The sequence below is a fragment of the Haemaphysalis longicornis genome, unplaced genomic scaffold (genome assembly GCF_048455015.1).
Source record: "Haemaphysalis longicornis isolate Haplotype H1 unplaced genomic scaffold, Haemaphysalis longicornis Haplotype H1 scaffold_3, whole genome shotgun sequence".
In the NCBI taxonomy this organism is placed as follows: Eukaryota; Metazoa; Arthropoda; class Arachnida; order Ixodida; family Ixodidae; genus Haemaphysalis; species Haemaphysalis longicornis.
The window spans coordinates 34,803,591-35,032,762 of record NW_027526335.1 but is presented as its reverse complement, the minus strand read 5'-3'; the positions used below and the strand labels follow the sequence as shown (position 1 = coordinate 35,032,762).

General features: G+C 49.2%; 5 protein-coding genes and 1 pseudogene across 14 annotated transcripts; 3 read left to right on the top strand and 3 right to left on the bottom strand.

Annotated features, from left to right (window-relative positions):
• Positions 1 to 401: 401 nt before the first annotated feature.
• On the bottom strand, positions 402 to 19,563 carry Ufsp2 (UFM1 specific peptidase 2). The gene is made up of 13 exons (XM_077702867.1): positions 19,254 to 19,563; positions 18,389 to 18,607; positions 16,255 to 16,456; positions 14,321 to 14,508; positions 12,443 to 12,539; positions 10,599 to 10,750; positions 10,385 to 10,487; positions 8,624 to 8,770; positions 6,359 to 6,534; positions 3,816 to 3,914; positions 2,346 to 2,448; positions 1,303 to 1,427; positions 402 to 531 (listed from the first exon to the last, which is right to left on the bottom strand). The coding sequence occupies exons 1-13, from the start codon at positions 19,296 to 19,298 to the stop codon at positions 445 to 447; spliced, it is 1,743 nt and encodes a 580-aa protein (XP_077558993.1). The 5' UTR covers positions 19,299 to 19,563; the 3' UTR covers positions 402 to 444.
• A 1,581-nt stretch (positions 19,564 to 21,144) lies between these two features.
• On the top strand, positions 21,145 to 67,214 carry LOC144174264 (serine/threonine-protein kinase DCLK1-like). 4 transcript variants are annotated; one of them, XR_013323452.1, is made up of 17 exons: positions 21,145 to 21,340; positions 26,465 to 26,768; positions 26,844 to 27,095; positions 28,200 to 28,355; positions 28,559 to 28,679; positions 31,145 to 31,228; positions 31,573 to 31,640; positions 34,083 to 34,174; positions 36,655 to 36,712; positions 37,202 to 37,321; positions 37,588 to 37,865; positions 40,666 to 40,743; positions 43,148 to 43,244; positions 46,533 to 46,619; positions 52,353 to 52,451; positions 53,715 to 53,771; positions 58,737 to 67,214. XR_013323452.1 is itself a non-coding variant. In XM_077702866.1 (17 exons), exons 2-17 carry the CDS (start codon positions 26,493 to 26,495, stop codon positions 58,775 to 58,777), a joined length of 1,986 nt encoding a protein of 661 aa, XP_077558992.1. In that variant the 5' UTR covers positions 21,145 to 21,340; positions 26,465 to 26,492; the 3' UTR covers positions 58,778 to 67,214. The 4 variants fall into 4 exon arrangements, 2 of the variants coding, with proteins under 2 accessions (XP_077558992.1, XP_077558991.1); XM_077702866.1 differs by having other exon boundaries at positions 28,583 to 28,679; positions 52,353 to 52,497; XM_077702865.1 differs by having other exon boundaries at positions 52,353 to 52,497.
• Positions 67,215 to 82,545: 15,331 nt separating this feature from the next.
• LOC144174263 (uncharacterized) lies at positions 82,546 to 141,106 on the top strand. Of its 5 annotated transcripts, none has more exons than XM_077702862.1 (15): positions 82,546 to 82,699; positions 92,230 to 92,423; positions 102,109 to 102,271; positions 103,892 to 104,050; positions 112,903 to 113,464; positions 115,087 to 115,331; positions 118,904 to 119,026; positions 120,824 to 121,342; positions 122,602 to 122,942; positions 124,098 to 124,284; positions 125,042 to 125,192; positions 125,882 to 126,060; positions 129,273 to 129,543; positions 131,804 to 131,869; positions 139,761 to 141,106. In XM_077702862.1, the coding sequence occupies exons 2-15, from the start codon at positions 92,278 to 92,280 to the stop codon at positions 140,426 to 140,428; spliced, it is 3,780 nt and encodes a 1,259-aa protein (XP_077558988.1). In that variant the 5' UTR covers positions 82,546 to 82,699; positions 92,230 to 92,277; the 3' UTR covers positions 140,429 to 141,106. The 5 variants fall into 5 exon arrangements, with proteins under 5 accessions (XP_077558988.1, XP_077558987.1, XP_077558989.1 ...); XM_077702861.1 differs by lacking the exon at positions 82,546 to 82,699 and adding an exon at positions 85,083 to 85,421; XM_077702863.1 differs by lacking the exon at positions 82,546 to 82,699 and adding an exon at positions 85,742 to 86,025.
• Positions 141,107 to 177,430: 36,324 nt separating this feature from the next.
• On the top strand, positions 177,431 to 195,293 carry Cib (thymosin beta cib). 3 transcript variants are annotated; one of them, XR_013323451.1, is made up of 7 exons: positions 177,431 to 177,590; positions 183,366 to 183,395; positions 184,509 to 184,606; positions 186,807 to 186,920; positions 190,428 to 190,541; positions 193,144 to 193,262; positions 194,778 to 194,864. XR_013323451.1 is itself a non-coding variant. In XM_077702859.1 (7 exons), the coding sequence occupies exons 2-6, from the start codon at positions 183,379 to 183,381 to the stop codon at positions 193,221 to 193,223; spliced, it is 360 nt and encodes a 119-aa protein (XP_077558985.1). In that variant the 5' UTR covers positions 177,431 to 177,590; positions 183,366 to 183,378; the 3' UTR covers positions 193,224 to 193,262; positions 194,778 to 195,293. The 3 variants fall into 3 exon arrangements, 2 of the variants coding, with proteins under 2 accessions (XP_077558985.1, XP_077558983.1); XM_077702859.1 differs by having other exon boundaries at positions 193,207 to 193,262; positions 194,778 to 195,293; XM_077702857.1 differs by lacking the exon at positions 193,144 to 193,262 and having other exon boundaries at positions 177,434 to 177,590; positions 194,778 to 195,293.
• On the bottom strand, positions 195,001 to 200,388 carry LOC144175189 (uncharacterized; annotated as a pseudogene).
• A 78-nt stretch (positions 200,389 to 200,466) lies between these two features.
• LOC144175188 (uncharacterized) lies at positions 200,467 to 201,075 on the bottom strand. Its single transcript, XM_077704292.1, has 2 exons — positions 200,754 to 201,075; positions 200,467 to 200,666 (listed from the first exon to the last, which is right to left on the bottom strand). The coding sequence occupies exons 1-2, from the start codon at positions 201,073 to 201,075 to the stop codon at positions 200,467 to 200,469; spliced, it is 522 nt and encodes a 173-aa protein (XP_077560418.1).
• Between the last annotated feature and the right edge of the window lie 28,097 nt (positions 201,076 to 229,172).

Sequence of the window (229,172 nt, the reverse complement as noted above, 5' to 3'; positions counted from 1 at the left end):
AAAAGCAGTTACGGTTAAAGAATGTCAAGGTTTGATTAAAGTAAGTTGTGGGTCAAATGCAGAGAGGTGGAATGCGTAAACTGGCATTTGTTCACAAGCTTTGTAAGGACTGAAGAACGGCAGTGAAAGTCTGCTGCTGAAGTCAAGCGTTTGATGAAAGCCATCACGGCTGGGAGTAAAGGCACTCACTGAAAAGTTAAAACAAAACACCTTAAACACCTTTCCCTCTTATTTTTAACCTCTTGCTCTGTATATTCAAGTCTTTCAGCATTATGGGAATGTCCTGTCCATCACACTTGTGGTACGCAACAAACCAATGGCAGATTTCTCTGCAACTACAAACACCAAAACCTGCTGAAGGCCAGTGCAGGTGGTGTGTGAATAAAATGACCAGTCAGGTGGCAGATTTCACAAAGAGCTTCATGATTTCCCCTCGAGAGTAGCTCAGATGGCGGAGGGCCTCTGTGGCAAGCACAGGTTGTAGAAAGAGTTCTGGTCCCAGAAGTTTGCTCCTTTCCAGCCACACCAGCCCTGCAAGGAAGGCAGAGAGAGGGGCGCTGCTCAGTCAGTAGGAGGGTCGCAAAAAAGAGGCCACAGCACTCTCTCCTGGCCACTCTTTCTGCACACCTTTACGAGCTGCTCTGACCAGAATGGGCCACACACGCTGTCAGTGCACCTGAGAACACCAAACTTTACTGCCAACTCTGTTACTACCTCTAAAACAACAAAACTGAGATCAGCGTGACCTCGGCAAAGACTGGAATACATACGTGAAGTCGGCTAGATTCACTGGCATATCTATTAGCATAATGCCAAGTTTTTCTGCATAGCCTTGTCTGCTTTTCACCTATTGGATGTGCCAGCAGAGTCTACCACTAAAGTGCAATCGCAATCGGTGTCCATCCACTTTTGGCACACAAGGATGCTACAACCAGCATTGGCGCAACTCTAGGAGCCCTAGCAAAGTGGCAGCCTACGGAAGATTGGAGCAGGCTGGAAAGTGTGGGATGTACAGTTTCTGGGGCTAAGGGGCTCCCAAAGTTGAGGGGGGACGAGACTCAAGGCACCCCCCCCCCCCCGGTTTGGCACAATTAGACAAGTCATGGCTCCAAAAATTTGGAGCCATGACACCAGATGAGCCTGGATGGCCGCACATCAAGCGGAACTCATGACCATGCGCCTCAAATCAGTGCACCACGATTCTGCCCGGTCAACAAGGAAGGGCACTTTTTTCCCCACCCAGGTGTGCAGCAGAAGAGGCAAAAAAACATAACAAATGCAGCAGCAGCACGTGGCCAGCACCTTGTTCTGCACAGTAGCGAGGTCCTCGGCACCGGTGTAGTGGGGATCGAGCACCAGGTGGTGTGCTTCTCCCGTCTTGCTGTCGAAGGCCACGCCAATGATGGTGTGCGCCAGCATCCCGCCACCTGCACAGCAGCATCCCTCATCACCACTGCTGGCTGCGGGCCTCCCCTGGGCAGCCACTGCTGCCACGTTTTGGACATTTGTTCTCTCGCAGCAGCCAAGCATTGCCGGGCATCAAGCCAACATGTTTAGAACAATAGCAGCAATATCGTGCTTCTCAAGGAACAAAGTTTCGTGACTTTCCTCTAAGTGGTGCTTGCGTTATTTTTTCAGCCATTGTGATTACTAAGGCTTCGTTCTGGTAAGCTATGCAGATGTGACTAGCCTCAAGCACTGTTTTCGTAAGGCAACCAATGCATGTTCACTGTTGAAGCATCACCGTGGAACAAATATTTTATATTTCAGAATTGGTGCACAGATTTTAGTTATCCTGGAGATCGGTATCGATATGTTTCTCAAATTCTGAGGCAAATTTTATTCAGAATGACCCTGCATATTTACAAGATGTGAGAAAGGACAAGTTTCTTTCAAACTGCAGTGTTAGCTGACGGTTTGTTACCCACCCCCACCCCCCCTCGATAACCCGGAACAAAAGGGGGGGGGGGGGGTTAACAGCTCGGCTTTTAAACCATTTTTGTGGCAGGGTGTTCCTTGGATATTACTCCAGCGATTGCGTACATAAAATCGCAACCTTTAGAGCCCTGTTTAGGGCCCTTTTAAGGGAGAACGCCTCTTACCCCACGAGTGCAATCATCTCTCTGCTTTGATTACATGGAGTGACACCAACCTGTTTCAGTGTTTTAGGCATCGCACTACAGAGCATGACATGTCGTGGAGTTGATTTCTGGCCTCTGATTGAGGTGAAAACAAGAACGCCTAAGTTGAAAGATCGACAGGTGGCCCAAGTTCATTTGTAGCCTTCTCCTTGCGGCTTAGGTACATATCCGGCCCTTGAAAGCCCAGTTCTGAGCTGCACTCACCAATCATGACTGGGGTGCCATGGGTCTCAAAGTGGGCAAGAAGCTCGCGGCTCTTAGTAGGTAGCTCTGCACCTGAGCTCACAAACATGGTCCGGCACTCCACCTGCGTGAATTCATCCAGATTAGTGGAACACGCTACGTCCAGCACCTTCAAACACAAAGCTTGCAACGCACTCCGTAGGGCCAATGCGTCGGCTAAAAGGGAGTGGCAGCATGTTGACACAGAATAACTCGCAGCAGAGGTGTCCAGGTTGGTGTGATCAAAATATTCAAGAGCAGCACTGTACGATGGAGGGCCCCATCAGCTTTCAACATTGCATCTTTCTTGGGTGGTGACCTCAGAAGTCGAGATTTTTCTCCCTCCACCAACGGATCATGGCACCAGCCTCACTAACCATTCCCGGGATGCAGAGTGAATGCTTGTTGCCCATTCTGGTTATCAGTAAAACAAAGGGCACTGATGGGCTGTAGTTTGTGGGAAACCCAGAGTCCTGGCGCGTTCCCCATTCCTCGCCGCTCGCCGCCGATGTGAGGGGGGAAGGCTCCTTCTCTCTCCTCGGCGAAGCGCCGCTCCCGTCGCGGCGCAGGCGTGTCGTGGCGGCGGCGGCATGGCGATCGCTTGTCACGTGACCGGCTCTTCGGGGGCCCCGGTGGGCCGGTCTCGGTGCGCGGGACGAAGGAAGGGTCTCTTGGGTTCGAGCGGGCAACGAGGAGAGACGTGAGTACCGGAGATCCGGCTTCCTTTGTCTACCCCCTTTGCGCCTGCCTCCTGATCCTCGCCGGACGGCTGGGTCGGGACGAGCGAGAGTCGGCTACGTTATTGGTGGAGCGCCAATAAACGAGAGTTTGGCCGTTTCGTTGTGTTTGTGTGTTCCTTGCTGCTCTCTGCCGCTACGCCGGTCGGCGGTCCGTGGCGGAGTTCAGCCGAGCTAGCCTTGCGGCCGGAACCCTGGTCCCCACAAGTTAAACTGGGCTTTTAGTCCAAGCACGCTAACAGAAGCATTCAAAGCTCTTACTGCAGTGGCCTTGTGAAGAGTTCTACTTGATGCAGGTGATTAGAGGAGGGGAAATGACTGCATGCTCCTCCTCATAGCACACCAGCAGCATTGCCAGCGACAACTGTGGAGCACGACAGCTGTCATGAAAAGTGTCCCGAGGCCCACTGTTTCAACTATGCTTGCACAGAAAAGCACCGACAAAAGTGAACTTCTGAAAGGGCGAAACAGCCAAGAATGCTCCACCATGCCCCGGCAGATGCAAAAAACAAGTGGGGTGCACCACGTGCCTTCCTTTTGACCTGCCCTCACAGGCACGAATGGGGCCTCCTCACACAGACTGGCTTCAAGAACACAATGCCCGAATGAAAAATGAAGCAGCACAACTTGCATTGTGCATGAAGGGCTAATAGCGCAAGTCGCACACTGTTGCCCACAGCCCCAGCCCAGTTCGCACTAGAATGGGAAGGCTTACCCCCAGCAGCTTGTTCAGGCAATAGCCCACCTCCTGCGAGCCAATCCACTGCCTGGAGCCAACAAACGAAGAAGGCTTGTCTCCCATGTCCACCAGCATCTGGAAAGCAAGGCCTGCTTCAGCTGCAGAATCTCCTGGCTGCTGAACACTGGAGGGAGCGACAGCGAAAAATCACAAGTCCCTCCGTCCAGCGACAATGATGGCTGAAACACCAAGCCCTCTTGCGTGCAACAATCAAATGGCAAAGTGCCAAAGTCAAAGCAAGTGTCAATGATAAAAGTGCAAACTGCCACTGAGTCAAAGTCCAAACTGAGATGACAGCAGACAACGATGAATCCTTCCCGAAAAGGCTTCTGAGTGCCTTACCCATCGTCGTCTTCCAAAGTGTAAACTGCCAAAGTCCACTTCAACTCAGCCAATGTTCTACACCAACGCCTGTGCTATGAACCCAAATGAAATGCTGAGTGTCACAAATAGATTAATGGTGCAATCGATTAGACATCAGCTTCATAACGTGAGAGACTCAGGTTTGATTCCGACCACGGGAAGCGTTTTTCCCCATAATTATAATCATCACCATCATCATCATGTGCCTTCCTATTGTGTAAAGTTGGCTTTTCTGCAGTGTGTTCGGTTAAGACACTTGAAAGCTTCGCTTGAATATGTGTGAAAACGGAAGTTGGCTGAGTAGTAGCGCAGTGGATTCCAGCACCATCGTATTTGCACGATTCAAATGCGCCCCCCATTGTAACGCACAGTTGAGTTAAACCCCCAGAAACCATAAAGATAACTTAGCACTGACTCTACCGCGCACCCGAAGTATTTCCAATTGCGAACACACAATGCATGGGAGGCTGCCTAGTTCCCTTTCACTAATGCCAAGGTGCTTGCTTGCATGTATATGAAGACTCGTCATTTACCGTCGTTTCTTTTCCATCTTGGCACTGGCCAAATTCACACAGCTTTCTTCCAATCACACCACCAGAGAAATTTTCAAAGAAAAAATGACGACCAAAAACTGCTCAACAGATGCTCGATGGCAAGAGACGACTTGCTGATATCAATGGCAATGTGGCTGAATCTTTCATTCAGCTACTTCGTTATGATTTGAAATTGACGGCTTCGGTTTTGAGGTTTTGGAGTTTTGAGTCTGATTGTGACGCGCAGGTATTTGTGAATGCCTACGTTTTCAAAAATGGTGCACGTTAGAATCGTGCAAATACGGTGTGTGCCATTGAGTGCATCTTCTTCCTTGCAGAACATGGCGATCACAATTTTCTTTCACATGACAGCATGCCTCCTTTTAAAAAATTTTACTGGTCCACCCATTTGTACCCATTTACCCTTAGTTTATAAACAACGATCACAAAATTTTCAATGCATTATATTTTTGTGATTCTAAGCACCACCCCCTGATTCTAAGCACCCTCCCCTACTTTCGGAAAAAAAATTTGAAAAAAAGTTTGCATATGAACCCCCTTTTCTAAGCAACTATCACAAGGTGGATTTCAGACTTGTGGAAATGGGCCCGAGGTGGCGCTGTGGCCAAGTCATTTATGAAGTTATCAATTACAAACAGAACAGAAGATGACCTGCTGGGGAATACTGAGGACGGCGGCCCAAGAGGCACAATGGACTTCAATGGTGGTAGTGGGGGTAACTGAGTATTAGAGGTAATCGGTACGTTCAGCCTGTACCTATTTTTTTTTTTTTTGCCAAATAAAGCATTATTCCTTGTGCCTGTCTTGTTAAGTACGGCAACGGAAAAAAAAAAAAAAAAAAAAAAAAAACATAGCGGGAGGGGGGGGGGGGTTAATTTTGGCATAATTACACGCCACATGGCAAAAACAAAAACTTAACTTGGGAAGAAGGTAGTGTTGACTGCATGAAAAAGAAAACAACAAAGCCCCAAATGTTGGGTTTTGCGTCAATTAAGAAAATATGGCCCATGATGGGTTCTGTGTGAAATTTTTGTTTTTCATATGAATGTATGATTCCATTCATTTGTTTATATTGGATACTTAGATCACCCCTGTAGGCATTACTGTAGGGGGGGAGAATGAGCATGAGTGAAGGAATTCAGTATAGTTTACATTTTGGTAACGACTCCAAAACAGCAAAATATGATGTGTTCCAATCCAGTTGTGACCTTTGAAATTATACCGTCAAAGGGTGAAGCAACTCAGAGGTTTGAGGTACCCTTTTAGTGTAATTTGGATGAATGACGGTGGCCACTATCATTTGACATTTTTATGCGAGAAATGATATCTGCTTTTTCTGGGATGTCATTGCAGAAAGCCTTTAGTGATTAGGTGACCACATCACTGAGATGGCAACAACCCTTCTGACGGCTCCTGTTACGGCACCTGCCCGCCAGAGCCTTTTTATTTATTGCCAGCCCGTGCGGCCACGCAACCACTCAAGCTGACTGCCCCTGCAACACAAACACTCCAGCCCGGATTGTGCTAACTCAAACCTGGGGAACATGGTAGGGAGCACAGAGAGGCCCGTGCAGCGACATGCCCCGAGGGCAGTGGTCCCACCTGCTGAATCTCACGGTGGGTGGGTGTGGCACAGTCGGTGTACCCTTGCAGCTGGAACCACGACACGATGGTCTGCAGCGAGCGGTACGCGCAGCCCCAGCCGCTGTCATCTGCTCGGTCCTGCTGGTAGTGCCGGTACCGGTACTGGCCAGACACCAGGCGTACCTGGTCACGCCCTGCACCAGCACAGGAGACATCCCCGAGACTGCCGAGTTTCACCCACAAACGCGGAGCAAGCGCGGGAAACAAACCTGGACTCGTGTGCGCTACTACCCTGAACTGTTCACTGCATCCAGTGGGTACACACGAGGCGAGCTAAAACCTTGCTGCTATTTAGAATTCAGACTTGGTGTTTGGACAGGCTTCTTTGAGCACTCCAGTTTCACACAGTACGCTCTTGGTAAGCCGTTGTACTAGTGGGGCCAAACAAAGCATGCCTGAACTAAAGTTGTAGTGCAGTCATCAAAGCCCAAAGTGCTTAGTTCACAGTATCTAATACCCTTGTCAAACATGCTTATCAAAAGTGCCTGCCAAACATGCACTCCCACAGTATGCACTTCGCTGAAATGTTGTTCTGGTGCAGGTGAACAGCAAACGCAAATGACGCTTACAACCGAACGCACTTTAAGCTGAGTGTGTCCCCAAAACACACTTTACTCGGGCTGGCTTGCCGAGCGAGTTGTCTCGGTTGCAGGGGTCCAAGAATTAGGAAAAATAACATATAAAAACGAGCATTTAGATCTCTAAGTTATTTTGAAAGTTAATGGATATTTCGATGATTTATTTTTATGAAAAGAGAAGTGGCAACGGAAAAGAAGAAAACAATCCTTTGCCTAACTACGTGCCAGCACTGCCTGGTGGAGTGTTGCTCCATAGCCGCTGTTCTCTGCAGCGTCCGCGTAGGTGGTTTGTTGTGGTTTTCGTGGTTGTGTCCCCGTTTCAGCCATCTCTGTTATAATCCAGGCTCTCTGATAATTTTCCGTCAACAATAATGCTGCTGCAATTTGTTGCGGAGCTAATTACAGTGAAGGTATGACCGCCAGCGTTCAGTTCCCATCCCGACAATGTTTTTATGGAATTGTGTGAGGCGCCGATTGCAGCGTTGAACAATGTAAACATAACAGTTTTTACATTTGCCTTGTTTCTCAAGTGACAAAAAGGGGGAATTTCAAGTAATTTTTCAGAATATTTACACCAGCTATCGTCACTGACATCACGGCCAACGGCACTTTATTTCATCGCTTTGCAGTGCATAGCCGAAGCGTCATTCGGGGAGCCGAAGTGCACTCTGCCTAAGGCATGTTTGACAGCAGTATAAAGTGGCTTTAAAAAGCTTCTTCACTTGGCCAAAGCAAACGTTCTATGCACATGTAACAACTCGTAGCAAATAAAGGTTTAATACAAAATGAGCAAATATCAAATTTTTTACTGCAAATTGAATACAAACAATGAAAACATAGTGTGCCTAAACTTTTGTGCATACCAGTACCTTTGCTTCAATGTGCACAGACCTTCTGAATATAGCGATTAACAATATTAAAAAAAGAAAATTTGGGGGTAGTCAGGGCTTTGCATAGCATTGTTTCCACATACTAGTGAATGACAAAAGTAATTTTACAAAAAGATTACAAACAAAACATTAAGAGAAAAAATTAAAGCCGTTCAACTCAACATGAAAGCTGTAGCTGTAGCGCCGCTACTATTCGCTCACTGCTACCACCCAATGCAATTCAATTTTTCCGCCTCCACAGTGCTTGTACAACCCCTGCCTGAAACAGCGCCAGCAGGAGTTCTGTTCTTTTTGTGTTTGCTTTTCCCCCCGCACGTGCCCGCGTTGCAGTACCACTTTTTTTCGCATACTACAGTAAAAACCAACCCAACGTGCGTTCTGAACTAAATGAAGCAGGTGCTGCCGGTTATATACACAGATTTTGCCTCAAATGTACCTGCAGTTTTCTTTGCGCTAAACAACGGAGAGATGTATGACAAGCGTCAGCGGTTCATGAGTTTTGAATGGTTACGACTATCTAAAACACTTGGTTTTTGAAGCCTCTGTGGGACGACCTTTGACAGTACGGCGGGCTCTACTTGGGTCTGTTATCTCGCTGCGCCACCTGATTCTGGCAGCCACTTGACATCGGATGTTACAGTGAGCTACGTCGACAAGGAGAGCTCCTAAAGTGCTCTGCACTTACAACAAAACGAAGCTGGCGCCAGAGATTGCAAAGCAGCAGCGTCCAAACAGGCGGGCAGAGCCCTGCTCACCCGCGGGGGGACTCAGGCCCAGGTGCACGTTGCGCAGGTACGGCTCGGAGGCCACGTCTTCGGGGAATGCGTGCACATTGGCCTTGCGGAAGTGTGGCCGGTCCTCGGGCAGCAGGAGCACCCGGTGGAGCTCGCGGCGACAGGGCACTGCCCCCCATGCGGGAGAGAGAAGAGCCCCCCCCTGGAGAGACTCTGCACGGGTGCTCCCATTCACTCGTTCCCCCCTCACAGCAAAGCTGTCTATGGATAGGTCCTAGCAGATCGCCTCCAGCGACATATCGAGCGTAGACCAACAATTTTCAGCACAAGGAAAAAAATCAAAAAGTAAAATACAGGTCCTGGGGCCTCCATATTTTGATGCAAGACGGCTTATACTGCCCCTGAAAAAATGTCTTCCCAGCAGTAAATTTTTGTTGACATGTGAAGCCAACTTTAAAGCTGCTTTCCCACGTTGTGTGCTGCCCAGTGACGCATGGCACATCTACGGAGGGAGAATACTTTCGGCCCCACTTTATACTCCTCTCCACCACCTCTTTCCTGGGACATGTGCAGTCTCTCTTCCCCCGGTTACTGTGCAGCCACCTGTGCGGCACACTAGAGCCTGTGCCATGACTGGCATAGCCACGCTATAAGAATCCATCATTGTCTCTACCCACCAATCGTGCATTTCTAGTCTGTGACGTAGAGATTACACTACTGTCCTTACAATTCAACATACTAGATAGCTGAACTCCAACGTAGCAAATCCCACCAAAGTGCCAGATTCGCTGGACTTCTCTTTTCACAGTTTCACAGGTTGGAAGGGTTTTTTATTCTATAAGCTGTGGTCCCCGTGAAGTTGGTCTAGTGGCAGTGCTGGCCAATAGCTCGCAGTGGCAAAGACCTGTTGGCATGAGCCACACATGGCTGTGCGTTGCACCTCTTCTCAGCTCCACATTATTGCACATGCACAGAAACTGCAATGGCTGCCAAGCGAACCACAAAACACTGGGATGCACAGTGGGCTGTGATGCGGTCTCTGGCTCACACTAGCCCCCTGCAAGCACAACGCTCATGTGAGCGCAAGGCAGGAAGGGGCACATATGCTCTGCTAGTAGGCATGCAATAAATCCCTGTTTTACATCACTTTGGCAACCCACTGACTGCACGCACTAAGCGAACAAATAAATTAATGAATGAGAGAGAGATTGAATGATGTGCTGAGTGGTACGAAGAGGCCATATAGTGGCAAGGCTGTGGGTTTACACTACGTTACACCTGACAATACGAGGCAGTGCCCATTAGGATTTAGGCCCTGGATGCGAACTGCCACATGAACTGGACGGGCATGCGGAAACTACACACTTGAAAAGGAAAAGCTGACATTCACACAAAATGCAGTTGCAAGGCTACAAAGTACAGCTATGCATCTACCATGGAAGGCTTTCCAGTTGAAGAAAAATTTGTCCCGGGCCGGGGTTTGAAAGTGCGCCCACTGCATATCTAGGCGCCTGCTGCTGCTGCCTGCTAGCCGTTGGTAGCAGGAGAGCAAATTATTAGACAAATCAAAGTGAGGGACGTTGTTCCTCACTGTGGTGAAGGTGAGTGGTGGAAGTAATGCTACCAGAAACGTTACTGCGCCACACTGAGGGGACCAGCTAGCTCGAGGCACCATCAATGCACTTATGACAGCAGCCTGCTACATGCTTGATTTTGGTTCAGCCAAGCTCTCTGAAGCCATTCAGTACAGACAGACGCATGCCAAGAAGAGGGTGCAATTACACAGCTGGTCCTGGGAGGCATTGGCAGGGTAGACGACAGTGACCCAGTGGCCACACTCGGCCGGCCAGAAGTGGAAGGGTTCTGCACTGCACACGCTGGCACCCTGCAGGAGCAAGGGGACCCACACTGTGCACGCAGTGGTGGACAGCTCGGCCTGGCCTTTCCAGGCAGGCATGCCAGCTCGAGGAGCAAAACGCAGCCAGGGCATGCCCACCTTGGAGAAGCGGGCCATGCAGCTGACCAGCTGGTCCACCTGGTTGGCAAGCTCTTGCGCCAGCAGGTCCACCACCTCGGCCACGGGCGTGTCCACCCGCACCGTGGCCACCACGTCCAGGGGAAGGTTCACGGACGCACCCTGGAACACCTCTGCCAGCACAAGGAAGAATGCATCACACTGGGCTCAGAGATGAACCACGAGAGCCACCAAATGACACGTGCGGGAGAAGCAGCACCAAGCTCAATGACAGGTTCCAAACAGTCACACTGTGGTCGACAGTAGATGCGAGCACTCGTGACGGATTTTTCACGGCCAACAGTAAAGATAGAATGGTCCCACGTTCTTCGCTGCCAGTAGAACATTTCTCAGGCACCGCTGTTATTACACCCAACAATCATCTAAATAAAGCCTGCACGTGCACCTAACTGCATTGTACACAGCTCACTTTTGGCCAGCTTCGCAGGCAGAGATTACGGGCCAACGGTACTGTGAAGGTCAAAGCTGAGGCAGTTTGTCACAAATGGGGGTTAACCTGCAGGAAAAGAAGTGCCCTGCTAAACACCAGCATGGCTGTACTTTGACAAAAGCTCACGCCAGTGGCAGTGTAGAGCACAAGGTGTGGCCCTAAATGTACCAGCACTCCCCGTAAACACTGCTAGGCAAGCTAATGGGCAGCATACAAATAAACTCACGAACCGATGCAGGTAGTCAGGACTATGCAGGAAAGGAGCTAATACTACGGGCAAGAACCACAATTGAAGTCGCCATCCACACCTCTGGTGAAAGCAGTCATCCAATATCTGCCACAGTGGTAGGCCTAAACCCTTTCAGGCAGCTCAGCTTGATGGTGAGGGTGGTCAAAACCGTGCCTCCATTCCCCTCTGCAGTGCTTTGGCATCCACAAAAAGCACTGATGGACTTTCGTGCTTCTCCCGCACGTGCCCTCTAGGCTTGAAGCAATGGAAGCAGAAACTGACCCTCTTCACTGCATTGTATCAGATTATTTAATGGGTGCTGTTTAACAATGTTGTTTAAATGATTGCTGTTTAATGATTGCTAGGCCAGTAAGCATAGTAGATCAGAGCAACAAAAAGGGAACATAACAATTTGGTTGGTGCCAATACACCTTTAACCAAACACACACAAAAGAGGCAGAAAAACCCAAGTATGCACAAAGCTTCCTGCAACTATGAACCAGAAATTGAGACAAAACACCCCCAAGCATAAGCAAAATTTCACACAACTAGGGACCACAGGCCGATAGATACCTTGGTGTCGCTGCACACAACATGACAACAAAACAGTCTCTGCAACAGCTCTAAAACCAAGCCCACCAGAATCCTTGTGTAGTCACCCAGTAGTGAAAACGGTTTGTGGTTGAGAAGCTCGCAACTCCTCTTCTGAAGTGGAGGCCCAAACAAGGCAAACCTGCACTAACAGCTGATGCATTCGTATCCGTGCAACGCCCCCGAGAGGCAACTCCTCCCAAGTGCCGCTTCCAATATACTTCCACGCAAAGCAAAGAGGGCAGGAGGTTGTGTCTTACAGGTCTAGTACGGTGGGTACTAGCTTTACTATGCCCTGCTGTTTCTCCTTTTTGGCCCTTTTACTGCCAATTACTCTGGCGCACTCGAGAACGTACTGCTCAGAATGTGCCACTCGGTTGTGCAGCTACAGATTTATGCCCATAGCGTAAATGTGGCATGCCAAGCATGGCCTTCGGCACCTCCCGGTTCAGTGAATCTCGTGTGAAGCGCAGTAAGAGCTCCCTGGTGCACACACCTGCCAGGCCAAGAAGGAAAGAAAGGTGCCCCCCCCCCCCCCCCCCCCCCCCCACTTACTCCTCTGGTAGTGGATGACTGGTGTGCAGGCCTTTCCGCACGCTTCGGCTGCCGCCTCCCCCGTGGACTGCATCAGCACGGCAAAGCTCAGGACCCCCTGCAAAACGAGAGCCCGTCTCGCACATCGGGGGGACCACGACGACCCACATCCCTCCCTGCCCAGTAGGCACACTCCTCTCTAGTCTTCCCGTTTTGTGGCACCAGTGTCCTCTCAACCAGCATAAGCCATTTCAGCTTTTTAGCACACTGGACCTGATCAAGCCTCATTCTTCCTTTACTGTACACATGCACGCAACACACATCATTCACATCAATCAGAATTTCAGTATTTTCAAATTTCAAACTATTCAGCATAAATGAGTAGTGAAGGCATTTTTTTTTCCCCACAAAAAAATCCGGCAAGAGTGGGGGCATTCTCTGCACAAGGCAAGTTTAAGCTCGCTACTTTTTCTCTTTGCAACACAGCACGCCTTGCACCTTCTTCACACACCAGTGCCCATCACTACAGGTTTTCCCATTCAATTTAATCCAATCACCATCCAACTTAATCCAATCACCATCAAACTTAATCCAGGCACCAACTAATTTAATCCAGGTGGCAGGGAATTCAATTCGATTGCCAATCAAGTTAATCCAGCTTTCAGAAGGTTGTTCAGGAGTGTTCTGTGCGAAATTAGGCGCAGCTTTGTGGACTGTTGCGCGTGGTGTGGTAAAAGTGTGGTAGTTCTTGATCCATTACATGTAAAAAGTCTTATGCACACAGCTTAATGGACATTTACTAACACACGCAGACCAGGAGAGCGGTCTTGTTTGATCCGTTGGTGCTGTGTGCTGATCGTCTGCGAGATCATCATAAGTATCGTCTGCTCGCATATCATTACGCCAGCAGACTTGCCAGTGTACTGTTACGCAAGCAGACAATAATGCTGACACAAGCAGATGATATTTTTGTAGCAAGTAGATGATATTATAATTTGGAAATCAGCTTAGCAGACTGTAGGTTTGGTTTGGGCGAGTCAGTAATCCATGCTGTATTTCACTTGTGCAAAAAAAAAGGAGACAAAGACTGAAGCGAGCCAACAAGACATAGAGCGCACTTTCAACAAACGTTATTAAGAAGAAATCACACATTTATACCGCCTACTCTCTGCCTTACACACACATACAAAAAAAAAAAAAAGAAAGAAACAACAAACGAGAAAGGATCACCTCCTCCCCTCTTTGCATTACCACACTCTTAATTAAGGCACGTGCCACTGCTATTGCACTTTCACGATAAACCACAGGCTTGCCCAAGAAAGTGTATCTCCTTATCCGTAAGTGCGAGGAACAGGAACCAGACGACCCGCCAGGTTATTGAGGCTGATGAAATAGCCCATGCTAGTGACAGCTGTGTAAGCACTCCCTCTCTCGCCCTTATGGATAAGGACATACACTTCCTTGGGCAAGCCAGTGGTAACAGGTGCGGTAGGCCGGGCAGGCACAGTGAATGGCAGACGCTAGGAGGAGAGCAAGAGCCGCCCACCAGAGTATTTTATGCCATTGCAAGAACAACGATGAAGGGAGGCCACCAATCATTGCAGCATTGCAGTGCACGGGCAGCAAAATGCGACTCGGGGCAGGCAGCATAGCCTTGTCGGTTGATGTATCTATTCATCAAGCAAAATTTTTTACTTTGACCAAGACAGAAAAAAGCGAACGTTAATTCCCTGACATTTCCACCAACTCAGTTCCCAGAAACCTCATGGCTTTCCTATGCTGCTGTAGTATTTTGAGTACGAGCCTTACGTTTCAGCATTTATTCTCCAAAGAACACTGCTCATTCCACTGTAAGGAGCAACCCTGAAACAAGCCCTTCGTTGCAGCACTGTTGCCTACCTGGGTGGCCTTGAGGCGTCGCTGCCGGTTCCCGTCACCCGACTGGTCCACCAGGTCACCGAGAGCCTTTTCAGGGCCATTGCGCCGCATCAGGGCACTCGTGCCGTCCAGCTGGAAGGCCAGCACGTCGGCCACCAGGCTCCGTTTGACCCGAGATGCGGCCACCTCCAGGTTCTTCTGTAGGAACTCTGCGGGGAGAGCCAGCTCGCCTTCAAACAACTACGTCTAACATCGTATACAATAAAGCAAGGCTCCATTACTCAATAGACAGCACATCACTCGCAATCTGATTCCAGTAGCAACCTCCGTTAACCAATGTCAACCACAAGTGGTCTATTTAAACCAGAGCCTTGCACTATGGTGAATTTGACAAAGCATCTCTGTTATTCCACCGTTATCACTCCTTCAGAAAACAGAAAAATTTGGGGTGGTTGGTAATAACCAAGAATTGAGGGAGAAAAAGCATGTGAAACGCAGCTTGTGTTTCACATGTCAGAAGGTGTTTGCCTCACTCGATTTCCATCCCATATTTCCTACTCCAATGCGTTTGTCATCCAAGCCCCACAGCCAATCGAAAGCAAGAGTGAAACACAAGGCTACCAAAAATGTAAGGTAACCACTCGGAGTTTCTCAACACGTACCAAAACCTTGAGCACACTGACGGCAAATTTCGCCTCCCCAAAAAGTATATGTATGGCAGCAGCGCCATCCAGGCACTAGAGCTGCAATGCATGGCAGGTTGTCTGGACATTGTCTTTATCATCTAAATTAATTATGCCACCAGGATTTTCTTAGTTACACATATCAAATAAAAACCGATTGAATTGCTGTAATGATAATAAACGATGGTTTCCACCATGCACCTTTGGCACAAACAAGTCCTAGCGGTATTTCTGATGGAGGCGAAAAGCGAAAACGCCCATGTGCTCAAGACTTCAGCGCACGTCAAAGATCCCCAGATGGTCAAAATTAATCTGGAGCCCTCCACTACGGTGCGCTTCAGCGCCTGTGTCTCGTAGGCACTTTAAACAGCCTACTCAATCAATCAATCAATCAAGTGCTAGCGGTAGTGATTGCACACTGGCAAAACGCTCAATTTTTACACCTTCCATTTCCAAATTTCCAAAAACGCTGCATTCATGAATAACATCAAGCTGCTCTTCTAATAAATGCACGTGCTGCAGCACCCACAACTGTAGAATGTAAGGTATAAATGCTGAGCATGAGCATTTTTCACACCACATTCTCCAAACATTTCCGTCACAAAGACAACGGCATGTATCTGCACCTCTGAAATTGCTTTGCTTTGCATGTGTGATGTCGCTGATGATGTATGCAACAGGCACAGATGCCTTTTGGGCTTTCTGATTGATTGATTGATTTTAGGGTTTAACGCGCCGACGCAACACAGGCGATGAGGCGCGCCGTAGTGGAGGGCTCCGGATTAATTTTGACCACCTAGGGTTTTGGGCTTTCTGTATGCTAATTGCAGTTTACACTTGAGAATGGTCTGTGGCCTTCCCTTTCCAGCCTACTGTTCCAGACTGCGTAGCCTGACAGAAACACTGCAGAGGTCCGAACCGTGACTACGAGGCGCATGCGTAAATAGCTATGAAGAGTGTACTGCATGACCCTGCACAATGGTGCAGAAAGCTGCTACCTTTGGTTGACCTTTCCGTACCCAAGGAGGCTCCATCCCTAGGTGCTGCATCCGCTTCCCTTTGAACCCCAACATGTAAGGCCCTCTTAAAAGCCGCCGCTACCCACAGCTCTTCCTTTGACTCAGTCAACTCCCTCCGAGTAAATGGTCGGTGGCTCTACTGGAGAAGCCAGTGCAGTCAAATCTGCAGGTACGACCAGCAGGTGCTGCAAGGCGATCTGATGTCGCGCACATCTTGTTGCCCCCTATGCTGAAGCGGCCCAGCGGCACTCACGCTGGTCCATCTCGAAGGGCAGCGCGAGAGAGGCTCGGGCGCGCAGCGTGCAGGTGCCCTCGGCAAGCACCTGCGGCACCACAGTGACCGACTGGGGCTCCAGCGGGCAGTCCGCTTCGAGGGACACCAGCTGGGTGGACACGGCCGTCTGGTCCCCATTGGTGTGCAGCACCACCGCCACGTCCAGGCTGCTAGCACCCTCCTGCAACGATTGGCCCAACAGTGCGCTAGGAAAGCCGATCGGGACGGCAGCACACGGCGGGCCTCAAGGACCAACTGGCCATCACCGGCAACCCCGAGGCCCCATGCGTCTTTAGCTTAGTTCACTGAACGACTGGCACACCAGGCTAATGACAAGTGCCTTTAAAGAGGCACACCCAGAACATACTGGAGGCAATAAGTAGGCATTGTGTTTCCTCTCGCATGCAATTTCAAGGGCATGCTGCACAAGGATACAGTCGAGACTTGAAAGGCTTAGAGTTAAAGCGACAATGAATCTAAACACCTACACCAAAATTATAGTTTCAGGTCTAATGCACTCACAGCTTGCTGTACTGCTGTGCTACGGATCAACATAAGCTATTTAAGGTTCTTTAACCTGCACCAAGTGATATTGCACATGTATGCATTTTCATTTTTATTTTATTTTGCGCGCATCAGAACAGCCACTGCAGCTGAGAAACTAGACAGGGACCTCGTGCTGAGCTTGACTTGTAAATGTGCAAGACATGCATTCGTCAATTCAGAATCGAAGCTGTCACAAATGCTTTAAAGGAGCCATGCAGACAAACACAAGTCTGGTTCATTTGAAAGATTGCCTCGTTAAAATCATACTGACACCATGCTTAACATAAACTTCACTCAAATAATCTATATAATTAGGAAAAAAGGGAATGGCCATGCGACCCACTAGCTCATTTCCCGCAACAGAACCTATGATGTCATACGCGCCAGCTCTGCGATTGGCTGAGACCGGCAAAAGCCAACGCAAATTAGGCAGAGCTTATAAGCTTGCCGAACGAGCGATTTGTGCTTAAATTTAGGGCACATTCTTTTTATAGCAGTAAGAATGCTGGGATAAACAGTGCAAGTTGCGGAAGCACATGTAAACATAAGTACCGATGTGTACTGCTGTTGGTACTGCACGCACTATGCTTGGTTTAGCTGCACGGCTTTGCTGCTCTGTGGGGTTGTCTCAGACGGCACTGGCCGATTAGCGTAAGCAAGCGACAGTGTCTTACGTGACCATATTTGTCAAGTGAGCACCATGTTTCATGAAACAATTTTTCTCCCCGAACAAAACAAGCCAGGTACAAATACGGTCAAAAACAAAGCAAAGCCAGCAAATGATACGCTGCGGTATGGTGCGTCATCTAGGTTGATTGACGGTAAACAAGTTTCCGCTTCACTCCAAGTTTAGCTTGAAGACCCATTCTTATGTCATTGCAGATGACGTTAAAACACGATTTGGAGTGATGATTCAAATTTTAGCTTAAACTGATTAATTTCGCAGTGAATAAAGCATCGTTTGCTTCCAGAAAAGCACTGGGGGCACTATAAAAGATGAAATTTTTCGAATAAAACAAACTTGTATTTTGTCTGAACGGCCCCTTTAAGTTAAAACAAACATATATTTTGTCTGCATGGCCCCTTCAAGTTGCCTCCGCTGCCTAGCTCATTTAACGCGACACCTTACTTTAAACCCAAGCGGGAGAAATTCCTGTTTTATATCCAACTTAGAAGATTCAGCAGCACCTTTTGTGGTTAATTACATGCAAAAAAAAGGGAGGGGATAGTATTCGCATTACAACAAGAGCTTGGTTTTATTTTAATGTTCCTTTGGTGTTTCTGTGAGCAGTCTGGTACCTGCAGCCACACGTTTCAATAACCATCGAGGATTTCGGTGCACGTTAAAGATCCCCAGGCAGTCAAAATTAACCCGGAGCCCTCCACTACGGCACGCCTCATCGCCTGCGTTGTGTCGGCGCATTAAACCCTACAATCAATCAATCAATCAATAACCATCAAGCCGACCATAACTGCAATTTTAACTGGCACAGATGTGGCAGTAAGTTCAACGACGACTACAGCAGTGGTCACTACTAAATGAGGGTAGAGGAGGTGGTGGTGATACCTGCTGATACTTGAGCACAAGCGGGTGGCACAGTTCATAAATCTCGTTGTCTGAGAGGCCACTGGAGATGCAGAAAACTCCGACGATACTGTAGCCAAATGACCGCACAACGCCATCATTGTCCACAGCACAGCCAACGCATCGGATGGTTTTCTTAGAAGCTTGGCCAAAGACGTAGCCAAGCGTTGGGCTTGACACACGAGGATGCTTGAGTAGCCTCTGCAGGGAAAAGATTAAATCTGTGAAACAGCGCAATGCTGGGACAAGTTACGATTGCCTCGAATTTGAGATTTTATGTGCACGGAACGTAACACAAACTACAGTAGAGGGCATCAAACTTCTGTGCGAGTGGAGAACTTTTTTTGGGGGGGGGAAAGAGGGGAGGAAACAGGTGGTTTACAACAACAAAGCTCACACTGATCTCCTTTAGCACACACCTTCATGCTCACGTCTTTATGGAAGGCCATTAAATATCCCGCACTGGAGAAAGACCAAAAGCAAAAACGAAACCAAAGCTGCACCTGCGTTTTCACAGGTACTGCACCATGCAGGTCAGTCAGTTTTTCAGTGTCGCACATGGTGACACATTTTGCTTCATTAAGAGCACCAAAATTGGGCATTTCAAGAACATCACCGTGGCTAGCAAAGGACATTACGGAAGAGCGGAGGCGGCGTAAAGAGGAAAAACAGCCCTCAGTGCTTTGCAGTTCGATCCCCTGGAGCGGGGGCACGGCCCTGAGCCGGTCGGCACAGGTTGCGCACGGTAAGCTCGCCAACGCTAGTTAAACCGTCGCCTGCAGGCTCGCCTGAGACAGTCAAGGCGAAGGTGGTAAAGCATATGGGAGAAGGAGGGAAGTGCATTTACTTTACACAGAAGTTCCGAAAGGACCACGTCGTAGGCGGAAGACATTGCCACTGGTTTTGGATCCGTCTCTTGACGCAACGGCTAGGGACTACGAGAAGGCCAGGGCTACTGACAGCCCGAGGGGGGAAGACTGCTCATCGACCATGGGGTGCCACTGCCCAGCGACGCGTTCACAGCTAGACGGTTCTGGAGGTGTTGCTCTGGCCGACCCACAAAATCTGCAAGACACACGTTGCACGACGTGCAGTCAGAGCCGAGTAGCTTGCTTGTCCGTGCAAGCGCCGGTATCGGTGGTGCTGGCACAGGGAACTGCCACAGAACAGGGAGGATTTTAGAGAAGCAAAGGTCTAGCTTTGCCTGTAGTGCCAGAAAAAGCGTAGTGGCGGCGTCGTGAACTACCCAGTACGCCCGCTTGATGGCGCTGTAAACACGGCTTTGTAAACATGGCGGATGCTTTTTGCACAGGCCGCTTGAGCTCCTTAATAACATGGCTGCCCTCGCACGGCGGCCGCCGGCTCGCTGCTCCACGGCCGGACTCGACTCTCCTCCTCCCGCGCGCGAAAGGGGCGTCGAGTCCGGCCGTGGCTGCTCCTGCTGGCTCCTGGCTGGCACGCTGGTCGCGTGTTTACTTGCGCCGCGCTAGTGAAGTGATGTTACGCCAGGTGACCAGATGGCCTCGACTGGCACAGACCACAGTGAGCAGCAAGTGAGAACAAATCGTTTATTGACATCCGCAAGTTTACAGAGGCCAGGACATCATTTCATTTCGATCGCTGCAATTGTACGTCGCTTTCGTGACAACATTTTTTTTTTTTTTGCCATAACAACTCGTTCACTTGCGCTAAGATTTCGAACGAAGGGCACAAATGAAGTATTGACGGCGACAACGGTTTCCTTTGCACCGTCTTTCTAGCGGAGTGCATAACACTCACCTTCTGTTGGAAGAATCGAATATTCTGGCCTCGACAGCTGCCTTCCGATGCGGAATTTCCCACATTTGTCATTCCACAAGCACTCAATTCCCGTGTTTTGCCAGTCCTCTCAACAACTGATGGACGCAAAAGCACATAACAGCAATAACAGTCACGAAACCGGTGCTCCGCGCACATTGAAACGGTCGGCCGTTGCAGCGGTTTCAATTTGAATTGGCGGCTTTGTGGTTGCGAATTCAGAAACGAGGTGGTGCACCAGTCGGCTGTTCGTAAAAAGTTGCGTACATTTTTGCTCAACGGATGTTTGATGCGAAACTTGTTAATAGTATTTTTAAATAACACATTGTAAGCGAACTGTGTGGGCTCTTTGAGTCACGGAATGAATGTTTTGTATTCTATACCAAAAGTAACATTTTGCCTGCGCCGTCTGGTGGGCTTGATGGTCGAAAACAGCGCTTTAGGTTGGTCATGTGGGGCGTCGATTTTTACGCCGCCTATAGGGAAACCAGGGAACGTCCAAGCTTGCGAGCCCTGGAACTGCTGACGTTGGGCAGTCGACGACCAGCCGTCAAACACGCGTGCTGCGTCAAAGCCTGCTACACCATGCTAGGCTAGGCTGCCCATTGCTTTCTGTTGGGCTTGCCTTTGAATGTCCGTAAGCGCCACGAGTGCTCCAAGTGTAAGGAAAGCAGCTGATTCGTTTTGAAACAAAATTAGTGGTTCGATTTAAATTAACTCTCTGCATGTAATGTGTTATTTTTACATTAATAGGTTGCGAGCATGCGAGTGTCCCTAATCGCACGCCCAGTGCGAACAGTTTCAACGCGAAGTACGAACAAAAAAGTGCTCACCCGCGGCCCTGCCCGCGGCAAGTGGCGTTGTTCGCACAAGGCGTGCGGATAGGGACAAAAAAAAATAGGAACGTTTGTTTTCTTTTTTTTGTTTTAAATGCATGCAGCGGCACACAGCGGCGCGTGGGTGAACGTCTAGCGCGTCTCCTGAAGACGCGGCTTCCTGTTGGGTCCTGTGGGGACCTTTGATTTGGTGATTTGTGCCAACAAATATTTCATTGATATTTGGCATCACCAGAAGGGGACGACGCCTTAGGAAATGCACCAATTTCGCAGCTGAAATGCCGCCAACCGGCAGGGACGGGTAAGTGTATTGTGTTCGAAACGATGCCGTGATCTTGATCCGCTTGTGACGGAAGCACAGACAGCCTGGAATCGCACAGGCGGCATTTGAGCGCACAATTATTTTCTGTGACATGCATGTCGTCGACTACTTTCGCCGACGGAAGAGCGTGTACGCTGCTACTCCCTTTGTCAAAAGGGCCGGACGCCGTTCACAATGGCTGTTTAGATGGGGTGTGTGAAGTCATCTCTGAATGCCTGTGCTCATCCAACACTATTCTAGGGCGGCTGCGAGGGCGATCGGATATTCTGCATGGGAGGTTTCGGTAGTTCAGTCAACTTAGAGACAAAGTGTGAAATACGCGAATGTTTTCTGCAGTGTGTAGAGGCGAAACCTTTCACTTCGCTTTGACGAGATGTCACGAAACCAAGCAGCTCGGCACTTTCTATGACCTTCAACAGCTGTGCCGTCCGCAAGCCGCGTGAGCACGCTGCGCGGGCGGTTTGAGCAAAGATGCCGACTTCCTCTTTAATCGCTCCACCTACCGTTGCGCGGGAGGGCAGGTGCGGCAGTTGCGTTTCCATTCGCCGAAAGATGATGCGACAGAAAGCCGCCGCGGTCTCTGACCGTTTCTCATAAATTTTGCACACGCTGCCAAGTGAACGCGTTTCTTGGAGATCATCCAACGTTCCTGTTTCACCGATGAACACCGGTTAATCATTGACGTCGGCTGACTCGCGCCGTGGTCATCTGCGCGCACATGGCCCGAATGCAAACCGGGCTCTGACCCACTTCGCGTTGTACTACGTGCTGACGACGCACGTTTTTGGTCTCCCATGCATTCGAGCAAACGAGCTGAGTGAAGGGCTGTCAAAGGCGACCTCGGTGGTCCTCGCCTCGATCGTGGAGAAAGCGAGCTCCTCACGAGAGAAGGGCGGCCTTGTTTCTTTGTGGGAGCGGCGTGACCCGAAGGCGGCCGTCGATTGCGACCTTGCCCACCCAGAAAGCCCGCGTGCTTGCGTCTGAGTCACCCGGCACCCCCCTCCCTCCCTGCGCACCCACGACTCCGCCGTGCGCCCTCCCTCTCCCGTGCTCGTCGTCGCATCCTCGGGCGGCCGGTGTGCGCGCGAACCAATTTGGCACGTCATTTTTCTTTTTTTCCCTGATAAGATGAGTCTGCTGCATTTGCACGGCAATGATTTATGCACGTGGGCATCACTTGTACCGTGTCACGCCTACAAGCCTGTGTACATTACTTGCCCCCCATTGAGGTTATGTAGTCAGTAAAATCATTGGAGACTGAGTACTCTTACCCGAAGTCATTGTGATATCCACATTGGATTTCTCAGTAGTAATTTTAAGTAATCTGTAGGAGACGAAGCGAGTTTAAGAAATAAACTTCTACGGCTAGGCAGGAATGCAAAGAGCTTGGCAAGAACTGACTGAAAATGTATTGATTAACGTTATGAACTTAGGCTGGAATACTTGCGTTGCTAAAGCTGTACGAAACATGGGCAGAGACGAGAAGCATGACACAAACGGGGAGGCGTTGCCCAGTTTGTGTTGTGTTTCCTAGTCTCCGTCCGGGTTTTGTACAGCTTAGCTGCGCAAGTACTCCAGCCTAAGTTCTACATGTACCAAATGGACCAAAGGAGTGCTTTACCGATAGACATTAATGAACAAGATGTGTAATCTAACCGTGCTTTAGGGCCACAGCGTGATGTAATAAATTCATTGCCCTGCGACAGGAACCACCAAGCTATATTTGTGGTTACTGTTTGGTTTTGCGCAAGATTTTGAACCATGGCCGTTTGTTAATTGTCTTGGTACTAAAGCGCTGTTGTAGGCCCCCAAGCATCGGTTAGGCCACTTGAAAAAAATATCCCTTGCTTGTTATAGTTGCCTCGCATTCATTTTCTTGTTAACGCACAATGTATGGAAAGGAACGCACTGAAAGATGCATAAAAAGCTCATAGTTAATAAAGTCAATGAAACTGAATTTGAAATCAATTCGTGTAAGGGGCCACGGTAGCACAAGATGTGCAAAACCTACAAAAGAGAGAAAGTGCTGCACTGTGAATAACACCTTCTGTCGATAGTCACGTGCTGGTGGGCGTTACCACAATTAGTTTTTATACAAAGACGTTTCTCTTAAAGGGGCCATGAAGACAAAATACAATTTGTTTTATTTATTTGGTGTTTTATGCTGCCCCTTGCACTTGTCCAGCTGCAAACGATGCTTTACTCACTGAGAAATTTTTATTTATTTATTTATTTATTTATTTATTTATTTATTTATACTGTAACCCTCACTTGAGGATCATTACAGAGAGGAATTCAAACAAGAAAGCAATAAAAAATTTGCAATACAAATACAATACAAAACAAGCCAAAATCTTTGTTCTCCTGCTAAACCATGTTTTTCGTGACGTCAGCGGTGACGTATCAAGGGCAGGTAGCTCTAAACGATCATTAGTATGTTGGCTAAAGCTGCAGTGAACGGTGAAACTTTTGTTGCCTGGTTTACCGTCTGCCCCCCTAGGTGGCGCAATGATACCGCTCAAGGACTGCTGTCCACACTAGCCTTGCTTTTGACTGGGTTTGTACCTCAGGGCCGTACCCAGAGGGGGGGTTTGGGGGTTCAAACCCCTCCCGAAATATTTTCCAGGCAGCACGTAAACAATACTTACTGTTGCTTTCAACAAAACTACCCCCTTCCCAAAATTCATAACCCCCCCCCGAAAAAAATTTCTGGGTACGGCCCTGGTACCTGGCTTATTTTTGTTACGGTTGATAGTACTCGTTTTGTGAAAGATTGGGTATGCTCCACAAAGAGAGTCAGGCAATGTCGTTTTTGCAGTTGGCCAGTGTCTTGTCAAACAAGACCAACGCGCTGGACGGCTATGCAGCTATGGCCGGCATAGTGTGCACAGTATGCACTGGTGCTTCTATGCTTTTGTGTTAGTAGCATGCAGTGCTTACCCCACCATTGTTGCTGCTACAGAAAGAATGTCCACTAAATTTAAGTACAAGTGGCTTGTTCTGCAACATTATTGTAATCCCTGTTTAATTTGCGTTGGATTTTGCCAGCCTCAGCCAATCGCCACGAGCTGACCATAATAGTTCATGAGTTCAATGCAGAAAAGTAGCTGGTGGTTCGCTTGCCTATTCTCTGTTTTTCTCGTTATATCGCTTATTTGAGTGAAGTTCGCATTGGAAGTGGTGTGAGTGTTATTCTAACAAGGCAATCCTTCGAACGAACCGAGCTTGTATTCTGTCTTCATGGCCCCTTTAATGGGAAATCTCATAAACACTGTTGGTAAATGGGATGCAGTGTGAGTGCATTGTATATTGTAAAAAATAGGAGCACAAAGAACACAACATCAAGGAAGAGGCATGTTGGGCTCTAAACTCGTGTTTTAACTTTTAAGAGCAGTATGTACCACCAACTTGCACAAAATTGCATTTGCGGTGCATGCCTCCTCTTTTGTTGATCTCATTTTTAGTGCGTTATTCCTTTTTTTCCCAAGTAGCCATGTGAATCAATTAGTCCACTGTTCAGTTCGGGGTTTGAGATTGACAATTCAGTGCGGGCTTGTGCTTCGTACCAGTGCTGTTTGGCGTGGTTGTAGCAGTAGTTGTGTCCATCAGCAGAGCATATGCTTGTGTCTGAAATGTCGCGTGCAAATGCACATGGGGAGTGAAGACTGAAGCGGTTTGTGTTTCCATAAACACGTTTTTGTAATTCAGTGTTTTGACCCTTGGGGAAGCACAGCAAGAATCGGCTTCACAAAAGGCACTGCTGCCCAATGAGTTGTTCAGACGCACACAGCTGTTGCGACATGCGAAGGATGTGTGGACCCAAGCAGATTCATGCACATATTTTTCCAGAAAGTTTGTACATGGTCTTCTAACAACTTCTAACAAGGTGCATGATAATACACCTTGAAGAAGAATGCCAGTGACACTGTTAAGAGACAGTGAAGTGTAAAAGCAAGTTGGCCTATATTGTGGGATTAGAGTGTTGTGAATACAAGCATAGCACTCATATCAGCAGTGTCAGTCGCTTATTAGGGCATAGATGCCAAAAGTGTGCAAACAGGTGTCGCTGCCCAACAGGTGTTGCTGCCCATAGATCCTGCACTACATTTTGTGACATCACGAATGCTGAATGGTGAACCGTGGGATCGGTGGAACCTGCAGAAACATTTTTTTTTAAACAGGGAGGCACAGACACGTACATGTTATATAATTGTAGCCAGGAACTTTTGCTCATCATGTGCTTTTTCAAAGCCACAAACCTCAGCTAGCAAACACTACCCAATCGGATGCCTTGGCAGAGGCAGTAGGCTTTGTTTCAATTTCCATTTCGGTGCAATGTTGTGCTTGGTGTACCAGCACAGTGAAAAGACGCTTGCAGGTGATTGCGAGACGCTACCACAACAGCCGAAATCAGAGATTGTTATCACAGTGAGCTTGATACAAGATTGGTGATAAACTTGATCACAACTTCTCCCACGTGGTAGCACTTCTCGGGGGAAAGCTCGGCCAGTGGCTCTAAGCTTGGCCATGAGTGGCATGCAGGGGCTGGGCGTGGTGATTGCACAGTTTGGAGTCCCACCAGGCCAAGCTGGCATTAAAAAGACCCTTTCTGATTGGCTTCCAATCCTTGTGCGGAAGTGAAAGCCAACCAGAACGGGCTTTCAGGAAAGTGGTGGGGATCATGCAGAGTGGAGAATATGTGGTGCCAGCCTTCTCTGGGCACCCTAGCAGTAAAGCAGTAATACGGAGTAGCAGTAAGGGAGTTCTCAATAGGTACTGCGAGGCTTGCGCCTTCAAAGCTTGTAAGCAGACTTGAGTGTCCCAAAGAAATTTTTCACTGGTACGCTTGAAGGAGTGACTAACACCGGAAATATTTCCCAGTGTAATTAAACAACAAAATCTAATCTTTACTACACTATTCCTTCATCTTTGCATTTTTTTTTTTTTTCGTGTGGATTTTCTTACCAAAATTTTTGTGTGCTCCTAGTTCTTACGAAATCAAAGGTGAAAGCAGGTAAAAGTGCAGGTGTAGTCGTGCCTGCCTGGTGTCGCTGCTGGCCATGCCGAACGATCCGATGAGGGAGCCCCCTCTCCCCTTTTCAGGCCCCGCTGGTGAGCAGGCCGGGCGAGGATGGCCACGGCAGCGGCGCGGCCCCCGTCCTTTGGCGAAGAGGTGGCCCCCCGTCAGCCCCCCCGGCTGTGGCTGCCCCCTGACATCGCATCCCCTTCGGCCATGCGGACCAGCCTGCAAAAGCTGGCGGAAGGCCGGCGCGCCCGCCGGCTGACCTTCTTCCGCAACGGGGACCGCTTTGACCGGGGCCTCGTGTACGCGCTCTCCTCCGAGAAGGTGCGCACCTTCGAGGCACTCCTCGAGGACCTCACCCGCATCATGGTCGACCTGCCCATGGTGAGTGCTCTTCTTCTCCTCGGGGGAGGGGTAGGAGGTTGAGAAGGGACGCTGGGAGGGCTCTCCTCCCTGCAGGGTGTCCGCTTCATCTTCTCGGGGGACGGGCGCGAGAAGGTGTCCCAGCTGGAGCAGCTGTGCGAAGGCTGCGTGTACGTGTGCTCCTCCACGGACCACTTTGTGCGGCTCCCCTACGGCCGCCAGGACCCCCCACGCCCCCACTGGACCCTGGGGCGCAGCACCCGCGGCATCCCAGGCACCCCCACGGCCAACAGCCCCCTGCCCTCCTCTGCGCTGCACCACGGCTTCGTGCGGCCGAAGCTCATCACCGTAAGCCCTGAAATTACAAGGGGCCCTGAAAGGCACAGGGGCCGTGCAGACAAAACACAAGTTTGTTTTATCTGAAAGATTTGGTGTTTCATAGTGCCCCGAGCATTTGCCGGGCACCAAACAATGATTTATTCACTGAGAAATTAAACAATTCAAGCCATATTTTGATTCTCCCACTGAATCGTGTGTTTCGTGACATCTGCAATGATGTATTCAGAAAAAGTACTGAAGTGAACCTAAGTTTGTGGGCAAAAAGGCTGCAGCGAACGATGGAACACCTTGTTGATTGTCAGTCCTCCCAGATGGCGCCACCATACCGCTCGGGACCGCTGTCCACCCCCGCTTTGGTGCTGACCAGATTTGTGCCTGGATAATGTTTGATAGTACTTGTTTTGTGAAACATTGGGTATGCTCGACAAAGAGTCACAGAAGGCTCATGGCAGTTTGCCAGTGTAAGCTCAACGTGCCGGTCAGTTGTGCAGCTATAGCCAACATACTGCGCGTAGTACGCCCTGATGCGTCTATGGTTATGTGTGCGTTTACAACTTCCATTGCTTACCCCACCATTCTTACTGCTATAAAAAGAATATGCATTAAATTTAAGTGCAAATAGCTCGTTCTGCAAGCTTATAAGCCCTGCCTAACTTGAGTTTGCTTCTGCCGGTTTCAGCCGATTGCACCGCTGCGTATAATATGTCATAGGTTTTAGTGCAGGAAATAGCTACTGGGTTGCATGGCCATTCTCTTTATTCCTGGTTATATAGCTTAGTTGAGCGAAGTTTGCATTAAAAGTGGTGTCAAGTGTTATTCTTACGATGTGGCAACCTTTCAAATGAACCAAACTTGCATTTTGTCTGCATGGCCCCTTTAATGCCTAAATTTGAATACAGGCACTTCTGGTCAATGTGGGTAACATGCATGGACAAAACGTTGAGACCACCGCATAATGAAGTGATGAGTTCAGCGTTCTTGTAAATGCCCTAAATATGACGAGAATTTAAGTATGACGAATGCTGCTTATCGTTTGGCAGGAAAAAGTGGCTCTGCGAAGTGGCACGTGGGCTTCTCAATTCACGGGGTGCTTGTTGTTCCACTGTGTCCTAGGTGATCCGCAATGGAGTGCGTCCTCGGAAGGCGGTGCGAGTGCTCCTCAATCACAAGACAGCCCGATCCTTTGAGCAAGTCTTGGACGACGTCACGCGGGTGGTCAACCTGGACTCCGGTGCTGTGCGCAAAGTCTTCACCCTCACAGGAAAGCCAGTAAGCTGAGAGGTGTGCTTGGTGTAGAAATTAGAGTGCGATACAGAAGGACGACGACTGAACAAGCGCTTGTCCCGTCGTCCTTCTTCTTTCTTATTGCGTTTTCCTAGCTTTGGTTTTTACATCAAGTAGCCACCAACTTGCCCAACACTGTGTTTTTTACTGAAGAGAGTTGCTTGTTGTGGGGGTACTTCACAGACCAGCTCTGGGCTGGAATGCACTTGCAGGTGACCAGCCTGGCAGACTTCTTTGGGCCGGATGACATCTTTATTGCGTATGGCGTCGAGAAATACTCCCATGACGACTTCGATCTAGACACTGAAGGTGAGCGGTTCTCCGCATTGACCCCTGTGGGCCTGGTGGACCACAAAGGGGCTCGGGGCAAGCATTTGCGGCGATGGCCATCGATAGCTTGGGCAAGGGCGCTTGCCGTTGGTGTCTAAAAAGCATGTGGAAGGGTGCGCTTGGCATGGCCGCTCTAAGCAACCCGAGAAAAACAAGAGGTGGCTGACTCATTTCTGCACCCTGCAGGGGCAGGGAGAGGGACGTTGCCTTACTGGCAACCTCTTCCTTTTCGCTATAATGGTAAGCCTACATGTAGGGCCTAACAAGGGAAGTTGGCCACAGCTCTGTGACTTAGTAACGGAGAGAACAAGAAAAAGTGGAAAAAATTGCTGCAATCTTGTAACGAGAGAAAACACAATTTCAGCACGCACCACACTGAGCGTCGGCCTCACGCCGTTGCCTCACATAATGCCGCAGCAGTCACCAGAGATTCAGGGCACTGTGGACACACCCACAATGCAAGCATTTCTGTCCAGCAGTTGGGCAATAATGCTATTACATTCACTTCTTCATTAGAAAGGCTTAGGTGTCCTCATAGTAATTTGTAGGGATAAAAGGGACTCTTATTATGCACATAAACACAAAAGTAAGGACTCTGCCACATGTTTTTAAAGGGACTCTGTAACGCTTCCAGTAAAGGCTTTCACTCTTTCTTTCACGTCTGGAAGCATTTTCAAAGCTATAGTTCTCAACCGCATAGAGGGCCACTGTGTGATTTGCTTGTCGCAGCAGAACTATCCACCTTCCGTTTCTACTTTGCTTTGTGGCTTTTTTTCTAAAGTGGCTATCGAATGCATTTGTTGCTGCAACAGAAAGGAAGTGAGCAATAGCTGCTACATTGCTGTAATGACGTGGTTTGAGTGCTCGTAGAACGCCAAGGCTTATTAAAGAGAGAAAAAGCTTTTGAGCAGGTTTCCAAGTTATCTGGTGGGCATAGAGCAGTAATTTTTGGCAGAGGTACTTTGTGACCCCCTATACTAAGTACTGGATGTATTTGTTCTCTATTCTAAGTGCTGGATGTGTTTATTGACTGCGTTCTAAAAGCATTTAAGATTTAGAAAAATGTTCAAAAAGGTGTTGCAGGGTCCCTTTGAGGCTTTCATAAAGCATGCTTGGCGGTGCCAGCTAGTTGTGCTATTTCCTTTGCTTCTTGGGGCTGGTTTTGTTTGGTTTGATGGTACGAGTTTTGGATGATACGAATCTCATGGGATAACAGTGCTAGTGGTAAATGTTCATATCATCTATCTCTTACTTGGGATTCCCTTTGCATGATAAAACAGCAGATAATGCAAGCGTCCCAAACCAGGCTTTCCAGGAGGCAGAACTGTCGGTGAAATCAAGTCGTTTGCTAGTAAAGTGGGGCTCCTCATTATGAACAGCATTCAAGAGGGTTGTCTGGCGTACCGTGTGTTCAAGCTTTTTGAGTGGTGCCCAGTGAGAGCTTTCATATGCGCCTTTGTGAACCTGCAAAGGTATTTCCATGGAATAAACACTCACTTAGTTGATCTATCCTTTACTTGTACAATGGCTGCTTTTTCTTTTAAGTTAGCGCCTCTGTTTGGAAAGAAATCACTCTTACCCATTGAAGACTTCCTCTCTGCTGCTCTTATAGTCTGTATGAACTAGCCTTACTTCTTGACAGCCCTTTTCTGAACTTTAAGGAACTGCATGGCTTGGCTTTCAGACCCATCTGAGTGATACCGCATACTAGCTCCCAAAGCTCTCTATTTCAAATCCGCATTTTACTTGCTCAAAAAACTGCTACAAGCAGCTCATGGCCTGTTCCACCACTGCGCTTGCAAAGTGTTGGACGTTACAACAAGTTAATGACCGTAAATTAATCTAGATGTAGATAATAGTACATTTCAGCAAGGCAGTTTGGTCTTTAACCCTACGATGCAGCCTTATTTGTACAGGTTTTGAACTGTTTTGTGCTGGTGTTCTCCAAACCCGCTGACCAAAACAATGTTGTCCTCAAACCTCAAGTAGCTCAGCTTGAAGTTTTGCAAACTACCAAAGTTTAAGAACCCGAATTCACGGCACGAGCAACACTAATAATAAGGGCAGAGCAGTCGTGGGTCAGCTTGCGAGTTTCTTGCAGATGTACCAACCACCTTGCACATGGAAAAAAGGTGTACCAGAGTGTCATCAAGCAAAAGAATCTCCTTCTCAGCGTTTGCATCTTCTTAGCCATCTTTCTGACAGAAAGGCTCAGTCTAAGCAAGATTTAAATTTTCACCAGTTTTTAGGCATAGATACAGCCTGTGCGAAAAGTGCTTTCGGCTTTGAAAGCAAAAGCAGAGGGAATAGTGTTGATTTTGTTGTAATTTGAGCAAGTTTACTTTGCGGTCACCAATATGATCCCATCCTCACGTGGGGAGTGGAATAACCCTGCAGTTTGGGCAGATGTAAATCAACGCCTCTCCTCACTTTTTCCCCTCCAGAATGCAAGCAGTTGAATGGCTCCATTCGGGTGCGCAGGGAACAGCGCTTCTCCAGTGGCCGACCAGTGTCTCCCATTTCGGACGGTGAGAACCTGTGGGTTTTCTTGGGGAAGCATTGGCTTTGCACTGATGCAGCCAGCTGTGTTCATTGTGGCTTTGGGATCTGTCCGAGGCAGTCACTTGTTTTTGTTGCAGCAGGAATTCTCGTCAGTTTTCTTTTTCTTATCCCATATCTCTTCGTTAGAAGTGTATGATAGCAGGGGTCACCAACGTCTTATCCTTTTTTCCCTTTTTTTTTTTTTATTTTGTAGGTACTTTTTGGTTGTTGCTTTAGTCTTGTGTGTTGAAAAGTGTGTGCTGACATTGTATGGGAAAATGTATACCTAATGCTCTTTCTTTCTTTTTTTTTTTTTTCCCCACCTCAACAGTCTCATCAAACCTAAGTTTCCAGAGCTCCCATTCCATATCACCAAAAACGCCAAGAAAGCTCCATCACGTAAGTAGGCAGGGAAAGAGAATCTCGCAAGGTGCTTGAGGCCTCTGTGTCTTTAGACTAGGGGAACTAAACTTGTAGAAAAAAGCGCTGTGATTGCACAACTGCTTGATTCTTTTAGTTTTCTCCTAAAAACAAGTCAACAAGTTTTCAAGTAGAATTTCTTGTAGTTAAAACAAATTCTTACGTGCAGGTTATTGTTGTTACATGCCGGCACCCGGAAAGAGTTGTGCAGCTTATGTGTTCTGCAGGTGGTGGGGGTGGTGAAAACATTTTTTTGCTGCTCAAACATTTCTGTTCGCTTCAGATGCTTGTTCTGAGGGACCTTTGTTTGCTTTTTATGGCCCCTCGCCCAAAGTTTCGACATGGAGGCCAACACTTGCAGTGTGGAGGCTGTGGTGATCACGACAAACAGATCTTTCGCGTTCGAGCCTCCTGTGCTGTGCTGTGTCACACCACAGTTTTGATTAGTGCTACTTCATATGGAAAGTACTTTCTTTCTGGCGTCATAGGCACGTGGGCCCATGGGAACGAGCACAGTGCTGTTGGGTAAACTGGATGCCACGTCACGTCATTAGCGATGGAGTCGCACAGGCGAGCAAGCGTTCTGCCCGGCAATTTAGACCAGACCAGGGCCACTGTGTGTGTGTGTGGTATTGGAGGGGGGGGGGGACTTCCTTTGGCAACAATTCCCAGCTGGTACCCACCGCCACCGGGAGCCTCAGGTCCACAGGACCCTTGACGGAAGAGGTGCCTGCCAGGTGGCGACGACAGTGAGGAAGAGCAAGCATCCGTGGTCGGCTGTTCCACATGCTGCGCGACTGCCCTGGCCACTGGGAGGATTTACTGCCCAGCACCTGCAGCCTTGCCTTCCCACAGTGGGCCACCCCCACGCCACACACTGCTCTCTCCCGGCAGGCTGTGTGCGTGCGTGTGTATATATATGCACATGCATTGCGGGGATCCCGGAGTTCGGTCAGATTCCCCATTCCTCGCGGCCCGACGTGGAGGCTAGAGGGGGAGGTCCCTATCTCTTTTCCAGTGGCCGTGCACTGCCCACTGCAGTGGCGGAGCATTGCGGTGGCGGCATGGCCGACCCCCCTCGCTTGTCTGGTTTGTCCGGAGATCCGGTGGGCTGGTCTGATGGTGCGGGAGTGGTCTTTTTGGGTTCAATCCACTCACCGGAGCAGACGTAGGTGTGTTTGCTCCGCAATGCCTCCCTTCATCCACCCCTCAGTCCTTTCTTCTGGCCTGGCCAGTTGGCCTTGCCAGTGCCTGAGCCCGATGTGTTTTATTGGAGAGCTAATAAATGTTGGTGTTGGCCATTTCTGTGTCACATGTGTTTCTGGCTGCTCTCTACCCCTATGCCAGTTGGTGGTCCGTGGTACAGCTCAGTGGAGCTAGCATTGCTATGTATCACAGTCTCGAGAGTGAGCTAGGTCGCTGAAGAGCACTGATATATATGTGTGTGCACAGATAATCTTTTTTCGAAGCTTCTGCCAGGCCATAGAGCCATCCTGTATTATTGTTGTCATTGTCATTAGCCTATCTAGGTCCACGGTTGAAACATTTGCGCACACTGCACAGGGACAAAAATAAGGAAACATGAAGACCAGCAATGTATTTTATTCCTAACGCACCCCACGACGTGTATACCCTCAAGAACAGTCCTATGATTAAGGCACATTCCAACAGAACGCGATAACCAAGCAATCACAATACACTGTTTCATATTGGTGAGCAACTGAACTTCCCTTTGAGTTGAAGTCAAACCAACTAGCCTGCCCTTCTGTGTTACTGCTATCTAGTTTGACAGCAGGACGACAGCCACTCCCCATTGGTAGCTGACTGGTCCTATGCATGCTGCTGTTCAATAAAATTGGCTACCTCAATGTTTGGGCCACAAGAATCAGTATTTCCAAGGACTTCATGCACATGCAACAATAAAGTACCATAGGTATTTTATTTCATAAACAAACTCGGACCGTTACTTCCAGGACTGTGCAATAGTTCCAAATTTTCATAGAATAATGACTGCTCGAATATAACTGAATTTAAGTTTGAATTTCAAAGATTTGAGTTCTTGAATAGTTTATACCTTTAATATTCAAAGTATTGGGTTATTTTGAATTAGTTGAAACATTTGCAGAAGTTGTGTACTGCTCCCAACCCTCGCCACAGGATGTTGAACGTAATCTGCTAAATCCAAGTGAAACTTTCTAACCATAACTGTCTTGGTAAAATGTACCACGTTGAACATTTTTTTCTTTTAACCCGTCACGGCAGACAACCTGACTTGGAAGTAGGCATTAATTCGCAAGCAAAGGTACTGCCGTGTGCTTGCGTGTGTCGGGCAGGCAGGAACAGCAGGGGCCGTGGGGGGCTTCTAAAGGGGGCCCTAGGCGGGGCCCAGTGCGTGACTGGTGGTGCCCTGCACTGGTGCAGGTGGCACTCCCAGAGACGGTGGCCCACCGCTACCTGGTGCGGGAAATGCTGGGTGACGGCAACTTTGCCTGCGTGTACCACTGCGTCTCCAGGTGGGTGCGCTGATGGCAGGCCCCTGGGCTACTCTCGCTGCTGGAAGCAGGGGGGTCCTGGCCATTACCCTTGCTACACTGGGGGCAATTTGGTGGGGTGTGTGCCATGTTCCTGGTGGTTACATGTTTCCTTCCTCTGATATGCTGTGCGATGAACCTGGTACATGAAAAGAGTTCAATCAGTGAAATTGGAGCACGGCTGTTCTAAAAATGAAGAAACAAAAAAACAAAATATCATGGGCTTGTTGGAAATTGGGACAGGCAAAAGGGCAGGAGGTTGAGCTACCATGCAACTAGAAGTTTAAAAAATATTTTCTGCGGTGAAAAATTGTCTTGCATCGTTTCATGCGCTTTAATACGCATTGTTTGAGGAGTTTGGCACTTTACAAGCTCCATTATAACTTCATTAAGCGCAGCAAAGAAAACAGGACCAGCGCTGGTCCTTGTCTCCCACGTCTTGTTTTATTTGCTGTGCTTAAGGGGGGACACCCCTCTTAAAACTATTTCTTTTAATTTTTAAGTAAACTCTGTGAAACTTGTCAGTCTTGCTGCTTTTCCCCCACTGATTTCAAATATGGCATTATTTTTTAGTTGGTCAATTAGGTCCTGAGATAATTAGTGGTAATTAACCATTTTTGGAGGAACAATAGACAAAACTGTGTTGGTCAGAAAACTGTAATCTTTACATTTTCCAACACTATGAACCCTGGTGAGTGCAATAAGACAATCAGTTTTTTCATTCATCGCTTGGAACTGATTTTACCGCTCATTAAACTTCAGTGTTTGAAGTTGGCACTCAAAATGGCTCCTTGCCAGTGTTGCCACCAAGGTTTAACGAGCTGTAAAATTAGTTTCAAGCGACGCATCAAAAAACTAATTGTCTTATTGCACTCACCAGTGTTCATAGTATTAGAAAATGTAAAGACTACAGTTTTCTTACCAACACAGTTTTGTCTATTGTTCCTCCAAAAATGGTTAATTACCTCTAATTATCTCGGGACCTAATTGACCAACAAAAAAAATAATGCCATATTTGAAATCAGTGGAGGAAAAGCAGCAAGACTGACAAGTTTCACAGTTTCCTTAAAAATTACAAAAGTTTTTTTAAGAGCAGTGTCCCCCCTTAACGGAGTTATAATGGAGCACCAACTAGCTCATATTAAATTTACAAGCTCATTGGTGGGTTGTGTTTTAGGAAGTTTGCAGCACAGGAATTCGGGGCTTCTCGGCCACGACATTTGCTTTAAATCACAGGCAGCATTAAGAGCCTATTGGACCAAGAATGTCTGCACGTGCTGTGGTTAAGGTGATGTGCTGCCGAGCTCAAGGACACAGGTTCAGTCCCGGCCTCGGTGGCTCCTTTTCTGATGGAGGCGGAAAGCAAAAGTACCCGTGTGTCGAAATTTCGGCTCACACTAGAGATCCCCAGGGGCCAAAATTAATCCAGAGCCCTCCTTCATGGCATGCCTCATAGCCCATGTGTAGCTTCAGCACATTAAACCCTCAAAGTTTGAAATTCGAGAAAAGCTGCCTAAGACGCATATAGCAGTGCGGAGAACAAACTGTTGGTTGCAAAAACCGAGCTCGGCATCATTTCCTGGGCTAGTACTCTACTAATGTAACTAGCGACATTCCTGCCAGTGCTGTGATGCTTGCTGGAAAGGCAGACGCTGTTTTACTGTGCCAATGCTCAGGCATCCATGCACGGAGCTGTGTGCACTTGGATGGCGGATGCGTTTGGAGGGTGCAGGGGTCCTGTAGCTACCTGCAGGCACTGCAGCCACGCCTTTTTAGGCCTGCATTTTAGCTGCATTCATCTGCCGGATGATAAGGTTGATGTATCGTTGTGCAGAGGGAAAAGGTGTCAAATTTTGACGAGAAATATGAGGGGTGCATTTAGTGTGGGATGAAATGCTTTAAATGCTAACACTGAGATTTTTTTTTTTTTACATTTTTTATAGCCACAGCATGAAATGTACAGACACAGCTGGTAGAGGAAATACAAATGCTTTAGTTTCGTCTTCGATATGTGAAACACAAATGCTCCTTCCCTTTGTGCTTGTGCTTAGTGTGCCGGTATGTGGTTACGTCTTTTCTTGGTGGCTACTTTTGGTGACAGCAGTAAATGGGGTGCTTTGGAGCCCAATTTAGAGCTAATTTCAAAAAAGTGTAATTACTGCTTGGTACGTCAAATGCAAAACTATTCTGAAGACCCCACTGGATGTTTAGAATGGCTCTGCATTTGTTGGTGAAGTTCATCAAAGTTTATGTGTGTTGCAATGAAAATAAATGGCCATTTAAATTGTCACTGCAGTTTTTATGGCTGTGGTTGGTTGTTTTCTTTTGGAACTACTTTAATTATTTGCTTTGGAGACAAACGCTATTTGTACATTTGTAAGTTGCAGTCCTCGTTGGTTGGCACAGAGTCCTAAAACGTTATAAAACGTTAAGTACTGCTCACTATGTATAAACTTTTTCAGAATATCCGGTGAGGAGTACGCGCTAAAGATCATCGACAAGGACAAGTGCAAGGGCAAGGCAAGTGTTTTTGGCAGCTTTCTCTCAACCTTAAGACCACAAGCAACCACGATGTCATGTAGTCACTGCCATGGACTGAAGTCTCCCCAGTGTTTAATAAGATACAGCCATCCATTTAAAGGGACCATGAGAACAAAATACAAGTATGGCTCATTTGGGAGATAGCCATAAAAACCTCGCCAATTTTAACCCAAACTTGAAAAAAATTGGGCTGGATAATAAGAAAGAAATGAAACAGCGACTCACCAACCATTTTGCTCTCGGCTCCCTCGGCGTCTCGGGGCATAGTATTGGGCACGTTTGAGTGTTGTGCCGCTTCTGTATTGCAGGTAGTGAGAAGACGGTTCACAGGAGCTCTCCGGTGTGTACTCGCTGAGGGTGGACATTTCTTCCACTGCTTCCCTTTTCCCACAGGGGTTTTGCATAGATCGGGAGCCGCGCCTTGCTCGTCCCTGACAGGGGCTGCATGGAGAGCCTCTTCTGTTGCAGGAGCAGATGATTGCCAACGAGGTGGCCATCCTGCGGAGGGTGCAGCATCCCAACGTGGTGCGCCTGGTCGAGGAGTTCGACGTAGGCTCCGAGCTCTACCTGGTCATGGAGCTGGTCAAGGTGAGCGGCACTCTGGCTGCGGGTGGGCCAAGAGGAGAGTGGCTAGGAGCTACCATGGCTCAGCTGCGAGGAACAAATTCGGACTAGACAGGAAAGAAGCTGTTGGCAGTCTGTGGGTGAGCCTTTCATCCCGCGCCGGAGATGACGGTACAACACTGCAGCACTGCAGCTCTAGGCAGGCTGTCAGCTAGGCTGAAGAGGAGGGGGGCCTCCAGTGCATGGTTTTTGCAAGAGTGAGCAGTGCGTGCGTGTGTGTCACCTTGCAGGGCGGCGACCTGTTTGACGCCATTGCGGCGGTGAGCAAGTTCTCTGAGCGGGAGGCGGGCCGGCTGGTGGGGGACCTGGCGCGGGGGCTGTCGCACCTGCACGCCCTGCGCGTGGTCCACCGAGACATCAAGCCCGAGAACCTGCTAGTGGGCGGCGGGGGCGTACTGAAGCTGGCCGACTTCGGCCTCGCTACCGAGCTGCCCCCCGACGGTGCACTGCTCTCCACCGTGTGTGGCACGCCCACCTATGTCGCCCCCGAGATCCTGGCCGAGACCGGGTGAGTGCAACGACTACCCAAGGGGGTGGGGGGAGACTGAGAGCCACTTTGGTCATGGTGGGGTCCTTCCTGAAGAGCAGGGGGGGAAAAGGTGAAAAGCAACAATAGCAGCAAGGAAAGTTTCTAAGTACTATAATCGAAATCATTTCTAAATTGAAAACACAAAAATAAGTTAGCGATTCTATGAGTGCACTCTACATAACCTTCTAGTGTACTTTTTGTTTTCCTCGGCGAAATTGCAAAACAGCTGATTGTGGTGCTGAGAGCAGACATCAAAGCCACATACCGTTCCCTTCAGATTATTTTCTCTTTTTTCTTTTTGCCATAGTATGCCTTATGGCATAAAGCCTACATTGCGCGTATAACTGAACTCTCGTTTCGCCAAGAAATGCAAGGACAGAGCGGTGGAGGGTCCCCATATCCTCCACCTCCCCTCAGAACTTTTGGAGAAGGCTGTGGCTCTGTGCGCACTTGTGTGTGCCTGTGACTGCGCCGTCTTTATACTGTCTTACTTGACAAAAGATTCGATTGCTCTGTCAGCTGCTGAATAGCAGGGGCTGTTTTTTCTATCTATATTGCAGATAGCCTGGACAGAATGCAGTGAATCATCCCACATGCATCTTTGTAGGATGAATTACAATCAACCTCCCACTTTTCTTGGGCTTTTGGGGTGCTTTGGGATTAACCTTTTACTGTTTGCAACGGCTGGAACTGTAAGTGGTCCAAAGTTTATGATTGGCACTTTACACCACCCTCCACAAGTGCTGAATGTGCAATTGTGCTCAGAGCAGGCCCCCTGGACAGTGTGTGTCCGTGTGAAATGTCCGTTTGCTTTGATAGTACACCAGAACTCGCCTCTCTCTCTTGTCATAACCTAGGCCACCAGCACCTGCGCCATGCCAGTGTTGCTGGCTTCTTGCTGGTGGCGAGTATGATGGCCACTGGGCTGGCCAAGCCCTCCGCTTAGCAGCAGCCAAGAAATGGTGGCGGAATGGCACCATGCCGAAGCTGTATTTCTGCCAGTGGTGTCGCCAGCGTATAGCCAGTTGCTTCTTCATCTGTACAGCCGGCCTCCCTGGCAGTGTCGCCGCTGTGAAGTGATGCTCGCATATACCTGAAGAAGGATTTGTCTTCTCTTATAGTCGCAGACATTGTGTGCTATGTGTTACATAAAGCACTACATACAGCCGGGCTATCCATAGTGAACATGACAATAGGGATTCAGTATTGGGCCAGCAGTAACAGGGAATAAAGAGCCTAACTTTGTTGCACACGGGGCAACCAGGGTGTCTCAAAGAACAGCAGGCACTCATGCTGGCCAAAAAGTTGTCGGCGTTGGGAAAGCTGGGCGCATGCACTTTAGCTCCCGTACTTGCATAATTTGTGTTGCATTGTGAGACGCAACTGCACCATTTCAGCATCTCGAAATAGTGCTGCACACTGATGATTAGAGGTGCCATTGTAACTGGAAGCTCAGCGGAAGAAGTACAACAACTGCCCACATTTTTAGCCACACAAGGGAAGTACCACACACTGACATGCCGGTGACATCCACCACTCAAGGCAGGGCAGGTGGACAGCAAAGAAATTTATTCACACGGTGCTAAGACCCCAGGGTTGATGTCACTCTCAGCGGCCAATAGATGGTACCATAAAACCCTCCATAAAGTACTCCCATATTGGCCTAACTGCAATTATGGGCAATAACACAGTGTGGCCAACACGTTGTCTTGAACTGCGTCAAGCTAGAGCACTCGTCTTCTTTGAGCCAAGTTGTCTTCTTTTGTGCATAAAACTTTGTGTTAATATTAGAGCTGTTTGACATCGTTCAGTAAGTTTTTTGTCTGCATGAGTCATCAACCTGTTATGGCATACTGCACTTTCATGACAAGCCCTTGTCACAGAGGGTCCAGCATAGTTCCCACGCCAACCAGTGTAGTCCGAGCACCATTTTCTTTTTTATCCGAGTTGGGTGAAAAGTGCTAGCTGACTTCACTGCACCTATCATTCAATATTTCTCACGTTGTGTAGGGAAGAGTGCTGAATGCGATGAGAGTGCTGAATGTGAACAAGTTTGAATCTTGATAAATACTGACAAACTTTCATAGCTGTACCTGGGAGGTAGTCATTAGATTGCCCAGGACTTTGCTTCATGACTGAGCTACCTTCTAGTTGCACCATCACTGGTATCAAATAAATGCATTTAATTAGCTCATGCTGGATGGCACCTACATTATATTTGCCAGCAACTGGATTGTATTCACTGGTGCAGGGATTGTATTGACTGGCATTTGTGCTGTTATAAATGGGAAAACCTGTCGAATACCTGGGGAACCAAGGTGCATTGAGTGAATAACGTTGCTCTGAGCCACAATATTGTGCTTTCCCCGCCACCAGGTGAACTCTGCGTTCTCTGGAAGTAGGCTATTATTTGTTATCTGGCACTTTTAGTCCACATTTTTCAACCCATACTGCACCAATTTGGAGGCTACCGTAGTACCATCAGGAGCTGATCAAAATTGAATTTCCATTGACAGAGCATCGTACGGAAGGTTATCACGCTGGTATCATGGTTCAGAAAAGCTTGCCTCTGAGCAGGGAACCTTCAAGTTAAAGCTGAATTGTTAACGGTGCGCTGTGTTAATGGCCGCATGGTCCACTTTTGTCTCGTGCTCAAAAATTGGAGCAGCATATATTCGGCACAACATATGGCAGGCGGACTGCTTACTGACATGACACAGTGTGATTTCCCGGTTGGTGTGGGGGCCATCTTCTGATTGCATGCCTGTGTACTGTGCAGGTATGGCCTGCAGGTGGATGTCTGGGCCATGGGAGTGATCACCTACATCCTTCTGTGTGGCTTCCCCCCATTTGTCAGGTGCGTCTGGCCACCTAAGGTTGTGCATTTCGAGGAGGGCACAGCGGCAGAGCGGGGACGGGCAGCAGACGTGATGAGCGGGCAGTGGTACGGGCGATCCAAAAGTTAAACGGAGCACCCGAACGCTGTCTATGAGTAGATGCAGCGCAGATAGCGAGGGCGCACTGACACATCCAGCTGACCCATCTCGATGTTGTGATGCCTGTCTTATCACCGGCTCGAGTAAATTTCCACTGCTACCATCCCCGCCTGTCAGGGGTGCTCCTATTACATTATGGAAACATTCGCTTGCCCGTTTCCAGAATAAAACCGTCTTTGGTGGCGTGCGCCTTCTGCTTCGTCAGAAATGCAACCATTTTCAACCTGAGTGCCTTCTCTGTGATTCGCACTTCTTTCAGTGGAAAGTTTGTTGAACCATGCAGTTTGATGCTCGTGGGTCAGTTTGGTAAGCATGGCCAAAATCATGCTTGGCTGAGTGCAACGTATGAAAAAAAGACTTCCAAGCGGATGAGCAAGTGAGTCAATTGGAGACCAACTACTGCAACAGCAATTGGTAGTATTACTCAAAAAAAGAAACACAATTGATTGATTGATTGTAGGGTTTAACGCGCCGACGCAATGCAGGCGATGAGGCGCGCCGTAGTGGAGGGCTCCGGATTAATTTTGACCACCAGGGGATCTTTAACGTGCGCCGAAATCTCGTACACACGGGCGTTTTTGCTTTTCGCCTCCATCAGAAAAGCGGCCGCCGCGGCCGGTAATCGAACCCGCGACCTCGTGCTCAGCAGCGCAACGCCTTAGCCACTGAGCCACCGCGGCGGGTAAGAAACACAATTGAACCTATTATCTCATAAGATGATGTTTTCCTGCTGCCGCAATATACCCCCTTCAACAATGCATGGCAAGAGAAAGCCTCTGCGGAAGAACGGGCAGTGCAGTTATGCACTGGGATATAACGACACAGATACGTCGACCCTTTATATGGGTCTTTGCCTTGGTGCATTGCCGAAGTAATTAACATGAGTGGAAATTTCACACGTCATGAACTATTGTCTTTGCAGTAAAATATGAATTAAGGACTAGGTTTAATGAACTTCAACTCTCGGTTTCAATTGCCACTAAATGTGATTTATTTCTCTCTGCATGTTCGCAAATTACAATTTATCATTTACGTCTTAAGCAGCAACATACACCTACACCCCTCTTTTCTAGTTGTATACTTCAGTTGAGTTTGTATGCCCTGCTTAATACATAAAGCCGTTTGGGTTGAAATAACTGGTCTTCTGTCGGCTAACCTACTCAGTTTTGTTGAGCCTACCTAATTCCTCATGCAGTTCTCTTTTTCTTTACAGCAAAGCTGTATATGGCTAGGATACAGCACATCGTCTTCAGTGTCAGATTGAGCGTCAACCAAACTAACCTGAACTGCTGCGATTGAGAGTTTAAAAGTTTGTTCAATGAGTCGTAAAAAGGAACACCATGACTCCTGAATATGTGAAGTAGCTTCTGTTTTTGCACAAAAACTTGTGGGAAAAGGAGGCCTGTAAAAAAGAAGATATTCTATATTTGATTCGATATTCAGCTTTTTTTCCTAATTCAATTCGATATTCGATTCGAAAGCTACTGCATGGTATTCGCGCACCCCTAGTTGGAACATGTGCTCGCACTTCCAAATTGTAGGGGAGAAACAAAGGGATCTTTATTCTGTTCTTTAATAAATTTCTGTATATATTTTATGGTTCAAAGTAAGTTGCAAGTGCATATTTTTTGTAATCCTGGAGCAGAAAGTACACATATGAAAAGGCCAAGACAGCCGAAGGTTTGCATTTCTGTATTGAGAAGATGTCTTGAATTTGAAGTGTAGAATGCGTTACTTGGCATTTGAGCTTTGCGCCACTATTTGACAGTAGTATTACTTAATTTGAATTGTATTTGATTTGAAATTTTACCGTTTGCACATTTTCAGGCCTGTTTGCATTGTTGTTAGTGTACGTATAAAGGCACCTTTGAGTTGCGCACATGCACGTATTGTGCATCCCTGAGCCTTAATTTGTGTCAGCTCAAATGCCAGGCTTATAGTACTTCCCTCAGAAGGTGACTTGTGAAAAAGGGGTGAGCTGCTGCAACTGAATGCAATGGGCCACTTTTTTGGGGCCATACTGGCCACGTCATGGGGCGGCACAGCAAAGGTTGTGTGCCAACTGCACACGCGACAGCAAAGGTCGTGTGCGCTCGTGGCCCTGTGGGGTACGGTGAGATGGGCCACTCCACTGGGCCGTCCAGTGGTGGTGTGTTTTGTTGAGGGTGTCACTGGGAGGAGCTCTGGCCCGTCCCCACGTTCATGGACGAGGGTGGGCCAGCGGCCTCTTATTCCTCCCCTCGTTGTCCCTTCCTTTCTCCACAGCCAGAGCAACAACCAGGACGAGCTGTTTGATCAGATCCTGGGCGGCCGGTTCGAGTTCATGTCCCCCTACTGGGACGGCATCTCGGCCTCGGCCCAGGTACGTAGTCCCCCCCCACCGCATTGATGGGCAACACCCCGTACTGCTGCTGCTTGCTGCTTTCACGGGCTCCTGCTGCCAGGCCTTCAAGGCGAGTACAAAGCAAGCAGGGATTTTCTTCAAAGAGTTTCAAATCGAAGCAAAGGTTTTATGACTGTCGAGGCAAAAATTAAATGCGACAGTTCTCGTGTACTTTACTAACGTGCACAGAAAATAAAGATAAGAAACAAGAGCCTTCGGACTTGAGACAATTTACTCCGGCCGTGCAGCGAAAGTGCCCGTCGACCAATGTCTTTGCGTCTCCTTCGCTTTGTTCGCACTGTCACTGTTAGTCTTACTTTGTCACCTTCCCACTGAGTTGAGGTCCGCTTTAAAACGAGCACAACAAAGTTGAACATGCGAGAAAGTGTCGCTTTTAGCCTCGTTGACAGTTTTTGTGGAACGGGTTCAGTCTAACTTGGTGGCCTCAGCAGCACTGTGTCTGCATCTCCCTTCTGTGTCCTGTGCCAAGTGCACTGTTTCTAGAGAAAGCTGACGTAGTTATTGTTTCACATTGACAGCTGCTGCTGGTTACTTGCTTTTTGCAACTATTTAAATCATTCAAATAAAATAATTTTTGCTTCGAATTCGCTTTGAAATCAAAATTGCTATTTCACATCGCTACCTGGTTTCGAATTTGAGGCAAGAACACAGAGCAAATCTCGTCTAAAAAATTGTACCTCTTCAATGCACTCCTGATTTTAGTGCGGAGATTGTTGAGGAGGAGGAGGCCTACCTACTAGCATCGTTAGCCCTTGCCAACAGTTTTTAAGAAGCTCAGGAAGGGTTGGGCATGCTGCATTCTGCTAGCTGCAGTATATTTGCTGAATTTTTTTCCACTCTCTCCCTTCCGAGAAACATCGGTGTTCTCATGCATCATGTATCATTATTGCAGCATTTTGTTTTGTAACTTTCTGTTATGGCTCATGTGCAATTCAGAATGGCTAATACCTTTTCCTTGTATACTTGTATATGCATTCTGCTTTTCTCAGTGTTGGACTGTAACATGAGGCCATGGTGCCTTGAGGGGGCAGGTAATAAGTGAAAAGCTGAGGTCACTGAGAGGTGCGCATGATTTTTGGTGACCGCAAGGGTGCCAACCGCCTCTGGGAACGCACAGAAAGAGCAGTGTTAGGGTGGCCCAGGGGGGCAGAGTGGGCCCCCGTCCTCGCATTTCCTGGCACCATGAGTGAGACATAGAAATGACGCAACTCTTGCTGAGGGGACGTAATGGGGAAGCACATCTCCACAATTGAAAAAAAATGCTTTGGTAGTGATTGCAAGGGCTCAGAGTTTGATATACACAATAAGTAATTTGGTGCAAAAGGACCATTTCTTGTGTGACCCATAAGGCGGGATCCCCCTTATTAAACAAGGTACTACGACTGAAGGTGTGGAATACATGTTTGATTTTTTGTGTCTTAAAATACTTCCAAAATGTTCCGTTTTTCGAAATGGCTCTGTTCGGTTGGATATCTGGATCTGGCTGAGCGGGCAGTTTTTTTCCTAGCCTTTGCGGGACACCCTGTGAAAAGGTGCTGTAGCGGCACTTACAAAACAAGTGGAACATGTAGGCAGGGGTGAGACAGCTGCGCATATTGCGCAGTTCTGATACAAATGTGTTTTCCTGCGCCGGGCTGCTCCAAAAGCTTGAAATACGCAAAAATTGCGCCAAACTGCTCCAAAACAGTCTGAGAGCCAAGGATTTTAACGCTCCCGTCAGTTTCGGTTGGGAAAAATGCTTACTGGCGGCATAATTTTCCAGCACCCCAAAGGTGATGCTGTTTGTAAAGGTTTAATCGATTGATAATGTAATAAAAAACCCGCATAAAGTTTCCCCGAGATAGCCTTTTTGAAAGTCACAATGTCGCGTTGCACATGTTATATTCTGTGATATTTTAAAGTCCTCCCACCCAAAACCATTGCAAAGTCCTGTAGAAAAAATACTTTTGTCTACTGATCGCGACAAACTACTTGTCCAAGTTGATGAAAAAACGGCAATTTTCGGAGCGCCGTACAACTTTTCTTTCCTCCATGTTCGGAACGACATCACGGGGCACCGCCATCTTGGTGTGGAGAAGGTTAGGAAACATGGCCGCCGAGCGAAGCAGTTGCTCGTGTTTCAAGCAGAGTGCTCTTCGCCGATTTCTACCGTGGTTTTGGTTATGAGGGTGGCTGGGTTTACACTTAGTCGTTTGGTCTGTTGCGGGAAGTTGCGTGACTCGAAAGACGGGAGTTCATCAGAAACGTGGTGCCCGCGAATTCGCCGAGTTTCAGCCTTTAGTGTGAGGTGCGGTGCGTGCTTGAAGTGAAATTTCGGACTTATTGCGGTGTTATAAAACGCCGAGTTATTGCTGCCTTTGACAGCGAGCTTGCGAGCGGCGGGAATGGGACGATCGACACTGCAGAAGTGGCGGCGCAGGCTACATCGCCGCAAAATGTTCAAGCAGTGTCCGATAGCGGGACAGGCTATTATTACGCGCTAGTAATAATAGTTCATCTATCTGAAGTGAAATTTAATGACAAGAGGGAGGGGGCTAATTGTACCAACATTACTCAAATTACGATCGTAGTGAACGTGCAAATTGAGGATTGAAATGGGAGGGCTGGTGGGGTGCGACTGTCGCCGCGCTTTGCGCAACTTTTGCCGTGGTTCTGTGCGTAAAGCCCAGTCTGGGATTAGAAAAATAATAATTTCTGCATTCACAGGATAACAGAAATGCTTTGCAATTGCTTAGTTTTTCAATTCAATATTTCCAACGGCGCTCCACGCTATCTTATGCATAGAGCCTCAGAATTTAAAAATGGTTTCTGAAAGGGTAGGGTAGTGGAATAGAAAAAACTTTATTGAAATGCTGTTTCAGTGTTATGTACGTTCAAAACCAATTAAAAATTGCACTTTTCTCCCCGGAATTGCCAGAAATGTGATTTTTATGCCCCTAGAAGGTGACATAATTAATGTCGTTCTTCTGCTCCAAATCAAGGTTCTTCTGCTCCAAAATCGAGATTTCGCTGCTCCAAAAACTGCTCCCAAATCTGATTAAGCTGTCTCACCCCTGTGTAGGAAGCATGTACAGGTTGTACTCGTCAGAAAAATGTGTGAAAATTGCACGTGGGGTCCAGGCTCCTAGATGACTTGGAAAGGACCAGTATTGCGAACTGTTCCTTTGAGGTGGTGGCACCAATCCTTTTGCCCAACACGGCCAGTGCCGCTGGGCAGAGCCTGAAAGGGTGCCTGGGGCCTTGCAGGAGCTGATTCGAGGCATGCTTCAGGTGGATGTGATGCAGCGACTGACCGCCGGGCAGGTTCTTCAGCATCCGTGGCTTCAGCAGCGGGTGAGTGCCAGCTTGGTCACGAGGGGGGCATGCTCACCCTGGGCACGGAGGCAGGGGCAACCTTAGCCTAACCTTGCCACCCCTGGCTCACCATCCATACCTACCACGCCGCTGCTGCCTGGGTTTGGCGACTCCTGTGAGACGTAGCATGCCTCCCCCACTAGCTAAGGCATACTGTGCTTCCCTTCCACAACTTCCACAATATCTCGCGCAGCAGCCTCAAGCGCCTCCTGCAAAGTGCTACAACCTTAGCCAGAAATAAATGCGGGACAGCTTCAAAACCTGATGGCACATTTGTTGAGGTATTGGGTATCTCAAAGTTTATTTTCGGTACTGATCATACTGATCATACTGATCGCGTGTGGGTGGTGCCTGTTGCAGTTACAGGCACAGTTTCAAAAGAGTATCCAAGGTACAAGCACCATCGATATCGCCTAGCTGTGGCCTGCCCTTTACGCCCCGAGTGTTGAAGAGGGAATCTTGGAGTGTTTTCTGCTCGCGAGAACGCGGCGCACACGCCACAGGCGCGCTGACGCTGCCGCGGAACACCCGTATGCTGCGCGCGGCGCGGCCGGCAGCGGCAACATGGCGGCGGCTTTGGCCGCGAAGTGGTGTGGGGATCTCGAGCGACTACATCTAACAGCTCTCTAAAATTGTGCTCAAGGCACACACGAAGTTGCTTGTGCGGTAAAGGAGCTTATAATGGGGACGAAAACAGAACTTTAAACCATCATCCGCACCGCTAGTGAAAGTGCCCATGCAATATCTGGGTAGTAAGCCTAAACATCTCGGTCGGAGCCAGCTGGCTGTCTCGAGCGCTTCGAAACTTCTGCCATGAGGCAAGCTCCTCCCACTGTTCGCGCGTCGCGCGTTAGTTTCTGACCGATGTAGAAGGTGCCGCGGGCGCGATATCGTCGATGCGGGCGTGAAAATATCGCGCTCGCAATGCCCACATGCACGAAACGCGTGTAAAACGCGCCATGCGGTTCACGCTTTACTATCTGCTTTGCAATAAAGCTTGGCGAGTTAGCACAGGATCGGGATAATTGGAGATTAATGGGAGAGGCCTTTGCCCTGCAGTGGGCATAGATAGGCTGGTGATTATTATTATTATTATTATTATTATTATCATTGTTGTTGTTGTGATGATGATGATGGTTATGGTGAAAGCTTGGCAGGAGTTCATGTGACTAACTCCGAGGGGTTGAGATGGAGAGGGCATTGCAAGGGTAGCTAGCGGAAACGGGGAAAGGGACGAAAGTTCAAGATGGCTTAATTTGGGACCGGCTGTAAGCCGGTTCATTGAACAGTTTTGAGCTTCGAAGAAAGTGATCTTGCCTGACTCAACATGTCCTTTAGGAGGAACACTGCAGGACCGCTTCAGGAAAGCATTGTATGACAAAACTTTCTTTGCAAAGCTGCTCTTCGTGAAGAACGTGGTCGACGTTTTCACTGATTTTTTTGTCTTCGTTTCAAATAAGTTAGCCGTTGGTCCACCTACTCAATGATTATCATAGGTGACCCTCTTTCACAAGCTGGGTGGGCACTTCATAAAGACAGTCTTATCGCTCAAAAAATCAGATTTGCCGTTGTTGAAAACCTATTCCCCTGCAAATTGGAAAACTAGTGCAGAAGTCGGAGAGAACATGTAGCATGCTATTTCGTCTTGCGAACCCGGAGAGAAACAAACATTTAGGCTGGGCACTAGAAGCTTTTACATAAAATGCACTCGGTACATTCTGTCGCGTGTCACTGTGTTCCTTCCGTTCATTATGGTTTTACGAAACGTTCTGTAGCCTACCGATTGGAATGCTACCCCAATAGTCATTTTTTAAATAAAACTTCAAGTTCTTTTATGATCTGTTGGCTCATGCAGTGAATGCATGTACACACTCGCACGAGCTCTTTCGGTGCTTGTCTTGAGGCATTTCATAGTCACTGCTAAAAGACATCTATGCGGCAGAAACTTGTCTGCACTGTAGGCATTTTACTTGTTTAAACATTTCTGTGTGTCCAGGATGCTGCTTTTGGGGCTCCCCTCGGTTGTTTTGCTCCCCTTCTAGCAATATTTCTCAAATCTTAAAGGGGCACTGACACAAAAATTTTGCATCTTGTTTTTTTTTGTTGCGATAAGTAGCTAGTGACCTACTTATAACCTGTAGAAACCTCATTTGCTTCAGCGTGCGACGGTTGTTTAATTAGAGGCATTTTCAATGCGGCCAGTCGAGGTTTCGGTTTCAGCGAGTGCCGCGAAACGATGGATTTTGTGGATTTTGTGTGAACAAAGCTGACCACGTGACCGTCGGAGGGATATCACAGTTACAGAGCAGAGCCGCCGTAGCACTGTCGAATCCGCATCGACGGCAGTTTCTGCGAATGCCCCCCCGTGCTGATCTCGTGAGGCGCCTAATTAAAAAGCGGCCGTGGATGTGACGCAGGCGCTGCGAGTGCAAATGCTACCGCGGCTAACGAACTACGCGCGACGCCCGAGACGGTGGGTGGCAAGACGCGCGCTGGGAGCAGCCGGCCGGTCTGCCTACAGGTCCGCCTACAGATGTGTTCGGCTTAGCACTGCGGCGGATATTCGAGTGCCGCTCTCGTAAGCGGTGCAGATGACAATTTTTAATGCAACCCGCCATGGCATCATTAACTCCTTTCTCATGTAAGCCACCATGGTCGGGACTTGGGGACAATTTCGTGCAGCGGTAACAAGCTATCACTCGAGCTACCTGCGCCGGCGTGGGCCACTTCGCGGCCGTGGCCGCCGCCTGCACAGCGACCGTGCGGCTTGCTCAGTGGGCTTTTCGTGCCTCCGGCGCGTTTCCGCATCCAATGGTAATAAACAGTAATAGAAACAGAGTGCCTGGAATCGCTGTAGAACTTTGGTCGCGGCCAGCTGCCCGATGAGCTGACGAAATCACGGCGCCTCCGCCGCCAACGATCGGGTCGTTCGTTCTCGAGAGCAGAAGCTCCGCCCTCCGGCCCTCCGATTGGAGCGGCGAGCCGGCAGTGCGGAAGCGGCAAACACAAACTCGTGATGTGTTTGGATGTTGTTTATTTACACTTGCGCGTGGTCCTCTGCTGGCCGCTCGGTTGCGTTTCGCACACTTCAAAATTGATTTTAAATATGTTCTAGGCTGTATTCACCGCTGATATTTTGCAGATGATGTATATGTGTTCCCACCAATCTATCTCCGAAGTTATCTCGCCTTCAAAATTTTGTGTCAGTGCCCCTTTAATGCTCGTTCTGGCTGCTCCGGAAGCCGATTTTGCTGCTCCAAAAGCTGCTCCAAAATGACTCGGCCAAACATTCGTTCCAGCAATCCTCAGCCGTCAAGCTTGGTCGCAATGGCTGCTGAAGTCAGGTCGGGGGTAGAATGGAAAATGGGGTTAACCCATTAGGGACCGGTTTAATTTTTTATGAAGTTTGTCAAACCTGAGGTCATTTTTTATCGTATTTGTGTCTAAATAAGTAAGTCTGAAACTATCATTGCGAACGCTCTCTTTGCTTTCAAAATATTGCCCGTGACCATTTGGTCACACTGAGCTCTTAGGCTACAGCAAAAATCATAAAAAGGCAAATTTTATTTCAGGTCTTGACACATCACAAAAAAATGGTTAGGAATTGGCCGGGCACCTATTTAGTGTGATATGGCATGAAAAAGGGAATGCACATGGCAACGTCACATTTAGTGCACTGCGTGTGCACCGAACTGATCCAGTTGTCTCCAACGCACCTGCGCCTTTTGCTGTTAGGCACAGTTCCAACGAAGTGGGCTGTGTGGTCATACCGTGGACCACAAAGTGCACTCTCACCAAGCATCGACGTTCTTCGACGACCTGTTCCTTTTGTCTTGTTATCCCATCTAGTGAGGTAGCCTTGAGTGTTTTGCCTCCGGAACTCAGGTTGAGTGATTTTCAATTTGGTGCTGCGGATAAGCGCCCGACCGTTGCTTATAGCTATGTTGCAAAACCAACTGAATAACGACCACCACCTATTCATGCTGCAAATTGCGATTCGGTAGGCGCCTACATTTGCATCCATGTCGTCAGTGCCTCCCATAAAGCAGTTATATTGGGTGACGGCATTAGGGTAAGACACTTTGATCCTTTGAGCTCAAACAATTCCACAGCGAAAGGTCCTTATAAGCACTGAAGTTTGCGTCTGGAAATGTTGCAGAACTTTTCACAAGGTCACTATTCTTCCACTTGGTACTTAAAGATGAATTCGCGTGAGTGCTTTTCATTTCTACACATGAGGAGCCATTTCGCGAATCATCGCTTTGTTTTTCACACTCTGCTTCATCTTCATCAGAATCGCATGCACCATTACGACGGCCATCAGCAAAACTGTTCATCACCTGCTCTAAGCTACCTACTACTGAGGTTGTCTATGGGACCACCAGAAACCTCATCTGCTTAATCTTCATCCGAGTAGATGTTAGCCTCCGGTGGCTCAATGTAAATAGCTGGTACATCTTCATCATCCTCTTTGAGTATTCTGGCTAATTCTTCTAAAGCCAACGTAGGAAGGCAGAAGACTGACGCATGAGTGCCGCGGAAGTACCCTGCAAGGAGCGTAAATAGAAGTAACGAAATCAGGCAAACTACGGAGCCTAAGGGCCCAGCATGACCATATGGCAACACGTAAAGTAACACGATTTTTCACTAACAACACATTGATTAGTCTCTCTCAAATTGTCACCGGAGATTGCACAGTGCAAGTGGTCTGCAAGGATATGCGTATCACGCTATTGCAAAAAAGAATATATTTGAAGACATCCGCTTACCCACGAGAGTGATGCATGTCGACGCGCCAAAGTACAGCACCACTTTAGCAGCTCCCAAAATTAACATAGACAACTTCTGCCACCTGGTGTGTGTAATCGATACTATAATCTATCAAGAAGTGTTGTGCTGTAGTGTTGGCACGGGTTCTAAAATCTGCAGAATTTGAAACGGCTCGTGAAAGTATGCGTGTCCATATGTTCACACTGGTCTAAAAAAAAAACTTCTTTTAATTTTCAAATAAACCCTGTGAAACTTGCCAGTCTTGCTGTTTTTTTCCCACTGATTTCAAATATGGCATTATTTTTTCAGTTGGTGAATTAGTTCCCAAGATAATTGGAGATAATTAGTCATTTTTTGCCAAACAATAGACAAAACAGTGTTGTTCATAAAACTGTTATCTTTGTATTTTCCAATACTATGAACCCTGGTGAATGCAATAATCAAAGCAGTTTTTTGATGCATTGCTTGGAAATAATTTTACAGCTCATTAAAAGTGTTTGAAATGGGCACTCAAAATGGTTCCTTGCCACTGGTGCCACCAAAGTTTACTGCTTTTATTGTATTACATATTCACCCGCACCTACTGCCAGGGACTTGCATGTGCTCCTCTCATCTCGTTGGCTCGTCATCTGCCTCCCTCTGCCTTCCACCCATCCATGGCATCACACGCCCAGCCAGATCAGATACCTCATTGGTAATTGTAGTGTCCACCACCCTGGTTTGCTGCGGTGCTTTCTGGCTGGGCGTGGTAAGGCCCATCTGGGTGGCCCAAGGGCTTGAGCAGTGGTTCCCTTATGCTGAGCTTGGGCATTTCACAATGAATGCCCGACTCAAACTCGTGTTGCAGAGGAGTGGAATGAGGGACCTAGGAGGGCCCCGTGGGAGGCAGTGTGCGTTGTTGTGGACAGGTCTTGCCGTCAGCTAAACCCAGGGCCTGTGCAGGGGCATGCGGCAGGCTGGCAGCCCGAATCGTGGCAAGTGGGCTTGCACTTTGAGGAGCGTCCCCGGACCAGCCTGGAGACTGCGGGCACCCTGTCCACGGTCAGTGGCACCCTCCCTCCTAGCCCGCTGGGCCCCTGTGAGGAAGGTAGGGGAGGCAGTGGCGCCCAGCAGATCAGTGCGGGAAGGGCACCGCTCACCGCTCAAACGACAGGAGGGACAAGCAAAAAGGGGCGCTGAGATCGTACGAGAGGGATGAGGGGCGGGGACAGTTGCATCAGCACAGGGACTGGGCAGTAAGCAGGCCAGTGCAGGATTTTGGCTGAAACTATTATGTGTGGGAGTAAAATCTAGCTAGGCCGCGTTCTCAGGCTTACTGACCTGGATTCGGGAATACTTGCAAAGCGAAGCCTCAAGAAGGGGGGGGGGGGGGGGAGGGGGGGGGGTGGCAGGATAAGGTAGATGGTGGGGGAGGGAAAGAGAGGGGAGGAAAGATTCTGAAAGAACACAGTGGACCCCGGGAAAGTGATTAATGGAAAAGCACGCAATTCGGACTGCTTAGCCCGGGTTTCTGATGCTTCTGGAAGGATGCCAGGGCTTGTAAATTGGTCACCAGTAGTATCGCTTGTTATAGGGATTGTTTTGGTAAGTGTACTCATGGTTAGGGGTGGGTTACCCAGTGGTGGGCAATGTAGGAAGGAATGCCTGGTTTACCAGACGATATGGGTCGAGAGGGGACATTAAAGAATAGAAGCCAGCATTTCTGGTCCTTCTTTTTTTTGAACTTGCTCACTCCACAATTGTGGTAAAGTCTCCCAGTTGGAAGATTACACCCAGCCATTAGTAAGGTGGGGTTATAGCAGCACATGTGAAATGATAGAAGCTAAAAACAGTAGAAACTAAGGACAAGCGCAGAATAGGAAAGGTTTAGTGAAAAGGATTGGGAGTAATGCACAGATGCAAAGCTCTTGCCAGGGTGCACAGTGCACTGTGGCACAGATTGGGTGGCCCCAAAGATGGTCCGCCTGTGCGAGGTCGCACTCTTCCACCCAACTGACAGTCTGGTGCCCTTGTGGGGGAATCAGGCGGAGTGTGTGGGGCTTCTTTATAGAAATAGACAATGGGCACCACCTCGTTTGTCTTCCTGCCCTTGTCTTACTCGTTTGTTATTTTACTTCATTGTGCATAGTTACTTGCTTGGTGTGGCGTCAGTGCACTCATAGCCTTTGTTTGCTTGGGGCTGTCGGTCCACTATTAGAGCAAGCCGCTTTTGGAGCCCTTAGGAATGTACGCATTAGGGAAGACGTGAGTGCTCTCGCAGTGCCAGGATTGTGTGTTCGCTGAAGAATTGTCGTGGTTTTTCAGTCCTGACGGCGTCGCCAGTCAGCAGCCGGGAAACTACTGCACGCCATGGATGCCCCGGTATGGCTCTGCATTGTTGCAAACTGGCCCTTGGGCTTTTGTGCATCCACACTCATTGTTACGTATGGCCGTAAAAAAAAATGTTTCTGTGTTAGTGCTGCTCACTTGACTAGCGCCACTTTTCTGTGCCCTGGGGGACTTCAACAAGTCTCTCTTTCCATTGGTACTCCACTGTAGATCCAATGAAGTTGGCTGGGCAGTGTGTAAAACTCTCTGGCCTCTTGCCAGGTGTGGCAGGTGCCTTTATTGAGAGAGAGCATTCAGGCCTCACTGATGCACTGCTTATGCGCAAATGGAGGTGCCAAGGTGCCATGTTGGCCCGCCGGACTTGCTTGCCTGTTAAAGGGGCACTGAATTCTGTGAATTTGCAAGCCTTCTGCTTATGTTTGTATTCCATTACTTTTTATTCTGTATCCAGATACTGGAGCAGCATTTAATTTATAAAGGGGGAAAGAAGGAAAAATACCATGTGCTGTCTCCAGCAGTTGCAACAACTACAGCCCCCACATATAGCTGATGCCACCATTGATAATTATGGAGCCACGGAAGTAATTACTGAGGTGTGCAGATTTTCTACAAAGAGAATGAGTCTTCGTGATATGGGCCCCAGACTTTCAGGTCCTGGTGTATTTCCAACTGTGTAGTCCTGTATGCTTCTCTAATGCTATTGAAGCACCTGTGGTGAGAAAACTTGTGCTTCCGATTTTAGATAGTTCAGTGGCTATCAGTAGAATGTTTCTAACGTTATGAAGCCTTCCTAAAATCTGTACTCGTCTTGGCTTGGCCTCAATTTGACACGATGATTTGGTATTTGGTACAATTTGTAACCTCACTTGTAGCCGGATCTGCGTTCTTTCCCCCGGGTACCACAAGGGCAAATTGCACACCACCAGTGCTCTTCTTGAGCTGCTGCACTGCGGCTGGCCCACTCCTTGCACCCGTTGTGCGCACGAGCTGCTTACGTTTGGCACCGTAGACATGAACGGTGTATGGAACACTTCGTTAATCCTCCGCCATGACGGCTCAGCTGAGTCCCAGCTCGGCTCACCTTTGTCACGTGCCCGGTGCTCGCAGGTGGCTTTCGTTTGCGCAGCCCGGAAATTCCCACAAAATGAAATGAACCTCGTCTTAGGCTGCTTTTACGCCTGTGCAGAGAGCGATATCTTGGCTTTTAAAATGGGTGTGGATTTTGTTTGAATGATTTTGAAGCGAGTGGTAGCATAAATGTTTGTTGGCCCTAACAAAAAAAGTGAGGGAATATTTTTCCACCGGAGAGAGTACGGTACTTTGTTATTGCTAGTACAAAAACCTAAATTTGCATTCTTGGGTATGCCTTAGTAACTGGCACAAAAGGGAGACTAGGCCTGTAGCAAGAGCCCTGTAAAAACCTTTTTATGGCATGAAACAAATGCAGCGGTAAACATAAATAAGTGGGCTTTTAGATTAGTTGATGGTTTGGAGGCAACTTCCGTTTTTGAACTATGAGGAGTGAATATTAGTTGGGGCAAATTATTGTTGCCTATCTCATTGGAATCCGTGTTCAACTACTGAATTTTATTACCATTCTATTTTGATCCCTTTGATACTATTACCATTCTGACTTCCTGTAGTTGTCCCACTTCCCTTGAGTAGCAGCATCAGCAGCAGCAGACAAATAAAGGTAACAAGTGCCAGTATCATGAACTTTCATTGATTTCTCGGAAGGAACTGGCGTGTGGAGGTTTAGAAAATCGGGATAGGCTTTTAAATCCTCATCAACACGACCTCAAATCATACCTACTCATGTGGTGGTATGAACTGACCTTGCAATGTTTTGCACATGGGCTCCATTCTTTGCCCTATTAAGTAATGCAGCATCATCTTTGTACTTTGTACATCTGTGCCACTAATGTCCACAAGCGCATGTACCGTGCACGAAAACTTGAAAATGGCATCCTCTAAAGGCCTCATGTTATTCCTAGTACAGTACACTCCGGTTAACATGACTTGGTTAAGACGCACTCTTTAGTTACAAAGAACCACACTTCTGCTCTCTTGCAACGTCCGAAATGTAAAATACATCCGCTTAGTAAGACAAATTCCTTATAATACAAACAAATTTTCACGGTCCCTTCGAGTTCGTTTAAACGGGAGTCACTGTATTTAGTTCCAAACGTTTCATGTTTAACATTTCAGGGTTGAAAATTTCAAGATGGTTTCATGGAGGACATTTTATGCCTTAATTTGAATATAGGTTCTGTTAAGGATGGGAAATGCCAGCAGGCTGTGTTGTTAACACTGCATAATTACATTAACCTTGCCCTGGTATCAGCATGTCTGTATCAGGAAGATTTTTCGCGGGGTCACAAAAGTACAAACTTCGACAAGTTATCATTCTTCAAAATGCGTTAAAATACAAGAAGGTACTATTGCTAAAGCATTATGAAAGTTGTCCATCATTTTATGAAAAAAAAAAAAAAAAGATCTGCAAAGCAATGCATAGGCTTGCTTATCTGGAAGTTGTTGATTGGGTGTGCTTCGGTGGGCACGTTATCATCGAGTCTCATCGACCCAAATCCAGGAAATGAGGCCACTCCAAAGACCCCTTTCATTTATCATCCAGTGGTTTACGTGGCAGTCTAAACTGCTGATTGCACTTTTCCCTGCCAGTGTACGTGCTTTGCTGGGGTAGCTGATCGCTGCTACTAAGGGCAGCCAGCGTGTTTTGGAGGTGTTTATTGAGAACTCAAAGTGCGATAAAGATTACACCCCGTTCATTATAAAGGACACATGTTGCATGTTTTTAATGCATCCTTTCTCATGATTAATGTGGGGTTGTCACTTCTGCATCACTTAGTTAAGACGGGGTTTAATCGAGTATCGTCTGGTGCGTATTTCTATTTTTTAACATATTAGAACCGGGTGTTAGAACGTATTATAATCGGGTTGTTATTAGAATCGTATGGAAACATATTAAAGCAGAAATTAGTGGACAGACGTATTAGAGTAGTAAAATCATAGAAACGTATTAGAATCTGGTTGGTATTTGAAAGTTTAAAATATTCCTACACCCCTCGCCACCGTGCTTTTTAACTCTTTCGCTACCGCAGAAAATTGACCAATTTTGGGCGGTATTTTTTTTTTCTGCTAAAAAATTATTTAGGCACTAATTGCAGGAGCACAAAATTCAGATTATTTAACGGCCTTTCCAATAACACCAGTTTTTTAAAGGTTTTCATATATCATAGTTGTGAAAAAAAATATCAAAATCAAAAGTTTTGTCAAGTTGTCGAAAAAAATGATAAAAAAGGAGTTGTGTATATCAAACCACCGGTAGTAGAAAAAAAATAGAATATACATTTTGCAGGGAAGCATTTCAAAAACACACCCTAAAAAAATGTCGACTTGCGCGGAACAGTTTTTCAGATATATAAAAAAAAAATGTTAGCACGCACGGTGCTCGTGTCATGCGGTGAAGCCCAACCTCTAATTCAAACTGTGCAATTTTAGGTGGTTCCTTGGAATAAATCTGGCGGTTTGACGTTATCAGAGGCACCAATTTGCCCCCACATAACGTAAAAACATCTTGTCAATGGCTGACTTTGCATTTACAGCGAGCACAATATTTGGGACAAGCACGCGATGCAGAAAAAAACATGCATGAAGTTGAAAACGGAACGCCGTGGCTGATGTTTGTTGTCGTTCACGGTCAGTTATCTCTCAAAACATAAAGCTGAGCTTTATTATCATCTTCTTACTCGCAATTGTAGCCTTGCTCGCAAAAATGAGGTACGATGAGCTAGAATCGTCCCCTGCGATCTTTGGCCGAGTAGCAGTCGCGCGCTAAAAAAGATCAGCACAACGAGCCTCCTCTATTGCAGCGCCATCTAACATTTTTCAAATGAAACAGTACAAAAACTTATCAGAGACTCCGTCCGCATAGACAGTTCAACTAAGCAGCAACATTAGACACCCGGATATACCCTCGCATGAAAACGAAACTGGAAGGCGAACAGCTGGCAGTGTAAGGCCGGTTTGAAGCGCTGTCCTCGGCGGAACAGATATCTGGCGACTGGGTGTGACCTTTTGACTGGCATCTGAAGTTCTTATCGCAGAAATCGGGTTAGGGTGGGGGGAAATGAGGAGCGGCGTGCTTTGTTCGAGGATCAGTCGCGGACGCTTCAGGCGCCATGGCAGTTAGCCTTGAAGTTGGGTAACTGCGTAGTTGCGCTAAATATGAATTTCGCGATGCAGTAACGAAACCGAAACTGTTGTAAACTGTTTGGGAATGGTCCTGGGGTAAGTAGAACTACCAGAGTACTTAGGACAACTTGCGCAAAGGCAATAAAACTGCCTAAAATCATAAAGTAGCTTTGCAACCAGGCACTGCTTGACATTTTCAGCCGATTTCTGGGATTATTACTGTCAGAGCGTGAACCTGACGATTGAAAATCGTTTGCTAGTTCCCCATTCACGCCCTGATAGTAAAAAACAAGCGCTGGTGCAGAGTAATTACGAGTTGCACGCATTCTTCGTTGGTAGCCTTGAGGCGCGATGACCACTCCCCTTTTCCACAACCAGGTGATTCAAAAGCGTGTCAAAAATCACGTTTCCGTTGCAAAAATGAAAACAAAACTGATTTTGAAAGGCCATTTTCTGATCTAACTCCGAACAGCTTTACTTGTTCGAGAAACGCCTGGAACGCTATGAAAAGGTGCTCCCAAAAGTATCGATCAAATTGATCGATTTTGATAGGCGCGGTAGCGAAAGAGTTAAACACTGTTTCGTTTGGTGAGTGGGGAACAGGGCGCAGAGACTGCAGATGGTGGAGCTAGCAGGGGCTGCCATCCATAGCGTACAGAGCGGTGTGCGTTGTTGGGCAGAGCATTCAGTGTTAGCAGCAAGCAAGCCTCGCCAGGATGCATGGCCAGGAAGTTGAGAAGGACAGCAGGGGCTTGGGTGAACCTTGGCCCATTCTTCTTCCAGCACTTGGCATCCCCACCTTGGACACCGGAGTCTCCACCTGAGGAGGGGTGCAAGAAGTCGTTGGTCCAGCGCCTTGAAGACGTGCTCCAGGGCATCTTCTGAGAAAGAGCACAGTGCTTCCGGTGGGATGGACACATCGGGGACCCCTTCCCCTTTAATGTGACTGCATTTGACTCTGGTGCATGACAGACTACCCATTTCAGGTTATTGGCCAGCAAGCATACTGCCATGTGGTGTGCGTGGCACGTGCGTGATGACCATTCATTTACGGTTTGGGCTGTGACACTGCTTGCAGCCAGCTGTGTGCCCTAGTTGGTGAGGGGCTCTTTTGGAGCCCTAAGTAATAACGTCAAGTGTTTTGTACTGGTCTGGTTGTATGCCTCTCGAATGTTACTTTCAAATGGGAAGGTGAGAATCCGCTGGGCCACGTGAAGGAGGCGGCAGGTTTCCGGCTTGAGAGCGCCTAAGCAATCGCCCAAAGAATGGCCGTGACATGGAGACTTGCGAGCAACGTTAACTAGTCAATGCCTGTCTGGTGCGTGGGCGCTGGCTGTGCTGTGCAGTCAGTCTTCTGGCGATAACTCGGAGGCAGTGCTAAGCTTTGCCTCTGCAAGTACTAGCACCTAAAGTTAGCTTAAAAAACGTTGCTGCTTGCAAGTCAAGGTCCTGTGTAGGGGCAATACTTTCTCGCGCTCCTACCCTCTGGTGTGATGGGCACGAATGTGTTTTGTCTAATTTTGCTACGTTCTCATCACAACCCATATCCGTGTGTCTGCTGCGAGAGCCATTTTCTCAAAAAGTTTCTCTACTTTTTACTTTTTTTTATATATGAAAAATATTTTACTTTTTTTTTTTTTTAATTGCTTAAAGGGGCCATGGAGACATGAGTTTGGTTTGTTTGAGAGATAGCTTTGTTCAAATCGCACTTGTACCACTACCACATCTAGTGCAAACTTTACTCAAATAAACTATACTATAATGAGGAAAGCCGAGAACAGGTATGTGACTTGCCAGCCCCCTTCCCGCACCAGAGCTGTGATGCACTATGGCCCACTGGTTCAACTTTGCTGAGGCCGACAAAATCAAATGCGAGATGAGCAGGTATTATAAGCTTGGAAACAGCTATGTGGGCTTGAAATTTAGTGCATATTTATTTTGTAGCACTAAAGATGGTGGGGTAGGTCGTGCAAGTGCTTAACGAACACGTACGCATATACAGTTAAATCTCGTTATAACGAAATTGAAGGGATGTCACGGTTTTCTAGCTCATTAAAGCTGCGGCGGGCGTTTACTGCAAATATTGTGCGCTGTACTTGCCCTAAACAAATAGCGGGCGAAATAGGATCTCGCCACGTGGCGGTACACAGCAAAATAACCACATAAATAGATAATAAATATATAAATACCTCGTCATTTAGCACATATAGCGCAAATATATAAATAAATAATAGCGCATCATTGCTGACATCGCAAAGCATGCGATGCTGCTGGAGAATTGAGATTGTGGCCTTGGTTGCTGCATTTGGAGAAGGGCTGAGTGTGCTACTACAAAACAGCCAGGACTTTTGGACAGAGCAAAGCTGTGTGTTGTCTTCATGGCCCCTTTAAAGTACAAGGTGGGAGCACACTACGCATTTTGGTACGCATGTTCAGGCTGTGCGCTGCTCTGTGTGTATGCCATGGTCTGTGAGCAATTCAAGAATGCGGCTTTGACAGTGGAGCGTGGCACCTGCGAGGTTGAAAGAAAAGAGGCTCTTCTTGGGCAGCAGCCAAGGCTTTCATCTATCCCACTTTTGTCGCTACTTTATGCATGGGTCCGTGTAAAAATTTTAGCCATGGACATACCCCCGTGATACTTTGGGTGCTGGCTGCTTGAGAGCCCGTGTGCTGGGCGATTTGTCAGAACCCGGGCAACACTCCGTTTTGAGGTAGGTACAAGCCAGCACTTCCTGCGCACCCGTGGGGCCTTTGAGAAACTGCTCAAAAGAGCCCGCTGTGCAGCCTCTGTGGCTTGAAGATGCAGTCACTGGCTCCGACCCGAATGGCTTTGCTTAGGGCCAGCAGCAATTCTAGCAGTATGCCAGGTCCCACAATTTTTTGGGGTGGGGTAAAAGATGTTTTTATACCTAATTCTATGCATTGTTTTTGTAAATAAGGGTGCTTTGATACGTTTTAGTTGTGCTCAGGCGCAGCCTGTCATCCTGTTCAGTCAGCATTCTTCATCGTGCTGGAAGTGCTGGACTTGCACCCACACGAGAACGGAATGTCTCAGAGCCCACGCTTGAACTACCAGTATGTGTAGACGAACGTCAGAAGGCGACACCCGGCATGCGCAATGGCTGGTGCATATAAGGGGTGTCTAGGCAAAAGAGAGGCGCATAGCCTGTGGACTTTGGGCAGCTGGCAAGGTTTTAGCAAATTACGTGAGGCTATGATGACCCGGCATGTATGAAGCAAAAGTTTGAAGCGCAACAAGAGAGGAGAAAGAAAAATGATACCCATTTGTGCTCTAATGTAAGATGAACTGCCAGCGATAACCATTGGGTATTTCCCCATGAGAAACAGTAAACAAACCGCTTTGCAAGGATGCTTGCACCAAGAATAGAAAGTGCTAGCGGTCCACTGGCAAGGCGTTATTCAACGGAAATGCAACACAGGGGTGCTGCCAACATCAAATTGCATAGGAAGAGGGCCTTGATTGTTGAGAGTGCCAGGTCAGTGTACCAGCAGCGCTGCTTTTGCTCATTATCATGCATGCATATGTACCCATGCATGAAATGTTCCTGCTGGCTTTTAACTTTTGAAACATTGGCGCTCAACGTATTCGCACATTGCAAGGCGTGCATACTTCGGGAGGTCTGGGCATTGTAAAGGAAAAGGAGTGGGCCATTCTTTTTTTCCTAGTGTTTGGGGTGATTATGAAGCGCATTGCCGTCACCAATTGCACATGTGAGTGGACAGCCAGCATCAAGAGACCCGGTGCGGTGCCAGCAGTGGCCAAAAGGCGGCACCTGCTCTACAAAGTAAGGGGTAAGCAGAGGCGGCTTTGGCGCCGGCAGTCTTGTTGCGGGGTCTTGTGTTCACCAAGTTCATAACAGGTGTTGCTTTAAAATTACGGTAGCTGTGTCTCTCCATGGGATGAGTTAGATGCTTGTACAAAGGCCGGGCAATCAGTGGGCCACCATTGGCCCGACGTAATCGGTGCAAGATCTGCCAACAATTGTACTTGCATTTGTAAGGACATTGAAGCCACCAAATTAGGTGCCTTTGAATCATTTAATGCCTGTGTGGCACGGCACCTGCATCTTTTGCCTACACCTCTTTTGTCACCTGCAGCGCCTTTTTACAGAAGTGACATCCATTGCCGCTCAGTGTGCCTGTGGTGCTCTGGCTGTTGTTGTAACCCGGCTGATTTTTTAGCGCTTGTCGCACGTGTTTCTGTTCTAGCTTGAGTTTATGTGCATAGCAAATGTTTATTTACCTTTTAACCCTCGCTGCTCACCCTGTGTTAGAAGAAACCATGTTAGGCGTTTGAACTGAGTCGAATGAACTGCGTTTGTGCAAGCCTTGGGTTGTCTGAAACACAATCACTGTGGTGGCATAACGGGCATGAGTGCCCAGCTGTGAGCCCCCTCTGCAGTTTCCCACCAGTGTTTTATTTGCTCGGGCTGTGCCACAATAGCCCTGGCTGGCCTCGGAACAGGTGAGCCAGTGGCTTCACCAGCTGGCATGCTCCGTGTTTTCCGGTGCCCTCAGCTGCTTTTGGGCGCTGCCATGCGGGGCCTAATCCTGTTACATTCAATTGTACGCTGTCTGGTTCACTCTTTGTGAATGTTGGATGCGGAAGGCAGCTGCATTGGCTGGGTATTCTCTATTATTAGTCCTGCGTTTGCCACAAGTAGCCCATGCCATCCTCGCCTTAGGGATACGTATGGGGAAAAGGAATATTGGATAGCATCTCGTACGCTACCCGGTGAGTCTGCTGGGACCAATGACCTATGAGCCCCACTTGCACATGTTTCCAGGTTTCTGCGTTCGGCAGTTTGAGATGAATGAACTTGTCCCGAATGCATACAGGTTTGACGTTTTTTGACGCCGGAAGCATTTGAAGCCAACCGCTTATCCAACATCTGTGGTCTTTTAGGCAGCTTCACAGACTCGTTACTTCCTGCACAATGGCAGCTTTGCACATGGCTTGCCTCCATCGCTCAGCGGGGTGCAGGGGCTCCCCCCCCCACCTCTTATCTTGGTTTTATTGATAAGGTGCCAGCTTGGGATTTGGGCACTTTGCTGGCTTTTGGAGCCTCTGGCACAGTCAAGCCAGCCGGTGTGATGACTCCTGGTGCCTTCACTTAAATCCTGGTGGCACCTTGCTGGAACGGTGGCAGGTCAGGGCACGGCTGGAGGAACTTTTATGAGGCAGGCCTTTGTGGAAGTACTGATGTGGCCACCCGGTTTCCCCAGTGCACAGCTGGCTGAAGTCTCGCACGCACAAAGCCTGTTAGTTTTTTTTTCACTCCTAAAACAAACAAGCAAACAAATGTTGAGGTTACATTTTGTTTATTTCAGCAATTTTGTGTGTAAAAATCATAGGTTGTGCTTCCTGACTGCAACTTTAAGGGTAGCAGAGTATTAATGGAGAATAAAAAAACTGGTGCAGAAAACCTAAAAAAAAATATTAATTGGTATTTAACATCCCACAGTTGATTAAAATATACTGACATTTCTGGTGCTGTATAGTAGTTATTATTATTGACATACAAACAGCCAAGTTTCAGCTCAAGTTAAATACCACAAAGTCCTGTTCGGGCATATTTGGTGATGGGAAAGAGAGGTTTGCAAAGAATGGGTACCACTTTAAGGTGGCAACATGCTTGGGAGCACAAGCTTGTGCATTGGGTATGAGTTTACAATTAAAGGACACTCAAAAGCAAGGGCAAGGTGGCCTATGAAAGTGCCGTAAATACAAACGTAGCACTCGCAAAAGCAGCAGCTGCAGGAATAGTTGCTTATTAGTGCAAAAAGTGCCAAAAGCATGAAAAAGGGTATTGCCGTATTGCCAGCTCCATGAAATTTCCCCACTGCAATTTTTGACAATGCAAATCTTGAAGGTTCAAGTGCTTGGTTAGTGGAGCTTGACTAAGCGTCTTTCTGAAGCAAGCACTGAGGCAACAGGGACGCGTAAATTTGAAATAAATGCATGCGGGAACTTTTGCTGGTCATGACAACACTACCTCAGAATAGGTTGCCTCGGCACAGACAGTAGGGTTTGTTCCAGCTTCGATGCCGTTGAAATGTGTTGCCTTGTGTTCAAACTCAACTCAAAAGATGTATGCATGCGGGTGAATGCAAGAGCCTACCATACCTACTTGCCACCAGTGCATATATATGCAATAGCCACTGGCAAAACGATAGATTATTAGCACAATCTGCTTGAAACGGGATGGCAAACGATATCTCCAGTCTATTGGGCCTGTGTTTTTAGCACCTGCTCCCAGGTGGCAGCACCTCCCAGGAAAGCCTTGCCAGGGGCGACACGCAGGGGCAGGGATTGGTGGCCCACTCTGCCTGGGTGCGGTCACATCAAGGTGGCGTCACAGAAACCCTTTCTGACTGGCTTCCAATCTTTGCCACGAAAGTGGAAGCCAATGAGGACAGGCACTCGGGAAGATATGAGGATGATTGAGTAAAGCCAAGTGTTCGGCCCCTGCTAGCTTTTGGGCACATTGTGGCATATCGTGTAATGTCACTAAAAATAGAAGGCCAGCTTCAATTACTTACTTCTCGGCAAACAAGGCATTTCTGGCTGTCGAACAGAAGCCAAGAGATGTAAGAAATGCGTCGGCTTTCAGTCAAAACAAATTTTTCTAGCCTTTAGTGCCGCCTTACGTGCAACTATGGCAAGTGGATGTGCGAGTGGAGCTTTAGTTTGGTGCTGAATAACAGGAAAATACATTCAGCTTCCAGATAACATATAAAATTGTACAACTCGCGATAAAGCAGACTTCAGTTTTAAATCCAAGGAGAACTTTCAGTGCATGTTAGGATGACTTTGCTGGAACCTAGAGAGCCCAAATGCATTTCAGGGTTCATCTTTGAAGACAATCAGTGCACAGAAATAAAGACGGGAGGGAATACAAATGCGGTGCTTTAAAAACCCACCCACCCACCGACTCAACTTGTCATCTTGGGACATGTCAGTGTCACAGTCACATGGGTTTGTTGTCTAGGCAACCGAAGGATGCAGGTTCAATCCTGGCTGCACCGGCAATTTTTCTGATGGAGGTGAAAAACGAAAACACCCACATGTAGATTGGAGCACATGCCCAGGTGGCCAAATTTAATCTGTAGCCCTCCACTGTGGTGCGCCTCATAGCCCAAGTGTAGCACATTGGCACATAAAACCCCTTAGATTTGAATTTTTCACCTCTTAGGTGACACATGGTGAAAGCACCTGGAAGCAGCACAGTGTGGGCCATGCCCAAGATTTCACAGCCTGGGTTGACCACTGGGGCCCTCATTAATTATCCTACAGCAGCTGTGGTTAAGAGCAAGGTGTCCAATAATTCGCTTGTTCTCAACTGGGCCTCCATGAATGGGTTCTATCACAGCGTAGCATGCAAGTCCAGCCAAAAAAATCTCTTGACAGGTCCAACACTCTTACCCCGACCCTGGTGCCCCTCGTGGTGGCATGCGGGCCGCACAAACATTCGAGGGTGGCTGGAGTACCGCATTATGCCACTGCAAGCTGTGTTTCTCTTCCGAATCTTGCTCGTGCCACTGGCATGCCAGTTTTGAGGGGCAGCATTGTTCAGGACACATGCATGTCGCAATGCGTCGTCGTCATCGTGGCCCCCAGCTGTTCACGGGAGTGGGATCGCGGGAGGGAAAAACGGAGCAGAGGTGCGCTTCTGGTGAGGTGCGGTGACCAGCAAGGGCAATACAAGTTGTGCCTTCGTCCACCCGGGGGTTCCTGTATTGTCAAAAACAGTACCTCATCACGACATGAGGAGCACACTGGGGCAGGGCAGATCCAGCAGAACGCTTGCAGATCCAGCTAGTCACCGCTGCATGCTGCCTCACCCCCACTACAGCCCAGCTCCTCTCATTCATTCCTTCATTTCCCCAATTGGTGAACGCAGGACCCGTTTGCATGAATGGAACTGTGCATTTGGTGCACCGAATTAGGAAGAGGCAGGTGAGCAAAGACTGTTTGAGCAAAGCCATCTGAGGAAATCCCTCGTTTTTGGTGCACAGCTTGACTTTGTCTCTGCTCAGAGATTCATGCAATAATGACACTTGCTCACACACGATCAGGCATCTCGGAACCTATCCACAAGGGCATCTGGCTGGTGGTGCATTTCGATTGGACGTTCCTTGACAAGCACAGAAGTGGGGCTGCTGGGGGGCAGGGCCAGGAAGGCTACACTGCACATTTGCATGCCTCTGTGGGAGACTTTTACTACTTTCAGCCTAGCGGGGGAGCATACCCGTGAGTAAGCTAGGATGTGGTTTTGTGCTGGCACGACTGATCAGACACATTTCACTCCACAGGGGGTGTGCATTGGTACGTGAAATGATGAATCCTGTCTCTTATGTTTGTCGCAAGTCTTTGCTGTGTGTGTGTGTGCACATGGCATGCTTGAGGGGTTGTCAGAATTGTAGCAGCATTGCACGGTGCTCGGTTATAAAAAAGCGTACAGTGCTTCTGTTAGAACTGATATTGGAAAGCAAGGAAACTGTTAAATTTCAATAATTTCAACAAATTTTAATAAATTGAGGTTCTGCTAATGAAGGTTTGGCTGTAGTTGCTTGAAGTTGGATATGTGCTGAAGTCTTGTCTGAGGTTGGCAATTCTGTGGATGGCTGGAGAAACTAATTGACATCAACTTTTTCAATTTTTAATGGCAGTGAAAAAGTTTGTCTGCAAAAGTGAAATTCATGATTTTGATCATTCAAATGCCTGCAGTTGCTCAGTGGCATTCTAAAACAAATATTTTAAGAGAATACCCTGCTGAAATGCCTAGAGAACAGTGCTGGGGCTAATCCCCAAGACCGCCTTCCAGGTGAAATCCTCAGTTATACTGTTAGGTATTCAAAAGCTCAAAAGAAAATTCACCACTCAATAATTATTAGTACCTTAAAAAATTTCTGCCATGTGTGTGAGCACTTTCACTTACAGACAAAATAAAAGGAATTTTAATATCTTTGTTCAGGTGACAATTTTGCTTAATGTTTAAGCTTTTTGCTTTAGCAAAAAAATATTATCGGAATTTGTAACAAGGAGGAAGACATGGCTCCTATCAGAGTACTGTTCTTGCCCCACTAAAATGGCAGCTCCCGTTCATGATCCCGTCTCAGTGCTTTCCGCGACAACCATTATTGATTTTTCCGTGAATAACATTCATTTTTCCGTGAATAACAGCCGCCTTGTAGTTTTTCTTTCAAATGATAAAAATTAAAGCTTCTGCCATTCTACATCCACGAGGTATGTATATTGTCTTGCTTTGTCATTTCAAACAAAGCAGTCATCATGGAGGAGTCATAATTAGGAAGATTGATCAGTTACAACAAGCCAAGATAAGCTTCAAACATTAAACGGGGGCACATTAAAAATGTGCAAAAAAAAATGCGCACATAACAACACCACATCGAGGCAAATACGAAGTGCAATTTTTTCCGGCACATGTCTTGATCAGCAAAGCTGGGTATTGTGCTGCCTTGTCTACTAGCCCACCATTTCAGACAAGTTCATGAACTACGGAAATAGCAGACATGCAGTAAATGTGCATTCGCTCTCTTTCTTCTCTCTGATGGGTGCTTTTCCCGAGGCATTCTTGCAGTAGAGTGCTTGGTGAGGCTGAAGAGTGGGTCCCGGTGCTGATAGTTCTTGCAATTTGAGAACACTGTTGAAGGTGACTTGCATGCACAAAGCAGCCGCTCACCCGGGGCTCCTTCTAGCAGATTTGTCAACCTGGTATCTTTGGCTGTGCCGTTTTCATTCATTTCAACACAGAGATGTGGTTGATGTCTTTTACTCCTGGTGTGTTTGTTTTGCAGTGCATTTGTTTCATTTGCACCGTTTAGGTAGCATGCGTGTGGCCTTTGTTTTTTTAAGGTAGCGGGCCACTCAGCTTGTAGTTGTGAACTCCCTGGAGAAACTGCTCTTGTCTAAAACAAGGAGCTTGTGCACCGCTAGTGACATCTGCTCGTACGTGTGCACATTTCCACTCCCTTTTACTGCGAAGCGGTATACCTTTAACCAGCCAAGGAAAGTTTCATGTCCGCATCAGCAAAAAACTACCAGGCTACTAATAGCTACATCTAAGCTACACAAACAAACTATTGGCGCTCCCAGGGATCGAACCTGGGTCCAAATAGACAAGCGGAGCAAGAGCCCATCGTCTTGCCAACTAAGCTACGCCCACACATGGAGATTGGGAGACAGACGGTGGTTTGGATTCAGCGTCTGGGGAGGGGGAGGGCGCTTTTGGAGGTGATACGTGAAACGAAAGTGAGAGATGACGCCATAGCCGCATGTACCGCCCTCCTTCGCACCCTTCAAAAGACTTGTTTGCTTTTTGCCGAGGCTGCTGCATTCGGGACTCTGCCCCCCGAATCCCACGTAACAGCTGGCAGGGCCTCTGGTTTCACTTTTTGTAGAGCCACATGTGTGAATTCTGCCGCATGGGTAATCGACGTGGGTGTCGTATACAGCCTTGCAGTCCAACCACCTTCACTGTGTTGATTGGAGCCTTTTTTTTTTTTTTTTTTTTTTTTTTTTTTTTTTTTTTTTTCTTCTCCATTGTTTCCCATTTCTCTGCTGTATACGTGTTTGTGTAGCCTGTCATTGTTGTTATTTCGTATTTTTCTTGGTCCGTTGTGCTGTCTTTTAATTCACACTGGGGGAAGCGCACACCCCCTGTGGGCTCAACGGTGTGCTAAATTAAGAGTTCTTTTTACCGCGAAATTGTTACTCTGCTACGCCAGCGTCCACCGAACCCGCTCCCACCTGGGTATCGCTCGCAAAAAAGTGTCCAAAGGCTGCTATCCCTTTGCTGACGCGTTCTGTGGCGTTCCACACATTTAATAGTGCGCATAAATCCGAACGAATTTAACCCCCAAAAATGTTTAGCACGTTTTGTTCTATAACATGGATCAGAAAAAATGAACACGAAGAGAAACTTTCCGCTCACTGTTTCAAAAAGTGCTGCAAAAGAAAAAGAAAAAAAAAACTTGTGACACAGTCAATTCTCGTTGGCTTACGACGCATAGCACAAGTATAATAACAAAGAAACGAGCGTACATCAGAAATTGCCATGTAGTCTAGGTTGGTCTTCAGTTTCTGTGGAGGCAGTGTAGTAGCAGAATGAATAGTGATTCTTGATAAAGTAGCTGCAATGATTCTGATCCCGAGGTTGTAGGTTATAGATGACTTAGGCAAGAGCCTCGGCGACAAACCTAGCCAAAACAAACGCTTTCGTGAAAAAATATGCTGAAGGATCCTGGAATTTTTTGCATTGTACTTTCAGTGACCATATCGTGGCCGACGGTATTTGTTTCGTACAGCTGAGCAAGGCCGTCAGCCACACTGTAAAGGCAATTCGTTTTCAGCAGGTTCCGAATCACTTCGGTACAGGGGCAGTGGTTCAAAAATATATCCTGTAGATAACTTTAGATAACTTCGGTTCTCACGACAAGCCTTTATCGGGAATGGCTGTCATGGACAACTTTGCCATTTCTTGGTTTTGTAAGACACCCTGACGGAGCTCCTGCAAGCGCAGCTTCAGTTATGGTGAGGACGCCGCAGCCTCTGAAAAGGTTGCCATCTGTTAGTGCTCCCTACTCTGGAAGAGCATTGTCACTTTTTTGTGTGTTCACGCAAGAATGTCAGTGCTTCCATGCATAGAATGGCCCTGTTGGAGCTACTGTATACAAATTCGGGCCTTCCCTGTGAATTTCTGGACGCGCATAACGAGTTTCACTTCAAAACGAAGCTCCTCGGCGTAAAGCAAAAGTCGACAAAGTTTCCGCATGTTTAAATTACCGAAAATGATTGAAAATAATGAATGCTAGTCAAGCGAGCGGATATGTATGTTGGCATTTGCATAGCTAAGGATTGGGTCTAGACTTAACCGTGAATTCTCGTTGCTAGCCGATATTATAGGTAGTGATCGGTACGATCGAAATTGATTGGTACGATTGCTGTTTTTTATGTGAGCATTCGCAAGCTGCACTGCGAGCGAAGTGAAGCTGGCAAGTTTGAGGATTAAACTTGAGGATTATAGATGGCAGGTTGCCATCTATAAAGCTGGTCGTGTGTAAAACAAGCAGTGATGAGCACTGTGGTGTCCTGTTGTCCTATTCCAGTAATGGGGAGATTCTGCACGTCTACAGTGTGCTGCCCATCACTTGTCCTCGCATTTAACATTCTGAGCAATTACATTGAAAGCAGTCAAGCTTGAATTTTCTTTGATTTATCACAAAGTGTAGTATACACTTGGATACGACATGTCCATGTGTCGAGATGATAGAGGATTGCCTTGGCCAGAATTCAGTTTCTGGTTTGTGGCCAGGTGTTTCTGGGCTGGGTTTGAATTTTAATTTATTTGTGCACCACGGAGGAGTGGTTTGTCAATACATCAGTGTCGTGAACTGTTGTAAATAATGAAAAGAAGAAAGGAAAAAGTGCGAGCAAGTGATATTTAATTGTGCCGTTTTTATTTCCAAAGTATTATATCCAGCAGTCCTAAAGCGGCATTCACACGACGGAGAAATTCCGTCTTTCTGGCCCGCGGAGCCAGCTCACGTGACCAGTTTTAGGCTCCGCCCCTCGGCCGGGATTGCCTCTGGATGGTCCGGGAAAGAGAATGCATGGAATCTGTTCTTGGAACTGCGGTCATGCCGTTTGAGGTCGAACCAGGGGCGACGGCGGGTTTTTTGAGGCAGCGTGGTCGACACGTGTGGAAGTGACACGTGCGGGCGCCGGAGAAGTGCGCCTTGGCGTTTGGGCGCGATATGCACGATCGAGGGTGCCTCGAAGTGTACCGTTCGACAGCCGCTTCGTTTCCTCCGCGCTGTCGCTGTCGTCTGCTAGTAGATCCCGCACGTGTGGGTGCGCCGCCAAGCCGAACCATCCGGTGACGTCGTGTTGACGTGAACCATGTCCGTCCGCCTTCGTGGGCCTCCTCGTCCGTCTTGGCTTGTGGTGTTAGGTCCAGTTAGGCCAATTCACATGACGGAGGAGGAAATCCGTCTTTCTGTCACGTAAAGCCTGCCCACGTGATCAGTTTTAGCCCCCCACCCCCGGCGCGGGTAGTCCGCGGACGGTCCGCGCCGAAAGGTCCCGCTTAACTGCGTTTGAGGATACTAAGGGCACACTTTTCCAGGAATACAAACAAAGGATGTGGGCAGCACGGGCGCAAACAACTGATTTATTAGAAGTGAAAAAATGCTTGCTTGGGCATCAAAACATGTAGAAAGGATTTTGTGTACAACTGGAGGCGAGGAAATGAAAGCGCATTTCTTAAGAAGATAAAAACAAGCGTTAAACGTCGTAGTCTGTTGAATGGCTCTTCATCTTCCTTTATAGAAATGAGCTGCAGCATCTTTCCCCCGAAAAGAACATACAAGCAAAGCACATGTCAAGTGAAAACCGCCAGTCGGCTCACTTGGCATATGAAGCTATTCACTAATAATTTGGGCTCCTCGGCCCTTTCCCATCGAGCCAAGGCCAATACGGTGAAGCGGGCCGAATCGGTTTTGGCGCGAAGACGGGTGCACGCGGGAGAGCGCGTCCCCGCGGCGGTTCCCACCGTCGCTTCCCGGTTGCCTGCAGCGGTACGGCAGTGGAATCAAGAGTCGCCTCGCTCCCTGCGGGCCATGGGTCGACAGGGTCGCTCACGAGTGCACTCGCATCCCCACTCGCCACTCATGAGTGATGAGTGAGCCTCGCCATCGTTTTGGACTGGCGAGTGTGAGTGCGAACCCCACGAACAGTGAGCCCCGCTCACCACTCGCCTCATTTGGAGTGCTCACCGCGGTATGGCACAGCGCAGATGACAAGACACGAAAGAAAGGAACACAGGACAAGCGCAGCAGCCCTTGGAGCTTGCTTCGGATGGGGTCTCCTTTTCCAGTGGCACGCATAATTGTCCAGCCCTGTCGTGGGGGCTCCACGACAGGGCTGGAGATTCTGCCAGCCGTTACCTGGAATTCGCGGGGGTGGTTCCCGAACGCAGCAGCAGCGTCGGCCACGGCTGGTCCGGGCTGTAGCCCGGCCGTGCGTAGGCAGAAAGAAAACGGAGAGGATCCGAGCGTCTTTCGAAGGGTGAGACAGCGGAACCTAGCCATCCTGATGTGCTAGCTCGGGGCTACACTACCGCGCGACAAAGCGCATACACCGAAACAATTCGGCATGTGAGCTTAGCGATTCCCATTTATGCCGATTAGAACTAGATAGTTTAGTAAGTTTGAGAATCGCGAGAAAGTTGAGGGAACTTTTATAATCGCTATTTATCAGAGCTAGTTGCTTCTTTAGACTTTTGTAATACCTCTTAAAACACAACTGAATTGGTATTCACCAATTTAGAAACGGAGTCCCATTCGTGGCAAGCAGTGCGCAAAAGGTAGCGTTCCTCTATCGGCCAGATGTCTGCATGTGGTCTGTACATTTTGTTTTCCCACCCTGCAAACCAATCCTTAACGTATGTTTACCGTACGACCACTTAATTCAGTAGGGTCCGGGTTACCCTGGAGGTGCTGTCGAACAAGTTCAGCCGTGCGAAGGAAGCGCGCAGCTGCGCCATAACAGGCCCAAAACAACCGTTGCAAAAGCACACGACAAAGCCGTACCGCCGACGCGCCCGCCGGCGAGCAGGCACCTCCGCGCGGGGAACGTTGGGTAAATTCGCCGCGCCATCTACAGTGCACCGTGAGTAAAACCCTCCCTCCCACCCCCGCCGCGTTGGGAGTTAATTGACCCGCACGCCGCGAAAGAACCGTTGGCTGGTAGAGGTGGAAAGCTTTGCTTTAAAAGCGTGTGTGATACCTGTTTCTGATATGGCGGAAAATTTGGCAATGTAAAAAAATTAAACGTTCAAGTTTGAAAGCAACAGCGTGTGTCGCAGGCGGTGGCCGACGACATGGAGCGAGACGCGGCACGAGCAGGGAGTACGAGTCCTGACCCGCTAGAGCCCAAACAACCGACTGAAGCCCGTTCTACATGGAGCGAATTTCGCCTGCGAATCCGCTGGAACGAACATTCGCACTTGCGAAGTTCGCAATGCCGGGAATTGTCTGTGAACGCCGCGATCATGGAGGACTCCATGGCCGTGATTTTCACATTTCAGATGCGCCTTGTTTGCAGACTGAATTAAGTTTGCCACCAGCAAAGGTTGTTGTGATTTTAACAAGGGTGGTTTTATTTTACTTTCTTGGCAAGTTGTTTCTGTCTGGTTTGCGGTAAATATAAGTTTATTTGCGGTTTTATATAAGAATCGCCAATTCTTTATCAATATACGCACACACAGCAGAGAAGACAAACGTTTTGGTGTGCCCGCGCTTTTGTCGCGCTCATACAAGCAACGCCATCTGGTTTCCAAGCGTGCAAGTGGTGCCGAGCTGTGCTCCTATTGGCCACAGGTCCGGTCCCTCTACGCCGCACACGCCGCACGAGCGGCGTTTGCTCGACCGCTTCAAATGTTTGGCACTTTGCCGGAGCAACAAAAAAATGTGGTTTTGCCGCACGAGCGGCGCCGCATCAGCGAATTCGCAGGCGAAATCGCTCCATGTAGTACGGGCATGAGCCGACGAGCGGCCGTTCATTCATGATAACACACGGAGACACGCGTACACCCGGGATAGGCTATCTCCAATCACGTGTGTCATCGCAACAACATGTATGAGACACTTTCAACACAGAGGTGCTCCCAGTGCGCTTCGAAGGATGGCGCCACTGATACGTGAAGCGGATGTGATCATAATAAATAGATTGAGGGAAATGTTAGAAAGAACGTCAAAATAACGAAACTGCGTAGTGCGTAGCATTATTTAGCCCATTGTAGGAAAAACCCCGTCACTGAAAGTCGTGGCAGGCAAACGGTCCGTGGTTTTCCATTGGCTGCCACGTGCATGGCCTCCGCGATCACCCCGAACGCGCGCGGGGGAATCTCGGAGGCCATGCCACGTGTCCTGTGCCTCGAGGGGCGTTCACTAGATGGCGCAATCTGGTCTAAGGTGCTAAGGTCCCTGACGTATCGCTCGCATCATCACCAGGCGCGGCAGCAAAGGCTGTAAAGTGCGGCCGGGGGCGCCAGTTGAGCGCCGATTGTGACTATCACAACGCCCGCTGTCTCCCCGTCTCCCCTGTTTTAGGGGCGAAGCACCTTAGGACCTCGCTTTGTCCCTTGGCGTCCGTGTACACAGTGTTACGCATGCGCGGAGAGCATTGGATTGGATTGAAATTGTGTATACTCTACACACGCGTTGTCACTCATTTACATGCGCGAGTGGGCAAGGCCACGGGTGATTTACGGTGAGAACGATCCCCCAGTGCTTCGCCCACTCGTCATGATTCTGTTCGTGGAGATGCGCGAATTTTTTCTACGTCCGTCGTCCTCGCTCGCTATGAACCAGCACCAGCTTGCCCCATTGACAGTCCAGGAGCTGAGCGCGCCGCAGCGGCTGAGGCATCCTGCACCCGTCAAGTGCCCGACGAGCAGATATGCGGGGAACACGGCGGTCCAGCGAGCAAGGCACACGAGCGGATACGTGAGCAAAACAGCTTGAAGGAGGCACTAGGCGAGGAGCTGCGAAGAGCTGCAACACATTGCTGGGTTGCGTTGCGCCCAACGCAACCCAGCGACACGACCCATTCGATCGGCGAGAACTATGCTCTCGCATTTACGCAAGTTTTCTTTTGCGCGCTAGAGACATGATTAAAAAAGAAACACCTGTACATTATGCGGAATGGCAAATTAAGCAAAGCAAAGGGCTGGAAATGGCTGTGAAAGCAGCGAAACCTGAATTCCGTAAAAAATGAAGGAAGCTCACACTAAAACGCGTAAAACTTGAGGGTATACCGAAGCTGCACGCAACCTTCACGACCATCACGACGGTTTAAGTCCACGATTGCAGCCGATTTGCTTCTTTTTCGCTTCCGCAACGACCTTTACTCCATCATTGTCACTATAAGTGTGAGCTTCCTTAATTTTGGGGGGGGGACTGATAATCATTGGACATCACCTTGGAGGGGCGTACGCTCCGACGGGCCCCAACTCCATCCGGCGGGAAGCCTTCCGACTTGTCCTGACCTTCCTCGACGAGACGGACCTCATCAAACGGCTGTAGTCCATTGCTTGCCGGCCAGCCTTACGCACTCCTTATCTCTTTCTTTCTCTGTTCCCATTTGTTCTTACCTATCCCCTTTCATTCCCCCTGTCCCCTTCCCTTTGACTGAGTTGTATGCTGGCGAACTCCAACATGAGTTCATAATATCTGCAGTCCACTTCTTTTCCACTTTCTATTTCAATAAATCACTCACACACTTACTCACTTTCTCGTTCCGAGCAAGTTTTGCCACGATTACGGCGAACGCCGGAGATTTTTTTTTTTTTTTGGGGGGGGGGGGGGGGGGGCAATCTTGGCCAATCTCTTTATGTGAGTATACTTGGCTTGAAAAACGTGCGTCTATGACGCTGGGAGGTCGGCCCGAGACGCGCTCACACGAGCGCTCGGCATTTTCTTGCTTTTTTAAACTGCCGGGCAGTCGCCGCAATCTTGGCCAATCTGCTTAATTAGGTATGCTTGGCTTGACAAACGTGCGCCGGGGACGCTGGGTGGTCGCCGCGAGGCATGCACACGATCGCAAGGCATTTTCTTGTTTTTTTCTAACTGCCGACCTGTCGCCGCAAGGCACGCGTTCACGTGCGCTCGGCATTTTCTTGGTATTTTTAACTGTAGACACGAAACTAACGATTTGCTAAACGACTTCGCTGTTAAAAAAAAACAGATGTAGATGACTCGCTAAACTGTCTGGGTACCACAGTGTGCTTTGATGAATGAAAGGAGGAACAGTAATTCCTTCCACATCTGGCCTTACAGCACGTTACGTTCAGAATCGCGACATGCGCGTCATTACTTTTAGCAAACATTCCAACTTTCTTATTTATAGCGTTCTTTTTTTTTCTTTTGCTAAGCAGATAAAGGTATCGCTAGAACTACTTTCACGCAAACATGTTCTCAAAAATTTTCCGTATCCAATAATTAGCAGGTATCCCGCGCTTAAGTCTCGCTCACTTTGGTGGACAAAATAACTTGTGATTGCTTCAATCCAACAAAAATTACGAAAAAGTGACAGGTATTTCTTTCTGCTACGTCACTGAAACCTGCTGCCAGCCAACGTAAAATCGACCAAATAATGTTCTGTTGCGCTAATTGTATTTTTAAGGCGGCTCTTGACTACTCCCATTACCAACGAGCTAACGAGATCACAGGAGGACCCCCTGGGTGTTTTGCCAAGCGATTTTACGGATCTGCCTTTTTCATCGGTCCACCGTACTGCAAGGACTCCACAGTCAAGCAGGACATTCGACACCTCCTGTGGTACTGTGGGGGCCTTCGACCACTAGGAGTCCGACGCGCCCAACAGGTGCCATCACATGAAGAGTGGACGACGCGCACGAATCCCAGTCATGGCAAGAAGACATTACTCCCCCTCTGGGAGTTCGCAAAAGAATCAGGCGCAGCCCGAAGAATATAGGGCTTAGAGGAGCCCTGTACCCCCTCCCGAACAACTCCTTCCTTTCTGAGGCCACTGGCCACCCCTTTGCAAAATAAAGATATATACATACGTACATTCTGTCACGGGATCTCTTTCTGTGACAAATCTCCTTGCCACGGGATCTTCTCCTGAGGCAGCGGCTTCAGTCCGGTGACAGTCGCCGAGAAGTTTATAAAACAGGTTTGGACGAGATTCTTCGAAGATTGTGGAGGTGGGGGAGGCGGGGATGAGGGTTTTGTGGAAGGTGTTGGGTGCTGACGCCGCGTAGCCTGAAACGAGGCTTTTGGGAATTCCACAAGGCAGGCGGGTGGTACGGGTTGAGTCCCGCGTCGTAATTGGAGTTTTAGCAGTCCGTCTGTTCGTGTTGACCGGAACCCGACTGCGCCTGCGCGCGCGGGAAGGGCGAAGAAACGCACCCCACCGTGGCGAATGTGCGAACATGGTGAGGGCCGGCCCGCGGAACTAATCCACCCCACCGCGACGAATGCACAAGGGCCCAGATGGGTCCCAAGCCCCGGATACATGGACCCGACGAGGGAGGGTCGAGTCGACTGGCGGGTTCAGCTACATCGACCCCTCACGCGTATACATGAGCTCCATTCAAAGAGTGGAGGCGAGGGGGCCGGGGGATTGCCGGAGAAGAAGCTACCGTATTCTTACGATTCTAGCGCGCTCCTTCTTTTGCTAAAAGCTAGCATTAAAATTTGTGTGCGCGTTACAATCGGGCTCAAAACCGAAACAGGTTTTAAATCGGCCAGCAACGTTGCCATAGGCACGAGGTCCTCCCAAACTCCAACTCAATCCAATAAAAAAATCCGTCAACACCACGTGAGTGAATTTCGGCGCACTCATTCCTGAATGACATACCTTGGTCAGCTGTTACACATTTTTCTACTATTGCAATTAGCCCGTCACACGTAGAATTATGAAGGTCAAGACACTTGAAATCGCAAACAGCTTCAATGTTTCCCACTATAGTTTTATTCCCTGCAGGAGCTGGATAAGCAAGTTTACGAAGCATAATTTATTTTTGGCTGCCACAGTTGCACGCGCAAAATAAAATTCCTTCTTGTAGGTAAGTAGTGTCATGCATTTTACAGCTTCGCGGTAAAGCCGACGTCCAATTATTTTTTCGGATTTTCCTGCGCGAACCTACCCGCGCGGTAAAATCGTTGGCGCGTTATAATCGTGAAAATAAGGTCCAAATATTTTTTCGGATTTTCCTGCGCGAATCTATCCGCGCGGTACAATCGTTGGCGCGTTATAATCGTGAAAATAAGGTATTCAGCTCCCCACGGCCCGCCGACTCAGCCCGACGAGCGCGTCAACCCACCCCCTGCTTGCGAGTAGAACGCACTCGCCCCGGCGGCTTTTCGACTCGCCGGGTCCGCTTATACATGAGTGCGTCGAGTCCAAAAAACCTGTTTATTTCAACTCAACGCGCCCTCGTCGGGTCAATGTAAACGGGGCTCCAGTCAACACGGAGCATGCGGGGTGCTAAAACTCTATTACAAGGCGACTACAAACTGCAAGTAATTAGGAACTGCAAGTGACATTGCGTGTATCTAATATAATATTGGGGACGATTAGGCCGGCAGTTATGCAAGGCTCCGCCTCATCCAACAATGCATACTACTATTACTACTACTACTATTACTACAAGAAAAAGTACGTTTCGAACTACGGTGCTTTCACATATGAAAGATACCAAAGTTCCTTGTTTTTTTTTAAAGATTTTTTTAAATAGATGATGATGTTGGACAGCATGGCAAAGTATGGTAAAGTTGGACGCAGTGTGGTACACAAGGATAAAACGTTGAAAGAAGTTGATAATTTTTTTCTTTTCTTTTTCTAAATTAGAAGTAAAAGATATCATGAAAAGGAAGAAATCAGAAACGACGGCGCAAGAGAATTACTATGCGTACGTAGCTGGGCGCTAGAAATATGTGTGTCGAGGTTACAAGAGGGGGGAAATAGGAAGCGAGGTCTAAACGCCATAGGCGCCGACTACTTCTTCCCTCCGAGGTTTCCCCGGCGATGCCGACCCCCACCCCTTCTCCGCGAAGTTCCACTGCCAGTGACACCAGTTGTGTGTGTGTGCGTGTGTGTGTGTGTGCGCGCACGCGTGCGTGTGTGCGCGCGTGCGTGAGAGAGAGAGAGAGAGTTGCCTCTATCTTTTCACTTAAAATTCTATTGTGGCGGAAAGCCTACTGCATCATTGTTGGCGCATACGTGCAGGGCTTACTTTCATACTTTTCATTTATTCATTCCAATCATCACCATATAAAAGCGCAAGCGCTCTAGAAGCTCCAGCGGCGGTTGCGTCATCCGGAGCTGTTGTACAAGCCGCAAGTTTGCCGCCGCAGAAAAAAAAATACAAAGAAAATTGGGAGTGGTCGCGAGCGCGTGCCTCGCGGCGAATTTTCACCAGTACAGCGCTCAGTGAAAAATGGGTGTGGCCGGATAAAAATTCGCTTTTTTTGCGGCCTGACAGAGCTCCGGCCTCCCACACGGTCATGACAGGTCGACGCTCAAAGAAAAGAAAAAAAAACGCAATACGCAATGATGAACGCACACTTTTTCATAAGGGGTGTTCGCCTCGCTTTAAATTGCTTTGCGTCCTTTTTTGAGCACGAAAAAAAAAAAAAAAAAGGCTGCAGTATTCCGTGACCCCTTCGTTGTTGTTGTTGTTGTTGAAAACGTTTATTAAAAAAAGAGGGGAAGGGAGTTGGGTTATTCCTTCGACAACAGTTTTTAAGCAGCGGCTTGTCAAATGCACATCTAGGCAATCTTGACGAGTCATGGAAAAAGGAGCTTTTCTAATAATTTACATTTCTGAGGGACGAGGACATCGCGACTTGCACGAAAAGGTCAAATATATATAGTTCATCCAGCATCGAAGATGAGGCCAGGCCTGAATCACTGAAAATCAGAATCAAATTCAGATTATGGTGTTTAACGCGCCGAATTATGCACCCAGGCTTGGGACACGCCGTTGTGAAGGGCTCCGGAGTCATTTTTACCACGTGGGGATGGTAAACGTACGCCAAAATCTCCACATACAATATGCGATGATGATGATAACGATGGAGACATTTCATCATCATCTTCTTCTTCTTACTGTCAGTGACAGTGTAGTAGAAGAGAGAGGTGTGTCGTTCAGTGCCGATTAAGGGGATCCCTTTTGCGATAAAAATTTCTGCTGAGGAACTCTGTTGTAAGCAGCGCCCGTGGTGACTGCTTGCCAGTTGGTTTCAGAAGTTTTATTTGTTAAATTATTCCTTATTTATTTCCCTAAATAGTATTATTTACTTATTTCATGATATAGTTTTATATAACCTATCAAACAACTGTTAAATTTGATTTAAAAACTTTTAGGTGGCGCTGGCTGCAACAGGAGTTCTCTAGGGAACGCCTGCACTTCATACAATTTTTTTCATCGCAAAAGAGACCCCCGAACAACACACCTCTACCTTCTAGTACACTGTACCATCCTCATGGGCGATAGTGAAGTTGTAGGGACATGCACGCACGCACGCACACGCACGCACGCACAAAGGGACAGAGGGTGCACCCCCCCCCCCCGCCCCCGGGAAACTGAAAACTTTCCGCCTATGGTAAACGCCATGTCAACCGCAAAGATTATGATTATGTTGCCTTTAATTAATTCCAGCACGTTGAGGGGAGTTGAATTTATGAAGTAAATAAGATTCCCTGTATTTTCCGTCTCTTTGGGACAAGTTTGGCTCCAGCATATATTTACTGCAGTGTCCTTCGTGTTCGCGTGGGAAGAATGCCCAGTGACACACACACACACACACACACACACACACACACACACACACACACACACACACACACACACACACACACACACACACACACACACACACACACACACACACACACACACACACACACACACACACACACACACACACACACACACACACACAAAACAGACCAAGGGAAAAGATTGGGGCATGCGTGGTGTACGCACACAAGTGGACCGGGAAAAAACTGCGTATACGAAAGACGAATATGAGAACTAGAGGGACTGCAGAAGAACTGACGCTTTGGCGAGTTGATACAGCTGTTGAACGTGTTGAGGGGTAGCGCAGAAGACACGATACAAGGAGGATGAAGCAGGGATTTATACGCCCCCGCGACACCACCAAGAAGGATTTCGACACGCCCCCACAAAAAAAAAAAAAAAAAAAGTTTCCACAATCACAAACACCCTGCTGCCCAGGGATTTGTATACACCCCCCCCCCCCCCCCCTTTCTCAGAAGGATTTCGACAACTCCCCAAAATCGAAATTCTGAATAAACCCCTGGGAAGAAGGCAGGACAGCGCCGTCATGTCCTATTCATTTCCCCTGTATCTGCTCTCCCCCTCAAGATGTCCAACTAGGGAACGTCACACGCAACAAGAATCGAAGCAGCCGCGGCGGGGAGGACGCAGAGAGCGATGCAGAGGCCTGAACAAATGGGGCGCTGGTAGCGGCACCACTGTGAGGAGTTTAGACCACGGATAGTCTTTGCCTGCATGCGGTTGGCGCCATGCATCCATGGTGCGTCGCGCCTTGTGCTGTCGCATTTCACGAGTGCAGCGCAGCGCCAGAGTCCAGATAAGTTGGGAGCAGCATTTAGTTTTCCCAGTTATTCATAATGAGATTAATTTCGTAGGTACCTTTTGTTACGAAGCTGAAGATTTTCGTGCCAGACAAAACCGAACCATCGGTAAAACAGCTCGAAGTATTGATCTCACTGTTGCTGTAAGGTGGATTAAGGTGGTGAGAAAAGAGGCGAATTCATATAGAGACGTAATCTTTTTTTTCAATTGCGACCTTCTTCACGACACGGTACGTTAAAATACCCGGACTATCCAACTACGAAATGCTCCACAATGGTTCGCCTCGAGGTTTTGGCGCATCCCAAATCCTGAGTATATACTTCTAGTTGCGGTGCTCCTCAGGTGCCGCCATGTGGTAACGGTAGCCACTCCTCGTAACAAGACGTTTCCACAGGTAATTTGAAACGTTGGCACAATTAGCTGCAGTAATAACTGATTGCGAAGAAAGTTTCCAACCCCTGAGCGAAAACAATTGTCGATGATCGCATGTTTTCGCGCGTTGAGCATGCCGAATACATACCACTCAGGAGCGTGCAGCACGCCCCGAAAGCTGTAAGTTATTTATAAATAAACTTCACGGAGTGCCGCCATCAATCGCGCGCGAACGCTAACCGAAAATCGAACGAGCGGCATTCATTACCTAGGCGCCTACTCCAGCGCGAGTTTTTATACCCGGCTTTCCAGAAAACCTAACAGTAATACGTTTGCTTTGCTTTGTACAATGCATATGGGAAATATTGGATCTAATGGTCTCTACTGAGCGTGTTGTACACACAGTAAATCTCCGCCGTCTTACGGGTGGCGAAGGCGGGTATTGCATTGGAATTTCTCAAACCAAGAGTCCAAGACTGGACCCTTCTTTGTCACAAGCATTAGAATTGATAACGTTGATGGAGCGGGAATTTCATTATTGCTTTAACCATTAGAACTTGATGCTTGGCGCGACATAAAAAGTGCCTTCGTCAAGTTGCGCGCCAGTGCTGGCCTAGGTAATACCCTTCCACGGCGCACCTCTTACTCGCGCCGTTGATGCACCCTGAGCCTGTAAGCGCTCGTTTGAGGCACCGAAAATAACTAGCGTATTGCCTGTGGCTAGTACCACTCAAAATTCCACGGCCGCAAATGTGTTACGATCGAGCTGCAAGCAGTTTGAAGAGTAACCTGCCAGCGTCATTGCAACAGCGAAATGCACTCGGTGCATCTGATAGCCGACACCGTTTGTCCATAGCTTGAAAGTTATTGCCGAGGCTCAGAATTTTCCCCGGCTATTTTTGCTGTTGTGCTCATAAATTTTAATACTAAATGGTCAGCGTGTTCACGGTAGGCTTAGCTAAATTTCTACACACCACATGATACGAAGAGGGCGTTGTCAACGCGCGCTCCGCGGCAGGAAGATGGCGGCGAGGAAGGAGCGTGTGCATGGATTGGCTGTTTGCAATTGAATACTGAGACGCCTGTCTTCCTGGACGTGCGCGAAGCTGTGCGGTCGCGCGAACGAGTGAAGAGCGTGCGAAAGGTCATTGAAGACTCACCAAAACAGGAGTGGTAAGGATTCAGTATGTCAACAACTTTTTCGAACACGCGAATGTGCCGTCGTTCTCTGGTACGCGTTGAACGTTCGCTGCGTGGTGGCGTAGCGTCCGGTTGTGCGGTGTGCTGCCGCGATTCTCCGCTCTCGTAGTTCGCTGCGCTAGCTGCAGCCGGGTGCGCATGTATGGTTTTGCCTCGTGCCGCCTTGAGTTGTGCCGCTCAGAAACAAGACTCCCAGCGCCGACGCGTAGATTCTGTAGCATAACAAAGAACGGGATTGCCGGTAGCCTGCTGTATGGTCACCGTTAGGCTTTCAAATGTTTGAACATCCCCTGCTACGGTTTCTGTCAGGGCAGTAAAGTTCGAATTATTGTGACATCGCACATGCTGGCTGACGTGGCGGCACGTTCGGCAGAGCCAGTCGCTGAGCACAACTGATTTCTTTTGGTAGGGCGGGCAGGCGGGGGCGGGGTGATGGGAAGGGGGAAGGGAAGGAGGTTGGTGTGCTGGCCTCTGGTTAGGCCTAACTCCTGGGCTGCATCTTTAGTCCTAAGGAGTGGAGCGCGTAGTTGCCTTCTCTGGGAATGGGGGAAGTCGGGGCAACAGCTCCTGTGTTGTAGTTTTCAGTATACGACACTTATTCTTTATTAGAATGATATTACAAACATTTAGCTAACGATTCACAAAGATTTGATTTATTGTGGGGTTTAACGCGCCGAAACTGCACAGGTTATGAGGCGCGCCGTAGTGGAGGGCTCCGGATTAATTTGGACCACCTGGGGATATTTAACGTGCGCCGAATTCTCGAACACACGGGCGTGTTTGCTTTTCGCCTCTATCAGAAAAGCGGCCGCCGCGCTCGGGAATCGAACCCGCGACCCTGCGCTCAGCAAACGATTCACAATCACACAAGACCTTTTGCCGCGTACGTTTTTGCTGCGTATCTCGACCACCGCGCTCGTACATATTGGAAAGCGCTCTTGTCTGACTCGCAGAAATACGGAAAAACGGGGACGTCTGTTTACGGTATCCCCAAGATACATTTTTTTTTGGCGGCTACTAAGTAAATTTGTTACTGTTATTATGTGGGGAGCTTCGCGGTCTTGTGATCTTCCGGAAAGTGGGGTGGGGATTCTTACACGAATTCAGTTTGTTAAAATTCGTGGAGTGTGCCTGAGCCAACGGATTCTTCTTATTTTCATGTCACATCATTATAACCGCGGCTGATATCTTACGCTCTAATCGGCACAACAGCAGCAAGCAGCAGTCAACAACAGTTAACTTTCCATTTAGTGCACCTGGCCCCGTCAGTTCAACGGCACGCGTACACAAGAAGATGCGGGAGTGCGACGGGGCATGGGTTAACATTGAAGCCCATGCATGTTCCGGTTTCACACGTTAGTAGTTTATGTAGCAGTGCTTAATACTCCAGCCCATTAAAAGTTTTTTTCATTCACCATATATTCGTGTTGCTGCACCACATGCAAAGAATCGCCCAAAAGCGTGCCGCTGGGAATTGCGGCCTGATCGCCAAGACCAGTACCATCTCCACAGGGTTCAGTACTTGGTACCCTCTGTTCAGTACTTGGTACCCTCTGGAGAGCGCGCTGTCTAAAGCTCGCACCTCTCTGCACCGATGAGGGCCTGCGGCATGCGGGTTGACGCGTACACAGGACCTCGAATGTGCACCGCCGTTTGGGTGCCTTGCGGCCTGTTTCTGCTGGAATCGCCAAGAGTGCAGCACGGCGACAGATTTCTGCAGGAATACATACAGCCAGGAGCGCATTGTGGGCTTTACGAAAGAGCTACGGTACGTACTACGTGGACACAATGCCCTTGATAGCTGTATGGTGTCCATGTAACGTGTTGTACAAGAGCGCGTTTTTGTATTCCGCCATCGCCACAAGCATACCGTTGGTGCTGGTATGCTTCTAGAACGCATTACTCTGCAGCTGGTGAAATCGTACGTGCCTTAGAAAGTTTGGAGGAATTGTGCACCGTTTATTGCGGGAGCTTAGCTGTAAACCGCCATGGCCGGCACGTAGCGTGCGGTTGAAAAATCTCCATAATCTCGTAGCTCTATCGAGACCGGCACGAAAAGTTACGGTTCCTTACGTGAAATCCTTCACTAAGTCAGAATAATGACTGTTAAGCATTCGCCCATCGCCTCAACGTCCTCCCAGAAAGCGGGAGGCATGCTTCAGTTTCCTCCGAACGAGCTGCGCGTGCTGCCAATCTGTGGAGTTTCGCTTCATAAATAAAAGAAGGAAGCGGTTGCGAGGCATTTGCGGCATTAAAATATGATCCTACCGACCCGCGGTCTAAGTTGCGGGGCGTTTCACACCGTAGTTGGTCTGTTTTTCGCAAGCGCACAACGGCTAGCGCTTGTCTGGCACGCCGTGCGCGGGTGCTGGGGGGTGGGGGTTGCCGATGCTGTGTGCGCGTGTGTGCGGTGCGCGAGACACGCCGTGCACGTACGCTGGAGTCCTGTGTCATGTGAGGTCTTGTGCGGATTCGTGAGCGCGCTGTGCCCCTCTGACGCGCGGTTCGAGCCGTGGAATCGTCGGCGTTGTGATAGTGAACCGAGAACGGGCCGGGGTCGCGAGCGAAGACACCTCGGCAGCGGCCGGCTGCCGATCTCGTAGCTAGGCCTAAAAATAGCGCCGCCGCCGTCCCGTTTTGTGTTCGCGCGCTGCTCCTGCTGGACCGTCGTCTTTATCCAGAGCCATTGGTCGCGGTACGTGGACGATTTATGGAATTTTTGGGCATTAGCAAGCGTGCCCTCCATGCTGTTGAGGTTTACTTCAGTCAGCGGCCTGTGGTATTTATTTCTATATTAGCGTGCGTGAGTACAGCGGCACGTTCGGTTTGTTCAATGCTAGTCGAGAATACGTTCGTAGTGCGAGCAAAACGACCTGGCCATAGACACTGCTCACTCGTTAAGCCACACTGCAGAGATGTCACGTAAATGGGAGAAAAGACGTTGCCTGAGAGCGTCGTCAAATCTTTATATCGCCTTGTGTTGTTTTCGCCCTCTAGCACTGGGCTAGTCTGTTCATGGTGCTTCTTATAACTGTTACTCCTAAGGTAACGTGAATAGATCTGACCGAGTCGGGCAGTGCTTCTCTGCGTGGGCGCCAGTTTCTGTTAATAATTTAGGCTGGCGCCGTGGTTCGCGCAGGTGAAGAAGCGGGGTGCAAACTTGTAGCGGCAATGGCCGGGGGCACGTCTTTTCTCATCTTCCGACCTCCTGGGGACCACGGGAAATATCTGAACGGGAGCTGCGGAGTCTGGTGTTCCGTGGCGTTACATTTGTGGGGATTTTGTGGAGGCCAAGTTTGGTACGTTGCTTGTCAATGATGTGAGTGCGGCTGTTTGGTAGGTCCGTAGGGTTCGTCGCGTTCAGGGTTAACTCAAGACATGGCGAAGATGCACGTGGCGATGGTACGTTAAAAGATTTTTTTGATTAGGACAGTCAAGGAGGCTACATTACGTGGTTCCGCATTATTGGGGACACGGGAACGACTTCCTGTGTTGCGCTTATGGCGCGCTCGCTCTGCGTGCAGTTCGCAGTGTTTGCACCTGGACCAGTGGGACGTGGTCACCTCCTCTTAGTTAAAGATTTGCCCAGCTACGCGAATTCATTCTCGGTCTGAAGCATATCCTATTATTTTCTGTCCACTGCTGTTCCTGTTTTTGTCGCTCACACGCCGATTACTTGGCTTTTAGATTAATGCTTGTCACATGGAGACCGTGCATTGCGTCACGTGTCCTCGCGGTTGGCAGCGTCAGTGCGCGGTTCCAAAGAAAAGGCCGATCTGCTCATCTCTTTTCCCTAGTTTTCTGTTCAGCTTAAAAAAAACAAAAAAACACTGTGAATGATTACATGCCCCAAGGATTACAGAAACTGACTAAAAGGGCAGGAGGTAAAGAAAACACCATTCCCATGCAGTCAGGCTGAAATGTCTGCCCTGTGGTTCCCTCCTCTCCAATCTTTTTTGTGTGTTTACGAGGGGAAGGTAGCATGAACAGGCATGCTGTAGGTGTACGTTATGCAGAGCATTTCTTTTCGAGTCTCCTCTCTGTGGTTTACTGGAGTCCTGTTGCCGTCGTGCACCATAAACCTTCCGAGGTCCACACACACGTATTAGCTACTGCAGTTGATATGAGGGGCTCCTCGTGTCTTTGTTCACTATTGTCATCCTCGCATCATTTTCAGTGTGACATTAAGTTGCAATTTCCACATATGCTATGTCGGTATAAACACTTTAAGAAAAGGTTGTGCAGTTTTTCCGAGTATGGTGTGTGATAGGTTTGTGCCTTGTAAAGATATAAACATAGAAGAAGTGGCAACAGTGGGTGATGGTAGAATCTGTCTTGAAGTACTAGCAACTTACCCTGGACTCAAATTCTTTTTTTCTCATTTACACGTTAGGGGCTTCCTTTGCCGAAAAAAACTGGGCAGGAGCCTTTTGCCCTTATTATTCTCTCCCCCTGCACCCGAGAGAGATTTCAAGCGGCACACCTGCTGTCCTCAGTTTTTTTAGTCTTGCTGCTAAAAGGGAGCAAACAATTTGGATAGAAGCACATCACTGCTGAAATTGTTTGTTGGTCCAGTTTGTTGGCATGAACAACCTCGTGTGTGCTGAGCCAACTTCTGGCACGTTAGGTGGTTGGGGAAACTCGGGGCTGCATGTTAGTGCTCCCAGTGGCACGCAGCTACTTTAGGCTGGGAGGAGACAGTGATTATGAGCTCTGAAAGTCTAGCAAGGCTCCGTGTGTATGCTCCACCGTGTGCTTGAAGTACATTCTCGTAAAAAATAAAATTTTATGTAAAAAAAAATTATACAGACATTTTATTAATGCAGCCATGTAGAGCTGATTTAGCAGAACTAAATTTTTCTTGATGCTGGAAGGAAGAAAAAAAACAGTATGGTTGATGCGGGTCAGAATGGTACTTAGCGTGTCTTGTGTATCCTTCTTACCTGTAATTTTTCTTCTGTTATGGTTGTGTACCACCGTGGTTTGGTGCAACACTAAAAACAACAAAGGAAAGTGCCCTTTGTACTCCCCTCACCTGAGGGCCAATTTCTCCTGAGGGATTCCCTTTCTATTTGCTCTTTCAACGCAGTCAGTAGGAACACAGAGCATGGTGATAAGCTCTGTAGCACCCAGCAAGGGAGTTTGAGGGGCTGGCTGTGTGGGCCTTTATTAATATTATATTTTGTTTGTCTGCCAGAAAGGGTGGCTCGGGCAAGTCATGTGTGCTACTCGAGAAAGTCTGTTCTCGCCAAGCGTTTGCCTTTCTCTCTTGTCCTGCATGTGTGTGTGCTGGATGGTGAAGTGACCTGCATGTGCAGCTATTGTTTTGACCTTTCTGCCTCGTCGTGCTGGTTATGTTCTGAGGCACTGTAGTAGCAACATTGTGGTGGTCACCTTAACTTCCTCCTCATGATACCGCACTTTGGGGCAAGCATCTTGCATAATAAAATAGGTCCCCTGTATGCTGTCGAGGGGAAATGAAAATGCTGCATTTAGAGCACGTTGCACTGAAGTGATATTAATAAAGCATTGTGAGGCTTGGGTCCCCCTTTAGGAGCACTGTGTTGGCTGCCTGCATGCTGAGATGGATGATGGAAGCCTGAATGGGGACAACTAAAAAGATAACAAATTGGGATTGATTACTTATATCAGGACTACGCACTTTCTTGCATACAATGCCTCTATGAAGTGTGCGAGATGCACAAGTGACTGAGATAATATTTATACGCTTGTGGGATGTCGAGTAGCTTTGAAGCAACCTGTACACATGCCTTTTGTATGCCTGTTTCTTGCATGTCATTGATGCTGTGCAAGAGAGAGAGCCTAAAAATGCCATGCAAAGAAGTTAAAGGTTAGACTGCGCCTGATGTGTGTGTGGCAAAGCTGTTTTCTGGATCTGTAGAAAAATTGAAAAGCGTTTCACCTTCAAAGTGCACACACTTTTCTTCCCCATTTTTTTTTTACTTGAGAGAGATGTCACTTTATGTTATAATTCGGGTGCCTTCGTTAAATAATTCGTTTGCTCCCTTTGATGCCGCTTCATTTAAATACTGGTTCCTACACTTCCAGCTTTTTGTGCTACCAGAAGAACTTTGTATTTTAGCAAAAAAAAAAAATCTGTGTGGCATATTTTGGAAAGGCTGGAACGTCTGCGACAGAACTCAGCTTTAGTGGTACTAAAGGTTCCAGCAAATTGCCCTCTCAATTTTTCCACCGAGCTTGTGAGATGTGTCTTGCCATTTGGGGCAATTGGCAGTGGTGCTTTGCCGTTGCTAGTGGGAGCAGGTTTTGAGCTTCAGATGTGTGTGCTGAATACAATTGTCATTGGGATGGGCTTTGCGCTGTTAGTGAGCCTACATGCTACTCTCAATTGCTACAGTGGTGGTGCATCTGAACAGATTGCAACTGTTGATGGGTGTTAGCATTCTCTTTGCAAAACCACAAAAGGGGTTAGGAGGCACTATGGCCGGCATGGCATGGCACTGGCTTGAACGACGGGATTATTGAGGCTAGGCATGAAGGGGTTGGGAACAGCATTATTGTATTGGTTTGTTTAGTTCTGGTATTTTTCAGGAAGGCTGTGTCATATTTACACTACTGCATCTTTTTGCCAGTGCTGGACACGTTCTTTGTTGTATGCAGTTGCTGTTCTTGTTGATTAGCACATTTTTGCCATTGTGGAGGGGCCTGAATGTTGCAATTGCTGTACATCTCACTTCTAGCATCAGTATGATCGGGGTAATAGTGTACGCCTCCTCTTGGTTGGGCTAGTTCCTTTACTTGTGATTCTCATTTGACCTTTGTGCTGCTCAGGAGTAGCAGGGTGTGTGCGTGTGCAGTCCACCAAGTTATCTCAACAGCACCAGTGACAGGGTTAAAGGGACACTAACATGGTGTGCTGCTGAGCCCAAGGTCCCAGGTTCAATCCCACGCATGGTGGCTGCTTTTCTGATGGAGGCGAAAAGTGAAAACACCTGTGTGTCTAGATTTCGGCGCACATTAAAGATCCCCAGGTGGTCAGAATAAATGCGGAGCCCTCCACTATGGCAAACCTTGTATCCCAGGTTACGTGTTAAGCCCCACAATCAATCAGTCAATGGACACTAACACGTAAAAGCAAGTTGCTTCGATAGATTACAGTGTGATGGATACACATTGTACCTCTTGCGACAGTGGAAGCTGTACGTTAGCGCATAAAATGTCGAACATGTGAAAACCAGTATCGCTGCCTGGTACATTTCCTCGCACTATGATTTGCGAAATTACAGATCGTGATTGGTGAAAGTGGATCTGTAGAGCATGTTTAAACGCTTTTCTTGAAAGAATACTAAGAAACAATGCATCTGGAAACTTTTGTTAGACATGTGGTTTCGAAAAGACATGCACTTTAGCTTTTCAATCATCACCAAATAGGCTGCCTCATTATCGAAAACAGCGAGGTTTGTTTCAAATTTCACATCCGTTCATGGTGTTGCCTTCATGTTGTTGTCCAGTGAGCATATTTGTGCGGGTGAATGCAATAGCTATCATTCCTTTATATTTTAGTGTGTATACGCATACAACCGAGTGATAAAAATGGGATATGATGAGCAAAAGGGACAAGGTGACCAACTAGCCATTGGCATTGCTGTCGATGCTGCTTTTCTGCACCTCTTCCCAGAAGGCATCACCACCCAGGCTCACTTTCTTGGCTGGCTGCCAGTTCATCTCTGATCGCCATAGTCTGTGAGATTTTAAAAAATAGTAGCAAAGCACCAACTCCTGATTCTTTCAGTACAAGCAAATCGCTCATCATTGCACATAAGCAAAAAGAGCTATGAAAGATGTGGGTAAAAAGAAAGTTATTTAGGCTTCAGTGTCGCCTTGTACAACTGCTTCTACCGCTAGTGGTGCACGCGTTCTCTGCGCTGCAACCTACTGATATAGGCCAAGTTGTTTACACATCTTAGTGTCCCGTTGATGTGAGCTAATGAAGTTAAGTGGATATCATACAAAAGGAAACCTTGCAAGTGACGTCAGGGCAGCACATGAATGGAGGGGAGCCAACATGTGCATTGTGCTGCTCTTGCAGTATCCCTGACCACCCCTTTACACGACAGACAATTTTGTGTCATAGGCGTTGTCCAACACAGGCCAAAGAGGCTACAAAAGCCGTACTTCACTTTTTGAAGCACACGGGCCTATTTGAACGATTGTAGGGACATTACTACAGCGCAGCGCCCTTACTTTGCCAATTTTATCAGTGTAGCGCCTTAGTTTTGTGCATTTTATTGTTTTGTGTGCGTGCTTTGTACTGCCTTTGTAGTTGCCATGGCCACGCCTTGTGTTTGTGTAATTTTCTTCCTCTTCTTTTCTCTTTTGCCTTTCATTTTCCGTATCCCCGCTCCCCTAAGTAGGTTAGCCAACCAGACAGTACCCTGGTTAACCTCCCTGCCTGCCCTGTACTGTTCCTTCCTTCCTTCCTTCTGCCACGCAGGCATGTGCAGTAGAGCATGTTCACGTTTGTTCTTAAGAATCAGCATTCCAAAGTGTACTGCACTACTCCCATGTCAGGTTGTCAGAGAGCATGCAATGCTTGCCAAATACTGCAAGGGTCCGCTTGTGTGCGCTGCTCAAGCTATCCTGATGGTTGAGCAGTGCACTCAGCTCAAGGGACCTTTTTCCAGTAGCAATCTGCACCTGCACGAGCTGCTGGTTTGCCATTCTGTGAGGCTGGCCGGGCAAAATAAACTACCTCACGCATTCTCGCTTGCTGCTTGGAGAGGAGTTACTACTTTTTCACTCTGCACCCTTTCATACATACCCGCTTGTTGGACAGTTTGCAATGAGTTTGTACGTACACACAGAAATAAAAGCTTGCAAAGGAAAAAGCTTAGAAAGAAAAGGAAGGCTGCCCACGCAGCGAGCACATGGCTACCACTGTGGAAGTCACAAAGATTAACAAAGAAAACGGCTCTTCTCACTGTAGATTTGTCTCAGTAATGTGCACCTGCTTCTGTGGCTTTCATCTGAAAGGAAAGAGTCATGCGGGGGTGGAGGGAATTTGGTGATGATGTCTTGTGTAAAATGTTTTTTACAGCAAGGTCTTTTCTGCCCTGACTGCTTAGTTTCCCATGGTGGCCGCTTGGAGGACCGGTACTGGAAAAAAATCCGTTGCGGGAAAGAGGGAAAGAATGGTTTATTGAAGGCATAAGAGGAAAAAGGGGTGATCCTGAGGTCAAGATTGAGCTGCCCTGATTGCTGGGAACAATGGCTTTTCTTCCGTGTTTTTGTATGAGCAACAGTGTTAAGCACCACATTTTTTGGCCAGAAATAAATTGTGAAAGACATTTGCTAGGTTTTGCTACAAATAGACCACTCTTCGAATATGGGACGCTAGTCACAGTGTGTGGTTGTGTACCACGGTTTAGGGCACCTGGCTCAGGCTCTTTGAGGTCGGGTGGAGGCCCCTGGCAGCAAACAGGTTCAATGTGTGGTGACGGGACGGGTGTCCCCTTCCCCAGTGGACGCATTGTGAGGAGAGAGAAGAGGAGCCCGGAGAGTTCCGGGCGATGCAGCCGGCGCTGGTGTGCGGCCCTCCCGAGCGTCGCTTCTGCTCCCCCCTGCTGGCCGGCGGCCAGGCCCAGTGGAAACGCCCGACTGTCCGCCACTGCCTGCTGGCCGAGTCTGCAGGAGTGGCCGTCTCACTGCACCCCAGGTAGGCCGCTGTGGGGCTGGGAAACATGCACGCGGATGCGGGCAACAGGGCCGTTCCAGTGGTTGGGCGAGCTTCGCCGACTAGGCCCTGTAAAAGCATAGAAAAGTCAGTGCATAAACATTCGGTAGCCTCCTGAGAACCCTTGGTGCTGGAGGTTTTCCTGGCAGACTCTTACAAAGTCTCTCTCAATGCAAACTCTTGCTCACCTGGAGATGAGTGAGTCCTGCGTGTTTTCCCCTTTTTATTTATATTGATATTGTATTGGTCATAATTATTTATTTTACTGTTTTCAGTGGACTGCAGGCCCAGTGAAGCACTCAAACAGGAGGGATGTAATAAGCGTCAAATGGGCAGCATGATGCGGCATTGTAGAGAGAAAAAGGAATTGTAGCATACCCATACAAAGCTCAAGCAAGACACAACTAAACCAAACAAGCAAAAAACGCATTTCTTTTTCTAGTCATAATTCAATACAGCCAGTTGAATCGACACCATAAGGGTTAGACTGTACTGATAGCTTTGACTTCATTCAATTATTCTACACAAAAGAAAGAGAAATTGATATTAGCTCTGGCATTAATAGTGTTGTGTTATAGGATCTCTACTGCCTTGATGCATTGTTCAGCCTGAATTATTAGCTATTCGTGAGACGTGAAGGAACTTTATTCTCGGGATTCTGTATCTTGTTTCTAGCATGGGGTGTCATGCTCTTTGATCAGATGGGTTAGTGAGTCACTAGAGGAAAATTTAGAATAAACGAACTGAATTGCTCTGTGCTGAGTCATCATAAGTGCCCAAAAGTTGACTTTTGTATGAGCATTCGAGGCAGCACGTGCATGTTTTTAATTTTGGTGGGATCACGGTATATAAGCTGGCAATTTTATACACTTAATTGAGCCTTTTTTAAACATAACCATTTAAATGCTGACGAAACAGTGATGCAAAAAGGGTGGTATGTCCATCTTCCAGCTTAAATTTTGAAGTTACTGAAACGTGCATGTTCCAGCCTAAATGATTTGTTATAGTGGCAGCCCGACGTTGCCATAACTATAATTTACGCTTACAACTCCACTAACAGCTTTGAATTAATTTAATTTACAACTGTTATACCATAGCCATCTATGTAATGAAGGCTGGAATTCAATCATAATGTGCCTTCATTGCATGTTTGTAAATGGAGCACAATTGTCATCCAAAAGTCCAATGGGGCTGTTTGGGTAAACATATCAGTAGTATCATTAGACATTTAGAAACGAGGGTCCCAGGACAAAGCCTTGTGGAAGGCCAAATTACACGATAACTGATTGTTTGCTCTTAACTGTGAGGGGTGCAATAGCTGCACCAATTGCTCCATTTTGATACAATTTAAAGTTTCTGAGCCCAGCTGCTTTAGAACTATCGTTTATTGAAATTGCCCCATGCTGCACCAAAATGCCCTACTCGTTACAAAATTTCTTAATCTCAGTTTTGCTGACTTTGGCTGAGGATAATGGATGCGTTGGCGACCTGAGGTTTGTACATGTCCAATCCGGTTGCACTGACCGAAGCCTTTTGTACGCAGTCCATAGCCTGTGCCGCCTATGCCTCATCTAGTTCACTGCAAAAACTAAAGTTGCTCTAAAGGATAACATGGGTCTTTGGCACAGATAGGTGCTTGGTGCGCCACCAGTGTGTTCGACAAAGACATTGGCCATTTGACAGGTGCTGCAAATGTTACTGTGGATGTTGTCATTGTGTTGTGTGATGGAGCCCTTTTAAATGCACTACCTTTTGTAATAGAAGAGCTATTTAAGCCTAGTGTCGTCCATCCGTCGCACCAAAACGCCCCGTGGAGCAATGATGTCACCTCGTGTTGCCTAGCGACCCCTGTCACGCTTGCTTTGCTAGCCTAGGTACGACTTCGCCAAGCCTCACTGGCACCTGTCAAGCCGTGACGTCACTGCACAACACACGGTATGAACGCTCGTGTACAGTGGTGGTGTCCAGTCTTGCACCTGGGCTGGCGCCACATGAGGAGCCCGCAAAAAAGGGGGGGGGGGGGTGGGGGGGAATATGGAGCGCACGTGAGCGTGCACATCACAAGGCCTGGCGTCGGCCAACCTGGCCTTTGAGAACACCTTACCCAGCGTTTCTGGGAAAGGCATTCTGCCCAGGAACGCTGGGCAGAGTAAGCAGAACTCTGGGCGGAACACTCTGCCCAGCGTGCTCTTTCCCTCACCAGTTCATGTGCGTTCGCTCCTGAAGTGAGGAGCACGGACCCTGAGTTCGCACTAAAGATGCCAAGTCTGCTGAGCTGGTTGCTGTGGGTTCTACCACGTGCTAACGCGGTCCACTTTGGGAGAGATGTGAAAAGCTTCGGACAGAATGATCCAGGCCTGCCAGTTGGGGAAAACTTTCAGCTGCAAGTTCGTAAATCCATGTGAAATGCAACAGCAGGGTCTCCGACGAAGGGAGAGGGGCCGCCAGCTCTGCTGTTTCTCCTGCCATGCAAGCTGCGCAATTTTTTTTTTTTTTTTTTTTTTTTTTTGTGGGGCTCACTTGCAGGAAATGTCGTCAATACGTGCCCATATTGAATAAACTAACAGCTGGAATGCAGAGTCTGGTCAATCAAAGATTTTGACTTTGGCATGAGTGCAGTGTGACCCCTCCACTTGTAAGCATGGGAAAAGAGTGAAGGTGCAAGCGATCGGAACAAGCACTTCAGTAGCTTGACAAACTAAAAAATGTTGGAAGAAGGCGAAGCATTTGTCATATGCATGCCAGTGATGTCTGCACTAGTCATGTATCCGTGTCTAGTTAGCTTCTGTTTGCAAGCAAAAACAGTTTTCTCTTATTTGTATCTGGGGTAGCCAGATGCTGTTCAGGTGGAACAGCTATTTGGTATACAATTTGGTGGAGGGGTCTTCACGTATAAGGGCACCTTGGAATACAAGTAAAAATATTGTTTGCAGTTTTTTATTCTTTTTTCCTTTCTTTCTTTCTTTGCCTGACCAGGTAAATACTTTAATTAAGCACTTCGAAAGTGAACCTGCTTTGCAGGGTGGTACAAATGCACCACACCATACAAATGCACCGCAGAATTCATTGGTTGTCACTTTTGTAGGACCTTGTCCACTGAAGCTAAAGCATGTCTGCACTGGTGTTGGCACGCTTGCACGTCTCTTTTATTAAACTGCTCCAAATTTGGGATTTGGTCCTTCAAAATGAAGGTAACCTGCTCCAAATTTGAATGTTCCTGTTCCAAAACCAAGATTTTTCTGCCTCAAAAATTGCTCCAAATTGTATTTGGGCTGTTGCACCCCTGTTTTAACGAGGTATAAAGATTCTAAGCTAATTATTAATGCTGCAACACCTTGAAATTTTAAGTTGCTTGTAAAATGAGCACCAGAAACAAGATCGGGAGCTTTGGAAAAATCTAGGAAAATACCTTTGGTCTAGCTTTTTTTGTAAAGAGCATTGGCAAATCTGGGAATAAGAGGTGGTAATTTTAAAGCAGTGGTGGAAACTTGCCTAAAAAATTACGCTGGAAAGAAAACAGCAAAGTTTGGCCATCTAAAAATGTAGTAATGTGGTTAGCTAGTATGTGCATGAAGCTTGCTGCGTGACAGTGCTATTGAAATAAGAGGGTAGGTACCAAGAACTGTAGCATCACCCTTTTTAAATACAGGAAGGGCATATGGGGCATGTTACGCCTGTTCAGTGTACAGGTATGACACCTTAACAGCTTCCTGCCCACGCCTATTCAAATCAATAGTAGTTTATCGACGCTTAGAAGTTCAAATTTCGACGTTTACCCATTCGGATTTGGCGCTTCCTGAGTGCGCTCTGAGAGCTGGCGCCATCTACTAAGTAGTAGACACTTATGTCCTCTTTAGTTTTGTTTTTTTCCCGTGGCACCAATTCTTTTAAAGCGCTGCCAGAGTCGTGACGGGCACTCTGAAGATACGGCGATGGCATCAACATGGCGCGACCGTGCTGCGGAAACACCGCATTTCTAGCGATTTGGGCGTGCCTGCATGCAAAAAATTACGCCCACCTCCCCTTGCGGGAACCCTGGTGTGATGCGACGCTGAGGGGGGTTCAAGCGCAAGCGGAGAGCAACCGTCGACCGAAAGGCCACTGGAGAGCGGCACACCGGTTATATGCGCAGCGCGCCCGAAGGAGAGGAGACCGCGGAGAGAGAGAGTACTGCACATGCGCAGCACCGCGTGCAGCGCCGCCCACCGGCGGAGTGAGAGCGCGCTGGGCCACACACCTGCAGATGTTGAGAGAGAGTGTTCGCTCTCACCTGGGCATGCGCCGGCGCCAGTGCGTCTGCTGCGGCTATGACGCAACACAATCCAACACAATCCACTTTAATCCAATCCAATCCAATCCAATCCAATGCCCCTTCCGAGAGAGTGTTCGCTATCGGAGAGGAGAGGGGGTGAGCGGAGGAGAGTGCGGACGCCGACAACGACGGACGCACGCAGGAAGGACAGGGCCACCGACAAGAGATGCTCTCAGCGTCGCATCTAATATTTGGATGATATTAGTAGCACTGACTCCAAGGGCAACTTTTATAGATCGGATTTTATTATGGAAAGTGAAAGTGCGTAAAACCAGCTCGGAACCTGATATCCCTGTTTCAACACAAGCCCAAGAAAATGCAGAAGTAATGAAATTGTAAATTGTGCTACAAACAAAAAAGAGTAGAGTAGGAAACCAGTGTTTTCTATTTTTCACAAGTTCCAGGTTCTGCTTTCCTTAGTGTCACGAAACCCACTAGTGCTACCTGTTCTTTTTTTTTTATTTTGTTCTCACGAAATTTTAGTTAGACATTTCATATTTGCACAATTTTATCAGATACTAGTGTGTGTACAAAATGTATATCTTCAATTTTTTGTTTTTTTCTGTGTGGAGCAACGCAGACCTTCTTGTTTTTCTTTTTTTTTTTTTTTTTTGCCACAAAATTTTTCTGTGCAGCTTTTATACTTATTTCCACAAATATTCTTGTTTGAAACAATTACCGTTGCAAAGGAAATTTGCCATTCTACATTTTGGTACCATGCACTTATGTCTCCTTTTTTTTTTTTTTTGCAGCTGGGAAAAAGTTATTGGCTTGACTACCCAAAATCATTGCTTTTCCCGTGCGCAGGAAAGTGGTAATAAATGTAGTTGGCAATCTGTACTAATAATGCACAAAGCAGATGAGAGTGTCTCATGGTGCGAGACGAAACTGCATCGAGCGTGCTGTCTGCTACAGTCAATTGCCAACGCAGATTGGCTGCTGAGCTCGGTGGTGCCATCACGCAACCAAGCCTTGTATGCATGGAGTCTATGCTTTGTAAATAATTATGGCTGATTCTCGACACTCATAACTTTTTTTGCCATTTTACTTCTGTACATGTATAATGTACGCTTTTTCTCGTTGATATAAATTCATTACAAAACATTGCAAACATCCACGCCTCCCCCTCCCTCTTTCTGTTTGGGGTGCTTTAAAAATTTAGCATGACTTGGAAGTCTTGACCATGTCCGGTGGAAATGACAGAGCAGAAAACTTGGGCTCTAACCTATATCACACGGTTACTTGCACTGCTCCCTAGAAAGAGATTGGACAAGTTTGTGCTTTTTCTTTTCCTTGCATCTGCGTGTACTTCGTCCCTTTAGGCTTTAAACAGACGAAGGCAAAGTGCAAGTTTCGTTCATTCAAGAGACTGCCACGTAAGAGTAATGGTCATGCCAATTTTGATGCAAATTTCTGTTAAGCTTCATAATAAAAAAATTAAAGCCATTCCACTCAACGTGAAAGCTGTCAGAAGTGCAGAGCAATTATTCGCCGTAATGAGTTGTGGCGCCGTTATCCGCTCACTGCTACCACCCATCATTCTCTTCACCGCCCTGTCTCACTCCTCTCTTGATGAATTGAATGGAGGCTTGTCCAATGAAATTCAAACTTTCCGCCTTTGCAGTGCTTGCGCGTCCCCTGCCGGAAACAACGCAAGTGGGAGTTTCAATTGTAAGAACTAACCCAATTAGCTTTCCTAACTAAACAAACGCAGGGGCTGCTGTTAATTACATATATTTTGCCTCAAATGTACCTGCAGTTTTCTTTGCGCTAAACAGCGGGAAGGTGCATGACAAGCACCAGCAGTTCACCAGTTCCAAACGGTTATGACTACAGTCGAACACGGATATATCGAACTCCAAGGGGATCGCGAAGTAGTTCGATATATGAAAAATTCGATATAAAAACTATGGGCTCTGAGACCTCACCTATGGGGGACGATCACTTACCGATCGTCGCATTCAAGAATGACAACTAATTCCGCACTCACGACGCAACAGGACGCTTTATTTCCGTGAAAAAAAAATCGCTGATCTTGGCCTGCTTCTTCGTCCTGGAAATGAAATTAAAGAAGCTAGTCTCGATCTTCTCGAGGCTGCACAACTAGAAAATTCCAGCAGTACGCTGCGCCTTCGCACACCATGCACATCACGCACGCAAAAGAAGACCAGCGCGCACGTACCACAAGAACTTTGAAGGTAACAATTCCAAGGCTCTCTGAACGGACTCCAACAAAGCGCTCGCGATGGTCATCTCCGAGAGAAACAGTGATCTCCGAAAGGTGCGGGACAACTCGCCAAACAGCAGCAACAGCAGCAAAATGCAAAAGAAGGAGGCCGCCAGCGCCTTCGTTCCCTCTTCCCTTTCCCGAGACGACATCGGGGGAAGACAGACCCAGAGAGAGAGAAAAAAAACCCTTTTTCGGCAAGCCGGGGAACGTACGCAGCCGCAAAACAACAACAACAAAAAAAAAGGACGTGCGCAGTCGGGGCATCCCTACCTCGCATTGTCACATTTTCCGAGCGTTCGGGCTCGTGTGCCTAGAGAGATTTAGCATACCGGGCTCCGTCCGCTAACGCTACGGCGGCCAGTAACAGGGCCCGACTGGGCAAGCGCAAATTCGTTCTGGTAGGGGGGATTAGTTCCGCGAGCCAGTCTTCGCCATGCCCGCGCAATCCTCCACATTCTCCTCAACCTCAATCGGGGGTGCAGCGACCGCCGAAGAGCACCGTCCAGCTCGCGCGGTATTCGATATACGCAATGTCGGGAAAAATACGGTTCGATATAAACGTACGAATTCCTATACTTTTACACAGAATTTTCAAGGGGATAATTTATGAGTTTGATATAGACAATAATTCGATATAGCCGTGTTCGATATATCCGTGTTCGACTGTATATAAACCGCTTGTTTTTTGAAGCTTGTGTGGTATGCCGTTACGGTTACGCCGTGGGGCTCAACTTGGGTTTGTAATCTCGCTGTGCCTCCTGATTATGGCAGTCGCTTGACATCGAACAGCATTACAGTGAAGTGAATGAGCTGCGATGAAAAGGAGAGCCCCTAAAGTGCTCTGCACTTAAAAAAACAAATGGAGTGGTGACTCACCAGCCACTTCCTTGCACTGCCCCTATGGCGTCACAGGGACTAGTTGGTGCGATTGGCGGCTGACAACAAGAGCTGGCACCAATAAACGCGATTGTGCGATTTTCGTGAGGCCTTGGGCTTTGTTTGATGGCACCACTTGAATGCTAGCGTGAAGTTGACACCGTTTCATTTGTTGTTGGCACCTACCTGATGGCATCACTGCTGACAGTCAGTGGGTAGCACAAAATTTGAAAGCGTGGCAATATTTGTGACTTTTTCTTCTTAGCAGTCTTCTTTGCGGCCGTAGTTGAGCGGGTTGTGGTTCCAAATAAAACAGGAATGAAATTGTCTCAGTGGTCCCTTTAATAGGTATTGTAAAGATTTAGAAATACTTCCGAAACTGTGGCTTTGTCAAACGGCTGTTTCGGAGGAACATCCATTTGGCAAAGGCACAGTTCATGTGTACAAGATGTCCTCAAGATATCTTCAAGATGTCCCACTTATGGAAGGGGAGGCTGCATACCCTTAACTGTGGTGAGAGCTCTCTCTAAAGTGGTGTGGTGCCATCACTGTGTGGCAAAAGAATTGCTGGGTCAAATCGCTAACATCACTAAGGGTAAACGCCTGTGCACTTAGGAACACAACATGTGGTTGTCCTGGTTTGTGCAGTATAAAAGCATGTCACCTAGGAAATTGCAAGCCTTGCTGCGCACAGCATCCGTTTCATAGCTAGCATGCTTTCCTTAAAAAAAATTATGATAGCAAGCATTTCCTCCCATTGTACATCAGCTGTGCAAGCTAGTCTGTGCTGCGTCAGCACTGCGGTGGAAAGAATCGGTTACGGTTCTGTGCAACACTGCCGAGCTAGAGAACTGCACCCCATCTCATAGTGTTGACCCATTGGACTGAAACTCTTCACTCGCTTCATCTCCTCTCTGCTGTGAAATTTAAGTTTGGGCCCGTTTTTATTACAGTGTAGACCACTTAAAACATGTCACGGGAGCCGTGAAAACCTTCATTATGAGCGGTGCCACACTGTGCACAAAACATGTGCTGGTCCAACCACATCACAGTCTACCTTTTAATTATTCTTTGTTTATCATCACTCAAATGAAGGTCTCTTAAAAACCGAGGCACGGTCTTCATTTCAGCTTTTTTTCCTTATCGGCCGCTGCTGCACGGTCTTAAAAAACCGCGAGCGCAGCTTTTAACTTTTTATTTGTTTGTGTTTGAGGGAGCACAGCTGGGGTTCTTAGCATCTGTGAATGGATGCCACGGGACAACATAAGAACACAAGTTTTATTCTTGTTTTTCTTCTCTTTTCTTTTCTTTTCTTTTTTTCTTTTTTTCTTCATCCTACCTTGCATTTGTGATGCCGAAAGTGGTTGTTTATCAGCAAGAATGTACTGGTAGTGGAAATGCGGCGTCGCGGCCCGCAATCTCCAAATGTTTGAAAAGGGAATGGATGGTTGCTTGTCTGCAGAAAGTTTTAATAGAAACAACTTATTGCAAGGAGGGAAGGGTGGGGGGGGGGAGCTCACTGTCTGCTGAGGTGCTCCAAACAGAACACACGAGCGAAATGGTGCCTTCTCCTGATTTTCATGTCTAAGTTAAAAGAGCAGGGAGGGCGCTGCTTTGGATGGCTGATTCTGTCTTTTTTTTTTTTTCCCCTCCTCGTGGCTCTAAAACAATGCCCCAGCTGCACCAGTCGATCAGCGGACCCCACCAGTAAACCACAGTATAAATGGTATTGCATTTCGGGCAATTGCGTTTTAAGCGGTATGCTTATGCGTTGAGTTCTACGGGAGGCAAACTGGTCGTCACAAAAACCTGCATTATTTCTGGTCCTGAGCTTATAAACGGTCTCATTATAAATTGTCTACACTGCATCTCAATTCTCGCTCACTGTTTATCTACGAGTCTGGAATGCGTAGCAATAGGTAGGATTACGTTTGGCAGTCTATTGATGACACAAACGTAAGGCAGCTTCTGTGCCTGGGCATCTGGGCTTTTCACCTCTTTTGAATTGCAGCCAGAGCTGGGGTGGTGGAAAGTTGGCTTGTGTGCAGGGCTGCTGTTGTGCTCTTGACCCCATGTGGGCCAGTGATTGAAACGGGGAAAATGCGGGCCCCTTGGGCACTGTGGCCGTCCTCTGCCCAGTGCTCCCCACGGCACTTGGTTACATTACTCGGCCAGCTGGCAGCTGAGGGAATGTGTGGTGCTGACGCAAATGCAGTGCCCCTTAAGCAGGCAAGTGGTCATCCCTGCAGGAAGGCGCCTACTGTCCTGCGGGAGCCCCCGACTGCCCAGGGTCCGCCCACAGTTGTCCACGGCCACACTGCCACTGGTGCTGGGGACTTCTGGAGCGAGAACCTCCATGAGGGAATGACTGGCCTGGTGGCACGGCCCTCAACCCCCGGCTCGCAGCCTAAGGTGGGTGCCCCCTCCCCAGAGGGCCTCTGGCGACGCACTCATGGGCACAGACCTTCTTCACACCAAGCCCAGGCCACTGTCAGATTTTCGTGGCAGAGGGGTGGAGAACTCGTCGGGCACATCTTTGTGTGGGTGGGGCTCTGTGGCTGGTTTGTGGGGGATTAGTGCACGATAAGGGAATTCGGGTTGGAATTTTTAAGTGGGGTCCTGCGGAATGAAAGTTCAACACGCATCCCCGCACCATTGGGGATCCTCGGCCCTAGCTGACAAAAGGTGGACCTAGTGAATGCATTGTGTCCATTGGCTTGGAGCATGTTTACGCTAATAGCAAATGTCTGAGGCGTACTGCATCACTGGAGGTCTACAAGAGTAATTTGAGCGTGCTGATTACAAAATTAGCACAGCATATCTACTCTAATAGCGTGTAATGAGGGCTAACAATGGCACTTGCTGCAGCGGACTCTGTAGTGCCAATGGCAGTGCAAGCTGTAAAATCTAGCCTCCTGCTGAAGTATATACCTTGGGAGGAGGTGCAAGGGAAGGCAACAAGGTTGCATGACGAGCAAAGAGGCAGGCGCTTGCCGCAGGTAGAACCACCACCAGCAGACACTGTTACAACCCCTTTGGCGGGAAGGTTGGACCGAAATCCCTGTGATGACAAAGACATTGTTGCAGGACAAAATAACAGTTCCAGAGGACCGTGATTTGGACTAAGTTGGTGAACGTTCATGATTAAAGATCAGCACGCCAAAAGCATGGCAAGAAAAGGACAAGAAATAGACAGGCTGCACGACTATAGTCCGTAGGGCTGCATGGCCTAAAGTACGGTTATCTGATGACACCCTTGCATAGCCATGTAAGGAAGTAGGTTATGCTTGCGCAGACATACCAGTGATTGTGTTTTGTTTATTTGTTGCGATGATTTACCACCATATGGGTTTATTTCCAAAGTAAATTAGTCGTGAGTGCAGCGCTGTCCTGTCTATTTCTCGTCCTTTTGTCCCGTGATTTTTTTCCGTGCTGATCTTTAATCAAGAAGGTAACAGATTCATGACGGACCTGCCATTAGACATGGAGCATTGCATAGCTTGAAACAAAATTTAAGGCTTTCACATTTATGCTGTAAGCAGTCTTCAGCAGCTCTATAAAGGTTTTAATGGTGCTCTATAGTCGTGAAGAGTGCATCGTTGATTTTTGTAAACTAATGTTATATTGCATCAAAGTTACCTCCAAAAAATCAGCAAAGCTGCTTCTAATTTGCCTTTTCGGTTCCCCTTATGTTTTTGGCAGTGCATAGCTATAGTAACAGTGCATAGTGAAGAACTGGAGAACCCATCTTGGATCCTTGGCTTGCATGGGCCTTTGTTGCACCATCCTGCTGAGTGTAGCTGCACTTGTGCTTTCCCAAGTGGATTCTTTTTGTAGTGGCTTGCTTTGAAACTGTTTGTGCCTTCTGTTGGGCACTCTGTGGCTCGCATTTGTTGGCGTGAATGCACGTGCGTGTTTTGTTTGGTGCGGCCTCGTAGGCTCCCTGTGGGGTGCGAGCATGTGCACGGGGGCGTGTGGGGGTGCGTGCGGGGGTTGTTCCACCGTGGCGTGTTGTGCGTGTGGGGCACCCAGGCGAGCGGTGCCGCCATGGCAGGTGGAGCTGGCAGCCGGCGGGAGGACTGGCAGATGCCCTGCCTGGAGCCACCCCTGCCCGAGCGCCGGTCGACGCGCAGAGCAGCCCAGCGCTGGGGGTCGCCTGAGATGCCCATGCTCCTGCCCGCCATAGGCAAGGTGGGTGCTGCCGCTGCTCTGCTCCACACGGCAGGGGCAGAAGGGCAGCAAATGAGCTGGGTTGCCCGACTGATGCAAAAGCGTGCAACTGCTGCAGGTTGCAGTGCCCTCCGCTAAACTGACTAGCTCCTGAATTCACGACTTTGGCCCGCCAAAATGGTTCTGTCCATGCTCCATTGAGGGGGGTGAGCACCGCATGAATGGTGCCAACATGCTGGCAGGCACAAACGGGAACCCCAGGAAGCCCCACAGCACGATGTGAGATATACTTTTAGGTGTGGCTAAAAATGCTGTCAAATAAATTTGGTGGCACCGCACATGGGCATTCGATTGAAAGGTCATCTGGTGGCACAATTCCTAACTTCGCAGCGTCCGAGACTTCATGTGGCTTCTTTAATGACTGTCTGAAGTAAGGTGGTTCGCAGGCACCAGCGGCATGCTTTTAAAGCAACGTTGTTTGTCTGAGCTTGCCGTGTGTGCTCACATGACGCATCTTAACGCACGATTTTACCGCAATGTTAAAACAGCTGCGAGAGTGCGGGCACCCGAAGTTTTTTAGACCGACGCCGAGGCTCCTCTGAACATTGGGCACCACGAGTGACTTTGACAACATCATTTCGTCTTTGCTGCATCATGCTTGAACTTACCCAAGTTGTGCAATGTCATTTACAATGAAAAAACATCAGGGTACTCGCCGCTAGTTTAATCCATTCCAGCAATTCAGCTACCTTTCTTTGGTGCCAGCGGACGTTTTCTTTTTGCCACTGCTGGCACTAGGTAGCTTGGGAGCTGTAGCCAGCGGTAAAATCGACGGTACTGCATTGTTTGTGAGCACGCACCTCTTCAACATTGGGTTGTACTTCTTCTCCAAGTTGTGAAAAGTACCGCTTCGCACAATCGCACTCTCGGAGGAATGCCGACTGCAAGTGGCATAATTGCCTGTGTGGGATTGCTGCAGAGCACGTATTCATTTGTTTAAAATCACAGGATACATTAAATATTGCCACGTTTTCTTGCCAGCTGCGAGTACCGGCATTGCAGTCCTGTGCAAAGCATTCGCACCCCAATTTTGGTTGCACAAGCATGAAATCTCACTTGCGTGAGTGTTCTACAGCTACCATGGCACACATTTACCTCGGTTTAGTGCTTTATATCTTCTTTTGTTTCGTACCGACCCCAAAAAATTTTTCAGAATACGTTAAAACACTCCGGTGAGCGCAAATTCTTTCTCATGGTTGTCTCCAAATTATCGTCTGCTCCGTCAGCCGGCGTAATCGGCCAAGCCACGGTGAGGAGACGACCGGTTATGAAAGCTGCTGAGAAAGCTTGACGAGGAGCCGAAAATGTCCGAACACTCCTGAGTAGCTGGTGCTCACGCAGCTTCTTTTCTCTCGGTTTGGAGGGCACTGCAGTCAACGGTCTCAACGGCGTCTGTTTGGCGACTTTATTTGAACGACGAGCAAACTTTTGTTTTGCAAGCTTTGTCTACCTAAAAGTATAGTTCACCGTGCCCAGAGGTTCAAGGGGTTCATGAGACGTTGCGATTCGGACCAGTTAGAGAGGTGTTACCCCTTTCAATGCATATTAACGCATAGTGGACCATGCATTTGAACAAACGTACTATTGCGTTGGTGAATTCAGGCCAGTCTAAAGGGGTTTCCTTCAGGCTTCAAGGCAGATCCACAATCGCTGATTAAGACATTATCGTACAGTACTGAAAATGTGCACTGAATGTAAATAGCATTAAGGAAAAGAAAGGCGATAGTAAACAATGCTCATAATAGGCAAAAGCTGTTTTATAGTTACGTTGCAGTTTATTTTCGTATGTATCCTGCAATGAGCAATACAGTCGAACACGGATATATCGAACTCCAAGGGGATCGCGAATTAGTTCGATATATGAAAAATTTGATATAAAAAATATGGGCTCTGAGACCTCACCTATGGCGGACGAGCATTTACCGATCGTCGCATTCAAGAATGAACACTAATTCCGCACTCACGACGCAACAGGACGCTTTATTTCCGTGAAAAAAAAATCGCTGATCTTGGCTTCGCCCAGGAAATGAAATTAAAGACGCTGGTCTCGATCTTCTCGAGGCTGCACAACTACAAAATTCCAGCAGTACGCCTCGCCTTCGCACACCATGCACAACACGCACGCAAAAGAAGAACAGCGCGCACGTACCACAATAACTTTGAAGGTAACAATTCCAAGGCTCTCTGAACGGACTCCAAGAAAGCGCTCGCGATGGTCATCTCCGAGAGAAACAGTGATCTCCGAAAGGTGCGGGACAACTCGCCAAACAGCAGCAACAGCAGCAAAATGCGAAAGAAGGAGGATTCCGGCAGCGCCTTCGTTCCCTCTTCCCTTTCCCGAGACGACATCGGGGGAAGACAGACCCAGAGAGAGAGAAAAAAAACTCTTTTTTGGCAAGCCGAGGAACGTACGCAGCCGCAAAAAAAAAAAAAAAAAAAAAAAAGGACGTGTGCAGTTGGGGCATCCCTGCCTCACACTGTAACATTTTCCGAGCGTTCCGGCTTGTGTGCCTAGAGAGATTTAGCATACCGGGCTCCGTCCGCTAACGCTACGGCGGCCGGTAGCGGGGCCCGACTGGGCAAGCGCAAATTCGTTCCGGTAGGGGGGATTCGTTCCGCGAGCGAGTCTTCGTCATGCCCGCGCATTCCTCCACATCCTCCTCAACCTCAATCGGGTGTGCAGCGACCGCCGAAGAGCACCTTCCAGCTCGCGCGGCGTTCGATATACCCAATGTCGGGAAAAATACGGTTCGATATAAACGTACGAATTCCTATACTTTTACACGGAATTTTCAAGGGGATAATTTATGAGTTCGATATAGACAATAATTCGATATACCCGTGTTCGATATATCCGTGTTCGACTGTAGTTGCCAGATTTGACTGTCACTAGTGATCTAAATTGGGTGACTTTTGTACCATTAGGTTATATATGTATTTTTTTTTAAAAATGATTTACATTTACTCATATAACGATAAATGCATTGACAAAGCATTACATGCTTTTCGTTGAGGTGCATTGCAAATAGTGCTTACAAATACAAGAAAAACACAGACTGGCGTTAACAGTCTGCCACATTTATTACTGCCTTGGCTGATCTTTGCCAGCCATTATTTCACACAGGTGGTAAAATGAGGAAAGGGGGAGTTTGTAGCTTGGGCTGTTGTGTGTTTAGAAGGGCTTGTTGGTGGGCGAGTTGGGGCATCTTTAATGTAAAGTAAAAAAAACTGCACAAAATTTAGACGACCACACAAGGACAGGCGCAGTGCACTTTCCTTTTTGTGGTCATCGAAATTTTGCGCAGTTTCTTTTACTTTACATTAAAAAGGCTGTTGGGAGTTTGAATTACTTTGGCTCTCGATGAAATGACCACTACAAACACGGGAATTCCGCTTTAGCTTTTAGGCTCCCGTGCTGTCACTATTGGAAACAGAAGGCACAAAGCGTACGGCTACAGAAAAAAAAATTGTGAACCACCGCAATGTTTCTGCGGCCACACAGTAATCAAACTCATACGTGAGTGCCTTTCTTTTCAAAGCATGTGTATCCAGGTATCCCACCTTAACGTTAAGGCTGGTGTGGTAGCCGTAGTGATTAAAACCAGTGGAAATAATTTTTTTTACACTGGTAGAAAGGAATACTTATACTAATAATTTTAATTGTACTCAAATTGGGTAGAGCCAGGCGTACAGCACCAGAAAAAGCGCCCATATCAGTGAGGCCCATACCCCACCAAAGAAGTGTCAGACAAGTTTACGTAGCGCATCTAGGAATTCACATCTATCTACCTAGACTTCATTCCACCGCACATATGCGCTCACAACACCACCTAAACATTAAAAACATCGAAGCAAACGCGACAAAAACCATGGAAGGCTGCGTAGTCTAATGCGCTGGCCCATTCCAGTAACGAGGGAAGTGCCGAGTGGTGGCGCTACCTTATCCAGCTGCCCGGTCCCTTTGCACCTGTGGTTTGTGTGCTGCATGGTGAGGTGTTTGACAGAGTTGGGGGAGTCATTTTTATATGAAGACAAGGTCACCGGAGTATCCTTGTAGAAGTTGACTGTTAACAGTAGCTTATGTAGATAATTTCTGTCGGGGCGATTCAGATTAGCGGTCGCCAGCTAGCTACACTGGGAGAATAACTTATACTGTACAAACCAGCGCAGGCATATAATCCTAATTTGAGGCCAAAAAGGTGAATGGGAGGCATTTGGCAGTAAGTTGCACGGCGGGCGCTCTTTGGGTACTCTCTCTTCTCATGCTATCCCAGTTGCTTTGCTGCTAATGGCCCTCGACATAACGTCCTGCTCATACCTCGGCAAAGTTGGCGCGGCTCACTCAAACTCACTCACAATTTTTTTTTTCGAATCACCACTCACTCAAACTCAGACTCAATGCTGAGCAGCACATCTGCGCTCACTCAAACTCAAACTCGCATTGAGCTCAAAACTCAGAACTCACTCGGACTCAAAACTCAAAATGTACTCAGAACTCAAAATGTACTCAAACTCAAAATGTAATCAAAACTCAAAATGTACTCAAACTCAAAATGTACTCAAACTCAAAATGGACTCAAAACTCAAAATGTACTCAAACTCAAAATGAACTCAAAACTCAAAATGGACTCAAAACTCAAAATGTACTCAAACTCAAAGTGAACTCAAACTCAAAATGGACTCAAAACTCAAAATGTACTCAAACTCAAAATAAACTCAAAACTCAAAATGGACTCAAAACTCAAAATACTCAAACTCAAAGTGAACTCAATACTCAAAATGTACTCAAACCTCAAAATGTACTCAAACTCAAAATGTACTCAAAACTCAAAATGAACTCAGAACTCAAAATGGGCTGAGAACTCAAAATGAATTCAGAACTCACATGGCCTCACAGAGATTGAGACAGTCAGAGAGTGAGAGTGAGAGTTTGAGAGTGTGAGAGTGAGAGTGTGAGTGACAGTGATAGTGTGAGAGTGAGAGTGAGAGTGTGACTGAGTGAGAGTGAGAGTTGGAGTGTGAGTGAGAGTGGGAGTGAGAGTGCGAGTGTGAGAGTGAGAGTGTGAGTGAGAGTGTGTGAGCGAGAGTGTGAGAGAGTGTGAGTGAGAGTGAGAGTGTGAGTGAGAGTGAGTGAGAGTGAGAGTGGGTGTGCGAGTGTGTGCGCGAGTGAGAGTAAGCGTGAGAGTGAGAGTGTGTGTGCGAGTGAGAGTGTGAGTGAGAGTGAGTGCGAGTGAGAGTGTGAGTGAGAGTGTGAGTGAGAGTGAGAGTGTGAATGAGAGTGTGAGAGTGAGTGTGAGTGCGAGTGTGTGTGCGAGTGAGAGTAAGCGTGAGAGTGAGAGTGTGAGTGTGTGTGCGAGTGTGTGTGCGAGTGAGAGTAAGCGTGAGAGTGAGAGTGTGAGTGTGTGTGCGAGTGAGAGTGTGAGTGAGAGTGCGAGTGAGAGTGAGAGTGTGTGTGCGAGTGTGTGTGTGAGTGAGAGTAAGCGTGAGAGTGAGAGTGTGAGTGTGTGTGCGAGTGAGAGTGAGAGTGTGAGTGAGAGAGAGTGAGAGTGTGTGTGAGAGTGACAGTGAGAGTGAGAGTGTAAGAGTGAGAGTGAGAGTGTGAGTTGAGTGTGAGTGTGAGTGAGTGTGTGCCTTCTGCTGTATACCTTTTGCGATATCCTCATAATTATAACCAGAAAGCATTTTTATATTTGTCCCACGTGACCCCCTCGACGAGACCTTTAATTTGATACCCCACACACCCTAGCAGGGTCATATGGAATTCATACCAGTCAAACTAACCGTGGCTCATGACTGTAACCAGGACGCATTATTTAGGTGTCCGGCATGATTCCCCTAACTGGAACCAGTTCCCCTAACTGGAACTGGAACTGGCCCCACATGCTTCAGCGGCCTCACCTTGAATTTAACCCCATCTATGACTCATAATGACCGTCTCATGATTCGAACTACGAAGCCTTTTTTTCTTTGTACCACGTGATTCCCCTCTTCAAGACCGTAAATTTGATACCCTACACCCCCTAGCGGGGTCACTTCGAATTTTACCCCAATATAAGACTCGCCATGACAATCTAATGGTTATAACCAGGAAGCATTTTTGTATTTCTCCCACGTGATTCGGCTCAAGACCATTGATTTGATACCCATCACATCCTAACGGAATCAATTTGAACGTTAAACCAATCAATGACTAACCATGACTATCTCATGATATAGCCCTACCACATTTTCGTCCCACGTGATTTTCCTTATTGGAACCTTCAATTTGATGCCCCGGACACCCAGTGGCATCATTGTGAATTTTAACCTAATTTATGACCCATTTTGACTATGTCATGATAATAATCAGGAAGCACGTGATTACCCTCATCGAGACCTTTAATTTGATACGCCCTAGCTTCATGAACCTGAATTTTAACCGAATCTTTGACTTGCCATGACTACGTCATGATATATCCATATCTCATGTTCGTCCCGAATGATTCCCCACATCGAGACCTTGAATTTGATTCCCCACATGCCCTCGCAGCGTCATTTTGAATTTTAACCCAATCTATGACTCATTATGACTGCCTGATGACTACAATCAGGAAGCATTTTTTTTATTTACCCCGCGTGATTCCGTTAATCCGGACCTTTCATTTGATACCTTACACGCCTTAGCCTCATCAGTTTCACTTTTCACCCAATCTAATGTGGTCATTATTCTGTCTTAAGGGGCGCTGCCCAGTCAATTCAGCTAATCCATTTGAAACAGTAGAAAGGACAGCCCCCGCCCCCATTTCCCCCCGGCTCTCACCTCTTCCTTTGTGACCCCTAGTATATCAAGCCGTTAACAGTAGCAGGCGAACAACCAGCACGCCAGCGCCGCCGTGTGCTTTCCCACCACCCTTTCCCACACTCTTAGTGGATCCGTCAGGAGGAAAAGTTAAGACAACCCTTTTTTATGACCTCACCAGTCAATTATCACTCACGCGCCCAGCCGCGAAAATTAGGTATGCAGCAAGTGCTTATGGCCATGAAAATTCAACAGGAAACTAAAAAAAATCAGACACCACCTCCCTCCCAACCGATCATGCAGATCGCGATTGGTGCCATACCCGCAGGTAACTTGAATTCCGAGCCCACAGTGACGTTGAAACTTAAAGGAGCACTGACACGAAAATTTCATGTTCCACTTTTATTGTTTTTATCGATGCTTAATGGTCTGGCGAACCCGAAACAGCCCTTCAAATACTTCAGCGCGCGATAGTTAATTACATTGAACGGCCTGAAAATCGTTTGTTTCAAATTCCCGCGCTTTCATCCCGAACGGCGCATATGACAGACTCCCGGACAGACGTCACCGCTTTGTGCGGACGTCACCGGCGCCCGCTTGAGAGGGTGTTGCGCCCGCTCGCCGCTCGTGGGGTCGCGCGTGTGAAGGGACGTCACGAGTTTTTGACGAGCGCTGTCGCGTCACTTCTTTTCCGCTCTTGGATTGACGTCACGCTGATGTCCATTTGCTGAGTGCCGCTCCGCGCGCTGCTCCGTCGGCGCGATAAATGAGATCCAATTGAACTACGTTCTTCGCGTCGCAGGCCGCTCATATTTCAACCAGGGTATTATGTTGAGTGAAGGAAGCGAACTGTGCAATAATATTAACGCCGAAAATTGGTGTCAGTGCTCCTTTAACAGCCAACCATAGCTGCCTGCTAGGCTACTCATATGTACTCAAACTCCAAATGGACTTAAAACTCCTATTTACTCAGAACTCAAAATGTACTCAAAACTCAATATGTAATCAAACTCAAAATGTGCTCAAACTCAAAATGTACTCAGAACTCAAAATGGACTCAAACTCAAATTGTACTCAGAACTCAAAATGGACTCAAACTCAAAATGGACTCAAACTCAAAATGTACTCAAACTCAAAATGAGCTCAAACTCAAATTGTACTCAGAACTCAAAATGGACTCAAACTTAAAATGGACTCAAACTCAAAATGTACTCAGAACTCAAAATGGACTCAAACTCAAAATGTACTCAGAACTCAAAATGGACTCAAACTCAAATTGTACTCAGAACTCAAAATGGACTCAAACTCAAAATGAACTCAGAACTCAAAATGAACTCAAACTCAAAATGTACTCAAAACTCAAAATGGACTCAAACTCAATCGGACTCAAACTCAGTCGTGATCACTCGGCTCAAACTCACTCAAGCTCAAACTCACCATGCCACACTAGCCTCGCGCTCACTCAAACTCAAACTCACGCGTGAGTTTGAGTCCAAATGAGTCTGAGTGAGTGGACTCATGAGTGAGTTTGCCGACCTCTGGTCCTGCTATTGCATGAAAACTTTCACCAAGGTCTGCAGGGCCGTGTTTTGCAACTTGGATGTGCACTGTGTGACGTCGTCCGTCGCAGGATTAATCGTGGCCTAGCCAGTACCATGCGCTCATAAACTCCATTGATGCTGGTTGCCCTATCCACCTTCGCTTCTTGATTATCCAACACCGAGTTTCATCGTGCACCTCAGAGGGTAGGCAGCACCACAAACATTTCAAAACAGGAACAAAACAAAAGGCACTTGTCTGAGAGATACTCTGGTTTGCTGGCACTGTAACAGGCACATTTGCATGCGGTAGCAAGAGCGTGCTGGACTGCAGTTGCCCTTCTTCCCATTGCTGCTATAAAGACGAGGGTTCACAGCTGCGACAAGTCTCAGCCTTACTTACTTGTTCCAGCTGCCCACTGAGAGGCCCCGCTCGGGTTTCACGTGCCTGGCTTGTTCCCACTGTGTGTGTGCGAGTGAGGGGATGGCCCGTGCAGGTGGGGCCTGCAGCAGTGGCAGTGGAGGAGGAGGAGCAGGCGGCGGCGGTGTCGAGGCAGCTGCTGCTGGACCGATTCCAGGGCAGCGTGGAGGTGGACAGCATTGAGGGCGTGGACTTTTTCAGCTTCTCCAGTGCGGAGGACTTGCGCGAGTTTGCCCGCTCCATGGACCAGCTCATGGGCGAGCAGTACCGGGAGCCGCGGTCGCCCGAGGGGTCGGCGCCCTCGGCCCGCTCGGGGGTGGCCGACGATGAGTGGCGCGAGGCGGACTGGGCAGAGGGCGAGCCGCAGTCAGTGGTGGTGCTTCCGCGCAAGACGACGGACATCACCAAGATCAAGGGGTGGCGCCGCAAGGCCTTCACTGCGGACCACGTGGCCGACCACGAGGTGGCCGACCAGGCGGCCGACCAGACCACGCGCTGGGTCATGGACCAGATGAATGAGCAGGCGTGGCGCACCCGCCAGGGGGACGAGGAGCCGGGGAGGCCACCGCCCGTACCCGGGGGAAAGGTTGGCTCTTCGGCGCCCGGCAAGCAGGCACCCCAGCCCCCCGCAGCCCCAGGTCAGTCGCGCGCCTCACGGCCACGTGGCATTTCTTTCTGGCAGCGCAGACACCCTCAGGACATTTTGCTGGAGGGTGTAGGTGTTAGTGTTCCCTGGTACGCAGTGGCTGATGTTGGCAATGTGTATTGCCTTGCCACACTCAGCAGCACTGAGACATGATCGAGCTGGCAGTACCATGCTGGGCGATTTCATATGGGCATGAGTGTGGAACGTATTCTGTTCGAGGCGTCCCTCCCCTCCCCCCCCTCTCTGTCTGTCTGTCTCTCTCTGTCTCCCTCTCTCTCCCTTGCGAATAACTGTTGCTAAAAGAACATCGATGAGTACTATTGGTCGCCACATGTGCACATGGTCCATGGTCACTTTTTAAAGGGGCCATGAAGACAGTAGCTTGAGCAGTATTGTGGTGCGATTTAGAGAACAGCCAGTAAATAAAGCAACGGAAGACGTTTCGTCATCTGTCATCACCAAGTTGGTTACGATGCCTTTTCAGTCAATTAAAGCTGGTCAACGTGGCTCCAGAGTAGGCAGGGCTGCACCTGTGGATTGTGCAGGCAGCCAGGAAGCGCAAGTGACATTCCTGCCGGCCTGTTTGGAAAATTGGTCAAGCTCTATTCGGTGCACTTCCCCTGGGGCAGGCACCCAGTTGTTGCTAGAACCCTTCCACCCAAGTGACCAGCCGGCGGCAGCGTGTGCTCAACAGCTGCGGTGTCTCTTCTAAAAGCCTGGCCGCAATTGCCGCACTTCCCTCAGTTCAGGTTAAAAACCTGGAAATATTTGTTGTTGCATGTGGCATGCTCATGCACATTTTAGGTATCGTTTTGTACTTTTCTGACTTTTAGTGAGGCTAATTGAAAAGAGAGCTTTATGGAGTTCTATGGATAGGGGCCATATGAAAATATGAAGAAGGAAAAGGCTGAAGTTTCTTCGAAATTTTCTGCAGCTGGCCCTTTAAATCCAGTGTGGGAGCAAAAAAATGTTCAGGGCAAAACACTTGCCAACGTCAGTTCCTACTACAGTAGAATCTCAGCGATGCAAATCTCCAGGGATAGAAAAATATATTTGGTTCATTCAAAATTTCTGTCATCCGAAACGAGATATGCAAAGAAAATGTGTATTTTGCTCTAGTCACACCTGTCGAAGTTGTGACTGCTTTTTCTTGTGTCTTTTCCCAACACACAGTGTGAACGGCTTGGAAAATGCACACCTGTTTCTTCACTTGTAATGTTAGCCACACGGTGAAGACACTTTTCTGTGCGAGGTAACTTGTTCTTAAAATTAAGACGGGTATTTTATCTGTAATGCAGACTCTAAAAAAGAAATGTTAGATTGGAGAAAAGTTGGAGAAAATGTTGGAGAAAAGTTGGTTTCAGCGGTCCTTGAGCAGGCGAGCTTTTCGTTCACCAAGTGCTGCGTGTTTTACAAGCAGTGGGCACCTTTCTGGCATTGTAGATTGCCCTTGAGCTCAGTCCTTCGCACGAAAATGTCATTCCGCAAAATGTGCCGATTGTGAGGGGGTGACTGTTGTTCTCTGGAGGAAAGGGCTGGGAAGAGGAGGGGAGCGCCCTGGGATTGAAAGGGTCGCTGATGGCCGTCCGGGGGTTGGGGGTGCTGGCTGTGCAGGGGGAGAACGGGCGCTGCCCAAAAACGTGCGGGGGGCCTTCCTGAGCTCGTCGCTGGACGAGTTCCTGGAGCACCGGTCGGAGCTGCGGGTGGGCCAGCTGGCGCGGCTGAACCCCAACATCGTGCCGCCCCCGCAGGGACAGGGGGTGCTGGCACTGAGTGCGCCCCCCGTGGTTGCACCGCCTGCCCAGGCAGTGGGCCCCACCCGGGCGATGACCTCGCATGTGCCCCGCCGCTACGGCCGGGTCAGTGCTGCCCGCCTCCCTCGCACCGTCTCTCGGGTCCCGAAATGGTTGCATCCGGGTCATCGGTGTCCGCGACTGCTTGCCCGTTTTTTTTTCATTTCTGTGAGCGGGCCTGCTCCGCCACGCATCAGGGGTTCATTCCTAAGTACAGTAATTTTCAGCATGGACCACCGGACGAGATTTAGATGCACAGGATGCACTGTGCGCTTGTGTTTACGGGTGGTTGCGTGACACGAATTTACTCCACTGGCCTGTCCTAAAGGAGAAGCCTGTCTTAAAGGGGTCCTGAAAAACATTAGTAAACATGCTCAATGAAGCTGAGTGATTGTCAGGTTACGTGCTCAAACGTGTCTCCCAAAATTATCACGTAAACATAGAAGTACCGGTGCCTACTGCTGTTGGTACTGCACGCACTATGCTTGTTATAGGTGCACAGCCGTTCCACCGCGTTGTGGTTGTCTCACGTGACACTGACCGATTGGCGTAAGTGACATTGTCTTATGTGACCCTGTTTGCCGAGCGCACCCCATGTTTTGCGAAACGATAACTACCTACCGTCACAAATACAAGTCAGGTGCAAGTATGGTCAGAAACAATGCAAAAGCGGACAGCGGGGCTACGCAGTATGGTGGCACCATCTAGGAGGACTGACGGTAAACAAGATATTCCAGTAGTTCGCCGCAGGGTTAACAGCTCACTGACATTCGCTTGAAGACCTGTTGTAGAAAAAGATGATGAAGTAGAAGAGAGAAAGAAGTAGCAGCAGCTCTGAACGGTGGCCTCCAGTCTCTGTCTTCTCTACGCCCGTCCCTTTCTTTACACTTGTCCTGCTTATGTCATCGCAGACGTCGCAAACCACACAATTTGGCGGGAGAAATAAAATTTAACTTAAATTCACTAATTTCTCGCTGAATAAAGCATCGCTTGCTGCCGGTCAAGCACTGGGGGCACTATAAAACACCAAACCTTTCGAATAAAACAAATTTTTATGTTTTCTAGCTGCTTGGCCCCTCTAACCGCAATGAGCTCTCACCATGCAACAGGAGGGCAAAGGGCCAGTTGAGCATGTCTCCTGGACCCTGGGCCACGACCTCCTTTATGCTTTTGCTTTTTACACCTTGATGATGATATAGTACTCTGCACGAACGGGCTTGGTCATCACCTCACATATTATGAATGCCTAGCTGTGCAAGGCTTCTTAGCCACCACTTAATCAAGGGTCGTGCAGTATTGGTTCTTTTATAATATACCTGTAATGTCCCTTTTTTAGTATCTTTGACATAAGACACAAATCTAGCTTGCTGCATTTGCAATCCAATGCATCTGTTAAAGGGACACTGAAGTGAATTTGTCAAGCTCCCGTTTTTGCTTGCACTGCGTAGACCGGCTCAAATTAGCACACTTTTCATCGTTTATCCGGTTGACAAATCGGTAATTATTTTACAAAGCGCGAAAGAAGAAAAACTACCATGCGCGGTTTGCGGCGGCCGCACCAACTAAGGCTGTGACGTTAGGAGGAGGGGCGCCGTGATTGGACGATGCCCAAGGTTAGCAATCAAACAAGTTTCGGTTTCGGTTTCGGTTCTGTAAAACGTAACCAATGGCGTTGTTGGATGGGCATTCTCAATATCTCAGTAATCATCGTACCGCGCTTCTGCCATGTTGTCGGCTGTAAAATGCACAAGATAAGCCTCCCAGGACGGCTTGTAGTCGTAGCATTCACTAGCCGAGACCTACGCAGTGCATGAACGCCCTCCGCGTACCCGCTGACGCCCAAATGTCACGCGCTTTTCCCCAATATTTGGAGCTTGCCTCCCTCATGCCTGTATCGTAAAAAGCGTGTTCGCACCAGGCCAAGGGTCTGTTCATTCTGGCCTGCGCCCACTGCCTGCAAGCAGTCGGTGCTTATGGTAACAGCACGCCAACGAGAACTCGCTAGCGCGCCAGTGCCAGCCTGCGCGCGTTTTGTGAACTAGTTCGTGTAGCCATGAACGCGTTGCGGCCCAAAAAAAGGTGAACTCAATATAGAAAACATCGGCGGAAAACAAAAAAAGTTGAGTTTCAAAAAAAAAAGCACGTACCCGCGGGGATTCGAACTCGCGACTCGCAAAACACTTGCGGTGACATGCCTAGCACACCAGACCACTGAGCCACGAAGCGGGATGCGAAGGTCTTGCTAATATAGGGTATATATTGTACAACCGGTTTACACTTTTATTTTGTGTTGGCATTTCAAGCAGCTTAGGTGACTATTTGTTGTACTGCGCTCGTGCAGTAAGCGTCGCCCGAGTTTCCACAGTAGCTCACGTCTAGCAATTGCATTTCGTAGACGGTAAAGCGTTCGCAGATGCGTAGTCGTGCTCCTGACCGCTGTGCTTGTTCGCCCAGCGCAAAAAAGTGCTTCCCGTGCCCTAGTTTTACGCTGTACGGTAAAAATATCAGTTGATTTTATTTCCTTAGTACCTATATTGACTTCGCTGACTCTTCTCCCGCCTTCAAGAGGCCTTATATTTTCCTACTGGCGTACCAGTCAGCGAAGCGTCGCATGTGCGCTTGTGCAGCGCGCGCTTGTGTGAAGCGACCTTGACTTGGAGCTAGATACAGTGTACAAACTAACCAAGTAAAGAAACGCACATTCTTCCATTCACAAACGTGTCCTGGCTTCGTTTCAACTGACGGAACGAATTGCGACGACCCGTCGGCGGCTGGCGGACGAAACGCTGGGCCGACTGACTCTGTCTGAAGGCCGGGGAGCCGTGCAGTAACGCAGCCAATTGCCAGCTCATCCCCTCCTGACGTCACACGAAAACACCACAGAAAATGGGCGAGCGTAAAGAGAGGAGGACAGCATTTTCGAATTAGTTTTTCTACTAAATAAAATCGCGTAAACGCGCCTAGAGTGGTCGAAACATGGCCTGGGGACTCCGGACTACAATTTGCGCTAGTAATCCCGCAATGTTTACATATCACTTCAGTGTCCCTTTAAAAGTAAAAAAAAAAATAAAAATAAAATAAAATAAGTGCATTAGTACTGGTGCTGGGGCCCCGCACAAGCAGAGCGTTACGAATGACTTCCGTTTGTCTCATGCGCTGAGTGACATCCTTTGGGCTCATATGAACATACATGAAAGTATCATATACCCCCCCCTTCTAAAGGGAGAAGTGTGCTCATCAGTTTGCCGGAGTACATGCACTCTGAAATGCTTGTGGTTAGGATCTGCAAATGGCATCCTAACTACGAGAAACCTTCACGTGAAACTGAAATGTGAGACCACGCTCATAGTGGGAAGCTCTTTGTTTCCTCTACAAAAAAATGGTACCCAAAGACTGCAGAAAGGCGTGGGGCCCAGAGCAGTTTAACCTCGGTGTGATGGAGCAGCTGACAACGTGGCTGTGCCTGTTCCTGGGCAGTGCCTTCTTTTGCCGAGTGGTGAATGCGGCCTTGGGGCAGCAGGCTGCTGTCGGTGTATTACACGGGGGAAAGGGAGCGTGGGTGCCTTTCGTTTGCTGCCGATGCTGGCAAGGCGGCGGCGACGGCTGAGTGCAGTGTGTCCCTGCGCTGTTGTTGGCAGGCTGCCCCGGAGAGTCCCGTGGCCACCCGGTCCACCCGGAGCGAGAAGCCCGACGGGCAGCGGCGCCCGTCTGCGGGGGCCAGCCAGGCTCCGAAGGAAGAGCCAGCCTCCCCTTCGCCCAAGGTGAGGCTGCCTTTCCCCCTTTTCCACTGTGGCACCAGGTGTTTGACCTTGGGCACAGTAAGCACTCTGGATGGCTGAACATAGATAACCTCGCATATAGGGAGCCCTCAGGTATGTAACGTATCAATTCTGATGCTGCTTTTTGAGTGGCTTGTAATTGCATGGTAGAAGCTGGCTGCGATGTTTCCTTGGAGCGGTGTCTTCTGTAAGTGAATTTGGGACCTAGTGCTGGCCGGCAGATCTGCTTAATTTCATTTCGCCGAGTGTCTGAAATTTGCCGAATATCTGAGTCATGACTCCCACCATGTGCAAGGGGACACAAAACTGAAATTGCAGCAGGGAAGGAGTTGGGGGGACTTAGCTTTCATAATGCCTCGAATATGCATTGGTTTGGAGGGGGGGTGAGAAAGTTCATTATGGGAGAAGACACGGCAACATTCACGATTGTCGGGATCCATGGTGGACGGAGCAAATGTGCGTGACTGAAGAAAGCTGTGAGAGCAAACGGCTTTTGCTTCAGCCAAGAGGAAGCCATGGCAGAAAATGAATATTTCCAGTTTCATGCAAACTGCATTGTCAAAGTAGGGTGGGGGCTTATCGAGGCATCTCCCACCCCCCTCTCGATGGTTGATAATGCCAGCAGGTTATGTAACCAACCGGACTGTACAGATTGGCTGCTGGTGCGGGTAAAAACAAAGGTGGAATCAATGAGAATACTGTCTCTCTGTGTGGCCTCGGTAATAGAGTGACACGGGAATGCCGCTCGCTCTTCCTGGCTGTGTCATTCCAAATTGTGCAAAGTATCAGGAGCTGGGGTTATCTGTTTTCTCACTAAAACATTAATACGAGTTCTGTTAGTCAAGTGTCAAGTGTAAACCTGAGCTTGAAGCTTGCGCTGAACCTATGGCCAGGTGTACAGGTGTGCGGTTCTATTTGGTTTAGTAGGTAGAACAGTGGTGATGGAGGCAAAAAGTGAAAACGCCCATGTGTTGGAGATTTCGGCACACACTAAAGATCCCAGGTGGCCAAAACTAACCCGGAGTCCTCCAGTACAATGTGCCTGATCACCTGTGTAGCGTTGGTGCGTTAAACCTCATAATCAATCTTTCAATGTTGAACAGTGGTAACGTAATTTCCGCTTTCTGCCTAATCGCATCCATTCATGGGTTTCAGCATACTGACTGGTTGATTTCAGCTTGCTTTGGTTGATACATACGTCATTCTTAATGCATCATGCGATTTTTTTTTTTTTTTTTCAAAATTTTTTTGTTTAAAATTAAGTACGTTTTTAAATGGCACTTCGTCTGTTGAAATAGTCATTTTGCACCAAACCAAATTGTAGTGGGTTTTGAACTGCCGAGTCTTTCAAGTGAAGCAAAGTTGTCCTCATGGTACCTATATGTGTGCTGGCACCAAGGTGAAACCACAGAGGAGAAATAAGGATTGCTTACAGTGCGATAACAGAGAGGGCAATGGTGCTTCCCATGACGATGGGAATGGCATAGGTTAGAGGTGCCATGAAGACAAAAGACAAGTTTGGATCATTTTATTCGAAAGGTTGCCTTGTTAGAATAACACTGGTGCCACTCTTAACAGGAACTTTGCTCGAATAAGCTGTAGAAAGAGTAAAACAAATGGGCATGCGACTCACCAGCCATTCCGACACTGGAGTTATGATGCATTACGGCTCGCTTATGCGATTGTTGCTGAGGCCCACAAGATGAAACGCATGTTGGGCGTAGACGCCAACTTTCCCAAACTGGCCAAGAAGGGGATTAAGAGTTTGTGCGTTTGCAGCCGGCCGCCAAGCGAGCGAAGGTGGAAGCCCCAGAAGAGGCGCCCTTCCTGGCCATGACCACCCGCAAGCTGCGGGGCAGCAGCCAAGCAGCGGACAGTGCACCGCCCCCTGCCCCCAAGGAGGGCCCCAAGGAGGGCCCCAAGGAGAGCCCCAAGAAGGAGCCGGAGCCCAAGAAGGCAGCCCCTGCCCCTCCGTTGCCGCCCTACGGCGCAAGTGCGGGCAGCGGGGACTTCCCGCTGGTGACGGAGACGGTGCTGTCGAACAAGCAGCGGGAGCTGCTGCAGGCGCTGCTGGTGAGCACCCAGTGCAGCCGGCCCCTGACGGTGGCCCTGCCCGCGGAGCCGTGCTTCGTGTGCCCCCAGCTGGATGAGGGCGACGCGCTGGCCGCCGCTGGCGCCCTGCGTCTGCCCGGAGAGGAGGAGCCCAGGCCACCCCCCACGAGCCTCAGGAGCACCAGGAGGAGAAATGAGGAGGAGGCTGCACCCAGCACGGCGGCACAGAGGGTGCCAGCCGCAAAGGTCAGCGCACGCCTCGTGTTTCTTAGTCACAGCGGGATGAGCGGCTGTCCCTCGGGACACGCGTACGCAGGGGCTTCCACATGCCTGTGTTTCTGCACAAATTCCTTGTGAGCCTCACTTGGGCTCCTCCTCCTTTGCAGGGGGGGAAGGGGGGGGGGGGTACTGTGTGAAACTCCTAAAGGCCCATTGACGCTTGCGACAAAAGTGACGCGATTTCTGTTGCGGCGACAAAAATTGGTCAAAACCAAACGACAAAAGCGATAGCCAGGCCACGAAAGCGGCAGAAATCGCGTTGCTTCTACTTCTATAGCTCCAGTCACAAGTGTGAATGGGCCTTAAAGGGTGACTGAAGCACTTCTAAAACCGGGTAAAATTCTACTTTTTACAGTTATTACATTGGTCAGTTTATGCCTGTAAACTTTTTCGGCATTTTTAGCTTGGGTGCAGTGGTATTCGTCGATAAAGTTGACCCTGAAACCAATAAACAAAGTGCTGTGCTGAACATTTTTGGCTCGAAAATTTGGAAAAATGGCTCTGTCTTGCCCTGAGGTACCTACCCAGGAATCATCATAACAAATTTCATGGTGCCAGCACACTTGGCTAATTCTCTAGGCCTGGAATACAGAACCCATATGAACCATTTTGATATGCCATTGTAACTTGAGAACTAGTCTGCACAGCTAAATGAAACGTAGCACTTTTTCTTATGTCCACGCCGTAATACTACCCTGAACACTTTCTAATGTCCACGCCGTAATACTGCCCTGAAAATTTCATTCACGTATCTCAAGAAACAAAAACCTTGGTGTGCAAGGGTAGCAGCCTCCCCCCCCCCCCCCCCCCCCCCCAAGAAAAAGAGGTGTGGTGTAAAAGGTGGGAAAACCCTCGGTTATCACTGCCAGCAACTAGCGTTGTATAACCAGGGTTTTTTATTGCGTTGCTTCTATGGGGACTTTGCTGGGACCGCAGTGACCCATCGAGACAAGTGGGTCGTAAAACTGGAGGATATATAATTGGGGTTCCACTGTAGATGCGATAAAAGCTACCACCAGCAGCCACGAGGACTGCAATGAGAATTGCACTGGCTATTTATTCATGGTGTAATGTTCTTACGCTATCCGTACGAGAATTTGTGGTTGAGAAACGGCAATTGCAAGATTTTGCTGAGGCCGAAACAAGCGAGGGCCAAAGGGCAGGTTAGCGGGTGGGGAGCCGATTTGCCGCTGATGGGGTGGTAAGAGAGGAGTGCTCCCCTCCAGGCTGTCGCTGCGGGAACCAGTGGGGCCAAGCAGCAGACGCCCCCCGTAGCGGCCCCCACCCGGGAGCCTGCGGCCAAGGCAGGCCCCGTGGAGGCTGCGGCCAAGACACCGCGCAAGTCAAGCGCCCTCCCGGTCAGCGGGACCCTGGCTTCGCCCCCCGAGGCGGCCCAGAGCACTCGCAGCCGGCGGCCCATCCGGCTGCCCGCCCGCTTCCAGGACTCGGCCCTGTACTTCTCACCCAACGGTGACCTCTTCGATGTGGGGCTGCCCGTGTCGCCACGACAACGGGCCCGCCCCTCACCTGCTGCCGCCTCCAACGCCGCTGCTGCCACCGTTGCCAGGTGAGCGGCCAGAGGCGGCGGGAGGCTCTACTCCCGAGTGTGCTTGTCATGCAAAAACCCACCTCAAAAGCGGGAGCGTGCACGTTTGTTTGGAATGCAAAACTGTAACTGTTTTAGCTACTGCAGCCTGGTAATATTAGCAACCAGTGGCCATTGGAGACTGCTTTCGAAACCCTTTTAATCCAGTGGTATGCCACGGATATGGTATGCTTCACTGCTCTGGACCTGCCATGGTGGCTCAGTGGCTAACGCGTTGTGCTGCTGAGCACGAGGTCGCGAGTTCGATTCCCGCCTGCGGCGGTCGCTTTATTGATGGGGGTGAAAAGCGAGAACGCCCGTGGGTTCGAGATTTCGGTGCACGTTGAAGATCCCCAGGTGGTCAAAATTAATCCGTAGCCCTCCACTACAGCGTGCCTCATTGCCTGTGTTGCGTTGGCGCAATAAACCCTACAATCAATTCACTGCTCCGTTTTTTTTCCCCCCCTTTTTTCTTTCATGCGTTGACATCATTTTCGGCTGCCACTGAAATTTCAAGCTGGTATTGTTTACCTCTAGAGCTGTCAAGCAAAGGCAGCTCAGCTCTGCCGTTAGGGTAGCGCTCACTCAGATGATATAGGGTTGGGCGAGCTTAGAACCTTGGAAGTGAGTTTACAAGACAAGTTGCCTTGCAAATGCACTCTTGTACCTGTGCTATGTAGGCACAAAAAGTGAATTCGAGCTTTAATCTGATGCATGCCATGCCACCGTGCCTTGCGCGAAAATCTAATCACATTCAATTTGGTTCTATGACTGGTTCAGTTCTGCACTACTAATTCACCCTAAATATGCACGCTTCGGCTGAGGCATCGTGGCTTTGACAAAAAAGAAAAAATTGCCAACACAAGGAAACTTTTTCGTTTTGATTTTTGCTTTTGTCAAATGTTGATAACCTTGGGCATAGGGCAGAAATCCTCTGACTAAAAATAAATAAAAACTTCACCAAAGGAAGCAAAGTTTTTGTTTTAAGTTGTAGTTGTTTTGTCAATTGTTGAAAACCTGCTCTAGATTCCTAGTCTTTTCCAGAGCCTGGTCTTTCTCCAGAAGTTGGCACACATGCTGTTTGCTCATGAGTGCCTTGTGGTGACGCTGCTTGGCGGCCATGGCCCCATTGTGCAGCCCCAAAGTGGCTGCTGCTTCCCGGCCACCGGCGCCCGTTCCTCCGGCTGCCGAGGGCCCCCCGTCCACGTCCACCTCGTCGTGGTCTGCCTCGTCGTCCTCCTCCTCATCCTCATCCGCATCATCCTCGCGCTCATCTTCCCCGTGCGAGGTCTGCCTTCCACCGATGGGGCCCCAGGGGAAGCAGGTGCGCACTGGGGATTGTTGTGACCATTTCTCCCTCCTTTGGCTGTTTTGCTCATAATTTTGGGAGAGCAGTGAGGATTGCTTTTTTCAGTGGGTTTAATAATAGCCGCTTAGCCGAGAAAAGACTAACTGCACAAAAAACAAGTGTGCTTCTCTTAGAAAACAACAAACACACCAGGTGGTTTAAAGCGCCAAATGCAATTTCAAAATCGGTGTTCGAAATGGCCGCCACGGTTCTGAAATTTCGGTATCGATAGAGGGATCTCGAATTAGTATAGGCATGGTACGGTGAGAATTAAGAAGCTACACTGCAAAGAGGAGCACATACAACAGGGGTAATTTGTTGTAAGCACTTGTCTTGTTTGTGTTCCTGTTCTCTAGTCAGTATGACAGGGCAACTTACCCTACTACATGTTGATTTTTGGTAAGTTCTGGCCCGTGCAGTGCTCTAGCCCATTGCGTGGTGTAGGCGTGCTTCTCATTTTGGGTGTGTAAATTTTGTGTTCATATTTAAAGTGGGAATCGGATGCAGCAAAAGGTTTGTCACCCTTGCTAGCTCACAAAGTGTGCTCGCAATGGGAGCAGGTTACACTAGGAATAGTGAGCTGACCCACTGTAAGATTTCGTCTCTCGCCGGAGAGGGCAGCTCCTCCCAGAGTGCCAGATGAGCCGGGGTGAGGGGCTGCCTCGATGCATGTCCTAGCATGCCGCACCGGTTCGGGGTAAGACGAGGACTCGACGTGTGTGTGTGTGTGCAGGGCCCCCACTTGAACGGTGGCAAGACCCTGAAGCAGCTGTCGCGCCTCAAGACGGACGGCTTTGTCAGCCTGCACAAGCTGGACAGTCGGCGGCCGCCCTCCACTTCCCCCGACGAGGGCTCGGTCGATGTCGACATTGAGTCCATATCGGGTCAGTGGCTCTTCGCTCGGTTGGGGCACTGTTCAGGCCATGCCAATGATGAATAAGACCTTCTTTATTACTTGCCGTGAGGCTGTGAGAGGCTACGCCAGCCTGCCTGTGTAGACTGTTGAATGACAAACTAACTGCTGTGGTTTGCAGTTGCAACAGCTTACTGTCTTTCTTCTAGCATGTTGTGCAGTTGAGCAAAGTAGCATTTTGTGGGCCATCAAACCTCTCCACTTCTCAGGGAGATACGTGGGGTGTGAAAAAATCAATTTGCGTTATTTCCAGTCACAATTCTCAGGATTCATTTTCATGACGAACCAGCTCTTCTGTGTGTAATGAAGACAAGGGACTGGGAAAGGCAGCATGTCAAGGCAAAAGACCTACAATCTGAACTGCAGTCGTATGTTCTCAGGCGTATGACTGCACATACAACTGCCGTCATGTAGGAGGCTTGCTCATCGTTCATATATGCCAACACTTGTTCCTCTTCAAAAATGTGCGGTTTTATGTAATTGCAGGCAAAAAAAAAAAAAAAGAAACTAGTCTTGGAGGCACGCATCTTTAGTAAACAAATGGCAACCTCGAAGGGGTTCAGCACCGTGGTTGATTCTGCCCGCAAAATACTATTTGAAATGGAGATCAGTTGGCGTGGTGGGACGTGTGTACCGATGCACCCCTGAAACCCATTGCAGACTCTGATTCAGCGAACCACTGGATGCGGCCCCACCCGGGCAAGGAAAAGCTGGACGACAAGGCATGCCGCGAGCGACAGCGCAGACATGAAATGTTCAAGCTCTTCTTGCACCTCCAGAACGTGGCCTTCCGATCGCCCCGCTCGCGGCCGCTCTCCAAGATCTGCATACTGGGACAGGTGCGTTTTCTGCTCGCCCCCTTGCCCACAGGCTGGCCAGGAAGGTCATTCTGCTCAAATGTTCCCCCCTGTTTTAATGTGTGGCACTCTGTCGTGCACCCCCACAGCCAGGACTGTGTAACACCTTGCATTTGCAAAAAAATTCATAATTGGTGGAAGTAACACATGTAATCATTATAATAGCGTAAATGGGGATGATGGTCGAACAGGATTTTTGAAAACAAAAAACAAAAGCCATAAAAACGATTTAAAAATATAATTTGACTAAATTAAAAATGTGCATCTCATATGTCTCCATCAAAAAACAAAGACAAAGCTAGGAAAGCGTGGGAAACAATGTTGCAAATGCGAAAATAGCGAAAACAACTAGCCCTGCACTGTGCTTTGCATCTGCAGGAAAATACATAATTAGCAAAGTAAAGGCACTTAATCGCTACAGTGGCGTAAATTTACATCATTGGAGAAAAGCAACAACAAAAAAAAACTTGCAAAGCAATAAAATAACCCAAACTATTTTTAATAGTTGGAATTTCATAAAATAAAAATGCCAGAAGAAGCGCTGTCAAAGCCTTACCTTTCCAGTAAATACTTGTAGGTAATTATGTAATCAAATTTCGTTTTTATACACAACATGCTAATGGCCCTTTGCTTGCCAGCGTCCCCCTACTTGCATTGGAGCTGACCTCCTCACTGAAGTCGCTTGCCACTTCACATTTGTTGTCGGCACACAGATCGTCCTTCGTGCCGTCGAGGCACTCCAAACTTCCCTTCTTTGGGCCCACGAAACACACGGCAGTCCCTGATCATCACTCAAACCTCTTGTTTTTTCCAGTAGTGTATATGCAATGGGCCAACATTTATGTGCCGCATAGCCATGCCATTTCCGTGTGCATCAATGCATGCTCCACCACCTTCAGTTTAAGACCAGCTGTGTAGCTCACGTACTGGCCCATCGTACGCCACACACCAGGAACTCAAATAAAGCTCGGAACACAGCTGAACAAAATCATGGAGCGTAATGGCGAAGTCGCGGAACAGCACAGAGCAGGGAAGGAGTGTGGAGTATGTTTGGGACTTTGATTGCACACCACAGCGCTTAGGCTTGTTTTGCGTTCAGCAGGTGGCGCTCCACAAGTGCGCAATTTTTAAATTGTGAGCCACGGCATTTGCGCTCACGTCTCCGGCTACTGTAGAGATTTCTTTTTGTTAGAATGCATTTTTCCCTTTTCTGCACATACTGTGGCGTGATATAAAGTCTCTGCGATCGTCTATAGCATCAGCAACCAATTATTGAGAAAAGTGGGGGAAGGGGGGGGGGGGGGGGGGGGTCAATACGCGAGTGGGTTCGTTGAGCAATTAAATACGGTAAATAAATCTGGCTGTAAAGAACTCACAATGTAGATAATTGTTCTACTAATGCTACACATTAGTACAGTGGTTCTCAGCCATGACTGCCCCGGGGACCCCTTTGGGCTTGCGAAACTGATAGGGGACCCCACGATTGAGCATATGAGTTGATCGGTGTCATTATGTCAAACAATTTGTACTTGAATCTACAAGTCTTTGAACACTTGTATGCTGCCTTTTGGGGGTCTGTTTCTCGCTCCTTATTGTTGGCGTCACGGTTGTGCGGCTAGCAGACGTTAAAATATGTGCTATGCAGAAAAACTAAACGTACATGTAATGCAGCGAAGCCACCTTTTTGCATTGCAAGAAAGTTCTGGCAGAATCGAGAAAACAATGGCGGGGGAAAAGTTTTGAGAGAGGCTTCGCAGACCCCTGAAATGTCCTCGCGGACACCCTGGGGTCCGCGGACCCTCATTTGAGAACCACTGCATTAGTAGACCATTCTCTGAATTTGTGCAGATTTCTTCTTGCATTCATGTTGCCACCTGCAACGCCACATGATGGAACTGAACCAAGGCCACAATGTACTCTGGCTGCATGTGTAACAGTTGTGATGGAATTTTGGTCCTATAATTTATCATAAGCATTTTTTTGTCTGGCACATCGCATGTGTATGCTTGAAGTTTATTCTGGATGAAAGACACACACAAAAAAAATGAACTATCAACTATCAAGTACCCGTTGTCGTGGTTGGGTGCACAGTGTTGGCCAGCGTCGTCAAGGTAGAGTAGCTGGTGGGCTGCTTGCACGCAAGAGTTGCCTCCTGCATTGCTAAGTAATGGTCGCAGTGATTATTGCGATGTCTTTGTAGACGCTTGCATGGTGCCAGTTGAGAAACGCCAGGGTACATGAATGGCTCTCAGTGCCAGCTGAAAGAGCTGGGAAGTTATGTTAGTAACGCATTACTGGGGCAGGGCCTTAGCCAGGAATTTTTTTTCGGAGGGGGTTACGGCTTTTCTGAAGCAAGGAGTTGTGCCGAAAGGAACACTGGCCGTATTCTGAGTCCGTCCTACTTCATGTGTTTCCTCGACTTGAGGGGAGGATACTGCAGTGCCTTGACATGTGAAAATCGCCTTTAAGGATCTCTTTGACTGGAGGCTGGAGTGGCGGAGGGTTTCAGAATGTGGGGGCAAGCCTTAAATATGCACTGCTTCGGAAAGATTTCGAAGCGGGTTCAAACCCCCACCCCCCCTTTCCTGCTACATCCCTGAATGGGGGTTAATTGGTGCTGCATAGCAAGCGGGGACGAAAAAAGATGGCGACACAAGATGAGACTGCCTTGTCAAGAGGGCCTTCGTCTTGTGTTGCCGTCTTTTTTCGTCCATGTTTGACTTCTAAGGTTTAAGGGGTGACACTGGGATCAGATGGCAAAAAGTGACCAAAAAATTGTTTTTTCGGAAGTCAGATTTTTGGATTGCACGTCTTATATTCTATGCGTTTCCAAAGTTTCCCCATCGAAAATCATCGCAAAGTGCCAAAGAAAAATGTTTGTCAGCTGAGGTGACAAAAAATTTACACAAATTGACGAAGACACAGCAATTTTTGGAGCAGTGTACCTCCAGAACGGCGCCATCAGGTGCCACCACTTTGGTCTCGTTGGATCAGTCGGGCCTTTAACATTTTCGTGACTGTGCCTATTCCCATCGATAATTTGTTATCCGTGATTAACGGAAGCAGGCACTTGGGGGCAGGCCACAGTTGTGCAGACCTGGAGACACGCTGAATTGCCCTCCCCCTGGGCTCCATGGGGAGGGGCTGGGCCTGGATTCTGAGTGGCTGAAGAAGCCCTTTGCCCTTGGTTGCAGGCGAGCCAGTACCTGCGCTGCCTGTCGATCCTGTCAGCACACCTGGCGGACGAGGAGGAGTGGCAGCGCCAGTACCAGGCGGCCCTGAAGGCGTACCTGGAGGCAGCCCTCAAGGGGAGCGCACCCCCGCGGCTGCCCAAGCTGGAGCCCCGGCCACGCCCGCTGCCGGCCTTCGTGGCCAAGGTGTGCGACCTCAGTTCGCCCACCCTGGCCCCGCTCCGGGAGCCCCTGGAAGAGACGCCCGCCCCGAGTGTGCCCAGCCCTCCCCGAGGTGAGCACTGGAAAGCAGCACACACTGTGGGTGCGTGGGGCTGCATGGATTGCAGCAGTGTTGCACAGCAACGGTCCTATGCCGAAACAGTTGGGGGCAGCTGCAAAGGCAGCTTGTCACGCTGCCTGCGAGGTGTGCCGGAAGAACTCTCGAGTACCTCTGAGCACTTTTGAGGAGCTGTGCGTGCGAGAGCGTTAATGCCCAGCTTACTGCCCCTGGGGTGCTGAGCACAGCGCCTGTCTCACAGGTGACTACTAGCTGCGCCACTGAGTGAGGCTAGCACGCATCCCCCTTTGGCTGCCGTGTGCGAGGTTTGGCTGGCCCCTTAGCAGCCAATATCAGGCCAATGCATACAAACATGCGCAGCTATGGGGACGTCAGGCAGGCGCACACCTGCATTTACACTCATTGGGCATTTCGACACCGTTTGGCTGCTACACACAATGCTGGCTTTTTTTTTTTCTTTTCTTTTTTTCTTCTTCATTCAGTGGACTGTCCATTGCGACAGGGGAGATGCTGCTCAAAAACACTTTCCTCCCCTCTTTTTTTTTATTTTATTTTATTTTTTTAAGGCTCAGTCCTAAAGCCTTTGCCACACGGATACCTTTTCACAAAGATTCCAATTTTATTGTTAAATTTTATGCGACTTCATTAGCAATTACAAAACAAGTGGTTTTTTTTGCCCTCACTTTTTAGCCACCAAAAGATTCCCGTACAGTACCGTACAACAGCTCATTAAACTTGTTGGAAACCACATTGTGCCAATATGGACCAAAAGTTACGTGCATGCACGCACATATCCAAGCACGCACAGAGAGTAAATTACAATATGTAAGCGCGCGCACGCGCACACACACACACACACACACACACACACACACACACACACACACACACACACTATTAAGAGTACTGTATTTGCACGATTCCAACGCACACCTTTTTCGCTGAAAGTAGCGTTCAAATTTGTGTGCGCATTACAATCGGGTGCAAAACTGAAATCGGCTTGGCATACCCATTTCTCAATCAGCACACCTTAACCAGCTGTTGCACGTATTTATCTTTAAATTATATTTTGAGATTAGGTTATTTTTTATAATTTTCTTTAGAGAATTTACCTGTGCATTACAATCGCGGGCGCATTAGAATCGTGCAGATATGGTATGTGTGCCAAGTTTCATTGTAGTCAGGCAATTTCAAGTGCGCCTTTCAACCTGCACCCAAATGGCGAATTTTAGTTGCATCAGCCTCTAGTACCAACGACACATCCATGTCGGTGCAGAAATTCTGATCACTGACTTGCCTTTCGTTGTTTTTGAACAGCTATATCCTATTGAGAGCAGTTGCAAAGTCAAAGCAGCATCAATCTCATCTTGTGAAGTGCCGTTCTCTTTACCCGGGTTTTTTTTTTTTTTTTTTTTTTTTTTTTTTTTTTTTTTTTTCCCCATCTTTGGTACTTCTCACTGGTGGCCATGTGCTGCTCGCAGCATGGACAGCCTCAAACGTGCTTTCCCATTTCCTTTGTTGCCGGTTTCTTCCCTGTACAAACTTGCCTTGAGCTGTCGTGAAGTAGGAGGGACAAAGGTGTGTACTAGAAAGCATAGCTACCCTCCAAGCAGCTAGCTGATAATGTGCTCGTTTGTTTATATTGCTCGAGGCACCTGCCAAGAATGGCAGATCGGGAGTGTGCGCATGGGTGGATCACTATTGGGAAAGTTGTTTTCAGTTCGCTATGCTGCACGGCACCATGAAGACAATTGGGCGCTAGCCATGGTGCACTCACTACTGTGCCGTGTGATGTGGCACGTAATTTAAACGGCAGGTAGTGGAGCTTGCAAAACACTTTTTTATGCATTTCTCTTTTGCGAGTGTGGCCACTGTGAGACGCGTTCTAAAGGGCAGGGCCTGACTGATGGCAAACTGCAAACAGTGCTGCTGTCTTGCGATACACAAAACACTCAGACTTCTGTCGACTTTCATGGTTTCTTTTTATGTTTCCACTAGTACCTTGGCTGGTTAGAATTTTCGTCTTTGTACTGACAAACCTGATTGAGCTAAGAAAATAATATAACTGGAGAAGTGGAGGTTTCCGGGGAAAAGTTGATCTTTCTACCCTCACCTCCACATTAAGAGAGGGGGGGTGGGTGGATTATACATAGCTCCGAGGTATGCTGTATAGAGTGCCCTAACAAACTGCAAAGGCACCAAGAGCCCTCGTTTGAAAAACAGTGCTCAAGAACAGTGGCGCTTTTTCTTGCAGTTATTCCGGTTGGCAGCAGTAAAAGACACATTGCCTGTGGGAAGGAAAAGCACTCTGCAAAGTCAGGTGGGTGCTGGCATGCCTTGAGAGCTGAGTACTTCATCGCTTTGTAGTACTAGGGATGCGCAAATGTTGTCTGAGTGTTGGATTTTGATCTAATGGTGCCATTGCAAATGATCCAGGTGAAATTTTGGATTTCCGGGTGTTTAGTAAATTAATTGATATCTGAAGAAATGCAGCACCTCTCTCGGTTGACCCCTGTGCAAACAGCCTGTTTTTAGCGGTCACGTGTAATGTCTGCGCCAGTTGCCCATGTCGTCCCGCAGTAGGCGTTCCTCCACAGGCCAAAGAGGCAATCGGGGCCATGCAAAAGCGCCGGCAGCTACTGCATGTTGTTGGCTGACCCCACAATACGGTAACGCGCTGGCGACGTCTCCTTGGTTGAGTACTCGGTGCCGTTTCTATCCATGCCGCTTCCGTTCGATATTGTTTTGGTCATTATGGGTTCTTAGTGAAGACAGTCGGCAACTCATTGTTGGAGCACACGGACCATGCTCCACCAGTGGAAATGCGATGACATTGAGGAGAGGTAGGGAGCTTTCAACTGCTTAACGTGCGAAAATCAATCCATCCTCTGCATTACAGCTGGCCAGCACAGCTGGTTTTTACAATAAACACACCAGGGGAGGTTTCCATCTTTTTACGAGAACAGTGAGGCTCGCAAAGAAGCTTTTTAAGCCCGTCTTAGCCATGAGCATAGCTCACGTAAGCCAAGCTTCATCCACACGTCCGAATGAAACACCTATACATGTTCTTTTTGAAAACGCCATGAAAGGTGGACTGTTCCTTGTTGTGGCTGTTCTTTTACAGGTGAAAAAACGCATGAAAGCAGCAACAGCAACTTGGCACTCCAATGCATCTCACAGCATTGTGCTTAGTCACTTATAGCTTAAAGTAGTACTGACACCTAATTTTTGTTTTGTTTGTGTTTTTGTTGATGCTTAGAGGCCCAACAATCCTGAAACAGCAATTTAAATTCTTGTGCACACAGTGATTCATTTCATGGGTAAATTGTCAGTTTCAGTTCCCATAGCTTTGAGCCCGGAGGCGCAATCAACAGAGTGACGCCATTATCTCACCATTTTGCGCTGATGTCAAAACACTGCGGAGCGGCCATTTGGAGGTTCCAATTGGACACCCCAATTGTTTGCCAACTTATTGCACTTTCAGTTGTTTCTGTCCCATTATATCAAGTTGCCACTGCATTGCATTGATTAACTGTGTCAGAAATAAGAAATGTCTTTGTATGGATGATGGATGAATAAGTTTATTTCAGTGTTTGTATACAGGTCCGGCAGTTCGTTGTTTAAGGGGAGGCGTGTGTCTTAGAATCCCGAAATTTGGCCAAAAAGTCGATTTTTCTAAATAGCCATTTTCCGAGAGTAGAGCTATTTCTTCCGGTCACCCAAATATCCAGACCCAGAAGCACGTATTGGAGCCATAATATCAATTTACAAAACAGACGGCTGCTAAAATCGGCCAAGATTTGACGCGAAAATAGCATTTTTTCGACAACTCGCCGCTCGGGGTTCTACATCAACATGCGCTATGACATCCATCTTGGTATCATTCAAAAGTATCTTTTCTTTTCTTTTTTTCTTTTTTTTTTCCCTTCTGATTTCTCACCAGAACCACTGCGTTTTGTCCATTGGTTGTGAGTAAAACAGAGGTAGAAAAAAAAAATGGAATGCGCCACCCAAATGGCTACTGACTGCACGTGACCGCAGGGTGCAATCTGATTGGCTGGGCGGCGTCGGTCGTCTGCTCAGCACTCTCATTGCAGTGCAATAGCTCCTGTACTTGTTCATGCGAGGACCGGCAGAAACCCCGCACGGCGTAATAATAAAGTAAATATGTCTATTAGGGGTGTGCAAATATCACATTTTTCGAATATGAATCGAATATCGAATAATTAAGGGGGGTCGTGGCTTTAAAAATAAACTTTTTTTATTTCTTTGTGTATTTTGATGACAATTGGCACAGCAACTGTAAATGCTTGTGTGATAGCACCATAAAAATTTCGAAGTAATATTTTGAAAACTTTTATTTATACAATTGTCTTTCTGTTTATTATTTACCGTATTTACTCGCATAATCCTCGCACTTTTTTTTCGGAAAAGTCAATGCAAAGTTAAGGGTGCGAGAATTATGCGGGAAAAAAAAAAAAAAAATCCGGTGCACAGTGTTGCCAATTTGCCCTATGCCAGTCCCGCTAAATGTAGCGGTCGTTTTTTGTATATGTAAGCTCAGTGTTGCCAACAGCAGCTATTTCTTTTTATTTTATTATTTACAACGTAAACAGTATCCCGTCGATCAGCGATCATGAAATTGCCGCCTTTGCTTTCTTGCCGCCTTTGCTTCCGGTCGCGTTCGCCGCCGCGCGTTCGACATCTAGCTCGCGTAGGTCGCCTGCGAACAGCCGTAGTTTCGACGCCGGCGGCGGAGCGGCCGCCGCCGGGCGACGTTCGCCGCCTTTTCGCCTACATTTCGCTGCATGGAGGTAGTAGCCATGCAGGTTGTTAGGGGTTAGGGCGCCTGGATGGCCTTGGATACACAGCGCTCTCCGCCGAACGGAGAGGCGGCGGGGGAGGGCACGCGTTGGAGAGCGCGTGCACCATGCGGGTTTCGCGAGCAGGCAACTTTCGCCGCTGCAAAGTTGGGGGTGCGAGGATTATGCGAGGAACCAAAAAATCCAAGTTTTTGTGGCTCATATTAGGGGTGCGAGGATTACGCGAGTGCGAGGATTACGCGAGTAAATACGGTATACGTACTGCAACCCGTAAGGGCTATGGCAGTAGTGGGGAACAGGCCGGTACAAAACAAACATGGTGTAATAATTTGCGAAGGAAAGTAAAATACAAAGTGGCAAGACATGGCATCACATGGTGGCATAATGAAGACATGGTGGCAAGTAACAGAACACAGCAAACATGCTGTGCAAAACTGTGCATACTGTGCATACTGTGCACAGCAAAAAAAAAAAAAAAAAACTGTCAAAGGGTATGTTCACCTTGTACCGAGCTTGAGCGGCCTATAAAACATGATATAAAACTTGTTTGAAGTGCTTTGACAAGGTCGTGACAATCAGATTTTTTATTAAAACACAATTTTTTTAGTTGTCAGTTTTTTAGAGGTGAATGTACAAAAGGCATATATACCATGAACGGCTATTTGAATAAAAAATTCACTAAAGGTAAACCTGAAAAACCAAGAGTGTCACGACCGCAGCTGTTCATCAAGGAATGTAACGCAAAGAACGGAATCAAAATACACCTAGCGGTTACAAAGAAATCACTGGAACAAACGACGTACGTAGAAAAAAAAACGTTTTGAAAAAACGGCTTCTGAGATTGCAACATAGATATCATTCATGAAAAGTCACTGGGGTTGTAGCATTCCATGTTATTTTGAACACGGGGCTTCTGGGATGTCTTGCTTTGAAATTGCAGTGCCTTTTGCGGTCCTTTTCTTTCCATAAAGCATCATTTTCAGCTCCTCTGTGAAGAGTACATAGCACAGTTTGCGGACCAAACGGGGGGAGATAGCTTTCAATGCAAAGTAGGTTAGCTGGTTGCTTCTGCTGCACTGGACAACTTCCCTCTGCAGCGTTGTGACCATGGCAACAAGTGAAGCACTCTTTTTTTGTACTTAAATTTGAAAACTGAGTTTTGACTTCTTTTATGCTTTAATTATAACCTTTCCTGGAGCAGCAACTCCGTACTCGTATGCGCAGGTGTTCATTGCCAAAAGTTTACATACCACAAGGATACAAAAGCTCGGTATAATATTCTGCGTAACCCCAACTTCAATGCATGCACATTTTTTTTTTTAGTACTCTTGACATTCAGGGCATCCAATATTTCTCGCAGCACAACCAATATGCACTAAACTATATATGTATGCATTGGTCATAATAATTTCCCTAAAAAATTCAATTTGTTAAATGCTACGGCAGTAAGGTACATTTTTAACACATTGGTATTAATAATTTTCCTCAAGAAATTCAATCTGTTAAATTCTACGAAAGTAAGGCACATTTTTTAACGCGATCAACACGTTTTTATTCCCGACTCAGACCTGTTGCATTATTATTAGAAGTGCACGGGAAACGTTGCGCAAGAAAGCGATATGGCTCGCCCGCATCGCGGCGCTCGTATACCGCAACATGTCATACTTTAGTTATCCCTGAAATTGCCCTTCAGGTCGCTTTTAAGATTAAATCTAACGACACAGGAGTTAATTACAACTACTGGTGTTCAATTGTACCCGGTTGCGCAGTCAGGCGATGCTCCAACGCGCAGCTGCTACGCCGTTTGCGCCGCAGCTTTTGACACGTCGGCCGTTTTAGCATGTGAACATCGCAAATCAGGCGAGAAGTTCACTTTGCGAATTGCTATCACAAGCGCGCACACTGCGTTTCACCCTTCGGAGTAAAGTAACGTGCTCCACGAATCGTTCGATGATCTCCGCCTTTCGAGCCAAGCAACTTCCCGTAGTCTGGCTTGCGATCTTGAGCAGTCCCACCTCAATAATGTCCGCGTTGAATACCACAGCAGATAACATGACTGAACAGAAACTTGGCCGAGCGAAGCAGCGAAAACGAACTCTGAAACGCGCACTATGCAGTTCAGGTGGCCGCCATCTCACATTGCCGCGGCGACGCCCAATCAGGAGGGCCGTGTCAGCGCGCACCGACCGGAAGGCCATTCGCGCTTCAGATTGAGTGTAGGGTTGAATGCACTGAAGCAACGCAGGCGATGAGGCGCGCCGTATTGGAGGGCTCCAGATTAATTTTGACCACCTGGGGATCTTTAACGTGCACCGAAATCTCGTACACTTGGGCGTTTTTGCTTTTCGCCTCCATCAGAAAAGCGGTCGCCGCGGCCAGGAATCGAACCCGCGACCTCCTGCTCAGCTGCGCAATGCTTTAGCCACTGAGCCACCGCGGCGGGTCACATTTGCGCTTCAGAATCTATTTCTGGCTTCATTTGTGCGTCTTTCTTTTTCTGCCGTTTGCGCGTCTGTGAATTAACGAAGGTAAAAGAGATGGCCGGGACCGGATAGAGGATCGCTTGGCCGATCCAATGGTGCCAAAATGGCTGCGCCCGGTGGCACCGTTGCGGAGATACAGCGCTCCGAAAATTGCCGTTTTTTTCGCCCGTTTGCACTGAAATTTTGTCACCGCGGCTAGCAAAAGTATTTTTATGCCACTTTGCGATGGTTTCCAGCGGGAAAACTTTGCAAACGCACAGGATAGAAAACATAGAAACCGAATATGTTGCTTTAAACAAAAAAACGATGTTTTGGTCATTTTTTCCGAAGTTGAAAGCCGCATCCCCACCATTAAACTAATCAATCCAAATATTTGAAAATAGCCGATTATTCAAACCATTTCGAATATTCGAAATGTTTCGGATACATAGTTTTCGAAGCGAATACGAATATAACATACTTATTATTCGAGCAATATTCGAATTTTTCGAATATTCGCACACCCCTAATGTCTATCAATAACTCAAAGGAAAAACGAGCAGTGTTAGAAAGCGCCTGGAATGTGCTCTTCACCGTGTCTGGCGGCACCTTGTTGCGAGAACAGCGCCAAGGTGGAGGTAGGCTTAGCACACTCGCGGGCTGCTGGAACAATAGTGTTAGCGATATGATTACGCTTGAGAGTGCACTAAAGTGCATCTATCTCTAGATCAGCAACTAACAGAAGGAAAAATGACCAAGTGGAGGATGCCACTTGCCAACGGCGCAAGGGAAGTGTATCTCTGTTATCAACGATGCCACAGCTGGCCGGTTCGCATCACTGCGCGTGCTTCCTTGTCGGCAGGTTACCGTAAAGATGAGTGATTTGAGAATGATAAACGTTCGCACTGTGCACAATGTGTGGTGATGACGGGATATACGAGTAGAATAAATCGAAAACATGGTTATCCCACCTAGCCAAGTGCACGCACGCCACAGAACAGTGGGGTGCATTCCGTTACCAGCCCCTTCGTTGCAACTCATTTCGCGCTGTGCAAATCTCCCTGGAGCCGATTTCATTGCAACATATGAAGCAGCAACATAACAAAATAAACATTTACAACTGTGGTGTACGATCGGCACCTCAGCGTTAGTTGCTGAAGAGTTACGGCACGCTGCCAACAGCATAAAAATTTAAGCAATGTTCTGGCCTTGCTGTTGTTCAGTTTTTCTGCCAAGTGCCATTGAGGATTTTATAATTTTCCCATTAGCTCATTTCATCAAACGTGGTATGCTCGTGTTGAGCGAAAAGTGAGCTACATTTCAAAGAATTTTTTTTTCACATGCTCAATAGATAAAACTGTCACTTATAGTAAAACTTCAACAGCGATTTTCTCAGCTTCTCTTTTTTTTTGCATATGGGCCTAGCCTTACAGAGGTTGTCGGGTCGTTTTTTCCAAACAATTTCTATTAACATTATACCGTTGAATTTGGTATGAAATGAACTGCATGCTGATGCTACTTTAATTGGCTTAATACGCCTCTTAATAAATGTTATGAGTAATAATATGAGCTCATTAAGTTTTCTGAAAACTGTACTTGGCATGATTAGACTAATTTTATCCAATCAACTATATTTACAGGAATACAAATAGCATCAGCATGCATGGAAGGTCTTAGGCTGCACATCCATATCATTGGCCCAATTGCAATTCAAATAGGGCAAGTTGCATTTCGATGGCTCGATTGCAGTTCAAATAGGACAAGTTTAGGACATCCAGCGGTGCACCTCACAACGAGCATTTCAAGGGCGCCTGCTAAATTCCAAAAGCAATGCATTGGGAAAATATTTGCGATTTATGTTCCTAAACGGTCGCTCGAGCAGGTAAATGTAAGCAAAGACAAATGCATTTTCTCTTCACAACCCCTTTAAGGAAGGACTAATCTTTTCCAAGTTTTAAGAAGATCAGGATGAGTCCTTTTCTTTATATGGATATTTTAATTTAAATATTTGCTGGAAACACACTTAAACAATTCTTTTGCATATTTTTATTTTTTCTAAACAAGCCATTGTTTGCAGACGCATTTGGAAATACTACAGGTTAGTGGAGATTCTGGAGTTTCAATAAGAGCAACAATGTAGTGTCTGGCTGATTTCAGAAGTTTTTGATTTTTTGTTGTTGTTGTTATGACTGTCGTCGTTGCAGGATGCAAAGTTTATTTTATGCTTGCTTCCATTCCAGTGTAGTTTTTGGTTTCATGCAAATTTTATGCAGCACTCTTACATTTTGCTGCACATGAAGCCACTAAGTTGGAAAAAAAAAATGCTGGAAACAGCTGGTCATTCCTGAGACATTTGCCTTCTTCTTTTTTTTTCTTTTTTTTTTTTTTTTTCTTGCATAGTACACGTTAGAAGAAAACGGACTTCTATTGTGAGCTATATACTGGGTGCACTTGTTAAAAGGGGAAAAACACGCAAAATGCAAATGTGCATGCACATTCGGTCTCTCGGGGAACCCCTGTGACTTTACCCTTTACAGTGTGGACCTTTCCTTTACAGTCTCAAGCCTGTTTTTGCGTGCTGGGGTTCGCGATTCCAGTAGAACTGTGCCCACGATCGTGCAGTTTTCCTGGACTATGTTCCTGTCATACAGCTTGAGACTGTTGACATGCACGGATGATTTGTAGCCTGATAACATCTGTGGCCTGACATTGTATTTTTGGCCCAAGGGGAGTATTTTCACTTTCTTTGCCGTTTGGCAGCAGGTAAGTGCACCAGTAGCAGTGTTGGTCACAACGAAATGGGCTGAGCTAACCGAGTGATTCCTTGAGCAAACTGGGGCCGCGCAATCCTTTTTGGTTGAAGGAGCACTAGGAGAAGAAGAAAGGCCTGACATTGTTGGCTGCGGGGGTGATTTTATTTGGGCAGGTGGTGCTGAGCAGCGGCCGAGCAGCGGACTGAAGGACGCCGTGCGTGCTGGCCCAGGCGAGCCCCCTGCAACAACGTTCAAGCTGGACGACGGCCGCATCGGGGCCCTCCGCAGCGTGCCGACTGCTGCGCAGGGCCCGGACTTGCCCCGCAAGTACACGCTGTACCCGGTCAAGGGCACCGTTCTAGGGGACCTGTCCAAGGTGGCTGCCGCTGCACAGCACATCATTGGGCCCTGCGTCATCAAGCGGGTGAAGCTGCGCTCTGGACAGACAGTGTTTGTGTACCGCCAGCCGGCGGCTGACGGCACCCTCCCCAAGGAGGACGGCGGGCGCCCTCCTCCTCCTCCGGAAAAGGCCCAGGAAGAGAAGGCGGCCGAGCAGCCGCCGCCAGACCAGCCCCACCAGGGGGAGAACAGCAGCAGCAGCCAGGGCCAGAGCTCTTCGGCACAGGGGTCACCGGCGAGCCCGCGGGGCTCACCAGAGACTCCAGCGGGCTCACTGGAGAGTCCACAGGGCTCACCGGAAGGTCCGCAGGATGACGCCGGCCTGGGGGAGACCTCGGAGTGGGTGTCCGGTGATGGAGACACGTGCATTGTCATGAAGCTGCCCGTCAGCTCCGACGAGGACGAGGACAGTGGCTCATCGAGCGAGTCAAGCGAATCATAGCACCGGTTAATCTGCCGCAACCACTGGACAGCGGGGTGCGTGTGTGTGTGTGTGTGAGCGCGCGCGTGGAAAACTGCGTCAAACCAAAGAGGGACACAGTGTAGGCCTCCGTATTTGTGACTCTGTGTGAGCAACTGAAATGACCCACCCGGCTGCTGCTGTCCCTAGGTGTGCAGACGTTAGCGGCCACTGTGTTCTGGCAGCGCACGTGTGTGTGAGTGCACACGTGGGCACATTCCGAGTCAACCACAGTCAATCATTTCGAGTGAACCACGACAGGTGCAGTACTCCTCTGTTCATCCGTCTCCCCTTCCTTGTAAATACACGTGTTCAGGTCCATTCTGCGTGTGGCTGCCTGTTCACTCCGCAAGCGCACGGGTGCATCGACGCGTTGTGCGTGTTCTGAGCAGCTGCTTGTTGCACGGGCGTGCAGTGCAGGCAACACGTCCATTTCTCAGGGGGGCACCACTTGTGTAAATTCTTTGGGGTGACACATACAGCCAACATACAGATTGACCTGTGTGTTGGTTCATGGCCCTAGTCTGCAAACATGTTGCACTTGACAGCGGCAGTACACAACCATAGATGTGAATAAACTCATGTACTCTCCTCTAGTATACCCAGTGCCAAGAACATCTGCTTTAGGCAAATTTTGAATAAAGAAACTGATTTTTTTCAGTCCCTTGAAGTTAATCCTAAGGGAGTCTGCTATTCTTGACTGCAAAAAGACAAAGGTCTTTGGACATTTTTCGGTTCAACAGTTTGTGTCTTAATGGGAAAGCATATTGCTGAAGCTCATTGAAAAGTGTAGGATAAATACAGTTAAATGAAGTTCCCGGTTTTCAAGCCAGTTTTGTTGCCTTTAACCCATGTGCTCGAAATTTTCAAGTGTGTCTCTTCAATGCTGAAAACCAACATGCAGATATTTTTTGTGTAGTTTGAAGCTATATGTGAAATGCTGTGCCACACTGTTCTGCCCAAGTTTTTGATTAACTATCAGGAGCTTTGAAAGTGCTTTAGGGGGAGTTGATCGTCATCGTCATTGTTAATAATATTATACTATTATTATATTTTGGTATGGCAATAAGTTATTGCAGCCAAGGAACATTGCGTAACCTTTAGCTTGGTCTATCTGCAATGTCCTGTTATATTTTGGTGCAAGAATGTGTGGTAACTTTGAAAATGATTAGTGTAGAAGATCATACTTATAAACCGTAAAGAGACCTTGTGAGCTTCGGCGCAAGTGTAGGCACAGTGCGGGTACTTGGAGGTGCTTTCTAGTGTAGACAAGGAACGCCAATCCGCACATGCCGATAAAAAAACCCCACCTCTGACCTCAACACTCAATGTCCTGATTTACGTTGTTTTCATTTTCACCATCTTGTTCACATGTTTGTTCGGTTTACATAATAAAAGCCCTATCCGAAAGCCACAGATATCCAAAAGAATTAAAGCGAAAGTTCAAGCCAAACCAAGAAATCAGTAATTCTGATATGTATTTTGCATCAGCCGTTTGATGAACAATAGTCTATTTGGTGGAAACGTAGAGTTGTGCAATAGTCTATTTGGTAGAAACGTAGACTTGTGCATGCAGCTTTTTGTGTTTGTTTGTTTTGTTTCCTTTTGTTGTACTTCACAATGTGGCTGCCCCTGTGAGGAGTAATTAAGAACACATTGGAGCTTATGTGGAGCTTTAATGCAGGCCTCCACAGTAGGAACCCTGTACTCCCTCCACAGTCTGTCAGCTGTGGAGGAAAAAAAGTTAGACCAGTGCGTGCCAGGTGACATGTGAACATTTCAGCACGCGAGTAGGACAGGTGCACCCCAGCCATGCATAACTCTGTCTGGGAAAAAACTCCCACCTCCCCTCGCGGGAACCCCTGTGTAGATGCGACGCATAGGGGGTTCACGTTGCAGCGTTGGACAGCGGAGGAACGGCGCTGGAACGATGGAGTGGAGCGGCGCAGGCACCACGTTTTATAGCGCGCATAATGGTGAGGGGACGCGCCGGCCCCAGTGCGTCTGCCGCGGCTATGACACAACACAATCCACTTTAATCCAATCCAATCCAAGTCAATCCATTCGAATCCAATCCAATGCCCATCGTGAGAGAGGGGCGTCAGAGAGGAGAGGGGGTGAGCGGCGGAGAGCGCAGCTCGCGCGGCGAGGAAAATGGGAAGGGGCGGACGCCGACGACGACACCGGCGCCGGATGCAGGGACAAGGCGAGTGAATGAGATGCAGTCGCATCTAAAAATGTGGTGTGTGTCACTAGCGTGCCTGTTTAAGTATATCGCACCAAAAGGCCAAAACATCAGGGGTGGAATAACTGCGCCATTTGCACCATTGAGCACCAAACTTGCTTACCTGTGCCATCCTGTGCCGAACCTGTCCCTGTTGAGCCAAACTCGTTTGTCAGAGCCCTCCTGCACCCTGGTAATCTAAGGATAAACATGCTAAAAACTGAAAGAACTTTGTTACTATAGGACAACTAGAATAAGTATTTGCACAGTTCACAACATGGAACTCCTTGCGTATGCCACGAAGTCACCTTCGCAGCGTGACCACACCAGGATTGTCTGCTTGGCTGCCCACTGCATAGTTTGGGAAGCACCCACAAGACCGCGCAGTGTTGCAAAGTCCCTACATGAGAACAAAAGAGGTAAATTCCAGGACTTGTTGATTTTAAGCAAAAAAAGCACTTTTCCTTGCCAAATTACTTCCGGTGGTACTGTAGGAGCTCAAAATTTTACTACAAAGGAAATGTTTACCTGACCCTTAGAGTCCCCTGAAAAGCTGAAGAGGGTGTTCTTTTAATTCAAGTCAGTAGATGGTTTGGTAGGTCACAAATTTGGTGTCTGTACTGAGAGGTGGCACACGAAATGACCGACAGTGCAAAGAGCAGTGAGGGCAAGTACAGCAATTGAGTTGAAAAGAAAATTGGCAGCTCCTTTTATTTCTCATTTTGGACTGCTCAGAGCTGCTTGTTGTGCCAGAGCGCCTGGCCCAAAGGTGTTGCACGAGGCGACGCGCCGACAGCGAGGCTGAGTCACGCCTCTCCCTTTCGTCGCTGCGGCGCGGCCGAATCCCGCATCTCGGACGACCAAACAAGGGCATGTCGCTACGCCCGGAGGCGAGGTCACGGAGACAGCGGGGGCATCGCCCTCCCTTTCCCCATTGGCGGCACAGCTGACTCACCGCTTCGCTACCATTCGTCGGAATTCAAACTTCAGGCAGCGAGAGCCCTGATTGGAGCTACTCGGGGCCGCGGAAGCACCGAGCGAAAGGGTGCTGTCGCCTTTGTGCGAGTCATGTAAGGTTTGCTTACCCTGTACATACTCACCGTCGGACAGTAAAAATGGGTACGTTTCGGCCCCAGGGCCGGCGCTTGGCTTTCCACAGAAAGCACAAGATGTGGTGTCGCCTAGCTAAGGCTGACCTGGACACTACTAGCAGTAACCCAAGCAACCACCAGACGTTCGCGGGCCATCCAGCGTGCGTCCATTCCGGCTCTAGCGGATGTCCGCAGGAAGTCCGTTTCAGAGCCGGTGGACGTACCTTCTACGTCCGTGGGACGTCCGGATTTAACACTTCCGTACGTGCACTCGGACGTCTGAAAGTGGATGTATTTTGGATGTTCAGTGAAAATGTACAGAATCACAAATGTTTCATTAAGGAGAAGCATGTGTTCTTACAACAAATACACCCATGAGTGAAACCTAAGCGCAAACTGACACAGGGACGAGAAAGGGAAACGACACCGGCGCTTTCGTTTCCGGTGGCGTTTCCCTTTCTCGTCCCTGTGTCAGTTTGCGCTTGAATGAATGAAAGCTTTATTGTGAAACTACCAGCCGGGTTAGATACCCTCAGTTCAGGGCACCTCTAACAAATTTCTTTACGAAATCTGCAAGGCGGCGTTGGTCGTTTAGGGCTGGTGATTGTAGCTGCTCTCCCTCCGGGGAATGGGCTGTATCCTTCAAAGATGTGGTCCTGGTTGTGGGCCTTGGAGTACTTTGGGCAGGTGGGGGTTGGCGTTCCGTTGTAGAGGGCCACTCTGGCTGGGGTTAAGAGAGTACCCATTTGCGCTTGCCTAAAAAGTACTTGTTCCTGTTTCGATAGTTGTGGATGTGGGCGAACTTACGGGTTAGGGTGATCGCGGAGGTCTTGGAGAGTAATGGGTTTTGGGGGCGTAGGTTCCTGGGGCTGGCTGCGGTTGCAGGGAGCCCGGAGAGCGGCGTCACGGGGGAGCTGGTTGACCCCTTCATTGCCCTGCAGCCCGGCATGACCAGGCACCCAGTCATTCCTTACGTCTCCTTTGATGTTTTGAAAGAGGCTGTGTGCGCTAAGTGGGATGTTATTAGAGAGTTTTAGCAGTCCGTCGTGTATGTTGTTACCGTGATTACCGGGACCCGACTGCGCATGCGCGCGCGGAAGGGCGAGGAGGCTCACCCCTCCGTGACGAATGCGCGGACTTGGCGAAGGCCGGCCCGCGGAACTAATCCCCCAACCGCGACGAATGCCCAAGTGCCCAGACGGGTCCCGGTCAACCCGGTAACTACGTACACGACGGAACGGACGGACTGAAGCTCTCTATTGTGTAGTATGCGGGTGCATGCTTCTTGTGAGTCAGTACAGATGTTAAGAGGACTGTGTTGGGATGCATGGTGGACAATGGCCTTTCCAATAGTGTATGTTTCTGCTTCTGTGCTATTAAGGCAGGGCATATGTCGGAGGAGAAGAAGCGAGCCTCGCACGTACTTACTGCCCAGGCACTTATGTTCTTAGTAGCTATAGGGTGGCGTGCCGCGTCCGTGAAAACATGTTTTTCATCAAGGGCTTTACTGATCTTTTTAGAAAAATGTAGTTTTATTCATGGATGTTCCTAGCTCGTCTCTCCATTTTGCTTCAAGTACTACACCGCGCACAACACCAACAAACAACCGGGCAGACAAGTATACACGAACACGGTAAACTTGCTTCACACATTTCAGTGGCGGTTCTCAATTCTTATATACCCTTCTCCGAAGAGGTTGTCATTGAAGTCAGTGAGGTGCTTCAAGAAAGTTAAAAATTAGGCTTAATTTTAGTAATTATATACAGACGAAACTTGCAATATACAAGTCGACAGGGTGTTGATGTACAAAATATTTTTCATTGAAAAGCACAATAGCTTTTCTGTTTAATTTACGCCATTATGTGATGCTTCGTGGTAACTTTGTACATTATGTGATGCTTCGTGGTAACTTTGTACACCCACGGGCGGATGTCCTTCGGACATCCAGACATGGACGTACAGTGGATGTAAAGTCGCCATTCAAACTTGGCATTGGATGTTTGGCATCTTTTCGGACGTTCCACGGGCGTACGGGGTTGCTTGGGAACGCAATCGTGCTTGGCGGCGTCGACGCGGCACGACACCCGACTCGGGGTGCCCAGTGTCGCGCGGGGTTCAGGGTTCGCGCGATGAAAGGGACTCGCAACAGTTCATTGCCGCCGAGAAGCTTGCGTGGCGCGTGCAACAACACGTGACCGGCGTGGGAAGGGTGTTCTTGCCTACTGCGGGGCAATCGCAGCTGCAAAACACGTTGCCTAGGTCGTGGCTGCGGCCGGTCCGAGATCGATCGGTAGCCGCAGTCATGGGCACGTTACCAGTACAAAGTAACAGTGTCACAGTTACTTAAGCGAAAATAGTGACTCTGTTACAGTAAGGGTGTCTCCTGAAGTAACTTGTTACTGTGAAAAAGTAACGTCGTTACAGTAACTGTTACAGTTTTACAGTTTTCAAAAGTAACTATTACTGTGCAAAAGTCACGTTACTTTTCCGTTACTGTATAAAACTAAGGACTAGATCACACACCAAATGATATAGTTTATTCAATAGAAACGTACGAAGGCATGCTGGAAGTCAAAAATTACACGTGGTAGAACCCGAGTCGAAGGGAACGTAAAAGGGGCCACGCTCAAGCCCAACACCAACAATCGTTGTGTACGCCTCATTTTGTTACATCAACTTTTTTGTTGATGCACTCTTGGTGTCAGTGTGGGTGCCCCGTTCTGGGTAGGTCTCTCTGCGGTGTCTTTCTTTACAAGAGTTGGTCAGGAGCTTACCTCTTCGCGGAGATCTAATTCCCAGTTTCTTTTTTTTTTTCTTCCTTGTTTCCGCTAGACTCAAAGCGAAGGAAAAGTTTTAAGACATCAACTTATGGATTGACCTCTGACCTCGGTCTTCTCCATGGAAAATAACCTCTTAGCGGCCTCCTCTCCTAAACGTCGAGGGAAGCCGTGTTGTGCAAAGGTGAAAGGTGTAAAGGATATGGGAAAGCAGATAGTCCGAAAAAGTGGAAAGCGCGAACTATACGTCGGCCTATATTTAATGTTGCTGTTGGATTTTATTTATAAAAAAGGAAGTAGCTGTAACGGTATTTCCTAGCTGTTACAGTTACTGTGAAAGAAAGTAACAGGGCTACAGTTACAACTTCTAACTTGAAAGTAACTAGTTACAGTTACAATTACCGAAAAACGTTACTAGTTACTGTGCAAGACTGCAGCGGGGTCGGCTTGTGTTGCCGCGGACCCCGCCCACAGCTTCCACGGCAGAATAGGCCTTGGACCCATAAATTTTGGGAGCTCGGCATCCTCAACACGGCCGAATAAATTATCGAGACGCAAAGAATGGCACAACTAATTCGACTGTCGACCACAAGGGCGCAGGCCGAAGCGCGCTTGAGCAGCGCTTGAGGATCTAAGGATCTCGGCAAGTCGAATTGTCCCAACCAATACCATGGATTCATTAATAGGAAGAAGTATAAGGAGGCCATGCCAATACGCACCCAACCCAAAATTGAGCCCCCTCCCAACGGCTTCTCAGCAACAGCGAAACCCTCTCCTACTATATGGAAGAGCGGAAAACGTATCCCCACCGGTCCCTCAACCACAGGCAAGAAGCAACACACACACTCACGATGCCACAGACGAACTCCTTCCCCTTACTATTTAACAAGATTTACTCCCAGCTATACTTACCTGCATCATGCTCTTCATGTACGGAATGGGCCAACAAAGCACTTTATTACGGAAGTTATTAAATGTGAGTCTGATTTCCGAAACAGTCAGAACTCCCAGCTTGCCTTGGTCAAGCTGCCGAAGACGCCGCGGAACTGCAGGGACTGGACAAGAACCCTGCAAGACGGCGACAGCAGCACGGCACCGCTAGTCCGATTTCGCCTTATCCAAGGATGCTTAGCCGATGTCTCGGTAAAGCGGGGGACCTCAACCTCCAGCTAAACTGGGCGAGTAAAGTTTATTCACTCACTCACTTTCCGCTCGGGATCCTCACGGCCCTCAAGTCAATCCGTGCAACGAGCGTGTCTAACTCGCACCATGGCCGGCTGAAGAACAGCAACAGGTGTTGGGGCCTTGCTGTTCCAGCTGCCCAGCGGGGAGGACGGAGAATTATCCTTCCCTTCTAGAAGGACAGCCGACCACCGCGGAGTGCCGCTGTGAATCAGGCGCGCTCATTGGGCCGATTGCTAATTAAGAGCTGCCTATATAGCGTCCGCTGTGCGATGCAGCACGCAGCACACGTGGGCCAGAAACCGGCGCTCCTGTTTCCCGCCGGAAGGAGCCGCTCTACGCGTCGTCGCGGAGGGAACGGGGAAAAGCGGCAAGGTGACGCAGTTGCGTGCGGCGGCGGCCTTCGCCCGAAGTGACGCGCGCCCTCAGTGGCAAGGGGGCTGGGCGCGCGTGTTCTTGCGGCTTCCCTCAACCTTCTGGAGAGTGGGTGAATGTTTCATGTTCGGGGTTAAACGGACGATAAGTAAACAAAAGTGAACCGCCATACAAAGGCCATATTTGCAAACTAACGCCCCACGGACACTACTTCATGCCATCTACAACAACATACGCATTGACTTGTCAACACTGCCCCACACCCAAAACTATATGGTCTGGGAGTGCCGACAATCACCAGCATTAGCCCCCCCTACCAAAACCAACCCTGGAGCAGTGGGAGGATTAAGCTGACCATCTCACGCCCTCAAGATCAGCAACGACTGGTTGACAGGGCCCGCCGGGCAGCCAAGGACCAGGGCTTCCTGGACTAAGGAGGCCCCCCACAATGGAACTTATACAGGGCCTCTACGATTTACCAGTCCTGGACGGTCCGCAGGCACTCCGAGGACTGCCCTCGGACCGGAAGCCCCATAGGAACACATGGGAAAATCGAGCGCCGGATCGCACCTCTGGCAGTCCGCGGACAATCCGGGACTGATAATCGAGGAAGCCCACAACAGTTGAATAAATGTTTATTCCTCCTCCTCCTTTATCAGCAGTAGTATCTCACTGCCGCGTCAGGCACGTGGCGGCGGTGCAGTCTTCGTTGCAACAAGCTCTACGCCTGCATGTGGCGCGCCTTTTGGAAAGCTGACCAAGCCGGCCTTTCTCTTCTTCTTGCCCAAAGGGGTGTGAATTATTTTCTGCTTTGTTGCTCGCCTGTAAGCCAACGTAACCAAAGTAAAATGTCTTTTAGTCCCGGGAATTCAGGAATCGGGATGCGCACTTTTCCGGACGAAATACCTTCATTTGTGGGCTGGAAAGGGACCGTTTTGTCGCAAAAAGGCATCCGTTGCACGCGTTGCGTTCAACAGTGTATGTAATGAACCCAAAGGGCAAGAATTTCTAAATATCGTCATTTCAGCACAGCTTGCCGCCCTCCGCTGCTCACAGCCAACTGACTCCTTCCAAGATGGCGGATTCCCGACACGACTCCCAGCGACGTCGAGAATAGCAACTGACGTCGCCGCGTGGTGCGCGAGTGAGGAGCGCCAGCAGAATTTACGCATGCGCGGTTGCAACAGTGTGGCCCTAGAGTTGGTCGCGCGGGCCTGCGGCGTGTGCGCTCCACGGGCTGCCATTCACGCGGGTCGAGCTGCAGCCCGCAGGGAAAGCTGCACCTCCCTCCTCGTGGCCCGGGGAACGAGTGGCCGCCATCGCGCGGGTCGCTGGCCTTCTATAAATGCCCGCGATCCCAGCGCCCCGAGAATAGCCGTCGCGAAGGTTGCGTCACGCTCGCGCCTGCCGCCCTGCCTGTATTTATAGGTGCGTCCCCCCCTGCGGTTGTCTCGCTGAGAGCGTCTCGGCGTACGTCCGGTCCGTGCAACGCGGTTACCTCAGTCACAGGGACACTGATTGTCGAGATCATTCCAGTGCCCTACTTTCAAACGCCACCCGCCACCAACGGGAACGAATGGCCGAATCGTGCCTGCAGTCCCCCCATCATCACCAGTTGCAGCGCCCGGTCCCGGCCCGCACGGGATTCGCGCACACGTACTGACCACGGGCAGGGTCCTCCCCTCCCAGATGGACCATGGTCCATGTGATCGAATGGGGAAGGGGCATCGGGCTGCGCTTTTTGCTTTCCCCTTGCCACCCCGGTTGCGGGGCGCGCACAAACTGCACCCACCCAACATGCTGCAGTGTGCAGAATGTGGGTGTGCTCCACTCCGTATGCGCCGTCTGTTCCGTTCGTACCGTGTTGGCCGGGACCCGACTGCGCCTGCACGCATGCGCGCACCCAGAGCAGCGAAGCGCACACGCGCAGCTGTTGTTATGATTATGAGACGGAGTGAGAGTGTTGCGCACAGCTGTCGGAGAGAAGAACGGAGGAGAGTTGCGCATGTGCAGTGAGCGTGCGGACAACGCCGCGACGACAACGGAGGGACATACCCGAGAGCAAGAGATGCGTCGCATCTAAAATGCAGATATCGCGGGAGTTCCACCTGTAATCGCTATAGTACCGTAAATGCAGATTGTTGCAGTAAGTCGTGAAACGTCAAAAAGACAATAAGCACAACCATTTTGTCGACTGGGAGGACGTGACGAAACTGAAAACGAATCAGAAAAACCTTCCGACAAATTCACGGATTCATGGAGAATTCACGAAGTCGAGAATAGGGCCCCTGCTATGAACCTCGTCAGGGCGAAACTGGTCGCGCGAAATTTTGAAAATCTAAAAAATAAAATAACAAAATTACGGAAAATGGCGAAACGTGTAACGCCTTGCATTTCCACAATAATGCAGATTTCGCGAAAGCTTTACCCATAATCGTTATAACAACGTAAATGGAGATAATTGGTCAAACTAAATTTTGAAAAACTAAAAAATAAGATAAATAAATAAATTACGGGAAATGGCGAAGCGTGTAACGCCCTGCATTTCCACAACAATGCAGATTTCGCGAAATCTTCACCAAAAATCGTTATAATAGCCTAAATGGAGATTATTGGTCGAACAAAATTTTGAAAAACAAAATAAAAAAATAAAAGAAATTGCGGGAAATGGCGAAGTGTGTAACGCCCTGCCTTTCCACAATAATGCAGATTTCGCGAAAGTTTCACCTATAATCGTTATAATAGCGTAAATGGTGATAATTTTTCGAACGAAATTTTGAAAAATAAACGATGAGCAAAATATTAAATAATTAGGAAAATGGCAAAACGTGTAACGCAAAAAACGCAATGCATTTCCACAATAATGCAGATTTCGCGAAAGGTTCACCTATAATCGTTATAATAGCGTAAATGGAGATCATTGGTCGAATGAAATTTTGAAAAACTAAAAAAATAAGAAAAAGGCAAAGTGGCGAACCGTGCAATGCCCTGCATTTCCACAATAACGCAGATTTCGCGATAGTTCCAAGTGTAATCGTTATAATAACGTAAATGGAGATAATTTTGAAAAACTAAAAAATAAGAAAAGTGCGAAAATACAGGAAATGACAAAACATATTACGCATGCAGGGGTGAGACAGCTGCGCATATTGCGCAGTTTTGATACAAAGTGGTTTTCCTGCGCCGGACTGCTCCAAAAGCTTGAATATTGCAAAAATTGCGCCAAACTGCTCCAAAACAGTCAAAGAGCCGAGGCTTTTAACTCTTCTTCAGTTTCAGTGAAGAAAAATGCTTACTGACGACATAATTTTCCCGAAATGGTGCTGTTCATAAAGGTTTAATTGACTGATCATTCAATAAGAAAACCCACATTGTCCCCGAGATAGTTCTTTTGAAAGTCACAATGTAGGTTTGCACATGTTATATTCTGTGCGTTTTCAAAGTTTTCCCATCGAAAAACAATGTAAAGTCCCGTAGAAAAAATACGTACTGAGACGACAAGCTATTTGTGCAAGTAGATGAACAAATGACAATTTTTGGAGCGCCGTATCTCCGGAATGACGTTAGTGGGCGCCGCCATCTTTGTGTGGTGAAGGTTCGGAAATATGGCCGCCTGGCGAAGCAGGTGGTCGTGGTTCAGGCAGAGTGCTGTTTGCCGATTTCTATTGTGGTTGTGGTTAGGGGGGTGGCTGGGTCTACATTCAATCGTTTGATCTGTTGCGGAAAGTTGCGTGACTCGGAAGACGGGAGTTCATAGGTGCAGGGCATGCTTGAAGTGAAATTTCGGACTTATTGCGGTGTTATAAAACGCTCAGTTATTGCTGCCTTGCGAGCGGCGGGAATGGGACGATCGGTAATACAGAAGTGGCGGCGCAGGCTACATCTCCGCAAAATGTTCAAGCAGTGTCCGATTGCGGGACGGGCTATTATTGCAAGCTAGTAATATTGCAATTGTCCATCTATCTGAAGTGAAATTTAATGCCGAAAGGGAGGTCGCTAAACATACCAACGTTACTCAAATTACGATCGTAGTGAACGTGCACTGTGGGAATAGAAATGGGAGGGCTGAGGAGGAGGAGGGGGGGTGGAGGGGGTTGTGGATGGTGCGCCGACTGTCATGTCACTTTGCGCAAGCTTTGCCTTGGCTCTACACTTGTGCTTAAAGCCAAGTCTGGGATTACAAAAATAACAATCTCGGCATTCACATGATAATAAAAATGCCTTGCGATTGCTTAGTTTTGCAATTCGATATTTTCAATAGAGCTCCACGCTATCTATGCATAGAGCCTAAGAATTTAAAAATGGTTTGTAAAAAGGTATTGCAGTTTGTACCTTGTGATACTTTCGTAGAAAATCGTTATTGAAAGGCTGTTCCAGTGTTATGTACGTTCAAAACTGAATAAAACGTGCACTCCCCACCCTCCACCCCCCACCCCGAGTAGCCAAAAATTTCATTTTTGAGGCTTCTAAGGCATAAGATAAACGTCGTTCTTCTGCTCCAAATCAAGGTTCTTCTGCTCCAAAATCGAGATTTGGCTGCTCCAAAAACTGCTCCCAAATCTGCTTCAGCTGTCTCACCCCTGCGCATGTCATTTCCATAATAATGCAGACTTCGCGAAAGTTTCACCTATAATCGTTATAATAGCTTAAACCAAAAACTTTGGCTGTAAAAAACTTACACTCAAGACAAGCGGCATAAGAATTCTACGCATTAGTAGATAATTCTCTGGATTTCTGCAGAATTTCCTTTTCTTGCGCGGCTGGAGCCTTTCAGCGTCATTTCGAAGTGCCATTTTTTTTTCTTGCGCGGCCGCTTTTTTTGCTTGTTATCGTAAAAAATAACCCAACGAGCGTTCCTACTTAATGAACGGGGGAAGGGGGGGTTATATACACAGATTTTGCCTCAAATGTACCTGCAGATTTCTTTTCGCTAAACAACGGGGAGATGTATGATAATTACACTGTACCAGCGGTTCACGAGTTTCGAACGCTTATAACCGCTTGACTTTCGAAACCTCTGCGGGACGCCGCGACGACAGAACGCCATATGGCTCTACTTGGGTCCAGGGAGCGCGCTACGACAGCAAGGCAAGCCCCTAAAGTGCTCTGCACTCAGAATTGCCGCTTCTCTAGTAAGTGCACGTGGTATCCCAAGCAACCACCGGACGTCCGACGGACGTCCGCCGTACGTCCATTCCGGCTCAAGCGGACGTCCGTATGACGTCCGTTTCACGGCCGATGGGCGTACCATGTGCGTCCGTGGACGTCCGGTTTTAACACTTCCGTACGTCCAGTCGGACGTCCTAAATCGGCTGTATTTTGGATGTTCAGTAAAAATTTCCAGACGACGAGCTTATGTTCTTACAATGAATAGTACAGTACACCGCGCAAGGCTAACGCACTACCAGGCAGGCGGCATACATGAACACAGTCAACTGGTTTCACATGTTTCGTTAGCGGCCCTCAATTCTTATATATCCTTCCCCAAAGAGATCATCGTTGGATGGTGAAGTGCTTCAAAAAAAATTAAAAATTAGGCTTCATATTAGAAATATGCAGATGAAACTTGCAACCTAGAAGCCAGAGTGTTGATGTACAAAATCTTTTTAATTGAAAAGCGCAGTAGCTTTTTCGTTGTTGCTTTTATATCCAATTTACGTCATTATTTGATGCTTCATAGTAGCTTTTTACGTCCGTTGGCGGATGTCATTTGGACTTGTACATCCGTTTCTGGATGTCCACTGTACGTCCGAAAATAGCCGTCCAAACTGGGCCTTGGATGTCCGGCTGTATTTCAGACGTCCCACGGACGTCCGTGGTTGCTTGGGATATGCCCAAAACCGGTGCATCTGATGAATGGCCAAGCGCCCCTGGCGACGACAGTATGGTAACCCAATCTGGTAACCCACCGTCAGCGTTCGTCAGCGTTCGGACCGAACGCTGACGGTGCAGTGGCCCCGACCGCTGCAGGCACAGGAGGGGCGGGAAATGAGACGAGCACGCATGGCGACGCGCACTGCGTTTTCGCGCTTCGCTTTGCGGCTCGTGTACTGTCTCATCGGGATTATTCGCCTCACTTTCCCCGCCTCTCAAAGCGATGCCCCAACCCAAGAATACATGCATTCGCGTGGCGCTACCGCGTTTCTTCAAAGCGAGCTCCTTTTTAGAGCTCGTGGACGACCAGCGACTGCTGCAGGTCTCCACGGCTGCAGAGACCGTCGAATCGTCACTTGGCCTCCTGGACTGAGGAGCCGTGCCCATTCCTCTGCGAGACAAAGTTCTACACTGCTGCACATACATACTTGGTGCGCACACGTGACATGGACATATGTTCGGTGCACGGAAAATTGGCTACAATTGGACATCGCAGCGGCGCTCGGCACCGTGCCTTTCTTAAGATTTTCGTGGAAAGTTCAGTTCATGTTTTCATACCCATGATCACATTTTTCAGGTGCATATTTTTATACCCGTGATCGTATTTCATTCATACATATTTTGGTCTCCATCAGCTAGATAGTAGCCCCATCTCTGTACATGGCATAGGCATATTGAATATACTTATACTATCACCTCTATGCCCATCATCATACCTGTCGCCCTCTCTATCTATGCTCTTTTCCCACTTCCCCCACCCCCCACAGAGTAGCAGGTCAGAGACAATACAACCAGGCCGATCTCTCTGTGTTTTCATCCCGTTCAATAAATTACTCTCTCTCTCTCTCTCTCTCTCTCTCTCTCTGGTCTCCGTAATGGGGCCTCTAGTTTCTTTTGACCATATCAACTGAATGCGAACGATCAGTTAACACACCGACAACTGTGTTTTAGTGCTGGCCCGTATTACGTCACTGCAGCGCTGTGAAAATTTGTAAAAAAATACTGTAAAATTTGAAGTTCTTTAATACTTCTCTCGCTTCTTGAGCTGAGTTACCGAAGGCCAGTTCTCTCAAATTGAGCAAAGTTGTATTTTGTCGTCATGGCCCCATTAATGGAGCCCAGGGCCCCAGGCATTAATAATGTCCCAGGCATTATTAATTAATAATGCCTGGGACATTCGGTGACGATGTCCGTGCACCGAAATTTCCTCACCGTAACCCCGTCACGTCCTGCACCAAAGTATCCGACACTAAAAAGAGCCCTTTCGGGCCAGTGGGAGCGCCAAAACGTCAGTTGAGTGCTGGAAGAGGATTTTTAAACGTCGCGTGGAATAACGAAGAGGTTTTACATCTGAAGGCGTAACATGTCTGTGCTGCAGGGCGGAGTGTTTGCCTTCAAAATAGCCCTTCCTCTAAAAGTGACTTGTCTTGCCATCGAGAGAAACGACCGTCATCTCGCCTTGTCCTATCTCGAATCCGACAAAGGGCCACCAGACTTTTTTCCAGTAGCGTATAGCCCTCTTGCGGGCACCGCTAGGAACGTGGTTTGAGAGATTAACTTGTGATAAACTCTGGCACTGAGAGCGCATTTAGAAAGCTTCCAGCGGCCTTTTTCACCAGGCACCGTCATCTAGCACCTGAATTATAGGGTTAAACCCGAACGTCTTCGAGTATGTGGACATCGTTTAGCGGACCGAGAAGGTGATGACAAAAAAGGGAGAGAGTTAAATGTTTATTGAAAAATTAGCAGTGGCTTAGCTCGGCTATGCCAGGATATACGTAGCGTGAGCTTAAGGTTCAGCTGGTTATTCTTAGGTTCTCTGGCTGTCTAGGATTAGCTGATTATCATGCTTACTGCTGCTAAAACGATTTCCAATCCAATCCAACCCAATCAATTCCAGTCCAGACACTGCTCCTCACGCATGCGTAGCACGGCTCTCCAGGAGCCACACGAAACGGCTATCAAGCGGCTCCGACGCAGCGTCAGACTTAATTGATTAATTGTATGGTTTAACGTGCCGACGCAACGCAGGTGATGAGGCACGCCGTAATGGAGGGCTCCGGATTAATTTTGACCACCTGGGGATCTTTAACGTGCGCCGAAATCTCGTACACACGGGCGTTTTTGCTTTTCGCCTCCATCAGAAAAGCGACCGCCGCGGCCGGGAATCGAACCCGCGACCTCGTGCTCAGCAGCGCAACGCCTTAGCCACTGAGCCACCGCGGCGGGTAGCGTCAGACTTGGCTCTTGCGCAACGGAGGCGCACAGCTAGGCACGCGCCGGCGCCAGTGCGGCTGCCGTGGCTATGACGTCACTCCTCTGGAATACGCAGACCGGCGAATGTGCAGACCCAAAACCCAATTCTCTACACACCCGGATAGATTTCCAATCCAATACAATCCAATTTATTCCAATCCAATACAATCCAATTTATTCCAATCCAATCCGATCCAAATCCAATCCAATCCGATCCAACTCAATCCAATGCTCCTCGCGCTTGCGCAGAACGATCCTTCAAGGTTCACGCGAAACTGCTCAACCTCGGCCAGTGTAGCTTACGCTACAGAATGAGAAGAGGTCGGCCTGAGAAACTGATCTTGGGCCTACTAGTTCCCACTGGGGCGAGGGTACTGGGCACAAAAGATAAAGGAATGAATATGGAAGGTATGAGAAATGACAGTGAAATCGACGAATGAAGTGTGTTTATGCACTAAGACCAATACGCGTCTCACATACAACGGGGCGCTGAATCATCACCGTCCACTTTTCAGCACATGTTTATCGTCCATATAAAAAAGAATATGAGACATTATTCCGCAGTATGTTAAATTTTGTAGCAACCTAGAGCCGAGAATTCAGAGAGGAGTCACCAAGGAATATAAGCTTTGCTTCCTGTTGTCAGCCCACGTGCCCAAAATATTTTGTTCGGACGGAGGGCGAGTGTCGCGTAGTAATCAACCTTGTAGTAATGCTGCCTCAAGGTTCCTTCGCTCACTAGAGTACGTTGGGCAAACGCTAAGCAAATGTTCGATAGTTTCAGGGCAACAGAACAGAAGGCAGTCCGGGCTGTCTTCGCGCTCGATTGTGTGGAAATACTTTCGGCTCAGTGCTACTTTAAGTCGCAGCCTGTGTAGCAAGGTCGCTTGACTTCTGCGAAATTGAGGAGCATGAGTGAGCCAGAAATTTTGATCTTGATCGAGCCTGTGAAGCCTCTCATGTCGATTCTGCGGGTCAGACAAATGCAAGGCTGCAGCTTGTTTGCGTGCTCGGTAGAGTATCGCGTTGGCATCTTGCCTCGTGGTGGGTATAGCCAAGAGAGTTCCATTGTGGTGTGCCTATCTGCATCCGCCAACTAATTTCCAGCGATGCCACAGTGACTTGGTATCCACTGAAGCACCACCGTGTGGCCCTTTTCACTCAACTCTGTAAACAGGGTAGCGACATCAGTGGACAGCTGATCATATGCGCCTCGCTTCATTGGACACCTTAGTACGTGCAGTCACAAAAGATAATCCATTGCTGTGGCCTCTCGCAAGAAATGGTGAGGAGCGCTTCACGGTGTTCTGCGGCCAGTTCTGCTGCTGGTCGGTTTACGATGCTGCTGAGTGGGTGTATGCGGCAATGATGTACGAACGACGTGCCATATCCTAGAAAGTGGGTTCCGTTGGTTTAACTTGGAACAAAATGATTTCCAGCGCTATCGGCCAAGCATCTCTAACTAACACTGCAGACAAGTTTCTGAGCTCTACGAGACACCCTCAGGTCAGAGACAGTTTTTGTCCGTCTATACATCCTTTCAGCACGAGGTAGAACAGCGCGAAGCACAAAGCATCCCCTGGATTGCCTTTAGAGGAGTATGCGGTACCGCGGTCTGCATCCCTCGTTGCCTGAACGATGCTCAGTTCAAAAGGGCCCATCTCCCCGCGAGGGGGACTCGAGTAAATGCGTCGCATAGGGGGTGGGTGTATTGCGTTAACGTTTAGTGTTTGGGGAGTTGGTGGTAGTGAATGCGTTGTATCAGCAGCTTCTTGACGTAGTTTGAATGAGTCAAGGATATAAGGCGCGTTCGTAGCCTTTCATTCTGTGTCGGTTTTGTGGCGCAGTGGGAACAGCACCATGTACCTCGCGTTCCGCCCACAGGTAGTGAATGCGTTGTATCAGCAGCTTCTTGACGTAGTTTGAATGAGTCAAGGATATAAGGCGCGTTCGTAGCCTTCCATTCTGTGTCGGCTTTGTGGCGCAGTGGGTAGAGCACCATGTACCTTGCGTTCCGCCCGCAGGGTCGTAGGATCGAAACCAGGCGCCGGTAAGTATTATTTTTTATATAGTGTAGGGGGAGGGGTGCGGACCTGTTGTTGAGAGCGAGGAAGGTAGCGTGATGCGGGAGAGGAGGAGTGGGGGAGAGGGCGCACCTGGAACGGCCGTTGCGGACGCCGAGGCACGCCGACAACGCCGGGTGACATCGTGAGTTAAAGAAATGCTCTGCATTTAAAATCAGTCACTGAAGCCAGGTAAAACGCGGGTGAGCAAGCACCTCTTTCTGCACTGTTGCTATATATTTTCTTTACTTCCTCTCCCGACTGCCCGACATAGTAGGTATTGTCTGATTCAGATTGTGCGAAACGTGGTCACGCTGGATGTCTTATTCGTCAATATTTTAAACACTCTAAACAAGCGTGGCATCGGTTCCAGTCTACTTAAACTTCGGTTGTCGGGATCACTACCTAACTGTCGCCTTCAGCAGTGCGAGTGGGCTGGGACGCGTGCCCAGACGCCATTGTTTCCTTTTTGCTTTTGTGCCCAACGCCGCCTTTCCCCTATTTACGTCACTGCGTTTGTGCTCGCCCTTTCCCCTTGTCTCGCCGGAACGCTTCCAGCGTTGCGTGGTTGCGTCGGGCGAGCGTCTTGGGTTGCAGCCACCGCGGCGGCTGCCGGACTGCGGGCCCGCTGGCAGGCCGCGTGCCACTCGATACGCACTTTTCCAGGCCAGTCACGCCATTGCCACAGAGTTTTGGAAAGGTGAGATCGAGGCAAGCAACAACTCGAGGGAGCTACATGCAGCACACTGCGTTGAAGAGCCAGTCAGCGTGCACTGAGCGAGCAGATCACTGCGCCCGTCAGAGGTGAACGTAGCGCGTCATCTCAGCTATGTAGCGGTTCACCTACAGTGGCGTACCGCCCGTCCGGAAACACACCCACGTTTTTATCTGCTCAGCGATAATATTGTAAAGGCGTAATTTGGTCCAATGCCTGCCGCTACGGTAGCATGCCGATCGGAGTGAAGCAGTCAAGGCGTTGAAGAAGTTTTAAAGTTCACTGATTTAATTTACGGGTAACATTGATGACATTTAGCACATAAGAATCAGAACGAATACACTTGTTACATAAATGAGAAAGACAGTCAATAATCAAGAGTACTTAGCGGGACATGGCTGACTGGATCGCGGTCTCCCGGCGGGAGGGCACGACGACGGGCGGCAGAGTTTCTGAAGTGAGTCCTGGTGCAGGTCGCCCGCCGCTCCCAATAGCCGGAGGCGCCGCCTTATATTTGCTTCAAGCGGTCCGGTGGGGGACGTATTGGGGGAAAAAGTGCATCCTGCAGCGTGCGGACGCATTGGAACAAGGCTTTCTGCAGCCAATCGGGGAGACGCTTCTTAGCTCCAATCAGCCACGTTCCCGCCAAAGTGAAAAGGAAAAATCAAACACAGACACAAGGCCGAACCCGAAAACGCGCACTCGGAGAACCATGGGTGTAAAGAAAGTAGTTCAGACAAAACGCACTAAAGTAAACAGGGGAAAGAAAAGGAGGGTCGTCTGAAGAACACTGAGGACACGGAGCCCGAACGCAACCAGCGCACAGGCCACAGGGAGAATGGAACGCAGCGGCCGCGGTAACACAAGCCGAGACGATGGCTCGCGCCCCTCAACATCCGCTCTTCCCGGTCGGTCAGCGCGCAGACACACTCCGCATGCGCTTCTTAGAAAAAAAGGGGGCCAGGGCATCGCCGCGTCCGAACCGCTTTCACACAAATCACTTGGAAGCAAGAGCCTTGGCGGTGGGCACAGAACTCAAAACAACCAGAAAACATCAACAGACCTCCGCTTCGCGACAATATTGTCGCGAAGCCCCGGTTCCATTTGCTTTTTTCAATTTTTTAGCATCCCTCTTCGGCCACCGAGGCCCAGTTTTTCTGTTGCTGAGTGTGTGTTGGCCCGTCGGCCGACCAGGAGACGACGGGGAGCGAGCAGGCGCCTCGGCTTCTGTTACCTCGGCCGCGGCGTTCCATGCCCCCCCGTGGCGTGTGCGCTGGTCGCGTTCGGGCTCCGTGTCTCCAGTGTTCTTCCGACGACTTTCCCTTTCACCCTGTTTACTTTAGTGCGTTTTGTCTAACTACTTGCTCTACGCCCGTAATTCTCCAGGCGCGCGTTTTCGAGTCGAAACCTTGTGTCTGTGTTTTTGGTCTTTTCACTTTGGCGGGGACATGTCTGATTGGAGCTAAGAAGCGTCCTCCTGATTGGCTGCGGGTGTGCCTTAGCCTTTTTCCACACGGTCCGCACACGCTAGGATGCGCTTTTTCCCCCAATGCGTCCCCCCAAAGCAAATATAACGCGGCCCCTCTGGCGATTGAAAGCGAGCAACACCAGGAGAGCCGCTTGCTGCCGATCGTCGGGGCCAGACGCCGGGAGCCCTTCGCCCGCCAACCATGTTTCGTTGAGTACTCTGAATCTTTTGACTGCCTTTTTCATCTATGTAATAAGTGTAATTGTTTCAAGTTTGTATGTGCTAAATGTAACCAAATTTACCAGTAAAGTAAACAAGTTAACCTTAAAACTTCTTCGACGTCTCGACTTTTTCCTTCCGATCTTCATGCTACAGTAGCGGAAAGTAATGTAACCAGAATTCTACGTTACAAAAGTGGTGGAGGTGCGGGGTACCGAAGACCCCCTCTGCCATCATGGGCTCCCCCCACTCATCATTCATGTTCCTGCTGCTCATCGCCAAGCTCTTCATCCAGTGCACCGGACAAAACTCATCTCACTTCGCGTCAACACCGCGATCGACGTCGATCTCTGCAAGAAATAACGTTACAACACATAAGGTCGCATGACCACTATAGTTGTGTTTACGCCAAACATGGCAGAATTTACTGTAACCGGCCTCTCTTCCTTCGTCAGGGACCCGGCTGTCGCACCTCACGTGGATTTCCGAACTTGCCGCTGACAGTTCTCCATGACTGGCAGGCCCGTATCGTTTCGTCCGCAGCCTTTCACACTCTCCCAAAGTGGACTGCGTTAGCGTGCACTTAAACCCGCGGCAACCGGCTTCGCGAACTCGGCGTCTGTAGCGCGAACTCTGCGTCTATGCTCCCCACTTCAGGCGCGAACGCACGTGAACTGGCGAAGAGAACAGCAGGCGAGAGATCACGCCACGAACGCTGGGCAGTGTTCTCGAAGGTCAGCTGGCCTATGCCGGGCGCTCTTCACGGGGCGCACGCTCACGTGCGCTCGGTCTTTTCTCTTGGTATTTTTTTCTGGCAACTCTCGACGGCGGAACCAAAAGCTTAAATCGCTTTTCTGCTAAAATACACGCTGAAAACAATATTTTGACCCAAAAAATTGGCTCACGATTACGGTAGTTCGTTAGATAGACCCTAATGAACTGGTCTTGATGACGGCGCAGAGCTGCTGCGTCTCAGTAAGTGATCGCGTCATCAGCCAACGCACGACGGCGCACGCTGCCCTGGCGTTATCTCGCAGCGTGTCTCCGCCGCCCAGCATGTCTCGCGCGGTCTCGGCATACCGCCCTCCCCCTCGTATACTTTCGCAATGCTTTCTTCATCCACTTTCTGCGCGATCTATCTCGTTTATCTTCAGTGTCCTCTTCGTTCGCTCGGTTAGACCGACACAGACGCCGACTTGAAAGTGCACAGGAGCGGGCGCTTAGAGCTGCGGTCGAAAATACAAAAACAGCTCGCTCCCGAGCCTGGACACTGTGGCGGCATTCCAAGCCCAGCAATAACGAAATGTTACAATAAATGGCGCGCGAGCAGCGGAACGCGGAACAATTGAATTGACCTCAGCAAACCCCCACCGTGTTTATCGTGGGATGACCGAGACGGGAGGGGAAGAGCGCGGAAGGGGGGCGGGGAAATAGAAGAGAGGAGAGAGAGAACGTGGCGGGGGCGGCAAAAGACGTCTTTTGACGACATTTGCAGTTAAGTGAGCAGATACGCGGCCAATTCTGTAGCGTGAGCTACACTGGCCGAGGTTGAGCAGTTTCGCGTGGCTCCTGGAGAGCCGTTCTGCGCATGCGCGAGGAGCAGTGACGTCACACGGCGCACAGAACGTTGCTCGCTGCCCAGCGTCTCTCACACACCCCACGCGCCCAGCGTCTTCGCCGACATCCGTTCCGCACGTGGCGGCCCGGTCCACTTGATGATCATGCGAGGGGTGGCCGGGTGTGGAACCGATTGCTTGTGCGTCGCAGCAACACCGGCGTGCGCCTGTGGAACCAGCTTAGCTCTGGGGCGATTGGTGACGCTGCACCGGAGCCGCTTGATAAATATACACGTGTCACATAATGCGTATTCCCTGTGCGTGTCATTGAAGCAGCAGTACGCATGATAATCAAGCTAATCCTACACAACCAGGAAAGCTAAGAATAACCAGCTGAACCAGCTCACGCTTCGTATATCCTGGCAGAGCCGAGCTAAGCCATTGCTAATTATTTTAATGCCTGCCTTCACATGTGAGGGTACCGCACGTGGTGTCCGATGCTCTTACGGCGTAAAGAGTGCCCTATAGCTGGGGTTGTTCGTTTTCAGGTTTAATTTTTTTAATGGGGGGTAAAACTCGGGTGCTATTTTTTAAATGCGGAGCATTTCTTAGGCTCGCCTTGTCCTGCGTCGTTGATGGCGGCGCCGTCCACACGCTCACTGCCCATGCGCAACTCTCCTCCTTACACCCACAGCTCCGCGATACTACACTATAAAAAAAAGAAATAGTTAGCGGCGCCCGGTTTCGATCCCACGACTATCTGGCCGCAACGGGAGGTACGCGGTGCTCTTCCCACTACGCTACAAATCCGGGACAGGAGAAAGTGCTACGAACGCGCCTTATGTCCTTGACTCATTCAAACTACGTCAAGAAGCTACTGTTGCAACCGGGAAGGCCGACTGCCGGGAAGACGTCCAGAGCTGATAGGCCAACGTAACTGTTTACTTCATAGCGGGAGGTGAGCCGAAGCCAAAAAAAACATGCAATGCCCCGACGGGCGAGGTTACAATACAGGACTCGAGCAGAGCGACAGCATGGATTCGCTGCTCAGACAGGAATGAATTTAATCGTTTGGGCTGCTCCTATTTATACCCAAAAGCAGCAACCGTCAAAACGCCAAGTAGCAACACGCCACGGACGTCACAGACACACACAACGCTATTTCCACAGTTCGTGAGTCATCGATGGCCTCGTTGCACGTGGAGTCCGAGCGAGGGGAGAGAGTGTCCTTCAAACATGCTGAGACATGGCTCGCCGGGCATGTCGAGGCGTGACTCACCGACGTGCTGGCACCTGACGGCTGGGCGCACGTCCGAGAAGAATGCCTGGGCGCGCCGCCGAATGTTGATCGCGCCGATAGCGAAGCGTCCGAGCCGGGCAGGTGGAGACACGAAAGTATGATTCACCGACACACGGGCGCCTGACGGCTGTGGCACACGTGGTGGCGTCGCACGTGGTGGCCGATGCGGGAAAATACGGCGGCGTTGGCCGATTCGTTACTGATACAACGAAGGCACGCGAAGCTGAACGTCAACGGAAACGACGAACTGAACGAAGCCTTCAAGAATTTGAACAATGATGTGCTCGCTCAGCTCCTCGATTCCATCAACGAGGTATGGCTTAGTGGAGTCGTCCCTGGCAGCTGGAAAGCAGCGCACGTCGTTCCCATACCAAAAGCTGGCAAGCCAGCGATGATGCTAGAAAACCTGCGGCCAATATCACTTACGGCGACGGTTTGCAAGCTTGCAGAGAAAATGCTAGCCACTCGCTTGTCGTGGTGGCTTGAACAGCATGGGTATTACCACCCCGCGCAAATCGGCTTTCGCCCATCACTTGGCACGGATGACGGGCTTAGCGTTTTGGCAACATCAACACTGTCGTCAACCCGAAGTCATGCTGTTCGGACCATCCTAGCAATTGTTACGAATCGGCCAGCGCTGCAGTACTTCCCCGCATCACTCCTCGGCTGTGCGGCGAAGCCACTACGTGTGCCTTTGAAAACAGGCGCCACCATGTCGGTGACAAGTTGCGACAAGCCGCGTCAGACGCTTCGCTTTCGGCGCATTTCAAAACTTCGGCGGCTGCCGGCGAGGCTCGTCTCCACGCTCTTCAAGGACACAGGGGCCCCGCGAACTCAACGGAGTTCTCCTCTCTCCCCTCTCTCGGACTCAACGTGCCCGAGGCTATGAACGGCTTACGAACTCTGGAAAGAGCGTTGCGTGTGTCTGTGACGTTCGTGGCGTGTTCCAGCTTGTTGGCGTTTTGACCGTTACCGCTTTTGGGTATAAATAGACCCCCGCAAGCGTTGTAACAGGCCTCTCAAGCTTGGACGTTCCCTGTCTTCCCTATAGGCGGCGTAAAAATCGACGCCCAACGTGACCAATCTAAAGCGCTGTTTTCGACCATCAAGCCCACCAGACGGCGCAGGCAAAATGTTACTTTTGGTATAGAATACAAAACATTCATTCCGTGACTCAAAGAGCCCACACAGTTCGCTTACAATGTGTTATTTAAAAATACTATTAACAAGTTCCGCATCAAACATCCGTTGAGCAAAAATGTACGCAACTTTTTACGAACAGCCGACTGGTGCACCACCTCGTTTCTGAATTCGCAACCACAAAGCCGCCAATTCAAATTGAAACCGCTGCAACGGCCGACCGTTTCAATGTGCGCGGAGCACCGGTTTCGTGACTGTTATTGCTGTTATGTGCTTTTGCGTCCATCAGTTGTAGAGAGGACTGGCAAAACACGGGAATTGAGTGCTTGTGGAATGACAAATGTGGGAAATTCCGCATCGGAAGGCAGCTGTCGAGGCCAGAATATTCGATTCTTCCAACAGAAGGTGAGTGTTATGCACTCCGCTAGAAAGACGGTGCAAAGGAAACCGTTGTCGCCGTCAATACTTCATTTGTGCCCTTCGTTCGAAATCTTAGCGCAAGTGAACGAGTTGTTATGGCAAAAAAAAAATGTTGTCACGAAAGCGACGTACAATTGCAGCGATCGAAATGAAATGATGTCCTGGCCTCTGTAAACTTGCGGATGTCAATAAACGATTTGTTCTCACTTGCTGCTCACTGTGGTCTGTGCCAGTCGAGGCCATCTGGTCACCTGGCGTAACATCACTTCACTAGCGCGGCGCAAGTAAACACGCGACCAGCGTGCCAGCCAGGAGCCAGCAGGAGCAGCCACGGCCGGACTCGACGCCCCTTTCGCGCGCGGGAGGAGGAGAGTCAAGTCCGGCCGTGGAGCAGCGAGCCGGCGGCCGCCGTGCGAGGGCAGCCATGTTATTAAGGAGCTCAAGCGGCCTGTGCAAAAAGCATCCGCCATGTTTACAAAGCCGTGTTTACAGCGCCATCAAGCGGGCGTACTGGGTAGTTCACGACGCCGCCACTACGCTTTTTCTGGCACTACAGGCAAAGCTAGACCTTTGCTTCTCTAAAATCCTCCCTGTTCTGTGGTTGTAAACCATTCCTGTTAGAGCAGCGAATCCATGCCGTCGCTCTGCTCGAGTCCTATATTGTAACCTCGCCCGTCGGGGCATTGTTCTTTGGCTTCGGCTCACCCCACGCTATGAAGTAAACAGTTTACGTTCGCCTGTCAGCTCTGGACGTCTTCCCGGCTGCAGTCTGCCTTCCCGGTCTCAACAACTGGTTGGCAGCGGTGGGATGACAACTTCGTGACACCTGGAGCCAGTGGTGTGAGACCCAACACCACGGACGTCAAGGCGGCTTCAGACTTCGCAGAATTCACGGCGGTCAAGGGTGAGTGCGGGACGTTTCTTCACTGAGTTTTACCAGGCTTCTGAGGATAGCTGGTAGGGCGTGTGTTTTTGTCGCGTGGGTTATTCGCGCAAAACATTTTTGGAGCAGTGGGAAAGCAGTACTCTAGACCGGCCATGAATTTGAAAGCGTTGAAAAAACCGCAGTTGTTGGAGCTTGCAAAAGAGTTGCGCTTGGATGTTACGGACGCGCTGAGAAAGCCAGAGCTGATACAGGCTATACTCGCTGTCGGGGCTGACGATGACGAGCTGTCTGAGTGCATTGAGCTTATCAATGACAGGGAGACCGCTAAACGTCAGGCTGCAGCAGCAGAGGCAGAACGCGAGGAGAAAAAGTGAGAACGGGAGCTCGAAAGGCAGAAACAAGAACAGGAACGCGAGGAAAGAAGGCAAGTACAGGAGCTCGAGTGGCAGAAACAAGAACAGGAACGCAAGGAAAGAATACGCGATCTGGAACTCAAACACGAGGAAAAGATGCGATGGTACGCCCTCGATATCGAGCGAATCCGAAGGGAAAGAAAGAAGCTCGAAAGAGAGAGACTCCAACGGGAGAACAGGTACCTAGAGCATGAAATTCAACTCGAGCAGGAAGAAGTGAAGCCCGAGTTAGAATTGTTGCTCGAAAAAGACCTCGATGTCGAGGAAAGCACCGTGCCGGCGCTGCCACTAGCAGACGCTCGGGAGCGCGAGTCGGAGGCGACGGTTGCGGCCCAGCAGCGCGGCAAGGTTGCTGAGAGATAACGACGGCGCATTAGCTCAGACTGTCGACAGAGGCGGCAGAGGGCAGTGCGTGTCCACTGAGTGTGATAATGTGTCGGCGTTTGTTTTGGAGATCTCGGCGGAGTGTTCGGATGGTTCAAATTCGCGGGAGGCCTTGGGAACGGCTACCGACTTGAACGTGAACATTTCGCGAGATAGCGACGTTTCGCAGGAATGCGTAAACGATGAGGTTACTGAGAGGCCGCACGAGTCCGCTGAAACGGAAGTTGTTCCTTCGGACGGTAGTGCGGAAACGAGCGACGGGGTGGGAAAGCCTGCAGCCGAGGCAGCAAACGGTTTGCACGGTTCAGTTGGGAGTCATGACGAACTCGCCACTGAGCAAACCGATTCCGTCCTGCCACCAGCTCAGGTAGCTGACCTCGAGCAACGGCCAGCCGAGCTCGTAGAGATTCAGGTGTCTGAGGCAGCTGAGCCGTCTTTTGAGACAGGGCAGCCTGGTTGTGTAGTTCTGGCAGTGAGGAAGGAGAACGGGAACACGCTTCGGTCTTCGCGTGCCAAGACTGTCGCTGAAAGCGCGAGGGACGACGAGGTAGTGACTGTTGGGAACTACAAGGTGTCTAAAGAGCTCGTCGTGCCCGTGTCACTCCCAGCTGATGCTCTCGACGATACGCCAACATCGGCTGAGCTAGTTGAGGTCCCGGTGTCGCCTGTGGCTGAGCCGAAGTCGGGAACCGACCAGCCTAGAGAAGAGAACGTGAACGCGTTCCGATGCTCGCTTGCCGAACGCGTTGGTGAAAAGGCGAGCAAGAAGGATAGAGGGAAAATTTCGAAGGATAGAGGGAAACGTACTTGTGGCGCGTGTTTCAGTGCGGGCACGCCAAGGGGCAAAGCCGTGAGCTTGCATCGAGCCAAGGGAACGCCGCCTCCAGGAAGGAGTGCGCGCCTTACGTTCGAACGCTGGAAAATCTCGCTCGCTCCTCCGCGCGCCGGGCCTTTGTCGAAAACAACGGCCGGTGCCCTTTCACGCGGTCGCAGCACTCGTTTTCAGGAAGCAGGCGCACCTGAAGTGCGGTACAGAACGGGAAAGCTCGGAGCAATGACGAGAGCTCAAATCGCGGCTCTCAGCGCGAGAAGTGGCCTGTAGACGCCTGACTTTCTCAAATTCATTGTTTTTCCTGGAGCAGGTTTCGCCCTTTACGATTACATTTCTTTTGTGTGGGACATTTCCAATCACGCGAAATGTCACCTTTCAAGTTTGTCACTTGTCTAAAGTACTGCTGGGCAAAAATATAACTAGAGTAGTTAGTTATTCGCGTACTTTTTCGCAACTAAAAGCCTGGTAGATCTTCAGTGTGGATTTGTCTTCGCACTTGCCGGCGATGCGGTTGTGTCTTCCTGTGTTGTTCTGTTGCCTGACCAAGCCAGAGACGTTCTTGGGGAGCCACTACTCGTCCAGTGACCCACCCGGTGAAGCTCCAGCACGGTGTCGCACAGCCCAGGCCTGGAGTCGAGCGTCTGCCTAGCACTTCACTTCGACAGCATCCCTCCGGACAACGGTTGAAGACCCTTATCCATCGGGATCTCGGACCCCCGGCGGAGAAGCTGTTACGAATCGGCCAGCGCCGCAGTACTTCCCCGCATCACTCGGCTGTGCGGCGAAGCCACTACGTGCGCCTTTGAAAACAGGCGCAACCATGTCGGTGACAAGTTGCGACAAGCCGCGTCAGACGCTTCGCTTTCGGTGCATTTCAAAACTTCGGCGGCTGCCGGCGAGGCTCGTCTCCACGCTCTTCAAGGACACAGAGGCCCCGCGAACTCAGCGGAGCCCTCCTCTCTCCCCTCTCCCGGACTCAACGTGCGCCGAGGCTATGAACGGTTTACGAACTCTGGAAAGAGCGTTGTGTGTGTCTGTGACGTTCGTGGCGTGTTCCAGCTTGTTGGCGTTTTGACCGTTACCGCTTTTGGGTATAAATAGACCCCCGCAAGCGTTGTAAACCATTCCTGTTAGAGCAGCGAATCCATGCCGTCGCTCTTCTCGAGTCCTATATTGTAACCTCGCCCGTCGGGGCATTGTTCTTTGGCTTCGGCTCACTTCTCGCTATGAAGTAAACAGTTACGTTAGCCTACGGCTTCTGGACTTCTTCACGGCTGCAACAGCGGCTGGCCGCTCGCATCATACACGCTACCACTCGTATATCGGAGGCCACGGAGCTCGGATCGGGTGCCCCCACTCGGTCGCAACACAATGGACATCCAAAAAGCGTATTACAACATCAGTCACGCTGCTATCCTGGATTCAATTGATATACTCCACCTTCCCATGCGGGTACGGCAGTTCGTCCAGTCATTCCTTCAAGACATCACATTTGCCATACGCCTTCACGGACAAGCTGTTGGGTCCTTCGTTCCTGTACGTGGTGTGCCCCAAGGATCGGTATTGGCTCCGACCTTGTTTAATATGGCCGTGATACCACTGGCATGGCGCCTTCATGATGTACCGGCTGTTAAATTTCTCCTTTACGCCGATGACATCACCGTGTGGAGCACTCACCATGACCTGGAAACTCAAGCGAGTTCGTTGCAGTCAGCCCTGGATGTCACCGCAGCCTTGCCTCTTCGGTGGGCCTTCAGCTATCAACGAGTAAAGCAACATACACATCCGTTGCAAACCGCTGGGGCCGCCGAAAGCTTGCTGCTTGTCCCATCCGCCTTCATCTGTCTGGGCAACCACTGCAGGAGAGCCCAGCAATCAAAGTCCTGGGATTGCTGATACACCAGTCAGGAACGGCGACAGCTTGGCTTGCTCAGGCTAAACACCAAGCTGCTCAAACGCTGTCACTAGTACGCCGTATTGCTCCCAAAGCTGGTGTAGCCAGCTCACACGTGGCGCGACAAATAGTGAGAGCAGTTTTACAACCGCGCTTGGTGTACTCTGCTCAGTTCCAGCATTTGACGGCAACACAGTGGGATCGACTGGAAGCGATTAACAGAGACGCTATGAGAGCAATTACTGCGCTTCCACGCATCACCCCTATAGTTATTCTCCAGGAACAAGCCCAACTGAACACGTTGGATGAACTTGTTCATCAACGTCGCGAAGCTCGGAAATTGAAGAATGCACTGTGCGATTCGTCGCGAGCATTAATAGCTTACGCAGTCTCTCATACGCTACCAGCCCTACCGCAGCGAGTACTTCCCCCGTGGCAGTTCGTGCAATTGAGTGGCAACAAACCAACTGACCTTCGTCGTCCAGATTCCAACATTTCGGCGTCTGCCCTCAAACAACGCATCGCCGACACGGATAGCCTCCTTCCACCCGGCTCTATCAAATTATATACTGACGCCAGTATACAAGAGACTGTGATTGTCACTGCCATTCATTGCACTAGCCATCCAGCCCTCAGCAAGACGTCCAGATTTAAGGTCCCGGAACCTCCATCATCGTTCTGTGCAGAACTTGTCGCCATTAGAGAGGCTCTGATTGCTGTAACCGGAATCACTTTGCAGCCCGGGGCGCGCATCGTAGTTCGCACCGATGCTCTACAAGCAGTCCGCCTACTACGGTTAGTTAGTCGTAGCCCTGTGCTGGCTCAGAGTATTCATCAACTTGCGGCAGGAATCGCTCACAAGATCCTGATTGAATGGGTTCCACGTGACCTACTCGCAGAACACTGCAAGGCAGACGTAGCAGCCCGACTGGCAGCATCCGTTCCATCTCCGACTTCCCCGTTAGAGCTGGATGATGCCACTCTCCTGGTGACGAGAAAAGAACACCTCCGGCGCCGCACACGTGCTCTCATTCCACCGTGTGCTGCCACCCTCCCCCCGGGTCTTACCCGTGCAGAGGAGGTTGCGCTCAGGAGGATTCGGGTGGGGGTGGCCTTAACTCCCGCCGTGACCCGCCACTGGCCTCAATACCGAGGTTCTTTTACAAACCCTGGTTGCCCAGTGTGCCACCGCAGCGACGCGATTGCCGACCTTCACCACTTGCTGTGGTCCTGCCTCGCCTTGAGGCCGACGAGACTGCGGCACTTGCGGCGACGGGCCTCCGCGCAGACGACGCCTCCGCATACGCCGCATGGATACATGGGCGCCATCATCGTTCACTCCTTGACTTCATCCGCGAAGCGAACATTTTCATTTTCATCTAATCACCATCACCTCATAATCCCATATATATGCCCTGTGGCAAAATAAACGTTCTTAAAAAAAAAAAAAAAAAAACTTTAGAGGGGGATGCTGAATTTCCCGTGGGAAAGCTGTGGCGGGAAGCGCCACGCGCCTTGCAGCTCAACCAGCCCCGTCCGCAGCGCCTCTGATGCTGATTGTGGCAGGATGCCCCTAGGGATTGGCCAACCAAAGAATCCATCACGGGATAGGTTCGCGTTCAAGGCCCTCATCGAAACGCTGAGACAAGCGGAAGAACAAGAAGGTGGGACGGGGATCACCCTCTACACGGACGCCTCTCTACCCAAGTTTTCGACACGAGCCGCGACCTCGGTCACGACGAAAGACGCTCTGGTGACGTGCGCATCTGTCAAAACGGCGTTCCCGGAAGAAGCGGAAGAGGCGGCAATAGCCTTGGCGCTCACGTTGCCTAACGCGAGCAAAATAATCACAGACTCGCAAAAAGCGTATGCCAGCTATAGAAAAGGGCAGGTGTCTCTGACGGCACTCAGAATACTAGAGGGAGGAATACGCCGCATCCCCCAGCAGAAAGTCGAACTTATATGGACACCGGCTCACTCAGGGCTGGAGGGCAACGAACTCGCCCACCAGCTTGCCCGAGAACTTGAACACCGGGCAGACGAGCACGAGCCGCAGGCCATAACGACCTACAAGATCACCAGCCACTACAGGGAAGGCAGACGGCGGTACCCTGACCCGCACAAGTCGCTCAGCAGGACACAGCAAACGATCTATCGCCAAATACAAGCAGGATCCTTCTCGCACCCTTATCTCCAAAGCAGAATGTACCCCGAGATATACGAGAAAGAGTGTAGATTCTGCGGGCAATTGGGCACGCTCCGGCACGTCATCGGAGAGTGCGATTTCACCGAGGCAATCCCTCCACCCCTTACCCAACCCTCAATCACCCTTCCCACACCCTTTAACGAGCGATGGGAGACCTTGCTAACCAGCCCCGCCTTGGAAGACCAGCTCGTCCTGATCTCCAGGGGCCAGGCAGCCGCGGTAGCATATGGGTCCCGTGAAGAGAGAACCACCCCATCCGGCACGTAGTCGCCGCAATTTTGTGTGGCTAAATAAAGTTGTTCTCTCTCTCTCTCAACCACCGTCGTCATCTTCCCGTAGGGGAACCGCTGAAGAAGAAGAACGAGAAGACAAAGATTCAGTTTTTTTTTTCTTCTCAAAACCAACTGATCTAAATTATCCTTCCTAGGCGTGTCTTGAATTGATATGAGTACCATTGATTTTTACAATCCTCTGTTGTTTGGCCGATCCCCTGATTGGGTATGCGCCATTAATTATCAGGATCAACAACAACAACAACAACAAAGCTGCGAAGAGGAGGGCGTGTACATTGCTCTCAGCCGGTGTACCAATGTCAACAACCTTTACCTCACCAAAGCTGACGGAGACTACCGATTCTACCACAGAGACAACATCGACAAGAACATGATGGACGAGTTTCGGCGCCTCGACAACCACCGCCTACTCACCGTAACACAACAGCACTTGCGTGCCTTTGCCACCGGTGTGGACCCGGACGCGGAATTCCCTCTGGCGCTAGTAGAAACCAGATCACTCAACATAACGGCAACACAATGGAACCACACGGAACCGCCACGATGCTTCGCATCCTCATCAGGGTTCCCCACGGGAAGATGGTGTAATTTTCGAATTGATAATCGGGTAGAAATCGGGTTTTTCACAAAACCATTCCGAAGTTCTGGCTTTTCAGGTTAAATGAACAGATGTACTAAATAATACACAGTTTACTTTAGGCAGTATCACGATCTTCTTAACTCTAAAGCGTTAAAATTGGTGTTCATTTCAAGCTGGTAATCGGGGGCACAACATCAGGGTTTTCTGGAAAAGGCTGTCCGAAACTCGGCATTTGTTTGGAAATGAATCAGAAATGATGACAATAAAGAAAATTGATAACTTCTAAGAAATGAAACGTTTTATTCACAAAAAGCCGGTGATGATTTTTTATTCGTCCTTTTTCCCAAACATTATCATCTGCATGCTTGCGCAACATGTCGGTCTTCATTCGAGGCCTGTGCGATCGCTGAACAGGAAGTTCCCTAGACAACACAGCTTCCATTAGATAGGCACAACAATGCCAGCGCAGAATTTGCCAGCCTGAGGTAGCATAGGCGGAGACTACGGGGGGGGGGGTTCCCGAAGGGGGCTCTGCAGAGCCCCCCGGCGATGCTGACCCCTGCCCCCCTACTCCCCAAGTGCCATTACCAGTGCCATTACCAGTTGACATTTCTTTAGGATTGCCTCTACCTTTTCACTTAAAATTTCATTGGGGCTCAAAGCTTACTGCATCATTGAATTGACGCAGACGTGGACGGCTTACTTTCAGACTTTCCATTTATTCCTTTGCATTCTTGCCATAGGAGGAGAAGCGCACTAGAAAATCACTAGAAGCATGTATGTATGTATGTATGTATGTATGTATGTATGTATGTATGTATGTATGTATGTATGTATGTATGTATGTATGTATGTATGTATGTATGCATGTATGCATGTATGTATGTATCATAATCATCGTATCATCACATAATGTATCATATATATGTATATTTATGCATGCTGATGGGTACATTTTATCATCATCATCATCATCATCACGGGCTGCAAGTCAAGGGGTGGCAGAGTGAGAAACTCTATGGTGGCAGACATAGAGTTTGTCTATGGTGGCAGAGCCTCCCCTGGGAAAATTAAAACTCTCCGCCTATGTTAGGTAGCGAGGTAGAGCGATGCCAATACTCAATGAGTTCGGAAGCTGTGTTTTTGTGGCTTGCTTCCAGCAAGTCGAGAACGGCGGACCGTCAGCGCACGGTTGTGCAAATCGCTGCTCCGAGAAGGTCCATTCGGGAGAAATCGGGTTTGACCCGATTCTTTTGAAACATGTGCGGTGTGTAAGAATCTGGTTTGACCCGAAAGCGAACAACCCTACAACGCGTCACCCCCAGACCCGCTACAATCTTCTCTGAAGACGCTCGTATCACTTTCCTTTCGCCTTCTCTGCCTTCGTGGCTCCGGCATTCCCTGCTAATGAAAGTTTCACCACTTCCAAAGTGGTGCAAGTGAAGGGTGCTAATAATTAAAGCATGGCTTATAAGATGAGCCAAAATAAGACCGGGGGGGGGGGGGGGCAATACACTTACGCGCATCTGACGGTATTATGTGCAATCACGGCATCGGGGAATTTAGGAAAAGAAATTACGTCTGTGGGAAACGACAATAGGATGGGCGAAAATGCGCACAAGCGCTTGCCAGAGCGGAAGTAGGCAGTAATTACTCACCTGGCGGGCGCGGGAGAATGACGCGGCGAACCGGGATCTGGAAGATAAGGCACGCAAGCTCCAAGCGAGCGCTGAGGATTGCTGTTGGCTACCCACTTGAGTTCACGAAGCGTATAATTTATAAAAGCGAAAACACTGAAGCCCGTGGCATGCTGCATGCAGGAAACACGTCTGCCCTTCTAGGCTGGGTGTTAGGTTTTAGCAACCTTGCACCAGGCGGGAAATAAACAAAGAATAACGTGCTTCGCTGCATGGGATTCATCCGAACGTCCTAGGCGCAATCTCTTGAGCCGCACCATATTTCAATCATCCGCATACTGCCTGGACAGCCAGGACCATGGTCGAGCACAGGGGTTTTTGATCATTCTTTCCCCATTCTCACCCACGCACTTTTACCTAAATAGCTCAATCGTAATAACCACTGGCCAACCCCCTTCCGTGAATACGCGCGCAAGTAGAGAATAAACGATTAATAGAGCAAACGGTGGTCTTTCAGCCGCCACTCGGTGGGGTGAGTTCTCTTCAGTCCAGGTATACCCTTGGGCCTTGGCTGCAGCCCTGGCACGGGTGACCAGAAAGATCTGGTCAGCGTGGCGGGAACTGGTCAGCAGGACCTTCCACTGCTCGGGGGAAGGGTTGGGATTGGGGCTGAGCGATCCTTAATTGTTGGCCGAAATGACCATGGCTGCTATGGCTAGTTCGAGTCCCGTATAGTTGATAAATAAATGTTAGTTTAAAGTCATTCTAGTGGCGCTTATTTTCGTTGTATCGACCGCAGAATCATGACGGTTGGAGCGTTTACAGTGACAAGCTTAAACAACCCCTGCACAGTGTAAAAATTTACCCTCCATCCCTAAAGAAAGTTGAGAGAAGCGCTGAACTAAAAGTGCGTTCAACCGATCGTCAAGCCTTCCAAGACCCAAGCCGCGCGCTAAAAAAGGACGAACCCATGCGACTATTTTTCGCGCTCTAAGTAAACGCATTTACGAACGATACGTGGTTAATGAGATAAACGTACGCTATTGCACCCCTTCCTCTTCATCGGTTCGTGTATTGTCTTACTTAGTGTCACTAAAAAAGATTTAGCGACACTAGTCTTACCTAGAACCGCCCCTTCGAGATTTTCAAGTAAGCTTTTTAATACAATGGAAGCTCGGTTTCACGTGCACGCTGCGTGTGTGCAGAGATCTTTAAAGTTTTTCGGACGGCCAACCCATAGAGTTTCATACTGGCCAACCGGCCAATGTGGAAATGCACTAGTTTTCTGGCCGCACGTGCGGCACGTGCGGCCAGTTACGCTTGGGATATCAGCCCGAACTGGTCACCTAGGTCGCCTCTAGCCAGGTGGCCCTTCCACTGTCCAGAGGTTATTTGGAAAGTGGAGGTCGGATTGAAGCGTTTGAAGCTCGGCGGGGTTTTTTTTTTTTTTTCCCTGATTAGTTGTGCTTGAATGTTCCCTTTCATACGCCAGTAAATAATCCCGTTCTAGTGGTAGTGGTAACTGTTCGGGCTTTCCACCGCACACGTAGCTGTCAGTTACGGCGCTTAAAAGGGACACTAAAGTGCTGAGCTTTCCCAACCGATTTGCGAGCATTTTGGAAAGTTCGTTTCCCTCCTGTCCGCCGATTTGCTAACGTCCGCTATGGGGCAACTACGCAGGGCTTGCAAAACAAGGACGCGAACAAAGCATATGTTGATGTTGCACGTGGACGCGCGGAATTGCGAGGAGTCGGATACCATGAATGCGACCCACTGTGACGTCATAGTCAAATAACGAGCACAACTTCGACCTAGTCACTTCATCGTCCCCCTAAGGCGATACGAGAGGAGGTTGTGGACGGCTTCTTGATAGGCGTTATTTCCCGGCCGGATGAAACCAACGCGGGTGGCCGCAGGACGCGCGGCGCGGTGGCTGCCAGGGCTTCCGCAGGAAGCGTCAGCTGCCGCGCCTGTTCAGCCCGCCGCCGCTGCCAACCCTCGCGACGGGCTTTCTTCGACGACAACGCCGCTTCCGCGCCTCGAGGTCTATTCCGCTGGCATGCGCCCGCCATGCGCGTGCCGAAAAAGGGGGAGGGAGACTGACGAGAGCGCGCAAAATTTGTGATGGTTGCTTTCTGACGCGTACAGAGACCCCGCTTTAATATTCTCTGCCTGAAATACTGCGGCGTCATCTGATCCATGGTTGTCTATCAAAAGTACACAAATTGGCCTTTCGGAGGTTGCGTATGTATCGGGGTGTGGGTCGCTCGGATGAGCATGAATCAGCCAGAGGCTTGACAAACAGGATATTTCATTTCGGAGAGGCATATCGAGAGCACTGGACAGGGAGAACGGAGGAAAAAAAAATACAGGGAATTTATTAACGAAAAAACAACAACTTAGCAATCGGGTCAGCGTATGGTTCTTGTTTTATTTCCCAGCTAGCGATTTGTTTAGAACTAATATAAAAATAAAGTTTCTTCCTCCTTCGGGGGCATCGCACAATGGCTGATCATTGGGGTTGACGAAGAAAAAAAAATGTTGTTACTGGTTGTCGTGATTTAATTGATGATGACTGACAGATTTAGTGGTCTCATGTTAGCCAGACAATCCCCTGCTCCCGGGTTTAAAAATTTCGGAGAGGAAAAGGAGGAGGAGGAGGACCCCTCCGCTCCACCTTTACCGTACGCCAGTTGCGAAAGAGTTCTCTGTGCCTAGTTTTCCCACCCGTACATTAGTTAATTCGGGAGCCTTGTTTCAGTATTTCTATGGTGGCTCGTATTTCGCTCGCTATGACCGCGTCCTTGGGCTAAGCGGCTTGCGCGACCATCTTTCAGCTCTACAATGCAAAATTATGCCCCGAACAATCAGTTCTGTGCTCCATCGGTCGCATGCACCACATACACACGCGCCAGCAAACAAAGCAAACCACAGAACAAAGACCACGCGTCAAACACGGTACGCGCTGAGCACCAAATGACGCCACCGCCACGGGTGATATCAGCGCGAAATTCCCAAAGTGCGATGCACGGGTCGTTCGCAGCGCCAGAGCAACGCCAGTGCAACGGCAGACAGCACGTAGCGCACATTCTTCTTTCCGGTGTGACTCATCGCGCGTAGAGCTTGCGTAACAGCGCGCATGCGTGAGCGCAGGCGCAGTGAACGCTACTCTCGAACTACTGGCACTGCCGCGCACCCTGGAACCCATCCGCGCTTCTGGCGGCAGAGTCCCGCCGCAGTTTGGAGTGTTCGGCCGCGCCGGTTTTGACGTAGCTAGTATCGGTGCCGTAGCAGGAGGGGAGCGAAAGGAATCTGAGCTCGCGGGACCCACTCTTGAAGCTCCCGAGGACAAAACCTAGGTGAGTGGTACCACTCCTGGCGTTTTTAGCTTGCTCGCTATCACAAAACGACGAGAGCTGTGCACAGGCGTCGTCTGCTCTTTGTTTTGGTTGGGCAACAGTTAGGCCTGACTCGCCGGTGTGGGCAGGGCGTCGGCTGCTGTCCGTTCGGCTGTCCAGTTTTCTCCCTCGGATGCCACGCCGAATGGTGGCGCTTGGGATGACAACGTTCTTACTGTTTCTGCTGTCGCGTTACGCTTGTTTGATATAAACGTTATCTTTTCTATATCAGGCGATGAAAGCCGCGTTATGTCAGAATTCTTTTCGTGCTTTTGTAATACGAGACCAGTGTCGCAGGCGTTTTACCGAGGATTCGCCATGCGTCGTTTCGCAAAGCTTCCGTTTAGCGTTTGTTTTTGAACTGTCACGTTGTGCGTCCTGTCACTTGCGTGTTTGGTTTTTCTGCGCATTAGCTTTGGCGGGCGCGTCAAGTTCGCGTACGTGTTTCTCTCCCTCCCCCAATAGTCGGCGGCGGCGGCGGCCGACGGCGGTGCGGATGACCTATATGCGAGGCAAGATTTTGGCAAGGGGCCGATGCCGGTTCTTGGCGTCGTGTTCAGGCTATAGCCGGTTTGGTAAATTTGCAGTCGCTTTTTGCCTCGCGCGTTGACTTGCGCTAGCAAAGCCCTTTCAGCGTGGCCTTATCTTTCGCCCAGGTCCGATACTTACAGGTGGCTTGACCGACGGCTACCACCACCATCCGAGGGATAAGCGCGAAGGGGCTATTAAAACAAATCATCTGTTGCCTTGGTGTATGCGCAGCTTGTGATGCCGGCATAAGATTTTCCAGGTCAATGGTTGGGTGAACGTTTCCTAAGCGCGTACGCACGCGCGAGGTCGAGGAGCCAAATAACCGATTTCCCGAGAAAATCAAGATTTTGGGGAAATTAAATCACGGTTAGCAGCAGCAGCAGCGTCCACGTTTATGAAGGGAAACTTGCGTTCACGAAGAGCGTCTATTTGCTTTCATTCCACACATTCTGTAAAGGCCACACCTACGCGTGTTGCGCAATACAGGCGCGTATCAAAGCCGCGTTTTTCGACTGCAGTTTAAAGCCAGTTTTTCCCACACCCGTAGCGCATAAGTCTGCGCCGATTTCGGACGCACATATGCCTTTTTTTACTAGGTCTAGGCTAGCCATGGTCTCTGATCGTGATTACAAGCGATTCTCACGTCAGATTTCGAACTCTCGCGCAGCGTGGGCAGGTCACTTGTTACCGATGGGGCTGATCCGGGAGGTATTCGGCGGAGGCGGAACAGCGCATTGCTTTCCTGTACTGCAACGGCCGGCTTATCTGCCCATGGCACCTTTTCACAATTTCCGTTCGTTGGCCGTCGCGATGTGCCGTACGGCCTGCCGGTGCGAGTAGTGGTATCGTGCCAGGCCGCCTGCGCACACTGCCCCCACTGTTTCCCACCCATGACGTTGTAGCCGCTGCTGCTTGGCCCTGTTTGCCAATGTTCTCGCGAGGCCCGCCGCGTTGCCACGTCCTCAAAATAGCTGCCGCGACGGGCGCGTGGGCGCGAGGAGGCCGCCGCTGCGACGACGCCATAATTCGGCCCCTGCGTAGAGGGAAAAAAGAAAAAAAAAAAAACCCTTCTGTTCGCCGTTCAGCGCGCTTTCGAACGTACTGTCGCCGCCGAAATACTTCGTAGTGGCCATTGACGTCAATGACCTTGAGCCACAGTCGTGAGTTTCGCGCTCGGTTGTCTCCGTAGGTTTGCACCCCCGTCGTAGCACGCTATCCGCGCCGACGCGCCCCGTGGAGTAGGCGAGTCTCCTGGAGCGACGTAAGGCGCGTGACTGGGCAAGTTTCGGGGCTGCTCCATTGTTCCGGCTCGCCCGCTGCGACGCGGCCTCACGGCCCGTCCAGGCGCAACGCCTGACCCGGCACAAGTGCTCTGCTGTGCCGGTCGGCGGCGCCGCTCTTCCGATTACCGAGCAGCCTTTTATTCCGCCGCCGACTACGTGCTCTCCTTGCGAGGGGCTACCGCCGTCATTATCGGCCGCCTGCAATCTCGTGAGGCTGAACGGTAGTGCCCCCTCTCCCGTTTACACTTCATTCCCGGAGCAGACCCTGTCACTGTCCGCGGCGAATTCGATAATCTGCCCCCCTCTCTCCGTTCTCCGTTTATACTGACCTTGACAAATGTGCCACAGAAAGAAGACTCGTCCGTTGTCTGGAGCAGCTGGCGTTCCTGTGTCTTAAAACAAAAAAAAACTTCAAACGCATTTTTTTTTTCTCTTGTGGAAGCCAGAGGAAGATATAGACTTTTGCAGCAGTTTCGACCTGCATGATGGTAGCTGCCAGCATTTTCTCTTGCTGCTTTTTGAATTACTTGGGTGGAGTCTCCCGATGGAAGAGCTGTACAGTACTTATAGCTGGCCTTTGTTTCCTGGTTCGAGGAACCAATATGCGCTTATCATGGAGTCTGGACTGCCCTCCATTTTGGACCTGCTTTTGTCCATGAAACTGAGATATTTCTTTGTGACATGCCTCCATTGAGAATTCTCCAGACGTTTTGCACATGCCTCTCCACCACTACAGAAATGTTCAGTTTTGGAGGGTGTAGATATTTCGTGCACCACTCATCATAAAGTACCCGAAGGTGCAATGGGTAGCTTCAAAGGCATGCATCTCTTCGCAGATGCCTGATTGCGAAACTGTCTGCGCCAGATTGTATCAGTTTGATGTGGCTAAGAGTAACCAAACAGTGCTGTTTTCCTTTTTACCCTCATTTGAACTGTTTATAGGCAGCAAACAGGTTCATGGTTGTGGTAGACCTGTTTGGTTGTGGTAGACTGTCGTTTAGTGATATGCTAAAGAACCTTTCAGTTGCTAGGAAAACTGCTCAAGAAAATTACTGCAGAACCAGCTGTGGTATGGATTTCCTCATACAAATTGCAGTCTGCTAGGTTTAAACTGGAACCTCACCACTGCCTTTTTTTTATGGCAGGTGGGCAAGTGTGCTGCCAGTGCAGTGGAACGGGATGTCTGTGTTGGGCTGCTGGCATTTTTTTGTTCCCCCTACTTGCACAGCTTGCAGCTGCTGCAAGAGCAATTTATCGCTGAAGACTGTTTTGACGTGGCCACAAGCTCAACAAATGGGTATACTGGAAGGGGCCTGTAGTTCCGGCTTGGTGTGCACTGCTGGCTTTTTTTTTTTCCAAAGCTGTAGAGCTTTTATCTGCAACAGGTGTAATTTATGGCCAAAGCCTGTTTTGACAGTGCTATAATCTCAACAAATCGGGGTTCTGTTGTTTCAACACAGTGCAGGGTGTGCAGTTGTCATTGCCAGGCTGCTGAGGAATTTTTTGTTTCTGTCCGTGAAAGAAATGGCAGGTTAAAACGGTAACGGTGCCGTTCTTGGGCAGTGGCATGACGGGAAATTGTTGGGAGCATTGGGCACTCGCTGTACAGGTATGACAAAAGGAGCTCTGGGTGTTGCTTCCAGCAGTGCACAAACTTTTACCTGACTGCATATTCCGTGCTGGCTCAATCCTCTAGTGGGATGAGCATTCTTTGCCTCGTTAGGCTGGCTATTAGCCGTGGAAGGTGCACAGGGGTTATTGTGGTAGGAAAGGCAATTTTGGTAATACTGCGGTGCATACCGCATTTGCAGTGCACGTACTGCAGGATTCCTTTCTTGTAAGCATCCGGGGGTCTGTGGATGCCACTGAAGTAATGGTGAGGGATTCTCCTAATCTCCTCAGGTTTGAACTCTGCCTGTAACTTCTTCTCTTAGTTACGACCACCGTTCCTGTGGTTTTAGGAAAGATCTTGCCGAAACCTGTTGAGCACATACCTGAATCAAATGCATTCTTGTGGCAGCAGTTTATTGCACACAATTGGGCCCTGTTCTTTTGTGGCATCTGACAAAAGGAATTGCGTATTGCTTATGTTTACAAAGTGTTAGGAGCACAAAAGTCAGCAGCAGCGTACTACAAGCCAATGTGAAGTGTAGGATGAGTGAGTCACGAAAAAGTGGGCCCTGTCAAGCCTGTTGTTCCCTTCTGTGGTGGCTTTTGCTTGTAGTAGAGGCAAGAGAATGTTTGCAAACAAGATTCTATTGGCTGTTAGGTGTAAATATTCCATTTCCTTTCCCTGCAATGCACCCTATTAGCATTAATATTGTCATTTTAAATGTCTTATACCTGTGCTACACGGCCGTTTCAAAGGCCTTCCGAAGGCCTTTGAACCAATTGTCTATCGAGTGTCCCATTGTAAATACATAGGGCGCACTTGAAGGTGAGCGTTCAACCGCCAATCGAAAGTTGCTGTGTAGCAAAGGTATAATTTTTATGAAAGAGCCTGTATATGGTACTTTGCTGCATAGGCAGTAATGTTTGTGCCTGACAGTGATCAGCCAACTGGTAAACGGGATCTAACCAGTTGGCCGTAATAATGTACAGTTTACGAGTCAAGACGGCAACATCTAGTTCCTTGGGCGGAGTCTGCAAGTGGTGACGCCTTCAAGGATTGATTGATTGAGTAAACTAAGCAAGTGTGATGTTAGGGTGCCTGCCCGGTGAGAAGTGTCCTCAATCTGGGATTCCTTGGAGGTGACCTGCCCTCGCTGCCCTCTCTACCATTATGCGCCGGGTAGAGGGGTTGGAGCTGGTCAGCAATTCCACCCACTGCTGTGTGGTAAAAGAATGTAAAACAAAAGCAAGTGGAGTGTGTGTGTGTGTGTGGGTTTGCCACGCCCACTTGGTGGTGCTTTCTGCATCTGAAAGCAACTGTGATGTAAATGCAGTCAAAACTCTAATGAAATCTGATCTTGCGAATTTCCCAATGTGACGAATTCAAATTCCCTCATAGGTGCCTACACGGCTTAATGCCTTTATGAACTCAAACGATAACGGAATAGATTCAGTGCCATTCCCAATTTAATGGAGCATTTCGAGAAAGAGACGCTTTTAAAGAGGGGGCAATTTCGAAAGTGTTCAGTCAGATTGTCACGAAGATTATTGTGCGTGCCAGAACCAAGGGCTCATGAAGGAACTAAGGATGCGTTGAATGCACTTGCCTGCTACAAAAAATCTGTCCAACCAATGCTAACAAAGCGCACTTAGACTAAAATCACAGGCTTTTTTTTTTGCCAAGTTTTCCCCAGAACCCCTAGTATTTTATTGCTACTATTTTCGCCGCGGATTTCTTGCGTATTACTAAATAATTCAGACGAGTGCCGCAGCCTCCGCAATTGCGATGTCGTGGTAGCTGCTGGGATGTGCCTCCCTTTAGCCATCAGATTTACTGAATCAACTGGTTGTAAAATGACGGCGCAGATTTTATAAAGTTTTCAATAATTCCTGGTTCCCGGTGAGTTCGTAAGATAGGTTTTAACTGTAATAGGAGCTTGTACAGCTTGCAGCTTGCTTTTGGCACACTGCTAGGGTGTGTGGGTTTGTTATAGCATCACGACAACTGGTGCGCCAGTTTCTAACTGTATGAACCCTTAATTAAAAAATAATTTCACTCCAGTGTCTCCCACCCATTTTGTTTGGTCTCATCTCGGACAGCCCGTAGAGTGCATTAAGTGAATGCAGTTAAGTTCTTTCTGTTGGTGTCGCATGAGTGTGCAATGTCTGCAGAGTTTTGGGCTGCCTGCTGGGCTCCCAACATGCAGAGGTGTGTGCTTTACGCGATGTGCATGTTGAGTGTGTGACTAACGGTGTGCGCACGCTCACTCCCTCACGCCTGTACACCCCCCCTTGGCCACCATGGACGCAGAGGTGATTTGGCCATGGAGAAATTTCCCAAGTAAGTGCACCGCTGAGTTGTCTTGTCCATCTGGGTGGTCGTTGGCCCATCCAAACTCCTGCATGCAAGAGTGCCCCTCTAGCTCGTTGCTGCTGAGCCTTGTGTAGAGATGAGAGCAGGGGCTCCCATGTAGTGCTGCCACTGGGAGGGTGTAGGAAATAGCCTCACAGTTTGCCACCCATGGAAGGTTCTTTGATTTGGCGTACACTCCCTGGACCAGCTATGACAGTTCAGTGCAGCCACTGTGCACAAGTGCCTGCCCCCCTCCCCTTTTTTGTCTTCTAATGCATTGTTAGTGTCTTGAAGAGACAAGTGCACTGTGCTCTGAATTTGAGTGCTGCGGTGCTTGAATTAGGCCAGAAAGTGCAGCCGAATCGGAGATATCTGAAGTTGTTGGCACCCGACAGCGTATCCTGATAGGGCCAGTAATAAATTTTGCAAAACGATGTCTAGATGCTGCTGCTAAGCAGGCATGGTAGCTCTTGTGTTGACGCACATGCACCTTTTGACGGGGGAAAATATGGAAATTAATCCAGACCTTACTGCCTGCGGTAGAGGGAGCCTATTTTAACAGTTGAGATTTTTGTCTCTCGAAGCACACGCTGAGCAGAAATTGCCAAATACATGGGGAACAAGCCCTACCTCCTGTTGTAGTGGGGAAGCCTACTTTGTGTCAAGTGGCTGAGATTAACATGTGCTAAGTCGAAACTGCCATATCTGACATTCGCTTGCGTGCGGCTCTTTCCCCTGCTGTAACATGATCTGTCAACATCTGCCTGTCCTGCTTCAACCATTCATCTGTGCTGTTTGGTTTGTTTATTTCATACCATTGTGCCGTAGTGAAGGGCAAGGAAATTGGGGCTAGATCGAGGAAGCCAGATTTTTGCATCAAATTGCAGTGTAGGAAAAAAAGTGAGGGGCTGCGATACGTCTCTTGGGATTCTCTCCTCATTAACTGCTGCAGCTTTAAGTGGTATTACTGCACTGTTGTCTGCCACGTAAAGGCCAAGGCGATTTCAGTTTCTCTTCGAACCACCTTCTGACTTGTAGCAAGAGCAGCATGCCTTGTGTGCCGATGTGTGCTGCATGTGCATCCCTCCTCCTCCCCCTCAGGGTTGCCGACGAGATTCAGCAGGAGCTGGCTAGCTTCAACGCTTCCTCTCTGAAGCACACGGAGACCCAGGAGAAGGTCACTCTTCCTTCCAAGGAAGGTGTGTGTGCTTGCAGCCCCTCCCACCTTTGCCTGCAGAGTGGGCGTGGTGGCACATTGTTCTCTGCAAGAGTGCTGCTCTGGTTACGCATGTGTGCCTTTAGTGCCGTCTAGTTTCATTAGCACCATGAGTTGTGATATCGTGAAAGAACGGCCATATGCCTGCCTACCAATAGATACTGCTGCCACTTTAGGGGCCTTGGAACAACGTTCAAGAACGCTACAGGTGCTTTACACCTAAGGCACCTACCTTCTCAGCATCTCACAAGAATCTTCTTGAGGCTTGAAGTGGGAAGAATGTAAACAAATACTGAAAAGGATTGTGCCTTCAAGGTTTACACACTCAAGCTTTGGATGGTGGTTTTTCTTGCGGGTCATTGCTGCGCATTTTCTTTTTTGGCGTGTTGGGAACGAGTGCCCGTGCGAATAAAATAAGCTGTCTGGAGTGCTGTCCGACTCCACTATGGGCACTCAACTAAAGCGTCGTCCAAGGGGGTTTTGCAGAATGGGGTGGTGCGCTTGGCATCACTTCGTTCTCCCTAATGTAACGTTGCGTAAACTAACCTAACCAACACATGAGCAGAAGCAAATTTAAAACACTGAAAGCTAACAATGCCATAAAAGTTTAAATTGAAAATAAAGATTAAAAATAATCTCCTACAGCCAAACTCCATCTGCTGCCTTTTGGAACAAGCTGAGCTGGAACCTGTACACAACGGCAGATGCTGGCCCTTGTTTCGGTGTAGCCTTAAATATTCTATCTAATTGGACGGTGCTGTAGCACTCTAGACACTGAATGATATGCTATTGTCAGTATCAGTTGGAGTCGCTTGAAAGTGATAACCAGAAGTCGTAGTCATAACTTTGGTTTTCTTTAGCTCTGCTGTGTGCTTTAATAACCCTGCCCCAGGTGAGGCTTTCCACATGCACTTTGCAATTCTTTCTTACTGGTACACTGCTCTTATGTCATCCCCCCCATTTTTGGGGGATTGCAAAAGTATTGTCACCGTCCAGTTGCTTCAGCAGAGAATGGTTGTCATGGGCAATTAGGTGAGAATTCTGAAGTTGAGCTGCTACTGACAGGAGTTGAGGCTGTCCAGTGAGACGCGTAGTCTTAAGAACAGCGGCTCGTTCCGCACTGGCTTGAGAAGGGGTGTCGTGCTGTCTCTGTAAGAGACAGCACGGTGTTTTGTGTTTACTTTGCCTGCTGGTAGGGTTTGTACGAAGCCCTGTTTTAAAGAAATGCCCTTTGCATTGAAAAGGCAAGGTAGTGTGCACCGAAAGGAATTCAGGGAGCATGGTTGCGCAGGGGTGGGTAGTGCCTGGAAGTTTGTAGCCGAAAAAGCTAAAGTTCGCGCCGTGCCATTCGTTTCTGAAGCTTGTTTCAGGTCCCCTAGAGGTGCACATTGCTATTTCTGAATTTTTGCTTTCTGCAATAAACTGACCAAACATGCATTTTGGCCTGCTGCAATTGCTTTGCGTTACTGACATGGCCAATGGTAATTTTAAGTTACATTTGCATTAGGAGCTTGGTTACCTGCTTCCCTATTTTGTTTCCTTTGACTTTGTCTCGGTTGCCCATATGAATAGCTGTTAACAGGAGATGGGCAGGAGAACCTTACTGATTAGCTGACATTTAGGTGTGAAGGTTCTGCGAGGGAGTTGAGGTGTCTTCTAGTAATGGCTTTGACACTGCTGTAGTGGGCTTGCAGCGAGAGCTTTGTGGGTGTTTACTTTCAAGCGAGACTCCCATGTTTCAGGTGCCCTGAAGACAAAATACAAGTTTGGCTCATTCAAGAGACTGCATTCTAACAACTTGACAAAATTAGCGCAAACTTCTAGCAAATAAGGCGTTGGCCACCACTTACCATCTCACTCGTTAGTTCTTTATGACGGCAGGGGCTTGTTTGTGCAATTAGACAAGGGACTGCTATTCGTAGTGGTCTCTAGATCAGTTTCATCGTATCACTTGAATGCTTACCTGCAGTTACCACACTACTTGCGGTTTTTTAGCATTCCCTTTTGCATGACCGCCGACGTCGTGTAGCACAAAGCATGAAAATTTGTTTTTTGGCCGTAGTTCCCAAAGGCTGGTGCTTTCAAATGAAAGGGGTTGTGTTGTGTCTCTGTGGTCGTGAGTGGCTGGCGCCCGCTGGCAAGCAAGGTAAGGTGCCACCCTGCATGCCCCCCTTGTGGTGCAGATGTGCAGCAGGAGAAAATCCACAACAGCCTGCTGGAAGGTGTGGAGCAGTTTGAGAAGACGAGCATGAAGCATGCACACACGCAGGAGAAAGTGTGCCTCCCCAAGAAAGAAGGTACTCGGCCGCTGCTGGTGCCACCCCACATTTCATGCCTGCCTCGGTCCCTTTGGGACTAGTCTCGTTGAGCTGGTGGCGCACGTTTTTGCCAGACGAACAGTCAGCGTTCCCCCTTTCGGAAATCTCCTTCGATGCATAATTGGCCGTTATCACCAGGAAACATACCTAAGGCATCGTCTTGCTTTTACCAGTAGGCTTGGTTTTGGGCTGAATTAGGGTTTGACTTGGGCTTTTTATTTTGCGCAAATTGTCACTGTGTTAGTGTAGTGGCAGCATCAGTCCATAAAAGCTGTTGAACGGTCCCAGAGTGGGATAATGTTAGGACGAGGAACATGGCAGATGTGCCTGATTACTTCAGCTGTGCAATAGCGAGCCTTTGTCCACTGTTCTGGGCTTCGTTGCTGCTGGCAAGGATGCTTTGGTTTAAGGAGCTGTTATGTGTGCTAGGAAGAGGAGCCGTGCACTTGTGAGGTTCTAGCCAGGGTGGAAACAATGAAAATGGGAACTGCAAAAAGGAGTTGGGTGGCATTGATGATTGTAATCCTTCATGGCACATTGCCTCAGCCGCTAGCCCACTCTATTCTTAACTGCATAATGCAAAATGCAATGTTATTTTATTTGGAACAGAATCTATAGCGACCGGTGTGCATTTTTGGTTAGCTTCTCCACAAGCAGTCCTGTGTGTTTGCTGTTTCATTTCTGGTTCCGGAACTTCTCAAGATAAAAAAATTTCCACAGGGACCAAAGCATTCGCTGTTCACCAAAGCTTGTTATAGGGGTGGTCACTGCATTTAGAAATTGTTTCAACCCTACTTAGTCCTCTTCTTGTGTGAAGTGTTAAGGAGGGTATTAATGTAGGAATATTTTGTGCTTTAAAATCTTACTGGTCATGCAGGGTTGCTTGCCGAATCAAGCTTATTTTGTGGCAAGTTGTTCCCCTGGCAGTGGGGTGTTTCACGTTGGCACATTTATCTGGTGCTTGGTTACATTCAGCTGGAAACAGTGCAGTCGTCCAATTCTGGGACTATATTGTGTAAAGATGTGCAGTCAAGCTATCGCTTCACGATGGTAGTATTTGAAACGTGCGCAGACGTGAATGGAGTTGTGAGTCTCTTTTGACTTGGGGGTGGCACCAGCAGGTTGTTTCCTGTATATGTCCTGGTGGCTGGGTCCTGCATTGTCCTTGTCTTCTCCCTTGCATGCAAAAAGAACTGGACACTTTTTCTCAGCATGCCGTATTGTAGAGAATGTCCCCCTACCTGAACAGGCAGGTTGAATGTGCCTGCTACAATTACGAATTTTTCTTTTTTTTTTCTTTTTTTTTTTTTTGCCTCTACTTTTTGTTTAATGGCCTCTTACCGACTGCCTCAAGATGGGCTATGTTGAGAATTAAGCTTTGTCATGAAGCATTGTTACTGTGCTTTGAGCTGTAGAGCACTTGGGCACGTGCCAAAACTTGTGTACCAAGTTCTATGTACTGTGGAGTACTGAGGCCTCACATTTTTAAAGCCGCTTTCACACTTTGCATACCAAATGCAAAGCTTCGTAGTTTTTGGAAACTGAAATGAAAGAAAAAAAAAGTGGGCTAGTGCTCAGTACATCTATACGAACTCCTTAAAGGGACCCTGCAACACTTGCCAGTGACTAGTAATGTATTTTGGGATAGTCTATTGTCCCAGAAATCTCCTTCCGCAAGAATTATGAAAATCCGTTCACAATTAACAAATCTACGCGCGATGAGAAATCGCGCATAATCGTTCCCTCTCAACTCGACCGCGGACAACGCGACGAAAGCTGCGCGCTCTCTCCCGAGAGGGGGGCGGCTCGCGGCTTTCTTTTCGGCGGCCTTCGATATATCACACGCCGGGTAGTTTTCTCCTTTTCTCCGCAACGCGGAGGGGCCTATGTCCGGTCTGGTGCCACAAAAAAAGCAGGCATGGGTGCCTGCTCGCAAGTGCGCGCTCGGGCTGGTAGGGCGTTTTTGAAGCAATAAACGTTTGTAGTTGAGTGGTTCCATTGAAAAAGAAGTATAGAGCTCATCACTCAAACTCCGCACGCACTCAAAACACAAAAGAAACGGCAAAACTGTGCCTACAGGTTCAGGCATAGAAGAGGTTCGTACACAGCGATGACGACGACGGAAATGGGAGAATCTAGCCGCGAAGTTGACCAGTGACAGCCGATCGGGCAGCCATGGCCTGTGTGACGTCCCTTAGGCCATGCCAGGGGTTGCATAATGAGGACAACTGAAGAGAGAGAGCGGTTGGTTTTTCCGCGTCTTTCACATTGAATTGCGCGCTCACCGCTTCACGTGCACGTGTAATATTTGGCTCAGGTATTCCTGGCAGTGTAATCTAAACGTCACGCAGGTTTACTTGCACTGCTCAGAGTGTTGCAGGGTCCCTTTAAGGGGCTGTTGCAGTAGCATGTGGTATTGCAAGATTGGGAGCTTGTGGCAGTGCAGATTTATCCCAAGAGGCTTGCGTACAATCTGAATGTACTGTATTGCTTATAATTTGCTGTACTTTATGACAGATAAATATAGGATGTTTTAGGCATTATTTGCAGAGCTCCATACATTTCATGTGGTGCAGTTTATCTTGAAGAAAAAATGCCAATGTGGTGAAGTTAGCTGTGCAGTAGTGTGCAGCTAGGAAGCAGCTGCATTGCCTTTTCCTCTTACCTGGAGAGGCAGAACAACTGATGGCCTTTGTTGTCCACAAGGGTCTCCAGCTGTGACTGAGCAGTTTACTGTAATCCTGCGCACTTGATTCAGGTTCAGTGCCGGTCTTTAAAATGTGGCATAAGTATTCCATGCATGGAAATGTGCTAAAGGTTGTGTGCCCACTCTGTAACAGCAGTGACAACGTTAACTGAGTGTCTATGTGGAACCCGCACATTTTGCTTAGCGAAAATGGGCCATTGGAGACGGTGTTGCGCTACTGTGTCTCGGGCTGTTTGGTTGTGGCGAGTCTGTGGTGGTTGTGACGGGCGTGTGTGGGAAGGATGGATGCGAGGCGACAGCTGAAGCGTGTAGACCGAGCGTGCCTCTTCCTCCTCTGTGGTGCCTTTCTTCCATCACTGAGGCAGTGCCCGTCTTTCTCTGCAGTGTCTCAATGGACAACAACAGGCAGGCGTTGTTAGGTGGCATCAAGGGCTTTGAGAAATCCCGGTTAAAGCACACAGTCACCAAGGTGAAACAGTTCAAGCCCACAGCACAAGGTTCGCCAGGCATGGCAGAGTGGTTTCCCCGCTAGCTGGGGCGTGCTGCTGTTGCATGCTCCTCTCGCAGAGACCTACCTACCTGCCCACCCCCACAGCTTGGTGTGTCCTGCCAGGGGCAGCAGCCCCACGTTGCGCAGTAGTGTTGACCCAGAGGCTGGCCTGTACGGGGCTCTTGTCCACCCCGTCTTCCTAACCCCTGTGTGCTGTCTGGAAGCATGCCTCTCTTCCGCTCCTCATAGGCGTGTGTGCGCCACTCACTCTGACCTTTTTTTCTTGCAGACATTGAGTCTGAGAAGGAGCACAAGCAGATGATTCAGGGGATCGAGTCCTTTGACCCTTCCAAGCTAAAGCATGCCGAGACCAGCGTTAAGAACCCATTGCCAACCAAGGAAGGTACGGCTGGGGCATTGGGTGGGCTGTTGCACTAACGTGCTGCCATCTTCTGCCTGGGTTGCCTCGTTTCCTGCCATACAGTTGCAGCTTTTCTTTGCCCCAATATTTTTCTCATCTTGCGCGGCTGCTCTATTGTTTTGTGCTTATGCAAACAATAAGTTACCTAAACATTTTTTTTTTTTTGCTGATTTGAATTCTTCGGATGACTCTATACCAAGAAAAAATTGATGCATTTTTTAGGGCGACTTTAAAGTGACAAAAAATCATTTGTTGTTGCATAATCGTGGTTTTTTCGTGAGGAACGCGAAAAATTTTAAAAGCTTCGCGGGTGTGTGTGGAGGGGGGGAGTTAAGTGCAAGGATGAAACGTGCGCCTGTGTGTTACCGGATGTGGAAGCGGTAGCCCACACCACTTTAGTAAAGCATAAAAACCACCATCCGTGCAAATTTCGCATATTGCCACAGTGTGGCAGCACATGCCAAATGATTGAAAAAGGCGCGCTTTCTAAACATATAATCAATGATGTACACGTACGTCATTGACCCTGGAAGGGTTAGTGGGTTTTGTTTTGCCTCTGCAATCCCTTGCTGGGATGCAGTTGCTTGTTTTGCCCACGATTATTGCCACTTGCACATCAGTGGAGACTTTTTCCTCAATGGCACAACTGCGGTGTAACGGAATACTAGCTGCCATTCATTGGTTTGTCTAAACGGCATGTAGCCTCAATTCTTTGGCAGTAGTTGGCTTCAAAGCACTTGCTTAGTATGTGGCCGTCTTTTTATATTCACAGCAGCAACAAATTTACCCTAGCTGTTCTACTACATGGACCTCCAGTTTGATGGTGTCACCAAATTTAGTGACCAGCACACTATGGAGCTCTTGTCATGAGGCATCTATACAGTTAAGGTTGTACAGATCATGTGCTGGTGTGCGACACTGGGTGTTTAAACGTTCAGGTTAGAAGTGCATCTCGAAATGCAGATCTTGGCCACCTCAATGGTGCATTGTACTGTGACGTTTGAACAAATTTTGATGTTTGCATTGTCTGCAAACAAAATGTACAGTAATTGAAGGGGTGAATTTTGCACTGGGGTTGTTTAGGCTAAAACTTCCTGTGCTTCTACAGATCAGTTGACAGCTAGATTCTCATCTTCCTGAGGCACAATGAGGTGTGTGCAGATTCATTTCACTGATATAAAAGCACCATGTAATCTCTAACCTGTAGCATCCACTACTGTGCACCTCTCAGATACAGGTAAACCTGGATGTAACGGACCTCTATAACGAATTCCTGGATTTAGCGAAGTTTTTCAATTTCCCATTGCCAGCTCCATTGAAGCCCATGTGTTTGCGACCTCTATGTAACAAAGGCATCACAACAGTTAACCTTGATGTAACAAATTCGCTACGCCGATGAGCCATTGTGTTCTGCACTTTCTGAGAAATTGGACTGGAGAAATGCACTAATTTAGCAAACTTCGTCTGCGCCGCAAACTACCGTGCGTTTCCACGTGTAAGTGCGGTGTCAATTAGGTGCTGGCCCTGCCTGTCGGCGTGTACTCGCACGTCTCTACTGCTATCGGTGGTGTCGGATTGTGGGCGAGGAGTTCTGCTGTGCTGCCACAAAACGAAAGTTGTCTTCTCAAGACAAGCTTGCAATTGTAAATGCAGTCTCTGCCGGGGGGAAAGAACGTCGCAGCTCGGTGCAGTATCCGAGGTAGCACCCTCTCACCAATTTTGAGTGCGGAAATGAGCAAGTTCGCAAAAAGGCGCCTTTTCAGCATCAGTTTGTTTCCTGAAACAGGTTAAGGCACCGAAAAGGGTCGAAAGGGATACTTAAGTTGCATTTGTGGTTGCGGGGGTAAGTGACCTTGATTCTTTGGATGGCATGTAGTGCCTAAGCTCGTGGGGAAGCAGCAGGCACAAATCACCCAGTTTTTTACCGTAAAATAAATCCTTGAGCAGTACGGTCACCATCACTGATGTCTAGCATTTGGGCTGCGTTTCTCCTTCATTTACGCTAGCATTAATTCAAAACCTGCATGTAACGAAAAATTGAGTTTTTGTCAACTTTGTTATATACAGATTTAACTGTTCTGCATTCTTTAAATGTATTTTTTAGTATACGTGAAAGTACGTGTAGTACACGCAAAAGAAATTTAATTGTAGCTCTTTTTTTGGTTCACGAGTTGGAGTTGTTTTGAGTTGGAGTCTTCCTATACAAATGTGCACCCACCCTACGCGAGAATAATTAACCAATAAGGCCATTAGGGGAGCCACAATATCCTGGGAAAAAGTTGTGCTACAGTTGAAGGGAATGATCCCCACAAAAGCGCCTTAACCTCAGGTGACCCTTTGGCTCTGCGGATATGCCACAGTGGCAGTCAAGAATTGTAGAGGTTCTGAGATGCTTGAGAAATAAATTCTATAGCAAGACATTTTCTATATCTATATCATAAAACCTAGGAAATGTCTGTGGTATCTAAATGTGATAAGCTGTGGTGCATATACAGTATGACTTCCGGCTATTGCAGTGTAACAGATTGTAACAGTGATTCTCGCTCATTGCCTTGCTTTTGTCTCGTTTTATATCTTTGTGAAGTACTCAAATGAAGCGCACTTAGGCAAGGTAGTGGGGGTTCTCTCTAATTATCCCTGGCTCCAGAGCAAGATTCGACATGATTGGAGGTATCAATTGCTTCCGGATTGGCTGCCTTCAGTGTAAGTGAATCTAGGTGGAGTGGAAGGCTATAACACACACGTGGTCCTCGTGTGAGGCATGTTTAACCAGCCTACCCAGTTGTGCAGTGAGAGCCAACACGCATGCGGGCATTGTGCTCGCAGGGGCATTCCTTAGCCGTGCTATGCGTGTTGACTTGTGGCTCATTAAGGGGTGGCTCTGGCATGGACTCTCAGTAGCTGAATGCCTCCTTAGAAAGCTAACACTGAGCTCCATAGAATAAATGTAGTACTTGCTATTTCGTTATAAGGTCAGGAGTTGGGCTAGTTGGTTTTGAATTGTTGTTGACTGTGCTTTGAATGACATGGTACACAACCTGGAGAGGAAGGACAAACGAACGAAGGAGACAGCATGAGTGTGAACTAGCGACTGATTTATTTACAAGTACAATATTTGCTTACGAATGGAAAGGGGGAAAGTAAAGAAACTTTTCTTTGATACACGCATAAAAAGTCACAATCTGGCAAGGGTTTTCGAGTAACATTGTTGTTTGTGCGTGACACTTTTCCCTACCTCTCCTTTTTGCTTTCTTGCTATGTCCCTCTTTTTATGAGGTTTATTTCAGGCGGGATCAGCGCTGTTGAGCATGAGCTCTGCTGGGTTGGAATGTCGGAGGCTTCCCAGATTTAGCTGGTGGTCTTGTGTGATTAAAGTGCTGCCCACTTGCATTTTTTTTTTTTCGGGGCAGCTCAATCTGTGTACCTTGCAATTCCTGTGGAATTTGTCTAATTTGTGTACCTTGTAATTCAAAGTGCAGTCAACAGAGAATGGTAGTTAGGACCTGGCCACTGTAGACTGACCAGGGCTGACCTTGTTGCATGTGCATTGCGCTTTTAATGTGCGAACTTGGGAGGCTGGGCAGTATTACTTGTCATTCAAAATTGGTGCAATTTTTAAAATTACATCTATGGCATCCAGGCTAAAATGTTAGGCGAGGTAGAAAAAAAAAGCCATGAGGCCATGAAATCTTTTTGGCTTCAGAAACTAGAATTTAAATGTACCATAATTAATTTCTTGGCTTCGCTGATATGAAATGGCTTCAATAAGCCAGTAAATTTTCAAAGCTGCTGAATGTGTTCTGGGTGGAAATGAACAGGTGGGTTATATGGGTATGCCTTAGCGAACAAGTTTCTGCCTGCAACTGTTGTGTGGAAATAAACTCAGCAAGCACATTCTTTTTAATGTCTTTTTGCACTTCTCATCGAAAATATGAACAGCCAGGTCCAAGAAATCAAGCCTGAACCCGGCCCGGGCTGCAGCCTTGAGCCCAGGCCCGGCTCAGCCAGGCCTGGGCTTTTAGGTCAGCCCGTGCCTGTGTAGTGCTGTACCCTCTCCCTTCTATACAGCAAATAAGTTCAATATTCTGCATTTCCCAATAAATTCTATCAATGTCCGCACTGTTATACTGTAAGAGTCTTGCGCTTGGTTTTGGAAAGAACGTCATGGTGGCCTGAGCTCTTACTGCATGTGCATGTCTTTCTTTTTTCTTTTTTCAGTCATAGACCAGGAGAAAGCTGCGTGAGACGCCACAGAAATTGCCAACACAACCGATGCCAAGAGAAACAAAGATCCAGTCATGTGTATCTCTCCTGTCCCACTTTCTTTTGTATACTCTGCCAGGGGTGTTGTTTTCTTCATCCTGGGCGCGCGTCCTCTTGTAACTTGATGGCCACACCAGCCCCTTTTTCTAGTAGCTTTAAATTCTACCGGACAGAGGTGCTACAGCAGCTCCTCCTCTGTTGCTGCTGTGCTCACCAGTACTGTCAGCAGCATTTGCCAAACTCAAGCTGTCAAAGAGATGATGTGGGCTGACCTGATTGGCTAATGCCTGCACCTGTGCTGTATCACTTGATTCTATTTTCTATGGCATGACCACAAGCTAGATATTGTGCTAGTTCTCATGGAAGCAAACTGGGCTTGAGGCTGGCTGTGGCACTTTTGTTATCGAAACATTTTGTACGTGGAGAGGCGGTCGGATGTCTATTTAATAAAAAAATCCTTTTCGGATCTGTCTCGTGTGTTGAGAACTTCCAATTGAAAACCCTGGGAGGTGCACTATCCAAAAGTGCACCATGCGTCTATGGGTGCTTCGGCAGGATGTACACTTAGTTGCAATGCAAGATGCTTTGCATTGACAGCATGGTTCTGCAATTGCATTTTCAGGATGGCACAAGGGCAGATTTCACTTCCTGGTGAGTTGCTCACAGTAGTTGCCCGAATGCATTTAAAAATGTTCAAGACATGAACCGGCAATGGCGAGGGGATGGAAAGATAGAAAAGATGGGTGATGCCATTTTTTGCTGTGTTGGAAAAAAAATCCTGCAGCATAATGTGTTTCTGTTAGTTGATCGAACTTTTTTCGGTTGTGCTAATGCCATTACTTCTAAAGCAAAGCTGTTTACCTCTGCCCCAAATAACATATCTGACACGCGTAGCGCATCTGAAGTGCAATATTCTGTTTTGAAATGTGTACAAGCCCGGTATTTCCGGCGCCATCAGGAACTGTTGATGTGCCGTGCTCCTAAACTGACTGCAACAACCAAACTATTTACGAGAACAATGCTTAGATTGAGCTAGTACATCTTGAAAAGAATTCGGCCACCATCGCAATTGACATGCGAACACCGGGGAAACGGTGGGGTTGGTGGTCTTCACTGGCAATCCATTCACGTGAAGTCCGTAATCCAAACTGCGAAAGTCCACTTCAACTCAGCAAAATTCTAAAGCCAACGCCCGCGCTATGAACCCAAAGGAAATGTTTTGCGAGCCGAATGCAGTTGTAGCAATCGGGTAGACGCTGGCGGTGAGCGCGAACACAAGCGGCGCTGCGAAGCGCGCCTCCGTGGCGTCAGCTTATGGATTCTCGCATTTGTCGTCTGCTTCACTCAGGATCGCTCTCCTTGCTGTTTCTTTGCGCTCGGTCGACGTCTGATGCTTGTCCGCACCAGAATTGGCGTGTGGGTAACTTTTTATCATAATAGGCTTAAAATCGCCTACACTAGCTCATGGTGTCAAAGTATAGTTTTGGATACCGCTACGGGAGAAACATTGCCGGCGCCACCCCATTCCTTGCGAAGCCGGTCCTGTGCGGAGCGCGAAGAGTCGGAGCTAGGCGTCAGCTTCTCGTGTAAGCATTCGAACAAAAGGAACAGTCAGCTGCTAATAACCGACAACAGCGAAAATGGAAGACCAAAACAAATTCTAGGCCTTCAGGGCTGTCGGCTTTGGCAGAAGGCATCACGATTCTCGGTAATCATATGTAAGGTAAAACAGTTTTTGCAACCTTGCCGTACGCTCGAACGCGTTTTGTCACATCACTTTACGTTGTGAAGGCATGAAAGTTTGCCAACATGCACTATAGACTGCAAAAACTGTCGGTTGAGTTCCAAATAACCCAGTGTGTATATACGCGCGTGCTGATTCTATACCAGGCATCTAACCAGTATGGAGGTTTATTGAGCTAAACGAGTCACGTCTTCGTTAAATTTATAGTAACACATATATGTTTAAGACCTGGAGGGATATTTGGGAACATTTTGCACAGCCATATCTTCCCGATATTCGGATATGCGTTATAGGAAAACTGCACTCAAGAGGAGCAGGAGGAGTAAGGGGAGGAGGGGAAAATTTTGTTTAGCAATTAAATCGATCTGGTTAGTGGGCCAGGTCCTCAGTCCAGGACAAGAGAGTAAAAGTAATTTTCTTCAAATCATAGAACGCCATCCCGAGTAGAATAGGATTTGTTCTTCGCGCGTGGAAGGGTTGAAGAGCAATAAAGAGCTACTTGGAATTCTCCTTCGGTTTCGAGTCTTGTAATATATGCAGGTATACTATTTATTACGTTAGTTAGCGAGTATATCATGCCTTCAACACCGTAATCATGTCATCATTGTTCGAGTTGAGAGTCAGTTCGTTATGATAACGATATAATTACGATAGAAATTCGGAGCACAAAAGCCGCCTTCGAGTACTGTGGACCACGTTGTTTAGGGCGCGATCGCGGTGGCGTAGCACAAACCTTCTCATTGTATTTGCATGTGAATAAACAAAGCACGCTGCGGATATGCACCTCCTTGCACGCAGCCGTAATGGAAGCAAATTTGTGAAGGGAATGTATGCCATACAAAATGAAGGAAATATCCACACGACCTTTGTGGCTTCCAAACATCCCGAAACCTCCTAATAAGAAATTGGTGACGGCGCAGAAAAATTAATACGTTGGGCAGAAAAAAAAAGCAAGAAACATTGATCCCATACAAGATAACAACGAAAGAAACAGAAGAAAGCCGCTTTATTTCCTGCTGTGCGATGAGCGTGTAGACACTGCAGAGGCCGCTGCTTGGTACGTAGTATTGACTGTTCAGTCTTCATAGGAGCATTTCAAAAATACTGCAGGGAAGCCTGTGAATTTTGAATACTTATCGAGAAGCTCTGATCGCTGATCCTCGCGAATAAGCAAGAAAGGACGAGTTACACACGATGTTCTGACCGATACTCTGAAGAAAGTTGTTCTCTATCTCTTCGTGTGTTGAAAACTTGTGGGTGATACAGCTTCAAATTATTCAGATGCGTCAGAAGCTGGCAAAATAACTGAGTCGCTAGAAATACGCTTTTTAACGCACTACAGCAACGAAGCGGGCGATTTCTAGCCCAGGCACTGTTGCCCCTCACAAGCGGAGTGTAGCAGACGACAGCGGCGCGAATCCCTAAGCCGACGTCAGAGCCAGGGGGCGCCACTCGAAGATCTCACCGCCAATACTGCTGCGAGCCCCCGCAAACCTACATGTTGTATATATTTTTTAAGGTCGCGTTATTTTTGTGTAAGATGTTCTAAATCAATACTCTACCCATTTTATCGTAAATTACAGTGGTTCGGTATGTCTTAGGCGCAGTATGCAGTCTACCTACTTGGTACTTCGTGCCTTTCACGAAGGGCCGCTTCTGTACTGTTGATGAAATCGAAAGTCGCCGCTGAGGTAGTTCATTGTAACCGGGTGGTATTGTTAAAAACACGTGAAATCGAGAAGGACGTGGCGTCGTTCCTGTATGGAACTTTTATCTGGATGACACAATAGCGCTGCTCGCCTCCACCACCCATTTTTTTTAAGCTGGACGTGTGCTCTGTCAAAATCTGCCAAAATACTTCATACCACAAGCTAGCTGCAGCACTGTGGAGGCTACATTGTCGTCCCCCTCAGGGCGCCTAACTCACCGCGAAGGAAGCGACAAAAGGCGCTGGGGCCTTGCGGTGCCACTTGCCGAAAGGGGAGAAGTGAATGTCCTTTCAGGACCCCCTTTCACGGTGAGTTAGGCGCCCTCAGTGGGCGCATTATTGATAACAATGTAGCCTCCACAGTGCTGAAGCTAGCTTGTGGTATGAACTGTAGGCTCGATTCAGACCACATGAGCTCGTGGGGTCCTTGCCTCTTCACCACTTTTTGGCGTAGCGTATGCCCCCTCTACTTCGCCGAGCGGAGTTTTCTGTTAACGATCCGCACGGACAGAGCTGAAGTTTCTCGAGTCAAGAATTCACAGGCGTCCGGGTGGCTCGGTGGTTAATGCGTTGTTCTGCTGGGCACAGGGACGTGGGTTCGATTCCTGGCCGCTTTTCTGGCGGATGTGAAAATCAAAAACTCCCGTGTGTGGAAATTTAGACGCAGGTTAAAGATCCCCAGGTGGTCAAAATTAATCCGGAGCGCTCCACTATGGTGTGTTAAACCCCACAAACAACTGAATTCACGTACCGGTCCTTATTAAAAAAAACTTAGCACTGCTGGTGAGTCGTTACGAACATCGCTAAAGCTACGTACTGTGTAGCTTGACATCACTTACTCCCGAGGTTTGTTTCGTGTGAGTGTTAATACACAGTATTGTGTTCCCACACAGCACCACAATCCCAGAGAGCCTGTAGGGTTGCCACCTGCCCGGTTTTGGACCGGCCCGACCGGTTTTTTTAATCAGCGGGCCAATTGCCGGTTCATACTTAAAACCGACCGTCATTGGCCGGTAACACGAAAGGAAAAAGAAAGACGAACTGTTCCTAACACACAAGAATTGACGAGCCACCACTACTCAGTCCTCAATGTCGCAACATGCTCCGTATTGCTCCATGCTGCCACCCTTGTTCCAGCCGTCTCTCCGTCGCAACGCCGCATGTCGCCACCAGACCTCAAGGCGTCGTTTTGCATTGTCCCCCCCCCTCCCCCCCCCCCCCTTCACCCCCAGCCTCTTCAAAACCGAGAGCTGCTGACAGGGTTTGGCTCTCGGGGGCAGGTGTAACCGCAGGGCATTCGAGGACGACGTGGCTGGTGGTCTCTTCTGCAGCTCCACAGGTGGTGCAAGTTGTGTCGAGCCCGGCAGTAAACTTAGCCCGCCACACACGTGTCCGCAGCACGCCGAGACGGGCCTCTGCCAGTAGGCCACTGCCCAGAGAGTTATCAAAAAACTTCCCCCGCCGATGGTCGTCTTGGTGGCGCTATACAGGTCCAGAGAGGGCTTCGCCTTTGCACCTTCGAGCCACTCCCTCGCCTCCACCTTTGTCACCTGAGCCCGGATACTGGCCGCCCTCGTGCTCACGGGCTGTGCGGCAGCTGACGCGATAGACTCGGGCAATACCTCATAACGTCGCCACAGATTCGCCGTCCGTCGGGTACACCGTGTCGAAATCCCGAAATAGATGGTGTGGATCAGGGTCTGGTGGGCCAGGTTAGTGTCGGGCAACCGAAGAAGCCTACCTTCGTAGCTCAATTTTGCCACTGCTTCCCGCGCCGTAAATGACGACCAACCCAGGTCCCCCTGGATCCCCTCCACCGGAGTGTTCTTGTGGACGCCCATGGCCATTCTGCCGGCGTCTCTCTGTCTCCTCTCTAAGAATTCACGCGTTCCAGCAGAGAGGCACAGCGTGGCATTAGCGTATGTCAGCCCTGGCACTGCCACCATCTTCCACTAGGCACGTAGCACCTCGTAGCGGTTGAACGCCCAAAGTGCATGCTGGCCCAGAAACCCTTTGTTTCTGGCAGCTTTGGTCTTGATGTGCCGCTCGTGTGTCGCCAAGTAATCCGGTCCTGTGCTCAAATGCACACCCAGGTACTTCGCCGATCTCGTCATGTGCACTGTGTCCCCCTGCAGTGCCTATGTCCGCTGATGTACCTGAGCCGTCCCCCATACCATCACCATGCACTTAGCTTAGCTAAACCGCAGTTGCAGCTTCGCTATCTCTGAGCCACAGATGTCCAGCAGGTGTTGCAGCTCTTCCGGCGATCCTGCCATGACGGCGAAGTCATCCGCGTACAACAGGGCTGGGATTCGATGGACCACCTGTTGCCCCTCTACCCGGTGTTCCAGCTGGTAACCACTCCCCGAAAACTCCAACTGGTGCGTCACCTCTGCCACATACAACATGAAAAGGAGTGGGGAGAGAGGACATCCTTGCCGCAGACCGCGTTGTATGTCAACTGGCGCTGTAGTCTTGCCACACCATTCAACTTGTGCTGTGATGTCCTCGTACAGTGCCTGGAGCAGGTAGAGATCTGACTCTTCCAGGCCATGTTCCCAGAGCAGCTCCCACAGCATCTCCTGATTCAGCCGATCGTAGGCCTTGGAGATACCCAGGAACGCCACATAGAGCGGGCTCCTGGTCTGCAGGGCGATTTCTATGCACTGCGTAAGGACAAACAAGTTGTCCTCAATGCGTCTGCCGGCCTGGAAGCCTGCCTGCAGCTCCCCCAAGACACCTTTGCGTTCGGCCCAGCGCTGCAGCCGGCTCTTCACAACCTGCATGGCCATTCGGTACATCACCGGAGTGATGGCTATAGGTCTGCAGTTTTTGAGGTCCATCCTATCCCCGGTGCCTTTATACAAGGGGCGAACCCTACTGCGCTTCCAGTCCCGAGGAATCTCTGCTTCCACTAGTACCCGTGACAGCAAGTCCCCCATTCGCACCCTGGCTTTCGGGCCCAACGCCTTGATGAGACTCACGGGGATGCCATCCACCCCCAAGGCCGTTCTCACGTCCATTCTTCGGGTAGCTTGCTTGAGTTCGCGGTCCGTCGGTACCTGTCGTAGGTCGGCTGGCAGAATGCTGTCGTCGTGGACGGTGGTAGTTCTCCCAGTCGGCTGCGCCACCTGTTCGCCGGGTTCACTCGGGGAGATCCCTGTGTCCTCGTATACCGTTGGAGCGCGCGCAGCCATTCTTCGAGCAGAGGCACGCAAGCCGCTCCCTCCAGTGTCTGTTCGTCCCCTGATGCGCGGAGTCGGCCCTGTGGAGCTGTTCTACTCCCCGGTTGAATGTGGCGCCAGAAACGTTGAGGCGCCTGCCTCCCCGCGCGGTGTAGATCGGCCAGAAAACGCTGGTTCAGATCCTTTATTCGAGATTGCACCAGAGCTGCTGCCTCTCGCTTACGCGCTAGAAATTCTGCCCACGCATCCGCTCTGGCTTCATGGTCCGTGTGCTTGCTCAGCCGCCGGTGTAGGCGGCTGGCTTCACGCCGGCGCTTAATGGCCACTGCCACTTGGGCCGTCCACCACGCCTTCAGCCGATGCCGGCCTTTCTTCTGTGTAGAGCACTGTGCTAGTGGTCCATGGAGCGCAGCTATCATCTGTTCACATGTTGCCATTTCATCTACCTTGTCTTCCAGAACAGGTGCCATCCTTTCAAGGTCACGTTCACTCGGTCGTCGCGGTCCACTTTGAGCAGGCTGTGGGACACTCTGCTGATGCTGGCCAAAGAAGAGACGAAAACGGTTGTGGTCGCTGGCCAGATTGCCTTCCCCGTCCCCGTAGACCTCTGCGTTTGCGCCGTCGGCTGACCAAATCTTGTCGCAGCATTCTTTCTACAGGGTCGGTCACCAAATCCTCCAGCTGGGCTACTTCCTCGGGGAGCCCCACTGCCGTGGTCTGCCCTCCATTTGCAGGAAAGCTTGCTTCAGTGCCTCTACGATCGATACTTCTAGGTGCCTGGCCGGCCTCTAACCGTGCCGGAAACGTCTGGAGGGGCGCAGCCCTAAAAAAACACAGATTCAATGGCCGAGCCGCTGTCTTAGGACCTCTGCCTTGCTTGTACTGTATCCTGTGTCCTGCGTCCCCGATTCTGTCACTCGGCCTGTGGTAATGAACTCCACTTTCCTCCCAGTTCTTTGCATGCCGCCCTTATCAAACTGTTCCATTGCTCGCAACGACTGGAAATGCTCTCATCCGGGCCTGACTGTTCAGGCAGAGCCTTGAGTGGTACTGCGGTCCTCGCCTCATCCATTTCATCAACTGGAGTGGAAAGCCTGCACCAATGTGTTGAGTTCCATGTCGGTGCGCCCGATGTCCCTCAGACCGGCCTGGATGACTACCATGGCTTCCGAAACACTCTAGAGGTCTGTAGCCCCATCTACCAGATTCGCCACCTCGTGGATCGTGGCATCCTGCTGGATCCTGAACTGGACGTGGTCATTCCACTGGGTGGTCCGGAGCGCATGGTGTTTTAGACGTCGGGCACTCTCATCTCCAAACACAAACACCCACCTTCCCCGTTTCACCCGCTGTGGGGAGTTCTTGCGCGTCGGCTCAGACTGCTCTTGGGGCTTTCGCTCGGGTGCCTCCTCAGTCTCAGAGGTTGTTTCGGTCTCCGCGCCTTCCGCTTCTTGCTCGACTCCTCCACTCGGCTTCATCCCGGAACTGCATCGGCCGATGCTCTGCGTGTCCGCCTCCCACCTCCTGCCTGTCACCAGAAACTGCCAGCAGTTGAGTGCTCCTGCCGTCCCCGTCCCCCGACATTGAGAGATGAAGAGCCCCACTGCCAGGGGAAGCGGGGTCACCAGCAGCCCCACCAGCGTCCGTGGTGTTGGCAGCCTCCACTCCCCCGTGCTTTACAATTCCAGGCGCTCGGTCACGATCCGTCGTCTGGCCTTCGACTACGCACCTGAGACGTGCCACCTCTGCCTGCAAGGCCTGTCGCTCCCGTCTCTCTGCCTGTATCTCGGGCTCCAGGGTCTTCCTCTCTTTCTCCCACGTTGCTGTTTCTATGTCCAAGTGCTTGGTCAGGTTGGCGATAACCAGCTGCCATTCCTCCACGCCCCCAGCCTCGTGCCGAGCGAAATCTCCTCTTCCTGCGTCTACCCGGGCATCCAGAGCAGCCAGTCGAAGGCAGATTGCACAGACGAACGGATCACCATTTGCCGCCGATGTCAAGTCCTCAAATGGGGTTTCATCTAGGAACACCCACCGGCCGCAGGAGTCGCACCTCACATGCGGATTCCTCTCATCCGCTTCTCCGCTCTTACCGGCCTCGTGCGCGTCTCCATTACTCTGAGTCTCCTCGTTGTCCTGGGTCAACTGTTTAACGCGCTTAGTGAGCGGCTTTCCCGATGTCGGCGTTGCGGGCTGTAGCGGCATAAGTTCCACCTGCACCTCGAACTCAAACGTGTCTATATCCTCGCCTGCGTCTCGAAGGGCTTGCGCCAACCACTCGATGACAGCCGCCTTCACTCCAGTTTTGTCCAGTCCTCTCCTCAAGCTCACTGCGCAGGTCGATTACTCGCAGCTCGGGCATCGTTCTCTTTGTCGTCAGGCTCTCCGTCACAGGAACCATCTTGGCTCGACGCAGCCGCAACTGCCGCTTCCACGATGCGCACAACCTCGGGAAAAGTCGCCCGCGAAGGGTAACTCATCAAGACGAACCTGCTCCGAGGTCCTGGTCCCAGGGTGTCGCGTCACCTTAAGCAGAAATGGCACTGTTCTTAACGAATACTGCCCACGACACGACGAAACACTCCGGCATTCGGCAGCCTCAACCACACACAACCACACACAACGTTTTGCCCGCGCGCGTTGGGGCCGCGCCAGGTGACGAAGCCCTACGTGCAAAAAGCATTGGCATGAACTACTTTTCTGAGCTCCACCTCTCCGCACAGACGACGTTTACACACGCACGATCGCCAGCATTAAAACACTCACACACTAGAAATCAAACGTTGAAAACCATTTGCACGGTTCTGTTTGCCAGTGTGAGCCGTGGCGCCACAATCAATGGAATATAACCAAGGGGAATGTTTTTGTGTCACATCGCAAACAGAGAAAAAAACTATAATATTCCAATGAAAGGTTGCAGTTTATTGGAGGTGGACAAATTTCGTCGACCCTTTTTGACGAGCGTAGCAGGGCTTCGGACGCTTTTTCCTTACTTGTTAATTCATTTCGCCTTTGAAGTGAGGTTGTTGCTTATTTTTGCCTGTGAACTTTGGGGTTAGCTTCGCCTATGTGGAGGAAGGTCCAGCTTTAATTACGCTTTCGAACATGCTTTCGAACCTAGTCTGTGGCACACGTTCGTTTTTGCTGTTTTGCTTCGCAAGCGCCGAAATCGCCGTTCGATAGAGAAAAATGCAGGCAAACGACTTGTTTTACAGAATGCCACCGTGAGCTCGCCGCCTACCAGACACAAAGTGATGTTTTCTGGTCCCCTTCCACTGTGTGCGTGAGGTTTACCCTGAGGCCTTCCGGAAATGGTACACCCCGTCTCTACCGCCTCGATGTCCCTTCTGCGCCTCCCCCACTCCCGCCAATCTCCAGCACCTAATTTGGCACTGCCCGAAGTTCGTGCGCTACACAACCTTCAAGCCTCCTCCAAATACAGCCTCTCTTTACATCGACCCTCGTACACTGGAACCCTCCATGCTGGCTTTAATTGCACACTTTTCCCTAAAGAGCGGTCTAGCGCGAGCAGTCGTCTAGAGTCGTGAGCCTGCTCTCCTCACCCCACGCAGCCTCTTCAGCATTCTTAAGGAGCCCACCTGTTTTGGGTCGAACTGTACGCATTTAAGATGTCCCAAGTTACAACCCCCCCCCTTCTATTTCCCCTTCCCCCACTTGACGTAGAGTCTTCCTGCCACAATAAAGGCTACCTCCTCCTCCTCCTTTTGAATGGTGACTGGGTCCGAAGGTAGATAACTTCACCTATTGCAAATTTTGAGATATAGTAGAACTGCGTTCCTGGTTTGTAGTAGGTTCTATAGTGCGAGGTAGAATGCCTGATATAGTATATAAATGGGTTAAATTTAAGTAGTAGACAAGGGGCGTGGGGGGGGGGTGCCGCAGGGAGGATGCCCAATATAGTAAACAGATTAAACTTTTATATTCTGGGCAGGGGGCGGCCACAGCAGCCTGTGCTAGCCCTCTGGCTGCTCCAAACCTGTCCCAAAAGGCCTTTCTGGCTGCTTCAAGCCTACTGCAAAAGGCAATTTTGCCTGCTCCCAGGACTGCTCCCAAACCGATGTACCCTGTACCACACCTGCTAAAGCGACTTCGCGTGCCGGGGACGCTCAGCGGCCGCCATGAGGCACGCGCTTACGAGCGCTCGGCGTTCCTCTCGGGCAGTTTACTGCAACACCGAACTTACGCTCAATAACAGCAGATCCGCTGTTAAAACATGCATGTGTTCCGATGGGACTTGCGCCCGGGTCTGCACACTGACAGTCCAGTATTCTACCAACTCTGCGATCTCCGCACGTTACCAGCGGAGTGTATCTTCGTAGCAATCGCCGCCTCCCGATTGGCCGGCAATGTGCCCTCTTCACGAAATTCACAATACTGTGATTTTAAACCGCAAAAGTTGAACATGCAGCGTGACTCCCGAACGTGATGGCACGTGAATAAGACAGGTGCGCACGAGCCGCGCAGAACCCTGAATCGAGGAAAGCTGGGGCGGGTGCCAGTCTGCTTGCCGACGGTATTCGGGCCATATGATGAAGAAACGAATGCGAAAAAGTGTGAGTGAGTGATTTGAATTGAAAGTGGAAATTAATTAATTTCCACTTTCCACTAACATCTACTTTCTCGCATGTGGAACTTCTTTTTCGCGATCAGATTGATTAGAAGAGTGGCGACAAGCTGTTGCTATCACGGTCTGCGCCGGTTCGAGCCGCAGTGATATTAAAAAACGGACGACGGCGAAGACATCGCCGGCCTAATCGCCTGGCCAAATAAAGTTGTTCTGTCTGTCGGGTGGCAGCGACTCATCCGAGTCTGACGATTCAGACGACATGTCGACTGCACGGGCGTGTGCGGACCATGTGCAATCATAGCAGACGACGCGGCGAACGTCCCTGACCTCACGGGTGAGACCGTGACGTAAGGCTGGCACGCTTGCAGGATGGCCTTCGAACGGTCATTTTCCCGCGCGGCGACCAAATTTGACATTGGTTGCAATAAACGTGCTATAATTAATTCTGTGTTGGCGGCTGACGGCTTTCGGTTCGATATGCGTAATTACTGGGCCAATAGGTATTCTTTACAGCATAAAAACTGAAAGCGAGAAATTTCGTGTCAGTACTCCTTTAACTCATCTGGGAGTTCACCAGCATACTCAAAAGGTATAGGTGAGAACAAAGGAGGAAAGACAAATAGAGAAGCAGTGCGGTGCTACATCTGTTTGATGAGGTCGGTCTCCTCGAGGAAGGCCAGGGCGAGTCGGAAGGCTTCCCGCCGGATGGCGTTGGGGCCCGTCGGGAACAGCAGGTCTGGCAAGGTCGCCATACATGGTGTAGCAGAAAAAAAACCTGTCAAAGAAATTCGCGCGAAAGGTCAAACGAAAGCAAAAAGGCGCAAATGTGATGTACAGTTAAACCTGGATATAACAAAGTTGACAAAAAATCGCATTTTTTCATTACATCCAGCTTTTCGTTACATGCAGGTTTCGAGTAAAATTTCGCGGGCATGAAGCAGAAACGCAACCAATATGCTACGCATCAGTGATGCTGAACTCACCCTTGTTCAAGGATATATTTCACACTGAAAAACGGCGCGATTTGCGCTTGCTGCTACTACACGGCCACCGAATTCACAAACGTAACTAAGTATCACTTTTGCTTTTTGATACTTTTCGATGGTTTAGTGTTTGTTATTTTTCTTTTAACACTTGTAGAGCTTTCTGATGTTTCGTTTCAAACAAGGAAATTTTCCTTGCATGTTCAAAAAAAAAAAAAAGCTCGTTGATAGTTTTCCCGTTCCCGGGCGGTGCTGATCTATCTTGTCTTCCCCATTACCCCTTCCTTTTCCTGCCCCAACCACCTTTGTACCACTACCTCAACCCATATTTCTACCCCTCCCCTTCCCTATTAGATGCGACTGCATCTCATTCACTCGCCTTGTCCCTGCATCCGGCGTCGGCGTCGTTGTCGGCGTCCGCCCCTTCCCCATTCTCCTCGCCGCGTGAGCTGCGCTCGCCGCCGCTCCCCCCCTCTCTTCTTCGATAGCGAACACTCTTTCACGAGGGGCATTGGCTTGGATTCGAATGGATTGGCTTGGCTTGGCTTGGCTTGGATTTGGATTGGATTAAAGTGGATTGTGTTGCGTCATAGCCGCGGCAGACGCACTGGCGCCGGCGCGTCCCCTCACCGTTATGCGCGCTATAAAACGCCGTGCCTGCGCCGCTCCGCTCCATCGTTCCAGCGTCGTTCCTCCGCTGTCCAACGCTGCAACGTGAACCCTCTATGCGTCGCATCTACACAGGGGTTCCCGCGAGGGGAGGTGGGAGTTTTAAGTGCGAATGCACTTCTTAAGCGAGCCTGAATCGTCCGCCGCCGTAGTCCGCATAGCAACAGCTGCGGGTGCGCGCGCTCCTCGTCTTCCTCCTCGTCTTCCCTAGCAACGGGGGGAGATGGGCGCGCGCTACTCTCCTCCTCCTCTCTCCGCTCAGTGACTGCGGGTGTTGGGCGCCTCCTCATGGCACATACCCACGTGAGGGATTGACCAGGAATCGGGCGTGAGAAGGGCTAATGCACCACCGTAATCGCGCAATCAACAACCGTGCATTCGCACTTACACACTCTCCCCCTCGGGGAAGTGCGAGGGAATTTTTTTCTCCCCCTGCGATTAATATGTGGTGCAGGCTGGGAACCTCTTTCCCTCTCACAGTCACCATAAGAACCAAACTTATGCTGAAAGGGCGCCTTTTTGTGAACTTCATGGAATTTTCTTCAGTCCAAATTGTTGAAGGGATGCTAGCTTGGACACTGCACCGCACAGTGACGTTCTTCTTTCTCGCGGGCGGAGACGGCATTAAAAATTGACAGCTTGTCTTGAAAAGACAAATCTTTTCTTATTCAGGCAGCAGAAATTATCCACGAGCCCTTACCAGAGATATCATGGGACACACGAGACCACACGACAACAGGCAGGTCTAGCACCTTACCGAAACCTCACTCACGCGTGGAAACGCACCAGAGACTGCGGTGCGGGCAAAATTCGTTAAATTCGTGCATTTTGCCAGCAGATTTTTCAGAAAACGGCCAAGAAACCTTGACTCATCAGCGTAGCAAATTCGTTACATCGAGGTTGACCGTCGCAATTCGTTCGTTAAATAGAGGTGGCAAACACATGGGCCTCAACGAAGGTGGCAACGGGGAATTGGAAAACTTCTTTAAATCCAGAAATTCGTTACATAGAGTTTCGTTAAATCCAGATTTGACTGTAGCAGGTTTCCGCCGTAAGCAGACTTGTGCCGCCATGATATATATATTTTTTTTGCATCGTGCGCGGTCCAAAACTATCCAAAGAGTTGCATACTCACCCACAGGGTAGGACATACTTGCAGTGAAATATTGGCCCATGCTTTCTCTCTTTCTATGGGATTTTGTTTCGTGCGTGACCCAAGACTCGCACAATCGCGTGTACTGGCTAGTGCAACGAACGCGGTGGCACCGCATGCAATGAAGCCCACCGACGGCGGCCGGTGGCGCCGATTGAAAGGCCGGCCCACACTTCTCGCTCATCGTTGTCTGGGCCAAACACCAAAAGGACCCGCCACTGACTTCACGAGAATCGTGGAAGGCCGCCTTCGTCAGCCCCTACTTAGATCCAAAAGGACCCAATCAGCCGCGGGCGAAGAGAGGAGCAGAATTGCCACTGGAGCCCCGGATAAGGTGACTACAATGAGAAGGTGTGAAAGCCACCTTACCCTGGACGAAGGGTTCCGCCTGTGATTATGCCATTCTTAATGCGTAGCATTCTTTGCCGGGTGCCCCCACAGCCAAAACCGTGTACCGCACTGAATTTCCACAAAAATGCGGATATCGCGGAAGTTCCACCTGTAATCGCTATAATGGCGTAAATGGAGTAACTGGACGCACAAAATTTTGAAAAACTAAAAAAAATATTAAAAGTACGGGAAATGGCGAATCGTGCAACGCCGCCCTGCATTTCCAAAATAATGTAGTTCGCGAAAGTTCCACCTGTAATCGTTATAATAGCGTAAATTGACATAATTGGTCGAACGAAATTTCGAAAAAATAAAAATATAAAAAAATTACGGAAAATAGCGAAACGTGCAACGCCCTGCGTTTCCAAAATAATGCAGATTTCGCGAAAGTTCCACCTGTAATCATTGTAATAGCGTAAATGGACATGATTGGTCGAACGAAATATTGAAAAACTAAAAATGAGAAAAATATTTAAAAAAAATTACGGAAGATGGCAAACGTATAATGCATATGTCATTCCCACAATAATGCAGATTTCGCGAAAGTTTCACCTGTAATTGTTATAGTAGCGTAAATGGAGATAATCGGTCGAACAAAATTTAAAAACTAAAAAATTAAGAAAAAATTAGAATAAATACGGAAAATGGCGAACCGTGCAACGCTCTGCATTTCCACAATAATGAAGAGTTCGCAAAATTTTCACCTGCAATCGTTATAAGAGCGTAATTGTAGATAATTGGTCGGACAGGATTTAGAAAAAAAAACAAAAAAAAAATTGGCTGGAAAAAACTCACACTCAAGACAGGCGGCATAAGAATGCTACGCATTAGTAGATAATTTTCTGAATTTCTGCAGAATTTTTTCTCCCCTTTCCTCCACCTTCAACAAAGTTTACTCAGTCAGGGCTAAAATACTTGTCAAAAAGGTAAAAGAAAATATAAAAACATGACGTTTCGGGGCCCGTACAGGTCCGTTGTTCACATATGAAACGAAAAGCGGATCGGCCGTATTTATACGTGGAACTGCAAAGCGCATGCGTATGTTGTAGGCATGGGCCCACGTGTTCGATTAAAAGCGTGCGGGGTTGATTGGATGTGGAACGATTCTCGGAATAGGCGCGTTGATAATATTTGGGAAGATGGTGGGAAGAAGGCACCAGACGTTAAAGTTAAGACGTTCAAGACGTTAATAAAGGTGGGAAGAAGGCACCAGACGTTCTGATTTGATTGATTGAAGGGTTTAACGCGCCGACGCAACGAAGGCGATGAGGCGCGCCGTAGTGGAGGGCTCCGGATTAATTTTGACCACCTGGGGATCTTTAACGTGCGCCGAAATCTCGTACACACGGGCGTTTTTGCTTTTCGCCTCCATCAGAAAAGCGGCCGCCGCGGCCGGGAATCGAACCCGCGACCTTGTGCTCAGCAGCGCAACGCCTTAGCCACTGAGCCACCGCGGCGGGTCACCAGACGTTCTGTCTACCACGGGTACACAGCTCAAAGTATACTGGGCAAAATTTGCATTCGCTTCACGTCTGGCCCTGGCGACTCGGTGGCTGGGATGCGTCAATGGGCAGGCGATCAGGCATTGCTATGCGCTCGATGTGTTTACAAAGCAAAGGAATCTGGCGGCGCGGGGCACAATTATAAGTGAGCATGGTATGGACACTACTTTAAGACGAGCTACCCGACAACCGATGGCCGCCGCTAAGTCTGCTTTTAGTTGGTTGGTTTTCATTTGTGTGATATCTGTGTTTTGCGGAATACCTCCGGGTTTCTCGTGAGAGGTGGGTCACGTGACTATTTTGCACTCAACTAAATTTGTCACTGTGGCTAATCAGTGGCCTAGGGTGGGTTAATTAATGAGCCATCCTCACTCTCAAATTGTGACGTCCTGTTTGTGGCAAAAAAGAGGGGAGAAGAGGAAAGGAAGAGGAGAGCGGCGAGCCCCGCCCGACGCGGGCTTGCCCGACCTCGTTTATGCGATCATGAGCCTTGAGAGCTGCAAATACGTAGTGTAAATACATAAGTGTACACATTGGCAGCTCGTTCGTACGAGGCTTCTGGGTCTGCTCGTCCGAGCTGTTCAGCGCCTTCTCCCAAAGCTCGACTGAGGGGATCAAGGGAAAGGGGTATTCAGGGCATGCCCATATGATATGGGCGACTGCATTATTCGGACCACGCAGGACAATCATGGTGACGGATATAAAGTCGGGTGGATATGGTGCAGTGCGGAGCGACATGACAGTGTGTTTGTCAGTATAGTAGGCGTCACAGACGTTCTTCGGCGTTAGTACGAACCAGATGTGTACGTGTGGCTACATTCTGCGGGAGAGGTGGTAGTGTGCGGTGATTTTTTGATAGCTTAATAAGCTGTCGCGGGCTGATCTGCTCGGGTAATTGAGCTCTCGAGCTGCTTTTGTTGACCGCCTCGTTATCCCCAAACCCTGTATGGGCAGGAGTCCATATCGATTCTACTTTCGGTGGCAGGAAGGTTCTGGGCGAAAATTTCGAGTGCCTGAGTGGAATTAGTTCCTATGGAGACGCTTTTGGTGGCCGTTTTCGGATCTGAAATTATCCGATTGTGGGGGTCGGCCGGTGAGCTAGCGCCAGCGCAATAGCCGCCTCTTCTGCCGTTGCCGGATTGCGCGTGCGCAGGTTCGGGTCACAGCATACGCGGCGTGGTGCTTATAGTCGGCCGCGTCCACCTGTATACCATGCTTAGGTTGATTGGGTATTTCTCGGTTAGAGTTCGGGCTCGTTCACTGCGCTTTTAAATTGTGTACCGGGTGCACGTATCGCGGGAAAGGGCGAATGAGAAGAACGTGAATTTCATGGGGACTCTGGTATCGGTAGTTAGCGGGGCTCGCAGACTGAGTAAAATTATGGGGTATGCGTGGTCTGCGGTGGTGGTGGTGGTGGTAAAACGTTTATTGAGCTTAGAGGAAAGGGGTAGAAGGGCGTGGTTAGCCTCCCAAGTCCAGGAGGCCTCTTGTCCGGGCTGCCTCCACGGCGCGCCGCACTAGAAGGACCTGGCGCTCCGATGCGGAGCTGGTCAGCTCGGACTCCCACTGCTCAGGGGAAGAGGAGGGGTGGGGATGTGAGTGTTGGGGGCAGGACAAGACGAGGTGGTAGGTGTTGAGGGGGATGTGGCAATGTGGACAGTCGGGTGGAAAGAGGGAAGGGGAAATGTGGGATAGGGTGATGTGGTTGTAGTAGGTTTCGGTCTGTAGTCGGCGGAGGATGTATATAGGCTTGTTGGGCGGTGAGGGAAGGGTGAGGGGGCGGATATCGCCATCGGGAGTTGGTGTAATGGGAGGGGATGGAGTTGTACGTGGGGTCAGGAGGTGGGGGAGTTGCTTGGTCGAGGCGCGGCAAGTGAAGTGCCCAAGTAATGAGTGCGCTGGCTGCGGCGTACGTGGGCTGCCTCATTCCTGCCAGGCCGGAGTGGCCGGGAGTACAGACGACAGGGAGGTCAATGTCCTCAAGGAGGCGTTGAAGGTGGGTTTTTTTATAGAGGCGGAAGGCTTGCTGCGAGTCGGTGGTGATGGTTAGTATGGTTGGTGGCAGTGGGCTAGTGCAGCGTGGGCGAGGGACTCGGCGGTGAGCGTGGGGATGTGGCGGTAGGAGGCCACGGTTGGGAGGCGGCCCTCGTTGGTGAGGACTGCGATGGGGTTGCTGTGGCGGGTGGAGGACTGGGCGATGTCGGAATAGCGGGTGTTGGGATCCGTGCCGTAGCGTTTGTCGAGGAATCGGACGCGGGCGTTGCGGCGGCCTCGGTTAAGGGTGCATACGCTTGGGTGTGGGAGGGACGTGGATGCGTTGACGAATGGAGAGGGGAATATGTTGGGGCGCGTGTGGGGTGGCAGGGGCCATGCGTCCGATGAGCTGAAGTACCCGTCGACCGGCCAATGTGAGGGAGAGTCGGTGCAGGTGTGAAGTGCGTTGGGCTTCCAAGATTTATGTGAGGGTGTTGTGGAGGCCAAGCTGAAGGAGGCGTGTGTTGGAGGTGTAGGAAGGGAGGCCCAATGCTGCTTTGTAGGTCTTGCGGATCAGAGCGTCCAGCTTGTTAGCTTCCTGCATCTTGAGGATGACAAAAGGGCAGCTGATGAGGGCTTGGACGAGTTTGCAGGTGTTTGATTCTTTGAGGCTGTAGGTGGAGCCGCGGATGCCCCGAATGAGGTGCGTAAGTTGCGTGATCGTCTTGTGAAGCTGTGGGAGAAGAATGGTGCCAGAGCCGTCGTAGTTAAAAGGAACGCCGAGTACCCGAAGGTTGGTGATAATTGGGGTACGGGAGTGCCGTGGATGGTCATTTGTCGGTCCGGGGTGGGTTGTGGGGGGCGGCCGCGGGTGCGCGCTTGGAGGACGAGAAGGGCTGACTTGTTTGGTTCGACCGTTAGTCCTCTGGGGTGGAGGTAGGCGACGGTGGTGTCGATGGCTTGCTGGAGGGCATTTTGTTGCGCGCCGCTGGAGCCGCTGGTAGTCCATATAGTGAGGTCATCGGCATAAAGCGCATGGTTGATACCGGGGATGGCATTCAGGAGGTTGGGGAGCTGGAGGAGGGCGACGTTAAAGAGTAAGGGGGAGATTACGGAGCCTTGCGATGTGCCTTTGACAGGGGTATGGAAGGTAGGGGATTGGAGAGGGCCGAGCCGGAGTGTGGCAGTACGGTTCCGCAGGAACGCGGAGACGAATTGGTAGGTGCGGTGGCCGCAACCGGTGTGGTTGAGGTTATCGAGGATAGCTTGGAGCGTAACGTTGTCGAAGGCCCCTTTGGCATCGAGGGTGAGGAATGTTTTGGGGGTGTCACGGCTGCGGTGGTCGAGGAGCTGTTCTTTGATTTGGAAAAGGACTTCTTGGCTGGAGAGGTGTTGGCGGAAGCCGAACATAGTAAGGGGTACAGATGACAATCCTCGAGGTGGGTGGCGAGGCGCTGGTGAACTAGGTGTTCGTAGATTTTGCCGAGGCAGGAGGTGAGGGCGATGGGTCAGAGGGTGGTGGCGCAGATGGGCTTGGGGATAACGGTGATATCTGATTGGCGCCACTGCGAGGGGTACGTGCCGGCTTCCCAGTGGTTGTAGAGTGAGGAGATCTTCCAGGGTATCGCCCGGGAGGTTGCGGACAGTTCGATAGGTAATGTGATCTCTGCCCGGAGTGGTGTGATGGGTGACCGGAGCACCAAAGAGGTGCTGTCTGATGATGCAGAGAAGCTCGCGAGGGGGTTGCGAATGGTTGCGGATGAGTTGATAAATGTGGTGCGTTGATTGACATTGAGTGGAGTGGTTTTCCAGGAGGGAGCGGATGAGGTGCCAGGTCTTGCAAATGTGGAGGGTACCGCAGGCGGGTACAGAAGTCCCGCCAGTTTTTGTCGTGAAGCTGGCTGGAGTACGTTTTGATCTGTTGGTTCAGGTGGGCTATGCGTTTTCTGAGAGGGTGATTGTGGCTCTGGCGCTTCCACCTTTTATAAAGGCTCCGACGGGCATCCCACATGTGGAGAAGGTGTGGATCGGCCGCCGGCGTTCTAGGGCCTGTGCCCAGTCGTCCAGGTTTTGGCCAATAGGTTGTAAGGGTGGAGGATCCTTGCGAAAGTTGGGCCAGTTTGTGAGGCATGCGGTGCCTCTGCGGAGGGGTTTGCGAACGAAGGGTATGCGGAGAGTGATAAGGTAGTGATCGCTGCCGAGGTTTTTGTCAAAACGGGGCCACTGGGCTGTGGGGCAGTGTCTGGTAAAAGTAAGATCGGGTATAGTGTCTCGGCTACCGCTATTGCCGGTTCTGGTCGGGGCGTTTAGGTCGTTTTGGGGGGCAACGTGATGATCTTGGATGGCCCGGAGCAGGGCGGTACCCTTTTTCGAGGCGCAGTGGCAGCCCCAAGTCAAGTGAGAGGAGTTTAAATCACCAATAACGTGAAGGGGGTGGGATCCAGCTATTTGTACCGCTTCTTGATAGAGGGGTTCTATGGTCTTGAGGTGGTCGTTCGGGGGGCTGTAGATGTTGAGGATGTATACGCTCGGACGTGTGGGGCGAGTCGAGATGATTTTGATGAAGGTGTGGGGATGGTTTGGCTGAGGCTTTGCGGTTGTGCCGGGTGGGAGTTATGAACAAGGATGGCCGTGCGGGACTGTGGATCTTGCGTGGAGGCGTTGTATTGTGACAGGCGGGGAGTGGAGGTGCTGGTTTCCTGCAGGGCGATGACATCGGGGTGGGGGGGGGGTCGTTTTGGGTGAAGAGGGAGATCCGTTGACGCTTGCTGTTGGACGAGCGGCAGTACCACTGATAGACAGTTATGTTGCAAATGGGGGTGTTAGGCATGATACGGGTGGAGCATGGTTTTCTTGGTGGTTCTATAAGAGGACAGGGAGAAGCTGTCCGGGGTGCGTTGGAGGGCGAGTTAGAATTTGGCTTGGCGTTTTGCAAGAAGCTGGAAGCTTTTGACGCGGGGAGCATGGGTTTGGGCTTGGGCGTCTAAAACTTTGGCTACGGCATCTTCAATTTGGGCGGCCATGCGTGCACTGACGATCTCAGTGATACGTTCGATGATGCGGTCCTTGGAGAAGGAGGAAGGGGTGGGCTGGGGTGGGGGGAGTCACATGAGGGCGTCAACTTGTTTTTTAAGTTCGTCAAGTTGTTGCTGGAAGTGTTGGAATTTTTCAAGGGCGGCGGTGATTGGGTCGGGGGAGGGGAAGGGGGGACACGGGCTAGGGGGTGGTGGTGTAGGAGCAGTGGGAGGCGCGAGTAATTTATCTGACCAGCTCACCTGTGCTGCGGGAGGCCAAGTAGGGTGCTGGGTGGGCGATTACTGCGGTGGCGAGAGTGGCGGGAGATATGCGAGCATCGGTGCTTGACCGGCTGGAGGTCTTGGACAAGTCAAGCTGGCGCTTCTTGGATGGTAGAGGAATGGGTCGGTAGCTGTTGGGGCAATCGCGGTGGGCCATTGGATGGGGTCCGTCGACCTTGCTATAGTAAGGAATGCGGGTTCCGGCGAAATTTGTAAGGAGTGCTGATCTGGTTTTGCCCATAATTCGGTCATGGATGAGGTAGGGGCGGTTGGTAGCTGAGTATTCGAGAAGTTTCTCTTGAGTGAGGCCTTCAGGGATTCCATGAATCACGCCGCGTGCAGTGCCTGGCGGGGGCTTCATAGGCGTTGCCGGCGTAGGTGGTCTGGCGGGGGTTGAGTTATTTTGGAGCGCCGGTCGGCCAGGTGGGGGTCGGAGGTACCAGCCACGATGAGGTTGGTGTTGGGTCGCGCTTGGATGGTGACACGGGTGCGGAAGGTCGAGTCGGGTATGGAACTTGCGGTAGCGAGGCCTCGTGCTACGTCGCTGGTAGACCAGTCGCCGACCCAGAGGCCATCATGTGGGCGAATGACAGTGAGTAGTGGGTCGGTGGGAAGCGTGGTGGTGGAATTGTACGCACCGCTTTTGGAGGCGTGCCTCGGTGGCAGGGGGTGGCGTAGGCGTAGATGTCGACGGCTTCTTGCGGCGTGCGTAATGACCTCCATCCAGGTGTTTGGGCGGGGCATGTTCTGCCGCTGAGGCGGTCATAGTCCATTTGTTGAGCGGTGTCTTCTTCGGTTGAGGTGGCGGGCGGCGGGTCGGTGATTGGTGGAGGTAGAGTGAACTAGAACGTTCACTCTAGTGGAGGGAGCTCGATACCGGCGTCGGCAGGCATAGGCGTATGGGAGTCGGACCCCGTTTCGATCTCGGCGGAGGCGGCGGGTGGCACGTGTAGCACGTGTTTCGGTGTTGTGGCTGCGGGTGCGAGCAGGTGTTCTTGCAGCGGCACGGCTGGAAAGCGGCCGCTCGTGCTAGGCCTGAAGGCACGCCCAGCAGCGGTGGCGACGCTAACAGACTTTGCGGTTGGTTTGTATCGCTGCTGATGATCGGAGCGGGTCAAGCTCGGTGTCCGTCGGTTCCTGAGATGCCTAGGGATCGATCGATGGTGGTGGCTAACGCGTGCACGTGGAGTGATCATGTATAGAAGGTGAAAAGCATGAGTTGAAACGGGGCGCGGGCGCCTGTGTCGGCCCCCTGGCGGCGATCTCATGGTCTGCGGAAAAGAAACACAAACTATGCGGCACATAGTGTTGGAATGTGAGTGTATCCATCCAAAGTTATCCGAAGGCCCATGATTTAAGGGTAGAACCGATGGAGGAAACTTCAAAGCTGTCGAGGCGGCCAAAGGAAGATTACAATGTTGGTGGAAGAGAATGGAGGGTGGGACAGCTGCGCGACCTGTAACAGAAAAATATGTTGAACCTGACCTAAGAGCAGCGCTAGAATTAAACGAAGAGAGCAACATAGATATATTAGATTCCTTAGTAAGATGGCGTGTCTCCACCCCATTACAAAAGGGATACCATTAACAATCGTCATCACCCTCATGGCGGGAGGGTGCAGACTCAGCAGAGGATGCGGCTTTTTCGCTTCGAAAGCCAGAAAGTTGGTCTTCTGCGTGAGTGATTAAAATGCTTGTGGACGTACTTGCTATTCACCGAGATGCAGCATCTATCGTTGTGTGTGGGTCCGGAAGTAACCATCATCCCGTATACCTGAGAGGCTAAACTAGATAGGTGCAACCATTCTAAGAAGGCTTTTTAGGACACAAACAGCCGCGAAAGATCTGGTCACTTTGGTGTAGTAGTTGGCCCTCACCTCCCATGATGACTCAAAGAGTTCCTTATGGATTGACCAACTCTCGGCTCTCAGTCCCCAGCAGCTGTAGAGCACCTGACCACGGTGGCGGTTAGGTCAGCGATACAGCAGAGCTAGGGTGCTAAGAATTTCTGGGTCCGGGCAGGCCGCCTCGGGAGCTTGAACTTGGCAACGTTCAAAGCGCGAACTCTAGCGAGGGAAGCCTAGCTATGCTATTAGCAATCTTTCGGACATGAAGTGGGATATCATACAGCTAAGTGAGGTTACAAGAACAGGAGAAGGCTTCGTGGAGTTGGGTAGTGGGCATGTACTGTGCTTCGGAGGACGTGCAGGAAAAGAACGAGCGCGGCGTGTAATCCTCGATCCACATGGAGATAGCAAGGAACGTGGAGGAATTCTTCGGTATTATCGAAAGGGTCGGAATTGTTGTGATCAAGCTAAACAAGCGATACACGTGAATGATAGCACAAGCCTACGCACCGACCCGTAGATAGTTTCAACGAAGACGCCGAGTCAGCGATGAATAAGGGAACAACACAATTTCACGATTGTGATGGGAGGCTTTAACGCAAAAGTAGGCGAAAAAATAGTAGGAGAAAGGTCAGTGGGAAGCTTTGAAATAGGCACTATATGCAACAGTCAAGGAGATACGCTGGTTGTACTTTCGGAGAGAAATAACTTGAGGTTAATGAACACATTCTTCTACAAACGAAGGAATAGGAAATGGACATGGAAAAGTCCCAACCGTACAACAAAAAAGGAAGCTGACGTCATTTTAATTGACAACGCACGTATTTTGCAGGATGTAAAGGTGCTAGGCAAGATTCATTTTAATCATAGGATGGTTCGGTGCAAAGTAAGGTTGAACCTTAAAAAAGAAAGAATTAAGCTCGCGAAAAGAAACACAGCATGAGGTCGGTCAGACCCAGGACGCAGGCAATTAAAATAACGCTTCAAAACAAATTCGCTCCCCTACCGTGGTTTGAACCGTAGCGACACCAAGCCAACCAAGCGGAGCGGGCGAAAACTATCCAATGTCTATCAAATGTCGACGCCGCCTCTTTTCTTTTTCTTCTCTCTCTCTCTCTCTCTCTCTCTCTCTCTCTCTTTTCTGCCTGTCTTTCTCTTTCACGCCTTTTCTATTCCACCCCTAACCTCCTCCCAAGTCTTTTATCCCCTCTTCCCCTCCCCACCGCACTGGGTTGTATGCAGGTGAGCTCCCTACTGAGCTCAATAATATCCCCAGTGCACTTTCCTTTCCTTTCTTCCACCAAATCACTTCTCTCTCTCTCTCTCTCTCTCTCTCTCTCTCTCTCTCTCGACGCCGCCAGCCTCAGCGCGCCTCGTTCGGGCGCTCCGCAGTGAGCACCTTGGCTAAGGTATAGTGCCTAGAATATTCTAGGCACTATAGCTAAGGTGTACCTTGGCGGCAGCGTGGCCGCCATTTTGACTCCTCCGGCCGGGCCTCGGCGCTTGGTGTGCATGTTGCTCGCTGGATGCTCGTTCCCCGCCAGTTTCATGCGATCGTTTCCATCACCATGCCCTTGTGCTGCGGGCCGCAGGGCAAATACTATTCTAGGAATGGCTAAAAACACCAGCACTTGCCCAGGGATCGAAAAGGAGGCTTCTTTGGTGATGATGATGATGATGATTAAAGGCCTCCCCTTTGAATCGGGGTGACGGCGTGCGCCATCTAGCCTATCTTAGTAGTTTGAATTTAAATTTAGTCCCTCAACTCGGATTTCAATTCTGCCCTGCCGCTACCCCTGGCTGGGATGTTATTTTATCGACGTCCCTGCTTTTTTTCCACCAATACTGTAGCCGCTGCTTAGTAATACCTACTGCTGACCAGTTAATGCTTCCACAAGTGCTTCCATCTATTGCGAAGCCCAGTGCCTCAAGAAGTAGGACTTTCCCCCCAATTCTATCCGGCTGAATCTTTTGGCATCCTATTACTATGTGGTCGATTGTTTCTTTATCCCTGCCCCATACAACACATGTCTCATCCTGGGACGAATATTTGCTCATGTAAGTTCGAGTTCTCAAGCAGCCAGCCCGCGTCTCAAAGAGCAACGCACTACCTTTATTGTTGTCATAAAAGTTCTCTTTCCGGATCTCTTTATTCCCTGCTTTGTAGATTCCCAGCGATGCCTTATTTTCCATCCTCTCTTTCCACATGAGCGTCTCTGTTTCCTTCACTTGCTTTTTAACTGCCCCCCCCCCCCCCTTGTTTATTTGCCGCGGTCCTCTTCCGCCATTGGGTGTCCACACTTTTAAGGTACACGTACCTGTGCACTCTGGCTGCCCAGTTCTTCCCATCTAAATGTCTAAGCCGCTCCTCAAAACGTATCTTACTTTGCGCTTCCCTCGCAAATGAAGCCCAACCCATATCGCCTTGTACCGCCTCATTTGTAGTCTTACTGTGAGCTCCCAGTGCTAATCTCTGCCGACTGCCTTTTGGTTAACCTCGAGTCCCGACAGGATATCGGACTTTAAGCATAATACGGCATTAGAGAACGTGAGCGCCGGCACCATTACCCCTTTCCAGATGCCTCGCACTGTATACCTCGTACTTATTGTAACCCCAAAGTGCTTTATGTTTCATTACTGCTGCATTTCGTCTCCCTTTCAGTTTGAGGTGTTCTTCATGGGCATTCAGGTAGCCTTTTCCTTCATTAAGTCAGATCCCCAAGTATTTGTACTTATTTACTAATGGTATGGCTTCCTGTTGAATTCTTATTGGTGCTGTATGAGCTTCCTCGTTGAACACCATGACTGCAGATTTCTGTGGGTTAAAATGTAGGCCTAGGTACGTTGCCTCATCACCACAAATGTCGGCCAGTTTTTGAAGGTCAAGCGTTATCAAGCGCTACAAGCGGCAATCCACCAAAGCCTCATCCATTTGTATCGTAAGTAAACATTTTTTTTTGAGCGCGAAGCTATTTCATCAGCCAGAAATATTTAGCGCACCATTATTTTTTATTTGGGGGAGTGGGCAAACATCGGGCAGCCAAGCGTCGTGGAGCGTACAGGGAATTTGGGGAACGACCGCGCGGTGAGAAAATGCCCCAAATAGGAGGCCGGAGTATGTATTGAATACAAAAGCACCCGTGTGGGCAATATTTGGCGCCGCTTAAAGGGCCCCGAGTATTCTGATACACTCACAAGTACTACCGAGGGTTTCAGAGTATTGTCGTTGCGTGGGGAAAGTTTCACCCTGGGTTCAGAACTTATATTTATTCGTGCACGCTTTCTACAACTTCATCAAAACTTGCATGCCTCTTCTTTAATGAGAACGTTTGGACACAAAACTTATGCGGTTACTGCGAAAAATGTTCAGCGTTACGATGCCGGGTCGGTTACCGCCATCTTCGTTCTTGTGAAGCAGTGTTAAATGACAAGTAAAAACAAGCCCAGGCCTATTGCGCAGTGTTGTGTCATTTTTACAGGATAATTAAATTCTGTCCTAGTAGGAAATCACAACTTTGCTACAAACTTTTCATAGAAATAAATATGTAATGCCTGCTATAAAGTATCGCCCCAGCGACCTTATTTTCGTCAGCTGATTGTTTTGATTCGCATAAATTTTCAGTTCAAAGGTTTAAAGCATTACCCTAACAGCAGGCAAGGTCCATTGTCGCGCTCATTGAAACGGCTCACGGGAAAATGCACGTGAAATCAGATGATTAAAAATTTCCCGTGGAGCTAACCTCTCCAACGAATAAATATTTCTCTCTGTCTCGCTCAGACTGCTAGTTCTTGCCGGGGATCATACAGAGCGCATAAATGAGGTTTTGGTTAAATGAAAAGGACGTACATTCATCGTTATTTTGCCAGTCTGCTGAAATCCAATTGAAATTTTCTTTGCAGGCTTACTTTGAACCAAACTACTATGAATGAAACTGCGGGATGGTTGGGACAGGCTGAAACGGAATGCAGTCATGAAGATAACAGCGAGTCAGCGACAGTCCTCAGCAAGTTCTCCATGTAGGGTTTTATTAGTGAAATTGCTTCTGTAGGCGCAGCATTTGTGTACACGAATAAATCACATGTTCACTGGAATTCCCGGGTTTTCTTTCGTAAAAGTAGAGCGACAATATGGATGTGATGTATTGATGTGTGCCCGTAAAGTATCTTCTGTAAAGGTGAGGCGAGGGATCGGTATCAATCAGATAATAAGGGAAAAACAGGTGTTTATATACCACAAAAAAAATTAAATATTTGAATAATTTCCACAAGAATACTAATAAAGTACTTCACATTTCATCTTACCAACACACTACATCCGCTCGGCACCTTATTCCTTGGGGGAGGGGGGGGGGGCGCTTTTTCTGCGTGCAATGCAAGGATGCCAGTTTTAGAAAATTAATAAATTGTTTGTAAACATGGTTTGTAAATACTAGCTAGCTCTACAATACTGAAATTTTTACGTTGAGGTACATCTACGGCTGCTGGCAGCATGTATATAAGTGTTTTAAACGATGGGTAGCGTGTTTGGAACAACGTTTTTATAAAGAAAATAGGTAAAGGTTTAGACTTATCGAACACCTGTTCTTTCCCGCCTAAGGAAAATGCTTCGTTTTTATATATCCAAGTCTTCTTCAATCACTGACGCTAAACACAGGCACATGCCATTAGCTTACAAGGCATACTTCGTTCCTTTGATAAGCATTTAGGCAACAACAGCACTAAGTGCTGGCTAAGCTTCGCAAAATAGAAAAGCTTGCGAACGTGCTCTTGTTGCTCTTGTTCATGAACGTATCGTGCACCGCAAATGGTCGCGCGCTTCGCATGCTACCCAGCTGCGGCGGGAGGCGTAATGGCGGATACCGTAGCAGACGACGCGGCTGTCCTCACCCTCAGCGGCGCTCAGCGGATCGCGCGAGCATCAAGGCACCTACTGTACTCCACATTCTTTCACTCCTTCCTCCCTCGCTCTAGGGTGTACTAGAAGGACTAGGACCTTTTTTATAGTACACTCTATCAGACTATACTCGCTCTGCTGAGGATCCAGCCCTGAGTCACGGCTGACTGATATGGCAGGTCTTGGTTGTGGTCTAGTTGGTAATGAAGTGTAACAGAGTAGTGAGCTGGGCAAGTTGGTATGACGTCATTCTGGGCAACAGCGCGAAAAAAGACGTGGACGAATTAAATCGGACAGGACGAGCGCTCGTCCTGTCCTGTACGAGTAGCCTGTGCGTAAAGGCCACTTGGCGGGCTACTGGTCGGAGACCAACGACCAACGAGTGTCACGCGACCCACGTGTGAGACACCGAGGCTCTTCGATTTAGTGCCAGACTCACTGCGGACTCCCCGAGAAGCACTTGTAACCCTACGGCTTCGGGGAATCCTTGGACTACCCGCGGGCTATCCGCGGTGAGTCCGAGGCTAAATCGAACAGCCCCACTTAGACACCGCTAGCCAGCAGGGAGACAGAATTCTTGAGCAATATTTTCACTTTTGCCATCAAAATAATTGCTCGGTGCCTGCCTGCGGGCGAGCCAGTGCGCGGCTTCCTGGGCGCATCGCGCGCTGCTACATCGGAGAAGGCGGGACCGAGAAATGGAGTGACGCAAGACGTCGGCTCGTGCACGCGTGTGCAAGCGGTGCAAGCGCGACAGCCAGGGCAGCTGTGCCGGCACGCCTCGCGCTCGCGGCAGACTCCCCTGTATCTGCGTATGCCGTTCGCGTTCCGTTCACAGCGCAAATTCAGCTGCTCCGGATAATTTTCATTTGTACATGGCACGTAGAGCATGAATATCGATCTCAAGCACGACCCGGTTTTTGATGCCTGCAGTTTTTGTGTTTTGGCCTCAGTCGGACTTTGTTTACAAACATGCCGTTCGTTTTACGCATGGAGGAAATGGTTTTACGCTATCAGTGACTGGTTATGCTAGGGTTGTGCCGCAATATTTTCCCACTTATTTTCACCTTAGTATATTTGCTTGTTTTTTTTCTTTTGCCAACTAATCCAGTGCCTCCTCTAATTTTTTTTTTTTGTTTGTACTAGAATAGGGCGTAGTCCTCCCGTCTTACTAGCATAGGGGCGCTGGTGTAGCAGACTCGCCGCGGGTTCTGGTCCTCCTCACGCGCCAAGGCCGCCGCCGCATTCCGTGGCAGGGTTGCCACTGGTGGCGTCTTTTCGCCAAATTGGCGACTTTGAGAGGCCCGTGGCGACCGAAAATCACAAATGGCGACATGGCGATTTTATGGCGAATTTCGGCTTGGGACTCTCGCTCCCCCACTTCTTTCTCCGTCCGTCCCGACGGCTCTGCCCAACGCTACCTAGAGGAAATTATTTCCAGTCTAGGTGGCGTTGATCTGCCTAGTCGGTGTTGCTTTGACACGGCCGCAATACCTCTGCGCGCGATGCGGTCATGCGGTGTTCGAAAATTTCAGTCGTCTCTGTTCAGTGTATTATTTCGCCCGAGGCGTGGGCATGTCGAGGCGGCGGTGAGGGGGTTGGCTTCGGGGGTCAGAAAGCGGGATCGTAATGTCGATCGTAATTCTGGACTTCCGAAGAAAGTCGCGGCCCAAAATCACGGGGACACTCTGGCTTGGCAGGCGGATAAAACGACATCGACTCCTCCGCCCGCACCATCGAACTGTCAACGTTGCGGCGCCGCCGGCACGCGCAACACCGCTGGCAAGGCTGAACGCAGCTCGGCACTCCCTGAGGCGAACGGAACGCTGTTGCAAGACGTACAACATTTCGTCTCCGAACAAAGCGCTAGCTCTCGTGTCCAATAAAGCCGGGATTCTCGGCCCGCAATGACGACACTGATGAACGGAGCAGGCCCTCCGACGGGGTAACCCGGGCGGCCTAGGGAGGGGCCAGAATTACTTCGGCCGAACGGGCTTTCCCGCTCGGCCGGCACCTGCGTTTCCCAACTGCGCCGGCGGCTGGGAGCAGTTGCGCTTCATGTGGCCCTCTTTTCTGCAACGAAAACAGCGCAGCCCACCACGGGTATTCCCGCGATTGGCATCCCTTGGAGTGTCTCCGCCTGCCGCCGGACCTGGGAGTTCAGGGCGGTTGTTGCAGGCTTTTTCCTGGCATTGGCCGTGTGGCGTCCGTAAGTGTATGGGTCCAAAGCTCGTTCGCTAATTTCCAACAGACCTTTGTCTTCCGCTCCCACTGCGTGGGCGGCGTCCGGCGGGTGGCGAGAAAAAGAGGAAGCTCCCTTCCACGCGCAGCGGGGCTCAAGAGCCTCGCTTGCCGGAGGAAGAGGGCGATACGCTAGGGAAGCGAGTATGTGGCCCTGTATCCACGTCGTCTCAGCGGCTCGCTCCTCCAGGTCGCGGAACCGAGCGCCGCGCAGGTACGCCGCAAAAGTGGGTTGCGCCTGCCTGATAACCCTCTCGACGTGTTCATCGTTCAGGGCTGTCGGTTCGGCGATTTGATATAGCTTCTCCATACTCCGCACAAACACTAGGAGGGATTCCTAGGGAGCTTGTGTGCGCAGCTCCAGTTCACGCCGCGTCCTCCGATGGCATTCCACTGGAAGAAATTAGCGACGGATTGCCGCCTTGAGTTCAGTGAACGTGGCGGATCGGTGACCGGCAAGCTGGTACCACAGAACAGGGAGGATTTTAGAGAAGCAAAGGTCTAGCTTTGCCTGTAGTGCCAGAAAAAGCGTAGTGGCGGCGTCGTGAACTACCCAGTACGCCCGCTTGATGGCGCTGTAAACACGGCTTTGTAAACATGGCGGATGCTTTTTGCACAGGCCGCTTGAGCTCCTTAATAACATGGCTGCCCTCGCACGGCGGCCGCCGGTTCGTTGCTCCACGGCCGGACTCGACTCTCCTCCTCCCGCGCGCGAAAGGGGCGTCGAGTCCGGCCGTGGCTGCTCCTGCTGGCTCCTGGCTGGCACGCTGGTCGCGTGTTTACTTGCGCCGCGCTAGTGAAGTGATGTTACGCCAGGTGACCAGATGGCCTCGACTGGCACAGACCACAGTGAGCAGCAAGTGAGAACAAATCGTTTATTGACATCCGCAAGTTTACAGAGGCCAGGACATCATTTCATTTCGATCGCTGCAATTGTACGTCGCTTTCGTGACAACATTTTTTTTTGCCATAACAACTCGTTCACTTGCGCTAAGATTTCGAACGAAGGGCACAAATGAAGTATTGACGGCGACAACGGTTTCCTTTGCACCGTCTTTCTAGCGGAGTGCATAACACTCACCTTCTGTTTGAAGAATCGAATATTCTGGCCTCGACAGCTGCCTTCCGATGCGGAATTTCCCACATTTGTCATTCCACAAGCACTCAATTCTCGTGTTTTGCCAGTCCTCTCAACAACTGATGGACGCAAAAGCACATAACAGCAATAACAGTCACGAAACCGGTGCTCCGCGCACATTGAAACGGTCGGCCGTTGCAGCGGTTTCAATTTGAATTGGCGGCTTTGTGGTTGCGAATTCAGAAACAAGGTGGTGCACCAGTCGGCTGTTCGTAAAAAGTTGCGTACATTTTTGCTCAACAGATGTTTGATGCGGAACTTGTTAATAGTATTTTTAAATAACACATTGTAAGCGAACTGTGTGGGCTCTTTGAGTCACGGAATGAATGTTTTGTATTCTATACCAAAAGTAACATTTTGCCTGCGCCGTCTGGTGGGCTTGATGGTCGAAAACAGCGCTTTAGGTTGGTCAAGGTTGGTCACGTGGGGCGTCGATTTTTACGCCGCCTATAGGGAAGACAGGGAACGTCCAAGCTTGCGAGCCCTGCTGGTACCACTGCGCTGCTCGCTTCGTAAGCACGACTGGCACGACACGAGCGAGCATATCGCTGTCGCTGAGTCCCATATAGCAGGGGTGAGACAGCTGCGCATATTGCGCAGTTTTGATACAAATTTGTTTTCCTGCGCCACGCTGCTCCAAAAGCTTGAAAATCGCAAAAATTGCGCCAAAGTGCTCCAAAACAGTCTGAGAGCCAAGGATTTTAACGCTCCCGTCAGTCTTAGTGGGGAAAAATGCTTGCTGACGGCATAATTTTCCAGCACCCCCAAGGTGATGCTGTTTGTAAAGGTTTGGTTGATTGATCATTCAATAAAACACCGCATAAAACTGCCTCCGAGATAGTTTTTTTTTTTTTTTTCGAAAGTCACGTCAGGTTGCACATGTTACATTCTGCGAGTTTTAAAGTTTCCCTATCGAAAACCATTCCACAAAGTCCTGTAGAAAAAATGCTTATGCGTACTGAGGCGACAAACTACTTGTGCAAGTTGACGAAAAAACGGCAATTTTCGGAGCGTCTTATCTTCGGAACGACATCAGCGTTCAGCGGGCGCCGCCATCTTGGTGTGGTGAAGATTGCTAAACATGGCCGCCGGGCGAAGCAGTTGCTCCGTGGTTTTGGTTATGGGGGTGACTGGGTTTACATTTAGTCGTTTCATCTGTTGCGGGAAGCTGCGCGACTCGAAAGACGAGAGTTCATCAAAAACAACGTGGTGCCGGCGAATTCGCCGTCTTTCGGCGTTGAGTGTGAGGCGCGGTGCGTGCTTGAAGTGAAATTTCGCACTCGTTGTGGTGTTATAAAACGCTGATTTATTGCTGCCTCTGACAGCAAGCTTGCGAGCGGCGGGAATGGGACGATAGGCGCTGCAGAAGTGGCGGCGCAGGCTACATCGCCGCAAGGGGGAGGTGGCTAAACATACCAACGTTACTCAAATTACGATCGTAGTGAACGTGTACCTTGGGGATTGAAATGGGGGGGGGGGGGGGTTGTGCGACGACTGTCACCTCGCTTTGCGCAACTTTTGCCGTGGCTCTACGCTTGTGCGTAAAGCCGGGTCTGGGATTGCAAAAATAATAATTGAGGCATTCACATGATAATAAAAATGCCTTGGAGTTGCTTAGTTTTCCAATTCGATATTCTCAACGGCGCTCCACGCTATCTATGCATAGATAGCGTGGCTGTCGTACATTGTGATACTCTGATAGAAAAACTTTATTGATAGCTGTTTCAGAGTTATGTACGTTCAAAACCAATTAAAAAGTGCACTTCCCTCCTCCTCCTCCTCCTCCCCCCCCCCCCCCTGATTTGCCAGAAATTTGGTTTTTTAGGCTCCTAAGCTGACATAATAAATGTCGTTCTTCTGCTCCAAATTAAGGTTCTCCTGCTCCAAAATCGAAATTTTGCTGCTCCGAAAACTGCTCCCAAATCTGGTTCAGCTGTCTCACCCCTGATATAGTGAAGTCGGTCACGCTGATGGTATCCTCGTAACCGCGGTAAACTGGTATTTCCAGCCTTACCAGTGGCCTTGACAGCTTCGGTGCCTCCAGGGAAACTTTTAGAGCGCCTGAAAGGGACTCGATGAAGCTACTGGCTTGCTGCAACAACGAGGTTGCATCTCGGGGAGCATCTCCGTTAGGAACGACTGCGTGCGCGGCGAGGGGTCCGCGGCGGGGCGAGAAAATTCTCGCTGGTCGTTCGGTGGCTCGGCGGCCGGATTGTCCGGAGATTTCGTGCGCCCAGCCCGCTGGTGTTGGCGAGTGGCGCTTACCGAGCCTCCGCTGCCCCCGCGTAGGCTACGACAGCGTACATGGTCTACTGCCGCGTTGCTCCCGAAAACGGGTGGCCTGTGCGACAAGAAAGCCTCTCTAGTGCGACCCAGGCCTTCAGCGGCGACGTAGCCGGTGTGAAACGGCGCGGGGCTACCGCGCGCCCCGATAGTGGCGAGTACGGAGCGCACAAGAGTACGGAGAGCTTCCGCTCGAGCCTCGAAGAGCAGCGCGCTCCCCAAACTGTGGTTGTGCTGGTTGTGCCACAGTCTCACAGAACAGGGAGGATTGCTGCACCGCGGCCGCGGCCGCCTGCGCGCAAACCGCCGCCAAAGTAGGCTTTTCCCGCCAAAGTGATGATGATGATGGTGATCAAAGGCCTCCCCTTTGAATCGACGTAACGGCATGCGCCATCTCAGAGTTACTGGATATAGACCCTCAACTCAGATTTCTTTTTAATTCTGCCCTGCCGCTACCCCTGCTTGGGATGACACTTTATCGACTTCTCTGCTTTTTTTCCACCAATACTACAGCCGCTGCTTACTCCAGACTCCAGAGTGGGCTTTTCCTGCGGCGCCGGCTAACGGCTAGTCGAAGAACCAGGCATTATGAAGCGTACCATACGACTGGCATTGAAAAACATCAATACAATAGGTCTCTTCGATTTGGCCTGCACTTTCTGCATGAGTTCAGGATGAGTTCAGCCAGTTCAGCGCAGGCGCCGCCACTGCAGAACCGGTCCTGCACTTTTGTCGTCTGCTTCTGCACCTCCTTCCTGG

Excerpts from the sequence above, each read along its gene's own strand:
- Cib (XM_077702857.1), top strand. Across the intron at positions 186,921-190,427 it reads GTGCCTCCCCAAGAAAGAAG|ACATTGAGTCTGAGAAGGAG; the intron begins GTACTCGGCCGC and ends TTTTTCTTGCAG. Across the intron at positions 190,542-194,777 it reads CCCATTGCCAACCAAGGAAG|TCATAGACCAGGAGAAAGCT; the intron begins GTACGGCTGGGG and ends TTCTTTTTTCAG.
- LOC144174264 (XM_077702865.1), top strand. The coding sequence starts at position 26,493 with ATGGCCACGGCAGCGGCGCGGCCCCCGTCCTTTGGCGAAGAGGTGGCC. Across the intron at positions 28,356-28,558 it reads TCACCCTCACAGGAAAGCCA|CTCTGGGCTGGAATGCACTT; the intron begins GTAAGCTGAGAG and ends TTCACAGACCAG. Across the intron at positions 43,245-46,532 it reads GCATCTCGGCCTCGGCCCAG|GAGCTGATTCGAGGCATGCT; the intron begins GTACGTAGTCCC and ends GGGGCCTTGCAG.
- LOC144175188 (XM_077704292.1), bottom strand. The coding sequence starts at position 201,075 with ATGTACCGAATGGCCATGCAGGTTGTGAAGAGCCGGCTGCAGCGCTGG. Across the intron at positions 200,667-200,753 it reads AGCACAAGTTGAATGGTGTG|AGGTGACGCACCAGTTGGAG; the intron begins GCAAGACTACAG and ends TGTATGTGGCAG.
- Ufsp2 (XM_077702867.1), bottom strand. The coding sequence starts at position 19,298 with ATGTCTTCCGCCTACGACGTGGTCCTTTCGGAACTTCTGTGTAAA. Across the intron at positions 12,540-14,320 it reads GACGCCTCAAGGCCACCCAG|GGGGTCCTGAGCTTTGCCGT; the intron begins GTAGGCAACAGT and ends CTCGTTTTGCAG. Across the intron at positions 6,535-8,623 it reads GGGCCTGAGTCCCCCCGCGG|GGCGTGACCAGGTACGCCTG; the intron begins GTGAGCAGGGCT and ends GTGCTGGTGCAG.
- LOC144174263 (XM_077702860.1), top strand. The coding sequence starts at position 86,105 with ATGGCGAAGATGCACGTGGCGATG. Across the intron at positions 122,943-124,097 it reads GCTGCTGCCACCGTTGCCAG|CCCCAAAGTGGCTGCTGCTT; the intron begins GTGAGCGGCCAG and ends CCCATTGTGCAG. Across the intron at positions 125,193-125,881 it reads CGACATTGAGTCCATATCGG|ACTCTGATTCAGCGAACCAC; the intron begins GTCAGTGGCTCT and ends AACCCATTGCAG.